Source organism: Pogona vitticeps, chromosome 1 (genome assembly GCF_051106095.1).
Source record: "Pogona vitticeps strain Pit_001003342236 chromosome 1, PviZW2.1, whole genome shotgun sequence".
NCBI classification, from domain to species: domain Eukaryota; kingdom Metazoa; phylum Chordata; class Lepidosauria; order Squamata; family Agamidae; genus Pogona; species Pogona vitticeps.
Window position 1 is genome coordinate 136,193,363 of NC_135783.1, and position 288,358 is coordinate 136,481,720.

Consider the following 288,358-nt stretch of genomic DNA (forward strand, 5'->3'; position numbering starts at 1 on the left):
GGTGAGGAGTACCCCGATGCAGTTGATGACCGATCGTGAATGTTTTGGTCCAGCCCCGATGTGAGAGATGACTATGTACCCCTGGTTCAAAGATATGGAGTTATGGAATAATTCCTGAGTTAAGTCGTTTTGATCCGTTTGATCTTGTTAGTAAAGAAGCAGAAGAGAATAAAGTTAAAGTTGTTGAACAGTTCAGATTGCCTCCGTCTCTCATTCCCGCCAAAATGAAGGAACTGTCACCAGTTCAAGAAGAACCCAATCACAATAATGTAATAAATATTGCTGTGCCCTTTTACACTGCAATTACAGGAAATATCTTTGAACTTGGAGGGCTGAAAAGAAGGCTGTTTCTCTTTACTGATGCAGATGAGAAATCCACACATTGTGGTTTATGGCCACTACTACCTAGATTAAGACAAGGAGTCAGGTGATCAGAATGTAACTAAATATTTTTTCTTTTACCCTTCTCTTTAATCTCTTTCTCTGCCCGGGTTCAGGCCACCACTCTTGCTTCAGCATCCTCTCTATTCTTGACCTTATTATCTTCTATCTTACAGCTTTCTTTATCTTATGTTTATTTTCTTTATCTTATGTTTATTTTCTAGTTTAAAAGACAAAAACCAAAACTTTTTCCTTTTGCCATCATCTTCTCTTTTGTGTTTTCTCCTTTTATCTTCTGCTGTAATGCATCTGATGGGAAAGATAGTTAACACTGACCTTCAGAAGAATATAAAATGGCCAAATCAAAGTTCCAGTAGAAGTGACTTAGTTTTAATCTGTCCGGATCTCAACACTTCCTAGTTGACCACCCTAATTGCCACTGTCATGCCTGGTTTGGTACCATGGTAAGGATGGTCCACTTTTCAGTGTTTGGGGGGGGAGTGGTGAGAGTGAGGGAGAAAGTTTCCTATTCTGGAGCCTCCATAGTCCGTTCAACAAGTCTGTTTTTACAGATTTAGCAAAGGGAAGTGGAGGCTCCTCAGACTCCTTCCTCCTGAGGAAAAGCTACCAGTTTTGCTGCTTCTACAAATGCACCTGCCATTTTGAGCTGCACTTTGACTGCTACTTCTGCCTTTGTCACCATTTTGAATTACTGTATTTCTGGTGACTGCTTTTTTTTCCTGCTTTAGTGCCGTGTCAGAGCCCTCGAACAAGCTGCTTGATACTTCTGTGTCAGTTACAGGCTGTTTCAAGACACCAGCCAGTTTTCTGAGGCTCTTTTGCAACACCTTTTCATGAGCAAGTCTGAGAGGAGCAACTTAGCTTTTGAGCCTAATTCAACACACTGCCTGCTTCTCCTCTCTATGGGACCTCAGTTTCCCGTTTTTGGGAACAGTATTACCAGTTAGATGCTCAAAGTTATGCCCCTTCACTGAACCCTAAATTGTAGCAGACCTTTTCACTTACAATCTACTTCTTTCTCTTATTATCAATTGTAAAGCCAGCCATTAAGGCAAACCCTATTTTCCCATTAGACTGAAATTTAAAAAAGGGTTTGGTTCCCGGAGAATTGTCATGCCTTATGAATGAAATCTCTCTTTTCCCTCATATTTCCTCCCTCTTTCTTGCTTGCTAGCCACTTCCCTCTGGTGTATATTATCTTCTCTATGAAATAGCTTGCCTGCTGAGTGCTCCCCTCTGACCTCTGCTGTCTCGTCTTTTCTTCTCTCAACTGCAAAGGGGCATAGGGACCAGTCAGAAAAGTGCCATTTCCTGCAATTTTCCATCATCTGTTGATAATCCGAATCAGCTGCCACCCTGCAAAGCAGAAAAGCTTCTACTGCTGCAAACAAACATTATGCTCTGAATGAAAAAGCAATGGAATAATAGAAAGTTTAATCCAAACATCTGGGGACCCAAGGTTGGGAGCCACTAGTATAGACAAATAGATACCGCTGCTTCATACCATCAAAGAGGCCTTACAACAGAATGGTATAAGATAGACAAGACAAGCTACTACCCTGTTTTCCCGAAAATAAGAAATAACCCTAGTATCATTTTTCAGGATGCTCGTAATATAAGCCCTACTCCAAAAATAAGCCCCAGTTAAGTGAAAGCCTGCCCTCCACCATTGTGCAGCAGCCAGAAGAAGATGACATGACTATATTTGAATAAACGTAGATTGTTGTACATGAAAAAAAAATAACATCCCCTGAAAATAACCCCTAATGTGTTTTTGGAGCAAAATTTAATATAAGACCCTGTCTTATTTTCAGGAAAACATGGTAACTGAAGACACTAAGAAAACATTTACCAGACCTCTGACACATTTTCTGTTCAAGCCACTTCTCAGTCATGGTGAGGTGGGTAGATCTCCATTTGAACAGCAAATATTTAGATACAAAATAGATCCAATAATATTCATGAATCTCTTGTTTAAAATTTCACTTAAGAATTTATTGGCCCAATTCATGTTAATGAAAATGAGTGCAGAGGGGCAACTGCAGAGTGGGTTTTCTCCTCTAGCAAACTCCCTCCATGCCAATCTTGCAACCAGTGTGGGATCAGTGGTGTGACAGGGAACCTCTTAGAGGGGTGGGAAATTCTTGTGTGATTCCCCTTCTGTGATCATGTAAGCAGATAGAATTCCAACTAAAAGATTCTGGATAAAAATCCTTTCACATAACAGCCCCTAGGTAGCACGTTTTAGAAAAGGTGAATGTAATCAAATATTTTCATCACACTGGTAACACAATCTAGCCTCTTGTGAAGTGCTTCCTGGAGTATTGTTCCATTGCTTTAAAGAAATAAAGCCCACATTAACGATTCTTATTCCAAAACCCAATAAGGATCAAATGGATCCGGGATCTTATAGGCTTATATGTTTAATAAACCAAGATGCCAAGATTTTCACTGCTATATTAGCAAACAGATTAAATAGATTTATAGCAAATTATATTAAGGAAGATCAGTGTGGTTTTATTAAGGGAAGACAAATGGATAATTTAACCAGACAAGTTTTGAACATTATATATGAGATAGAAAAGGAAAAAGGCTTTTCTATCTATATTTTCTATCTATATTTAAGGCTTTTGATTGTGTTGAATGGCCAATATTAAAACTCCTAATAAGGGGTTGGGGATTTGGTAAAAAATTTACAGGGGTTATAGACCAATTATATTCTGATAATACTTCAGAAATAATAGTTAATGATGGTTTAACAGAATGGATTTTTCTAGGCCGAGGTATGAGACAAGGCTGTCCACTTTCACCAATATAGTTTTGTATGGTTATAGAATTCCTAGCTAACACAATAAGAAATGATGAATTAATTAAAGGACTAGAGAAAAAAGGATACAATTAAGATCAACCTATTTGCCGATGACTCATTATCAACTATTAAAACCCCAGTAGAAAGTATGGACAATATTAAAAATCACTTAGAAAAATTTGGGGAAATAACAGGATTAACTATTAATTGGCAAAAAAAACCCACAAATAATGATGTTTAATCATAATAAGCATGAACAAATTTTTAATAAATAAATATAGTTTTAAAATGTATAATATTAAATATTTAGGAATAAATATAGTTAAAATGACTCAAAAATTAAAGGAGGAAAATTTAATAAACTAAAAAGTGATATTAAAGATAAATTGCAAGAGTTTTCTAAATTGAAACTATCATGGTTTGGGAGAATCATTTTGATTAAAATGAAAATATTACCTAAAATTACCTTTTTATTTAGGATTATCCCAATACAATTAGAAGAAGAAGATTTCAAGTATTGGCAGGTATTAGTAAATAGATTTTGTAATCACAGTTAAAAAAATAGAATAAATAAAAGATACTGATATAAGGCTCAATAAAAAAGGAGGTTTAGGTATTCCTAATTTAAAAAATCATTATATAGGGAATCAGTTAAAATTTATTGGAGATGTTATATACAACAGAGAAGAATGAATTTGGTGGGATAAGGAAGCCTCAAAAATAAATGAGAATGTATAAAAATACTTGTCTAATGTAGTAAAAAGAAATACAATGAATCAAATGAATAACCCCTTTTTAAGAAATATGTTAAATATATGGAATAAATATAGAGAGAAGCTATGTACTTCAACCTTACCATTAAAATTAGTGACTGAAAAAGAAAATTTTCCTACAAACTTAAAGGGTTTAGTAGATTTGTTTAAGGACAAAAACGTTGCAAGTTTAAAGGATGAGTAAAATGAGATTGAAGGATCTAATTATGATTAAACTTCATACTAATAAACTATCGTGGTGACTAGGGAACGCCGTTTTACCTTCCCACCAAGGTGATACCTATTTATCTACTTGCATTTGTATGCTTTTTAACTGCTAGGTTGGCGAGGAGCAGGGAGAAAGCCACGGGAGCTCACTCTCTTGCATGGATTCAATCTTACGACTGCTGGTTTTCTGACCCTGCAGCACACAGGCAATTAGACAGCTGGATAAATGAATGGTTGAAAACTAATAGTAAATGTAGAGAATGTACTAAGTATGAACAATTTCTATCATCAAATGAAAATATGTAGAAAGATGTTTTGATGAAGGGAGTAGTAAGTAGAATACAGTGGAGCTTCACTTAACGAGCACCCCGTTTAATGATGAATCTGCATAGCAATGGCTTTTTTGCGATCACAATGCGATGTTTTATATGGCCAAACATCGCTTTGCGATGATCAGTAAGCATTACGCTTACCGATTTTCACGTAACGATGTTTAAAAAACAGCTGATCAGCGGTTCCAAAATGGCCACCGGGAAAAAATGGCCGCCCGCAGTGTTTTTGCGCCCTTTCCTCGCTTACCGGGCAGCAAAAATGGCGGCCGGATGTAGGATTTCCGCCTAGCGGTGAGTTTTCCCCCCATAGGAACGCATTAAACCCGTTTTAATGCGTTCCTATGGAGTTTTTTGCCCTGCATAGCGACGAATCCAGATAGCGACAATTTTTTCGGCACAGATTCTCGTTGCTATGCAGGGCACCGCTGTATATAATTTTATTTTGGAACAAGAGGAAAAAGAGATAGGAACAGAAGATTTGAAATTAATTTGGGAAAATGATTTAAAGACAGAAATTAAAACAGGATTGGATAAAATTTTGGAGGATGAGAGTGTTAAAGTTAATGTCACTAAGAATAAAGGAATTTTTTAACAATTTGCTTAAGGTGGTATATGACTCCTGTGAAGTTGAATATAATAAATTCAGATTACTCAAAGCTTGTTGGAAATGTGATGAAGAAACTGGAATGTATTATCATATGTGGTGGGATTGTAAATTGATTCAGAAATTTTGGAAACTGATTTTTAAGGAAATATGTGATATATTTGAAATTTAACTCTAAAATCACTTTGTTATCAATTTTTGAGAAGACAGATTTTGATTATTGTTCAAAGGAATTGATTTCTAATTTTATGACAAATGCTAGAATATTAATAGCTACATTTTGGAAAGATAAAAATGATATTAAATTAGAAGATTGGTATGGTGACGTATGGGACATTGCATTAAATGATAAATTGACAACTCAAGATGAAAAGAGGGGGGAAAGTTCACATATTTTCTATGCTATTTGAGGTAGATTTGTTGAATTTATATAAGCACTATTATTTGTATTTTAATTAATTAAATAGGGCCAGCTGGAGAAAGGAAGCATTTCATGCAAAGGACTATAAATACTGTAAAGCTATCTGAGGACATGGTCACACCAGGGAAATGTTCCCCTGCTTGAATGATACTTTTCATACTTGTGTGATACTGAATTGCGGTCATGTGGTATGACCTGGATGACCATCCCAATGTGTTTTAACATTACTGATTAATTTTCTCCTATTTGAATAGCTATGGCTGACTACACTGTGGTACCGATTTATTTTCTCTCTTGCCGTTTACTTTATTATTATTTTTTCAATTATTAGTCAATACATTAACATATTGGGTAGGGGTTCTTACTTGGTAAAATTTCCTCTGTTGCACGCATACTTCTAGAAAACCTGCGCTGCACTTAATGGACCCCGCCCCCCGGCTGTATTGCTTGCCAGACAGTGGGTAGAGTGATGTGATTGTCCCTTAAAGCCGTTGATACAAGTTTACCTATGTATCAATATTCCAGAAGCAATTTTTTTAAAATTAAAGCAGGGCAGCTGTGTGGAAATGATGGTGGCTGCCTTTCCCAATGACTTGGCTTTGGAAAATAATATATAGGATTGTGCACACATCTCATACCAGTAAGAAATACTTTGAAATGCCATTGGAACAAAATAAAACAAGTCTCCCAGTGAGGGAGGAAATGAACTGCAGTTACACCACTGGCCTGGTAAATAAATCGATAATGGCCATGTGTCATGTGACTGCAAATTTATGCAACAATCTAACTGGGTTGTAAGCAGAGAACATTTGCCTCATGTGATCACGCCATGAGCTGGACCAAAATGTTGTTGGAGAAACAAACGTATGTGTCTTTGATGCCCACTGCAGCATTCCTTGCCCTGTGTCTGCTGGAATCCCTACCAAATAATCTGGCTGTTTTTATGGCTGTGCTTCTGGCTACTCCCTGTTTGATCTGTCCCCTTGGAATGTATGTGATATAAGGACTGACTACTTCAGTCTGAACGCTGACTGTTATCACAGAACTATTTACAATTGTCTTGTGTTTTCACCTGGACTGGCCTTGAAGTCCCCCCCACACCCAAATCCTTCCTGCTAATACTTTTCTGCTTCAAACATGCCGAGCTTGTCAAGAATAACAAGGTGATTCATATTGCTGTTCACAGTTCAGCTTCACCAGCATCAATCACTACAAGTTCAAACTCAGGACCCTCTGTCTGCAGACATTCTGTACATTTGCTTGGGAGGACTTGCAGAGTCTGCATACCCTTCACAGTTCTTCTGCTGAGTCACCTATGGCTGTGATGTGTTGAATTGTGAGATTTATATGCCCTACTTTTCACTCCTTCACTTTTAACTAACATACCTTTCCGGAGCTGCAATAGAATCAATTACTTCCTCTGTGAGGTGGAGGAGATATTTTGCTTTGAGAGTACTGGCACGTATGCCCTTTCAGGCAGTGGGCTACAACTTTATCACAGACTTGTTTGTCTGATGCTCTTTTATCTACCCCACTGCGCATGCCTTCCATCTCTGCGTAGTCACCATCCATTCTGGAACCCTGATTTTTATGTATGTACGTCCAGTGGTGAAATATAAATCAAACACTTAATCAAACACTGGCAAAGTAATGGATGTATTTTACTGTCTGATAACTTCATCGGAGAATCCAGTGATGTATTTCCATGTTGTTGACATTCCCTGTTGGTGAGAGTCAGGTCTAGGATGGCTGATCCCTTGTCAGTTCTTAAATTTGCTGGAAGATGAAGTTGTCAGAAAGACAACTGAGGAATCTGTTGGTCTTGCATTCTTGGCAGAGTTGGATTTCTAACAGATAATTAGAGAGTTTCAAGTCTCTCATTACTACCATACTTTTCTCTGAATGTTTCGTAATCTGATCTAAGAGAGTCTCATACAAACTCCCACCACCTGCAAAAAAAGTAGTAGTAGTAGCAGGGATAAATTTATTTTTATTTAATATAGATTGTTCTAAAAGAAATCCGTGTGCCTTAACACTTGCTTGTCTTGATGTATTATGGACTAGAAGCCAGGACAGACTATGCGGAAACAGAATGGTTTGGTTTCTCACAGGTTCCCCTTGACAATTTTTGTCCAGTTGTGTTCGACTCTAGGGGGCGGTGCTCATCCCCGTTTCCAAGCCACAGAGCCAGCGTTTTTTCCAAAGACAATCTTCCGTGGTCACATGGCCAGTGCAACTTAGACACGGGACGCTGTTACCTTCCCACCGAGGTGGCACCTATTTATCTACTCACATTTGCATGCTTTCGAACTGCTAGGTTGGCAAGGAGGTGGGACAAGCGACGGGAGCTCCCTCCGTTGCGTGGATTCGATCTTACAACTGCTGGTCTTCTGACCCTGCAGCACAGGCTTCAGCGGTTTAGCCCACAGCGCCACCACATCCCTTTTGGTTTCTCATAGGTAAAGGCAATAATGAAGGAATTAGAAAAGATCATCAAGTGTAAGGATGCATTACTGGATACCAAGATCAAGACCAGCCACACTCTTGTATTTATTGATCATCTTGTGTGGGTATGAAAGCTAGATTGTGAAAAAAAACTGGCCAAAGAAAGAAAGAAAAGGAAAAAATAGATTTGTTTGAAGTATGATGCTGGAGGAGAACTTTGTGGATACCCTGGATCATCGGAAAGACAAACGTGTGAGTTCTAGATCAAACCAAGACTGAACTTTCCCTAGAAGCAAGGATGACAAACTGAGGTGACTATACTTAGGGCACATTATGAGAAGACAAGTCTTGGTGGAAAAGACAATAATGCTAGGAAGAGCTGAAAACAGCAGGAAAAAAAGAAGACAAAAAATCGAGATGGATTGAATCCATAAAGGAAGCTGCAGTCTTGAATATACATGAGTTGAGCAGGGCAGTTGAGGGCAAGACATTCTGGAGGTCACTAATTCATAGGGTCATCGTAAGTCGGAGGTGACTCAATGACACATAACAAGAAAAATAATAGAGATAAGCATTTTTATATTCCTAGTCCTAATGATTTAGCATTTATTAAATGTTATGTGGCCCCTGAAATATACAAAAAGCTGTAAACACATTTGTTCGTTTGTTTTGGCCTTTTCTGCTATGACAAAACATGCTTTAAACTGTCCATTGGCTAGCAGTAAATTTGGTAGTTCATTAAAAAAAATTAACAATACTTTGGGGTGATTAAGAAGAAAGTTCACAAGGATAAGTGTTCCAGTTATCCACATATCCCACCCAGCTTAGTACATCACCAGAATATCACTCACAGTTGCGCCCCCTGTCCTTTTGAAGAATGAAACAACTGATTGCGTGTGGAAAGATCTGTATGAAAAAAGGAGAAGCCCTCAGTAGCAGAGGAATAAACTCTGCACGGGGAGCAAAAAGGGCCAGACTGATTTGACTTGGCCTTTGCGTCACGTAATCAGTAAAAATGGGAATCCGTTCAGCAAATCCCCAGTGTCTGACTGTGTAGTAGAAGCCTAAGGCTCCCATACCTTGGAAATTTCATGCGAAGTCTTGCTGGGAAGCAGGAAGAAAAAAGGGAGGTCAAGCATGAAGTGGATTGAATCAGTAAAGGAAGCCACAGCGTTAGTTTGGAAGACTTGAGCAGGGCCGTTAATGACAGGGCCTTTTGGAGGTCATTCATGCATTGCATTTTTGTTAGGAGTGACTTGACAGCACCCGACAACAACCGCCGTCCCAGACGTTCTGAAACACAAAAGTCCATTAGGAGAGCAGAATGGATCCCATATAATGGCAAAATAGGAAAAATAATTCTACTCACATCCATACGACTGTCATCAGGACTTTCCATGATCATCAGGGTCCTCTGCATAGAGAGATCTACTCATCATATTCATGTGAATTAAAGAACTCCTTTTCAGTCATCTTAAAGACTACGTTTTATTCGGCAATAGCTCTTGTGAACTGCAGCCAGTCCATCGCCTCCCATTACAGGTACAGTACTTCGATTCAAAGGCTTCTGTCCTTATTTCCCACTAGAGGGCAATAGTTTCATTCCCTAGAAATACAGTACAGTACAATGCTGATTACCCCAAGGCTAAAAGCATATCCTTAAAAAGCCTGTACATGATGTCTACCTAGATGTAGGTCCCACTGAGTTCAATAGTCTTTTCTCCAGCTTGACAGTACAGGATGGCAGCCTTAGCACACCTATAAACATAATCCTGTTTCTATCTATTTATTCAGAATTCCCATTTATTTAAATTCCGTGGGTGAACTCTGTCCGTGAACACAAAACTGCCTGTAACGTTATCTGGAAATGCAGTCTATTCCAATGAAAATGTGCTTGCACATAGTTCTATTTAGGGAAAAACACAAGCTGCACAAATGCAGTCTCTGTGTAACAGAACCAAACAGCACGTTACTTTAAATCAATAGCTACTAGCCATGGATTTTCGATTCTCCAAAGCAACCTTCAGATGGAGCTCCAGATTGGGGTGGATGTGGTCTTCAGAACAAAAGGGTTTTTAAAAGACACAATTGGTTACTGTGTATTTAAAGTTATAGGCAGTAGACCCTGTGTGTGAGTTTCTAGGCCAGCAGTTTTCAAAGTTGTTGTTTTGTGCCATCCAGAGCAGCCTTTTGGGAAGGCTCACCCATCAAAACACAGAGTGCGATATCCAGCAAACAGTGGCTCAGCTTTTTGTGAAGACTGGGTATTTTTCTCAGGCTGGCCTTAGGAGGCATGTTGTCCCTGGAAGGTTGATCCTAAAGAATTGACACTGAAGTGATCTTAACCCATAAGAAGACACTTTAGGAGGCCCCAAGGAGAAGGACTGTATTGGCTAGCCATGGGATATTCCTCCTGAAGGATAAGAAAGCAGGTTGGATAGCTCTGGAAGTTAGTACATTTCTGGCTGCGGAGTCAGAGACCAGGAATTCAGTTCCTTCCTGTGTACCCCAGGAGAAGAACCAACCTATATAGCCTTGGGGGCAAGCTGCACAGTCCCAGAGCAACCCAGAAGAAGGAATTGGTAAACCACTTCTGAGTAATGGTTGTTGTGGGTTTTTTGGGCTCTTTGGCCGTGTTCTGGAGGTTGTTCTTCCTAACGTTTCGCCAGTCTCTCCACTTCTGAGTACTTTGTACCTAGAAAATCCTAGAAAGGATTGCCATAAGTCACAATTGATTTGAAGGCACATAATAATTATTATTAAGGATGAGGATGTCTCCTTCTTGCGTTCTTTGTAATGTAAGAAGGGGACGGGGGAGTTTTTTTTTCTAGGGGAGAGCCAAGACAGTAGAAGGTGAACTAGCTCTTTAGTGAGGTCTAGTGACCCTGATCTAGATGGGGACCAGAATGCACAGCTGGCCTCCATCAAGTTTTGTCTAAAAACGTGCCACCTCAATGTGGGAGTTTTTAAAACAAGCAAAGCAGTAGAGACACATATTTCCCCCCCCCCCCACGTTTGTACGATAGTTATTTGAAAATGCTGAACCCATGTCAGAAAATGCTAGGATTTACTTTGACAGAGACAAACTGGGAAGGAGTTTGCACACTCTTTCGGCACCCCAGGAGTCTCTTTTTGACTTCCTGAAAAGCTGACAAAGTGCATATTTTCCTTTTTGGATGTTTGCCCCAACAAGGGAATCGCAACATTACCCGAAAGGTTTTAAACATTTTCCAGTAAGAAGGGTACTGTACTTTGAAAAATGTATTTCACTCTTGTTTTTTTTGCTTGTTTTCAGCACCTTGTCCCTCTTTTCCCCTCTGGTTAGACACACACACACACACACACACACACACACACACACACACACACACACACACACACACACACACACACACACAAAGAGAGAGAGAGAGAGAAGAGAGGGAGGGAGGGAGAGGGGAGAGAGAAAGAGAGGAACAATGATGCCCAACGGAATTAATTCTGACATAGAAACAGACTGGGTGACATTTGAGGCATGTCCTAAGCCTGCTGGCCCCATTCTGGATCTGAATAGAGTTTAACCCTCAGCAAGACAGCACTCCAGGGGATCTAAGAGCAGCCTTTTGAGTGACCAGCATCTTCAGTTGGATCTCCATCTAGGCACATGCAGCTGAGTTGGGGAAAGGGGACCTCTCCATCTATTGTCCAGAGCAATCCCCTCTAGCCCTCTGGAAATGCTACACTTGGGCCAGCGGATCTGCTCACACCCTAAACAGGGTGGGTGTCCCTCCCATCCAGAGCTCTCTTCCATCAGTATGGTGTTGCGTTTAGGATGTTGGATTATTATGCCTTTGGACATCAGGGTTTAATCCCCACAGGGCAGTTCCACAGGTGTGTTGTGTGACATTCACTCCGCTAATTGCACAACCAGTCGCACAATCAAATTGCACAGTGCAGACTCCCTGGATACAGTGCTCTCCACATTTCTGCGGACATCACTTTATATTACACCATCTTCAACAATATCTTACCCACTATATTTTAATGCTATTGTTTTCATCTGTATTATAAACCATCTTGGATTCTCGTTTGGGGAGAAAGGCAACATAAAATAAATATAAGTGGAAGGTGAATCCTCGATCGGCCCCTTGTTTACTGATGACTAATCTAAAATTTGATTGACTGCATGGTACTGCACTGTACTGCAAATTTTTGTCTCTTATTCCATTTTCTCTCACTTTAATTAGCTTCATTTTTGTACTGACTGTAACCCATGTTGATTTGGTAGGATTGTCCCTTTGGAGCCCAGATAATAGTACCTGATGCCATTAAGCCAACAGGATTTGGCTTGTGCCAACAACCACCCACCCCCCGGCCTCCAATGTGCTGGTTGTTAATGGCAGGTCAGTTTAGGTTAAAAAAGCTCTCATCCATGATCTGATTGGGACTGACTTGACCTGACCTGAGTCACCGAGACCTTCTTCCATGAACCAGTTCATGCATCTTTGTCCCAGCTTTGCCTTCTTTGCTACCGACTGCACCAGCTGGTGGTGGGATTACTCCCAAGGACTTACTCTCCCTTACCAGGAGACCATTTGCTTAGCATTCAGATTGGGGCGTTTCCACCTGGTGTTGAGCAAAAGAGGCCATGCAAAAATTCTGCATGTGTACCAATCACTTCATTAGCAAGGCATTCTCTCCACCTGAGTGGGATGTCAGAGAACCCCAGAACATAGTCGTAGCCTATGGCTATTCTAATTTCGTAGGAATTAGTTGATTCAGCCCAAGGATGTGCACAAAGTATTCAGAGGGGTGGGACTGATTAAACCTTGCCCATCTTGGCTATTAACAACTAGCTGGGCGAGTGATTAGACTAGATAGATTTTTTAAAAAAGAATCAATGCATCTTTATGAAAGGGAGTGCTCCCAGCTACTGAAGAAACAGTTGTAGATTGTTTTTGTTTGTTTTTTGAAAACACAATACTTTGGGGTGACTAAGAATAAAGATCTTGGGAGCAGGTGTTCCTGCTGTCCAAAATATCACACCCAGCTTTGTAGGTCACCAGGGTACCACCCATAGTCACTCTCCCCCACCCCACCCCACCCTGCCAAAGACATCATAATTTCTCCGGTGAGTGATAGCTGGACTGTGCATATACAGATGTGTAAATTCCATGTAAAGAGATGTGGGAGGCATTAAAATTAGCCCATCAAGAGAAGGGTGTGTGTGCCATGTCTTACCATTGCATGGATCTATTGGAAGAGGGAAAATAGTCCCAAGACCACTTAATTCTTGGAACCCAAGTAAAGAAAAGTAAGAAAGACTTTTGAGCTATACTCAGACAAGAACAGCTTTCATTGGTTCACTTACAGAATCCTAAGAGATAATCATTTTCATCACAGAATGCGCAGAAAAATAACAGAATTTCAATCCAGTTGTAGCTGGTGTGGCAGAAGAAATTTCAAAGACGCAAGCTGAATTTGGTAGTCCATAGGCAGATATAAGTTTTGCTTTTTCCTCTGATAGCTGCTAAGAGAAAGCCAGCCAGTTCCCACTGAAGCTCTGAAGAAAGAATACAAAGCTCAGAAGCAAAGACAAGCAAATGTTAAACCTAAAAATAGCCAACGCTTCATTTGTCGGGATGTTTTACACTGGAAAAGGGATTGCTCAGATGGGCAAGTAAACAAAAAATGTGAGCAAAACATTAGAGCTAAACATACACAGCTCTATCCACAGATATTTGCAAGTTGTGTGTAGATAAGCACCAGAACACACTTTATCTTGATTTAGGACCCTCCATATGTATGTCTGGAAAGAAAGTTTCTCATATATCTAGAACAAAATAGAAGAGACCATGTACTACTTGTTAATGACAGAGGAAGGAGATGGCAGGTAACTTTTGATTGGTGAAATTCCAGATGGATCCAAAAATATAATGCTCAGTGGTATATCGCATGTAATGATATATGTATTTGTATCGATCATTGACTTTGCAGATAGCGGGTGCAGAACTGAATTTGAAAGAGGTTAAGGTATGATAGAATGTGTATTTTGCAGCCTCTAAAACAATGGGTATACATAAGTTTGAGACTTCTGTCATCTTAAACTTGGATTAAAATGTGACATTTTTGTGAACTATATGGGATCACAGTACATGAACCAGAAGCCAAATCATTTGACCCACACTGCTTTAGCTCCCACTAGAGAAAAACCTATGATTTCAGAAAAAGGAAGGAAGGCTGCTGTTTATCTTCTACTCGCCTCTGGATTTCAGTGCTCTCTAAACTTCCCCATTGTGGGGCAAAGCTCCACCTGTCCTGCGCTACTACTACCCGTGGCCCCGAGGAACGTATGGATTTCAGCACCTGACCACCCCCCCCCCCCAGCTTATGCCACTGAGAGTCAAGCCTCCTGGTGAGGATGGGATGGGGCGGAGTGCGCGGGAAGAGAGTGGGGTGCTTTTCCTGTTTGTTTGATTTTAAAACATTGTTATTTAATTAATGTATTGTATATTTATTCCATAGAATAAATAATTGTGTTATAAATTTTTTTCTTATGTTGTAAGCCGCCTAGAGTGGTCATAATGACCAGATAGGCGGGGTATAAATAAATAAATAAATAAATAAATAAATAAATAAATAAATAAATAAATAAATACACTCCACGACCAAGCAGGTGGGGGGGGGGCGCCTTGAAACAAGAGCTAAAAAAGGCTGGGGGGGGGAGAGGATGTAAGTGCTGGAAAAGTGGCTCGTTCGGATTGCATGGGGGGGGGGGGATGCCGGGAGCCGCGATCCAAAAAAAGCGCGTTTTGCCGAGCTGGGGATGAGGGCGTGTGTCGTCGCCGCCCTTCTCCCGATGCTGGTGGCTTGCAATAAGGAAGGGTCGCTTTTGGGAGGCCGCGGAGGCGGAGGGGCTCCTCCTCGCCCGAGCCTTTCAGGTGCCCCACGTTTTTGGCTCTTTGGGGGGGGGTTGGGGGTGTGTTCCTCGGGGTTGCGCCTGAGGGGGCCCGCGCACTGACTGACCCGCCCCCCCTCTTTAAAACGCCACCTGGGGAAGCGAACCTTCTTCCCCCCCCCAGCCATGTTGGCCTCCGGCGCGCGCGCTCAAAAATACCGGGTGGGGTGGGGTGGGGTGGGCGAAGGAGAAAAGTCCGGCCGCACTTCGGGGGGGGGGGCGAACCCGTGCGCGCCCGTGTGTGTGTGTGTGTGTGTGTGTGTGTCAGTCAGGGCGGGCGCTGGGGCACCGGCTGGTAATCCAGACTAACGCCGCCTATCCTCCCTCTCCCCCCCCCCCCGCCGTCCCTTTCAGAGGCGTTTGGTGAGCTCGGGAAGGTCGCCGGGGACGCGCCCCCCCCTCTTTGGGGAGGGGGCAGGAGGGCGAGGACGGGCAGCATCCCTCTCGGGTCCCTCCTTAGAGCACGCGGCGAGCCGGAGAGCGCAGCGCAGCGCCTCGCTTCGTGAAAGGGCTCCTCGGCCGACGAAGAGAGAGCCGCCGAGGTAAGCCGCCTCCTCTTCCTTCTGGGTCTTCCCTGCCTGCCGGTGCAACTCGGGCGGAAGGGACGGAGGAGCCCCGGTCCCCGGAGAGGGATGGAGGCGCCCAGCCAGGTTCCCAGACGCTCCCCCGCCTCCGTCCGGCCGCAGAGTTTGTGCCCGCGGGGGAGAGAGCTAACAGGCGAGCTGCCGCTCCGTCCGAGGCTCCCCGAGCGCCGACTCCCCGCCACCTTTTGCGGCGGGTTCGCGGGCGTGGAGCGGGACGGCGGCCCTGCGCCTTGCGCTACAACTCCCAGGCGGGGGGGTTAGGGGATCCTGGGAGTTGTAGTCCAAGGCGCAGGATCGCTTTCGGGCTCTGGAAAGGGGGCGGCTGCTGCTGAATCCTATCCCCCCAAATAAAGGGGGGGGGGGCGAGAAGAGAGAGCAACCCGGCGAAACCTCGCACGTTGACCTCCTCCGACCCTAGACCCAGGCAGGCGGGCGGGCGGGCGAGCGGGGGGGGCTGGCTGCAGGGAAAAGCCCTTGGGCTTCGCGGGTCCTTTGTTGCGGCGGGCCTGGGGGGTGGGAACGTGAGAACCGGCTTCGTGCCTGCTTTTAAGGGTGGCGGCGGCGGCAGCTGTTTCTTTCAAAATCCTTTTGTCCCGAAACCAACTTAGAAGAAAGCATGGGGAGGGAGGGAAAGGGATGGGGCGGGAGAGAGAGAGAGAGAGAGAAAGAGTGAGAGTGAGAGTGAGAGTGTGTGTGTGAGAGAGGTGGGGAGAGGTCATTCCGGGGGAATCGGGCCCAAGGGAAGCCCCTGGGGCAGCTCCGTGGAGCCAAGCTTGGCCGAACCTCGGTGGACCTGGGAGAGAAAGGGACGGGATGCTCTCCCTCATCCGACACTCTCCCCCCCCCCCGCCGGTGCCTACAAAGGAGAAGGCGAGTCAGAGCAACCGCGGTTAATGCCCCCCCCTCCAACAATTAGTGTCAGAATAGATGTGGGTCTGTTTCACGGTCAGCCCTTTCCAGTCATCTGTGAACTCTGGAAGAATTAGAGAAGACGTTTCATTCCTGGGTGCATCTCATTTTCATTTTCTTTTAAAACACTTTTGGTGGCTGTTCAGGGGAGCTGTGTTGTTCCGAGTGCCCTACCTCTTTAGGTCCTTCTCTCATTGCATGGAAAGGTTTGCATTCGTGTAGAACAAGTATTGTCTTACAACTAACTCAAACCATTTTTTTTAAACTCAGGGTTAAAAAAAAGTTGTGGTGGTTGTTTATCATTGCTCTCAGCTTTAGCTTTATCATCACTCCACAAGAAATACATTACATTCTCGGGATCCTAATTTATTCTCCTGTGTTCTCCTGTGTTAATTTATTGTATTATTTGAATAAGAAACAAGTCCGGGAATACTTTTAGATAACACTTTATGTAGCTTTCTGCTTCTCCTGTACTTTTAATGTTTCCAGTTGGATATAGAAAAAAGCTGTTCTGGTCATCCTCTTCCCCACTTCCTAACTGAAGGTCTTGTAATTATATTCTTATACTCAAATCATCTTCAAAGATGCTCTGTTAATACCAGATTTTTTTTTTAAAAAATCTTCAATATATTTCTTGCAAGTAAATAATACTGAACTCAAGGATGCTTTGTCTATAATGATTTCTAATCCTTGTAACACACCTTTGGTGAAGTGTGCTGGGATTATTTATTTATATAAACCCAGGTAGTCTACAGGCTAGTTTGTAGTGCATGGAATTGTATGAGTCTAGATGGGGGGGCAGAATCTTCTAACCTGTTTTCCTTTTGTTTCATTGTTCAACTCTTATTCATAAACCAGCATATAAATAGGAGGAAACAAAGAAAGATGTGAATATATGCAAATCAATTTGAGCAAATTTAAAAAGCTAATATGAAAACAGCAAAATTAAATAGGTCCAAATCATGCTACAGTTGTTGAATGCAAAATGAAGGGAAAATCTCCCTCTTGTAATTTTACATAACGCAGGTGCTATATCATAGAAAGTCTTAGGGTGCAGTTAGATGGTAGGAAAGGTGTGTGTCCAATATCACTGGATATTAAAGTGGCTCTTCCATCTGTCAGGGAATCATTCCAGCCTGGTCCCCAAAAATAGTAACTGTGCAGCTAGAACAAAAAGCTCCAGTTTTGGCATAGATTAGGATTGAACTGGAATGTATTTCCCCTTCCATCTTGTGACTGCTTGGAAAAAGATCATACCAGACTGCTCTGCAAGGGATCTCAAGCACAATCTGTTTTCCCTTGTGCACACCGTAAGCAGAGAGGCATCAAGCAAGGCTGCATTCAGAGATCCTAAGAACTTCCAAAATTATTCAGGGAATAAGGATAGGCCTACTGAAGGCTTTAAAACAGCAGTGGCTGCTGTGTGTGTTGCAGGGGATGGGTAGGTGTGGTTAAACCAGTGATTTTCCAGGTCTTGTTGGACTGTGGCTCTCATCTCTTCAAACCAGCCTGGCAAATGGTAAGGGATGATGGCCTATATGGCCATAGTTTCCACACAAATAGTAATTGTGCTATTGTCCTGTGGATATAGTCCAAAGACAGCTGCAATAAACATTCTGTGCTTCTACAAACTGCTCTCTTGAAGATTCTTTGTTTTGAAAAAGAAAAGTTTAATCTTCCTGACAGTCCACCAAAAAGTTCTTCTCTGCAATCCTCATAGACTAAATGGGAGAGTGGGCTTGTGCAGGATTAAAGTACCTGCTGGTGGATCGTGCCCTTTAGTTTGAATTAGCCATTCTTCCCCCCCCCCCTTTCCCCTTTGTGTGTCTCTGGCCTTTCTATCTTCTCATGAATAAGTACCATTTAGAAGGCATTATTTTCTAGAATTATCACTTTTAGTGGTGTGTATTCCCTGTTACTTGCTTGAGAGGGATGGTAGCCATTGTTTTCCTGTTAGTGGTTCATAAAACAAAGTGTGAAGCAATAAAATATTATGGAAAACACAATGAAATTTGCAATCAGAGCAAAATAAAACAAATCAGAAGTACAACCCTCACTGTATTTCCTTAATGCAACCCTGAGCCCACTGAATTCTGTGCTGCTCATTTATAGGTCAGGGTGTTTAAGACTGCTGTTAGAGGCCCTGACCTGTTTGCAACAAAACTTTAACAGCTTCAACAAAATCCCTTTGAAAAGCAAAACAATGAACGGTCTTGCAGCATCTTTATTGAAGTAGGACCCTTCATGGGAAAGAATCTGTTTCTTCAAGGCTTGGTAGCTCTTGTTGTTTGATTCTGATGTAGCTACTTTTCAAGAACTGACTCTTTGTAAGAGTGAAAAGTGTAAAATGCTGTCCAGTAAACACTGTGGGCAGGATAAACCTGAGTGAAGTAGTGGGACTATGACAAGCGAAGGGGTTAAGGAGGTGCCTTCATAGCCTGGGAGGAAAACGGGCAGCAGATCAGTGTGTATGCTGTATGTGCTTAATCCTCAGGTCTTAAGCGTGCATAACTGTGCGATGGGTTGTAGCTGTTGTTTTCAACAAACAGTTAATCTTTGTCAGCGCAAAGATGTGGAATGATTTTGTTCCAAAGGCTAGAAAACCACAGAGAGGTTCTCTAATTCACTCCTTTTCCTTTTGACCCGAGAGAGCATTCTTTCCACCACAGGATATAGGCTGGTCAGTGTTGTTTGTGCAGGGTTGACATTCAGTGAACAGTTCAAACAGTGGTGTCACATAATATGGAAATATCAGAAAGTAGGATGCTACATAGGAATGAAATATCCATATACCATGAAGTTGTGATGCCTACATTAAAGGGGATAGAAACCCATTGCTCTTGCTCATTGCAGATGCTAATTTTGTTGGCTCTGGACAAATTCATAGTAGCTCTTATATGAGAATTGAAGGTGGTTGGAGAAAAATTGATGGGAAGAAAGCAATCCCGGCTACCTGGGATTGAACCCCAGGTCATGAGCACAGTTTTGGCTGCAGGACAGCGGTTTAAGCACTGCGCCACGAGGCTTCATGGGGCAACTTGAGCCTGAATTTGAGCCTTAGGGTTGCAAATGGTCCTAAGAGGGCATCCCCCAAATGCTAGAGTGGAAATCTGAGAGTTGTCAGTACCTAAGAAAGGTTATGGTGACAGACATTTGGAGAGGGGAAAGCTGGAAAGCCAGGATTGGGGAACGGCCTGTGCCATGTGTTCTTTCAAAAACGTTGGGCTGGACTCACTCAAACCACAAGCTGAGGCAGGGCACACATCAGCCAGGTGCCACAGTACAACAGGGCCCACCCCTCCAAAATTCAAAAGTGATATGAAGAACTTAGGCAGAAGCCCATTTAATGGAGAGGCACTGCACTGAGGTGTATTGCCAAGTCACTTGACAGAGACATTACTGTACCTGCAAAATTTGATTGGGTCCTCATTCATGCAACACCGTTGCGCACTGTTTTGTGCCCGTGTCTCTCAGCAGGGATTAAGCAGCAAGAAGAGGCTGGGTAGGAAGGTGAGAGGTTGGGGTTGAGGTTGGGGAGAGAAGGGACGCTTGACCACAGCATCATATAGTAAGATGGTGTCCCCCTTAAGTCAGGAGCAGGCAGTGTCTGGCCCTTGAAGACTAGAACGTGGTTCTCTCAAGACCGAATCCAGTGTGCTCTAGCCAGTACCCTACACTGGGTGTCAACAGACAGCAAACTCGTTATAAACTGTAAACTGTGGGATGTGGGCTAGACAATTAAGCCTGCCAAGAAGAGCAGCCACAGAATGAGTTAGAGGGGCGGTGTGGGGGGGAGAGAACCACCAAAATGAGAGTTAGCACCAAGCAACCAGGAACACTTGTTTTTAAAATGTCTCTGCCCCTTTACCCCTCATAATTTCTGTTCATTAAATTAAAACTCCCACAAGAAATTTGTTTAAAAGGTGTGTGTGTGTGTGGGGGGGGACCCTCCTGGCAAGTGAAGGATCCACAACCATCTTTTAAATAGAAAACAAAACAAGACTCCTTGGACAGCGCAGTTTATAAATCAAACCACAAATTATATGAAATAGGCCGTTCTTAAGCCACAGCAGGAGGTGCAAACCCACATAAATGGTAAACTTCTGGGATAAACATCCTTTTAAAAAAAGTCAGAATATATGGTTTTCTTTTTTTAAAAATTGCTTGAAGGTGTTTTTTTTTTTTTTAAAGCTATGTGCACTTTGGTAAAAATTCAAAACATCTTTTGCTTTATAAGTTAGAATCTTGGTACTTGTAACAGAAAGCTCTTAATGCTAAGCATATTAAAGCCATCTGGGTTTTACAGATGTACTGAATCACAAAAGTCCCACAAAGGTGGAACTTTCCATGTCATTACTAATCCCCAGTCAGTTCTAGCTTTTTCATATCTTGAGCTAACTGTAAATTTGAGATTTTACCACATGAGGGGGGCATTTGATAAAATTATCGTGATGGAAGCGTGAACAAGAACCAGCATGTAGCAAAAATGGATTCCCTTTAATAAGGAAAACCAAATTAAAAACTGATGGGGAAAGTTGGGTAATTGGTTCGGAAACTGATTGTCTTGAGTGCAGGCAGAAGGCTTTTCATTTATACATGCTCAGTTCATTCCTGTGAGGAGCTGGAGGTGACATAAATGGAGTCCCATTTTAATCCCCCCAGGAATAATGTGAGGTAGGTTTGACTGAGCAACAAGAAGGGGCATACTAGCCTGTGTGATGTCCTATAAGGGTGGGTCTGACGCTTGAGGGAGCCATACTTTGAATCCACGCAGAGCTGTGATAATCTCTGGGTGTTGTGTGGGACAATTGTGCTGTTTTAGTCAGACCTCTCTCACAGGTTGGTTGCAAACATAAAGTGGGGAAGAGAAGAGCTCTTTGTGCACTCTCACTAGCATACCGGAGGTCAGGCAGAATGTAGATATAACCAATCCATAAATAAAAATAGTGCAAGGCATGGTCCCCAGCTGAAGTGAGAGGAATTTTCAACTCCGATCTCCTTGCTCCAAGTTCAAAATGCTATCTGATCTTTTACACCATGCTGGCTGTCAAAGTCAAGGTTCATTTGACCTTTGTTTCCTTTTGTCTCGCTGAGACAGGCAAGGCAATGCTCCTGCTTGCCTACCTTTCCTCCAAAGACAACTCTGCACACACACACACACACACACACACACACACACCCCGACCCCCTTGGCTGTAGTTTTTACAACTTGAAGCAGTGAACTGTCCCAGATTGGAAACCACATTGCTGGACCAAATACTGTACCCTGAACTCCTGTAGATCAGCAACCAAGCTGGCTTTTCTCCTCCATTGACAGTTTTTCGTTTTATGATTCGCAAAAGTATGGGAGTCACAATACGCAGATTTGATTCCTGCCTGTGGAAAATACTTTATTCTTGCAGATTAAAAGAAGCCCTACATAATAAAAGTATGGAAGAAATGGAAGAAAACATGTGGCACTAAGGAATGGGGGCTTGATGGATATCTGTTGACTAGAAGAGAGGAAAAAATAAGTGAACATGACAGCAAGAAAGAAATCCTGCATAAATTACAAACTCCACAGGAGGGAGGCAAGTTTTCCACTAATTGTTTGTAATATGTGGAAAATGGATTGTCTCTTTCATAGGAAGAAAGAAAGAAAGATTCTTGAATCCAGTTGGTACATTAAAAAAGGATGAGGTTGTGGGAAAAGCAAAGAAATCCTTTGCTGAGCAGCTAACTTTGGAAAGAATTGTTGATTCTCGTCTTCCAACAAGATCTTTGTGTTAGGGAGCAGAGGTCAGGGCATAGGACCCTTTGGGATATCAAAAGGGGGCGAGAAGAATGGCTGGGATTTCCAGCAACCCGAGAGCTCTCTTTTGTTTTCATTGGTCAGCCACTGAGGATGATGCCTGTGGACATCAAAGCAATAGCTAAACAGTGTTATCTCACTCCATCTTTTTGCCCCCTGCCATGTGATTGGCCCCTTTCGGGGTGGGGTGGGGAGTGTTGCATGGAGGAGAGAAGCAAGAAAAGTAAGACAGGGTGTATAATTGTGCTGTAAATGTTTACAGAGAGAGGAGAAATAAAACAATTTCTGTGTTTGTGAAAATGTTAAGCCAGGAGGACCATATATGTTGAGTGCCATCCTTCTGGCATTACAGCTCTCCCTCCCATGAAAATTCTCCATGTTTGCTATTCTCCAGCTAAAGGTGGCAAATGAAGCAGAATGAATCACCCAACAATGCCCCTTTTCCTATTTAAACCTTGTAGTTCTTTTAAAAGTAACAAAGACTTAACACATTTATTTTAGCATGAACTCCTGTGGTCTGCATTCCACTTCACTGGATGTGCAAAGTGTTGTCTGTAATTTCTGATACACATAGAGATCCACAGGCTATGTTCACGTGGTTGGGAGTGGTATCTAAACAGCGAGATCACACGGGAATTAAATATGGAAAATCTTGATAGTGACACTCTTGCATTATTAACATGGGCTAATCACACTGTTCCTGATATCCTAAGCATCCTGACATTGGCCAAGCCAATTAAGACAGAACAGGGAGTGGTAGGAAAGGGTTAGCCCAGTGCAAACTTCCTAAAGAATGATTACGTACTTGGCTGTCTCTCCTATCGCCATCTCCCATGGAAGTTTCTTTTTCTCCCACAGGGTTTCACATATTGCTGTATCAAAGTTATGTATCTTTAGTCTTTTGCCATTGGTGGTCTGCAGAAGGGCACCATTGTCTGAAAATGAGATACTGTACTTCACACCGGAAGATAAACAAGGGATCGAACTCCTGTTGTTGCGGATAATGTTATTCGGTGCTATTATTTATTTATTTATTTATTTATTTATTTATTTATTTATTTATTTATTTATTTATTTATTTATTTATTTATTTATTTATTTATTTATTTATTTATTTATTTATTTATTTATTTATTTATTTATTTATACCCTGCCTATCTAGTCAATTGACTACTCTGGGCGGCTTCCAATAATAGTGTTTGCCAAAAGTGATATGGGGTAGACATTAGGCCTGGAGAAGGGCCTGGCCTCTGTGGTTGAATCCTTGTCTAGGCTGTTGTTTCTAGGGAGCCATTGAGCTATGTTGGGGGCATGCCTGTGAGCCAGCGCAGGCCTACCGTCCATGGCCCAGTGCCAAAGAAGAGCCATTTTCCCCCCATAGATACAAGACCCATGCAGGTGTTTCAGAGACCCTGATCGTATGTGTCTCACACCTGCACTGAATCACTTGAGGACCATTCTAGAGTGGAGCCATTTTGGCTGCCCTCATCCCGGTGTGTGGGTGCATAGCCTTGCCTCAACACCTTCCCTCAGTTCCATTCTGTCTTCCTGCGAGAGGGAAGCGCATAGTGGCCACAATGGACTGTAGTTCACTGATAATAATGACAGTGTGTCTGATGTTGCCCTAAGCGTATCTCCTCTTTTCCATTTTGCTTCTATTTCTATGTTGTGTGATGAGAATGCATAGGATACATCAGCCATTCTGACAATGCAGCAACGTTTAGATATTCTTTTCATTCTTCTGCCATAATGAAGGCATCGGATTGCATTACCCAGCACTCACACAGTCCAATCCTCTGCATGTTTACTCAGAAGAAAACTCTTAGGAATTCAGCACTTTATTCCCAAGTATGTATGTATAGGAAGGAGTGCTGTGGCTTGATTTTGCTGTTGGCAATGATGAGTTCATGTCTCTTGTTTCTCCTTGTTTGTGATGGATTTGAAATATTCTGCTCAGAACATTTTGTTCTGCCTGCCTAAGGTGTGTGGGGAAAAAGCTGTTTGCCCAGTTCATAATTAATAGGTGCTTTCTTATGAGTGATAAACCAGAGAACCCCCAAACATTTACTCAGTCTTAAGACTACATTCAGCAATAGTAGACACATGAGGGGAGGGGGGAGAATGTGGTTTCCTTTTAGCACATGCTCTGTGATCACTCAGTCAGAACTGTATTTTCTTTTTGCGTTGAGCACTGGGACTCTGTGGCCTGTACTTGTTTCTAAGGGACAGTATGAGTTGCTGAGCCTGCGTGGTGTCTGAGGCAACACGGTGTGCAGTACATGCTGTCTCTCTAGAGCACTGTTTCATTCTTTCCTCTGCTTACGTAATTTTTGCTTTTCTTCTGAAAGCTTTCCACCCTGTTCTTGACAGGCTGCTCTTCCCTGATATTTCTCTTACATTTCTAAAGCGTGCCTTGAGCAGGGAACTCAAAGCTGTTGTAACGTACCTGCTGCTTAATTAATTAACAAAGATCTTGGTCATGATGCCGGGTAGCAAGAAGAAAAAGGAGCCAGAAACTCAGAGCGGGTGATCGCAGGCACTCACCTTCCAAGCAGATACGTTGTATGAACGTAGACGCCTTAGTAGACTGATCACATGAATGGTAACAAATTCATTGATTGCATTTGTGCATGAATTCTAGCAATAGTTTCAATGGGAAAAAAGCACTGTTTCTTTGCTTCTGCATTAACAATGGTTTATTATTTTAAAAATGAACCTCTTGGTCTCCATCTAGTTAGTTGACTGAACCACTTGCTGGATGGTTTATTAATATATATAGTCATGTGAAAAAGAAAGTACACCCCTTGGGCTTTATTTTTGTTAAAATAAATCATGAGACAGTGTAATATGTCATGTGTTGTGGTTCATCTGAGGTTCTGTTTACCTAATTTTTAGATCTGCTAAGGACCAGATTATTTTTTTATTACGTCTTGATAGTATGTAAAACCACAGAATTCAAATAGGGTTACTTTCTCTTTCACATGACTGTATATGCCAATTGCACTGGTTGGATGGGTCTCCTTGAACTGGATTCCAGCTAAGACCTGTAACCATGGGCTCATGTTCCTCAGAGTCAGTCACAATGTGTGTGGTGGGACTTGCTGCTGAGTAACAATGTCTAAGGATGTGGGGTGGAAGTTTCATCTCAGTGTTAAACTGCTTAAGAGAGAAACTGCGCATAAATGAAACCTGATATGTTGCTGCCTGCAAGTTCACAATCAAATCACAATCTTCACTACATAGCATTGACCATGCAGGCTGAGGGATGGGGTGGGCCAGTGGCACATGCCAGCCCCCTGGCATTGCCCAACAAAGAAAGTGAGTGGCATGGATCTAGGAAAATTGGCATGTTGTCCTTCCCTTTTCAGTTCTGATGTGGGACACACCCTCCACAAAAGCTCAGTTCAAATGAAACTTAGTCTCCAAAGTGCCACAAGATGCTTTATTATTTTTGCTGTAACAAACCGAACATCCTCTGGAACTCCATCCCACTGGAGGCCAGGTTGGCCCCATCTTTACTGTCCTTCCACAAGCAGGCAAAGGAACTTTCTCTTCAGGCAAGCTTTCCCTGAGTGACTGTCTACCTGAGTGGGATTTTTTAATGGATTGCTGTACCTTGCTGTGTTTTGCTGTTGCTTGTGTGTGTGTGTGTTTTGTATTGTATTCATTGATCCTTTTAGTATAGTATACTCATTGTTATTAAATGCTATCTTTTAATTGTTGTAAGTTGTCTTGTGTGCTTTTTAAGGGGAAAGGTGGATTAAAAAGATTGCGAATAAATAAATAAAGAAATCCCCTTGGGGGATTAATCTCCTTGGGAGTATCTACATAAAGGGAATAACAGTGACAGAGTTTACAAGGGGATGGAGCAAAGGAAGACTTATATGGCCTGGGATATTTTGTATGTGTTCTATAAATGTACAGGCAAATCTTGTTAGGTTAAATGTTCGCTTCTAGCACAGGCAGGGTAAGGCAATGGCGAGGACAATCTAGATGTATGTAGCGACAGATTTGGGGTGTATCACTTTTTCTTGTGTATTGTAATGACTGCAGCCTTATTTTTTAGAGCAAACAAGGAATGCCGAAGGACTCCTGAAACCCTGCTTAACTCCCCGCATCCCCTCCCAGCTCTTATCTTTAACCAGTGCCATCCTTCTGATATCAGAAGGATCACACATGCCTCCCCCCACATCTAAGAGAAGCCACTCTTAAGTCCCATCTGCCAAAAAACAAAACTAAAACCTTTTTTTAAAAGCACCCTCTGGGAAAGAAAGAATTTTAAAAGGTTTCTTCCTTCTCTAGGGGCCATGGGGTCAATGATGCTGTATTTGGGTGCCTCCAGACCTGTGTTCATCTCCTGGGCTTTCCTCCAACATCAGAAGTGATTGGAGGTCAATCCTGCTTTTGAAAAAAGTCAGCCGGTGGCCCAGAAGAGGGTAAAGGGGCCTGGGAACTTGGCATAATTGCCCTTTGAAGTAATAAAAAAAAATTAAAATGGGGGGATCAAGGCAGAGGATGTAAATGCTGGGACAGGCATCCTGGCCTTTGCAAGTTGCCTATCCCACCCCCTAAAATCAAATCTATCAATGTATTGCTTGATATGTGGTGGAAGCAGTCTCAGGCTGTCTGCCCTTCTACAGCTTCTCACTCATCTTGACTCACACACTTTATTCATATGGTGGCAACAATACTAATTTATATAGCACTGCCCTAAAGAGTACTGAGATTATCTCTCTGAAATTAGGAGTTTATATAGGCTTTTTGCTATTGCTCAGGAGCATTTGGGGATAAGAATATTTTAAAAATAATTTTTAATATTTGCCTTGCATGTTGTAGGCCTTCTTCTTTTTTTGGTGAGCAAAACTTTTACGAAATAGGGAAGCAACCTCAGGCTAACCTCAAAAGCCACAACCAGCCTTTTTAAACCACCGCAGGTCAGGACGTCCTTTCCGCTAAAAGAGCAGCATGCCCTTCTCCTGGGCCATTTTTACAGAAACATATTTGTCTTGTGGATTTGTTGGCTTTCTGTACAGTTGGCTTTTCCAACTGTAAATCTATTCATTTTCCTGAGTCGGGGTGTGAAAGGAATTGCTGGGCCAGCTGGCCTTCATTTCTCTTACATTTCTGTCGTCTGCCGGGCAAGATGCTGCTGGTTTTGGCCCCAGCTGCTTGTACCCGAGCTGTTCAGAATATTGCCTTTCCCCCCCAGTATCCTGTTGTGGTCCAACCAAGAATGCCATGCATGTGCTAACTGAGGCCCACAAAGTCACACAAAAAGGGGAGGGTTTGTCAGTGGCCTTTCATGGTTTCAGGAAGATATTGTCCTTTGTGTTAGGCCTGCTTGCTTGCTTGCTTGGTATGCTATTGATCAGGGAAGAGGAAATGTGGCAAAATGGCTTTTCAGGTCAAGAAGGAATATGGATAAGCAGCAATGATGGTATAACAAAATCAGAAGTGTTGGCTTCTATTAAGACAAGATACAGGCTGAAATCCTGTTGGTTAGCATAGTATGTTGCACTACAATTGAAGACTCCATAAATTCATTTTATTCAAATAGATCTATTCTAGTTGCAACTTGATTTAATACACTAAATTGCAATTAGAGTAGATGCATTTAAATCAATAGAACTTATGGAAGAATTAGCTCACCAAATCCCCCGATTCATTGGGCTTCCCTCAGTGCAACTTACAGTACTAGTTCAACTGCTACCAATCTGTTTCCAGGCACAATCTAAAGTGCTGCTTTTAACCTATAAAGCTGTAAATGGCTTGGGCCCAAGCTATCTCAAGGACTGTGTCTCCCCATCATGGGCCTGCCTGGATGTTAAGATCACCAGGAGAGGCCTTTCAGTCCCACCACCTTCACAGGTGTGCTTGGCAGGCACACAAAAACTAAGGCCTTCTCTGTAGCTGCTCCCAGACTCTGGAATGCCCTCCCACAGAGGGCCAGCCTGGCCCCATCTTTGCTGTCCTTCCACAAATACTGTAGAGACCTTTGTCTTCAATCAGGCTTCCCCTTAGTGACTGGTTATCTGAGAGATGTTCTTAACTCAATGATCCATAGGGTCCCTTCCAGGTCTGCAGTTCTAACTTTTGAAGATAATGATAATGATGATGGACTGTTTGTTGTGCCTTAGTGCTTTAAATTTGTTTTGGGTGTGGATTTCGTTTTCTGTTTTAGTGTGGTATCTATTTGATGCTTTTAAATATTTGTATACTTTGCTGTTTTAAGCTTTTAAATATTGTTGTTTACTGATGTAGTCTGCCTTGCGCCCGTTTTAAAGAGAAAGGAAGGGTAAATATATTCCAACTAAATAAATAAATAATCAGTTACTACGCTGAGCAAAAAGATTTTGCCCACAGTTCCTTATGAATGAGTTTAAACTATTTTAGCTTACGATTTTAAAAGACCGAGGCTTGCAGCTATATGTCTGCAGCTACCCCTATCACTGATACAGTGAAAGCAGCGAGGGCTTGTCTTCCTTTGCTGTCCTTGTGAAGCTGAAGGCCCCTTCCACAAACATTAACCTTCCATTCCCCACTGAAGTGTTTACCTACACTTTGCTACAAGGAGGAAATGCTTTCCTTTGGCAGACGGGACATAGACTGGCGGCCTGTGATCCCAACTGGTGGGTGAGTGTTCCCTGCCCCACCACTTTGGAGGGAGGCCCCCTCCCTTCCTTAGGCTGGAGATGTTTCATCTGTGCTGAACTCTAAAAGCAGCTACAGGAGGCTATCCCTTTGAAGGAGAACAGAACAGAGGAAAAGCAAGGCTGTGCAGAACATTTTCCCTTTGTGCTGTTTGTCTCTGCTCCACCTCACTCCCATTCAAGATTTTCCCTCCCCCCCCCCCCCACCTTAGGTAAGAAATACACGGGGAGATTGTGATTGCATTTGCAGGACAGAATGGTATGATCCAGCCATACCATTTCTTATGGCTGGATCATAGGTGGCTCAAGACTGGGGCAAGGAGGTCCCCTTTGACTCAGGATTTTGGGGTGACATAGCATTTTTGTTCATTCCTATCGAACCTTGGAATTGGACCCTTGCTGAGGGATGCAGAATTCTCCGCTAGAGATCTCAAATGCTGTATTTTGGGGGAGGGCTCTTGAGCACTTTAGCAGTGTAGTCAAAGCAATTGAATTATTCATTGAATCCCCAAATTCTTTCTGTTTCCCTTTCCCTTTCTCACCTATTCAGAAGTCTAGGGCAATATGTGTAAATTATCCTTGTCTTCCTTTCACTCCTACTGCTTTTCAGGAATGCTGTATATCTCCGAATAACACTCAGACCTGACCGCAAAGGAAAGGGTTTGAATTGCATCAAAGGCGTCTTCTATTGTACTTATAGCCGAGTCTGCTTTGGAATCCAGTTAAGGCACTTTTTGTAAAAGTCAGTTTGCTATTGTTCATGCAGATACCGTACTCATGCATGATGTGGGAGTAAATATGAACTGCGATACAGAGAACAGGTTCTTAGAGGATTCTGTGTAGACAAATGTCTTGCACTCCTTATGCGCCATTCCTCTTCCATCTCAGCCTATAATATGGGTGACTTTTTTTGGGTGGTGGGAGGATATATGCTGCATCTTGGAGTGGACCAAGGTACCAGAATATTTAGCTGTTGTTAGTCAGTGGTATGTGATGGGATCCATGTTGCAGCAGAACTAGTGCGGCAGCCCCTTTGTCTCTTCCCTAAACACACTAGAGATAGGCGGGAAATGAACCACAAGCAAAAGGCCTGGATAAGCTGGGCTGGTTTGCGGTTCATTTCATGGCCCAGTTTGGGGACCCTGTTTTGCTTCAGCAAAACAGAATGCCAAACTTTCCCCCCTTTGGCGTTTCGTTTGCTTTGGCAAAAGAGGCTGCCCACCCACCCCCCCATTCCACTGCCCCCATCGCCTCCGCCTCCTTGGTCCTGCCATTGCTGCCACCTCCTCTGCCCTGTCTCCTCTTCCACTGGTGCCATCCGCAGAGGCAGCAGGCCCAACTGCCCTGACAGGATCCTGTCATTGCCTCTGTGCATGTCCCCGGGACAGCTGTGCCAGCTGTGGGAAACATTTTGTCTATTGCATGTACCCCTTTGTAAATGGATGTAAAATTGCTCACAAGGGAAGATGTATTGGGTGTGCTTATATCAGAATGTATGTCCCTGATAGCAGCAGGGCATTGATATGTATATCCCAACCCAACATAATGCATCCTTGCACACACCATACTGAATATACTGTACTTTCTTTTTTGGGAGAAAGGTAGCATAATTAAACAAACAAACAAAATGGAGAAATTCCCTTGCTTTCCCTTGTTTTTCACCCAGATGTAAATCATCATCACTATGTTAGAACTGTAGAGGCCAGCAGCTATCGAGACATAGTGGGGAATCAAACCTCCAACCTCTGCGTATGCAAACCTGTGTTGCTTTAACAAAGAAAGTGTCTTCCCTTCCCCAAGTAGAAAACCAGAGGACATGTAGATGTTTACAAAAGAGGAGAATGTCAGTTTTTTTTCATGAATGTTTCTGTACTTCTCAAATGGGAGCATCTGAAAAACTGACAAAAATTCTACATCTGAAAAACTGACAAAAATTCTACATGGCACTACACATATGTGCCCTTCTTTGTCACTGGAGATTGTCCAAGGAAAAATTGAGTTGTTGTATACTTAAGTGGTTGGCAGCTGCTTCTCTCCTCTTCCCATTCTGATCTAACGATACCCCAGTCTGCTAAAGCAAGATATTTGGCACAACTGAACAATAAACCAACCCTCCCTGTGCATCTGAACTATGCTGAATACTTTGTTTTTGCAGGAAGCTGCAGATTATAGACAAATAAATCATTGCATAAGATAAATGTAAAAAATACTTTGTTTGATATTTAACTACATGAGTTTTTAAACATTGTATATCCTGATCACAATTTTTTACATCCTGATCTGTGATATTTGGAAGTAATTCTTCTTGGCTTGCAGTAAATGCTCTAGGAGCTTAATATAGCAATATCTCGCTGCAGGGTATTGTCACACCAACAGCCAAGGAACAGCAGAAAAGGCATGCTAATACAAAGCGTCATAATTCATGACTCCTTATTTACAATTCAGAGACAGCTTACGCTGCCAATACAAGTTGTTTTGAAGGCATTATTTTCATACTGACACCTGACCTTTTTTTTGTAAAGGCTGTGATTTAGCATTGGGTTGTGTGCTGTCTCTATTTGTCCCATTTGCTTCCTCTGAAGGCTGATGAATATATCCAAACTTATTTCCTGCAGTTTATTGTACTTTTCTGCAACTTATGTGGAGAGGCAAAGAATTTCCCGTAAAAAGCCTCAGAAGCCCACTCTCTGATCATGGGAATATCTTTATCCAGTTGGATTTGTTTGCCAAAGTATGGTTGCAGCCATCCTAGGATGAAACAGGAAGGAAGGAGCAAACTTCCTCAGAAGTGTATCTCCTATATCCTGCAGCGCTTTTCCTGTGCTGGTGCTCAGTTGTGGAATGTACACAGACCTGGCTGTGGTTTGGTCTGTTTTCTGCAGAAATCATGTGTCTTGAAATATGTAAATATTTGCGGTTCCTGGTTTTCCCCTGAGGCATATATATCTGATACTTGGGTGTACGTTTCTTGTATTACAATGTTTATTTCTTTCTTCCCATCAAAATTTCCTGACTAACTTTTTCAAACTAGCTTTTGACTAACTCTGTGTGTGCGCGTGTGCGTTTGTGTATGCATATATGCATGTTATATATGCCAGAACAGATTCTCATGTGAACCTGTTTTGCTGCTACTGTACTTCCCTCAAGACTTTCATGAGGCTAACTTTCAGATGAGTATTTCAAAGACAATTAGAAATGTTCCAGGTTTTCCTATTTTGAAAATAGATAACAAAGCAGCCCCAACAGTTCAAGCTTATCTATTGCTGGATCTTTCATACATGTACTGTATGTCCTTTAATTTCCATGCATTGGAAAGGCAGAGTTTCAGGGGTCAATTGAAGAAATGTCCTACAGAGTCCAGAAACCAGATTGTTATTGTCTCTAAAACCTGGCTTAGCATACAGTGGGAACATATAAAAGTATTAAACCCTGGCGTATAAGTATATTACACAATGCCTATTGCATAATTCCTCCTAAAGATAGATACTTAAAATGTACATGTATTTTGTGTAAGTGTGTATATGCACTTTTTTTTTATAGTGGCCAGAAACCTCTTACTTGCTTCCTTTGTGTCAGACAAATGAGTTAAATCACTGTAGTAAATTGCTGTAGTTAAGAAGCTGAAGCTTGCATTTCTCATCATGCACCAGGCACATAACTTGTCGTACATGAAGTGCAAGCGTCAGGTTTTTTTTTTAACAAGGGGTGGTCAGCAGCAATGATTTATATTGTTTGACTTACGCTGACAGATGTGAGTAATAGGATTCTAGCCTTTGTCTTTCTCTATGAACATGAAGGGAAGTGTTTGAAAAACGTACTTAAATCCTTGTGTCTGAGGAAGCGGAGGTCTGAAGATGTTATTTTTCCTTCTGTTGTTTCTTTCTCTCCTCCCTTGCTCCACCGCAGAACCCAGTTTTGGCTCTTTTAAACTTGAAATGTCAGGGACTGAGCCCAAGAACGTCTATAAAACAAGCCCTCTAGAGACTGTACAGGTTTCTCTAGTCCATCCTAACGATGGGTCTGAAAACGCTGGAGGTATAGCAACCCTTATGTATTAGACAGTTTCCCAAAATAAAACTATACAGTACATGAGAAGAGTTCATGGCAATCTTGAAGGTCCTCCCAGGTCTGCCCCAGGCCCAGGTTTATGAGATCAGGCCAAGTTCTTGAAGTCGGTACAAAAACATCTGCAGGTCCAAAATGCAGCTGCCAGATTGATTTAGATGCAGGAATATATCCCTACAGGCCCTCCGAATCTATTATAACAGGTAGTTGGGGAATCCTCCAGAGCAAATTTGGCAGAGGGAGAGCCAATGAATGGGCCTGTAAGATCAAGGTGAGGGGAGGAACCAAAAAGCCTGTCATAAAAGCAGACTTCTGCTTTCCGGTGTTCATCCCTGATGATTTCAGATTACTTTGATATGAAACAGTGTTGCACCAAGAGAACAATGCTGTAAGAACATATTATCTTATCTTCTGGGACATTATTGTGGTGTTAGGTTTATATTTTTTAGGTTGGATGTTTGTTTAATGAAACAAGTTATTAAAAAATAATGTGTTTATGTGACATGGACAATGAATAAATATTGGGGTAGGGTAGCCACTGCCACAGTTCTGGCAACAATATTTTCTTGAGAGCTTGCATACCCATATGCTGTATGCCTGGCTCTGTACCATTTTGCGTGCTATTCCTCGTGTGTTTTAATACGAAAGCAAACTTATTTTTTCTTGGTGAAGACCCACCTCATTTGTAAAATAGTCTGATCTATAATGCATTTTATTGAAAAAGAAATGAGCAGGTATGCTTTGGCATGATTTATTGCTATCTGTTACATTTATAAATGCAACTGTTATAAATGACCTGGATGAATGAGTAGAGAGGATGCTCATCAGATCTGCAGGTAACACTTACAGTGGGGTCTCTACTTAAGAACTTAATCCGTATTGGAAGGTGGTTCTCAAGTTGAAAAGTTCTTATGTTGAATCTGCATTTCCCATAGGAATGCATTGAAAACCATTTAATCCGTATCTGCTCTTTTCCATCCATAGAAACTACAGTGGAATCTCTACTTAAGAACTTAATCCGTTTTGGAATGGTGTTCTTAAGTTGAAACGTTCTTAAGTTGAAGCAAAATTTCCCATAGGAATGGACTGAAAACCAATTAATCCGTTCTGGCTGTTTTTTTGTTATGTAGAGGTGCGTTCGTACATTGAAGCATTAGTTCCCATAGGAACTAATGCAAAGCTGGTTAATACTTACTCTACCACTAGGGGGAGAATTTTTTTTAACCTAAGATGACCTAAGGTTAAAAAAAAGAGCAGGAAAGGTTTTTTTCCTGTTCTTATCTTGGATTTCTGTTCTCAAGTAGAAGCAAAATTTAGCAAATGGAGCTGTTCTTAAGTTGGATTGTTCTTAAGTAGAGACGTTCTTAAGTAGAGACCCCACTGTAGTTGAAATGGATAGCCAGTATTTAAGAAGACAGAATCAGGGTGCAAGGTGACTGATAAGATTGTAGAACTGAGCCAAAACAGGCAGTGAATTTCAGTTGGTATAAATTCAAAATTCTATGTTTGGGAAGAAAAGTCAGAGGCACAAATATAGGATGGTTGACACCTCGCTTGTCAGTAGTTTAATTTAGGCATCTTAGTAGATGGCAAGCTAAACATGAGTAGATGGTGTGATGCAGCAGCAAAAAAGCTAATACAATTCTAGGCTGCCTCAGCAGAAAGGGTACTAACAATACCACTTGATTCTGCTATAGTCTGATTTCACCTGGAATACTGTGTATGGTAGTTATGGCACCATATTTTAAGAAGGACATTGAGGAGCTGGAAGATATACAGAGATGTATGACTGAGACGATAAAAGGTCTAGAAACCAAGATTTGTGAGAAATGATTGAGGGAGTTGGGTATGTTTGGCCTATATAGTGGAGACGCTATAGGGTATCAGTCTTCACATACCTGAGGACTGTTTTCTGAAGCTTCAGAGATTATGTTGGAATTCAAAGCATAAAAATTACAAGAAAGGATATTTTGACTAAACATTGGGAAGAATGTTTTAACAGCAAGAGCTGTCTGACAGGGAAATGGATTACCTTGGAAGCTGGTGGACTCACCTTCACTGGAAATGTTTAAAAGTTGGTTCGGATGGTTTTAGCTGCAGATTCCCTGCATTAGCATGGTTAGGACTTGATGGCCCTCTCGATCCTTTCCAGCTCTATCATTTTATACTTTTCTGACAGTAAATTTTACCAGGTGGGAGGGACTGAAAAAAATGGAATGTCAGTGGCTGTTCTATTTCTTAGTGGCTTTGGATGAGATTTTTCAGGGATTCCTGCCCCTTTTGAGCGAACTGAGTGTGTAAAATTTCAAAAGAATGCATAGAGTTTTTGTGAACGAGTAGTCTTTACAATTTGGTGGTGGTTTTAAAAAAAGAAAGAGAAAGAAAAGACATATCTCCCTACTTTTTTTTTAGCAGACAGTTATGAAAATGACACAAAAGATAGTAGTGGTTCTCTTAATGAAACTTGCAAAATTTCTGAAGGACAGGTGTAGTGATTTGAGAAAGAGGAAATTATTTGCTTCCATGTATCCTTCTCAGGGACTTGGGTGTAGATATTAACAGATGTGTCACCCTTTTTAGCTGTGTGATCCCTTCATAGAAGGAAACCTGTGGTTTACACAGCAAAAAGTTACAAATAAGATGAGCTTTCTAGTTATTCAGAGTGCTTCATTGGGCAAAAAGGTTGTAAAACTTGGGGTTGAAGCAAACAGCCCCAAAATGGGGCTAGATGCGATGCCCATGGCTTATACAAAAGCTGATCCTATTCAGATTGTTGCCTTGGATTGGGCCCATGGATCTCTGCAGGAGGCTCAGAGCAGAAAAACAAGAGAGCTGGTGTCAAAATAAGAGAATGGATTTAGGAGAAATAGCAAAATCAGAGAATGAATGTGGGCATTGTGCTAGGTAAAAAAAAAAAAGTCAATTACAGCCCAATTAATAGTTGCTGTGTTCAATACGATGTGTGATGTAGGGAAGAGTGACAGACTAAGGTTCAGGAGGTCTGTGTTCATTCAATTCCTCGTTCAACCATGGAAACACTCTGGAACTGGTAAAACTATTCCTTAAATATCTCTCAGAGTGTGACCACACTGGTGCGGGCTGGTGTCATCTCAATAGGGTTGCTTGAGGTGGGGGTGGGAGAGAGGAGTGATATACCATTTGGCATGATCCTTATGTCGAAATGGCATATCGACTATAAGCAATCTTCTGACTTTTCCACTGTCAAGTGTCAATTGAACACTAAGTGAGGGAACCTCCTATCTCCCTCTGCATCAAGAAAGGGGGTGCAAAAAGGAAAGAAAGGAAGACAAGCGGGAGGGGGGAATATACCCAGGTGAAAAGTCAGGTGGATTCCTCCCTCCCAACTGCTGTGTATGCCTCTTTCTCTCTCTCCCTGTCTGTACATGTGTGTGCCAAGAGAAGCGATGCCAAAAACAGGAAGAGGGTGAATGGCTCCACTAGCCTTCAAAGGAAAGTTCTGAAAAAAGGCATCATATTCTTTGAGACCTCACTAAACCATCCAATCAAAAGTGAAATTATTATTTTTGCCTGTGTTAGAGTATTGCTGATGCATTGAATCACTTAGATTAAATTAAATAATTTTTACGATGCCAGGAATTGACAGCGGAAGGAGGCTTGGCAGTTTTGACAGCTGCCGGGCTCAATTTTAGTCCGTTTCTGGAAACTGCATGTGCTGGGAATGAATGAAACTACAGCACACCAACCCACATCAAAAAAGTAGAAGCCCTTGACTAGAGGCTCAGGTTGGGGGTGCTCAGAGGGCAAATTGGTCAGATTTAGCAATTACATTATGTGCTCACCAAAAAAAGAGAGTGAACCAATCTGTCCCCACAGTGCACCAAATAGCAGGACAAATGCCCATCTGAAATGAGTCCTCACATATCATCAAACCCTATTAGGGTAATTATAAGTCAGCTCCAACTTGAAGGCGAATAGCTTTAGTATTCAGAAAAAGTGGACTTCTCACTAGAGTGTAATTTCTCAGAAAATCATCTTCCCATGGCAATTGAATTTATTTATTTATTTATTTATTTATTTTATTTTATTTTATTTTATTTTATTTTATTTTATTTTATTTTATTTTATTTTATTTTATTTATACCCCGCCTATCTGGTCGGTGAGGACCACTCTAGGCGGCTAACAACAATTTTGAATTCTCAGAACTCTTCATCAGGCAAATGTGGCATAAGCTAGAGATGGGCGTGAACTGCACTGCAAAGGTTGGTGCCGGGTCATACGCACAGCACTTCCCTCGCCTCCTTGGCTGGATCCCACACTCACCAGCCAGTCCATGCTCCTCTCCTTATTCTCTTCAGCTGTTCTACTATTCTCCAGCAGGAGCATGGGCTTCCTTGCCCCACCTCCTTGGCTGATCGCCACTCAGACAAGGAGGCAGGACAAGCAAACCCAAACTCCTGCTGGGAACTGGTTGAACAGCCAAAGAGGAGGAGAAGAGGAGCACGCTTTGGCGGGTGAATGGGACATTGGCTGTGGAGGTAGGAGAAGGGAATGCACTGCACCCATGGTGCTGCAGGTAGGGACCACCACAAACCCCCAAACTGAGGTTTGTGTCCATCTCTAGCGTCAACCCGGGGAGGTGAAACAAAAAATCCAAGAAGTTGGTCAGATGTGATTCTCGGGGCTCAAGGTGTCAGACGGGAAGGAAAGTAAAAAGGGAATTGTAGAGGTTTCCATGAGATGAGGTGATAAAAGTATCACTCCAGAGACTCTCTGTTCTGCACAAATACAGAATAGAGGCATAGTTAAGGGAGTTGTGATGTATGGATCTGTTCCAAATACTTTTTGCTTAGTTTCTGCCCGTTTGGTACCAAAGATGTGGAAGGTGCAATAAGAGGAGGGGGTAGATGACAGATATGAAGCCTATAGTGAGCCAAAAAAAGAGGATCTCCAGGATTTCCTGAGCCAGCATCCTGTGTTACATTGTCACAGGTCCCACAGACTCTACCAAAATCCTTTAAATGCCTATCTAACATAGATCACCGAACACTGGAACTGTCGTGAGAGATATTAGTTCAGAGCTTTATTCCCAAAACACTGGGACTGGAGAATATTAATAAAAACCTTTCACTCTGGGTAGAAGCTGGAGAAGTCCCTCACAAACTTTTCTGTATCTTCCACATCTCCTTACCCTTATGTGGATAGCTTCGGAAGTAATACGTACATGAGTTTCTGAAGAGGCACTGCCTTTGGTCTCCATTTACTTTTGAATGAACTTTGCTTGGAAATTTTAAGGAGGGTTTGGGTTCAGTCCACTTGAGAGATAGCTCCTTATTTTTAACATTCATAGTCAAGGTGAAAAGGGACTCTACTGTAGGCCCATGTTATAGACCTACTAGTACATTGTGCATAACTTTGTAAATAAATACTTTAGTTACCTGTATGGCCCTGTACCTGATTATTGGAAACATCCCAGCGTAGTTGATGTTACACTCTAGGAGGAGAGAGAAGGCAAATTGTCTTACAACAATGATATCTCTGGCTCCAGGGACACCATGACCTCTTTTATTTTGAAGCTGTTTGCTCAAGACGGTCAGCCCTTAATGAATGTTGAGAGTTTTTCGGGACCTTTTTTGTCTCTGCTTAATTTATACTTTTCAAAAGAGTGTGTCGCCCTCATGTATCCATCTTAACAGAAAAAAGTGAGAATGTTGCAAAATGTAAAAAGAAAGAAAGAAAGGAAGATGGTAAAATCTAAAAATTAGCTAGTCAATGCAAAGATTTTACAATAAACTGGGAACATCAGGACGCTTTGATTGCAGTAGGAATTTTGTTGCCTAATCATCCCTGGGAAAGCTGGTAGATTGACGCCACATCCTCTCCGAAGATCAGTATTTAGCTTCAAGGGCAATTAAGATCTTTTGCTGGATATATCACTTGAAAATATGGTGCAGATCATTGAGGGGAACCTGGCCAAGGACAGACACAGGGAGAAATCAAGCCTGGAGAAAATTTGATGAGCAAGTGGGAAGCAGGATACCAAGCAACCTGCAGTAATTCTTTCCCGGTGCTCTGTCCTCCGTGAAAGCCCATAGACCAAACAGATCATCCTGAAGTGGGGGAATGAGGTTTCTCACCCTTCTCAGATAGTAGGTCACCAGCTGCTGTCATCCCCCCCACCCCATTCCCAACTTTTCAACCCTCCCTCCCATTCTTCTCCCATTGCAGAGGTCAGCTTTCTTACAGCCCAAAATTCAAACCTTGCAGTCACTGACACGGGATGGTGAGATACAGAAGCATTCAACACCTTTCCTCAAGCTGGAGAAGATGCAGTTAGAACTGAAAACATGTTCATGTCACAATGAGGGTTTTTAAGAGGAGGTCCTTCCAGGATTATGAAATCAGCCTTCAAAGGAATCCTGTTTTTAAGTCCCAAAGAACAGCCAGCTAGCAGCCAAAGCAACCTCAGCTGCAGAATTTGGGAGGGCTGTGGCACTCAGACGCTTCCATGAGTTTTTCCCCTTCCCATCGCCAGCTATCACTCATGCCTGGTTCTGGCAACGGTCCCTCAAATTCCTCTCCACCCTTCAGCCTTACAAGCCACCCCATGCACATGCTTCCCCTGCTGTTTCTTTCCTGCCGGCTTCTAGAAATGCCCCTCACTTTACATATATGATTCCTTTCCATGGTTTGTTTGCCCATACCTTCTCTTCCGAGGCCAACACAACTGGGCGGAATGACTTTTTGGATTACAACTCTGCTGTTGGTGGAGATACTATTCTGGAAAGTGTAGTCCAAAAATAAATCTTTTCAAAACTCTACCCTTACCTGTGAAGGTTTCCAAAACGGCTGTGCCCGAGGGCTGCCCTGTTCCTTCAAAAAAACCCGATTCTCTGTGTGTGCAGAACAGGAGGGGGCGGGAGGAGAGCTGTTTGACGTTAGACCGACAGACCGCTGAGTACTTGACTAGGAGCACCATGACCTAGCACAACACTTCAGTGTTACTAAGATAGAATTTGGGGCGGGGAGGGGGGGGGAAGGAAACCTCTTGCAATTTATCATCTCGTCCAGCCGGGCACACAAATTACAGAACAGCTTGCTAGGTTATGGTGTAGCCCTGTATTTTGTTTCCGTCCTAGCCACAGAACATAACAGAGATAGCTTTGAATCCTTCTTCTGTGTGCTGCTGTCACAGAGGAATGTTTGTGTCATGATGACCTGACCGAGAGTGTTCGGGTTGCACAAACATGGTGCTGTTTCCAGAGGGTTACTCAGTCAGACTGTCAACCTCTTCCCTTCCCGATTGAAAGGGAGTCAAATTCAAGGGAGTGAAGCTGAATGTTGGCTAACCACCTTTTGCAAGTGCTCAGTTCCTGATGATTTAGAGCAGGAGACTGACTGGCAAGGTGTGAATTGGGAGCTGGCACGCCTCATCTCTAGAAGGTACCGTATATTTTGCTAGGAAGACATATGCTTGTCTCCCCATTCCTCCCCCATACCCCTGTGTCAAAGAGGGTTGATTTTAGGTGCAACTCTGGTAAAAGACAACTAACCTGAGCTGACTTCAGTCTCAAGGGTGGGATTGCTTTTTTGCTTCATAGAATCCGCGTGTGTTCAGTGCAAGAAGCCAGAGTGCCTGTTCCTGATTTCTGACCAGTTAAGCGTAACTGCTCTGTAGAAAGAAATTCTGAGGATGCCTTCTTGTCTGAGACGAGAACTGCCTGGCAGGAGCAAATAAAGGTTTATCTAGTCCAATAGTCTTTGTAAGACTCCGTTCAGTCAGAAAGCACCAGGTGGTCTTCTAGAAATTGTGTCATGGCCTATCAAAGTGGATAGCTGCTTACTTCTACACACACCCCTGAATTAACTGTAAGGACGATGGCAACGCACGATGGCATCACCTCTGTTGCAACCTGGTAGTAAAATTAACTTTTGTGCTTTGCTATGATGCTGCCAAACCAGCGTGTAGTTTGGTGCATTGGAATACTACTTACATTTTTTAAAAACTTATCTGTTTCACCATTGTTTGAAGACCTATTACTTCCCTTGCTCTGACTTATGTTCCATGAATAAAGAAATACAGTAAATGTTTTTAAATGCGAGAGAATGCATAGGGGACTTTGATTTTGGAATCTATTCTGAACACTTCTGTTACTTTCTTAAGTAACATCTTGATTTACATGTAATTTTAAAAACACTCTCTGTTATTTGACTCGTCTTTTTCCCCTCATACTTTTAAACTTAAACAAAGCAAGATGTGCCTCACCAAACACATTTTTGTATTGCTTTGGTGTAATGCGGCCTTGCACAATATTGTCTGCAGTTTCCAACAATTAGAACTTGGATCTCAGAAAGAAATATTTTCATATATTAATTCTGGTATTTCTGATACCTTATTTCAAGAAAAGGTTGCATGGTGTATTCTTCCACTCAGTAGACAAGTTAATACCCCAAGATTACATTAGCTTTACTCAGAAATCCTATAGGATTATCTGGATTTTCAGTACAGTGTTTCAATGTCTAAAAACACAGCATTTGGAACAGTGTTAATCTGGATCAATCTGTACATTTTTACACATGTGTAAATTTCTGGAAATTCAGGTAGGGTTACCAAGGCAGTCTTCTTGAAGTTTTTGTAGTAGAGGGAAGTGATCATTCCAAAGCAAGCATGACATCAAATCACAATAATCAGAGGATGAAAAAGTGGGTATAAATCTGGATTGTGCCCAAGAGTGCTTTGTATTAGATTCTTGTTGCTGTTGGTTATGTTCTCATGTCTCTGCCCAATTTATCTCCCGTCTGCTGCATTGCTAGTTTTTAGATCATCCTCACAAATCTTTGTAAAAATTCTAATGTACAAATGGGAAAGGCACTGTGTATTGTTGATTAGTATTTGAGTATAGCTGGTTTTGAAATAATAGCAAGGCAGATGGGGGTTACATGGAATAGCAACTCATGCATTTTCATTAGGCTTTCCTACCTTCTTATAGGTGGACAGTACAATCCTATAAAGGTCTACCCAAAATATCTTTCGTATGTGGCGGGAGTGTGAAGCAGTATTGAAATTTTGGAAGTCAGTATTTAAACAAATGGAAATTGTACAAATAACGATATATTATTTCTCCCAAATTGGAAACAGAAGCATACGTTTTATTAACTGAACGGTATAATGAACTCTGAGAAACAACAGCTAATGATAAGTTGACATGGGATATAAAATTTAAAAAGGGATTGTTAAAAGAGAATATGTTTTTTTGAAATATGACAAGGTTTTGTGAAGGTTATATTATTGAAAGGTGAAGGTTGTCCACCCAAGCAAGAGACAGGGTTATTTTGGAGGAAATATATCTCTTAGGATCTTGGTGCATTAAATTTAGTTCTATCTCTTTTTTAATTTGTAGGAAGATATGTATTTTCCCCCCTGTTATTTTCCTTGTTAGTATTTTCCGGTGTTGTGTTTTTGTTTTTTTGGGCTATTGTTAATAAGAATAAAAAGTGAATATATTTCATTTGGCCCGTGCCACCTGATCTGCCCAAGATGTGCTCCTACAGTTTGCCACTCCAAGAAAGAGAGGCCAAGAAGACATCCACAAGAAATCAGGCCTTCCTAGTTGTGCCACTGTCCCCGTGGAAAGGGTTCTTGGTGGAGCTTTGCCTGGTCCCCTCTCTCCCTGCCTCCCCTTAAGGAGGATATTAAAAACTGGGCTCTTTGACAAAGCCTCTAGGGGCATCCTGCCTTCAAAGTTTTTCTAGATTTTGCCATCATCTTGTTATTGTTTAGGTCTACTAAGTCTTCCACGCAGTTGTATTTTTTCCTTTGATTTCTTGATATCACAGTGCAACTGTTTCGCATTGCTGCCTCAGGGTTTGAAGAAACATGGCATTTAAATTTTTAAGTCTAAAAAGCTAATGGGGAGGCGTACTCTGGCTAACGGGAAGCAGATTTAAGATAAATCAGATGCAGTGGGCAAGTTGCCATGTGTTTAACTTTTCCGAATTGGAATATTTAGATGACAAGCTTGTTGTAGTTTGTATGGAAAATGGCATATGTTTTTGTCAGAGTATAATGGCCGTTTTCTGAAGTGATAACACAAAATGCCCTGTTCATCATGTTTTACTTCCATGTTAATTTTATTAAGGTGGGATAGAAATCTCAAAAAGTAATTTACTTGTGGCTAAAAACAATGCCAGTTCACCTTTCAGGAGGGAAACAGTCATATAACCCGGGGATGGAAACCATCTCAGATTTGAACCAAGAGGGATCACAGTCCCTATGCTAGCTAGAACTGGAGACTGGAAAAGCTACTTTTTTGGACAACAACACTCAGAATCCTCTATCCATTAAGGGGATTGGCTGGAGATTGTCTTCTTTAAAATGAACTTTTCCAAGCTGTGACTGAAGTACTTCAGAAATAATTGAGGAAGCCTATTTTCTTTCAGCTGAAACCTATTATAACTTCAGTGATTCCCTGTGTGCTTTTCTTAACTATGAGCATTGCTATGCATTTCCTCACAATTGCTTTTGCAAGCTCCTTTAAAAAAAAAAAAAAAGCCTGTAGTTATTTCAGACAGAATTATCCGCGCTGTTTTGTTTTACATCAGAAGCCCTGCATCCTTCCCAAATACTAATATGCACAAACAGTGAATTGTGGGGACGGTTTCAGGACAGGAGGAGAGGAATAAATTCCAGGGGGCAAACAGAGGCTGTAAGATCTGGTCTGTTAGGTAAAAACAGATTGTTCAGAGTCTGTTACCTAGTAATTTTCTTTCCAAAGTGACACCTGCAGTGTTTATGAGATCCTGTTAGGAAGCCAGAGAAATCTGCATTAGAATGCAGTGTTTCCTGTAGGGAAGGAATAAGATGACACAGGATGCAGTTCTATTACCTAATGGATTTATTGCCATATCATATATTACTCTTCGGAACGTAGCTGTTGTTTCAGTGCTCAGGCTTGCCGCTGGTTGATTTGGGAGCTGCTTTCTGAGACTTAAATGATGGAGCAGGGTGTTTGGGAAGTTGAGTATAGTCATTTCAAGGCAAACATATTGGCTTAGTCTAGAATAATAACACATCCGGTTTGAAAGCATCATGTCGGAAGCTAGAGGTTCTTTTAGAACGTCATTGCTGTTTTGTTCCAAAAATATATTTTCTACTTGCGGGGTGGCATTTTTGTGCTGCTGAAGCTTCCCAGTGGATTGATCAACATAATGGGCAAAATCACATTGGCACATGCTGGCATAATGCAGATTGGGTGCCAGATACATTCAAACTCATGGAAAAGTCCCTATTGCCCCTTCCTCTTTCTGGCTCTGAGGCTCTCTTGGGTGCCCTTTTGTCCTGGGGAAACCTTTCAAGAAGGGACAGGGAGTTTTTTTATATTAAAAAGAACATCACCAGATTGCTGCCACTGGTTCTGATCCTGGTGGCAGTGATCCAGCAGTGATTTACCACCCACTCGCAACTACAGTATTAAAGTCTCCCATCACCATATCCTGTGTGTAGTGGGGGTAGCTGTGTGAGTTGGAAATGCTCTCGGTGGCACAATTCTTGACATCTTGACAGCTACCAAAATCCCACTTTATATACCTGGAGCCCCAAATTCTAGGAGCTGTACCCCCCAAAAAAGTTGTTTTTTCCCCCTTTGTGGACAAGAGGCTGTATGCATTCGCTGGCGTAAGCAAGTAGAGTCCTTCCATATGAGGGAGGCAATTCTTAGTGAGCCACCTGACGGGACTGCACCCCCTCCACTGAGAGGAGGTATTCTTAGCCATCCCTTCGCTCTTCCCCTTTGTGGTCTGTGGGGTTCAGAGCTGTCCTTACCACTAGGCAGAGATAAAATGGCTGCCTTTGGAGGTAGATATTTGAAGGCCAGTCAGAGGACGAAGTTCTGTGACCCATCTGACCTGACTCACCTCCCTGATTGAGCCTGCTGTCCTCACGCGATGTGGAAGGTCCTGTCCTTTCACCAGGGCCCAGGTCAATTCATTCCTCCCACTTCCATCAGATTTGTACATGGAATGGAAAGAGCCATGATCTTTTTGTTCACCTCAGGTATCATCATGTTTTGGGCACAGTGAATGAAAGCTTATGTTTTAATTTAATGAATATTATTTCTTTGAATGCCACGATTCACAGAAAGAGCTTAGTGGAGCATATATGGGCCCTATTCTTTATTTAGGTACTTCAGGTAGAAGAGGAATATCATAAGGGTGTTAAGCCATAGCAGAAACAGTGGGTAGACTTTTCAAGCCAGAGCACAACAAGGCGGGGGCACATTCCTAGGTAGAATGCTTCCACAATTGGTGGGGGCTACCTCCAGCCTCCTTCATTTTTCTATCTCCGTGTTTCCAATTTCAGTCCCATCTGAATTTCTGATACTGTATGGGTTGGCATTGTGAGGTGTCTTCCTCAATAAGCTGTAGCAACTTGAAGAGGCAGCATGAGAAAAACTTGACAGGGATTGAACTTGAATTTGCCTTCTGTATACGGCTGTCAATTCAGTGGCATCCCGTTTCTTGCATTTTCAGGGCCCAAACTTGAGAGCAGGAGCCGAGGGGGGGCACTTATGAGGTCACAGAGGCGGGCCGAGCATAGAGAGGCTGACAAGTCAGGAGTCCCGACTTTAAGACGCCACTCCCTGCCTTGCCCCAAATGGCATAATGGGCTCAGCATCGGCACACCAAAAATTAGGAGCAAGGGGAGCGGGGAGAGACTTGATGGGTGAATGCATGCACTTGGGCCCATCCTTAGTCTCAGCACACACAAACACACACATACATCCTTCACACCGAGTGGGTGAGCCCTGGTGCCAGCTGGGAAAGAAAGAGTGAGGATAGGATCTGGGGCTATAAAGTCACCTCACAAACAAACAAACAAACAAAACCCCATTGTTTTCCCACTCAAGCCCCACTGGTCTTGAGATGCGTCTCCCCTCTTGGAAGCCCAAGGGAGCAAAGCTGAGACTTTAGCCAGAACCCTGAAACCTGGCAACCCCTTTTTATTGTGCCAGCCTAATTGGGCCCTTTCAGTTCATAACCTCGTTCCTCAGTTTGCAAAGCCCCAAAACATTTGATTATATTTGGACAGAGGTAGCAAAGGAAGAAGGTACGGCCGCATAGTTGGTTGGTTTTTGTGGGAAAAGAAAGGGAAAAAAACCCTGTTTCCATCTCTTTTACTCTCCCAGGGATCTTTGTGCTTGCCAAGGAGCATTGTGTTGGGCAGGTATATTATCTCATGCTACTCTTTGGGGAGGGGAGATAGAGGAGGCTTTTCTTTATGTTGCCGATCGGCTTCTGTGTGGTCTTTCTTCTCTTCCTCCCCAGCAGCTCCCCCCATCTTCACTTGGATTGAAATTGCCCTTTAAGCGCTTCTTTGCTTTCCGTACCTTTTCAGAGTTCTTTCCCCAGCTAGTAACAACACGAGAGCTTGTTTTCATTAGTAGCATTGCCGCCAGCCTAGCCACCCCCCCCACCCAGCCACCCCACCCCCCCACCCCGCTTCCTGTGGCATGGGGCCTTTTTTGAACCCATAGGTTTCTGATCTCTGTTTGGAATTTCACAGACATTTGAAACCTCCTCCTGCATCGCCCGCCGGTGGCCTGTGTCTGAGAGCGGTGGGAAGGCATAAATCTGCTCTGTAGCAGCAGATGACGATGACAACAACAACAACAACATAGAGTTCAATAGCACAACTAAAAGAGGCTTGCCATGTCAAACATTCTGGTGCCGTTTAATGACTTGGTTAACATGTTCAGGTTCATGCAGCCCTCATGTAGAAATTAGAAAAGTTACTTCTTTGGTGTACGACACTGGAATCTTCCTCCTAAGCTTTGGTTTCACGTAATGCAAATTAAAGTTTTGACTGTATTGACCAACATGTCAGATTGGCACAGTTTTTAGCGGCGTCTGTTGCAAAAGCTCCTTGTTCCAGTCTCAGCAGTCTGTTTACATATATGTATATACAGCAGCAACAGCTTTACAGTCCATAACCATTTACATTAGCCAAGAGAAGAAATCATTGCACAGTGTCTATCTATTCTATCACTGTCCAGTTGGTTGTCAGAGACATTACATCATCTTCACCTTTTAAGATGTGCATTCCAGTGTCCTTGTCAGGCACTCCTGCTGACACTTTGTACGTGATCTCTGTGCCTAGTGTTCATGGCTGTAAAATTCAGGTCCCATTTTATTTGGCTTATTTTATATAACCTGACATTGACTTTACAACTTCTAATTTTAGGTGTAAGCTCTACCCTCTTGTGACTTTGTTTGAAAGAGGCAACAGGCCGTGTCAAATAAAGAGCTACAGTGTTGCCTTGCTAGACAGTTACCCCGCATGACAGTTTTTTCGCTAGACATTGACTTTTTGCGATCGCTATAGCGATTCGCAAAACAGTGATTCCTATGGGGGAATTTCACTGGACAATGTTTGGTCCCTGTTTCGCAAACCGATTTTTGCTAGACAACGATTTTGACAGCTCCCTCCGTGCTCGCAAAACAGGTGTTTTTGGGACCTAAGCTTCGCAAGACAGCAATTTAAACAGCTGAACGGCAGTTCGCAAAGCAGCTTTCCTATGGCCGATCTTCGCTAGACAACAATGTTTCTTCCCCATTGGAACACATTAGACAGGTTTCAATACATTCCAATGGGGAAATGCTTTTCGCTAGACAATGATTTCGCTAAACAGCAATTTCAGTGGAACGGATTATCATCGTCTAGCGAGGCACCACTGTACTTTTAATAATTACTTAAAAACAACACCAGAAACGGAGAGCTCTAAAGGTTGAAAAATATGCAGCATGAAGCCACTGTTTCCTGTGTCCACAGGGTGCTTCTTACATTCACGTTAGTCATCAGGTTTCTAGTGTCTTGAATAGTCATTAGTTGTTAGCTTGAATAATTAAGTTAATTTGTTAACTTGTGTGTGTACTGATTTCATTGACACATAGTATATTTGAGGGAATCAAGTGATAGGGAAGTTCTGTGGTGCTGGGTGTTGGGTTGGTTCATTCACATGTGGTTACCATGTGATACTGCAGTCATGAAATTATGCCTTGATGGAAGGGGATCCACTCATGCAACCTGGAGCTCTCTTTTGGGTGTCTTTATCTTCTCTCCCCCCCATCCAAGACAACCAGTGAGGGGAGGGCTTCTCTATAGTATTATCCCACCTGGGGAATCCCTAAGACACATTTGCTTTATGCTACCCTATTACCTTATTGGTCCTCTGTTAAAAAGTTTGCAGTTCTTTATAAGTTTAATTGCTTTAATTGCAGCTGTTCTGCTCTTTTGATTACAACCGCATCCATTTCCCCCCCTATGATACTGTTCTTATTTAGTATAAACTGCACTGGAAATCTGTTTACAGGACAGTATATAAATGTAAAAGATACTTCTTTGGAGGAAGATCCTTGCTCCATTCTTCTAACTCATAAGCAATTGATAAAAAATAGCTTTTGTATTTAAATCACAATTAGATCAGGTCCATTAGAATCAATGGAACATACGGAGGAGTGGCCTCATCAAATTCCCACTGATTCAGTGACAACACTAAGCAACAGGATTGCAGACATTGAATTATTTTCAGTGTTACAATTTACTGTATTTTTAGTTGTATTTGGTTTTTATAAAAAATAATTTGTGAACCATATTGGGTCTATACTGCAAGAAAGGTAGCATATAAATGAAATAAATTTACTACTACTACTAAACAAATAGAGTCCGTAGCCTTTCTTGCGTATTACGGAAACCAGTTATCATACATTCCTGTCACTTACCTGCAGGCTTTCTTCAAAGCATGCTTTCATCTTTCCCTCACTTTTGACCTGTCAAGGACAACATCAGACTCCCTTTTTTTTTTTTTTTTTTTTTGAGAAATGCCAATTTGACTGTTATCTCTTTCTCATGCTTTCCTTTGGTTTGTGGGGGAAAAAAATCTGATTCTCTTTCTTTCTCCCTCTCATTCCCTCCTGTTTTATGTGAATAGTCATATTTAAGAAGCCACGTTCTTCAACCTCTTTTTCTCAAAAATGGGAAATTCTTACGCTGGGCAGCTCAAATCAACACGCTTTGAAGAAGTGCTGCATAATTCTATTGAAGCCTCTCTCCGGTCAAATAATCTAGTCCCCAGACCAGTTTTTTCACAGCTGTATTTAGAAGCTGAACAGCAGCTTTCATCTCTAGAAGGTAAGAAATGTTATAGAAGGTAAGAAACTATTTGAGATTATTATTGTTGTTGTTATCCAGAAAGAATTTCTTGGACTACCCTCCTATGGGGGGTGGGGGTGGTCCGGTTTGACCCCATCTTTGCTGATCTTCCACAAGCAGGCAAAGACCTTTCTCTTCCATCAGGCTTTCCCTGAGTGACTGGCTGTCTGAGAAGAATTTGAGAGGATTGTTGTGCCTTGTTGCTTTTAAATGTGTTTTTAGAACATTGGTTTTATCTAACGTTTTAAATATCATATTTTACGTCTTGTATACCTACTGTTTTTAGCTTTTAGGAGAAAGGTGGTATTAAAATATTTTAAATAAATAATAAATAAATGAATTTGAAATCATATTATAACTATCTGCGTAGAATTATTGAGGAGAATTTGCTTCTTGTTTACTGATCAAAATATTCAGATAAAGAAAATGTAGATATACAAATATCTACAGATGTGGGTCCACACTAGCCTAATTTTGTGCTGAATTGTGTGGCCTTAGCATCACTTGTACAAAATGATGGTGTCCGTCTCACAGTAGTCTTAAACCTGTGCCTTGGGTGTGCAGTTTTATTATAGGTTGGGGAGTCACATGGAATAATTCCACACAAAAATATGATTCTGGCATACAGAGCACTAATACGTAGGGCAGGAGGCTTACCTTTATTTATTTATTTATTTATTTATTTATTTATTTATTTATTTATTTATTTATTTATTTATTTGATTTATACCCGCCCATCTGGTAAATCTATACCACTCTGAGCGGCTACCTTTTACATTTTCAAGCAGGATTTATTCAAATAGGCTTCTTCCTGTTTGTTTAGTTGTGATACTTTCTTGTAAAGATAGGAGGCATGTCTGTAGGTGGTGTTTTGATGATGTAGGCAGTTAGGCTATGATGTTCAGGGCCAGGGCAGCTTCCCCCCCCCAATGTTCTTTCATCTCCCCCCCCCCTTGTGCCCTCAATTTTTAAAAAAATCTTACATATTAGCACTAGACCACACTACCACCTTAACGCTGGGTCATCATCATCATCATTTTTCACATTCACGCTCCATAAAAGGATCGGCAGAGGCAGGACCAGAAGAAGGAACGAATGAAATAGGGAAGGATGACTGTGGTCTGGAATGTGAATCACATCACATCCAGCATGAATGGTGATCTCCTAAATCAGGGGTGTCCAACCTTTCACCTTCCCTGGGCTACATTAGAAGATGAAAATTTGGTTTGGGCCGCAAATACATTTGATTTGGGCTGCATGGGGGGGGGCAGCCCTAGCCGTTCTCCGCAGCCCCACTCCAAGCGCGCTTACCGGCAGCAGCGATCTCAGAGGGCAGAGGCTGCCAGCTTCGACTCAGGCAGCTTTATGGGGCCGGGAGGGGGTCCACCTATTGACGAGGACGGCATAATGCACTCACACAGCCCCCCTGTCCCCTCCCCTCCCACTCCTTACTTCCTTCCTTCCCTCTCTCCCCCTCTACTGTTGTGACATGCCCCGGCCACATTCCGGCCACAAGCGCCGGCAGTGTAACTTGAAACTTTGGAATTTCTTTAAAAATAAAAAATTGCACTGGGCCGCATTACGAGCTGACCTGGGCCGCATGCGGCCCTCGGGCCGCGGGTTGGACAAGTCTGTCCTAAATCAATCCGCAGCCCATGTGTGAGTACAGACTGGTTACAAATGTAATACAGGCTGTGAATCAAATTGTAGTCACACCTTTAATAGTAGAGCTTTCATGTCACAGATATGAAAGTGATGTTTCTTTGAGGCCAGAATCCATGAGATTATACAGGGAGTGGAGGGAATTTTCTGTAATCTTTGTTGCCAAAGAAAAATTTTGAAGTGGCAGAAGCTGAGACAGACAAGATTACCATATCAGTGTGAGGGCTGTATATTTTTGTTTTAAATTTTTTTATTCTATTTGAGCAGAGTGAGAGCTGGAATCTTATTTTCAGGTGGAGTAAGCAATGGCTTCATGTTTATATAGAAATAGGTGTGACTTACTTACTTGCTTACTTATTTATTATATATACTGCCCCATTAGTACAGTGCACTACTCTGGACAGTTTACAGCAGGATAAAACACAATAAATGTAAGTTAAATAAAACAAGTAAACAACACTGGAACAAAAATCTCAGGCATAAATTACAGGATAAAATGCAGTACTGTACATTAGGCTGTATGCGAAGCTGGAGTGTCCTCTCCAGAGCACGAAGCCTGTGTAAAATAATATGGAGGATAGGCTGTTACCCAGGCAGCAAATCCCCCTCTCCACATCGCTGAAATAGTCCAGTGGAAAGGGCCTCTCCCAATTTGAAGAGACCCTTGTCCAGCAGGCCGAGGCAAAGAGGCAGTCCCGGAAGCAGCAAAACCAGGGAGCTGGACAAGGGACAGATTGGATTTGTCTTCAGTGTGGAAGGGATTGTCACTCTCGAATTGGCCTTTTCAGCCACACTAGACGCTGTTCCAAGTCCTCGATACAGAGCACGATACCATAGTCTTTCGAGACTGAAGGATGCCATCATACTCATCATACATTAGGCATATAACAAAGCAGCGAGAAAAACACATCAGGCAGGTTTGCAGTGTTTTCAGGAGTCTTTTAAATGTTGGGAGGAAGCAATGTGCCGCTCCACCAAAAGTTGGTTCCAGAGTGTTGGTGCCACAGCAAAGAAGGCTCTGTTTCTGGTGGATGGTTTCCTGGCTTTCCTTGGAGTGGCTACCCAGGGTGGGCATTGCCTGGGAAGGCCTAGTGGAGCTTGCTGATGATTGGGACTTACTTCCAAGTAAAAGTCCATAGAATTGTCGGTTTAGGCTCTGTTTCAGCCAGAGCCTAGTTCCACAAGTGCAGTAGCTGAAAATCTAAAATGGATTTTTATTTGCCTTGCCTTGCTATATTGCAAACCCTTTGCAGACGTCTGTCAGAATCTGAACCTACTTAAGATAGAGAACACTGCTGAAAGGAATATGATTTAACTTGAGTCCTATTCAGACCTTCAAGATAGAGAACACTGCTGAAAGGAATATGATTTAACTTGAGTCCTATTCAGGACAGATGTGGTAGAAAACCAGGGTTCAGAACTGCATGGAAAACTTCCATCCAGAGAAACTGTGTTCCAGTTCAGACTGCCATTCTCTAGAAGCACCAGAGTAATTCCCCATTTCCACATGTTTCCTTTTATGGCTTTAGAATGCCTGAACAGGACAATAAAGTCATGCGTATGTTTGAGCAGTGATACTACCTAATCCAGCGGTCCCCAACCGTTTTGGGACAACAGACTGGCTGAGCCTCTGAGGAAGACGGGGCACCCCCCCCCCGTTGCTCTTGGGTGCATGTGCGCGCGCTCTCGGGCGCGTGTGCGAAGGGGTGGGGGAGCGTACCCTCCTGCCAGCACTGCCGTGAGCGCTCCCCCACCCCTTCATGCATGTGCAGCAGTGCCTGCACACCCACCCACATGCGTGAAGGGATGAGGGAGTGCGTGCGGGGGGGGGGGTAGGTCTGTCCCTGCAGCCTGATCCAGCTCAGGCCACAGACTGGCACCGGTCCGCGGACGGGGGTGGTGATGTTTGACGACCTCTGACCTAATCAGTGTTTCAGGCCGCCTTGATTTTGGCAATGAAGAGAAGCTTTTTGACAGTGTTTTAAAGTTCTTACGGTGGTCCCACTTTGAAAGACAGTTTTGGATTTTTTTCAAAAAATCCTATCCATGAACTCTGGATATTTAAATTTTAACTACCATGTGGCTGCAATTTTCATTTTCAGCCAGCCTTTGTTCATCTTTTTATGCTTTTATCTCCAGTAACAGTTCTTGGGAGGTGCAAGTGACCAGCTGCCATGTTCAGATTGCGGAAACAAAGTCAGTGGATTCTTTTCACAGCACGTCAAGTCACTTTGTTTTACTGCTCAACTTCAGAAACCTCTGTGGGTCTGACATAGAGCAGACATCATTACCCTCCTGGTGCAACTATTTCCTCTTGCTAATTGCTGTTTTCTGCTTAGCGTCTATTTCCTTTTTATTCCCTTTCCACGTGTACACATTCTTTTAAAGATGATGGTGTAGAAAGAAGCATGAGCCACAAGATCTAGCTGCGTTTAGTCACCATATAGAGGAATCATTAAAATACTATTTAAAATGATCTTGAACAATATAGCTACCTACCATCCCCTTACAAATCTTGTTTATTAGCAAATCTGTTTATATTTCACTCTCTCCTTCCTCTCTTTGTTGCTGATTAATGATGTTTGCATTAAAATGTCTTCGTCTTTGTTTAAGGGCCCATCTGTTTCTGTTCGTTTCCCATCCAAATCTCAGGGGCTTTCTCCCCACCCCCACCCCCAGCAAGTGAGTCTGCTATCACACCATGGATTAGGACATCAGCTGGAAAAGAATGGTCGCATGAGCATGGCTTTTGTTCAATGAATGCAAAGGCCTTTTTTAAAAAACCCTTAGGTAGGTCTTTTCATTCTCAACACAGTAAAGACCTTGTATCACAATCTGACATCTTGTGGAAGTTTGGTGAGAATACTATCCAGTTAGTCCGAATTACTTAAGAAACAACAACAACACCCACACACAATGCACAAAACCCTTCCTATTTTGTTTATTTAATTTAAAACATGCATACTTTGGCTTTAATTATAAACCTCTGTGCTTTAGCACTGATTGACCGTGTCTTTACCAAAAAACGAGTGGGGATTGCAAAATATGTCCTGCCATGATGAAGAGGAAACTGCACATTGCTCAAATAAAATGTTTTAAGAGTTCCAAAGGAAAATATCCACAAACTGTCCTTGTTACACTGTGGAATGGATCTTGCTTTCCTGTCTAAATACCTTCTCCTCCCTACTGCTCTTTAAAAGGGGCTACATGAGTGTCCATGTTCATAGCTTGGAGTGTTTAGCACTCCAAGGAAAAAATTAATGAGCCCAATGAAAAAACAAAGTAATTAAAAACCCCATTGATTTGCTTTCATTAAAAAAATTCATCAACAGGCAAACAAAATAATCATTTAGGGAAAACATGTTGGAACAAGTATATTTTTAAGAGGTGCCAAAACCTTAGGGGGAGGATGAGAAAAGGGGCTTTGACACCAAAGACTCTATTCTGAGTGTTGAAGAATCACACCGTCAGTATCTCAGCTGCCTAGAGTGGTCCTCACCGACCAGATAGGCGGGGTATAAATTAAATAAATAAATAAATAAAATAAATAAATGGCTGGAACAGCTGTCTCTCAATGAATATAGAATCTGAAAAGGCATGTGGGACAAGAGGTACCGGTAAATATCCTGACCCTGGATTATGTAGGGCTTTCCTACTAGGCCTCCTGTGAGTAGAGCCAGCCTGTGTGGCCTTGGGGGCAAGCTGCACAGTCTCAGGGCACCCCCACAAGAAGGGAATGGTAAATCACTTCTGAATATTCTCTCTAACTGGAAAACCCTGGAAAGGGTCACCATAAATCAAAATTTACTTAATGGCCCCTGGTGGTGGTGGTTGTTGCAAGCATGTATCAAAACTACAGTATACACTTGGCCTGTTTGCCTATTGACAGCCAGTATAGTTTCCTCGGCATAGATGTAATAGGTTTGTGATGGGCCACTCCTGTCACCCATCTGGCTGCAGCCTTTCCGACTCAACCACAGTCAATCTTTAAAATCTAAAGGGCAGCCCCCGCCCCCCTCATAACCGCCTCCTCCACTGCAGTAATCTGCCCTTGAGCTTAACAGCGCACAAGCCATCTTAATTAAGCAATTAGAGTATAAGAACAGTTTAACTGTCTAAAGTGGCTGGATCTGGTAAAAAGTGCCTCATAAAGACATTTGTGATGCTCAGGACAGTGTGGTATCCAAGAGTGTCTTTAAATGCTTCCTCTGCAGCTCTATCCAGAGCACTTCCCAGACTCAACAGAGCCTCTGCCTTGGCTGGATTTAAAATTTAGTAGACTGCCCATCATTCAGCCTCACACGGCATCCAGAGGATGATATAAGGCATGCACAGCTCCCGTTGATATAGACCTTATAGAGAAAAGAAGTGGGGGTGTCATAATCAGTATATTGATGATACTTTGCTACATATTTTCTCAATGGCCAGTCTTCCCAAATGGCTTCCTATGGATATGAAGTAGCACTAGGGACAAACTAAAAGGTGCCCAAGCATGGTGTAGTGAATGGAGGGTTGGACTAGGACTCTGGAGAACATAATTCGAATCCCCCACTTGGCCATGGAAACTCACTTGGGGGGGGGATGTGGAACTGGTAAAACCACTCTTGAAATATCTCACTTACCTTGAAACCCCTTGTTAGGGTCATTATACAGTAAGTTGGTTCTGACTTGATGGCACAGAACTGACTAGGGACAAAAACAGTGTGGCAAGGCACTCTGTTGTCTAAACACAATGGATCAATGAGCACTGCCCCATCTCTAATAATCCACTACTACACCTAGAATCAATGAAAATATGGTGCCTCTCATACCCAGCAAGGTGCCAGCAACATTTCAAGTCTGTCTCTCTGCCTGGATGCAGGCAACATCCCTGGAATGAAATGACACCTCCAGACTGTAGCCTACAGACAGTGACTTCCTTTTGCAAAACACGGTGTTACATCAGCACAGCAATTGTTTTTTAAATGTTAAAGCCTTTGATCTTTGCATAAATCTCCAATGGACAGCTGTGCTATTTTCATAGGTTTTTCTACCATGTTCCTTTTCACACTCATCATTTATGTGACTGCTTTGTGTATCAACTATTCTTTGGTTAAAATTTATCTTAAACTTACTTTATTCATGCTTAAAGTACTCTTTATATTTACAGTGGTGCCTCGCTAGACAGTTACCCCGCATGACAGTTTTTTCGCTAGACATTGATTTTTTGCGATTGCTATAGCGATTCGCAAAACAGTGATTCCTATGGGGGAATTTCGCTGGACAATGTTTGGTCCCTGCTTCGTAAACCGATTTTCGCTAGAAACGATTTTGACAGCTCCCTCCGCGCTCGCAAAACGGGTGTTTTTGGAACCTAAGCTTCAGAAGACAGCTATTTAAACAGCTGAATGGTGGTTCGCAAAGCGGCTTTCCTATGGCCAATCTTCGCTAGACAACGACGATTCTTCCCCATTGGAACGCATTAAACAGGTTTCAATGCATTCCAATGGGGAAATGCTTTTCGCTAGACAATGATTTTGCTAAACAGTGTTTTCAGTGGAATGGATTATCATCGTCTAGCGAGGCACCACTGTAATTCAAACTGCTGGATAGCTCAGTGCTTAAAGTTTCTGGCATAATTCCCCTGCTGTGCCTCCTTGACATGGGCTGGACTCAGTGACCCATAGGATACCTTCCAGCTCTGCAGTTCTAAAATCATGGGGATGAGGATTATTGTAATAATCACTGTAGTTTAAGTGAGCATCAGAAAAGTTTTGTTCTCTAAGTTCAGTGTCCTTTTTTCTTCTTCTTAAAAACCTTTCTGCTTAATTCAGGAAAGAAGGACGGGGGGGGGGAAGGGAACCCACATAGAAATTGATACAGCATTGATAAATCATGCTGTTATGACATTTGGCTGTTAAAGAGTTGTGCGTGTGTTTTGAAGACTCAAGGAGCTGTTCTGCAGATACTTACTAAATCAGTGGTAACTGGACTCTCAAAATAATACCCACTTTACTTCCATGCTGGTTTAGCTTATGCTCAACCAGTTTCATCAACATATATTTTAGGCTGGGGACCTGAGCCACTGTAGTGCAATTTTCTCCATCCCCTCTTCAAGTGAGGATATAGGTGTGAGCAAGCAGGCAGCACAAGAGCATCTTACAGGAAGCAAGAGCCTCTTGTGGCCCAACTAGCTTCCTCATCAGTGCTGTATAGTTAGCACAGGTAACTCATGGAAGTAGGATGGAAAGGGGATATGGGAAGTGCAAGTCACCCATTGCCGAAGTGCCCTCTCCCACTCTCTTGTTACATGCCCAGAACTCAAATGTCATTTTCTTATTAATTCCTTTTCTCAATAACTAGGGCACAACAGACTGTGGCTTACATTGACTAATACTTTGGGATTTGCACCACTATTAGCATGGATGAGTTCAAAGTATTTTCCAATGATCACATAACAGAAAGACCAATGCAAGTCAGACTGGCCCTTTTGCTTTCACTTAGGAGTTGTCTCCCCCACCACTGGGGCTTCTACTTTTTTAAAGCCGGAGTGATAAGAATGGTGTTTTTCCTGTGTGATTGTTTATTTTGTTCTACAAAAAGATTGGTGGGGAGGAGAGAGCATGACTTTGGGTGGTGTTCTGGTGATGGATTAAGTTGAGGTATGATGTTTTGGGACAGCGAGAATGCCCATGATTTTTCTCTCTAATCACTCCAAAGTTTTTTTTTTGTTTTTTTAAAAAAACTACCAGGTTTATCATTATATCACCTTGGGCATGTATCACGTCAGATTGAGAGGCAGTGTGGAAATTGGAACTGAAACAATCTGGGGGGTCTTTATGAGATCATCTAAACTGAATACAGCCATAAAGAAATACTGTGAAACAAGCTGCAGCAAAGACAAATCACTCCAATTTGGCTTGCCAGTGTAACCACATCCAAAGTTATATCCTGATTAGAGATGGAAAGGAATTTTAAAAAAAATGAATAACCAAACTCATTCATTGCTGATTCATCAATTCAATGCCCTCAATGAATATGAATCAATGAATTTTAGCCATTTTTGATTTGTCAGTAAATTTGGCTATAAAATGGCCCCCCAGAACCTAGAGATACCAAAATTGCAGGGAAGCTTTCTCTGACTCTTCTCTACAATCCTTCCAAGTTAGGTGAAGATTGGGTTTCCTCAAGCCAGCTGCTAAAAGGCATTTTCTTGGGGGGGTACTTTGTGGGTGTATGACTTGGATGTCTGAAATTCAGTCTTCATCAGACTTCCAGGGCTTGTAGAGGAGTGTCAGGGGAAGCTTCCCTGTGAACGTGGTGTTTCTAGTACTTGGCGGGGCATTTTATAGGGTTTTAAAGTAAAAAATGAATTGACAGCTCAATTCATTGATTCATCAGAAAAAATTAATAGATTTGTAATTCGTGATTTGTTGACCATCATGAATCAAAACGAATCAGAATTTCTTCTGATTCGTGCCCATCTCTAATCATGATTGTAATTTAACAAAGGGCTCCTTCACTCCTTTTGAGATGCCATTATAACTTTTTGGTTATTCTTTATGCTTACATGGGCCAGTAGCCTGCTCAATTTACTGAGCATGTTAACTGCAAATGCAGACGCTGGTGCAGGGGTATATGGAGGTCTGCTTGCCTGCCTGCTTGCTTGCTTTCCTTTCTGCTTATGGAACCCATTGTGTGACTGAACCATCTGAGCTGGCAGGTGATCAGACTTCTCTTCATCCCTGCAGCCACTCCAGTGTTGGCAGTTCCCTGTGCAATAAATTGATCAAGGTAGTGGTCATAATATGTTGTGGCCTTACTACCTAAAGCTGACAGCTTGTAGCATTCTGATATCTGCTTGAAAAGGAATTACTAAAAGTATCTAGTTGCTTTTTGAATAAAGTGAAAGTATAAAGTTGCTTTTGTAAACAGTAAAAACAAAGGAAATTGCAGTTTTTGTGTGTGGAAAAGGAGCAGTAATAGATCACATTTTAAAAGTAGCTTTCCAAGTTCTGCCTGGGCTCTTGAGTTGATGTGGGGCAAACAAAGTCCTAGTGAACTGCATTAAAAAGGATTCATCTGAAGTATGGTACAGTACTGGAGGAGAGTTCTGTAGATACCCTAGACTGCCAGAAAGATGAACAAGTGGGTCTAAGAGCAAATCAAGCCTGACTATCTCTGGAGGCAAGATTCTCTGCAAAAGACCATAATGCTGGGAAAGGTGGAAGGCAGCAGGAAAAGAGGAAGACCCAACAGGAGAGGGATTGACTCCTGAAAGGAAGCCACAGCCGAGTTTGCAAGAGCTGAGCAGGGCTGTTGAGGACAGGACATCGTGGAGATCACTCACTCATTCATAGGGTCACCATAAGTCAGAGGCGGCTTGACAGCACTGAATAACAACAAGCTATCTCAGTTAAGATTGCTCCTCTGCTCCCATAATTTGTCAGTAATCAGGCAGGACGAGGTGAGTCAGTTGATGGGAACCTGGAGCAGCCAGGGTTGTTGACTTTTTCCTCGACTGTCAGTCTGGGGATGGATCTATTTAGTGATCCCTTCAAGTGAGACAGCTACAATAATTTTAAAAAAAAGATTGTTTTTGTGCAACGGTGATGTGTTCTGTTTCTGTGATCCGTAGCGTACTGTTTTTAGCCGAGTGACTTGTCAGTGGGTAATGTTAACAGTATTGCTGCAGATTGTTTCTATATCAGGAACTGACATGACTCGCCCCGTTACCTTTTTATTTCCATATGGTAAGCAGAACGCATCCGTGTTTCTCTCATTGCCTTGCTTAACTGTCATATCAGAAGCGGCCCTGAAATTACCCCCAGGTTTCTGTTTAGCTCATAAATGCAGAACTGTCGCTGCAATTAGACAAAGCAAGGCAGACAATATGTGCTGGAAGGCAGCTGCAGGGCATCCGAGGACGAAGCTATATCCCAGACATCTCACTCTGCTCCCCTTAGGTGCTACGTTGCTGCCTGCAAGCGTAGTGGAAGATTCTTCATAAGTGTTGAAAAAAGATAATAACGACCAGTCCCATCAGCTTTTGTACACAGATTGGGAGCAGAGAAGCACTTTCTTGTTCTCTGGCTACCCAGAACTGCACAGATTAAATAGCATTTTCATTGCCATGCTTGCTATCTAATGATCAGACTGTGTCTGCTGAAGGAATAGCAGAGTTTTCATGGATAAAGGCAAGACCTCTTCCTTAACCTGAATGCTCAGTGTTTCCCTGACTTCCAGTGATAGAGCTTGTGATATCTTTTAGCTGGTAATAGAGCTGATAATGAAGAAGAGGATGAGGAAGAAGAGGAAGAGGAGGAAGGTTCAGAATCAAGTAGTCCCCCTATCACGTATCAGATGAAATCACCTCCTGAAGGCTGTTGCACCACTGATGGTAAGAAATTCGTACTGCTGGTATAGCTGTAGGGCAGCCAATGTGACAGGCACAAATGCCGGAATCTTCTCCTTCATAAAATCCACATGAACTTGTTTCTTGAGCACAAAATGGAACCCAAATGAGGCAATCTGGAAAGAGATAAATCACAGTCCATCCTATTCTGATTTAAAGTGTTTGTATGAGCATGTGTGTGCACAAATACACACACATACCCAAATCAGAAGCAATAGGTCATCCAGCTGGTTCTTCCCTTTCCTCCACCAGCCGAGCTGAGCCAGTAGAGTAGCAAAACTCCAGAACCCAAAACGACTAATTCCATCCATCCATCCATCATGGAGGGAAATTCAGTTATGTGAGTCTCCACTAGAATGTGGAATGGTGCAAACTAGAGATAAATTTGCTACTTCTGCTGAAGCTGGACCACAGATACAACTAACTCACCAAATATCCAGTGTTTCAATGGGCCTGCTCTAGTTGTGGTATTGTACTGGATTTCAGTCCCTATATATATATATATATTTAAAAAACCCTTTTTAAAGGCTGCACTTGAAATCCAAATTGTGTCGCCTTGTTTTTGTGCAACGTGTTACCAGAAATAAAACAGAAAGTTAATGTGACCTTTACCTGTGTCTCTCTAATTATGGTCTCTGATTCACTCTCCACTTCCTGGATTCTGGGTGTGAAATCTAGGACCTCATTAATGCTCTCCTTTGCTTATATTTGGAAGTCTCTCTCCATGCCCCTCAACCTTGCCTTTGTGCTTTCATCCTTGCAGTTCCCATCCTCCCCTTTACAGTGAAATTGGGCTAGACTGAGTTGTGTTCACCTTCAACTTTAATGTTGTATAAAATACACTTGGATGCAAAACACTGAGTTCCTCAGAGAAGGGGATACAGAAATCTTAAGAAAATACTATTGTAAAAATCCTCTTCAGCTGATTCTCATCCACTCTTTTATACCCTGGATGACTGTAGTCCTTTCTCTGTTTCCAGTTGCTATAATATGATTTTGCTCATTACATTCATCTCATCCTTCTTTGCTGGAGCCATTTTCATTTGTGAATGTTTTGTAAACTTGCATATTCAGGCATTTTTCACTCCATTCATTTCTTCTGCTGTGCTCTGTTATGTTGAACAGGAAGAAAAGAGATGCTCTGGAACTATCTTATCTGACCCAGGTTGCGCTACAATTGGTGCTACAGCATCTACCGAACCTCTTTCCTTCCTCCGCCTTACTTCTGGGCTCAATCCTGAACCTTTCCTAAATGTGTCAACGTACATGTATGAAAGGAGGAGGGCCGTTGTGCCTTGTCATTGGTTTTGTTTTTCTTTTACCTTGAATCTGTAGTCTAGAGAGCAGAAATCTTATTAAATTGTCTATATAATACCCTTTCTTTTCTATACAACAAGATTAAAATTATTGCATTCCACTCATTGATCATGTTTAACCTGTATGCGGGATTAGATCTCTTGTGATTTTTTTCCTCCAGGTTTCTGTCAGGCTGGTAAAGATTTGAGATTAGCATCCATTTCCAATGAACAGATTGAAGTGCCTTCGGGATTTCTGCTTGTTGGTGCCAAGTCACCAAATGTACCTGGTCATCTTTTGGTGTGTGCCGTAGATAAAAGATTCTTGCCTGATGATCATGGGCGCAATGCCCTCTTAGGTAAGTGGAGGTCCTTGCTCCAGATGGACCAAATTCTGCATGGGAGTCTGCAAATTATAGTCTGAATAAGGAGCTTTTCCAGGTTCTGGGTCCAGTGTTGCCAGGATTAGCATGGTAGGGGTGGGTTTTTTTAAATTATTATTATTATTATTATTATTATTATTATTATTATTATTATTATTATTATTATTATTATTATTATTATTATTATTATTATTATTATTATTATTGTTGTTGTTGTTGTTGTTGTTGTTGTTGTTGTTGTTGGTGTTGTTGGTGTTGTTGGTGTTGTTGGTGTTGGTGTTGGTGTTGGTGTTGGTGTTGGTGTTGGTGGTGTTGGTGTTGGTGTTGTCGTCGTCGTTGTCGTTATTGTTGTCGTTGTCGTTGTCGTTGTTGTTGTTGTTATCGTTGTTATCGTTGTCGTTTTCGCTACACTTCTGCGCAAGTTGCCCCTGGTTCTTACCTGAACATATGAACTTGGAAAGGAGTCCTCTTAATTCCAGTGGAACTGAACTGTCGAATTTTGAGCAAGGTTTCAAATAACATAATTTAATATTGCAACCCTGTGGTTTACTTTGATGAAGGATGGTGTATAAAAACATTAAACAAATATCTTCTTGTTTACCAAGAAGTAAGATCTATTAGGTAGAACGAGCTTTATTTTCTAACTAGACTGTATACGTTTGCAGCGTTTTTCTTTCTTCTTGGCACTGAAAAGCTTTCTAGTGGATAAATATAAAACATCTTCCACATTACAGAACCCTGACTCCTCCAGCTGCAATTCCTAGCATGCTATCTTGGAAATAAGTTAGTCTTTTAGAGCCCATAGGAGGCTGTACTGTATCTTTCTCTTAGACTAGGGCAGAGGAAACCTCATTGTGGTAGGTAGATTGTCTTCCCTTTCCTGCTCTTTGCTTGGCTTATCTAACTTGCTTTGCAGGGGACAACATCCATTGTAGTACGTACATAGAAAATGTACATAGGCCATCTAGAGTTCCTGGTGTTAAGGGTGAAATACTAGCAGTATGGATGCACAGATCTTTGACCTCTGCATTAGAATTAGACTTTGTGAATTAGTCAGGGATACGTGTAAAAATTGACCTTGGTTAAGTGGGGGGGGGGGGAATTGAATAGCATTGAATAAGGTCATTAAGGGAGAGGGTTTTTTTAAGCTCTATAAATGTTAGTCAAATCTAGTATTCAGAGAAAAACTAAAAATATTTCATGCTGTTAAAGTGGAATAAGTCCAGCACTTCTCTTGGAAGGTTCACATGGTATTTTCTGTAACTTACTGATTTCTTAACATATTGCATTTCCTCGGATTTGTCCATGAAAGCTCACATCAAAATACAGCAGTGAGTCTTTAACGTGCAATAATTTTGGTCTTCTTTATTTTCTTTTTGTTTTTACCTGATATGCTAGCACAGACTAGCATGGCTACTACAGTACCTCTTCTAAAACTACAAGTATAGAGGGTGTTAGGGTTACCGTCAGCCATCTTGGCGACCAGTAACATCAAAAGAATAGAGTGAGAATCCAGTATAAATAAGTTTGGGATTTGAGTTTACAGCCAGCTTTGTGTGAAGGTTCAGAATATACTCAGCCTTGTCTAGCCATAACGTGCTTTGCTGTGGGATCTTGCTGACTTTGATGGGTCACAATACAATTGGTCTGCAATAGTAAAAGAATTAAAGGGGCTGTAAATTAGGGGTATCTTGTCATTTTAAAGATACAGGCAATAATGTTGTACCACTTAGCCCATTCATTGCTAGTCCTATTAACAGCCTACAGTTCCTAAGGTTGTTAACACAGAGGAAGTAGTATATGTGTTAATTACATGCTAAACCAGAAGAGAAAAGGCTGGTAGGGAACATTTGGGAATAACAACTAAGGCTACAATCCTGTGTAGCCTTACTTGAGAGTAGGCTCTATTAAACACCGTAATGCTGTGCTTTTCAATAAATATGCACAGAATCGTGCTGCAGTTCTTCTTTGTATTCTCCACATACTCAGAGAACCGTTTTGACTACATATTGAAGATGATACTCTTCGTGTTATATTTAAGTTAATTTCTAAAAAAAGTAATCGTGCTCTTACATCAGGAACAGAAACACAAGTTCCAGTTTTGCTCGCGAATTTTCTGGTGATTCTGCATTGGTTTGTGTTTCCAGTATTTGAAATACTGGATTGTGTTCAATAATTAAGCTTTTAAGATCCAATTCTATATAAAATAGCTGAAGCTACTTCTTTACCTCTTTCTTCGTTGGCTCCAACCTCTTCCTTTGTGGTATATGTTGTGTTTGTGACTGGAAAAGTTACTTCTGGGTACAGGACCTCTCAAAATCCCCCAGTCAGCATGACCCTTCTGGAAACTGAAGTTGTGAAAAATCGCATTCCCAAGCACTCACTAGAATATTTCAAATGCATTGAGTGGGTGAAGCCCGAGAACAATCATGTCATTTTATTTGCTTCTGGCTGCCTGACATCTTGGCTGATGGTGAGTTTGTAGCCATGATTAAGATTCCTTGATCCTCACATTGAAGGCAGTTGCAAGAAGCAGGGCTTGAAATGGAGGGCAGTGAAAGCAAGGCCCCTTCCTAAGACCCGTAATAATCCAAAGAAAGCCATGAACAGGAAGAGAGAAGGAACACAGAATCCCAGTTTTGGAATAAAATCAGGATGCAAGTGAAGTGTATAAGATAGGGACCTGAAAAAAGGTGGCAAGCGAGAGCAGTTAGGGCTTGTCCAAATGGCCAAGAGTACAGTATTGTATCAAATGGATGGACGTGGATCTGATTCATTGTGAAGGATGCTCAGGATTATTGGTGGATGCCTCTCCATTGCACTGTATAAACCAAGGCCTTGAAAACTGCATACCACGCCCTTCCTTTCTCACATCTCTGTTCCTTTGTGCATCCTTGATTCTTTTTATTTCAAATTCTTAACCAGATATTACACTTCTGAGCGAGAGCATCCCAAAGATAGGCTCAATATTAAAATCTTTCAGTGTGGTCTTCGGTGTATCCTTGAATATTGGTTACCTTTGGTTCTTAGCTCAATGACAGAAAAAGCAAGCTTACGGAACTTAAAGACAGCAACCCTTAACAATCAAATTCCTTAACCCCTCCGCTCCCCCCTCCCCCGGTTAGGGCAGGGCTTCCCAGGGTCTCAGACTGAAAGGCAAAAGATCCGTAGCTCTAGTATTGTGGCTACCCTGACACACATCCTGGTGGTCTTCTATATACGGTACTGGCCCATGGACCCATTAATATGCCTAGGGATGTGTTTTCTCAAGGGGCCGTTCTCTTTATTTGCTGTTGGAGATAAGTGTGAAGGAGTCAGAAGGAAAAACACTGATCTCCACCAATCATCTCTGCAGTGGCTTCCTCAGTGTTTTCTGAGCTTGGCTCCACAGCCATCTGTGGGTGTCCCTGGAGGGCATTTGTAGGCTTAGAAGGAAACATATCTCTGTGTTTAGTAATTTCCTGAGCGGTCTGTTTGGGTCCTGCCTCCCCACCATGACAGGTCAGTGATATGCCTGCCGGATATAAATAGGGTCTGTTTATTGGTTTTGCTTGAAATAGTTGACTCTTTTTTTCCCCATCTTACAACTCCTATGGTTTCTGTGCATTGGTAAGATAAGAAACCGTATGCTTCTTTTAACCACACATTTAACCAAAAGTTCTCTTTTTCCAAAATCGATGCATTTTTCTCCCTTTGGAATGCAAACACATCAAAGTCATAAGGCAGGAGAGGCACACCACGTTGTCAAATACTGTTGGCTCATTAGAACGGGAGAGCTTCCTTTCAAAAGTTTTTCAAGAAGCTTTAAGGAAATGCACTTCCCTGTATTTCTCATAATCTGGAAATCCTATGGCCCTCCAGGTGGCATTAGACCGTAACTCCCATGCTGGCTGGACCTGATGGGAGATAAAATCCAGCAATATGCAGGATCACAGTTTCCTGACCCATGATCTAGATTATCCACATCATCCAGCACTGCATAAATTTGGCTGACTGTTCAGTTACATTCCCCATGATGGCAAAATTAGAGATTGGTCAGTAATTTGCAAAATGAGTTTGATCCAGCACTGGAGACCCCAGCAACATTAGCCAAAATCCAATTGAGGAAAGGTTACCAAACGCATGGCGGCTCTACTCCTCTGGCAGGCTGTCCTTCATTCATTTGGTTGTGCACCTTGGTACAGTATACATCTGATTGCCTAACCAGGGCCCAGTTGGGCATGCAGAGGAGATCCTGCTGGGAAGAAATGTACCCACCACTCCCCGTATGCAGTTGCAAGAGCAAAGAGAATTTGGGCCAGGGTTCCTATCACTACCTCCAACAAAAGCTTTATTGCCAATGTAAGCATAAGTGACTAGGCTCCCGCAGATAAGCATAATGGGAGAGGTTTAGCATGCGACTCACCACCTGGCTTCTCCTACTTTTTTCATGCCTCAGAAGGTGAAACTTACCCAAGCACATCCAACTAGAGGAGCCTGTGGTGTGTACTGCCATGCCATGCCATGCGGACAATCTTGAACTGTGGAGGCATGCCAACTTTTACCACCAGGGCATGGTTGCTCTTGGAAGGTGCCGTCTGTGTTTTTTTTTAAGTGTGACTTAATATTTAATAGCAGCTTGATCTTAAGAAATCATTTGGTTTGGCTTGTCACAGCATGGAAAGATGCATCCATCATCTCCTTGTGGCTTGAGATCGAATCTCAGGAGCAGCCACTCTGTTAAGAGGACCATTCCATATACCAGTGGTGTCGAACTGTGGCCCTCCAGATGTTCTTGGCCTTCAACTCCCAGAAATCCTGGCCAGCAGAGGTGGTGGTGAAGGCTTCTGGGAGTTGAAGTCCAAGAACATCTGGAGGGCCACAGTTCGACACCACTGCCATATACCATCAAGTGTCCAAAAATGGCTTCATTCATGCATTACCTGTGCAATGATGAAAAGACTGAGGTACAGCAATAAAATAGACTTCACCCGTTGTCCCCTTGAACCAGAATATTAGTTTTAGAAAATCATGGATAGGCACTAATTGATTTTTTAAAAAACCAACTCAACAGCTTCACTGCAGATTATTTAAAGAGTAGTCTGTTGCTAATGTTTTTTTTTTTGTAATTTTAAAGCAAAAATATATTTCAGAAAAATGGCCCCAGATGGTTCAGATTCCCACCCACCCCAACAGCCTGCTCCAAATACTTTAGAAGCAGTGAGTAAATATTTCTCATTGCCAGGGCTTGAAAAATGCACTCGTCGGGAAATGCTGCTGGACGAGTCACAGCTCCCTCCCTGCCTGCCTCCTTCCCTCTGCCTGTCTCTCTCTCTCTCTCCCTCCCTCTCTAATCCTGCAGTCCTCCCCTCCAACCTCCCATTGCAAAGGGAAAACTGCTTGCAAGAAGAGAGTTCCAGCAGCACATAGAGATATAGATCTGCAGGAGAATGTAGAGTAGTCTCATGCTGGAGAATATGGAGATTCCCTGCTCCCAATTTCAACTGAACAAGGACACATCCTGGGGTGGGAGGGAACTGTGGCTCCTTAAGATGCTGGGCACTTTTGCTTTGAGTTTTATTTTTGCTGGAGACATTCAAAAGAAAGGCATTCAAAATACAAGCTTCATGACACCACAGGCACGGAGGTAATAAAGCAACCAGAGTCTGAGGGTATAAATCAGTGATTCCCGGTCCCAATAAATTGCAAGGCTATAGTCCAGTCATGCTGGCTGGTGACATTTTTGACTGACTGGTGAGACATTCTAAAATTTTTCAAGCCCTGCTCATTGCGCTAAAAATGTGATGATGTTACAGTTTGTTACCTGGTTTTCTCCAAATGACAACCTTGTTGTCTCCTTTGTTGCCAAGTAAACATTCTTCCTTGTAATGTGTGGTTTCATTACTTTGAAGCTCTGACAGGACCACTTCCAGCATTGGGGGTTTCCCTGTATAAGCAGAGAGAGAGAGAGAGAGAGAGAGAGAGAGATGGACTAGATGGTCTTTTGAATGGCTTTCGGTTCTCTTTCAGTGTTAATGATTCTGTGATTAAGGACAGAACAAGAGCTTTGTGGGCTGGATCAGGTTAGAGGCCTGTCTCGTCCAGCATCCTGTTTCCCACAGTGACCAACCAGATGACTATGGGAAGCCCACAAGCTGGACATGAGGGCAAGAGCACCATCCTATTCATGTTTCCTGGTGATGGATATCCAGAAGCATACTGGTTCTGGTGCTACTGGAGGTTTTTCATTTTGCCACCACAGCTGATAGCCATCGCTGACCCTACTCCTCCATAAATTTGTCCAACTCCCATTTAAACCCTTATAACTGAGCCTTGATGGGACATTGAAAGCAGCCTTGACAGAAAGGGAACACACAAAACATGGAAGTCTCTTAATTCTTCTCTGCCTCCATGACTTCCTCCCTTGTCTTTGGCCCTATCCTCAACCCAAATGTCACTGCACTGAGAAAGGAGATGCCGCCTCAGAAAGTGGTCCAGCAGAGTCAAGCCATGTAATTAGCATAAACCATGGAGCTCTCATCAGACTGTAACAACCTTTGGTCACTATTGATGCAGGCTGGTGTTGAACCGATGACCCAGAGGGGAAAGGTCTTTATCAGTCAGACCCCAAATATTGATCTCTAGCCATCTCGAGGTCTCGGGCCTATGACAGAGATAAATGAGAGCGCCTCCTGGCTCTTCTGACCTTTGCCTTATCTACAATGTATATGGAGAACCTATTTTATTTTGTTTGGTTATGAAATGAGCAGTCCTGCCACAGAACCTGAGCCTCCATGTATTGAGTTCCTGGTTAGCTTGATGCTTTGGCCTTTGTGTTTGCCGTACCAACCTAGTATACTAGAGATGTTCTGAAAGTACGTGTATATGTCTGTGTGTGTAGAGAAGGAGACGGAGACAGAGAGAGAGAGAGAGAGAGAGAGATTTTCATAACATTGCCTCTTCTTAAACACCCACTTTCCCCCGCCCCTTCCATTCATTACCTATTTCCCACCAATCCTCCCTAACCCATTAAAAAACAAAACGAACCTAGGGATCTGTTCCTGAGACAACCTCAACTAGGGGTCGTGGAAGCATCACAATGATGTCGTGTGACACAGCTTGTTCGATTTGGCCACATGATAGGATCACAAAAAGGAGGAGAGGAAGCATGGTCCTCAGTCTAAACCGATTCACAAATGGCACCATTATGCAGATGACTGGGTTTGCCATCAGGGTGATCTCACAAAATCTGTTCAGAGCAAAGATATTTTGGTCAGTTTCTCAAAAAGCAAAGTCAAACAAAATTATCAGCCATTTTCAGTGGCCAAATTCAACAGGAAAAGCTAATCCCAGTGTGGTCGGGACCAGATGGCTTTTGTCTGCCATATAGATGTTTAAAGTGAGAATGCTGTCAGAAAAACTAGAGGTTTTGGCTCTTAATTTGGCTGTCAAGTGGCTCGGTACAGAAAGATTCATGCTTGTAGTTTTAACACTTAAACATAAGCATTGGATCTGGTTAGGAGAATCTGTTAGTTTTAATTGTGCCTGCATTCAGTTTTTTAAAACCTCAACTTCCTTCCATGTTAAAGGTTAAAAACAAGTTGCTAAGGTTGGTAACTTCTTATCAAGAAGCAACTGTAAGGAAATTCTCACAGTCTCCAGATTCTGAGTTGGCTTATGTGAATTCATATCATGGGTTGAATACACCTTCCGACCCATCATTCAAATGTGTGAGAAACAACAGCTGTTAGTGCCCTTGAAGCCAAATCTTGTGGCTAGACCTTCCACAAGATTATTCCCGTCCCCACTGCTGAAATCTAAAAATGTGTCACCACGCTTGATCGTGCCGTGGTATCAATTTGTCACTCTTTCCCCTTTCGATCATTTTATCGATCTGTCTGTCTGGCAGTGTTAACAAAGAGAAATGGGATTTCCATCCATCTTCAAGATGCCATTAAAATGAGTCATTGAAGAGACGAGCAATTATTAAACACAGACTTCTGTTTAGAAAAAAGCTGAGCTCCTAGTGACATTTATGTGCCTTTTTGTGAATGTATGGCCTGAGACGTGGGGGGTGGGGAGATTGCACTACGTGCATTTTAAAGAGCCACTTGAAAAGGGTGGAGTGCTATGATCTGTGCTGTTTCCCTTATCTTTCTCCATCTTTGTGTATTGTTTATTTCATCAGGTTTCTCTGGCAATTGTATCGGCTGTGGCAAGAAAGGTTTCTGCTACTTTACTGAGTTTTCCAATCACATCAATCTTAAGCTGACCACTCAGCCCAAGAAACAGAAACACTTAAAGTATTATTTGGTCAGGAATGCACAGGGAGCCCTCACTAAAGGGTCTGCAATCTGCTGGAAGGCGTCAGGTAAGATGGCGAAGAGCTTTACAGTTCCTCAGGAAAGTTTAGTTGCAAGCAAGATCTGTGGCTCTTCATAAATCCTGAGATGCTGGCCGGTCACAGAACATTCTTTTAAGTGTACAATAGAATTTAGAAGTATGTATCTACTGTAATGCGGTCACCTAGATTGACAGCGATAACCCGCTTGACGACGATAATCCGTTCCGTTAAAATCGCTGTTAAGCGATATCATCGTCAAGTGAAAGAAAAAAACCATTGAAATACATTGAAAATGGTTCAGTGCCTTCCAATGGGCGAAATACCTCATCATCCAGCGAAGATACTCCATAGGGGAAGCCATTTTCAGTCGCCACTCCGGGCAGGGGGAGAGAGGATGCGTCTCTCTGCACGGCTGCTGAGTGGTCAGCTGAGCGGGAAGAGAGCGGTGCTCCAGGAGCGATTGAAAGGATGACCCGGGCCCGCCACCACCGTCAGATGCATGAATGGACCATTGTTCAGTCCAGCTGTGTGTGGAAATTCATATACAAATACGAATACCCCCATCTATAGTTGCAACCTGAGTTCCTTAGCTTGATGTACAACAAATAATGTCTACAGATATTTCTTAAATTGAGGGGCAATCATCCTCCAACAGGTGTAGCAGTGCAGTAGGATTTTAGCCCTTGAATTGCTGTAGATGTTCTGAAACCTTTGGAGAAAGGGTGGGGTGCTTAGAAATAAATGCATCCACATGGATGGATGGATGTGTATATCATTGTATGATATAAATCTGAATGTAAAGAAAGCCATTCTGGACCAGACCAAAGGCCGGAATTGCCCAGCATTCCCTACGGGAAGCCTGCCAACAAGACAGGAGTCAACTGCATGCGTCATCTTGCATTTCCCAGAAACTGATGTATGGGAGGCACTCAGCCTCCAATGCTGGAGGTGATATAGCCATCCTTGCTAGTAGCTACTGGTAGTCCTAACCTCCATGAATTTGTCAAATCATTTTTTAAAATCTGTCCAAGTGGGCAACATATCAGTATATCTTGTGGCAGTGAGTTCTACAGTCTACTGTTAGTGCTCTGTGTGGGAAAAATGCTTCCTTTTATCAGCCTGGAACCTCTCACCTTTCAGCATCAGGGGATTATTCCTGCTTCCAATATTAAAAAGGCGTGGTTTTCTCCCTTGGTAGTAACAATGCATGTGTTTCTGTCTGTAATGAAAATGCAAACGTTCCACCATTAAGCAGAAGGTGTGCAGACAGCAGTGTGCACAGCTGTCACTGGACAAAGAGTATCTTGCTTTTGTAGAGTTCAGAAGCCGGCAGTCTTTATCCAGCACTGGTTCCAGCTCCTTGTTCCAGCCTCCAGAGAACACAAGTTCCTCAGCTACTGTCACCAATGAGCCTGTTCTAGCAACCCCTCCAGTTGTTCAAGCTGGGGTTCATCCGATGGGTAAATATTAAGTCATGTGTCGCAACTTTTCTTTCTTTCTTTTGGGGAATACCAAACAGCAAGGGGTGGATATGGGCATTTCGCTCTGATTTGTTTAGAAGACTGGGAATGTGAAAGCACATCAGAGATGTTGTGCTGCATCATGAGCACAAGTGGCCCCCAGATTGCTGCTTTTTAACCTCTTTGTGTTAAAAAAAGCAAATAAATTAGGTACACTTAGCAAGGAAAAAGCGGTCAGACTTCTTGGAGATTTTCCTCTTGCCAGTCTAAAGACTGTGTCCTCTGAATCGGACAACAGCCGTTTCCCTTTTGGACACTAACAAAGAGCTGCAAATGAACGAATTGCTGTCATGGAGTTGAAACATCGCACTGTTCAAGCTTTTAGTAACTGTGCCACCTGTGGTGGAATGAGGACGCATCCCCTTCCACCCACAGTCCAACTTGGGGCGTGTTGCTCCTTTGGACTATGGATGCAGAATTCTTAAGCCAGGATGGCTGGTACCCGTGCTAGCTGGGGAGTCTGAATCTCTTAGTTAAAAAAAATACAAAATAAAAATTCAAAGCCCTCCTCCTGATTTTCCCATGTTTACTAGGAAGGGCTATGTAATCCACATTGAGTCAGACACAAATCGGAAGCTTTACAGACCAGGTTTCTCAATCACACAAAGCACCAAACCTTTTTCATTACTGATGTTTTGTTCCCAAAGTGGGTCCCAACTCTTCCCTTACCCACTCTGGGCCTCCTCCTCCACCACTACTACCACTGTTGCTGAAAGCTGTGGGAAAAAAGCTGCAGAAGAATTATGTAACTTTAATGTTGCAAAGGAAGAAACAGCAATGGTTCAGATTTTCTGAAAATGAGATCGGTTGACTTGGTAAAGGAAGGCATGTTCTTTAGTTGGGAGACCTTGAGCAGGGGTTATTATTAATGGTGGGACTTGGTGGATGCCATTCATTTAGAGGGTCAGAGCAACACTCTTGATTTGTCACATCAGAAGCAACTTGGCAAGCACCCAACAGCACAGTAGATGGCATCAACCCAAGTGAGGAAGCCCCGCACTGATGCAATGAAATAGAGAATAGAGCATTATTTTTGCTGGTGCTCCTGCTCTCCTCAAGGGTTCATTGACTTCACCACAATGTACAGGGCCAGGAGTCTCTGAGATACAAAGATGGTGAACCTCTGTATCTGAAAGAGCTCATTGCCTTCCAACATGAGCGTTTATTGGACTGAGTTCATTTTGTCAAATGCAAGTGTACAATTAAAGGTAGTACATTTGCCCTCTTGCACGGGAAACATGAGGGAAGATGCCCTTGTCCCATTGTTGGGACAACCTAATGGCCCCATTATACAAGGTACTGATGTTCATAGAACCATTCAGGGACACACTTTGGCCTAAAAGGCAGAACTTAATGTAAAACATTTGGAGGAAGTACCAAGCAGCTCAACAAGAGTCAGGCCGTTCTTTTCGGCTCTTCTTTGTAACGATCACTGAGTGTTGCTTTTTGGTCCTGCTCTGTATTATGAGTTCAAATTCAAGTGTTTGTGGAACAGTCAATCTTATTTTTCTTTTAGGCAGTTACCTTGGACTCAGCAACAGACCTCACATTTATTAGAGGCCTTGAACTAATATTGGTAGTTTTGACAATAGTACCTGGATCAACAGATGGTTGTTAAAGGAATAGTTCTAGAGAATTCAATGGAAAGGTTCTGTCACATCCTGAAAATAACTCTGAAAGCAGACTTGAACCCACCATGTCCCATCCAGTAAGCTATACAGTAGCATCAGTGAAATAGCGTTCTTATTTCTTCTCCTCTTTGATACAGCTCCTGAGCATCTCTCATCAACTGTGTGCCACCCAGTTTACAATGGCAAAGACTCTCCCCAGCAACACACAGTGAAAAGTGGTGCATCTTCCATGACAAGACCATCTGTATTAGGTATCTTCCTTGGTTCTCTCTCTCTCTCTCCCTTAGTATTTTTCTATCCCACATTTTAGGGTAGTCCCTCTCAAGGCATCCTTCCATAAAATGTGAAAGGCAAAAGAATTGAACCAATGTAATAAAAACAACAGCATATTACAAAAAAACTTTATGGGGTTAGCAGTAAGGCAGAATGAAGACGTCTTCAGGGAATTCCTATGCAGTGCTGTCGCTATGGAAGAACGTTTGCCACTTATTTTTTAAAATTGTACATTAATTTTATTTTAAATCATATATTATCAAAATCATACATAACAAATTCAGTTTGGAAATATCATACAGGATAGCAAAACAGTATCACGTCGCTTGCTTCAAAACTCTAGAAAAGATAGCTACTGAGCAATGCATTCAGGCTTCAGTTGCAAATTAACTCTTAAATAATTTAGCCTCATTTATGTGCTGCTTAGATTTGATTGATCAAGTCTCTTGCACTTTTTTTTTTGTGCCTTTCCCCCTTTTATTATAATCCACCTTGGAAAATATTTTATAAAAGGAAACAGCATGTAAGTGCTTACTAATAAAACGTACAATTACTCTGATTTCATTGTATGCAATACAGGAAGAATTATTACAGAGGATGCAGTATGTACAGTGTTTAAATATGTGAAAACAGTTGTTGCGTCAATTCCATCAAAACTGATGAGACTTCACTACTACGTGTGTGTATTTAAGATCTGATGATCAGCTGCGTAGTTCTCCCTTTTTAAGTCACTCTTGCTTTTTGATGAATGGCACTGGATGAGTTAGAGAAGACCTACTGAAATCAGTGGGACTTACAACTAACTTAATTCCCATTAATTTAGTGGACCTTCTCTAAATATGGCTAAGTCTGGATCCAACTCATTTTGACTTCCGGGTTGCCAGAGATCAGAACTGTCTGTTAGCTTTGAGAATTGCATAAAAAACATTTCCACATGTTGGACCAAGCCGAATGGAATCTCCCACTCTCTTGAGTCTGACCTGGTTTGTGTTGTACCTGTCCTGTGAGCAGAGAACACAGAACTAGGAATCAAAGTTCCCTTGCTCGTAGTACAGGCAGGGAACAATAAACACCAGGGCGCAATCTTCAGCAAAGGGTCCTGGTGAAGTAGTTCATTATATATCTTTTCAACTAGGGCCATCTGTGCTTAATTAAAACCCTTGTTTATTTGGAATTCAGTTGTGACCATTTTTTTTTAAAAAAACCAGCTATAAGGTATTTTGCAATTTTGTGTTGTTTTTATATAGGTCATCTTGAGAATGTTGAGAGTACTAGCATTTTATTTAGGGGTGTGTGTGTGTGTGTGTGTGTGTGTGTGTGTGTGTGTGTGTGTGTGTGCGCGCACATGCGGAGTTTCTTCCTGTGGATTTGCTTGAGAAAGAGAAATGAATCCCGCTGGATGGGTAGCAGAACATGATTGTGTGCTGCCATCATGTGGCAGAGTTAGGAAAATAAATCTTGGTCCTGCTTCAGGTAATATTGCAACTTTTCCCTTAGAGCAGTGGTCCTCAACCTTGGGCCTCCAGATGTTCTTGGACTACAACTCCCAGAAGCCTTCACCTCCACCTCTGCTGGCCAGGATTTCTGGGAGTTGAAGTCCAAGAACATATGGAGGCCCAAGATTGAGGACCACTGCCTTAGAGGGACAGTGGTGCTTAGAAATGAATTTAGCATGCAAGAAGATGTTATATCTTCTTTGACAAAGAAAGCCACCTCAGGAAGCTTTCATCTACATGTGAAATCCATTGCTTAGTCCTGATTAATGTAGATTCACCACCACCACTACTACTACTGCTACTACTACTACTACTACTACTACCACCACCATCCTGTTTCTCCGAAAATAGGACAGGGTTTATATTAATTTTTGCTCCAAAAAGTGCATTAGGGCTTATTTTCAGGAGATGTTTTTATTTTATTTCATGTATAACAATTGACATTTCCTGAAATTGTCATGTCATCCTCTTCTGGTTGCTGCACAAGGGTGGAGGGCGGGGTTTCACTTGACCGGAGCTTATTTTTGGGGTAGGGCTTATATTACAAGCATCCTGAAAAATCATACTAGGGCTTATTTTCAGGCTAGGTCTTATTTTAGGGGAAACAGGGTACTACTACTACTATTTTTTATTATTCACTAATTTTATTTTATTATTCACTAATTTTATTTTAAATTATATATTGCTTAATTTGACTTTTAATATTTAACTTATTGCGTGGGTTTTAATGCTGTGAGCCGCCTTGGGTCCCTTGTTGGGAGAAATGCGGCATACTGCTGCTGTTGCTGCTGCTACAATTAGAAGCAGTTGCCCTTGCTAAAGTAGAGGGCAGGTCCTATGACTGTACCACAGGCAACGAATGCAAAAAACCACACACACACCCAGGCTGCAGTCTGGGTTGTGTTGCTTTCCTCAGTTTATCATTCTGTAGAACTAGAGAGAATGAATTGTGTCAGTAATTCTGCTAGCGATAGCAGCCCCACATCCCGTTCTTCCTTGTAATGGCTAATGTGGCCAATGGATTGAACAACAGCTCCCATCATCCCTAGCCAGGACACCCACCTGGAGGGAACCAAGTTGGGATGTCTGTGTCTACCTGTACTCAGGCATAATGCGTTGTCTCGGCCAGTTTTCGATGTTGGTACACAGTACGTTGTTTGTACTCTTTGTAAAATGATGTTTTCATATATTGAGGGGCTGTAGTGTTTTTAGTATATGGGCACCATTTCTGTATACTGTATCATCTTGTCCCTTTGGAAAGGAAATTTCCTATGGAAAGCATGAAATTTTTAGAAGTGGCCAGATGTGTGCTGTCATAAAGGAAATAAGTGTCATTTTAAAATAGAAACTTCTTAATGTTACTTTAGGCACTTTAACAAACCCAGGACCACCTAAAAAACGGCACAAAGGATGGTCGCCAGAGTCTCCATCATCCAATGAAGCCTGGAATTTGCAGCCCAACCCTCAAATTGCAAACAGAAATAAAAATGGTAAGTGAGAATTTCTTCTGTTTTAAAACAATGTATTTACATAGGTGAACTCTTGTCATATGACTTCTGCTTGTAAGCTGGCGGACTGAAGGAGGTGTAGGTAACATGTGGACCCTGGGCTGCACGTGCCCCTTGTCCTGTTTTTCACCCCTCACCTCGTTCTTTCTACCTTGACTGCAACTAAAATGAGAGGAGAATATTGGAGAATGTTGTTAATTCCTTTTATAGTTATCAGAGTATCAGGTACAAACAAGGATGGCATAGAGAAAGCATGAGAGAATAGTTTAAGTCTCAGTAGCCCACCCCCTTTCACAATGACTAGCACTTTATGTGCTAAAAATCGTTGTCCAAGCATTTTCGGCGGAAAAAAACATATGTATTTACTTACAGTTGCTGTCTGTAGTTACAGTCAGCACAAAAATAGGAAAAATGGAGTTTCTACACATGGGAGAGGCCCCTCCATGCTTCCTGCTTGCTGGGGGAGGGGAGGTCAGGAAAGGAGAGATAATGACTAAGAAACAAAGGAAGCAAAGCAAACACACAAGAAGGGGGAGCGAGTCATGAGCGGGCAAAAGAACTTTACCAATAGAGTTACTGGGTAAGGAGAATCCCTTTAGATTCTAAAAGCTCCCTTCCCACTGGTACTCAGTACTATAAAAGCATGAAGGATACTTATTATCTCAGCAAAGAAAGCATCACTCAGTCCTTTAAGAAAACAATTTGTCTTGAGCACAAGGAGCACACTCCCCATGCAATTGGCTTCCAGCTGGGTGAATGTTCCCGGAAGCCTTCTGCATGTGCTAGTCTGGTTATAAATGAAGTGTGCAGAGAACATGCATGCTTGAACATGTCCTCTGAAGGACAGATGACACTCTTTAAGGTAAAGTATTTATTTTTGTGTGTGTGTGGTAGTGAGAGGAAGGGACAACAAACATTTGGGGATGATGATGGGGGTGTGGGCAGCTCCCTGCAAGTTGATGGAACCAATAAGACCCTGGAACTTGCCCTCCCTGGCTCTGAATAATTCTGTATGACTTCAAGACAGAAAGAAGAAAATGTGACCATACTTAAATGATTTCACTTTCTTAGACCACAGTTGAATAATTATACAGTTTTCTGAATTAACAACAGTTTATTTCTTTTTATTTCAGTGCCGTTTCTAAAGTTTTATAAGATTTGTTAAATCACTTTTCTATCTGGAAACCACTTGAGGGTCACATTTGGCGTGAGACTTGCAGATCCAATGAAACTTCCCCAGAGAGCCAGTGTGGCTCGCGTATACTGTAGGTCAATAGAAAAGTGACCCATGGGTAATAATGCCCTTGTGTTGAAGCAGGCAGACCGTGAAGCCAGTGCCTCCAGCTGGGGACTCTTCGCCTGTTCTGCCATAAGGTGGGCAGGAGAAAATGTGCACTGAGACGGGAGGGAGGGGCCAGGAGGAACATGGTGGCAGCAGGAAAGAGGGAGAAAGAGCAGAAGTCAGGGTCAGAAGGAAAAATGGACTACACCTGGATTATTAGGGCTGTAGTGACCATGTTGGCTGTGGGATTCTGGGAGCTGTAGTCCAAACAAGAAACATTTCCCATCCCTGGCCAGAAGCAACAGGGAGACAAAGTACTTTATTGACAAGAACCATCAGGATTTGGGGCCAAACATGGGAAGTGACTTAGTTGAAATGTCACCCCAAATCCTTCAGCTGGACTGATTTATTTTTCCCCCTTTCCAAGCTCTGATCATTGCCTCTTTCTATTATACACATTATTGGAAAGCAGAAGTACCCTGATACATGTTTGTTTTTCCAGTTTTATGTCTTTGTTGCAATCACTGACTTCTGATTGATCTCTCTGAATTGATTCATAGATGGAGGCAGCGGCAGCTTGTCCTGTTTACCTCACGGTTCCTTGGTAGGCCCAGCATCTTCTCCTGCAGTGGCCACAGGAGAACCTGTTTCCATTCCTGACAACTTGCTTAAAATATATAAAGCAAAGCCTGTCATATTTAAAGGTAACGTAATCTACAGAACTAGTACAAGGGCGGTGGGGGGGGGGCGGAGGAGACACTCTTTTAAAGGTGTTTACTTACTATCGGAGTCAGCATGTTGTGCTTGTTTCACAGGGCATGGAAACTTCCCTTATCTTTGTGGGAACCTTAATGACGTTATAGTGAGCCCTCTCTTATATACTTGTTACAAGAATGCCCAGTCTCTGTCTAGGGCTTATGAACAATACGGAGCCTCCACAATACAGCCAATTTCAGAGGAAATGCAACTCTTGCTAACTGTCTATTATCTTGTTCAACTCGGTGAGTTTCCCCTTCCTCAGTGGACATCACATCTTAAATGACTTGGGTGTGAATTGGCAAATGTACAAAATGGTCAGTGGAAAAAAGAGGGCGGGATTTGTGAGAGTGCGAAACATAGTTTGTTGATGGGCTGGTTGCGTTTACACATAAAGCTAAACCACAACTTAGCCCTACATTCAAGAGCCAGAACATAAACAACAATTGTGTTAGAAGTAGAGGTTTTAAATGTTTTGTTGTGAAACCCTGGGTGAAGGAGGGAAGATTGTCACCTTTGCGTTTCCTAGGCACAGCTTGGAAAAAAGTTACCTAGGACTAAGCTTGAGTCAACTGAACTGGGCTGAGTAGACAAGTACTGTCAAGAAGCAAATTCACTCCTGGGCAGTATATCCCACTTTTTAAAAAAAGCATTGTGTAGCATGTGAGTTGGTATGCTGTATTAGCTTTGTATGCCATTGATATAATTAATGAGCTATCTGGATAGCTCGGTGAGTTAGTTATCTGGCTGTGGAGCCAGAGGTTGGGAGTTGGGATTCCTCATAGCGCCTTCTGTGAGTAGAGCCAGCCTGGGTGGCCTTGGGCCAAAGCCGCACAGTCTCAGGGCACCCCCAGAAGAAGGGAAAGGGAAACCACTTCTGAGGACTCTCTACCTGGAAAAGGGTCTGAAAAAGGGTCACCATAAGTCAGAAATGACATGACAGCATGTGGTTATTGTTAATGTAATTAATGTGTGGCATTCATTATGCAGTAATACCATGAATACTGCCCAGAGTTGGTAGATCCATAGTGAGGAAACAGGTAGCCTTGCAGATGTTGTAGGACAGTAACTCCCATCCGCCGTAACCAGTACAGCCAATGACGAGCAATGATCAGAGCTAGAGTCCAGCAACACCTGGAAGGACCACATGTTTCCTGGCTTTGAGGTGGTCAGTGCAATTTTCATTATGGTGGCATCAGATATGTCCCTATGAAATTGTAAAGGTAAATGTGGAATGACATGCAGAATTTGCCTCCAAAATGTAGATTTAAATGTGTTTATGCATTTTATGTGCAGTACATGCTTGTACATATAGGGACGTGGTGGCGCTGCGGGTTAAATCGCAGAAGCCTCTGTGCTGCAGGGTCAGAAGGTCAGCAGTCGTAAGATCAAATCCATGCGACGGAGTGAGTGCCCGTCGCTTGTCCCAGCTCCCGCCAACCTAACAGTTCGAAAGCATGTAAATGCGAGTAGATAAATAGGTATCACCACAGTGGGAAAGTAACAGCATTCCGTGTCTAGTCACACTGGCCACATGACCACAGAAACTGTCTTTGGACAAAGGCTGGCTCTACGGCTTGGAAACGGGGATGAGCACCGTACCCTAGAGTCGGACACGACTGGACTAAATGTCAAAGGGAACCTCTACCTTTACTTTCTTACATGCTTGCTGTGTTATCCACTGCCGTATGGACTAGAAATATCACTTTTATTTGAACATTGGGATTCTTGAGGTACCAAATAATCTCTGGGGGCTGACTGTTTTTTATGGGCTACCTGTTTTATAAGCGCTTCCCTCAAAAATAAAAAGGTAAAGGTAAAGGTTCCCCTTGACAATTTTTGGCCAGTCGTGTCCGACTCTAGGGGGCGGCGCTCATCCCGCTCTTCAAGCCATAGAGCCAGCGTTTGTCCGAAGACAATCTTTCCGTGGTCACATGGCCAGTGTGATTTAGACACGGAACGCTGTTTACCTTCCCACCGAGATGGTACCTATTTATCTACTTGCATTTGCACGCTTTCGAACCGCTAGGTTGGCGGGAGCTGGGACAAGCGACGGGTGCTCACTCTGTTGCGTGGATTCGATCTTACGACTACTTGGTCTTCTGATCCTGCAGCACAGGCTTCTGTGGTTTAGCCCACAGCGCCACCACGTCCCTTCCCTCAAAAATATTATACTCTAAAATATTATACTCTAAAATATTATAAAGAAATCAATAAAGGACTATAGGGGTCTTGATTTGCGGACGGTTTTCTCACTTTGCAGAATTTTTTAGCTCTTGTATCATTTGGCCAAAGAAAGAAAGAAAGAAGCAATTAGGTAAAGTATTCCTTCAGCTATAGAGGGTGTAATTTAAAAACAAAAAGGCAGTCAGTGACACTCTTCTCCAACCTGGTGCTTATGTTTCACTACGACTCCCATCCTTGACCATGCTGTCTAAAGACAATGTGAGTTTTATTGCGACCAAGACAGAGGAGGCACCAAGTTAGGGAAGGCTGATTTACGGCGTACCCAGTGTTGAAGTCAAACAAATCAGATGTTTGGGATATATTTGATATAGCTGCCATGCTCACCAGAAAATGGACTGCTTTTGTAAACAGATTCACTGTTACCTTTGATGCCATTTTGATGTTTCCACAGCTTCCGACCAGGTGCCTTTGATTGAGGACTTGGAGCAGATCTTCATGCGCTCCTGGAGGGAATCTCACCTGTCTGAAATTCGGCAGTGCCAGCAGGCCATCCCGCAAGCTTTCCCGCAGGTTCCTGGCCCCATTGCCCCCGTCACGTCAGCTCAGCTTCCTTGGCTCGCCGGACTGGCAGCCAGCTCATGTAATGACAGTGTTCACATCATTGAGTGCAGCTATTCCTTAGCTGAGGGGCTCTCAGAAATGTTTAAGATGCTCATGGAGGGAAAGCTAGTGAAGACCAACTATGTGGTGATCATCTGTGCCTGTAGGAACAGAACCATTGACTCTTGCATTGCTGTCACAGGTGAGCTACAAGGGAGAACATGGGACGTTCTGGGATTTTCATTCTTGAGTGACTCAGAGGCCTTTTGCCCTGGACCTGTTAACGAGCTAGTGGGTAAAATTATTTAAACTCATTTTTCAGTGTGTTTATAAAAGGCTTTCTTCAGAGATTGGATGCACTCATATAACAAATCCTGGGGAGTAACCAATGCTGGGTTTTTGCTGTTGGAATAATAGGACTCATTGAACTGGGGAGGGGAATCTGTCATCTCCACCATAATCATCCTTTCCTTACCCTCACAGCTGAAGATGCCTGAACATCTACCTATTTAGTTTGTAATACTAGTTCAATCTTCAGATCACATTTTCCTCTGTTCACATATTCAGTCACCTGCTTTATTGCCCTGAGCACTGTTATTGGGTATGGTGAGCTTTAAGAGAAAAGAGGCCAAGCTATAGGAAGGAAAAACACCCCGCTGTTGATACAGCATTTAAATGTGGGGTGAATGAGTTTTATTTCTTGTTCCTTAGATTCCACTGAAGGTGGGCTTTCTGAGTTTATTTCTGAAGGGAATTAAGTATCTGGTCTTATTCAGAAGCAGTTAAACACCTCAAGAGAGTGAAGCAGAGTATAGTGGAGCAATGTTATGAATTCTATACTCTTCCATGAAAAGTAATGTGCTTTAACGTGAAATTGCAGTCGGAATGGTTGCATTTGGTGGCTCTCATCAGTATTCTGCTTTGAATGAATGAATGAATTAATTAAATTTACCCCTAGTGGGGCCTTTGAGGTTGTCTGAGACAGTCTCCTTTCCAGATGCAGACTGGTTCTAGGCCTGCTTTACCTCAGAGAGAGAGAGAGAGAGAGAGAGAGAGCATCTCTGCCTGTTTTTGAGGAAACTCTGCAGCTCATGTAAGGTTGTCCCAGATAGTCTCCTTTCCAGATACTGTACAGACTGGTTCTAGGCCTGCTTTACCTCAGAGTCCCCTGTGCCTTTAGATCGTACCCTTGGGCTTATTGAAATCTTAATCAGTGTTTAGATTTATTTGTGTCATGATTACATGTGAATTGAATTGCACATAACATCCCCTCCCTCCCTGCCTTTTTTTGGGTATCTTTTAGGGAAGTACCAAGCAAGAATCTTGTCTGAAAGCATGCTCACACCTGCGGAGTACCAGAAGGAAGTTAGTTATGAACTTGTTACTGGCAAAGCAGAGGCTTTGGGGGCCTTCTTCAGTTCTCTCTGCCCAGGTATGCTATCCTTGCTAAGAGCACCAGTTGGTTTCCCCCAACCTAGCACCTTCCAGATATTTTGTATTACAACTCTACACGTTCTCAGTCTTTGATTGAACTGGCTGGAGTTGATGGGAGTTCCAGTCCAAAACGTCCAGATGGTGCTGGGTTGTAAGTGGTTTGACACACAACAATGGTTCCACACCTTGGGTCCCCAGACGTTTGTGAACTACAGCTCCCAGAAATCCCATCCAGTGCAGCTAGTGGTGAAGGCTTCTGAGAGTTTTAGTCTAAGAACATCTGGGGACCTGAGGATGGGAACCGCTAACATAGACTATGTTTAGAGAGTCTGTTTATTTATTGGACTTGAAGTCTAGCAGCTTACTGTCAATAGCCTGTTTCTGCTCTGCTCACTAGCTTAAGCTGTAGCAACAGCAGATCAGTCAGTACAGTTTAAGTTTGTTATTCTTCCTGGAGAATAAATAGACCCAGTTCTCCCGACTTAATAAATCTCTCTGTGTTATCAAAAAAACCCGATGTCTCTTTTGGGACAGGAGGACTGGATGCAGGCCTCAACCAGAATGCTCTGGCAAGAACGAGTTTGGCCATAGCAAAATAGACATTGTGGTCTTTTCCATATTGTGCTGTTGGAAAGGGATGTTTGTATCCCCTCCTCTCCACACAGTCCAAGACGGAAATAATGTTCAGGAGCATAAGGCTGATAGAAATGTTTACCACCACAAATGTATCCCATCTGTGAGCGGTTACCACAAAGCATGTTATCCATCATCAAAAAAGCCTGGTGGTAGTCTGCTGTGCATTAATTGGACTTTACAAAACAGACATGTTTGCAAAATTCCCATTTCTTCTTGGCGTCAAACAAGGACATATCTGCTGCTCACCTGATGCAACACAGGATCATCATTACAGGGTTAAGGCCAACTTAGCAGCTTTTGATGCCATCGGCCATGGTATCCTTCTAAGCCGTTTCTCTGGGATGGGATTTGAAGGTACTGTTTTGTATCCGGTCCTTCCTGGATGGGAGAACTTGGAAGGTGGTGCTGGGGGGCTCTTATTTGACAACCTGACTATTGGCCTGTGGTGTCCCTTAGGGTTCTGTTTTGTCCCCTGTGCTATTTAACATATACATGAAACTGCTGGGAGAGGTCATCCAGGGTTTTGGGGTTCGGTGTCACCAGTATGTAGACGACACCCAACTCTGTCGCTCTTTTCCATCTAAATCCAAGGATGCTGTCTCAGTTCTAAATCATTGTCTGGTGTCAGTAATAGACTGAATGAGGCCAAATAAACTGAAACAATCCAGACAAGACAGAGGTGCTCCTGGCCAGTCGAAAACCAGATCAAGGAATAAGGTGGCAGGTTGTGCTGGATGAGGTTACAGTCCCTCTCAAAACACTGTCATGCAGCTTGGGGGCTGTTCCTGGATTCATCTCTGAGCCTGGATGCCCAGGTTTCAGCAGCGGCCAGGAGTGCCTTTGCACAGTTAAAATTAATGCGCCCGCTGCACCTGTTCCTTGAGAGATCTGATCTGGCCATGGGGACACGAGCCCTAAGTTACATCTCATTTGGATTACTGTGATGTGCTCTATGTAGGGCCTGCCTTTGGAAAGTGCTCAGAAACTCCAAAGGGTCCAAAATGCTGCAGCCAGCTTGTTAACTGGGTCTGGTTACAGGGATCACGTGATCCCCCCCCCCCCGGTTGTCCACTGGCTGCTAATCCGTTTCTGGCACAATTCAAATGCCGGTCTTAACCTATAACAGAAAGTGTAGGATTCTCTCCTACCCAAATTAATCCTTCATCTCCCTCCAAGAAACAGCACTGTTTGCAAGTGATATCCCAGTTTGCACATTGTGGCAAGTCAGGGTTCTGTGAAATGGCATCTTATTGCAAAATGCCAGGGAAATAACCTCTGCATTATTGTAAAATTCACCTGTGGGAGGAAAAAAAAGCCAGACAGCTTGTTCTAGCCAGGTGTGGATGCCATGCTAGACAACTATGGAGGAAAGATTTATTATCTATTTAGCTGCTCCCACAGCAATGAGCAGTTTCGAATTCCCAGGTGTCGTGCTATGTGAAAGTGCCCATGATGGGGCTCCACCCGCTTCCTTTAAAAATTATCGGGTCTCCGTAGGGAGGCCTTGAAAAAGTGCTTCAATGTGAATTCGGGGTTCTTGGCTTGACGGTGGCTTGAAGATTCTAGAAGTGTACATTCCATGGTCTAACTTCTTTCCTTTTTTTGCTCTAGACGGTGACACAGATATTTTGTTGGAGAAATTTTATCAAGAAAATCGAGCTCACATGTCGTCATCTCTCTCTGTTCCCCTGAACAAGCCAGCAACCTTGGATGTCGCTGGAGCTGCTGTGTGTACAAGTAAGTGATGGCTCTACCGAATCGGAACTTTGGAAAAAATTATCTTTGCATTTATAACTCTTGGTACCATGTCCTCATAGCCATGATGGGACAGACGGGTGCACCCTATGAGGCACGCTTCCTCTCCTATACAATGCTTTTGGGATTTTTTTTTAAATTCATAGTTTATCTGATAATGATAGTATCTGTTTAAAGAATGGTAGCTGTTTAGAAGAACAGGAGTGATTTAAGAATAGGACTCTCTGAAGACTTGTGAACAAGTCATTATCATAATCTAGAACAGGGGTCCCCAAACCCCAGATCTCCTGCCCCCCCATGCACAGATGTGTGCTCCCCCCCACATACAGTCATGGATGCCTGCCCCCCCCGCACAGATGTACGCATACACGCATGCATAGATTTCCCCCCCCGCTAAACTGGTCTGTGGTGTCAGAAAGGTGGGGGACAGTGATAACCCTGGTAAATCAAAGAATATTGAAATTAGAGGGGTATGATTTAAGTATGGGGTGGCACGCATATGTGTGGTATGGGAAAGATAAGGAACAATCTCATTTTACGGAACATATTGTAAGGAAAGCTTTGGGTCTAGTCTGGTATAAATTTCGAGCACAAACATACAAAAAAATCCCACTATGGGTAGCCCCCCATAGAGGCATTTTCGATGAAAGTGATGAATCAGAAAGGGATGTTGTTAAATTACAAATAATTGCTTAATAGAGAACAAAAGCTAAAAAGCAAACAAGAATTAGAGGAACTAGGGGTGGCAACAGACTGGTGGTCGCTGAACAAACTAGAATCAAGATACAGAAAAGATAGAATTTTGGGCTTTTTTGAAGGTGAAGTACAGGTAGATAAACTCTGGATCCACTCTGATGAGAAAATAATAAAGAAAATGTATACATATCTATTGGAATATGAAATGGAGGATGAGAGGGTGAAGGAGACAATGGTAAGATGGGCAAGGGATTTTGGTTATAATATTGACATTGATCACTGGACAATGATGTGGAAAGACTGTTATAAAATGATTAAGCCAGTTAATTTAAGAGAAAATACCCTCAAAATGTTTTATAGATGGCATCACACTCCCGTAAAGCTGGCAAAAATGTCAGAAGGAAGCAGCAATATCTGCTGGAAATGTAAAAAAAAAATGGGATCTTATTACCATATGTGGTGGTCATGTGAAAAAGCCAGGGCCTACTGGTCACAGTTGTGGGATATGATACAGGGAATTATTCAAAGGAAACTAAATTTTAAACCTGAAATAGCTTTGTTAAGCCTTATGCCAGAGATTACTGATAAGAAAGTTAAATATTGCTTGATGTATATATTGATAGCAGCTAGAACTCTCTGGGCCCAAAAATGGAAAAGTGAGGAGGTACCTACAATGGAGGAATACCTGAAGAAGCTGTTGGACATTATAGAACTGGACACACTATCAGAAGCACTACGAGATCAACCAAGAGACTATGCAAAACAAAGCTGGAACTTAATATATGTTTGGGCCCAGGGTCAGATATGAAGATAGGATAATGTGGTTGGTGAACTGTGTTGGTTTTTTTTTCTTTTTCTTCGTATTTTTTGTTTTTCCCTCAGCTGTGTTTGTTTATGCTTTAATGCTCTCTGAAATTTGGGAAAGTTGATCTATATCGAGGTCTGAACCCTTGTCCTCAAAGGGGGGAGGGTGTGGGGTAGTTTGTAATCCAAATTAATAATAATAATAATAATTAAAAAAAATAAAAAAAAAGGTGGGGGACAGTGATCTAGAAGATTTCTCCCAAGATCTGCTCATTGAAGACTTGCCCTGCCGTTGTTGGTACCTGTATTTGACCAGGTTAGCAAGAGGCAGCCAGAAAGTATCTGGGTGCAATCATCATCATCATCATCTGAGAACCCCAGAGCTGGAAGGGACCCTCTGGACCATCAAGCCTGGCCCCTGCCAAGGAGACACAATGGGGCAATCAAACTCCCAAGCTCTTGACTCCGCAAGCACATACCTAAACCACTGAGCTATCCAGAGGCCCGATTGCTTCACATGTGGTACATAAGTCCAAGGCTTTGACTTTTTGAATGACGTCATTAGCATACTATCCAAAATAAGCAGCCAGACCATTGAGCTAAGAGGAGAACTATTGATACTCTTTTTGAAAGTACATGACATTCTGTCACATTTATTTATTTATATCTCATTTTTCTCCTAAAAAGGACCCAGAGGAGGCCACATTGTTTCAACAAGAGAAAAAAATATATTAAAACAATAATGAAATGTGAAACCTTGATTTTTTTTTTTAAATGCTTATTACTAGGTTTCTGGGAATGGCTCCGAGATGGAAGGATTTGAATGAACTGTATATATGGAGGTGAAGGGGCAATTTGGAATGATGGAAAAACTGACCCCACAAATAGAGCAGACTAAAAGAAGGAAGAAAACATATACTTTTGCCCCCCATATAGCTTCCATTTGTTTTATTTAAATATAATTTTAATAAGTTATTGGTTTTTTTTAATACTCAAGACTTTCCCTGTCTGCCAATGGAATGATCATGATTACAATCACTCTAATGACTTAAAAGATCCTTAAAGAAGCAGCATCTATAGCAACATAACCCTTAAAGATTTAAATATTAGGCCTATGTGTTATGAACTAGAGTCATGCTATTTCTGTTTCAGTTGTATTGTCTGTTTAGCTAGCAATAAAAAAAGCATGTTTGGTTGCCTGACACAATAGGTCTTTGTTTCTTCGGCTGTTATTGTCATGAGCAGTAATACTGGTTGCTTGTTACTAGCCCTAATTGGGTAGTATACAGTTTATGAAATAAATAAATAAAATATATAAATAAACAAGAAAGAGATAATATATAGTGTTGTCCAGGACGAACAAACAAACCCTACCCCAAATTAGCATTCACTTTTTTTAAAAGCACTCACAATATACACAATCAAAGTGGCTTCTTTTTTTGTTCTCTTTCATAAATACCTGGTGGCAAAGGATGAAAACAACTCTAAAAGAATAGAAATATTGCTGTGCACATTACAGTTAACTGGCCAACTGGCCGGCCACATAGGCTGTCACTGCATCCCCATTTCTGCTTTGCCCAGTGTGTGCAACTCAGCATGAGGCACGAAAACTCAGCCAACATTAAAAAGAATAAATTGCTTTTCACAATTTCGTGCAAATCTTTTCTAGGAGCCAGTTAAGAAGTCCTTCCTATAACGACCATTTTAATAGTTTTCCTTTGATTGACCAATAAAAAAGTTAATCTCAAGGGCAGCAAGAAAAACAGAAAGAGGGAACTTCAAGAAGAAGTTAACAAACACAACCTAATATGGACCAGTGGTTTTTCTGAGATGAGTTCTAAAACGGAGGGTACAACTAGATAGCCCAGTTATCCCAGCAAGAGGTTTGGGATATGATATGCCATTTGGGATGATCCTTGCATCCGCCAGTCTTCTTGACCTTTAATGGGAAATTACAAATAAAAAGCAAAATTCCCCCGCCTATCTGTGTTTTGCCTGAGTGGGTTAACGATCTTGAAAAACTAGAAGCTTCCTTTCTGCTCACCATTTATTTTTAATTGTTGCAAACTGACACAGCACATCAGTGATTCTTTGAAAGGGCTTTAAAAAAAGTCATTTCAAAGCATCACGGATGTGTTAGCAACAATTGAAGAGAAATGGAAAGCTTCCTTTCCCTCCCCCTCTACAGCCAAGCAGCTAGAAAGCTTCCCATTTCTCAGAATTTTTAAGCAGCTTCAGCAAAAGGACAGCTAGCCAGCCACTTTCATTCCATCTTAGTGATCACACATGCTGGAACCAGACGAAATGTGAAGCAATTCTAATGGTTCACACACACACACCAAACAAACAAGCAAACCAGCAGTCCCTGTCACGGACCCAAAAAAGATGTTGTTATGCATTGATCAGGGCGGACTGGTTCACGATGATACATCATGTGTTCTAATGGTTTTTGTGGGTTTTTCGGGCTCTTAGGCCGTATTCTGAAGGTTGTTCTTCCTGACTTTTCGCTAGTCTCTGTGGCCGGCATCTTAAGAGGACTGGAGTAGGAACTCTGTTCATGTGCAACGTCAGGAAGAACAACCTTCAGAACACGGCCTAAGAGCCTGAAAAACCCACAACAACCATTAGATCCCAGCCATGAAAGCCTTTGCGAATACATCATGTGTTCGCTGGAAAAATATGAACCAACCCATCCCCAGCCTGGACCAAACTGCAGAACAAATGCCCATCTGATCACACTCTGAGATACCAAATCATCTTAAAAGCCAGACTCAGGAGGTCAGTGTCATTACGAAAATAATCCTTTTCATGAAGAACCAGAGTACAGGAGAAAAAGGACTGTAGCTATAAGTGAAGCCAAGCTTTTGAAACTGGCATTCCTAGACATTTTTCAAAAAAAGGATGAGACAGTTCAGCCAACTTCATTCATATATGAAGAATAACAGAGGGTGTAATTTCTGAAAGAATGGTTTTGGAAATATGAAGACTTGGGACCTTTTCGATCAGCTGGTTCAGGTTTCTACACTGTTTGTGAAGAATTTCAACCAAATATGTCCAAAAAAGATGTGAGGCTACATATCTTGTGAAAAAATGATAATAAGATAGCTATATGCCTAACAACTGAACTGTTCAATGCTTCTAGTAACTTCCGTCAGGTTCTCTTTCCAGCAGGATCATTTATGTGGGATTCCCCACAACAATTAACCCTTATATATCAGACTGGAAGCAGAGAGCTGAAGCAAACTGAGGCATGCCACAAGAGTGTGATACGTACATGCTGTGTAAACAATAAGATGAGCTAAATGTGTGAAGACTTTAAAAGAAAGCTCAAGTCATCAATTAAGGCTCTCATGGCACATTTTGCTTCTACTTGCTCTAGGTTATAACCTCGAGCGGCACCAGATCCGTCCCTTCCAGCTGGCCGTGGCTCAGAAGTTGCTCTCTCATGTTTGCTCCATTGCAGACTCCAGCACTCAAAATCTTGACTTGGGCTCCTTTGAAAAAGTAGATTTCCTCATATGTGTTCCTCCTTCAGAAGTGACCTACCAGCAAACACTCTTCCACCTCTGGCATTCAGGTACATGCAGGCTGAGGCAAACATATAAAACATCACCCTAGCCACCCCCTAGGTTTTGACCGGTTGTGACATGCCCTGTTGTTGTTCTTCAGGGGTTTTGTTAGAGCTTGGCTTGGAGAAGGAGCACCTCACGAAGCAGAGGGTGGAGCAGTATGTCGTAAAACTTGACGCCGAAGCCCCCCAGCATAAGTTCAAAGCGTTTTTACAAAATGCCATGCAGAATCCACACACGCTGTTTGTGCTGATCCATGACCACGCTCACTGGGATCTTGTGAGGTAAGAATGGGATCCTTCTTCAGAACATGTGGGGTTTTTGGAGCACAGATGTTGTTATGAAGTGCCATTGTAATGGATCCTGCAATTATTTGGAAGTTGGTCAGATCACTGGTCTCCGTAGGTTCCCTTTTTAAAGATGCGCTGCCAGTACACTTCTGTATACGCCTGAGCAAGAGACAGTCACACTAATACCATATTTTTGTATTAAATCAGCGTTATTGTCCAATCCATTTGTGTTTTGATGCCTAGTCTAGTAAAGTGTGTACAGTACAGTGGTGCCTCGCATAGCGAGGTTAATCCGTTCCGGATTAACCTTCGCTATGCGAAAACATCGCTAAACGGTAATAAAAAAGCCATAGAAACCCATTGAACTTTGTTCAGTGCGTTCCTATGGCTTGAAAACTCACCGTTAAGCGATGTTGTCCCATAGCGCCGCCATTTTCGCGCCCTCGGTAAGCGAGGGCAGGGCGCGAAAATGCGGCGCGGACCTTCCGGCGGCCATTTTGGAACCGCCGATCAGCTGTTCTCCCGGCTTCGTTATGCGAAACACTTAGCGAATATCGCAAAGCGAAAAACCTCCATAGGGGCCATCGCTGAGCGAATGCACCAGCGATGGCCCAGAGCGCCTCGTTAAGCGATTTCATCGCTCAGCGAGGCGCTCGTTAAGCAAGGCACCACTGTATTTGTTTGTTTGTCTGTGACTATCGAAAGCTTCCAAGGGGATATGCCATAAAACATTCCACAGAAAAATGTGGCATAACATTTGTATACAGTGCCTGCGTTGGGGTAGGGAACATCTCTCCATCCCAAGAGGAGCATGGCATTTCATGCTCCTCGAGGGCTGCATTCCAGGAAGGGGTGGAGGCAAAGGCAAAAAAGGGGAGGTCTTCTGAAAGCCCTTCTAAGGAGCCCCAGACCATTTCACATGGTGAGCTTCTCCCCTCCATGTTTGGGAAAAGGAGCTTAAAAAAAAGGAAGCTTAAAGAATGCCAGGTAAATGTTGTGTTTTGCTTGCTTGCTTGTTTGTTTGTTTGTTGAGTGCATGGCGGTCATTCATCTTTGGTGACCCCCCTGGGCCAAAGGGTGCTGTTTGCCATTCTCCCCCATAGGGTCTGACCAGCATATTTTTTAGTTTAAAGCTCTTACCACTAGAAGAGGGGATTTCATCATTTCTTGAAAGGGGAAATTATTGAATTTTATTTCATTTCCATGTTATTGTATGCTGCCCAGAGCAGTAGCCAGGCTGCTAGATGCACACAGTAAAATTTTGAAAAATAATAAACATGTACTTAAAAATAAGAATTGCTTATTTTTAATGTTAACCATTAACATGGTTAATGGAGGGAGGGGGTAAAGACAGTCCACCTTTTGAGAGCCGCCTTGAGTTCTTTTTTTTTTTTAGGAGAAAGGTGGGATAAAAATATTTTTAATAAATAAATTAAATAAATGCTAAATATCCTGCTTTGAACGGCCTTCCCAGATGCCCTCAAAAGACCAATAGGTCTATTAAAAAAAAGATGTCTCTCAGGTCTTCTGAATGTGGAAAATATAAAAATTAACGAATATCCCCCCCCCCCCATTTTACCCTACAGGTGTATGGATAACCACTGAATTTTTGCATTTGGGCTTTTCTCTCTCTCCCCCAGTGCTGTTCACAGTCTTTATCCTCAGTCGTCAGATCCAGCCATGGGGCTTGTGGACAGACTGCTGAACTGCAGAGAGGTGAAAGAGGCTCCGAATATTGTAACTCTTCATGTGACTTCCTTCCCTTACGCACTCCAGACGCAACACACCCGCATCAGCCCTTATAATGAAATCCACTGGCCTTCGTTATACAACAATGTAAGAAGATCCTCTTAGGATCTATGTGAGCTTTTCCTTTTTTTAAACACCTGGATCATGTTGTTCATATGCTATGACAAAACTGTTCAATAAAATGATGGTGCTTCCACACATATTTCTGGATCTGCAGTCTTTAGACGCGTCTCTTCTGTTTTCCTAATGTCCTTATATAAAGGCTGGCAAAAGACGGCCCTTTGGATTAGAACTTGGAACGTTATTTTGAATGAATACAACAGCATACTGGAACCATCTGTGAATGAACCAGTCTCTGGATCTGAGAGCACCATCATATCTCTCCTCAGTTGTGGGTGACTTCAGCGTGCCATCCTATTCATTCTTCTTAAAAGCCATGATGTAGTGGTACATTTGTAAGCACAGCTGCTGATCTTGACAGTTCTTGTACTCACCTTCCCATACAGAGGGCCACAAAATGCCGCTGGATCATGTCGTATCAGCAAATGTGAAGCAGGTCTTCTGTAAAGCTAACAGAACTTAATTGCCCATTCAAGATCAAGCCTACCCCAACTACTTTGCATTTCAACAGAAATAACTTGCAACAACATTGTCTTCCTCCTAGCTACTGTGAGGATTATACTTAAGGGAAAGGGGAAGCCTGGGTGTGGAGGGAATGGCAGATGATGTCATAGTCCCTGTTACTCAGAAAATCTGGGGGCATTGGTCCTGAAAACCCCAGCTTCACTACACCACTGCTTGAAAGTAACTTTCCAAAGTTCTACAACATACAGTGGTGCCTGGCTTGATGATGTTAATTCGTTCCAGCAAAATCGCTGTAGAGCAAAAACATCGTCAAACGAAACGAAAAAATCCCATTGAAACGCATTGAAAACCTGTTCAATGTGTTCCAATGGGCTGAAAAACTCACCGTGCAGCAAAGATCCTCCATATGGTGCCCATTTCGGTGCCTGTATAGCGAGGAATCCGTCCTAGAAAACAGCGGGGGGCCATTTTGAAAGCCGGCGGCCATTTTGAAACCTGACGATCAGCTGTTTGCTGATCATCGTAAAGCGAAAAATCGGTTCCCGAAACAGGGAACCGATCATCATCAAACAAAAATTGCCCATTTAAAACATCATTTTGCGATTGCAAAAGTTTCGACGTAATGCGGATTCGTGTTACAGCAGGGTAATCGTCCAGCGGGGCACGACTGTATGTTGTTAAGACTGCACCTCCCATCGTTCCTCACCATCGCTTAAGTTTGAGTTGTGACTCCATGTGATCTGGAAAACCACAAGTTACCTGCTCTCTCATTGGATCTTTCACTTTTATTCCCAAACTTCTCTCAAAGGGAGCCCCAGCAAGTCCGGAGGGTTGAGATTTTGAGAACCGTGCATCTATTATTACATCAATCTGTCTATAAAAGTGGTCTTGTTTCAACTAATAGAGTACCCCAGGGTCCCTGCAATCCCAGAGAAGACTCAAGAGGTGTGTGCTCAGTAGGGCAATAGCAGTATTAATGCCAGAAGCAGCCAGAAAGGTGTCCACCCTGTGTTTAACCTGGTTGGCACCCATGTCAATCATGGACTCGATGGTCTTCTCTGCCCCTTCCAACTTCATGATTCTATAATGTCAGATTTTGATGCCAGAGGGCCTGGCCTTGCCTAGTCTACCTGTGTAGCTGAGCCCTCTCTAATGGGGTATGGTTAAGCATTTGGGTGGTCAGGAAAAGTAATATCAGCTAAGGATTGTAAAAGTAACTCTTTTGGATTTACTAAAATTGCAATGGTTGGAGAATGTGCAGATTCATTGTTCAGAAAAAAGTAATGTTTCCAAGCTCTGAGGGAGAATGAGCAAGAGTTTGTTACCACTGTGTGCCTGTATTTCTTTATGCCCGTCGGATATGATTGCATGCATTGATTGCAAAATAATGGCCATAGAAAACCTCTCTAATAGTTGGTCTTATTTGTTTTAGGGCGTAGATTTATATCATGAAAACAAGAAATACTATGGATTGTCTGAATTTATTGAATCGACTCTTTCCGGACATAGCCTTCCACTGCTCCGTTATGACAGCTCTTTTGAAGCAATGGTCATGGCTTTGGGGAAGAGGTAAAACCTTATGCCCTACAGTGTAATCAGAATGCAAGCTTTTGCCTGGGAGTACACAGTTCCATGAACTGGATCTTAAAAGAAAAGGAGTGCCATTTCTATTGTTTGTTGTCCTTTCTGCTCGTAACCAAATACACTTGTTGTCTCGCATATATCATGATGTTTTGAACAGCGACAGTTACACGGCCAGTTCTGTTTTCAGGTTACTAATTAGGGAAATACATTGCTGACACACTGTGATGACTTACGGTTTTAAGCAGTAAAGCTTGTAATTAGGGAAATAAGAAATTATTTCAATGTCCTTCCCAAACAAATTTCCAGCTCCCTTTTTAAAAAGTGCAGCAAAATCCAGGCCTCCTAGCCACTTGGAGCAACTCTTAACTTGAATGAAATATTTTAAAAGAATGGGAGAGCAGCAAATTAAACAAAAATCTTCTGGGCTGCCCCATAGTTGAAAGAACATTATTTCCCTCTTGAATAATAGCCAACATTCAGAAAAGTTATTTTTCCAAGCTTTGATAACAACTAAGGATCATCCCCTGAAAAGCTGGTCCCTCACCAAAAGGTTCACCCCCTTCTTCTGCTCTTTGGGAACCCTAACCATCACCACGAGGTTCCTCCAAAATCTCTCACATTTGGCTGGACCAAAATATATGGCCCAGGCGTAGTTTCATTTGCTGACTGTAAGATTGCTGAAGGGGCTGGTTGTGATGTTCAGCAAGCAAAGAATCGCCTCAAGTTCTTTGTGTTTCGTTCCAGGTTTCCCAGATTACACAGTGCAGTGATCAGAACGTTTGTTCTTGTCCAACACTACTCTGCTGCCATGATGGCAGTCTGTGGGTTATCTCAGATGAAGAACTACACGACAGTGGAAACGCTGGAAATCACTCAGAATCTCATCAATTCTTCGCGGCAGTGCCCTAGCGGACATGGGCTGATGGTGGTGTTGAGGATTCCTTGCACCCCTTTGGCAGCAGTGGCTTACGAACGCCTCAGTCATGTGAGGGAAAGACTAGCCCTCGAAGACCATTTTGAAATCATCTTGGGGAAGCCCAACTCTGGAATCACCATTGGGAAGCACTTCCTGGAGCAGTTGAAGGTAACTTGGGCACAGAAGAACTGGAGTGGCACAGAGTGTGTGATTGCCGGTTAGGGATGGTGGCTGGCAAGAACACCAACCTCTGCTGATCAATTACATCCATTAAGTGACCAGTTGGGATCTTAGCCTATGTGGTATGGAAGGACATCATAGCAGTCTAGGCTGCTGTTTCTGAATAGCTGGTCTCACTGTCCATGTATTTGCCCCTCTGGCCTCACGGCTGAGACATCTGACTGCCATGAAGCTTTCTGCCTAACTGTAGGCAAAGACTTCCCAGAATCCCTCAGCCAGCATGAGGGGATTCTAGGAATTATGTCATCTTAAATGGCACTTTTCCAAGCATTAGCCATTAGGTTGACCAGGTTCCATCTGCAGCTGTAGTCATTCATATACCGATTGTGGTTGTTGTTGTTGTTGTTTTTGGTATGTATGTATGTATATGTTTTTTCATATATTGTGACAGATTTGGCAGAAAATTGAGGATGCTGAGTGGAGGCCTCAGACCTATTTGGAGCTGGAGGGTCTACCTTGCATTTTGATCTTTAGCGGAATGGACCCTCAAGGGGAATCCCTCCCAAGGTAATAATTTTGCACTGGGAATTACTCCCATGAAATAAAGCTGATTTCTTTCTGATTACAACCTCTTGCTGCCACTAATCATATGAAGTCTATTAACACATGGCAGCAATTCTGGAGCACTTAAAACAGATTAGGACTGATAATAATAATAATTAGTATTATTTATTTGATTTGTATACCGACCACCTTTTCTGTGGCCAGCCCTCATGAATGTTAGCTTCTCAGTTTCATGGAACCTCTTTAGGGTTTCGCATGCAGCTCTTGGAATTTCAGGATGTCCAGTATCAGTAAAAATCTTATTTGTTTTGTTATTTATGTTATGTGGGTTTGCACCACTTCACCATTTCCCAAATTCTTTGCATGGATCTTACCTCATGACATGGCTGGTTTTGAAGCTCAAGCCTTCAACAAAGTCATTTTCTCTCCATAGCCACAAAGGTCCAGAAATATCAATTGACTACACTGCAGTTAAGCTGTGGTTTATGTCAGCCATGGTTTATTGCATTAGCCTTAAATTGTCCTGCAGATAACCAAGCCACAGTTTTTCTCTTGTTTCTGATCTTGCTTGTTTCTCTTGTGTATGTGTGTTTTTTTTTAGTTTCCATTTTAGGGTAGGCAGTTAGGGAGACAAGCAAGAAGCAAGCCACAATTCCGGATTAAAATGTGACAAAAGTCATGGTTTGAACAAGCCAGACAGCCTAAGCCAACAACAAGTGGTGGCTCCTAATGGTGGTTTGTAGGATGACTAACAAACAACCAACAGAGAAGGGAACAGATACGTGTTTTGGTTGTTGTGTGTTTTTCGGGCTCTTTGGCCGTGTTCTGAAGGTTGTTCTTCCTAATGTTTCGCCAGTCTCTGTGGCCATGGGCATCTTCAGAGGACAGCACTCTGTGCTCTGGGACACATCTGGAAGCCTACAGGTTGAAGAACAGAAAAGAACTCAACGGTTCTACCTTCTGTGACTGTTTCTTCATCTTCATTGTCAGTGCTGACAATGACAATTGTCACCAGAGCACAGAGTGCTGTCCTCTGAAGATGTCGGCCACAGAGACTGGCAAAACGTTAGGAAGAACAACCTTCAGACCACGGCCAAAGAGCCCAGAAAACCCACAACAACCATTAGATCCCGGCCATGCAAGCCTTCGTGAATACATAGATACGTGTTTCTTTCCCTAGGTGGATCATGAGTAATAAGTTTGCTGTTCCTCACCCAGTTGTGTAGCTTTCTGTGCCAGATGTGAGAGAACCATGCTGAAAACCTTTTGCTCAGGTTATTCTCAGTGCAACCCGCAGGCAGCAATTGCCCGCCTGCCTTGTTTGTGCTAATGTTCACTGGACATTGATGACTGCAGCGGTCACGGTAGGGTTGAAATGCCAGAGAGACTGGGCGTTTTGCTTCACTACGTACTGCGGAAAGGAAATGAGAACATTATAACGGGAGGAATACTGCAAAAATGTGTGCACTTTCTCTCATTGGCCTCTCCCCGCAAGGTCCTTGAGATACTGTGACCTGCGTCTGATCAATTCCTCGTGCTTGGTGAGAACAGCCTTGGAGCAAGAACTTGGTTTGGCAGCCTATTTTGTCAGCTCTGAAATCCCGGTGGAGAAAGTTGTTGCGAGCAGCGATGTCCTAGAGAGTGATCCCGAGAAGCTGAGCAGCACCGACAATGAAGATGAAGAAACAGTCACCGAAGGTAGAACCGTTGAGTTCTTTTCTGTTCCTCAACCCGAAGCCCTCCAGATGTGTCCCAATGTCCACCATTCTCTGCCTAGACATCAGACTGAATGGGATGATGGCAAATGTAATTAAAAGCATCAGGGGTGGTGGTATCTGAGGTTGGGGGGGGCACTGAGCTAAAAGAGGTTCTGCTTGGCAGAATGAGATTTATGGATATACTGACTATAATTAATTGGGGCTTAACCAGTTCCCAGTCACTTAATTCAGCAGGAACGCGGAAAGAGAAGCAGCTGCCAGCATTTTATTGGAGAGCTGAGAGGAGGGAACAGAAATTGGCAGGAGGGTTTGGAGGTGGAGTTGTTTCGCAATCCTGTCCAGAACTGAAGCTGGCGGTCATCGTTTGGACCACCTGTATTGCGCAGGGCAGAATCCCGAACTTGAAAATAAACGGAAAACACAGCGGTGTTTTAAAATGTGACACTCTTCATTCATTTGTCTCAGTATTTAATATTTATAATTTCATTGTTTAGATTGGGAAGGGCAGACATGTGAGCCTCCCAGTGTTATTTAACGATCAGATTGTGGGAGTCTAATGACATCTGGAGCGTGGGGGGTGGGTAGCTGTTATCCTCTGAAGCGGCAGAAAGGAACAGCCCCCTTTCCACCCCCCCTGTCAAGTAGAACGGCTTTACCTTTTGAAGTTGAGATCACATTGGCCTGCCGTGTCCAGAAAGTGTGATGCAAGTTGGTTTCCCTCCATTGTGAAACAGGCTCAGCTTCGGAAAAGAGAAGCCCTGTCAAAAGGGAAAGGTCAGGCTCCAACGATTCGGCCGCTTCCTCCTTCTCTTCCAAAGCATCAAGTAAGACTTCAGCTCTGACCTGTTTTCAGTAGTCGTATGTTATGTCAAAACTAGGACAGCTGACCCATATTGCTACTATATTTTTGTTTGCCTTTGTTAAAGGAAGTGTGTGTGTGTGTGTGTGAGGGGGAGGAATAACATTATGTGTGACACTGTGAAGTTAACATCTATGCATATGGGATATTATATATTATATACATTTTGGTTAGAAAGTATTCTTTCAAGCATGTGTTGGGGGTAGAAGATAAGAGAACCTACCCTATAATCTGTTGCAGTGGTTCATCCCAGAAGCGGTGAGCTGTGCTGGCTGCTGCTGCTGGTGGAAACATCACGGGGATTCTAGCAAGTTATAAACGAGCATTAGGAGGGCAAGATCAGGGAACCGCATTAAAACAGAACCAAAAAAACCCCACATTTTTTTCCTGAGGGCTGACCTGTCTACATTATCTACTGCAGAGAATTAACAATACGACATATTAGCAGCGGTGTTCCTAGGAGGAATACTGTAGCCTGTACAGTGGTACCTCGCAAGACGAATGCCTCGAGCAACGAAAAACTCACAAGAAAGCCTCTTGCGAGTTTTTAGGTGCCCCGCAAGACGAAGATATTTTCATCTTGCGAGGTACGTTTTCCCATAGGAATGCATTGAAATTTAATTAATGCATTCCTGTGGGCCAAAAAACTCTGAAAAAGTCACTTACCAGGTAGGGAGCTGGGGAAGCACCATCGGAGGACTGGCAGGGGTCCCCCACAACTGCGATGGTGCTGGGGAAGTCTTCAGAGGCTTTGGAAGCCGGTAATCGCGGTTGCGGGGGACCCCCGCCAGTCCTCCAACAGTGCAGGGGAAGCCTTCGGAGGCTTGCCCAGCACTATCGAAGGACTGGCGGGGGTCCCCGCAGCCACCCTTTTCCCCTGCCTTTTTCTGTTTGGAGGCTTACCGAGCACCATCGGAGGACTGCTGGGGGACCTCTGAAAGCGGCTATCCCGGTTGCAGGGGACCCCTGCCAGTCCTCCGATGGTGCTTCTGCAGCTCCTTACCTGGTGAGTGACTTTTTCAGAGTTCTTTGGCCCTTATGAACGCATTAATTAAATTTCAATGCATTCTTATGGGAAAACGTACCTTGCAAGATGAAAATTTCGCAAGACGACAGGACTCAACGGAACAAATTATTTTCGTCTTGCAAGGCACCACTGTAGTTGTCTCTAATGATTTAACGTAGCACTCTATTAAAATCTAGATTCTGTTAACAGGCACAGCATTCTGCAGTGAAACGGCCCCTCCTTTGGTCGCTGCTGCAGGGGAAGCAGGAAAGTCGCCTCATCGGGGCCTTAGCAGCAACGCAGAAGAAAATGGGACTCGTGCCGAAAAGCCACGACAGAAAGTGGACAAAGACTCCCAGGTGGCGGCCAAAGCCGCTCAGTCTTCCGTCACGTCCTCCTCGCCCTCCCCCTTCTCCTTCTCCTCCACCTCTTCCGCGCCGACCCACGGCTCCTTCGTCCTGCAGGCGCCCCAGTGCCCCATGACCAAAGCTTCCCAGCAGCCCCCCATCGTTTACCTGCCTAAGCCGGTCTATGACGTCGTGACCTCCGCGGACAGCACGGGGCTTCCAAAGTCGTCGTCCCTCTTGCCATACCACTCAGTGACATGGGCCAGCTCCTTCCGCCCTCTCATGAGTAAAATGATGACCTGCACGGAACAGTCTCTGTATTATCGCCAGTGGACGGTCCCCAAGCCCATCCACATGGACTACAACAATAGGAACGAAGGCCGGATGGACGCCTTCCACCCGAGGAGGTTGCTGCTGAGTGGGCCGCCCCAGGTAGGTCTCGAGAGCTGGACCACCATTTCTCAGCTTTTTTTTGGGGGGGGGGTTTCGTAAACTTTGCTTCGTTTTCACATTAAAAGGTGAGAATTGCATTGCTGCTTTGGAGTACGATTGTACCGAGCCATGACCGTGTTTGCTTTATTGTTGCTGGCTTACTTAATTTATATTCTGGCCTTTTTGCCACAAAACAGTGCTTAAAATGGCACTTGTTGTTTTGGCAAGCCCAGGGGGGAGAAACGCAGTGTCAAATGAAGGGAAGGTGTTCAGGCCCAACAGTCATAGAACCATCGGGTTGGAAGGGACCTTGGAGGTCTTCTAGTCTAACCCCGTGTGACATCTTTGAGTCACACAGTTCTCACTCCAAGATGTGTTGTCTGTAACTCATTTTAGGTCTCTTTTGCCAGCAGAAATCCCCTTATGCCAGCAGAACTGGTTTCTTTGCTAAGATCTGTCAGCAGAAGAGTGGGGCGGGGGGGAAAGGGTCCATCTGGCTTCATATTATTTACATTGACATAAATTTATCCCAGCCCTACTTTTTTGTGCCAGGGAATTGGACCTGGGATGCATAGCATGTGCTCTTCTACTGAGCGGTGGCTTGTTCTGTATTGAGAGCTGTACTTTCTTCATGTGATCGTCATCTTTTTCCTTGGCTTACCCCTACCCTCACTCTTTTCTGCCATTTGTCTGTGTCTCTTTTAAATGGCAAACATTTCAAATTAGGGACCTATCATATTGGTTCTTTGTAAAGTGCCAAGTTCCCCTAAATAGCAACAGTGGTGATAAAAGTTGGCATTCCAAACCGTTGGCTTTGGCCTACTATTGTTTACCTCAGTTCTGGATTTTGGCACCCCTGAGGTACTGTATGCAAGATGTCCAAGGAGTGGTTTACCATTGCCACCTCCAAGGGAATATCTGTGCCGGATTTGAACGCAGATCTCCTTAGCTGAACACTCTGTTGACTGCACCACGCTGGCTCTCTGACATGAATCAAAATGTTTCTCATGTTTTTCACATCTGTTCACAGATTGGGAAGACAGGGGCCTACCTGCAGTTCCTCAGTATTTTGTCCAGGATGCTGATTCGACTGACAGAAGTAGATGTTTATGACGAAGAGGAGATCAATACTGGTGTGTCCTTCCTGTAGAAATCTTTGCTTGGGGGAACGGTTTATAATCTTCCTGCCAATTAACAGTCAACTGTTCTACTGTTGTATGCTTAATCTTCCATGTTAATTTAATTTGGCTCACCATTCAGGGAGCCCCATTATGATCCGTTCCTTTCAGAATCCTTATTTCATCATTAGCATTTTACAATCTGTTGTTTTCATTAGCGACTTAGAACAAATGCCCACGCTCTGTCCAACTGGGCGTTACTGAGTTAACCTCTCCTCCTGAGACAGTGGGCTCTCTTCGTAGAAGGGGAAGGCGACACTCCCTGCAGCCCCTTCCTGGGGGGTCCTCCAAATCTACTTTTGAGAGGTTTTTGTTATTTTTATTGATTCACTTTATTTGCACCCTACCTGTTTCCAAGGTGGATTGGGGCCCTTTTGCGACAGAGGACGTTGACGGTTGTGCTGCACGAATAAAGTATAGACACAAAAGGACCAGGATCCCAGCAGTGTTTGCAGAAGCACTGCATAACTTGCGCGGCTACCTGACAAGGGGCTAGGGCCTATCTCGGTCCTGCGCCTGCTCACGTAGCTGGCTTTGAAACTGGCACGCTCGTCGATGCCCCATCCCTCCACCACAGTTAGTCCCTGCAAGTTACGCAAATCTTATGTGAACACCAGTGGGTTTCCAGCCAATGTGTTCCAGTGAAAATTCTGTGAAATCCAGCATGCTACACTGCAGCTTTGGTTTATGAGGTCATGTCTTGCTAATGTCCTTTCTGTTGCTGATGCTGCAGGCTCTAAAGAAGAATTGGAGCAATGCTATCATCAGCCAGGGGAGGCTTGGCCTGACCTAGAGGCCTTTAAAAAAATGCCTTTTGACTATACTATCCACGATCCGAAATACGAAGATGCAAGCCTCATCTGTTCAAGGATCGCCAAAACAAAGAGTGAAGGTCAGAATTTGCATTCCTTTTCCTGTTGTCTTCCATAAAGCAAGCGTGGGCAGTGTCGTTGAGTCATTCCAGGACTCCGTGCGGCTTCACTGCCCCCTTCTTCCTCCCTCCCCCCAATACTGTTGCTGCTGCTAGTGGCAGCAGGGAAGAACACCGAAAGCTAGCCTTTTGTTTTCTTTGAATGGACCATGAAGTTCAGTGGCAAATGTCCAAAAACAATTTGAAACAGGTTTGCTCCCTTTAAATGCCATGTCCCCCTTTGCCGCCCTATGTCAGCAGCAAATCTCAAAAGCTCTTTAAAATGACCCAAATGCTGGGTGCAAATAGGGTTTTCTCTCTGTTTGTGGAGGCACAGATCCCCCAAGAAATTAGGCAGCCCATTTTTAGAAGTCCTCAAAGAGTGGGTGGGTCCACGAGATTCCCATTCCTGCTGTAAACCATGTGCGAAAAAAGGGCATACGTTAGCAGAAATGTACTAATAACTTTTGTTATTAAAAAGTTGCAAGCTTGTGCAGAAATGAGCTTGACGTTACTCTCAGAAACGAGATTGGGAAATTCCTGTAACCTAGCCCTGCTCACGGCTGTTACCTAAGCAAGGAGAGAATCAAATAATCCAAAGTTACAGTTGAACCATTTGTAAAGTGCACGTGCCTGCTGAAATATGATTTGCACAAAGAAGGTTGTGATCTGGGGAAAAAGATGATGAATGTGTTACATCTCATGCATGCCTTCTGGAGGGATACTCAGAGGAGAGATCATCATCACCACTAGAGGGTGCAAATGGACTCACATATCATAGGAAACTATATTGGTCAAATATTCTTAACCGGCCAGATAGGTGGGTTATAAATAAAATAAAATAAATAAATAAATAAATTCTAGCATAGAAACAATGATTAGCATTTCTATGGCCCTTCAGAGGCTTGAAGGCATTCTGTATACATTATTCATCTTCTTAATTTTAAATGCAGATTAAAATGGGGGGGGGGGAATACAAGTTAGTTGCATGCACAGCAGTGTTTCTAAGAAATGCGGATGGTGCAGAAATTATGAGATGGAATAACGCGGTGAAGGAAGCCACAGCCTTGAGTTTGCAAGACAAGAGCAGGGCAGTTAATGGTAGGAGCTTCTGGAACTCACTGATCTAGAGGGTCACCATCAGCCAGGAGCAGCTTCGTGCATATTGACGACGACAACAACAACAAGAACTCTAGAAATGTAGCAATATTTTGAGAGTAAGAATTATTGACGTCTCTCCCTTCCATGCAGAAAATTGTGGTGGGGGAGGTGGGTGTCAACACTTTTTTACTACAATCAAGTTTAGTTTCTCAGCAAAGAAAATCAGCAAGGAATGTATTCATCTCTTCCTTACGGGTCTTTGGATATATGACTAATAAGAGTTTTAAAAAAATAATGATTGTACAGATAGATCAGCAAGCAGAAAGCCAGAGGACTTATATCTGCGCCGCCAGACGACTCGGATGAGGCTGTCCAAGTATGCCGCTTACAACACTTACCACCACTGCGAGCAGTGCCATCAGTACATGGGCTTCAACCCCAGGTACCAGGTGAGATTTGCTTGACCCTTTTGGAAAAAAAATTAAATTAAATTAAAAAAAAAGACAAGGAAAAGCCCCAAAAGGGAATAAAACACAGATCACGCGGGATTGCAGGGACAGACTAACCTTGGGCTAGACATGCAGCTCTTCTCTGCTGTGCAAAATACATAGGGGGGGGGCAAAGCATTTATGGAGGTTGTCCCCCAGAAAAAGTCCCATTGGACGGATATTCGAATAGGCTTGCAATGATGCTGATTTAAGCTGATTCAGCCCTGCATTTTTCTGGCCAAACAGGAAGTTATCAATGATAAGAACAAGAACGAAACTTCGTAGAATAAGCACAGACCTCTTAACACCAGACATAATACACATTATTTTGATGAGTTCCTGTTGGTCTCCATCCTGCCCCTACCTTTTTTAGATTCTGCTTTTCCTCAAAGCAGTGGTGGTTGGCCAACGTGTATTCCACTACCTACATCCCAATATTTTATCTTCCCAACAGTCGAGTGGTACAGTTAGGACTTGGGGGACCCTATGGGAGGAGGGAGGGAAGAGATGGCCGTGGACAGTATTCCATTTTTCTTTTCTTTTTAGTAGGTCAGCTCTGCTGCATCTCTCTGGCTCCTTCTGCTGAGTAAGGCCCTGGGCTCTCACCCCCAAACCCTTCTCTCACAGCCCCACTGCAACAGCCCTTTGTGAGCATTTAGTTCACCCAATGAATGTCATGGTTTTTACACAGATTTGAGACAAGGTCTCTTCAGTAGCAGGTCAACCAGAGCTAGGAAAAGTTGCTTTCTGGGGGGGCAAAATGTCTCCAAATCCTCCATCTAACAGGGCCACTTGCTGTGCTTTCAAGAAGGTTCTGAGAGATGTAGGTGTTGTTTGTAAAACTTCCCCAAGCTTTCCATCCAACTTAATGCTCACAACAGCACATTAGCTCTGCTGCAGAGGCCAGGTGTCAGGCCCAGCTCTTGATCCTGAAATATCTATTGTCTTGAATGCAAAACTAAAACCAGTTCTTGCATTCTGGTAGGTAATATATATGGTTAGATTGTGCAGAATTCAGGCAGAGAAGGGAAATCACAGAAAAACAGATAATAACTATCCAGCACAACAGGGACCCTCTTCAGGTACTGATGCTGGATCTGTGTAGAACTGGAAAGTGTGTGTGAGGATGGGGGGGGGTGTTTGCATTTCACCCCCACCCTTAGGTCTCCATGTGGAAATCTCTCAGATGCTGGTGTGCTTAATAGAAAGGGTCTGTAGTGCGAGCTGCAAGATGTTCAGCTGAACACGCTTACAGAGCTTATGGGATCAGGAGCTCTGCCTTATCAGGGCTTCTGATCATGTGATCACTGTAACCATGTCCTGCTGAGTGCTCTTACAACTTCTGCTGCAGACTTTTTTTGCATTACATGTGCCAAGATTGGAGACACTTTCCAGGTGGGAAGGGAAAAGCTCTAATGCCTGAATGAAGCCAGTGTCTGACATTCTTCTTCTTCTTGAGTCTTCATTCAGCTCATGCATCACCGCAAATGGCCATTGATCGCTAAATAAATGTTTCCCTCTGGACCTGTTAAGGCTGGCTTTCTTTATTGATGAATGAATGCATTTGGTTTAGGGGGATGTGGTCTATTCTTTTATCACTGCTTAAGTAGATAATATATATCAGCATCATAGCTGGGAAAACAGAGCCCATCCGTACAACAGAGACAGGAGCCAGAGGATTAAGGGGTGCGAGATGAGATCGAGATATTGGGAGACAGCGCTGTACGCGAGACAATGCTTGCCCTGTACCCTTTGAGCGAAGGGTTAACAGGTTAGTGTCATCCTGAGTTCTCACGTACAGTTGATCTGCCAGCCAGCTTCTCAGTGGTGGACAGGGAGGATGCCTGTTCCTAAGCTTTTGTCTCAGGAAGCAGAAGGTCTTCAGCTGGCCGCCCTGGTTAGACTGCTGTTTTGCTTCCCCCTCAGCTTTACGAGTCCACCTTGCACGCTTTTGCCTTTTCCTACTCAATGCTTGGAGAGGAGATTCAGCTTCACTTCATCATTCCCAAGTCCAAGGAGCATCATTTCGTCTTCAGCCATCCAGGAAGACAGCTGGAGAGTATGAGACTACCTCTAGTCACCGATAAGGTAGATTGAATATAGCGTACGAGACGTATGCAGCTCCTTCATTTGACAGGGTTGGGAGCAAGGGCGGACGTCCTCGCTTCTCTTATCCTTGCAGGTGAGGATAAAGAACTGTGATGCTCTCCTTCCCTGCGAAGAGGATGCTGAGGAAAGTCCAGGTGCTCTCAGGGGTGGTCTTGCAAATCACCTCTTGGCATAAATCCTGCAACATGTGTAAAGCAAGGGCTTGAGGAGTCTACAGCCTTGCGTGGATTGTTTGTGCCATTCTTGTCAAGTCAGCTCTTTTGTGTTTGCAGTTAGTTTTTTGTTTCTCAAAGGGAAAGGATGCGAGTTTTGCATAGATTTATTTTCCTTTAATTATCTGGACCACAATGGAGGGAGAAAAAAACAAACCCTAACCTCTTAGTCTCACTCTGAGGGAAGGCAAAGGCTCTTGTGAGGCCTTCAGGCGCCTCATTGCAGGGTCTCAACAAATCAGAAAAGCCTAAATCAATGAGGGCAAGGAAGTTAACAAGTATTTGTCACAACCCTTATTCAGAAGAACATGACTCGCTTCCCCCTGCTTTGCCTCTGCTCTGATATGTGGATAAAGATGGATTGCTGTACTTCCATACAATACTGTCTCTCTCCTGTGAGCAGAGACAGAGAGATTACTCTCTCGGCGCCTGTGCAGCATTTCTTGAATCCACGAAGTGACAAATTTTGTTTCCATGTTGTTCATAAAGGTAGATATTTGAGGTCCATATCGCCATCATAGGAACATCAGAAGAGCCCTGCTGGACCAAGACAAGGGGCCCTCTAGTCCAGCTTCCTGTATCTCACAGGGGCCCCACCACATGCCTTGGGGAGCTCACGAGACAACTAGATACCTGTTCCCCTGATTCCCCCTCCCCTGCATGTGGCATTTGGAGCTACCTTCCTTTCGAAGCCTGGAGATTGTACATCCCCATCATGGATTGTCACCTGCATTGGACTTTTCTTCCAGGAATCTGTCCAATCCCCTTTTAAAGGCATCTAGGCCAGATGCCATCAGACCTCTATGGCGGAGTTTAGGAAGCCACTTTCAAGAAGGATGAATATAATAACATGTTGAAGAACTTATGGATCTTAGAGCATCACGGTTCCATTGTTCCATTGTGGAAGGTTTCAGTATGGCATTGCATTCATTCTGCTTAAAGGTCAAAAGCAAAGCATGAAATGAAGTGTGCTGCTCATACCACCCCATATTTAATTATGCAGGCTACACATTGACCCCCTAACCCCCCAGTGAACAGGGTACTCAGTTTACCCATCTTGGAAGGATGGAAGGCTGAGTCAACCTTGAGCTGGCTTCCTGAGCCCACTGGGATCAAACTCAAGCGATGAGCAGAGTTTTGACTGTAGTGCTGCAGTTTAATCCCTGCACCACAAGGCAAAAAGTAGTGTTTCAGGCTCTGCCTTTGGGGTTGTGACAAAAGTGCAAAATGTTACCACGAGGAGAAGGGAAGGGAACCTCTTTTGTAGGCAGTGTTCATCTCCCTTGTAGGTGCACCAGTGCTAACCCCCTAGTCAACAACTATTCTTAAGGGAGGGCCACTGATCTCCAGTTGCTCACTCCAAGATAGTCCAATGATGTGGTGCTTGCTTGGTTTGGATAATCTAGCTAGCCTTGGCTTTACATCTCCTGACGGTCATGAACTGGAGGTGGTGGCAGCTGGCACTTGTCTCGTGAATCAATGAAGCAAGGGAAGCATTTTTGTGATTTTCCCCAAATGAGTCTCATGGTAATCTTATTGAAAACTTTAGAAGACAAACTATCCAGCTTGTCCATTGACGGAAGCATGTAGGTAGGCTACAACCAAACTATGCCAAGTCCTGGGTTTAGTCACCCCTTCTCCCTCAGTGCCCTCAACCTTTAATTTGCTGATTTTCATGACAGTAATAACACCCAGATTCCTAACTTTACAGAGTCAGGACTACATAAAGAGCCCTACTTTTACTCCCACAACTGGACGCCATGAACACGGACTCTTTAACCTTTATCATGCCATGGATGGGGCCAGCCATTTGCACGTCCTGGTGGTCAAAGAATATGAAATGGCGATATATAAAAAATACTGGCCCAATCACATCATGCTTGTTCTCCCGAGTATTTTCAACAGTGCTGGAGTGGGTATGTATGCTCTTGGAAGGGTCGCTCACGGAAAGGAATTGCAGTTGCAATCTTTAATGGACTGAATAGGTGGGAAAGCAATCTAAAGTTTTGGTTTAATAGTAAATTAATCATGAGCCGTCGGTTCTGACTTATGACAGCCCTTTTGCAGGGTTTTCTAGGTAGAGAGGACTCTGAAGGGGTTGACCCTTCCCTTCTCCTTGAGGGCACCCTGGGACTGGGCAGCTGGCCCCCAAGGCCACCCAGGCTGGCTGTGCTTCACAAGACGCCCAAGTGGGGGAATCCCAACTCCCAACCTCCGACTCACAGCCAGAGATCTAAACCCCTGAGCTATCCAGCCAGCTTTGGGCTTAATAGCAGGAGTTAATTTTAATCCTTGATGGATGACTACTTTCAATGGGTAGAGCACACGTGTCCACCTGTAGGTTTCTGTGGTTGTGAAGAGCTTTCTGGAAGACAAGTCTCCCGCCTGTTGGGACTGCATACTGCCATCCTTGCCATGCCCACATTATCAGAGTGAATTCAGGGTGTTCTTTTCACTTTTCTTTCACAAGCCTACATGTCTTTCTTGTTTATTGTACACTAGGGCCATGCTTATCATGGTCCTGGAATTGGGATTTCTTTTTCCCCCCATTATTGTTACGTCCTGTTGTGTCTGCTGCCCCGAGTAGTAGCCTTGCTACTAGTTGGATGGAATGAATGAATGAATGAATGAATGAGTGAATGAATGAGTGAATGAATGAATGAATGAATAGTTGCTTCCCAATGAAAGCAATGGGAGGAAAAATAATTATGCCTACTGCAAGACTTAAATTTTCACCTTTGTTGTGTTTGCACTGGTGACTAGGAGTGCTTTGGACCTCACAAATTCAAAGCTTCCCCTGATCCAGTCACACCCCAATGCACCCGTTCCACCTCTTTTTAATCTCTCCTTTTGTTGGAGCTTTGACTTGAGAGAAGTATGAGATGCAGATGCTTCCAATAAGACTGGGAAGGGGAGTTAAGCCTGAGAATGGGACAGGGCACAGGGAGAAAGGGACTCCTACAGCAAAAGAATCTAGAATAGTATGAAGTTTCCAGTTTCCCCAGTAGATACTAAGGTTGGTTTCTTTGGATTCAGGTGCTGCTCACTTTCTAATAAAAGAGCTATCGTACCATAATCTGGAGCTGGAACGAAATCGGCAAGAGGAACTAGGGATCAAGCCCCAAGACATTTGGCCTTTCATTGTCATCTCGGATGACTCCTGTGTCATGTGGAATGCTGTAGAAATCGATTGTTCTGGTGACAGGAAAAGGTGAAGGTTAATTTGGGAGTGGTGGTAAAGAATTTGAAGATTTTGAATGCTTTGGTGATTATGTTTTGAACAGTTTCTTCACTCCCATTTTCAGTGAGTACACATGGACAGAGAGGAATATTTCGCTCAAGCAAATTTTGCAACATATTGAATCCACTCCGAATGTCACCCACTATGCCTTGATTGGGATGAGGAAATGGTCCAGTAAAACCAATAGGGGAGAAATCAAGGAGCCCTTTTCCTTCTGCCACGTGCATGACTTCATCATGCTGAATGTGGACCTGACACAGAATGTTCAGTATAACCAGAACAGGTGAGCCAAGTCTGGTAGAGTAGACTTTGGCTTGGCATAGCCCGAAGTCACAGAGCGTGGCTTGGAATTGTGGAATTCTTGACTGTTCTAGGCCGTATGGTGGTTCCTTCCCAGATGTTTTCCGACTACACGCCTAGAGAACCTGGCCAGCACAGGCAGTGGCGAAAGCTTCTGGGAGTTTTAGTCTTAAGTTTTAGTCTTAGTGGGCGCCCATTAAGAGGAGGAGGCAGGGCAGGAAAGCCCAGGGTGCTGCCTCTGATGGGATGCTCCCAGGAGGAGGTGGGGTGCAGAATCCAGAGCGCCCATGCAACACTTATGGGCCTGATTCAGTGCACAGAGCCAAACCATGGTATCTGCCCGCTTCTGTTTTATACTACACAGTCTGAGAGACTTTGTCTAATGGATACACACGGTGTTTCTTAAATTTCCCAACAGATTCATGTGTGATGACGTGGACTTCAACCTGCGTGCCCACAGTGCAGGTCTACTGATTTGTCGATTCAATCGGTTCAGTGTCATGAAGAAGCAAATTGCAGTGGGTGGGCAAAGGTCTTTTCATATTAAATCCAAGGTGAGCAGAGTCAGGAACACATTTGCTAACCTTGTCCAAGTCATCCTTTTACAGCTTCAGTCGTCTGAACAATCGGCTGACCTGACGTGAGACCTGTTTTTTAAGGAGAGGATGAGTTTGTGTCTTTAAAAACATGATCTTCTGTTTCTCCACTTGAATCATTATTTACTGGGGATTAAAACAACATGTAGCTCTAGGGAGGGAGATTCCATGGATGGTACAAACCTTGTGTTGCGTTCTTCTCACCATCTGTATTCAAAGTGATTCATGTTTCTTTCCCTGAGCCGGTTAGCCCCAGGAGTAGCAAGAGTAACAGTAGGGGAACTGAATGAATAATTTCTGAGTGAAGAGTGTCAGGAGAGGAGATGGGAAGCCACACAACAGGCATTGTTATATCCATGGAATTCCGTTCCCATAGGATACATACAAAAAGCCATCCCATTTGCTAGTTTTCTCCCTGTGGAGGCGTAAACATGATCAGCACTTTAGCCAGCTCCACCATTTCCTCTGAAAACCTTGAGAATGATCTGAAGGAAAGACTTGGCAACTTTATTGATTTCACCTCGGCTCTGGAAAAGTGGTGGCATTCACAGGCCTTCCATTTAGAATGAATTAATTGGGAATACAGTGGTGCCTCGCATAGCGAGGTTAATCCGTTCTGGATTAACCTTCGCTATGCTGAAGCATCGTTGAACGGATCAAAAAAACCCATTGGAACGCATTAAACATCATTTAATGCGTTCCAAATGGGCCAAATACTCACCGTTCAGCGAAGCTTCGTAATGGCCGGCAGCCATTTTCGCGCCCTCGCCTCGCTTAACGAGGGCGCGAAAACACTGCACGCGGCCATTTTGGGCCATTTCCGGGCTTCTGGCGGCCATTTTGGCCGCCGAACAGCTGATGGTCGGGCTTCGTTTTGCGAAGATCAGTAAGCGAAACGCTTACCGGTCTTCGCAAAGCGAATTTAGCCCTATTTTAAAAACGTTAAGCGATCGCATTAGCGATCCGAAAAAACGGATCGCTATGCGATTTCATCGTTATGCAGTGCGCTCGTTAAGCGAGGCACCACTGTATATGGACAACATGCAAATTCAGAGTTTGTCATTTTATGTCACATTTAGGAAGTGTTTTGCGACACACACACCCAAAGGAATTGAAGGTCAAATGGCCTGATCGCCCAAATATTTCATTGTAGTACAGTATTTAAACCACGCACATGCATTTCAATGATTGTCTTTGTCTCGGCTATTTATGACACTAATGATGGTTTGGGATTTAGAAAACAAAAAAACAAAACAAAAAACCAGACACACAAACACGCACACACAAGTTTTCTACTCATTAGTGATCCCAGTTTATCCTGCAACAATGGGAGGGAGAAGGTCTGGATCCTCTTCTTAATTAACTGTTGTTTTAGGTTGGGGCAGCTCTGGTAAGCCGTGACCTGGGAGAGCTGTGGCCATTTTAAAACCATCCCTGCTTGCCTGCAGTTCGTGCTCCCCCCACCCCCACTTTGTCTACTGGCGGTACAATAATCCGCCTTTAAAGACTGCAGTCCTTGCATTTCCTTTTCTCTTTAATTGCTGTTCTTGCTGCATCGAGATGTGTCTTTTCCCCTTTTGCTGCCTATATTTTTAACCTTACTTAAAACAAAGTGAGAGCCGACTTTTTTAAACAATAAGTCAGCTGGTGACCTCCCCGTCATCCTGTTTTCCTTGTAGATGTCTGACAACCCAGTTGCTATTGCTCCGGCTCAGTACATATGCGCCCCAGACAGCAAGCACACGTTCCTGGCTGCTCCCGCTCAGTTACTGCTTGAAAAATACCTCCAGTACCACAGTCATCGCTTCTTCCCTCTCTCATTGAAGAACTGCAACCATCCCGTCCTTTCAGTCGACTGTTACCTTAATTTAGGACCACAGGTAACTGACATTTTTTTTTAAAAAAAAATGCCCTCCAAAACTGTTTCCCCTACGGGGCCTGAGAGGTCTGGAAGAAGCTGCCAGATATTGAGTCAGACCATCACCCCCATTCTGTATTGGTGACTCTGATCTGCAGCAGCTCTTTGGTATTTGGGGGCAGAATTATTTCCTAGCCCTTGTCTGGAAGTGGAACTGGTATAGCTCAGTGGCTTGGAGCCCTCAGTTGTAGGCCAGGAGATCGAATCTCGACCGCCTGGAGTATGTATGGCTGATGGGGTTACGTACTATGTTTCCATTGCAGTCTGAGGCAAGCTGCGTAACCCCAGAGCATCCCCTGCAAAAGGGATAGCTAAACCACTTCACGAAAAGTTGGAAATGACAAAACGAAACCACTTCCAAGTGCTAGAAAATGCTGGGATGGTAAGGGTGGGGGTGGTGTCATCATAACTTGGAACTGGCTTGAGAGCATGTTGTTGTTGTTTCATTATTCGTTGTAGTAGTCCTAGTAAGAGCACAGGTGTAACCGCCCAGTGCTACTTGGAACCCAAGGTAGGCACTACTGTTGTATTTTAAAGGCATTCCAGTGTGGGAGTTTGGAAGATTTACACCTTGCTTGCCTAGGGTTCATTGCAGTTGTGGGAAGGTAATCCCATAGTTTGCTCTGAAGAAACGTGCACGTATGCTGTGAGCCAGGGAAATGATGTACACTTGATAGATAGCACACCATTAGAAGAACAAATTTCTTAACAGTTGAAGGTATCTGATTATGACTCACAAACTTACCTTGCTTTGTCTTATGAGAGCTCTTCAGAAAGTAAACACAGGCTTGATTTGCCAGGATAATTGCATACTCATGAAGGTCGGCCTGAATCACATCTCTGAAACACTTCTGTTTCTAGTAACAGACTACGTATAACATATAATTTAGCCCTTGGTGCTATAATTTTTAGAGAAGGGGCATCACTTATAGTCACAGAGGCGCAAAATACAATTTAATTTCATCTCCCCGTAACGTTTCAAGTGGTGGTTTTTTGCTTGAAAAGAGTTCTAGGCAAGAGGCGTTACTTTGCAGAGTGTTTACTGACTTTGCACCTGGTCTTTTGATCATACGAAACTGTGCTTTGAACTGGGTAGAAAATCATTCCTATCATCCTCCCCCCCCCCCCGCTTTTTGTCCATCTCTTGCATCCAGGTCACAGTTTGTTATGTCAGTTCTCGCCCCCACTCTCTGAATGTGAGCTGCTCCGAGATGATATTCAGTGGACTCCTCTTGTACCTCTGCGATTCCTTCGTCGTCGCCAGTTTCTTAAAGAAGTTCCATTTCCTGAAAGGTGAGAAATCGCTGTGGACGCTTCAAGTCCTACCTGGATTTCGGCTTCCTTGACGAAACAAAGACAGGGAAAGAGACCCCCTCGTCTGTGTTCATTGTATCTTTGCCCCTTTCTAGCTTTGCTGCATTGCCAGCTTTTAGTTATTTCAAATATTTCAAGGTTGTAAAAAAAGATGACAAGTTGGTAAGTTTGTGGGCCCGTCACTTCTCACCATGGGGCTGAAATGAAAAGGCAGTACAATGGGCAAGCGTGGAACTGTTAGTAATATCAGCACGGGCATTGTTGGGGACTGGTGGGCATTGCCAACAAGCAGCCTCTAGGGGTCCCTTAACTTCTCTCTCCTGCTACAAGGGATGCTTGTATGGCTGCTTGCCATTTACCTGAAGAGGAATCTCTCTCATGCCAGCTTAGAAGATCCAGACAGCCCAAGGTTGCCTGTGTTGGCTAGCTGCAGTGCTTGGCGAGTGTGTGTGTGTGTGTGTGTTTCATGCAGATATATTTTCTGTCACCTGTTGACCCACCCTTTGATATAATAGCCAGTGCCACAGATTGGACCCAGTCCTTCCTGCATGTAGAGCATGAGCTGTCGTGTTGAGCTCTGGCTCCTCCTTTTAGGATGTTGTGGGGAGTGGGTGGTCTTCCAGATGATGTGGGGCTGAGGGCCTGATCACACGAGGCACATGTTCCCCACTTTTAATGACACTTCCCATACCTCCATTGTACTGGATTGCAGAGAAGTGGTGTATATATACCTGGATGAACGTTCCCATTTGTTTTAATGCCACCAGTTCATTTCTTCCTATTTGAAATGTTATGGCCAACTATACTGTGGAACAAATTTATCTTCTCTCTTGTCTCCTGGGGCAGTGCAACCCCTTACTTTATATTTTCTTTAAGTAAAAAAAGATAAAAGTCCCTAATTCGTGCCTGCCTCCTGCCCGCCCACCCTTTCCCCAGTGCCTAGCCCTGTGGGTGCGCACGCTTCTTTGAGGCAGTGCCTTGGCCCCAGCCATTCTCCTTTCCCCATTTTCCCCAGTGGGATTGCCATTCACACATGCAGTACCAGTAACGAATGTTCCAATACATTAACAGAACAAAACAACAGAAGCCTTTTGACAAGGGGGAAAATAAATAGCAATTACACGGTTGGCCAGGTAAGTGATTTGACAATGACTGTGTGTGTCACGTGACCAGAAATGTATGCAACAATCTAACTGGGGAGTAAGTAGGGAATATTTGCCTCGACTGACCTGAGAGTCCCACCAGCATACCCCATGATAAGGGACGATGGGAAATATACACCAAAGTCAGGAAGGCCATTTGTTCCAGGCAAGGAACCAGAGGTAGGGGGAGCCACAAAAAAGTGGGTTGAGGAGCAACCCTACCAGTCACGTGGGATCCATTCTGCTTTTACAGTGTCCAAGTCATTGAGAGCTGAGGTTTCAGCCGTGTATTTAGGATGCCTGTTGTCCTTGTTTGTCTTGATTTGATTGCATTAAAATTACTATTCTTACCTGTGCATGTTTTATTATTGCAAGCTGTTTGAAGGAAGTGATATATGCAAACATGCTAGATGATGATTATGATTATGATGATGATGGTCACTCCAACAGGTGCCACCTTGTGCGTCATTTGCCAGGACAGGAACTCCCTTCGCCAGACTGTCGTCCGACTGGAACTGGAAGACGAGTGGCAGTTCCGACTGAGGGACGAGTTCCAAACAGCCAACGCCAAAGAGGACAGACCCCTTTTCTTTCTGACCGGACGGCATATCTGATGATGCCCACAATCCATCAGCCTTGTTCATATGGCATAGGAAGCTGCCTTCTTTCTGACCAAAGAGACAGTTTGCCAACAGAGAGAGAGAGAGAAAGAACGGGAAAGTCCAAACAAAGGAGAACTGTTATATAGGCACAAGAACGTAGGCAATTTTGAAATATTTGTATTAAATTTGTATTTTATTTGACCGATTTTTGTTCATAATGCTAAACACTGTTAAAGACTTTTATAATTTAATGAGCTTCTGAAGTTACCGTTGCTTTACTGCATCCAGGGTGGAAGTAGGTAGGTAGTGTTTTTTTCCCATGCTTTTGAAGTGTTCCCCTCCTTTTTGTGTGTGTTGTATATATTATACAAATAGCTTCTAAGATAAGCAGTTGTGGTATATAGTTCCTATTTTAGCAAACCAATTCCACCCTTCAGGTTTTTAACCTAGAAGCCAGTATAACAGATGGTGCACATGTAATATATTGCTCCTGATGACTTCAATACAGTTGTGCAAAACTGCTTTGTGCAGTTTTTTTCCCCTCTGTTGTTAAAGGCAACCTTAACTGGGAGATTGTCCAGTATCAAACCTTGTTGAAGTGAATGGGAAGCACGTCAGGGAGGGATAGTGCCAGTTCATTTCAGTGGATATTCCACAGAACTTTTCCAGTGGACCGTGCCTTATATATTTCTATTCGAGAGAAAACTGACTTTGCATCCTAACTACTGGCTGCTCTTGGTAATTTTTAAGATGCAGGCGTTTGTAAGATATAGAAATGTAATTATAGTGAGCTTTTTTTCTGGTTTATTAAGAACATTTGAAAGTAAATGGTTTGAATTTCTAACTTTCAGTAGTAAAGAAGGAGCTTCAAGAGGAATGGTGAGTTAACAGCAACAAAATGTTTCAAAAACAGTTGGATTGTGGCCATCCTAAGACTTCCTTCGGTTTTCTATGAAAATAAAAACAAAAAACATCCCTAATGTGGATTTAGTTCTCTGTTTTTGAAGTTCTTTTGTAGAATAGTCATAAGAATGTTAAGAAGAGACCTGTTGGATCATGTGGCAAATTCTCAGTGAATTCTTCATCCCTGTCAAGAAAATCTGTCTTGACATGATGGGGCAGTAAGTTAAGAAGTTGTTAACCCTCTGTGAAATTTCTCATCACTGCCATCATGAGAAGAAGGCGATTGCCATTTTTTCCTCACTGGATCCCTGTACTTTTCTAATGTTATTATGAAAAGTGCAAGGGATGGGATGTCTGCTCCCAAGTTCCTCACCTTAGTCAGTGTCAGCCTTGGCTGAGAAATGTGAGCACTTGTGGATGATAACTCTTCCATGTCACAAGTGATAAGTCTTATTAGCTGAAATCCTGTTGCTTTGTTACACATGCAGAAGGCAAAAGCCATATAACATTCACTCACTTCTAGCCATCAATTAAAGAATTGCTGCTGTGGTTCTTGAGGGTGCCCATTCCCACTAGCTTAGTGTGATCTCAGGATCCCAGTGGGAAAAACTAATGAATGTGATGCCATTTGCTTTCCTCATGCATAGCAAAGCAACAGGATGTCAGCCATTATTTGCATCCATTAGAGGCTTAAACTTGATCAATGTGTCCACCATTACATAGAGAGGGAGAGGGAGGGAGGGAGAAAATAATTGTCTCTGTGTAGTACAGATGTGGGAAACTCTGGTTTTCCAGATGTTACTGGCTGCCATTTCCCATCAGTCATAGCCAGCATAGACCATGGTGACGGCAGGTAGGATTTGTGATGGAAAAGTTGCCTTTTTGAATTACAATTCCCAGAATCACATCCTTTCTGAGGGAATTTTGGGAGTCAATTCAGAAGCCATTTTCCCCCAAATTCTGCATGTCTTCCATGTGCACTTGTCACATACTTCAACATTTATGATTGTTTAATGCATCTGCCAAAATTGGCTGCTTGAATCGTGAAAATATTCAGATGTTGCCTTTAAGATCGGATCCATTTCATTTTTAAATGAAATGTTGCTTTGATTTCTTCTCTTCTACTACATCTGTGATGTTGTGGAGCATTACACCCTAGCCCAGCAAAATCTATATATCTTACTTGCCTTCAAAATCCCTCAGTCTGATTGCATCATTAATTAGATAATTGCCCGCTTAGGAAAGTAAAAATTTTAGAGGGAAATGCAGATTGAAACAGTTTTCTTGTGGAATTCACTTTCCCTCTGTACCTTTGTTTTCTTTGTAGGACAAATTCAAAATGGCTTTGCGTTGTTCCAATATATTGCACTGTTTTCAAACTTCTTGTTTCTCTAAAGTATAATTATATTCCAATCTTGAATGTTTAATGTATAGTTACGGTCAAATACTAAATTTTATTAAGTATATTTGCTTATCATCACTTATTCAACACTGACTCTGGAAATTGGCACGTACTAGCTTGCTATAAATAGTAAGGCTAGTTATATAACTTGGTTGAAGGATTTCACATCCTTTATACATGGAAGAACAGATATTTCAATAAGGATTAGCAGGCCAGCCTGCACTTTATTTTCGTGAGTCCCAGTTATTGGACTGAACTGAATTAATAAGATGGGAAGCGTTAATCAGAATTTGTGAAAACTATGAATTACAGTGGGGCCATTTCAACAATTGAAACTATGATCCAGGTAAACATGACAACCAGATTTGAAGGCATGAATAATCATGTCATTTAATATATAATAAATACTGTGCAAATGGATAGACCGGAGCCAAAACGGAGATAGCAACAGTAGGAAAGGATCGTGTTCCTTCCCGTTGGTGGGTGGATCTAGATTTGATTCAGAGGTTGGGAATTTACGGTTTTGGATTATAGCCCAGTATGAGGGGGGGCTGAAGTGAGCTTTCACCTCCTCTCCTCAAACCAGGAAGTGCCAGTGGTTGGGCACACATTCTGACCTTGTAGCATCGTAGAATATAGTAGGACCCTCGTATCCAAGGGTGATCAGTTCAAAGCCCTCACCCCACGGATACTGAAAAGCACAGATTATAACTAACACAATCTGTTGGCCCCAGGAGCCCCCATACCTGTAATTTTGATCTCAATGAGGCCTCTATGAGTAAGAGATGAATTGAAATCTGCTCTTGTTCCTTAACATGCTGAAGACTACCATATCACACAAGTCGAATAAATAAATAAATAAATAAATAAATAAATAAATAAATAAATAAATAAATAAATAAATAAATAAATAAATATCTCTCCCTCCCTCCCCCTTTTCTCTCTCACTCACACACACACACTGACACACTCTCTCTCACACACACCCCGTCTCAATGGCTCTGCAGGTTTTCTTTGAAGACAATGAAGAATCCATTTCCTCCTTTGCTTGGGAGTGTTGAGGAAGAGTCTGGCTGGAAGGCAGGATGGGCGTAAGATGGGAAATCTCTCTCAGGAAGCAGTTTGGCTTAGGTTAGCATTCCTCCCCCTGCCTTGCCAGCCAACCCAACTCTGAGCTTTACAAGGATGCTGCTCTGGAAGCATCTGCTGGGACTAGAAGAAAGGGCGGTGCCTTACCTATAGAACATAGTGTTTGGTTCCTCTAGTGGGCAGTATGATAATTACATCTTGAAAATTGAAATTTGTAGGTATTTTCATTTAATATCTTTAATCTTTTCAGATAATGGACAAGGGAACTCAGTGGCTAATTATCCAGCAGATACGGGGTCCTACTGTATTGGACTTGGAAAGCGCCTACAAGGCCATCAAGTCCAACCTCCTGCTCTATGCAGGAATCCAAATTAAAGTCTATCTGATAGGATGATTGTCCTATTTTTCCTTGAATGCCTCCAGTGTTGGAGTGCTCACCATCTCTTGAGGTAATTGGTTCCATTGTTGTGTTACTCTAAAAGTCAGGAAGTTTTCCCTGATATTCAGCCAAAGTCTGGCTTCCTGTAACTTGAGCCCATTATTATGTGTCTTGCGATCTGGGAGGATTGAGAACGGATCCTGCCCCTCCAATATATGACAACCTGTGAAGTATTTGAAAAATGTTAACATATCTTCCCCCTCAGTCTTTTCTCGAGGCTAAACATGCCCAGTTCCTTCAGTCTTTCTCATATGTTATATAAATATACAACTAGAACATTTCCCATAAATACTGATGGTTCACATTTTTTCTTACACTTCCTAAAACGGGGATTGAAAAAAAAAGTTGAGGCACAGAGAGTTTACTTCTATAATTATTATGCTATATTTCCTTAAGTAGGCACCAGAGAACATCCAGAGTACTTCCAATTAAAAATGTATATAACTTTTTAAAATGCTTACATTTATCTTCTGAAGTGGGTAAAAGACAGTTTTCTGGAAAAAATATTTGTTTCTGCAACTGGATCTAGAAAATGTAAAAGGAAATTGTTCAAAGAGACCAGAGGAACTACAGCTTCATTGGTGAAACTGCTGGATATCTCAGTGGTTTAAGCATCTGGCCATAGTGTCGGAGGTCAGGAGTTTGAGTCCCCGACGGTGCCTCGTTGAGAGGGGCTGGACTTGATGATCCATAGAGTCCCTTCCAGCTCTGTAGTGCTAAATTTATTATCATATCTAAGATATAAAACTAAGCAGCGAAGAGCACCTCACAGGTATATGTTTTTTTAAGCTGGGGGCTATAAATTGCAGCCTGCTGCTGGCTTGCCTTAGACCTGTAACTTGAAATTGAGAGTGCAGGAGAATAAATGGATTCACCTCATACACATCCTTACCTAAATTTACCACTACTGGGGAAAGGAAGAAATGTTTTAAATTCTGAGGGAACTGCCATGTTGCAACTTAAAAAACGAAGGGAGGAAAAGTCATCTCCACCTCATTCTTTAATGTATGTTCCCTCTGACCTCCAAGTTGGAGGAGGTAGCAGTCATACACGGCGGGGGTGGGGTGGGGGTGGCGGTAAAGCGGAACCCCAGTGTCTACATGTCAGGCACAGATATCGGCAAGTCAAGCCTACATAAATGGGCATCTCAGTGTATAGGGTTTACCTCATAAATCCCCATGGATGGATGTGGGTGCAAGACCAGACTCAAGCCATGACTGTGGGGCCAGGCCAGCAACGCAGCTCCATGGGTCTGTTACATGTGATTCTCCTTAACATATGGCACAACTGAATGGAAAGGGCAGGGGAGGGTCGGAGGGATAAAAAAAGCGGGGCCACTTCACCCCACTGGAATGAATGCCTGGGAACCGATCACACGTGGAGGAGGAAACGAAGGCCCCGTGTGGGTTTTGGCTCAGGCTGCTGGCCAGATCATGTTCCATGGAGACCACGTTGTTCTCTGTCCCTTTTGATAAAATTATATCTTTAAAAACCCAGTTTTTCCCCCTCTGAATATTCTTCACAGTGAGCTTCGTTTGCTTAAAACTCTGGTTTTTCATGGATAGCAAATATAAAGCACTTCACATCTGTTGGATGTGAAGCATTTCTAACTCCTGTTGTTTCCAAAGAGGAAACATAGGCCAATGAAATAGAAGGTCTTGACAAGCATTTAACGGCAGGATCTCCACCAATGATGTGTAAGGATATCCCACATGCTTTGGAAAAAACTCACCCAGACGTTAGTGGGTTGAACCGAGCTGTGATTCCAGTTCCATGCAAAAATAATCTGGAAGTATACCCTAACATCTGAACCTTTGAGAGACAGAAATCATCAATTTTCCAACAGCAATACCGTTGAGAATGTTGAACCTTATGATCTATTTTTAAAACTATATATTTGCAAAAGAATTTTTTTTTAAAATAGTGTATTTGGCCAGTGTGCTTTTCACAGTTCCTTTATTGAAACTTAGATTATCCCAGCTTCAATTTCTTTGTCAAAGCTTGGGACACAAGTCTTATTAGTAAAGGATTGTTTCCATGATCATGGACTTCCTGGGAGAGAAAACTGAAGCCATTATCCAAGAAAAACCCTGTTACAAAGAAAGGTGTGGGATTTAAAGTCTTTATTGGAGTCTTCCATGCACAAGAAATGGGTCATACAAACTGGACATGTTCTAGCAAGACTTCTCGGCTTCCTGGTGGATTTTGAGTGTTTTCATCAAATGTACTCTGTATTTGCTGAAATTTGGTCAATATTTAAAACAATGTAATGCTTTCAGCAAATGTAGTTACGTACTGTGAGTAATTCATATTTAGTTAGACTGCATAGGTTTTTCTTAGGTTCCCTCAGATACACATGCCTGCCTTCCTGATGCCTTTTGAATTTCGCTTTCCTTCTGCTTCTCCATTGCCTCCTGGGGATGCTTTCTTTATGGCCACCTCCATTGTCTCCCTGTCCTCCACCCTGTCAGTCTCCAGAGAGGTAAAACAACTTGTTTCTTCCTTCCATTGGATTTGGCACTCCTTTCAGCAGCCTCCCCCCCCCCCCGGCACAATACTGGTAGGGACATTCACAGGCCAATGGTTCAAATTAAATCAGATTCAGTATTGAATTAAAATAAACAACCCCCTCCCAGCTGTTTAAAATAACAGTTTTTGCACTTTCCACGCCAAAAAAAAATGCATGCTGTGTCTTGTAAATGGATATTTTTAAATTATTTAAAACCTGCTTAACCCAATTCAAACTTATTGGAGGGGGGGGGTAAATGTAACTGGGCTCTTAAATCCCTGGATTCTAACAGATCAAGAAAAAGAGTTGTAGGGCAATGCTGGTGTGATGCCAGTAGCAAGCACATTCATTTGCATAAGGCAAGGCTTGTCTTCTCTAATCTTTCCTATTTATCATCCTTTATTAGTTGCATATATATCCCTCGTTTCCTCCATTGAGCTCAAAGTGGCAGATGCCGTTTTTTTCTACTTCTTTCTTTATCCTCACAACAGTCCTTGACAGGCTGAGAGGGTGGCTAATTCAGGGTCATCCAGTGAGTTCCATAGCTTAGGTGGAACTTGAACTCAGATCTCCCAAGTCCTAGTCCGGCACTCTAACTACTGTACCACACTGGTTCTCTCCCCCACCTATTGCAGACCCTATCAATCTGCAGAACAGTATGACATGGGGTGCTCTGAGCTGTGGTACGTAAAACAGATCTGAAAAAGCTGTGTGTAAGCTCTTTGCATTTATGCAAAGCCACTCTAGCGATTCAACTCTGACTTCATCTTCACTCCAGATTCGTCATTCTGAATCTTCAAACCAAAATAACATCTTGATGGAAGCTGTTCTCCTTGTGTACATCAACATTGCTTTCAGGGAGGTTTATGATTTAACTGGGATACTTGAGGAGTCAGTTGCAAAGCCAGCCTGCATCGTCTTATTGAGCTCATGTTTCTCGTCCTGGCTGAAGTTCCCAGAACTTGAGCAGGCTAAATTAGCAAGCAAACAAGATCACTGGGAAATTATGTTCTCTGGATCTTTGTTGTCAACAACGCAACTCCTTTAAGGTAGCATTTTTGTTTCTGGAAGGAGCTCAAACCAATGGAGGAAAGAGACCATCTCAAGATGTCGTCGGAAGATACCGAGTCGCCGTGGTCCTGGGTAAGGCTTTTTAGCCTATAGCTGCAGAAAGCAGAGGGTGAATTAAGAGGAGAATTTTGCTTGCCCTTTCATTTGCTCATGTTTCTATTGGCTGTCTTCTCTCTTCGGACTGAACACAGGGTAAAAATAACACTTAAAATGCAGGGGGAGGGAACAATACAGCTTTATAACATTGCCCATCCTTTGGTTTGGATACAGGTGAAAATACTTTTGGGCTTTCTTTAAACATAATCTGTGCTGTTTTTCCACCATACAAACCTGGCCGTTAACAAGTTTAGTAGTATTCCCCTTCTCCTTCCCCTTGCTTGGCCAGAGTTAATGTGAGACTGATTGTAGAAAAACCACTGAGCTAAGATGTATACTACATCGATTACAAGGACAGAAGAATAGTAGGCTATGCCTGTGACAGCTCATCCCAAGTAAAACTTGTTAGTCTTAACAGTGTCACAAGACTCATTGTTGAACTTTCTACAGTACTGCACAGTTCTCTTGATGTTCTCCACCTCTGTGTACCTGCATAATTTTTTAAAAAAGCAATAGTAATATATAGCATGGACACCGTGAGCCACCTTCTAATTCTGATTTCTCTCCTCTTTAACTTTGCACCAGGGTTTTGCAGATGGTAGATTGGGAAGATTCTCCTGGAGATTTGAAGTTGATTGGCAAAAATTTCAGATCTCCATTGTCGTAACAATAGCAGTGTCTGGAAAGCAAAGCTAGACACGTCCTGTAAATTAAGATTTTAAAAAAAAAGTCTTGAGGAGGCAACTGAGTAGATTTTTGTCTGAGCTGACATACCTGCGTGATTTTGGTACTGATCCCAAACCTCCGAGCTAAGCATGAAATAAATGTGGTTAAAGGGTTCCAGAAAACTTTTGTTTTCATTTCATTTTGATTTTGACTTTGTTGTACAGGCCCCGGGAACAGCTGTACATCGTGTAGTTGGCTTGGCATTTCACTCCGTTTGTTTTTATGAAAACTTTCTAACATTTGCAGATTTCTTCATAAATCTGAGGGAAAGAATTTGAGTTTTGAAAAATCAGAATATGTGTGTGTTGTGGGGGGGAAGGAGGAATGAAACACGCAAATTGTTCCATCCTTGTTTAGTTTGGGTCTCTGCAACTCGGTGCCCTCCGGATAGTTTGCGCTTTGCTGTTGTTATGGGACTTCAAGTAGCTTCCAATGTACGACAATACTAATAGGGTTTTGAAGGTTTGTGGGATGTTCAAGGAGTGGTTGAACCCCTCCCCTCATGAGTTTCCGTGGCTGAATGGGGATTTGAACCCAGGCCTCCTTTGTTAGAGTCAATGTATGTGAGATTTCCTTCTTCCCTGAACCTCATACAAGCCTAGAATCAGCACTATCAAATCTGGTTAAGTTTCCAGCTGTCAAAGACAAGCTGGAAAGTGTTTTCCACTGTGTTTGGGTCCAGGGTTCAGCATTGTAAGTGTGGACCTTAGCAAGACTTTATTGTATTTTGCTAGGGATGTAAACTGCCCTGCAACCCAGTCCATGCCTGAATAAGGGCATATGGCTGGGTGCCCAACACACACGTGCCCTTTCAGTGACACCCTCTCCCTGATCCTTGTCTCGGTCTGTGATGGCATTTGGGTATTTCCAGATCTCCATGAAAAACCATATGCCCATGAATGGGGAAAGGCAAACGGTTATTTGGGTGGGTGGGTTGGCTGGCTGGCTACAGAGTACTATTAATTGTATGTGTGTGTAGATGTTTAGCAAAAAAATACACAGGAAGATTGTGCTTCTGCCCACAGGCCTCCTTTGAGGAATGGTTCAAAGGCCAGCAGGTAACGGCATCTGCATGTTCACACCGAGAAGAGAAAAAGAAGGAGGAATGTCCTAGTGTTTGTGGGCAGGGGCAGGGAGTAGAAGGACAGGCTCTAGAATACTAACTGTGGCCACCACCACCCGCCCACACATACACGGCCAAAGCCCACATAAGAATGCAGGCATTCTTCTAGTCAGACACACAGAGACACACAATCCAAGCAATGCAAAGTTTAGTAAATTAAGCTGGATGAAAGCTAACTACAAGTGACGGTGCAAATCTTTCCCTTGCCCCTGCAGCTACATGGAACAGTTGGCCAAGCAGGCGCCAGTTGATACACAACATCTCGTCACTGCAGTCTGAGCCTTCCCTGTCCCCCTTCCCCCCTGTGGTTGGAGTGCTCAATGTCTACGTGGCGGGGGGGGGAAGGCAGGTTCAGCTGCCAGTCTTTCTTCTATGCTGCCAGCTGGGTCCTCCTGGATACACCTTATACAACTTTTGATTTTTGTTTCCTTGTTTGGAATTGCAGCATGTCTTTGAACACACACACACAAACGCGCACATGGCGAATTAAACACATGGATCCATAGAAAGGCCCCCATATCCTGTGACCACCTCAAAATAAATACCCCCAAATAGAGTCCTTTTTCAATACATTTGTCCAATGACAGTATACACTTCTAATACCAAGTAGGGAAGGTAAATGACTGACTGGTGTGTACCTTGACTTGAACTGTCCAATTGGTTTTGTTGGAAGTTAGCATAACTGTTCATCATCATCATCTTAGAACTGTAGAGCTTGCTTGTTCCAAGGAGTTTTATGCTCTCTCTCTCTCTCTCTCTCTCTCTCTCTCTCTCTCTCTCTCTCACACACACACACACACACACACACACACACACACACACACACAAACACACATTAGTGTTGTTAATGCGTTTTTGCATTTCTTGTTTTGTTTGTTGTATCAGAATGTGCTCTACTGTAGAGAGCAATAGTACTGCTGCTACTGCTGCTGCTACTACTAAGAATAAGAATATACAACTTTACCTGTGAGTGTGGGATGGAGAATTAACAATAAGCTCGTGACAAATGCTTTCTTAATCGTACTTGCTTCAAGGCAACTAGTGAAGCAGAGGAGACATAATGGAGTAATATGTCAGCCACAATGGGAGAAAACAACAACTTGCCATTAATGCTCATAATAGGGTGAACAAAATGTTCTGCAGATTAAAAACGTGGAGAGAAGGGGGCAGATGCAATGCTCCCTTTGAAATGTCTGTCATACTCGGCTACCAACATCAGTTTGACTCAAACACCTTGAGTAGATTTTAATCCATACTACAAAGATGTATGGGCATGTTTTAAAGGACGTCTATGACAGCCAATGGTACGGACGCTTGCAGTGAGACTCAGATAAAAAACAACGCAGAAGCTTCTGAATTACACTTATTCATCTCACTTACGCTTCTGGAATGGCTGTTACGCAATCATGTGGCTCATTTTAAACACCAGCGCCACTCCTGGGCTTCTTGATTTTCACTCTGGCCCAGGAAGAAGGCAGAGGCATTTCAAACTGGGCATAAAATATCAGGGGTGAATTAAAGGACACTGTGAAGCTGTGCTGAATCATAGTCTCCAATGCATGTCTCTCCCGTGGGTGAATTGGCTTCCCCCAACCAGGTGCCCTCCACAGTGTCAGACAACAATTCCCATCGCCCCCCCGCTAGCTATCCCACATATACCAAACCTGCTCTGTCATGAGAACTAGAGTCTATAACAATACACATAAATAAATGGAAATCTGGAAGAAGTTTCTTTTGGCTCCTAGTATCTCCTAGCCGGTTGTCTGTTGAGAGGGGCCAAATAATAAGAATAATAAAATCAGTTCTCAAAATGGGTGGATACGCCTGTTCACTTCCTTTGGTCCTTTGCTCACAAACAAGTTCTGTTTATTTTGTGTTGGAGAAAGATTTGCTAAAAAAATAAATCTTCATGCCAGGACAGGGCAAATTCAGGGATGCTCTTAAGTGTCAGTCACATGAGACAAAAAATTAACAAAAAAACTAAATAATGGTTGCCCCTGAAAGGAATCCCAGGGCTTATCCTGCCTCATGTTGTGGCTAGCTCTCATCTCCGTGACTGGCCATCATTCAGTTTCTCTCCTGGCCTTGAAATCTACTTAATACAATCTTCTGCTTCTTTTGCTTACCAAAAAATGCCCATTTGCATTGCTTTACTGCTATGGGGGTACTTGCTTGTCTTCTAGTGAAGGCCCAGCCATTGCATTCTGAACTGTTTAAAAAGAAACCTGGTAAAAGGACCGTGTTGGGTACACCCCACATTCATCACAAGATTGCTTTCATTGTTCTTATGCCTCTTCCCAATGCTTCTGTAAAAATATGTAAAATATGTAAATACAGATGTACGTATAAACAGAGAAGCTACCTGTACTGTATAAACACACAACATGTGTTTCATAGGAATCACATTTGCAGCTTCTGGATGAGTTTAAAAAACATTTCTGATGTTGCTACTTTTCCTCTGGAGGCGTTGGTATCGGAGGGCACAGGAAATTGGCCCGCCTAAGAAGCTCAAATTGCATCCTTTGAGAGAGAAGCTCTTTGCCGGTTTTAACACAATGAGATGCTTTGCAAGTTCAAATCCATCATCCGGGGGGGGGGGATAATGGCTGGGGGAGTGAGCGGTCAGCTCAGTCCAGGCTCAGTCAGGTGACACCATGGCAGGTGATCCTGTCCTCAGTTCCTGTTGCTTCAGCTGTGATGAATGCAGCTCCTACGATGGATCAGTAAATCCCCTACTTAAGAATGCATGGGGGTGGATTCTGGCTTTGGTCCAGTAATGCCAAATTAAAGTAGCACATGTAAAGCCATAGCAGGCCTGACAAAAGAGGGGGTGGTGGTGAGTTTCTGTGTCCCAAAATGGTTTTAACAGTTGGAAGCCAAGCCACACATTGTATTCTGGATGGAGCAGTGGGACTGCGGGCGCCATTTTGTGTCCCAGGGAACCAGACAATGAACTTTGGGAAGAGAGGGCAAGTTTCACCGTGACGTCCAAACAGTCTTGGGTGCCTACAAGTTTAAATGGGGTGGGTAGGCAAAAGTCTGTTACTTAAAAAGGGGGGGGTATAGAATACGAATAACAGTGGGCAAAATCCTGTGCAGTGCACAAAATGATGTGGCGTAAACTGGTGGCATCATCAGCTGGCACCAGTAACATTCAGTTTAAATTGATTAAGCTTCCTATCCCCCGGTTTTAGGCTCTGAGGCTCCCTTGGGCTCCCTTTTGTCCTGGGGAAGGCTTTGGGGGCCTTGGGAAGAAGAGAGGGAACTTTAAAAAAATTAAAAATCACTGCCAGATTGCTTTCGCTAGTTGTTCCCCTGCTATCAGCAATCCGGCAGACATGTTTGGTTTTTAAAGCCCTCCACTTTAGTCCCAAAACTCCCAGAGGCTTCCCCAGGACAAAAAGAGAGCCCTGGAGACACTTGGAATCTACAATTGAGCGACAGGGAAATTTAAATTCATTTCATAAATTCCAGGTTACCAGCACCAGCTCATACCAAATGTAGGTTCTCTGCAACCGACATTTGAACCCATAAGCAGGTTCAAACATGTTTATGAGTGATCTGGCCATTCTCACCAGATTACTCATAAACAGGTTCAAACCCACCCATAAACTCAAACATAGGTTGCAGTGGCGGGGGACGGGGGGAATGACATGTCATAGAAATGCTCCTTCTAGTTATAAGACTGATCATTAAGTGAATGGTCCTGGAGTACCGGTCTTCATAAAGCAGAACACGGGATTTGAAACACAGACTTCCCTCCAGACACTGCCTTCTGTAAAATTTAACACATGACTGTGTATACAGACCTAAGCAAGTATGCTGGCGAGGACCACATTTCTTAGGCGGTTTCTCGCCTACAGCCACTTCTTAAGAAACTGAGAAGAAACAAAACACCCAAACTCACATTGGATATAATTCCAAAATGATAATACCAAGTGGAAGAAGAAGGAACATGGGAAGACATACCGCCCACCCTCCAGGTTTATTTTCTCTCTCATGGTTTAACTCTACACCTACAGTTACCTGGTAGTTTTGGAAAGCAAGGCTAGATGAGCCAACTTTTGAAATTGATAGGGATTAGATTTTGGAACTCATCCCCAAGGTCTTATGGTTCTGATACCCTGGCTGAAATCTAGTAGTACGGAGCAACTAGAGTAGGCCCACTGAATCAATGGAACTTACAGAGGGGTTGACTCATCACTAATTTTTGATAGCTGCCCTATACAGAAGAACCTAAGGGCCAGTGAGACTATTCATCCCATGAATCCTTGAGGCTTTCTTGGGGAGCTTTGCCCCTCCTAGGCCCCACTGGAACAAATTCTTCCTTCTTGAAAGGCTTCTTGAGATGACAGAAACCATGTGTAGATAAACTGCTCTGTGGATGTTTATTTATTTATTTTAAACTGTAGTTCCCAGAATTCTGCCTGGGGAGAACTCTGGGCAAATTCTGGGAGTTTCAGTCCAAAAGCATCCAGAAGTCCCATCTCTAAAAATTAGTTTGCTTTTTCTGGTCCTTGGTCTTCACCACTTCCGTAGGGGCACCCTTTGAAGGCTGATCTCTCATAATTGCCTTAGTTGCCATCCTGCAAAATGAACATGTTTTCAGCTCTGACTATGGGCTATACCAAATGCCTGTGTCTGGCCTTGGGGAAACTATAAAACTGTGCTCCAACCTGTACGTTGGAGATCTTCAAATGGTTCTAGAATAATGTGTCAGAAAATGAGACCAATAACTGAACTGATGGCGGCTTGTTTGCTATTCATTTCAAGAGTGGGCAAGTTGCTGATAGCTGAGTGAGTCCCTGCAATTCAGGGAAGTAGCAAAAAAGGGGGTGTGAGGAGGGCTTGGACGCAAGTGGGGACGATCACGGGATTGCCCCATGGAAGAGGCAGTCAAGTGGTTATTAATAGATGTTTGGCAGACATGCTATACCGATATTTAATGAGGCTCCAGCAATGATGTCAGATCAGGTTTCTTATTGGATTCCAGTGAGGCACGCCCAGTGGGTAACAGGTGAAAAAGGAAGGAGGTGCAACTCTTCGCCTTGGGTACTCACTGTTGTTGTACTTGGCAAGATTCCAGCCTAATTCTATGCTTGTTTTCTCAGAAAGAGATTTCACTGAGTTTAATGGGACTCCAGACCAAGACAGTCAGAAAATCTAGTAGAAATCAGTTATAAGGACCACATGAAGCGCATTGACCAACCTCGATACATCTCAAGGTGGAATAAGCTCTTCCTAAGGAGAGATGTATGAAAACACAGAGATGTATACAGTAAATATCACAAGTGGTTTAATCACAGCTGAAGATTGTGTATCTCTACCCAGAAGTATGTCCAATGGAATTCAGGGGGCCAAACGTGGGTGCATTACCCCTAGGAAATGTAACTTTTATTTTCTCAGCTCAGCTAATTTGTTCCTCGGGGAAGATGCCATACATTGCAATTCACATTAAGAAAAGCTTGCTGTACATGTTGACCCTTCCGTCAAACACACCCACCCCACCTCTGTCATCAGCCATCTTTGGCAGCCTCCCAGGAGCGGGAACAACCGGCTGTTGTGATTGCCTGATTAAGACTGGAAAACAAGGAAGTCGCCAGGAATGTAGCACATCCGGCAAACAGGTGGGCCATCACCATTTGTTTTTGTATTGTAATGCCATGCAAATGGGTGACTGTCATAGATAAGCACCGAATTTTAATGCTGTCCACAACATAGTATTTGTGCATGCCTCTGTGTGTGTATCTGTCGTGTTCTGTCACGAAGGGTGTTCCAGACTTCTGGCCTCTTTGCATTTTATTTATTTATTTATTTGATTTGTATCCCGCCCATCTGGTCTATGCGACCACTCTGAGTGGCTTCCAATATAATACAAATAATTCATAAAAACATATAGTTACATATAGTTGCATTCTAAGGGGTTAAAGGGATGTGGTGGTGCTGCGGGCTAAACCTCAGAAGCCTATGCTGCAAGGTCAGAAGACCAAGCAGTCGTAAGATCGAATCCACGCGACAGAGTGAGTGCCCGTCGCTTGTCCCAGCTCCCGCCAACCTAGCGGTTCGAAAGCATGCAAATGCGAGTAGATTAATAGGGATCACCTCGGTGGGAAGGTAACAGCGTTCCGTGTCTAAGTCGCACTGGCCATGTGACCACGGAAGATTGTCTTCGGACAAAACGCTGGCTCTATGGCTTGGAAACGGGGATGAGCACCGCCCCCTAGAGTCGAACACGACTGGACAAAAATTGTCAAGGGGAACCTTTACCTTTACCTAAGGGGTTAAAACAGAGTGAAATGATTTTACCTGGCAAGACTATGTGGGGTTATGTGGGATAGTGGAGGGAGGGTTTGTGGGATCATTTCGATTAGCAGGGATGGCGGTGGCCTTTGATACAGCCTGGAAGCTTCTATGTGTCCCTCAGGGAGGGAGTCCAGGCAATGCTCTTTCTCCTGTTGTAGTCCATTGGATTTCATGAGGCTTCTTTTCTTTATAAACTTGTGTCCTCTTGCATTTTCTTGTACTTTGCTTCTGAACTGATCAGCGCTCCTTCAGTGGCTTCCCTTTTAAGCCACAGTGGTGTTGGAAATGTTCATGAGCGCTGCGAAGGGGGAACCTATTCACAGCAGAATGGGCTCACTTGTCATTCTCTTGGTCGGCCACAAAGTTTAAATGCACCCACGGCCACCCTGCAAGATTCCTGAGGAGCTCTATGTACAGTATGTCTCAATAAGGCTCAGAAAAAAAGGGGGGGGGGGAAGCATTCCTTACTAATGATGGATCTCACAGGTTGTTTTTGTTTTGTTTTGCTTTTGAGGTGTGGAAAATCACCACTTCCTCACGGCATACTGCAGATAATGTTACGTCAGGATATCTACTGGTGTGTCCCATCTCTATATATGAACCAGGAGCATAATAAAATCGTTGCCCTGAGTACTGGGATAAAGGGTGCATTTTTCAGCTCATAATATGTTCCTACGATCCCTCCCCATCATTACTTTCTAGGAGGCAGCTGTGTCTGTTGGTCACAGCAAAAACAACAAGTCTGACGGTACCTTGAAGACGTAACAGATTTCCTTTAGGATACGCTTTTTTGGGGGGGGGTTTGATCACTTCTGTGTTCTGTTATTCTGTTTAGCATTTTGGGTAGCTTGATCTGGAATAGCCAATTAAGAGCTTTATCGGAAACCCACTCCTGATGGAGATTTTAAAAGGCTAGAGTTGGTTATATGATATGAATTGACACCGTCGCCTGCATTCTTGGACTTTCTTTGAGAGTGTGGCTATAAGGGGGTTTGTCATGGTGTGACCCCTTATCCTCCAGGATTTATCATAATACAGTTGGAGGGATGGTGAGAAACTTTCCCACCTTTCACTTTTCTTTATTATCACAAGATGATGGGACCGGGAGTCCATGCGGCCTCCCCACACCCATGTCCCCCTGAGTAGCCCAGCAGTTCTTAAATTCTAACAGCTTAGGCAATCATTGCCCTATTAGACTGGGCTGGCGGTACATCAGCTGATGTATTTTGGAGCCTGAATGGATTATATCTATATTTAGCTGAGAAGCACAGCAGTAAACGCTTAATAACACTGTGCTGAACTGAAAAGAAAAAGATACTGATTATAATTCAGTCTACCTTCTGATAACATAGCTCTCCTCCTCTGAATGGTTTCCAGACTCATTTGCTAGGGGACTAATGGCGCATTGGAGGCTTTATCATGGAGGACCAGATGGACTTCTCATGGCAAGTGCTCCATTGCTCTTGGGCGCACGAATGACACCCAACCCTGCATGCCTTACCAAGCTTTGCTCTGGTCTGGTAAAACTGCTGATTAAGGCTTCCCTCCTGGCTCTGCGGATGGTGTGAGGTCTGTGCAGAGTGCTGTGAAGACTGAGCTGCCAGGCCATAATTTTGGAGATGGTCTGTTCTCATGGCTTATTGTGCACCAACTCAAAGACGGCCTAGGGGCAGTGTTTGGAAGGTTTTCTTTTGAATAAGTAATCTATTAACTGACACTCTGAAATTTCCTAGGAAAGTTATGTATTACCAGCACTCGTGCGCCTTAAAGACTAACACACTGTATTAGGCGTAAGCAGGTATTGGAGCAGCAGGTTTTTTTTTTACTGTCAACAAAGGGCAGCAAACTGTTGCATAACTGCACCCAGGAGACCTGAGTGTTCTCGAACGGGGAGCCATTTGCCTCTCTGCCTCAGGGAAGAAGAAGAAAAATCTTGGCCCCGCCCTGCTGACAATGTGGCTGCAATGGAGAAATGATACAGTGCATGACTGAGAGAGTGAAGGGATCAGGAAGACTCTGGTTCAAATGCCGTCTCTGTCACCTATTCACTAGAGGGGTGTAGGTGAGTCACCCTCTTCCAGACATCTGAGTGCAACATGGGGATAATAATAGCCATCTACCTTCCAAGGTTGTCATGCAGCTGGCCGTCAGATGATATATGTGAATGACTGTGACCCCACAAGAAGCCCTGAGCTAATTATTATTTGTAGACCCAGGCAGGTGGCAAAAACAAGAGGCTCCATCAAGCCTTATATGGTTGGTAGGTGAGCTAGCAGTTATGTTGACATACTTCGCCCCCTGCATAAAGCCTGGGCTGATGTGGCTGGCAGGCTGGAGGGGTGAGTGGGCACAGGGGAACCATTGGTAGCCACATTCCCTCTGGTGGTCATTTTCTCTCTTACGTGTTTGAGCTTTGAAGTAGCGATGAACTCATCTGTCTAATTTCTCTTTCTCATTTTCCCTAGTAGGGTCTGTTCCATCTCGCGAAGGCTTTCACGGCCGGCATCTAATGGTTGTTGTGGGTTTTTCGGAACACGGCCAAAGACCCTGAAAAACCCACAACAACCATCTGTTCCATCTCATTTCCACCTCTGTTTGTGAATCACGCACAAACACCTATACACATTTGCTTCCTTTCAATGGCATTTTCTTATGTGCAACTGAATTTCAGTGGAAATGGCTACAAAACATTTAAAGTAAGCAACCTTCAGCTTTAATCCAGAGGCCACCAACCTGTTGCCCATTAGCTACATAAGGCATCCCAGGGGTTTAAATGCAGCACCTATAAAGTTCCCTGGCAGACACTGGCTTTCCTCTTCATGCAGGCCTTCTTTCTGTGACTGGTCACCTAGGCTGTTTTTTGAAAAAGGCTATTGTCTTTCTGTAGTTTTTAATGTCTTTTAAATACTGTTTTTATTTACAAATTTTAATACCTGTCTTTAATTCTTTATAAATCTTGCAATCATTTATATATATATATATATAGTTTCTTTTAATGCTATAAACTGCCTTGGATCTTTTTAGGAGAAAAGTGACATATAAGTATTTAAAATAAATAAATAATAAATTAAAAAATATATAAATTTGAAATGCCCTTTCATGTTCTCCAGGGGATGTGGCAGAAATACTGCCATGTTTCGAAGGGGTTCCAGTGCTCATCTCCAAACTCAAATTCAAACAAAATGATCACAAGATTGCACCGGGGGGGGGGGATGTTCTAGGTCAAAACTAGACATGTAACATTTCTGAACATTTCCTTTTTTTTCCTGGAAAACACACACACATTTTCCCTCCCCAATTTTTTTCTGGAAATTTCACACATTGAGAAAGAACCTAAATGCGTAAAGTCTTAGAAGGTGTTTATGTTATGTACTTTGAATACCATGTCATAAACATATTATTTATCATTGTAAAAGAACATATTCCGCACTCCATATTTTTTTTCCTTTTTGTTCTGGAAAAAAACAAAAATGGCTTTGGGAAAAAACTGGGGGGGGGAATCATGTTTTCATCCTGAATCCTCCCATCCCCCCCCCAACAGGCCTTCCCATTTCTAGTTAAACCCCCAATGTTTTATGACTGAAATGTGAGATGGGGTGGGGGGAATGGGTCATGAACGTGCGGTCCTCCAGGGTATAGCAATGGGCATGGGCGGCCTCTGGAGATTGTCCACTCCTGCTTTGAATCAAGGATTCTCCCACCTGCCACTGAAATTGGGCAACGTGATTTGCTGTCAAAACCTAGTTGTTTAAAAGGCAGGTTAAATATCTAGTTGGTGGTCACATTCCATTCTGTTCTAGTGAGAGAGGCATGTGTTTTAAAGGCAATCTCCTGTTGCCATTTTAGTTGCCAAAACCAAGGAAAGGCTAATCTTCATACAGCTTTCTTTCCATGCCTAAACCACCTTATACTCGAGAGCTGCATAGAGCCAAACTTAGTTTCTTCTCCAAAATCATACCCAACACTTTAACTGGATGATGCTTTATTTCCACTTTAATACCACAGGGGGTGGAAGGATGACGTATGCTTGCATTTGGTATTTGGCAGTATTTGGTGTCTAGTGTGCAATGATATTTGACAGTTATCAGATCTGGTAGAATCGGAAAGGGGAGAGGTGATGACATTTCATGCTCTCCGCCTGCTAAGGAACCTGAGCATTCTGAATTCAAGATCCAGATTTCAAATTGCAGAAGAGAATTTTGGGATTTGGAGGTGGCCTAATAGTCAAACATCAGTTGAAGGTTGATGGGCGCTCTCACCTGACAAAGCGGACGAGCTGTGTTATGTGTTGCTTCACTTCGTTCCCTCTCTCAACAAACCCCAGAAGGCAAAGGTCTTTTTCCATCCACTCTGCAAGAGCGTTTTTGCCAAGAAGGAAGACACTAAGCACGAGTATGAAAAACGGGGCAAAGGTATTGGACCGTTTCCATCCTCCTCTGTTTTCCAGAGCTGAAGCATGAGCCAGGTAATCTCTGCATTTCTTCTTTGCTTCACAACAAAGATATTACCAATGTCTTCTGGCACAGGAAATCACAAATTAGCGGTATGATATTAAAGGCAGAAACATTTAACTAACGGTTAAAAATAGAGACCTGAAAACAACCCCCCAAAGGCAACATTTTTTTGATGTAACAAATATACACTACAGTACTAATTACACTTAAAAGGCAATGATGTTAGCAGCTGTTATGGTATCTTTTTTTAAAAGGTTTAAAGTTTTTATTACCCCTAAAAGGTTATTACCCCTCAACATGTTACAGGTACTATTGTTACCGGTAACACATTTCTTCCGAGCTTTAGCAATGAGGATAGACACTGCAATCTGACAGATACAGGTTTACTCGGAAGCAAGCTCCTCCATGAGTTCAATGGAACTTACACCAGAGTAAGTGGACTGAGGATTTCAGGAAAGAGGAAGACATCTGTGAGCTGTCCCTGGATGGTGGGGTTGGCAGGGAGGCTGGTGAATTGCACATCCCATAATCAGTCACTAGGTGCTGCTCGTTGTGTTTTTAATGCTTTATTCTGGGCAAAATGCTAACAGCCCCTCCCTCAGATGGAGGGGTTGTTTCCCCACGTCCGCATTTCAAAACAGAAGCACAAACGTTTATCCTCACACTAGATGACCAAAGTCAGAAGAGTAAAGGTACATAGTGATGGATTACACAACTTGATCAAAACTCGGTGTGTGTGTGTGTGTGTGTGTGTGTGTGTGTGTGTGTGTGTGTGTGTGTGTGTGTGTGAGAGAGAGAGAGAGAGAGAGAGAGAGAGAGAGACAGACAGACAGACAGACAGACAGACAGACAGATTAAATTATGAACAGATCTCTTCTTACGTAATATCAGGAGAACGTCATTATCAGATAAGAGAGGTGAAAATATTTGCTGTGGAACTGGGTGACGAGCAGTGCAACCTTACCCATGTTTACTCAAAAGACAGGCACCCCGAGTTCAATGGCAATTCCTCCCTAGAAAATATGTTTGGAATGGCAGCCCAAAGTTTTTCATAATATCTGGCCTCTTCATGCTTCCTTTAGTCGATGCCTCTGTCAGTCCCCTTGGATGATTTCCCTTTCCTTTTCTTCGAAAGACTTTTGACCAAAACATGTTTACAGAAAGGCAAGCAGGCTAAGCGACAACCTGTGTGTAAATGGATATTGAAAAATGTACTGAAGGAATCTGACACAGCTGGCCACACAGAGCTGCATTGTGTTGTTTGAAAGGGCTCAGCAAAATTGTGAAGCGCTCTGATTGGTTTGGATGGGCTTCCTCCCATTTCTTAGAAGCTGTTCAGAACAGGCTGTAAGCAACTTGGCAAGGAACACAGAGTGTGCTTGGAAGACGTCAACTGGGAATTCTTTTTTTTTCTCTCTCCCACTGATGGGATCAATAGCTAAAGGACAAAGTGCAAAAGATTGCTTTCACATCTTGAAACCTAACCAAAATGCATACAATTACTTGCATGGTGGTGGTGAGCGATGACATTACATAATATTTGTTTTTTTAATTTACAGATTGTTCTCCCAGTGTTAAGGAAGTACAGTGGGAGTGAGCAGCCTGTGGCCGTCCAGATGCTATGGGACTCCAACTCCCATCAGCCTAAGCTAGCATGGCTAGTGGTCCAGCATGTAGTCCAATAACATATATTCCCAAATTCTTGGTAAATTACCAGTGTTTTCTTGAATTTGGTGCTCATCAAGAATAATGATTGCACCCCATGGGGGAGGGGGAAGCTGTAAGATACGGTACTATTTAGCTCTCAGATGCATAAAACCAGGGTCTCCTTTCCTGGCACTTGCACAAAAGTGACTGGACATTTGGCTCCTGAGGCAGGTTCAAAGCTGAGCAGTTGTATTTTGCTTCCTTTCAGCTTTTCCTCGTGTTCTTCTGAGACAGACTGGATGTTGTAAAGTACTGGGTTCTCCTGTAATTCTGCTGGTGACATTTCCTGTGCTCAATGCACTTTTGTCTGATGTGCCTGTATGTGTGTAAACATGTCTCCACAGGTTTGGTAGGGGAAGTAGTGCTGTGACTCTGGCATTGAGTTTGGGACTTGAGTTGACCCACTCGTCGACCTTTTCTTGCCACCCGTTGGCCCCGCTGGCTGAGGGATTCTAGAAGTCCAAAAAAGTAAGAGTTTTTCTGAGCTCTGTCCAGGGATGAGGACTCAAATCGCGGGACTTGCTGCCAAGTTGGACTTAAGTCACATCATTGACTCGACTTGGTTTTCTTTTTCAGTGACTCAGATTTGACTTGTGACTCGGAACCCACCCACCTTCCTTTTTTTTCTGCAGGGAAAAAAAGCTTGTTCCTAATAGGATCTTGGACTTAGGACTTGGGACTTGGTGCCAAAGACTCAGATGTGTTCGTTGCTTGGGTCACCAAGCTCAGCTGTTTTAGAAAAAAGCCAGTTGGTCCTTTTGTATATTGTTGTTGTGATGAAAGGAAGACAGTGGCAAGCAGAATAAAGTCACTGAGGTATTAAAATTCTTATGTTCATATGTCAAGATGAAGCTAGTTCATGTGAAAGAGAAAAAGTGTCAGATGCCCACATAAAGACGACTCTTTATAGGAATTTTTGGCTGTACTGGTATTGAATCTATGGTGAAGTAATGACAGGTGTGAGGGAGAAATTCCAATCCATGTTAATGACTCAAGAACCAAAAAAGGATGTTAATCAACAGTCAGTGAGAAAACAGGCTTCAGTTCTTTGATGAAGAGGTGAAAGGAAGACTTGTTATGATTATGCAAGTTTATGTGAGGGCTGATTATGTTGCAGTCTTGATTTTCTGGTAAAATTCCCTTTTGTTATTCAGTAGAAGTACAGAGGTTTATAGAGGAGAATAGCTGTAGGTTCCCCAGAGTCCACTCCTTTCTCATTAACTGGCACTTAAATAACTCACTCTGAGACATTTGTAAGAGACAGAATTAAAACATTTTATTACTTACAGTTGCTTGAAACTACAGCCCTGTGTATAATGCTTTCTTTCCTGCACACATACTTGCCAATCAACCATACAGCAAAAAGACAACTGCAACCGACTAAAGAGAAGGAAAAAAACCCCACTCAGCAGAAAGTTCTCCTTGAAGTCAAAGGCTGGAAGGAATTGGTTAGTGCCGGATAGACAATCAGGCTAGCCCAGAGAGGTTCCTCCCGGTCACACAAATCACAGACAGCGCGCAAGGTTGCAAACAAAATTCCAACAGATTAAACCCACAGAACTGGTTAAGACCTGCAAAGGAAACTTCAGATGTGAGCTGGATAATCCCAAATGCAAAATAATGGATCGTTAATGAGCAGCCCTCCCCCTCTAGAGCAGGAGTGGGAAGCCTGTGGGTCTTCAGCTGTTGCTGGACAGGCTTTCCCTTCAGCCTTGGCCATGCACAACCAACAGTGGGGGACACATACATACTTAGTGGGTTATGTATCCACCACATGTATTGCTGGCAGAAGAGATGCTTGCTGGGTGTAACTCTTCCTCCCATTCCTACAGAGTGTGAAATGTGATTATTACCCTCCCAGACATACACAGTGTGTGATATGTGATGTGTGTTTATTTGAAAACACAATACATTTCTCTGTAGTGATTCAGATGAAAGGGAATCCACTGATATGAAAACCTGGGAGTAGTGTCCAGATCTACAATTAGATCATGTGAACCCCTTTTCTGAGAGTTAGGTCCTGATCTGTCTTTGAGATGCAGCAACATACAGCACTGCTTTTCTGGCAATTAGAAAATGTATATATAAGGTGCTCCAGAAAAGCTGGACTGACTTTCTAGATTCATCACTAGCTAACTTTGGACTTTGCCTTAAGACAATAGCTGGATCAGAGCTTTGAAAAATTACTGTTAAAACTAACTAACTCAAAAGCTAATCTGTTGTTATTAGCCATTTTAGTGGGGGAGGGGGGATCATTTTGTTAACAGTAATGTAACAATGATGCATTATTATTAAATTTAAATGGAAATCTCTACCCAAAGGTCTAGAAAGTACCTCCCTATCACTCCCAAGATGCAATGGATTAAAGTAACATAAAATGTCAATCATCCATCAACCCATCAAGGTTGCTGATGTTAAAAGAGTTAAAAATCATGTTTGAAATAATTGTGGAAAAGCAGAACAAAAGACCTTAAGGAACCCTGCTAGCCAGGTATCTTAGGTTTGAGCCTGCGAGCAGAACTCCAAGTTCCCTTCTCTGATTTGTATTTAGATCATTTGCCTAAAGGCTGATTTGTAAGTAATTTGCCTCCTTGTCAGTTTCCATATGTTCAATATTCACTGAATGGGGTGAGGTGCTGTTCTTACCTCCCTGATGTTTACAACTGTCTTACAGATATTTAGGCCTTCAGCTAAAAGCGCTACCCAAGGCTTTTTCAAAGGATAACACTCCTTTGGGTTTTCAGTCCATCTTCTCCCTGTCCCTCACCCTACGTGCATCTGCCCATCATGCATTCCCTACAAGGCACAATTCCAAAGTCACTTTTGCAGTTATGATAAAAACGAGGACAAACACTTCTCCGAGCGATAAAACGTCTACAAGTCTGTACTACTCAGTGTATGGCCAAATTTACTACGGAACATGCACGGACAGAAACAAACAGCTCACTGTATTTGTTCCAGGAACAAGACAAGTTATGTTTTGACATGGTTGGTGATGAATGCTTTTTGTTTTAAGGTCTTCCTTGGTTTCATCACGCCTGGAGATTCCATGCATGTGTCTTCACATCTCCCATCCATTCACTGAAGCTTGTGAACAAGAAAGCTGACCTAGGGTGAGCTCAAGTTACCCAACTGGTCTCACCAGTATATATGAATGAAGCTGGGCCAGATGATGATATCTGTTTTTCTTAGGAGGATATCTTTAAAGGCTTAGGAACAGGTTTACCCTAGCATTGCTCCACAGAAACCCATGGTATTGTGGCAGTAAAGGATAGCACAAGGAACACAGTTCTTCATTCTGGCTAAACATAACCCTGCTTGTGTTGGCTAGGGGCATTCTAGGAACTGTAGACTGGAAATGTAGCTTTCCCACGTTTTCTGTTCTCAACGTGTACAAATGGCTATTTGTTTTCTCACAGGCGCTACACTCAGGCAAGTGTGTCTAACCAAAACATATTCCCCTCACATATATTTACCTGCAAAAGCAGAGTCCTTGGCTACATGGATGAACCTATGTGTGTACAATTAATATCCCTACAGGCACTACACTGAACCTGTGTGGCTCGAGAGGGCATTACGGATCCTGTCTCACTTCCCATCATGTGTGCTCTGCAACAATTGGCATGTCCCCATACAGCTAGAAACAATGATTCTACACACTTAAGAGCTGATGTTTGTCTGACATTTCCCCCCGATCTAGAAACAAAATAATTTGACATGATAGAACTTCCGCTGCTCAATAAATTCACAGCTATTTTAAAACTCAATGGGTGCTCAGCATTTAACAAATAATAGCAAGATAATATCTTAAACCATAAAGTCTCTACAATTAATGAATGAATTAATGATGATGATGATGATGTGTCATTAAGTGAATTCTGACTTATGGTGACCCTTGCCAGGGTTTTCTATTTATACCATAAGAATTGGTTTACCATTCTCTTCTTCCGGGGGTGCCTTGGGACTGTGCAGCTTGCCCAAGGCCACACAGGCTGACTCCTCTTGGAGGCAAAGCAGTGAATTAAAGTCTAGGTAGGTACTAGACTTTAATTCACTTGGTACAGTACTACTCATTGCTCTATTCAGCCAACTTATAAAAATCCCTCTTTGCTTCAGGCTTGATTTATTGTTCATCCTAAGACGAACAGAAGGAGCATAGATTCCAACTTTGTATAGCATTTGGTGTGTACATTGTGGAGTGTGTGTACATTGTCTGTTAAGAACACAGCCATGCCAACTTGCCTGGATTCTCTCTCAGTTTTATTTACACATTTCAGATATACAAAGTAGCCAACAAAGCTCAAACAAAGAAGTAAATTATAGTCAAATATTGTCTTTGAATGGGTAACGTGGCTCTCTTGGGTATCTCTGAAACATGAGAAACATAACTCTAAAGTTCTCTTCAGGTTGAGCATTAGATGTTGTTAGCCTGTCTCATTATTAACATCCCTACTCCTGTGTATGTGACCCCTTAGTGCTCCTATGAACTGCTTTCTAGTGGAGATCTCCTGTTTAAAATACAGTATTTCTGAATACCTAATACTGCCATCCCCCAATCCCATTGGCCTAGGGTGAATAAGGCAGGGGAAGGATATTCCTGAGCCTGTAACTCAAGCTCAGCCTGTAACTACATCACCAGCAAACCCTGACCACAGAATTTAGAAATGGAATGTTAATAAACTGGCAAGAGCCAGTTCATGGGCAGCAAGTATTCTGTTGATATGATCTGAATCATCCTCAGCTTCCTCCTTAGGTGGCTTATTGGATTTGTTGTAACAAAAGAAACAGATTATCCAAGGCTCCAATGATGTTGCATAGTCCTTACATCATGGACAAATAAAACAGCTGTGTCAGAAATACTGCAAAGAATGTTTTACAATTAAGTCCCTCCTACTGATGGACATAAGGCAGCTGGTCTACAGTACCTCCTCAAATTCTTTTCTCATTTGACCTGTGGACATTCTGGGCTGCTGACACTGTAGCTCAAATGAACGCAGCCTCATTATGTAAGGGGCTTGACAGGGGATGACACCAAGACTGTACTAGATTGGAGGGGAATGAGCAGCTCTAGAAGATATTAAACCACGATGCTTTCCCACAAAATGATTAGAACTTATACAGTAAGTGCCGAGATGTTATAGGTCAGTGATAGTGAACCTCTTTGAGCCTGAGTGCTCAAACTGCAACACAAAACCAACTTATTTCGAAGTGCCAACACTGCAATTAAACCTGAATACTGAGGTTTTAGTTTAGAAAAAAAACTGCCCCTGAACTGCATGGGTTAAATGCTTGTTTTTTTTCCTAGGGGCGGTATTAACAGAGAAATACTTACTGGTCCTCCAATTCCCCGTTGGGCTAGACCAGTAATGGTCGCCATTGCACTTCTCCGCTGGACCACTGCACCAGCAGAGGGGAGTGCCAGAATCCGGGATCGGAGGATGGGTAAGTATTTCTCGATGACGACTTATGGCTCGCATGCCCACACAGAGGGCTCTGCATGCCAGCTGTGGCACGTGTGCCATAGGTTCGCCATCCCTGTTATAGGTTCTCTTTTCTTTGCAAGAAGCTCACTTTCAACATTTTATGTATTCCCATTAATTTGCAAATGACCTCCACATCAGAGGTCCAGAAAGAGATAAGCTTCCATTCCCTAATGCGGTTGCCTTATAATAATTCTGTGTTGTCAGGTTGTTTCTAACTGATGTCAATCCTTCCCAAGCTTCTTAAGTTACAAAGCACTCAGAAGTGGTTTGTAAGTCCTTCCATCTGGTACATCTCTGGGATCATGCTCTTTACTCAAGGCTACACAAGTGGTAAGGAACCTGATATCATCAGCTATCCACATTTTGGCTGATCTTGGCTGGTTCCTCTATCAGGAGGCCCAGCGGAGATTCAGACTCCTGAACCCTGGCATCGCAGCCAGGTGCTTCAATCCATGGAGCTATACCAGATCTAAAACCAACATTTAGCTTCCCATACAGTATTTCTCTCTTTCTTGATTTCTGGCTCCGGCTCAAACTCCAGTTTCCATTGTTCTTTCAACACGGAATCTACCTGCCCAGTCTCCTGAAATGACTAAGGAAGCTTGGTGATATAGGAGGACTATTTAGTCATTGGCGGCACTTGAAGATTCGAATTCGGGAATTCACCATTTGTTCCCAACGAACTATACAGGAATCAGCGAGAAGACCTAGGACTCAAAATCAAGACCCCTGTGTTCCTGCTTGCACATACCTGTGCAGGTCTTACATCACAGGGTCTTCTTCTAGTTCACTCAACCATACTCATATTAGCCCTTTTCATACATTAAGTCATGTGTAGGGCATTCACTTCTTAAAGAAGGAGCAGAGCCATACTGCTGGCCCACCCACACAACAGCACATCCACGGACGGGCCTTCTCATTATGTGCTGAGTGTGCATGCCTGGAAAAAAAATCCAACCCATGAGCAGTTACCCTGCGCTATAGGCTCCAGGCAATCAGAACAACCAGTTGAATGGGTAACTTGATTAGGGGTGGGATTTACAGATTATTTGGACTACAAATCCCATTATTTTCTATTCTGGGAGTTCTATCTGGCAGACAGACACCTCGGAACCTGTAGGTGGCTCATCTGAGAGAAAGGCCTCAGCTGGAAGGCTCTGAAGCCTAGCTCGGCCTAGTTTCCTCTTCAAAAAGAAAGCCCAAAGCTAGCAACAGAGCAGGAAGCAGCAGCTGTTCACCCTTTTCAGGGAACGATATGCCATTCTTTTCATTGTGGGGAAGCCATTGAGAGGCACAGGATGGGGGACGAGTCTTTAATTTCCAAAACTGCTGCTATCAGAATGGTTATTAAAGTTTCAGGCTTCATTGAGACTCCCCCTGTCTTGCAATCCTCAGTGGCTTCCCCTGGATGATAGAGACCCAAAGGGAGCTTCAAGATTTTAGAAATGGGATCTGAAATCTTTAATTTGGATTATCTGTCATCTGCTTTACATGACGTTGAGTTCCTCTGTTGGATTTCAGCTGTAGAGTTCTCAGTAAAAATGAACTGTTGTTCCATTTGAATACTGGATTGTCTATTCACAAACAGAGGCAGTATTCATTTAAGGGTTTATAATTTTCATATTGCCTTGAGGTAAACTTGTGAGATTTCTTCTACACTTGCTTAGTTATGTATGTCCATTGAACGTGGGATACTGTCATGCAGAATTTATTTCATGAATTTGAACTATCATATAACTCACTTTATTTATCAATGCATATGTCTTTAGATAATCTTAGAAGTAAAGATCTGGAAGGGGCCCTATGGATCATTGAGTCCGGCTCTTGTCAAGGAGGCACCGTGGGGAATTGAACTTCCAACCTCTGGCTCCACAGCCAGACACCCCCCCTCTCTCTCACTCACTCACTCACTCACTCACTCACTCTTACACACACACACAGAGAGAGAGAGAGAGAGAGAGAGAGAGAGAGAGAGCGTTATTTATAGCCCCGCATTGCAAAGGAGTGTCAACTTGCATTCAACTCTGTCCTCAAACCCTTGGCAAGGTGCCCAGCTTGTCACGGGCCAGTTATATCACACTTCATGAAGAGAGTTGTTTTTGAGACCAAGCGTTCAGTGTTGTTTTCAAAGAATCTACGTCACCATACTGTTTCTCGTGGCTGTACAATTGCATCATTTATTGTGCCATATACTACTGTTGTTGCCGTTCTGAAACAGACTGTGTTGTTCCCAGATACAGACCCTGCTGAGCTCTAGAGCTGTATTTGAATTTATTTGCATGGCCTTGGTACCAGGATATTACACTTTTGTGCAATTGCAAATGCCTGTTAGCCCCCATCCCCATCGCAACTGGTAGCCATTTGGCAAGTAGGGCTCATTTTCGAAATAAGCTAGAAAGAATAAGCAGAAACAATCAGGTGTGAAAGGGTCTGGCCTGCTGTAGAAGAGAAGAAGCTGAAAGGTTGACCAGGACAGAAAGTGTTATGTATTAAATCACAATCAAGTGTTCAGTGTCACCATAAAAGGTTGGCATTTCTAGCTTTGCTTCATAATTCATGGAACAATGAAGTTACTACAGTATTTTCATTTCCCACAGTCTCCACAATGCAGCCTTGTACTGTGGAAGATTAAAATGGCAAATCCCAGACCCAGATACTTGGCATCCATTTGAGGACAACAACAACTACTACTACTACTACTGTTCTTGTTGTTGTTGCTGCTGCTGCTACAGTCCCTTGGTAATATAAGAATGATCTCCCACCAGAGAGCTCTTTCTCCTAAACCCTTCTAACATGGAGCTTGCCCTAGACTAGGGGTGTCTAAACTATGGCCTGCGAGCCACATCTGACCCACCTTGCTGTTTTGTCTGGTCCATTCCCTTAACCCCGTGCGCGGGTGTGTGTGTGTGGGGGGTACAGGTGGGGCAGGGACAGGGGGGCAGACATGTGTGTATTCATGCATGCGTGCAGGGGTCTGGGGGTTTCCACACATGCGTGTGCACATTCCTGTTTCTTCGGCTGTCTAAGATGTTGAAAGTATCCGGTGTGGCCCTCTGGGTCAAAAGTTTGGAGACCCCTGCCCTGAATCAATGGTTCCCAACCTTGAGTTCGCAGATGTTCTTAGACTACAACTTCCAGAAATCCTGGCCAGCACAGCTAGTGGTGAGGGCTTCTGGGGACTGCAGTCCAAAAACATCTAGGGACCCAAGGTTGGGAGCCAGTGCTCTAGACATACATTTGTTTTTTAGTGAATCATCCATAGTACTGTATTGTATTCTTTTCCACCAAAGATAAGGAAAAGACCAGATAGAATCTCCATATTTTCTAAGGCCTACAAATTGTGTGCAACTCTGTAATGCATGTGAATAAAGCCTCACTTTCTGTTTCCTACCTGTAAAGCAAATTTGAAGAGCATGGGTTTGAATATAATTTGCAAAATGAACAAATAGTTTGTATAATATACAAATGAGGCATTTGAATTTGGAGGACTAGAATACGACAGCCCTACCAAAAGTGATTCTCTGAGAATTGTCTACAAAGAAGGATTCTCTCTCTCTCTCTCTCTCTCTCTGTATCTGAACTTGTTGTGTGAGTGTATATGTGTGCATTTCAAAGCTCCAACTGTTTTCCCTTAATGGGACATTTTCTCACGTTCTCAGGCTGGTATTAATAAGATTGCTAAGGAGGTTCCTATATTTAACTAGTCTTAAATATATGTAATTTATTTTTTATGGAGGATGATTGGGGGAAAGAACATAGGGGCAGGTTCTCTCGGGCCTGAGCATCATACCCTCAACTGCCTACATCATTGAAACATCACCTTCAGGGCTCCCTCCCATCTTTACAAGAATGTTTCATAACTTACCATATGGGGAAAAGCGCATTTGAATTGTTCTGGCTAAAAAGAATGAGCAGAAGCCTGCCTCCTCTCCCCGCTGCCCCTTGTGGCATAAAAGAAAATCTGCCTTAGGTGCAAAAATGGGCTGGACCAATTTGATTCACCCTTTGCAGCACAAAGTCAGTAAAAAAAAAAAAACCTTTAAATTCATCTGTTTTATAAGTGGTACAAACCATGTAGTCGCCCACTCAGTTATAATTTTTGTTCTCCCTCTTGTCTCTTCTTCATGGATGTTGTGACCTCACACTCTCTTTTAGGGAGGACAGTCTGCCTTTCAAAGGACATTCCCGTCACAGTCTGATGGAAAGATAAAGAACAGTAAGGAGGGAGATCTGGGGCCTTGACGTTTCTCCTCTCTAGCAGGCTGCATCCTTTCATACCTGATTGTTTCTGAGCCCCTATATATCAGGTTCAGCAGGCACACTGGGCTTCTGTTACAGGCATCTCCACTTATATTACTTGCATTGTCATCCGGTTTAAATATAAAAACAATTGCTCATCTTGTACATCTGTACATATAAATTAGTACATGCAACTTGTATAACTGAACATCCTCATTTATCCTACCTTTTGGTGATGTGTTAAGTAACAACCCAAGTTATTCAACCAATGTTTCTCACTAGAACCTGTCTGTCAGTACAGGCTTGATTCTTGAGGACCATCTTTGAGTATCCCCACTTTAATATATCAGATAAGTGATTGACTGGCCATTTTGGGTGTAGCCATGAAGGCCCAGCTATGAACTCTGGCCCTATATGTTTGCTTCGCATCATCATTACTTCCTTAGAGGAATGAGGTGCCGTGTCTCTTGTTTACCTGAATTTTTCACAGCAGTTGACATTACTTTTATGTGGCTTTTTATCTGTTGTATCTGCTGTTTTGTCTCATTTGGTATCTGCTTTTTACTGATGTTTTAAATGCTGCTGCTGTGGTTTATATTGTGTTTTATCTTATTTGCATTCACTGTGTAAGCAGGCTTAAAGCCTTTTTACAGCCTAGAGACTTAGAAATGCCTGAACAGACAAAGTTGGCTGAGGATTGTGTGGGAGGTGTGGAGAAAAGAAGGAAGGAAGCCAAGTGTGGTATTTTCTTGCAGGTTTCTCGTGCATTTCATGTATTATAGCACAAACTAAATGAAGAGTTTAAAAAAGAATGCTTCCATCCTCCACCACAACCACCACCCCACCCTCCTGGGCCTTCAGCAGCTTTCTCCCAGAAAAAAACAAAATATATAGGAAGGAATGGGTATTCAGGAGGCTTTGGCAAAATGGCACCACCTCTGCTTTTTGTGACAGCTTTAAAAATGGATATTGACAGCAGCCATTCACACCCTTTATATGACATGAAGGAGCTCCTATTTAATTGGTTGATTTTAATAGTAGGGCCATGCTTCTTTTCACCCATCCACCCATGGCTGTCACACTGTTCACTACCCTCCCTGGCTTCCATGTGTTGAGGAAAGCTCTGAGGGGAACGTTGGCTGTACTTGGAACCCTTTCCCTTTGCCCCACTGGGGCGTTTGGTGGGGACACGGGAGAGGGCCTTCACTATGGCAGCTCTCAGACTCTGGCACTCCCTCCCACAGGAGGCCAGCCTGGCCCCATCTTTGCTGTCCTTCCGCAAGCAGGCAAAGACCTTTCTCTTCAGGCAGGCTTTCCCTTAGTGACTGGCAGGCTGAGACAATTTTTTTAAAAAAAATTTGTGCCTTTTGGCTTTTAACTGTGTTTTTGGTATTGATTTTATTTACCATTTTAAATATAATCTATCATTCTTTTTAAATATTGTAGTAATTTTTTTTAGCTTTTAATACTGTCTATTTTTAACGGTGTGAGCCACCTTAGGTCCTTTTTTAGGAGCCACCTTAGGTCTATTTATTTTAAATGAACAAATAATTGTGAAGGCTGTATGATCTGGAATCTTGATATCACCAAGGAGACCCTACAATGGGGTTTGAGCTACTGTGGCTGACTAAATTTTCTGGGCTTCTGCTCTCCCAGTTCCTCCTCACTGCCTATGATGACAAAGGATGATGGCCAGCCCCATCTAGGAGGCCACAGCTGCAAAGGGTCATGGATGCCTGCACACACTACTTGGGAAGACTTGGCTCACAGAAGTTGAGATAGAGCAATGAAAGGCACAATCTTGAGGAGCAAGAAAATGTCAGGTTTGCGTTGCCCTTTAATCCCGCTTAGTCAAGTGGTGTTCTTTCATGTGAAACAGTCTGTGGGAGGCTTATTCAAATATGTTGCCTCAAGGGGGAAAGAAGGCATTTAGGAAGATTGTTCTGTGTCGATAGATAGATAGACAGACAGACAGACAGACAAACAGACAGATCTGTAGTTCTAAGACGGACGGACGGACGGACGGACGGACGGTCGACAGACAGACAGACAGACAGACAGACAGACAGACAGACAGACAGACAGACAGACAGACAGATAGATAGATAGATAGATAGATAGATAGATAGATAGATAGATAGATAGATAGATAGATAGATAGATAGATAGATAGAGTGGTACCTTGATTTACAAACTTAATCCGTATTGGAACGGCGTTCGTATGTCGAAAAGTCTGTAAGTCTAGGCAAACTTTTCCATAGGAATGTATTGAAAACCATTTAATCCGTTCAGGCTGTTTTTTGTTCATATGTCGAGGCGCTGTGTGTAGGTAGAGGCATTAGTTCCCATAGGAACTAATGCAAAGCTGGTTAATCCATACTCTACCACTAGGGGGCATTTTTTCTTCTTCTTTTGACCTAAGATGAACTTAGGTCAAAAAAAAGGGCAGGAAAGTTTTTTCTTTTTTCATTCATAAGTCGAAGCTCCGTTCGCAAGTTGAAGCAACTTTTTGCGAACGGAGCTGTTTGTAACTCGAATCGTTCGCAAGTAGGAACATTCGTAATTCGAGGTTCCACTGTAGACAGACAGACAGACAGACAGACAGACAGACAAACAGACAGACAGACAGACAGACAGACAGACAGACAGACAGACAGGCAGACAGGCAGAGAGGAAGAACAGATTTCTAAGCTCCTGAATGAAGGATGTGTGGACCAAATTACTTCCTTAAAGTCTTAAGCAAGGTATCTGATAAATATCATGGTTCATTCACGTCCTTATCTTATTACAAGAAAAAGCTGACTCAGGCACCTACTGTAATACTCATTACACTGATGTGTAAATGTCTGCAGAAATTATGGGTTATTTGATTGGGATACCAAATGATCTTTATCAGTATTTATTATGCTTCCTTGACACGTTCAAAAGCTGTTTTGTAAGCCCGCACTCTTAGTGCACGTTATCAGTCTCTGGATGACAAGACCTTTTTCCATCCCCACTAATCAAAAGAGTTAAATTTAACCCCCTTAGCTCAGTAGCCTTCCCAAACCCCTGCTATGAATCTCAGAAAAAAGGTCGGTGTGCTCACTGGAAGACAGTCTGCTTGCTATGCCTCGAGTTCCAAGTTCAATTCCTGTAATCACCAGGCAGAGCTAGGATAACAGGCATGAGCCTAAAATCCCAGAGAATGGCTACCAGCCAGTGTTGACAGTGCAGTATTAGATGGTGTGACCTGGTATAAGGCAACTCCCAACGTTTAGAGGGCCAGTGTGGTGTAATAGGTTTAGCCTAGGAAATCTGAATTCAAATCCCTGCTTGGCCATAGAAACTCAAGGGTGTGTGTGTTGGAACGCTAAAGCACTCTTCAACATCTCCCGTACTTTAAACACCTTACTAAGTTCAACATAAGTTAGAAGTAACTTAATGGCACACAACAACAGCAAGGACTTCAGACTTACGAAGAAACTCCCAAAGTAAACGCGTATTGTTGATGTAGGTACTCAGGATTAGACATATTCATTCCATAGCCATAAAAGAGCAAATGGAATCTGAGAACCAGATGTTGGGCTGACTACGGAGAGAGTTGCTTTTCTCCTTATGTGTGCTTGCGATCTTCCTACTAAAATCGCATATTCTGAATATAAATGTGCTCCCACACTCTGTAACTTCCACCTGCAGGAGGGCGGGTTGGCCCCTCCATCTTGGCTTTCTCTTGACGGATGAAGACCTTTCTTCTCAGTCAAGCTTTTGGCCATTGATTAGACTGAAGAGAGTCATTTTTTAAAAAAACAGGGCTGCTTCTCTTTTCTTTTTTAAAACTCTCTTTGATGTCTCCATGTCTTTTTTCCCCCCGGTCATACGTATGTTTTAAAATGTTTTTTAAGCTTGATTGATTGATTGATTGATTGATTGATTGATTGATCTCTTCCCCATTCCCCGTATCATTTTGTGAACCACCTTTGCAACCTGAATTAAGAGAGAAGGCAGGATAACAAACAAACAAACAAACAAACAAACAAACAAACAAACAAACAAACAAACAAACAAACAAACAAACAAACAGTATTCATGCCAAAACATGTACTTCCTGCAACTGAGCAGGTTGTTTCACTTTGGAGTTTTATTTAGGATGGAATTGTTTAAGTTCTACTATTCCTCCAGGCGACCACTGGTTAGTGACTGGCTGGAGGATTCTGGTAATTCAAAAAGTAACTTTGCCAGATTCTAGGTATAGGCGATCAATGTGCTGTAGTCCACACATCATTCAGTGAGGAGCTTAAAATCCTTCGTCTATGTGTGTGCACACGCCTGCATGCACATAGGTGTGTATATGTATCTGTATATCTGTATCTTATTCTGTTGGGATTATCCTCCGGGAGAGTGTACTAACAATGTGTAGGCCAATTATGTGCTGTGGTTGCAACACAGCACATAGTTGCTATGCTGTGTTGCAACCACAGCATAATTTACTTGGTTTAGGAGCTGAAATGGAAGAGTTGGGAGTACAGATGATGCTTGCAAGTTTCCCCGAGTGGTGCATCTACCTGAACGTGCATACATTACCAATGAATCTTCAATTTTTGGGGGGTGAGGTTTAGTTACATTTACCATCTTCCTGGACCTATCCATAGTTGCTGTTTTAGAACAGGTAGCCGTGTTAGTCTGTGCTAGCGTATCAGGCAAAGCCGAAATAAAAATAAATAAAGAAGACAAAAATGTTGTGGCACCGTAAAGACTCACTGCTGTATTTTAATGTGAACTTTCATGAGTCCACTCTTCTGTCTGAGGAAGTGGACTTGTCCATGAAAGCTCACAGAGGTAGAGAAGGAGCCATGAAAGCAGGGACAATCTTGAGGAGCAAGGAAATGTTAGGGTCCTGTTGCCCTTTAATCCTGCTTAGTCAAGTGGAGTTCTTTCATGTGAAACAATCTGTGGGAGGCTTATTCAAATATGTCGCCTCAAGGGGGAAAGAAGGCATTTAGGAAGATTGTTTCATCTCAGGTAAAATGTCCCTTGTCCCAGTTTTTCCACATGCATTTATGTTGCTGATGTCAGCAAAACTCTCCAGGAGGACAATCACAACAGAATAAGGTACAGATATACAGATACATATACACACACCTATGTGCATGTGGGCGTGTGCACACACATAGACGAAGGATTTTAAGCTCCTCATTGAATGATGTGTGGACTAAATTACTTCCTCACAATCTTAATCAGGGCATTTGATAAATATCATGGTTCATTCACTTGCTTTGGGAAGAGTGTGGAAAGTAGTGCTGGGAGAGGTAGCAGGCGGGATGGACTTGAGCTTCCACTGGGAATAATCCTTGGGATAGTAGCAAGCTCTGGATCCCACCTCATGTGTGCAAAGACCTTGGGTGTCACAGACATCTGAGAAACCACTCAGCGGAGGCAAATGTTCCCAACAAACACTAGGGAGGAGGAGTGTGTGCAGGTGTGCAAAGGCTGGGAGCCTGCAAAAGCAGTTCACCAGGCTCTTGAGTTCTGGGTAGGTATGCTGACTCGTTTTAAAGATGAATGAATCACGGGGTTAATTATCATTTCTCTTTGTTTTTAGATTCCACTGATGAAAGATCCAGGCTGGATCCGAAATGTTTGGACTCGTAACCTGAATGTAAGTATGGCCTCTTTTTGCATTCGTAATGATCCCAGGTGACTGGTTTTCTTTGGAGGGGTGTGTGTCTTGTGAGTGCTTTGAGCTTTGGGAGTTGCATCTTGCTCTGCAGATCTTGAGACGCCAGTAGGGCTCTGGCTGCGACTAGAATGGGAAAATCAGGCAGGAAAAAAAGGCTATGAGCCAGACAGACCACACAGTTCCCCTTACATAGTTAAGTCATCCAAATGATTCATCTTTGTCACCTGATGCAGTTCCTGTGTGGTCTGATCAGCTTTTCCCACAGTCATGTCATCATAGGACAGAGCTGAAGGGGAGGAGGAAAGAAACAGCAAGAGGATCCATTCTGATGTTATAATTTGCCTTGTTGAAAAGTAGGTGGAAAAGAACAACATCCACGGGATTTAGGTGAAAGGGGCTAGGCTGTGTCTCATTCTTACTTGTGATGTCACAGATATTAACTAATAGACAGTGATGACACTCACTACAGCCAATGGTCAACAAAAGATTCTAAACTGGAATGACCTGGCTAACTGGGAAATGATGGGAGAAGCAGACATATTACTGGTTAATCAGTTATGTGCTGTCAAGTCAGGACCAACTTATAACAACCCTAATAGGACTTTCAAGGTAAGTGAGATACCTAAGGAGTGGGCTTACCAGTTCCACACACATACACCCAGTGAGTTTCCATGGCTGAGCAGGGATTCAAACCCTGTTCTCTAGAGTCCTAGTCCATCCATTCTATCCACTACATCACACTGGGTAGCCAATAAATGCCATTGGTTCAAATTCAAGGGTGGTGATCGTCCTTCCATCTACGTACAGAAGCAGTCTTGAATGGTGGTTGAAAGTCATCTTGGTGTGTTCAATGAGATAGCGTCCTTCAAAAAACACCTGAGGCCATCAGCTACTTTAGAAGGTCCAGGACAAGATGTGTGAGCAACACAGCTTTGAATCCACAACCATGAGTTTATGAGGTACAGCTGAGACTGCCATGGCTGCACTCCAGCCTCTCTTCCCTCAGGCAATCACATCACTGTACCTAATGGCAGGGCCAGCCCTGTTCTAAAGGGGATTAAAAATGCCCCAAAGTCTTTTTTTTAAAAAGAGCATTATATCTGACTTTGTTGTTGTGTATCATCAAGTCACATCCAACTTATAGAAAACCTAATATGGTTCTCAAGGCCCCTGAGATATTGAATGAGTGGTTCTACCCTTGCCACTAGAAACCCCATTTTCGTGACTTATCATTTTTGAGGAGGCATACACAGAGAAAGAGATCTATATCCCATAAATAGATCTAAGTACAACCAGGTATTCACAAGGAGTTTGCCTGTTGTGTGGTGTCATCTGCATGAGGGAGGAGGGCTGTCCTCCTTTCCCTTTAAATGTTTCATGAGACAAAGGAAGTACTGCTGAGAGAGAGTGACTGGTCCATGGAAAAAAGGTCCAAACGCCAACTGTTAAACCAAACTGGTCATCAATCACAAAAGTAGATGGCCCTGAAGCCAACTTGGTTTCTAGAGTTACAGCTTTCTGCTTCTGCAAACTGTAACCTGAGGGATGGGGGAGGGAGGAGACAAAAGACTCAGTTGAGAATCTTACGTCTTCTATCACATGAGACTGCTCATCTAGCACAGTAGCACCATTAATGATTGGTAGAGGATTTCACCACCCATTGCTTTAGGACTGCAGAACAAGGAGCCCTCTGGGTATTGTTGGCTGCAACTCCCATGAGCCTTGGCTGGCATAGCCAATGGTGACAGATCATGGGATCTGCGGTCAACAATTCCTAGAATTGTCTTGCACTACCTTGCAGAAGAACCTGACATCTTCTACATGTACAGAGTGAGCTCTACCACTGAGTAATGACTTTAACCCAGCAAATACGGAAGAGTCTAGACCTGGGATGCTTTTCAGACACGACTGTTAGTCACCTGACCAAACATGGTGTTCTTCACCAGACAATTAAAAATTCTGCATAACTAGCAATCCTCCTGGTCATGTTTAGTGAAGGCATTTGAGCACCTTTATCCTAGACCTTCTGGTCCTCCCCCAGTGATGCAAGAGGGGTGGCTATCAGACATCACCACAGTAACTCCTTGGAATGCTTGTTTGGCCATATGTAGATGATAGCAGGTCAGAGCAAAGGAAGGGGATCGAGATGTATGATGGAAAGTGCCTCTGGGAGGCAGACAGATATGACTCTAGGATACTCATGGGAAGGCCATCGTCTTATTCTGGTAAATACCTTTCTTTTGCTAATAATCGTGTGTATTCACTAGAGAGCCTGTATGTCATGGATGGCTTCTCCTGATAACTCAATTTTTTCTTGTGCCTCCAGTCATTGCTCAAGATCCTAGCGTGAATGCCTGCTTGAGCCAGGAGGTGTGTTGGTGGGGGTGGGGCGGGGCTTGGGCCAGTCGCAATCCCACCTGCTTACAGCACTGTAACACACTTCTCTGTGGGTTTACTTTTGAAAATTGTTTTGAAAACTGTTTGGAAACTTCAGATACAGTATGTTCATATGATTCTAAATGTTGTGGAAAGACTGCTGACTGAGGCCAATTAAACAGAGCATTTAATTTCCTTGCCACAACAACTTCACTGGCTACTGGTCTGTTTCCAGTCACAATTCATAATACTCGTTATGATCAATATAGCTCTATGTAGTTTGGATTCAGGCTACCCGAAGAACAGTATTTCACCATATAAGGCTGCCCAGTTTTGAGATGTCCAGAGGAGGCTCATGTTTCAAATGTGACTATCCCCAAGTTGTTGGGTGAGGATGTGACAGAGACTTCTTGGTGGCTGTTCCCAGTCTACGGAACCAATTTCCAAACGAGGCTATTCTGGCCCATCCCCCTCCCCCCCCCCTTTAGCAGCCATAGGGCTTTTCTGGTAGATGTTTGGCAATTAACTCATTGCTCAGGAAGCAACTTGTCATGCACGTGCTCCATTTACTTTATTGAGGTGTTCCCAATTGTGTTTTTAAATAATTGGCCAAAATTCTGCTCTGCAATTATATTTGCACAATTCAAGATTGTGCACATAGTAGTTCAACACTGAAGCTAAAGTGCATATGTGCAATGGGTTGAGCCAGGGTTGTGTGACTGATCGTGCAATTCGATAGTGTAACTCTTTGTTGCTGGGTGTAATGCTTGACACAATATCTATACAAGGTTAATTTTATGTTATGTCGGCACGAACAGAATACTGGCCCTTGTGTTTTGCGTTGTATACACTGCTTTGCATTTCAACTGATTTTTTAAAAATTCTGTTATGAACCTCTTAAAAGTTGCATTTGTGGGAGAAAGGTTGACCATACATTGAACAGATACATAAACAGCTTTACAAGTTTGTTGTGAGAATAAAATGAAGTAGGGAGAACTATAAAGTTCACTGAGTGACCCTGGATCAATCACCATGTTTCAATCTAACAATTAAAATTCATATACAGTAAGCAGCCTTGAGCTACCTAAAGGAAATAAGATATAAAAAGGTTGAACAAAAGTAAAAAAGGAATAAATAAATGTCTTGCTAATGTGTTTGTTATTATGGATATATTCTTTTCAGTAGAGGCTTTTCTGTCCTTTTTCAAGCAACTTCAATTTTGTTAACATTCAAATGGCCATAGGTAAACAATTGCAACATCCAATCACATGCCTCATACAAAAGTGCTTGTTCATAGAAGTTATTGATCTAGTCTAACAGCTGCTCTCAAATCAGCCTTTGACTTCACTAAAGTATGTGTCATATTGATAGTACTAAAAATACACTCATGTCTTCATTTCCTCCCACTTTACACAATTTTTTCAGTGTTGAGTAGTCTATTAAGGATTTGTCATAGACAGTGTTTTGTCTTTCATCGGGATTGCCTAAAGGCATTATCTATACCATAGAACTATCCTGATCTACCCATCACTCCAATCTGTTGTAAACAAACCTATGAGAGTTATTCTTGAAAGACAAGTAAATACATAAACAATCCTTTTACCCCAGGGAACCACCTGGCAACAAGGATTTGGACTCAATGGCCTTATAGGTCCCTTCCAACTCCATTATTCTATGATTCTAGCTGAGTAGAGGATTAAGAAGCTCTAAGAGAGTTCTCAGTAGCCTAATCAAACCACAACTCCCAGGATTCTTTGGCAAAAGCTGCGCTTGCTAGGCAGCAATCCTACACTCACTTATCTAGGAGTAAGCCGCGCTGAATGTAATCGGACGTATTTTGAAGTAGACATGTAAAGGATAGCATTGTGAAACTGACACAAAAAACTTTGATAAATTGTAGTTTAGCTATGTAGGGAGGCAATTCGAGGAAATGCCTTTCCAGCTTTCCTGGCTGATAAAATATTCTGATATATTGGTGTGGTGATATTGCCATAGACAACAGCCCAAAAGAAAATTGAGGTGATGGTTTGGAGCACTTTGGGGTTTTCCTGTAGCAAGTACCACTGACTGATACACAATGCTGGAAGGGCAGAGAGCAGTGAAATATTTACTTCTTGTTGCATGGCTAGGGTGACCAAAAGCACCCCTTCATGGGCCATCCATGGCATGTTTACCAAGCCTGATCTGGTAGAACTTCACAAGTAGCTCTTGAACCTATGTTTTAGTTAGCCACATAGGCAGAAAGCAGGATTCTAAGGTACATCTGGGGCAGATGACTATAAGTAATGTCTGAAAATGTTCAAATATAAAAATACTGCAGGAACCATTGTACAGTACATAAAAATACCTGGTTTGATCTAGACTACAACAATGTCACATCTATAACATTTACATCTCAAGATCATAAATATGCTGCCTCATTAAGGAACATTTCAGAAACATATTCTCACCACTTCAAAGTCCAGTTAATCCCCTTCAGTTTTGTGCAGAGAGTCAGGATGCCTTCTTACGTGGCAGAGGCCTGACCGTCTGCATGTTTACACAGTGATGAAGTCCCTTTGTATTCAGTAGAAAACACATTGAAGGAAGCACATAAAGGACCACAAACTAAGTAAGGAACAAAGAACACTTTAGCTCCTGTGATGTATAAAATAATCAACCCCTAAACTATTTATTTTTTTTTATTTTTTTTAGGACTGCTACATAATAAACAGCATAATGGGCAGAGGTCACACATTCGCTTCCTCCCTTACTTCCAAATTGCTAGAGATGCCCAATACTTCTTTGCTTCTAAAGCCCCTCCCCATTTAAAAAAGTGTTCTATAGTGCTTGAAAGCAGCCATTCTCAACAGGGGGCCGTATGGCCTGGGGGGGGGGCTGGGGCACATTTGAAAGGGGCCACAGACTGGAAACAATTCTTCACACACCACCTTATAAGGTTTGATTTGTGATTTATACAATGCTGATTTATACAAGGCCTGTATTTCTTTTATATTTTGTTTATGGCCATGGGGAAAAAAGTACAGTAGTAGTAGTAGTAGTAGTAGTAGTAGTAGTAGTAGTAGTAGTAGTAGTAGTAGTAGTAGTAGTAGTAGTAGTAGTAGTAGTAGTAGTAGTAGTAGTTGAGAATGGCTGCTTTAAAGCATTTATTTTTGTTTTCATAATGGTCATTTTTGAAGTCTGGGAACAAACATTACATGAAAATCCAAGAAAATAATAGCCCACAGTGACAGTACATTCATCCAGTCTAGGATTAGGATTAGTTGATACTGGAATTATTGCAAAAATACGAGGACAGAAGAGGCTGTCTCACCTCAAACACAGTATCAGGGTTTAGATTGCTCAGGTAACTATGGAAATAATGAAGACAGTGATGTCTGGTTAGAGTGTTCTCTGTTTGGCTCCATAATAACAAGAGCTGTCACTCCTCTGCTTGAGAGATAATGCAGCAAAGTGTTGGCTACAATCCTATGTTCCTGAAAGTTAGTCTCAGTGAATAAGGTAAAGGTAGAGGTTCCCCTTGACATTTAGTCCAGTCGTGTCCGACTCTAGGGCATGGTGCTCATCCCCGTTTCCAAGCTGTAGAGCCAGCGTTTGTCCGTAGACAGTTTCTGTGGTCACGTGGCCAGTGTGACTAGACACGGAATGCCGTTACCTTCCCACGTTGGTGGTCCCTATTTATCTACTCGTATTTGCATGCTTTCAAACTGCTAGGTTGGCAGGAGCTGGGACAAGCGATGGGAGCTCACTCTGTCGCGTGGATTCGATCTTACAACTGCTTGTCTTCTGACCTTGCAGCACCGAGGCTTCTACGGTTTAACCCGCAGAGCCACCACGTCCCTCAGCGAATAAAGTGAAACAATTAATTTTAAAAAAATATATATTTATATTTTTATTATAATATACAAACTTAAAAACATTAAGAATCTAACATATACTTAATGAGACAAAAAGACAAAAAGAAAAACTACCGGCTAAACATCCTTCCTTCCCCCACGGATCAGAGATTTCACCGTCCTCTGGATCTTGAATGTCTTCAAGAGGATTCCGGTGAGCACTGAGTTCACTATATACTAAGTTTCGCCCTAAGCTCCTGTCTTTTTCTGGGCCCAATTATGTATCAGCTTCCAACTTTGCTTTATTAAGTCTCTTGGTTGATCCTGTAGTGCCTCTGATAGCATGTCCAGTTCTGCAATGTCCAGTAGCTTCTTTAATAGCTCATCCATCGTTGGTGTCTCTTCATTCTTCCATTTTTGGGCCCAGAGTAACCTAGCTGCTGTGAATACATACAGTAGACTATATTATTTTCTTGTCTATAATTTCTGGCATTATATTCAATAATAGCATTTTAGGTTTAAAATTAAATTTTTGTTGAACAATTTATTTTGCCATTTTATTTATTCAATTTATTTATTTATTTATTTATTTATTTATTTATTCAATTTATATGCCGCCCACACTACCCAGAGGTCTCAAGCCTGTATCCATTTTTTTTTTTTTTTTTTGCTTTTTCACATGACCACCACATATGATAGTAAGTCCCTGGATTTTTTTTTTTTACACTTCCAACAAACATTGCTGTTACCTTCTAACATTTTTGCCAATCTTACCAGGGTAAAATACCATCTATGAAACATTTTAAGGAGATTTTCTCTAAGATTCACTGGCTTAATCATTTTATGATTCTCTTTCCACATCTTTGTCCATTCATCAATATCAATAATGTACCCAAAATTTTGTGCCCATTTTACGATAGTCTCTTTCACTCTCTCATCCTCCAAGTCATACTCCAGTAAGTGTGTATACATTTTTTTATTATTTTCTCATTAGTGTATATCCATAATTCATCCACCTGGACTTTTCCCTCAAAAAAAGCCCGTAATTTTATCCTTTTTATATCTCAATTTAAATTTAAGCATTGACCACCAATCTGTAGCTAGACCCAGTTTCTCTAGATCTTGTTTGTCTTTTATATTCTGCACAGTAGCAGGCAACACTGTGAGGGCCAAATGAAACAGCCCAGTGGGCCTTGAGTTTGACATATGTGTTCTGATTCTACAGGATACCCTCTTGGGCTCACTACCATTCACACTTCTCAAAAAAACAGCCTTGACAGTCACTTTGTGTTTGGATGAGAAGTGGTTAACTGAGGAAAAAAGGAGTCAGCTTCTGCAATGTTCCCTTGCTTGGTGTTACTTTGTGAATGGCAGCTTTCTTGGTGGCTGCACGTAGGCAATGGGAACTCCTTTTTGGTTAGGCTCCCTGTTGCCCTTCCGCCAACTTGCAAACATATTTTTATTCAGATTGGCTTTTGCCAGTGGAATAGCTACTGAGAAAGGGCCTTTCAGTTGGCCATGGGCATACTTATTTTTGCTTATGTGGTTTTAGGTTCAGTTGTGTTTCAATATCACAACTGTTTAATTGTGTTCTATTATCATAAAAGGTAAAGGTAAAGGTTCCCCTTGACAATTTTTGTCCAGTCGTGTTCGACTCCAGGGGGCGGTGCTCATCCCCGTTTCCAAGCCATAGAGCCAGCGTTTTGTCCGAAGACAATCTTCTGTGGTCACATGGCCAGTGCGACTTAGACACGGAACGCTGTTAGCTTCCCACCAAAGTGGTTCCTATTGATCTACTCGCATTTCCATGCTTTCGAACCGCTAGGTTGGCGGGAGCTGGGACAAGCGATGGGAGCTCACTCCGTCGCGTGGATTCGATCTTACGACTGCTTGGTCTTCTGACCCTGCAGCACAGGCTTCTGCGGTTTAGCCCACAGCGCCACCACGTCCCTTTCTATTATCATAGAATCACAGAATAATGGAATTGGAAGGGACCTATAAGGCTTAATGCAGGAATCCAAATCAAAGTATATCTGACAGTGGTTGCCTAATTTTCTCTTAAATGTCTCCAGTTTTGGAGTGTTCACTTCCTGAGGTAATTTGTTTTGTTGTTGTACTGTTCTAACAGTTTGGAAGTTTTTCCTGATATTCAGCTGAAATCTAGCTTCCTGTAACTTGAGCCCATTATCATGTCCTCCACTCTGCGATGATCAAGAGCCCCTCCCGCTTCTGACTATCTTTCAAGTGTTTGAAAAGTGCTATCTCCCCTCAGTCTTCTTTTCTCAAGGTTAGACATGCCCAGTTCTTTCAGTCTTTCCTCACAGGGCTTGGTTTCCAGTTCACTGATCATCCTTATCATCCTCCTCTGAACTTGTTCCAGTTTCATGGCATCTTTCTTAAAGAATGGTGTCCACAACCAGACACAATACTCAAGATGAAACCTAACCAGTGCTGAATAGAGGGAAACTAGGACTTCAGAGGATTTGGAGACTATACTTCTGTATAGCATCTGCCTTTTTTGCATTGTTGGCAAATATATTCTTATACTTAATATTTCTGTACTTTTATTTATACAGTACTTTTCAAAATGGCTCTGGTTCCAAACTGACTCAAGTCCCACTTCTGGGGAAAAGGCAGAATATAAAGCATACTGAATCTAATAAAACAGTCACTTAATAGATATTAAATGCTTGAAGGCATTTGCTAAAGATGGTAGCAATTCTTGTTGCCTAACCAACCAGTTTTAGGGCACCATTAAGTATTCAGTGCAGACTTTCCAAAAGAAAAGTAGACCACACAGCACTGCTGAGGAATTGTCTCATTTCTTGAAAAGAGTATAATGGAACACAATACCTTCTTACATATTCTGCTTCCAATGGGCAACTGGTTAGCCTCGGTGTGAACAGAATGCTAGATTAGGCAGGGCTTCATTCTGTCACAGTATGGCTTCTTACGTTCTTATGCTCCTCCAGCAAATATTTAACTTGCCAGCTCCCGAGATACGAAACATATCTGTCTTGTCATTTCTTTCTCATTTCATCTCATCTTGTCATTTCCTCTTGCAAATGTGATCACAAATATGTCTGGAAATGTCATAGCTTTCCCGGGGATGATGCCATAATGAAACCTTTTAGCAATAGGACCTAGGGGCAGTCAAGAGGGATGGAGGCCAGCTTTGTGGGGAAAATGACTGGAGAAGAAGGACAAAATTAAGATTTTGAAAAGGGAGTGTTACCACCAAAAATGAAGAAAGTTGCAGTAGATTGACTCAAATGGAGAATCCTTAAGGATTCTATACACTTAAAATTCATTAGGCTCTAGAATTCAAGATAGGCCCAATCGGCTTGTGTCGCTCTCCAATAGCTATCAGACATAGGACAATCTGGTGAGCTTAAACAGAGATGGAATATCTAAGGAATCAGGTGAGCATGTCATTTGAAATCCCATATAATGAAACCGTTACATGTCCTTCCTTGATTTGTAATCATTTGAAACTAACATGCAATGGAAATACAGGCCACTCTGAAAGAGCAAAGATCGAAAAGACTGTTTACTAAATCTCTTAGATCTATAAGATTGTGTTTACTGCATATCAGGACAAGTTGTGGTGCGGTTTGAGGAATACTAATTGTGATTTTATGATATGCACAACCATCTCTGCTAAAAAAAAATTTGGCTTATTAGTCAGCTCCAAATCATAATCCGAGCCCATTGTTTCTCACTGGCTTTTGAACAAAAACTTTCATTCCAAGTTGCTGGCTTTTCAACAAAGGCTTCTGAGCTCTGTCTTAAAAATATTGTAAATCATCTTGGGTCCCTTCCCTTTCTTGGGAGAATGGTAAGGTAGAAAGAAAATGAAAAAAAAAAGAAAAAAGCTTAAACTATGGCTTGTAATCATGCCCAGACTTGCAATCATGGTTTTCCTCAGCTGCTTTCTTCAAACAACAAATGATGAATGAGGCAGAAGAGAAACAACCCAGAAATAGGGAGGGTGAGTTGCAGGTTGTTTGACAAAGCGTGGCTTCTGCATACAGGTGTACCTGTGCATTTGCATCCAACTTTGAAATAGTTGCCTGTGAATTTAGATGTGGCCAAAGCAAAACAACCTTTGCTTTAGCATGCGCATATATTGTATATACTGATTTTTCCTCCTAATTATGTTCTCCTTCATCGATAAGCTGGCACTAGATGTCTTTGATTCCTATCCATTCCCTCCAACTGCTGATGTCCTCCAACAAGCAGACAGACCAGTTCAAGAAACTGCATTGGCTTTCTGGCTGATCTAGCAGCAAAGGTTAAGGTTAAGGTTCCCCTTGACAATTTGTCCAGTCGTGTCCAACTCTAGGGGGCAGTGCTCATCTCCGTTTCCAACCCATAGAGCTAGCGTTTGTCCAAAGGCAATCTCTGGAACGCTGTTGCCTTCCCACCGTGGTGGTACTTATTTATCTACTCGCATTTTGCATGCTTTCGAACCGCTAGGATGGTGGGAGCTGGGACAAGCGACAGAGGCTCACTCCACCATGTGGATTTGATCTTACGACTGCAGATCTTCTGACTTTGCAGCACAGAGGCTTCTGTGGTTTAACCCGCAGCGCCACCACATAAGAACAGTTTTTGCACCCCTTTTTTTGCTAGCAGCAAAAACAGGGTGCAAAAAGTGTTGCTGAACCTTTAGAACTGATTTGATCATTGTCTTTACACCCTTTGGGAGTCTTACTGCAATGGATTTGGGATGTAGTTGCTTTTTGTTTGTTTGTTTTGGAGGTGGGGGGGATATTCCTGATGCACTAATCTTAAACTATCTACTGAGAAGTAAATCCCACTGAAGGGGGAGAAATTTAATAGCAAATTCTAACATCTGGCAATAGATTTGTCCGAGAGCCTATACACCATCCTGATACACTGAGTAACCCTGAAAAGTATGGCGCATGTGGGGTTGTATTTAGCTTTCAGCCCCTTTGACTGTCATGTATTTAGAGAGATGTCTAAAGCGGATGCATTCAAGTGCCTGTTTCTAAGTTCAGTGAAACAGGTGTCCCATTTGGACATTATGCTGAATATGCATCCGCTTATGCATACACTCACTAAAGATAGATTTTTAAAAAATTCCTGGAAATGGCTGTAACTCACAGAGGTAGAGCAACATGCCTTAGAAGCAGAGGTCTAGGGCAGTGGTTCCCAACCTTGGCTAACCCAGATGTTCTTGGCCTGCAGTTCCCAATAGTTGTTGTGGGTTTTTCGAGCTCTTTGGTGTGTTCTGAAGGTTGTTCTTCCTAACGTTTCGCCAGTCTCTGTGGCCGGCATCTTCAGAGGACAGCACTCTGTGCTCTTGATGAAGAGGATTTTAGATGTCCTCTGAACCTGTCCCCTGAAGATGCTAACCACAGAGACTGGCGAAACATTAGGAAGAACAACCTTCAGAACACGGCCAAAGAGTCCGAAAAACCCACAACAACCATTAGATCCCGGCCATGAAAGCGTTCGCGAGTTCCCAATAGTCTTCACCAGCTGGACTGCACTGACTGGGGTGTCCGGGAGTTGCAGTCCCAACGCCGGCGCTACCCACATTGGGAGCCCTTTGTCCAAGAGCACCTCTTGACATTTTCTGTTAACCTGAAGTGGAGAACGAGTGACCCTCTAGACTGGTGAAACCTCTGTCCCCAGCAGGCTCAGCCAGTATGGCCAGTTACAAGAGACAATGGAACTTTAATTTCCAGACAGCTCATTAACGTCTGGAAAGCTATGCAATCCTCACCCTGAAAGGGTATTGTAACAAAAAGTTGCCAGCAGTTAGAATAGACAGTCCTGGGTTAACCAGACCAATGGACTGAAGTACATGTCCTATGAGAACCATGTCACGCTGAATCATTAGTCAAAGGCTCTCAGTATTAAAACAAGGACTGCTTGTTTCTGTATACAGATAAAGAAAACTCTTTAGTCTGGAAAAGGTTTTGCCAAGTGAAGCTGAACCTATTGCCAGAAAGGTTTGGCGAGGAGGGTTTGAATACAAACTGTTACCTTCTCTCTATAAATGAGTACAATGGTCTACAAATTATTAACAGAAGAATGATAAGGGAAAAAAGCCACAACAGATTCATGAAGCAAGAGAATGTAACTTTGAGTTTTGAAAAAAGGGTGGCAAGAGCCTTTTTTTTAAATGAGGCCATAAAGCATGTCATCTGCATACCATCTGAGCATTTTATTTTCTGTAGCAATCACATTTCTCCACCCAGACTGAGTAATGCCTTTCCTGGATTTCAGACCTCCTTGTTGGTAGTTATCCTTGATCCTCAGAACAACTTACAGGCTAATTTCTTGGTTCCACTTGCACCAAGTAACATGCCAGGGTGTCTCAAACCTTCAGAAAGTTTATTTTTTGGAATAAAACTCCCAGACTCCCCCAGGCAAGATGGTCATTGGCCATGCAGGCTATGTGACTTCAGGGACTTTATTCAAATAAGTGATTTTCCCATACTCTACTGCCTCTCCACTTCAGAGAAACATATCAAAGACCCAAATTCTTTTGCTTTAAAAGTCTCTCTCTCTCTCTCTCTGTGTGTGTGTAGATACTACCTCTATAATATATGGCTAGGATAAAATAGGGAAAAATGACACATGCTCTCAAAAGAAATTGCTCTTCATTTAATGTGCCACAGAAACTTGCTGTTCATCATTGCCCTTTTCCCAAATCCAAATATCTTAAACGGCAATCCTAGCAGTTTTCTGCAAATAAGAGGCTGTTTCCAAAGTTACCCAGTTACATTTTGATTACTTATAAATGCTCATCAAAGCAACATTTAGTAGCTTACCTATTCCATGGAAGCTAAACTTGTAACTGTTTGATTCTTTCACTGAAAATGGCTGTGTAGGAACTACGGTGCTTAAGAAGTAGGTCAGCATTCAGCCGGCAATCCTTCTATTGAAATCAATAGCAAGATACGTATTGGCTTTAATGGAAGAAGGTTGCATTTAATTCCTGTCTCTATGGGCCCGCCCAGACTGGCATATACAGTAGATCAGTATACAGATCACTCTTGATATAGTTTGGTTTCAGCCAAATGGCGGAGCACACACGTGTTCCTACTTAGATTGATCCATCCTTCCTCTTTAAGAGCTACCATGTACATTTTGTCCCACCCCATCCCCATAGCCCGCCCTCCATCCCCTTCCCTCTGCTCTCATTGCCTTCCAAACGTGGGCTACTGCCTCTTCCCCTTCCCTCTCTGCTGCTGATGCCATCCTGAGCGACAGCCTGCTTTCTCTGGGCATGCTGCTGCCTAATTCTTTTTTCACAAATGCAAGAGAGGGTGATGCTTTATATTGGACCACTAAAACATTTAAATGTTTTTGGACTCTTGTCTACAATTATTCCACACCAGTCATGATGGAGTTGTGCTTTTAGAGCCTGAGGAAGTGGATTTCATCCACAAAAGCTTGTCATTTGTTTATTTAACAATAATCCAATAAAAGGAATCACCCTCTCTTGCATTTAATCTCGGGGAGTGCATGGCCTATTCCTTGTTAATTCTTTGTTCAGTTAGAAGTGCCAGAAAGTATGTGAATCAGGGGCCTTAAAGATTTGCCTGCTAAAGACTGAATATTGTGTTTCCAGCTCTCACATGGATATCAGCAATTCTTGCCGGTCTCTTTCCCTTCCTTTCATGTGGAACCCTTCACACACACACATACACACATTCCTATGATCTTGGTTACAGGTTTCTTCCCTCCCCCTTTCCCCCCTCCCTCTCTGGCTCTTTCTTTCCAACATCTGTCCCTCAGTGGGGGTGGCAACAGCCAGGAGCATCTCTTCCTGCCCTGACCCTCCCTTCTGAGGGAGACCACCCAGGGCTGGTCTTTTTCTTGTTTCCTTTGAACCTGGAGCCAGAGAAAAGCCATCACTCAAGCAAGGGGAAAGGAAGATACAGCAGGGCCTGCCAAGAGAAGGGAGGGAACTGTTCTGCCATCACTTGATTGGCCGACACACTCTTTTCTTGAAACACACTATGTAACAAAATTGGGCTGTAAAGTTCTTGTAATGAATGCTTGAACATCACAAACAGCAGCTCCTCTTTTGTCCTACTTCCGCTCCCTCCTTTTCTGTAAGAATGTTAAAAACTTTCCACGTCTCCTCTATTTTTTTACCCCAGCATCTGAAAGATTGATTGTGTATGCAATGCAGTTTGTACTTCTGTCACTAATATCTCTGCTGGCAGAGCTTGGAAAACTTACTTTTTGAGACTAAGATTGTCAGATACAAGGATTCAGGGGATACGAGTGGATGCAGTCCCAACTCCTCAAAAGTAACTTTTCCCAGTTCTGTCCACAGGACAAGCTACTGAGGAGTAGCTTGGTGTGTCTACAGCAGACAAGCACCTTGCAACAGGAAGGATAAAATCTTGTTCCCATTTCCTTGGTAGAAGAGACCAACAGAACTATGACAACAGTCAGTGCAAAGAGAGAACAAAAACAAACAGAAAAGAGAGGAAAAACAAGAGATCTCTTTCAGAAGAACCAAGAAATCAAAAGGAAATTTAAACCTAGATTAGGTATGCTGAAACACTAACAGGGAAGCACACAATCTGACAAGGAGAAAATAAAGAGAAAGTGGCAATAGTATACTGAAGACCTATACAGAAGGGATGAAAGGTTGGCAGCCTCCCTTGAAGAGGAATCCTATGATGAAGAACTTGCATTTCTACCTAGAAAGGGAAGCGAAAGCTGCTCTGAACGCACTGGGAAAAATTAAATCACCAGAGGTAGATGCGATACTGATATAACTATTTCAAACCACAGAGACGGAATCTGTCAAAATCCTAAGAAGAATGTGCCAATAAATATAGAAAACAAAACAATGGTTCACAGATTAGCAACATTTAATGTACATTCCAATCCCAAGGGAAGGACATGCCGAGGAATGCAATAACTATTGGACCATTGCTCGAATTTTCCATGTAAGCAAAGTAATGCTCAAGGGGTTGCTATATTCTCTCAGATGGGCTGAAAGACTGTTTAATTCAAAAGGAAACTGAACGATCTGATGTACGGTATAAATGGCAGCAGTTACCAGACAGTGTTTGGAGTAACAGAATAAAACTAAAATTAAATGATAAGATAAAAGCAGGAGGGTAATCAGACGGTGAAAAAGCAAAAAGTTGATTTGTATTTATAATATGAATTAATCGGATGATGGCATATTTTGTGTTCTCCTATCCCCCAAACCCTTTTTCCCTATTCCCCCTTACTTTTTGTACTCCCCATCCCTGTTCTTAAATAAATATTTAAAAATGAAAAACAAGGAAACCCCTCCCCCCCATTCGCTGCCGGGAGCGCCCACCACCACCACTTTTGGTGGAAAGCAACCCCCTCCCTTGAAAACAAACAGGCCCCGTGGCAGGGAAGCCGCGCGGCTCTGTCCGAGCTCCGCCTCCAAGGAGGGCGGCGCTTCGCCCGCGGACAAGGGCGTCGAGCCGACACGTGCCGGAGAAACTCCTGCAAAGAGCGTTCCAGCGCCCCGCCCGAGGCTCGCGATGACGCGAGAGCGACCCGCCTCCTTCCTGTCCGCTGGTTCGGCTGAGGCCAAGCTGGGCCCTGATTGGCCGGAGGGATCACCTTAGGTCTCCTCCTCCGAGCGCTGAGTCACAAGGAAAAAGCCGAGCCGGGGGGGGGGGGGGGGACACCCAGACGGCGAAGGGAAGGGCCCTGCGAGGGGGGGACGCTGACGGCCGAAGTGCTTTTCTGTCGCGGCCTCGCCTGCAGCTTGCCTCAGGGATGGCGGAGATGGGCGCGACGTTGCTCAGTCAGAACCGAAGGGCGCTAACAGGAGCCCCTCGTGCACCTGCGTATGCCCACGTTAGGTTACTGCCTCTTATGTTTGAGCATGTACAGAGTGCCTTTCGCCTCAAGGAAAGGGCGAGCTTTCCTTCCAACGGAGAGTCACCTTGATCAGGCAGTAGATGAGCCAGACTGTGTAAAAGAAGGGAAGGTTTCCTTACCTTGAACGGATTTATAGACCTTTTCCTTGGAAGTTGCAGCCCGTCTTGCAGGTGTTAGAAAGGCAATGCCTTTCTGACACTGTCGGAGAACTTCATTTAGTTTTCCAGGTGCTCCAAAGAAGCCATTTACTGAGCATTTTAAATTCTGCTGCAAGAAACAATTTGCTGTGTTTTGGTCGTGGCAGGAATTTTGGCTCAGAAGTTTACCTTTCCACATCAATGTAGTGAAATTACGAAATAAGGAATACTTGCTTTATTTTTATTTAAATATTCTACAATTAGCAGCTTTGCAATTAAAATCTGCTTGGCGGAAGTGCCAGTACAGTTTACAGATCAAAGTTGTTTGCACAGATTATTTATTAATTAAATTTATTTCCTGCCTGTACCTAAAAACGGACTCAAGCTGACTAGCAACAGTAACAACTAATACAATTACAACATATTAAAGCACCAATAAAAGGTGTTAGTAAAACGAGACACCAGGCACACTCAACATTTATTGTGATTGCAATACATCCATTGCATTATGTGAGATCATTTTCCCTCTCTCTCTCTCTGTGAAGCAGAGTGACACACCTTGGATTTCAAGACATCTTCAATTGTTTTCATTGCCCTATTAACATAAACATCCTTCTTTGCTGGCTGGTCTCTGTCAGGTGGTCCTGGTTGAATAGCAGGACTCTGACTAGTACTGGCAGCTGGGTAGACAGACTTCTTCCATTTCCCACAACACCACTGAAGGCGTTGTGGATGTGACTAGAGCCACTAATTTGTCTCTTCTTAGTCTCCAAGGTCAGACCGTTCTTAGACAGGAGATAGGGAAGGCTTCCTCAGTAGACTCACCTGGGTGTGAGTTCCTTGTGTCGCTGATGATGAATGCCACAGAGGTTCATAGCCATTGTTTTAGGCTGCCGTTTTTCTGATTCTTACATATAGAAGTGCTTAGCTGAACAGTTGCTAGAGACATTCCCCAGTTGTGGCGTCTGATGATTCCTTCTTCATTTTAGAAGAAGAATTTTTAAAGGATTTTCTCCTCCTACAGACGCTGATATGGTAAAATAAAGAATTTACCTCATTCTGTCTAATGTGTAGAATGGCTCCAAGGCAAGGTTTCTGCAGTCCAAGCTGCCCCCACTGATGGTAGCACTAGAGACCATCTCTTCCTCCCCGTCATGTGAGGAAACCACAGCATTGTACCTTATGTTGCACAAAACTGCTGCATTCTAGCATCCCAAACCCCTCCATGAAACCCCTAGAATGTATGTCGTTAGAGTGGTAGTTTGTGAAAATCTCTCTCTTTCTTCTTACTAAACGAGCAGTCTGGTTTTTCTCATGCCGGCATTGCCAAGAAGGATGATGGAATAAAGAAGGACCCTGGTTGTCAGTGGCTGCCTCTTTTCCTTTGGTCATCAGAACAGTCTTGCAGGGTAGGCATCTGAATGCCCAAGGAGGTCCTTCTTTCCCTTGAAGCTCCGATCTGTGTAGGACTGGAGCCGCTTTTGTGGCTGCAAGTAGATCGCTTGTGGATGAACTGAGTAAAATATTTTTAATGGCATTTTCTTTGTTAAGTAAATATATTAACCCGGCCATATTTTGAAGCCGGTGTTGTCAGAATAATGCAGTGGTTTAAACAGCGAAGTCACGGATCCTGGACAAGATCTCTAGCATAGACTTCATGAACATATGGTCCTATTTAAAATCTTGCAGCCGGATGTGGGTGTTTACTTATTTAAGCCAGTTGGCACCATCTTGTCTGAGATGGGCAGGGTTTGGCTGTGTGGGCTCTTGTTTGATATTAAGGTCACATCTCATTCTTTCTTTGGGACCGTGTTACTCCATGGTGGAGCATAGACTGAGCTTGAAACACATCCCAATTCAAATCCCCGGCCTCTCTACCTAAACAGGATCAGGTATCAGAGGGAGGGGAAAGAGTTTAGCTAGAGACCCTGGAGAGCTCCAGCTAATCAGGGGAGACTGCAATGGGGCTGGGTGCATAGATAAGCCAACCTGTGTGGAGCAGACACCTTTGTTAGCTGACAGTGTGGACGCTGGTAGAAAGGAATCTTTCGTGCTAGTGGGTTGCAGGGTTGGTGTCCTGTTGTTGAACCTTGTTCAAGCTGGTGTTTTCCTTGGTCATGGGACTGGATGTAACATTTATGAACAAATACCTGTGTTTCATTCTGGTAGGTGTGACAAAACAACACGTGAGACCAGTGAGTTAATGTGACCTTTAAGGGTATTCTCGAGTCTCACATTTTTAGTGACAAAGCAGGAGTTCCTGAGGATTTGTGTATCATTATTAGTTATTTGTTAAACATAATGCATGCATATCCCACCCATGTGCCAGGAGCTTGATGCAATAAATTCCATTTGGTTTCTCCCTGTTTCACCCTTTGCCACAAACCTGGGAGAGGTCAGGCTGAGTAAGTGGCTGGCTCAGGCTCACCGAGTGAGTTTCATGGCTTCATGAAAGGTGGAAACTGGCTCTGCTGAGTCCCAGCCCAGCACCCCGTTGCAGCTGATCAGTGACCACAGGTAAGGCCCTGCCCTGCCTCAACCTCAGCCAGTGTCCTCTTGTCTGACTCTTTACCGGAGCTGGAGGGAGATGGGCCCTGCCTATGTATGTAGTTGGAAGGGAGGAAGAAGAAGAGGGGAGTGAGTGTTGGTAACAGGGTGTCACCTCAGGCTTCACCAGTCCTGTTGCTTTCACTCACCAACCACAGTGGCCACCGGCCACCATTGCTCGAGCTGCTACAGACTACAGTGGCTCTCTCTCTCTCTCTCATTTTGATGGCACAGAAATGATTTTGTGAGTTCGCGTGGCATCCCAGGCCCCGGGTGTCAAATCATTCCCAAGAGCGCCTCCGGCAGTTTCACTGCATAGACTAATCTATGGGGAAAGCAGCCGGATGTGACCTTCTGGAGGCTCCGTCCATGCATCCGTATCACTCTTTTTGCCCAGTTAAAATTTTTATAAACAATAAAATACAACAAGTTTATTAAAATTTTATTTATTTATTAGATTTTTACCCCGCCCCTCTAGACAATGTCTACTCAGGGCGGCTTACATAGATAAAAGCACATCAATATAACATATATAAAATCACAAAAAAATTACAATTATAACATCTCTACAGTAAAATTATTGACTGCTACAGTAAAAAGGTCTATAATAACTAATGATCAGTGTTGCTGGGAGGGTGTTTTCTGTTGCACACCTTTTTATGAGCAAAACTTTGCTTATTGGTTTACATTTGTACCTGATCTAATTTTTCACTTCATTTTTTTTTTTGCTATGCGAACTACCTGCTCTGTTTAGTGCAGCTCAAACAACAGGAGTTGTACTATTTTCGCTGTTTGCAGCCTTGATGAAGTTCCTCAATTAACCAGGCCTGCTTTCAGTGTGCGCGCACACACACACAGCGTGTCAGCCAAAGAGAGAGGGCGGCGGGGAAGCGGGGCGCGCGCGGAAAGAGGGACGCTTCTTTGACAGGGGCGCTCCTCTCTGTCTGGCGTTGCTGGGTCGTGTCCTGATTTCCCCTTGATTCCCCCCCCTCTCCCTCCTGCCTCCTGTCCATCTCTCGAAATCCCGCCTCCGGGGCGGGGCCCGGGCCGCTGGCTGATGTGGGACCCATTGGCATCCCTGACAGCTTCTTGTTTGCACACAGAAGGCCAGGGCGCCGCTCGCTCGGGCGGTCGGTCTCTGCCGCAGCCTTGCCCGCACCCAGCCTCTCCGTTCTCCCCGGGGGCGAGGAGGGCAGAAGGGGGAGAGCCAGCGGGGGCCCGTTGCCGCCTCCCTGGTGGAAAGCGGCGGACGTTTCTCTCTCTCTCGAAGAAGCAGCAGCAGCACAGGCAGGTACAAAAGGGGCGAAGGATAAACGTGGGCGGGGAAGGGAGAAGAAGGGAAGGAGAAATAATGGAAGGCTGGCAGGAAAACGCCCGAGGCGTCGGGTGCTGTTGCTGGGTGTTGCAAGCAAGATCGCATTGCATAAAGTGGGCAAACGAAGAGCCGTTAACCGTTGCTTACCTGCATTGGGAGCAAATGTACTTTTTCCATAGAAATCTACCACTCCGGAGGTCCCCCCGCCCCCATCTGCCCTGGACTGGGTGTCAGATTTGAATTTTAAATAACAGCCTGCCTATCCGCAGCGTGTGAATGAATAGTTTCCCTTTGTGATTTTTTTTAAAAAATTGTTCTGTGGCTTTGGCTAGGGGTCTGGGGCAGCAGAGGCTCTGGTGTTGGAAAAGTGGGCGAGGGAGAGAAGAGGGTGCCTTTTGAATGTGCCTGGTGGCCAGGGAGGGAGGTGGGCAAGCCCCAGGGAGATGTCGGGCCTAAAGGCCTCATGGGCAAGCAGAAAGGGCTGGGTGTTGGGGGGGGTGCTTTGGGTTTATTCCTGCTATTTTGGCTGAAGAAAAAGGCAGGTTGTCTTGCTTCTGTGAGTGGAGGGTGGAAAACAACCATTTCCAAATACTACTGTATAGATTAAGATGGGACAGGCATTGTTAACCCGGTGTTTGAATACTGCACTGGCCTTTCCCCCCCATGCCCTGTGGGCCTGTGTTGGTGTCTAGTCAGCTTCATTGCACAGCTGTCTCATGCGCATGGAGAAGTGGTCCACAGAGAGCTATCAGGCAGGCTTTACCTAGAGTTGATAACCCAAATGGCTTTTCTAAGTTTGAATTTCCTTGCTACACATTGAGGCCAATTAACCCTTTTTTTATACAGTACTGGGGATTTACAGCCCTATTTAGTTGGCCTGGTAGGTTTGTGAATCCATTTGTTTCTATTTTTTTTATTATTAAACTCTTGTTTTCTCTGTCATGGAAAATGATGTGATCAGAACTGTTTTAGACTGTTGTCAGTAGAAAAGTGCAGATTTGTATTTTTTTGAACTACATCGCCCAGAACTGCCAGATAGCTCAGGTTTAGGTCTCTGGCTGTGGAGCTAAAGTTTGGGAGTTCAATTCCCCACTGTGCCTCCCTGACAGGGGCCGGACTTGATGATCCGTTGGGTTCCTTCCAGCTCTGCAGTTCTAGGACGATGATGTCCCCCAAGCAGCATGTGTTTTGTAGCCCAGTACAAAATACAAATCCATCCATCTCTAGTTTTCTGTCACGAAGTTAACTGGAAAATTTGACCATCTTCCATATAAAAGTATCCTATTGATTTCAGTGGGATAACAATAAGTATGCCCGTGTTTTTGTCACTGAAATTATTAGGATATTTTTAAAAAGTGTTTCACTTTGATTGGAAGGTACCCCTTTTATTTTGGGAAAAGTGACATAGATCCTGCTGGCGTTCAAGTTGTCTGCTTTATTGGTGAGTCATTAGTGTCTCACCAGAAGGAAATAGTAAACTTCCAGTTTTTAAAGAAATGCTTCTGTCTTCTTTGTTTTACTTGCATTGAAAACATTTTAAAAATAAAAGCAAAAAAAGAGCAAAGCGTGCTGCTTATATACAGCCCCATAGTGCTTCAAGCACTCTCTGGGTTGTTTACAAGTTCATTATGCAGGCTACACATTGCCCCCCCCCCCCGCGAGTTGGGTCCTCCTTTTACCCACTTAGGAAGGAGGAAAGGCTGAGTCAACCTTGAGCCGGCTACCTGGGATTGAACCCCAGGTCATGAGCACAGTTTGGGCTGCAGTACAGCAGTTTAACCACTGCGCCACGAGGCTCTTTAAAATGTAAAAAACATATAAATGTAAAAACAAAATGTAAAAATACATTTTAAAATGACAGGTCCATCACAGAACACATGGTTATATAGCATACAGTCATAAAGAATAATATTTTAGTCTTAGCCTCTTTTCTCATAATCTATATGTGTAGTCCAGATCAATACAGGAGCTGTGAACTCTTGCCTGCATTCTAGAGGTTTAGAGGTTTAGTCTACTGAAGTAAGTGAGGCAACTTAACGGCAACCGACAAGTCTTCCTGTGAGTTTACAAAGTGTTAGGGAGTTAGACCCAGAATCAGATCCCTGCTCAGCTGTGAATCATATCCTGCCTTTCCTCCCAATGAGGAAAGAAAGGTGATCTCCTTCCTGCTTTCTCCACACAATAACCCTGTGAGGTAGATCAAGTTGAGAGAAGATGACTGGGCTAAAGTCACCTGGTGGGTGTCTTGTTCAAAAGGGACTTGAATCTGGTTTTCCCAAGTGCCTGGCTGACACTCTTAATGACTTAAGAGTGTCACATTAATGACTTAATGATCAGTGTCACACTGATAAAAAGTGGCTATTAATCTATTTTTAGCCTAAACTAATCATGGGATAATGAGGACAATATATTTACTATCTATGAAGGTGGGCTAAAAGTGTGATAAATAAAGCATGTGATTTATAGTGGAACTTAAATATGACTAGGAAAAAACACATGGCATACAGCCAGATATACTCTGTGTGTTTCCTTGGTTGGAATTAAATACCAAGTCCTCCTGAGCGTAGTGTGGTTTATTCCCAAATAAATATGCATTGGATGCAACCTCAGCTTGGCTTGAAAGCATGCATTTTTTAAAGGGTTGAAGTACGATTGCATTAAATAAAGTGTATTTTCATTAGCAGAAGAATATTTTTTTTCTAAAAGAAGTCCAAGGTGAGGCATGTTGTGATCCTATTATGGTTCTGTAATGGTTTTATTTGCTTTCTTTGACATCACTGCTATGCTATACTATACTAGTTAAGCTAGAAGGTTTATCTCTGCATTTTCCTGTTACTGTACTTGCAAAATTTTCAGATCCTGTGTGATTTGTACAGCAAGTGGAGTTTCTCGCTTGAATTCCACTGGGATGGAGTAGAACATTAGTAAAAGGCTAGCTAAAAAAAATAATGGCATACACATAACTCACAGAATCAGTAATAGTTCCAAGCATGCTGATGCATGCTTCTGTAGCTGCTTTATTATGTTCAGTAAACAAAACGTCATATACTTGAACAAGGACATTCTTGTTTGAAACATGTGTTGGCTTTAGAAATGGGGCAGTGTAGAAGTTGTCCAGGCTCTTTACCAAATATTTCAGCTATGTAACTGAACTGCTTTGTTTTTTCCAAGAGCAACATTAAAGCTTGTGGTTAAAAAAAAATTCTGAAAGTTCCCCTTGACAAATGTCCAGGCGTGTCCAACTCTAGGGCACGGTGCTCATCCCCGTTTCCAAGCCGTAGAGCCAGCGTTTGTCCAAAGACAGTTTCTGTGGTCACGTGGCCAGTGCAACTAGACATGAAACGCTGTTACTTTCCTATGTGGTGGTACCTGTTTATTTACTTGTATTTGCATGCTTTTAAACTGCTAGGTTGGCAGGAGCTGGGAAAAGCAATGAGCGCTCACTCCATCACGTGGATTCGATCTTATGACTGCTGGTCTTCCAACCTTGCAGCACAGAGGCTTCTGTGGTTTAACCCGCAGCGCCACCATGTCCCTAAGCTTGTGGTACGCCATCATAGTTGTACACAATACAGAAGACTGCTTGGGAATAGGACAGGAATGCATTTCAAGAGGAGGCAACGATATTCGGTTGGGGATGTTGTGATATGCCTCCTTTTCGAGCACTGACTTTTAAAAATCCATTAGAACAGTGCTTCCCAACCTTGGGTAACCCAGATGTTCTTGGCCTGCAATTCCCAGAAGCCTTCACCACTGGTTGTGCTGACTGGGGTTTCTGGGAGTTGCAGTCCAAGAACACCTGACTTACCCAAGGTTGGGAACCAGTGCATTAGAATCAAAAGTCCCATTCTCCAGTTACAGTAGTAGATGGGATGTGTGACTACATTGCAGCTCACCTCACAGTGTATGTTGGAGTTGGCATTGTTGAAATTGACACATTTACTGGTGACTATGAGATGTAAAGCTGAGTTCTCTACTGAGAAACCCAGTCTTTTTCTGTGGGGAATGTTTACTTTTTGTTCAGCTGGCAGGGGGTGGTTTATTTTGTACCAATTCAGCTGGTATAACTTATTTCAGTTTTCTGCCATGTATGATCACCTCTCTTGGTCCAAAAGGATAGCTGCAGGTGTGTCCTGTATAGATGGTGATGGTGGGGGGATTCAGTATTGCAGGGGATTCAGTATTGCAGCAGGATAATTCCCCTCAACTGAGCACCTATTTTCTCCCCTCCAACATCAAGTTTTCCTGTTCCATTAAATTATGCGTATCAAATGTAGTTATCAGATACACAAAGGACAGGAAAGTTTTTCTTTCTTTCTTTGGTTCTTAAGTCGAGGCTCCATTCTCAAGTCTCAAGTCGAAGCAACTTTTTGCGGACGGAGCCGTTCTTAACTCGAATCGTTCTTATGTAGGGATGTTCTCAAGTTGAGGTCCACTGTAAATGCTATGTCACTTCTGGGGGGGGGGAAAGGATAAAACACAGGGCTGTGTCTTCAGTGGAAAATAGAACTGACTGGGAAGTGTGGTGTGAACTCTTGCAACAGAGTAATTGATTGTATTGGTGTGGACAACTACAGAGATTTCACTAGCAGAAACCAATAGGAGTCCAATACTGTATTAAAAACTTAAAGCAAAGTGAGTGCTCTTCCTTGTGTAGTCATGCCCTGAGTGCCATGCTGGATAGTTCAGTGGGTTACGTGGCAGAGCTAGAGGTTGGGAGTTCGATTCCCCCACTGTGCCTCCTTGACAGAGGCTGAGGCTTGATGATATACACAGGGGGCCCTTCCAGCTGTGAAGTTCTAAAATGATGATGATGAGTGTACTGGATAGAAAAACGGAAGAAACCACAAGCCAGAATTGGGCTCCTTCATCTTGATACTCAAAACTATGCAGTTTTCGGAAATGCTTGTTGAAAATGCTCCTCTTCTCCAAACTCACCAGTGGGTTTGAAAGCTGGCAACAGAAAAGCAGTAAGACACTGTTGCACCCTCTCAGATAGCCTTGGCTAAGAGTTAGGAAGAAGGAAAGCAGGATTGTTTTTTCACAAGTGTTGGCTTGACCTGGTGTATAATCTCTTTAAACTATTAATAGCTCTTTTGTTCACTGGGAGCAACAACCGGAAACAAATTGCTCTCCTTTTGGTGAAGAGATACTGTACGTCTTTAATTGCATTTCTAAATTCCAGGCAAGCTAATTCCTTGTGCTTCAGCCACTAGGAGGGTTTTGCTTTTGCTTTCTTGGAACCTGAAGAGAGAATGTTGCTTTCGTAACCTTTATAGCAGGAGAGGTGACAGTAAGAGAGGTGTCCTGTTTTCTTCTCTTTACTAAAGGCTTGGGTATAATCTCTTGCCTTTCTGCTACTTTCTAGGAATTTTTTACAAAGCTGTGAAAGAAAATGGTTGAAGACCAAGACTTTCCTCTGCCCTTCCATGTTGTTCAGTTGCTTTCTCATTACGCAGCATCTCCTCTTTAGCAAATAGTCAAATAGCCTGACTTCATACAAGGTAGTTGTTTATGTTCCACCAGATCACCCAATCTAGCATTTCAGATCCTTGGATGACATAATAGGAGGGACTGCCCTCCAGTATGTGAGTTTGCCCACCCACTTCTCATAAAAGGCTTGCTTGGGGTCCCACTGTAAGTAGAGATTTGGATGTTCGTGATGCGTGACACAGTCTGTTTGACTGTGGCGCCAAGATTGTGGAATTCCCTTTCTCAGGAAACTTGGTTGGCACCTTCCTTTGAGATTATTCAGCACTTGGTAGAGGAGACATTTTATTAGCTAAACTTTTGCATTTTCTTTCTTTCTTTCTTTCTTTCTTTCTTTCTTTCTTTCTTTCTTTCTTTCTTTCTTTCTTTCTTTCTTTCTTTCTTTCTTTCTTTCTTTCTTTCTTTCTTTCTTTCTTTCTGCTTCTGTTTTATGCCCTTTTGTTTGTTTCTTTTGCAGGCTGTTTTTTTTTAAAATCTCATTCATTTTATTTATTTATTTATTTGTATTTTTAAATTAGATACTGTATGTATGTTGGGAGACTCTTGGGAAAGGTTAAAAAGTGGGGCTAACATGACCTTGTCAACAATAAATACAGTCAGAGGTTTTCTGTAAATCAGTTTGGCCACTTATCACCTGGATTCTTCTGAATTTTTTTTCTCCTCAAAGCTGAAAAAGTAGGTAGATCATAGAGTGTAAGCTGACAAATAAATGCAGTCAGTGTCCTTTTTATTAGTCAGAAAAACTAGAAAAGTGCCTAGAAATGGTACCATTCCCCCCCATATTTTTCTATTGATGCAGTGCCATTCTAGATCAATGAGATACATTGGCTGTCTTATGTATACTATGCTAGGTAGATGCATTTCTGTTTCCCTGTGTCATTTATTTTATTTAACAAAATAAAGAAAAGTTGTTGTGGTCCTCTGCATGATGACCACCAGAAAAGGCAGGGGAATGAGTGGGAAGGATAGTGTCATTAATTGAAAGGGAGTTGTATTGGAGTGATCCAAAAACCTGTGTGGAAGCTTCTCACGGAAGAAAATAAGTCAGTGTGAATGGAAGGATTGCTCAAGAGAGAGATAAACTAGATCACACTAAAGCTAACAGCCTTTTAAGTGCAAACTAGATTGTTCCAACTGCCCACGTCTGGATGTGCCCTGAGTGTGATGGTTAAGCAACCAGGTCAGAGGAGTTGCCTTGGCTGCCAGATGGGCAGTATATAAATCAAATAAATAAATAAAACAAATACCTGCTGCTCTTTTGCAGAGGTCTGCTTCTCTTCTCTATGAAGGCAACAAAGGATGTATCTAGAGTAGAGATGGGCACGAACTGCCAGTTGCTCTGGCTTCTCTGCCCTGCCTCTGAGTGGGTGCACAATGGAGGTGATGGGGTGCCAGATCATCAGCTGTGTGGCCATCAGACAAACTGACACAAAATGCCGCCACTTCATGGCCATCTCTGATCTAGAGAATTTGAACCAGAGCTGGGAAGGGTCCCTTTTTTGATCTAGAATCTTTCAGCCAATAATGGCTGCTGGGTGTATTTGGCTGGGGGATTTTGGGAGATGTTGCCAGAAAAATAACCTTTCAAAGCTGTGATTGAGAAATAATGATTTCCCAAGGTCATCTTGAGAACTTCCAGGCACAATGCTCAGTTATATTATGAACAGCACATCTAATAACTCTCTGATGGTTTTGCATATTGCCTCTTGAGAATTTCAATATTCGCTGCTGTAGGTCTGAGTGGAAAGTTATTGGCATATCTTGTTGAATTAAGTAGTAGCAGTACAGTAGCATGGCACTTTGTGCCTCTTGTTTCTTGCTGGGCTGCTTTGAAGATGGAGTCGGGGGTAGAGGTTTTAGGATCATGCCACCCAGCCAGCCGCCAAGAATGCTTTCATCAACAAGGTGGATATCATTCTGAATGCCATAGAAGGCCATGTTTTCCATGCTTCTCTGTTGCCCCTGCATTAGTAGCTGAGCAGCTGAGCGCTATTGATCACCCAACTATATTTGTCCTATAGGGTTTTTTAAAAAAAACTTGAAAGGTGCTTCAGAGACTTTTGAACTTGAAGAAATCTTTCAGAACAGCAGGATGCACAGGGGTCATTGTATGGTATCCTGAAGCCATCTGCCTTCTGTTTCTTATCTGCAGGCCCAAACCATGAATTACGTTGGACAGTTAGCAGGCCAAGTCTTTGTGACCGTGAAAGATTTCTATAAAGGATTAAATCCTGCCACGTTATCCGGATGCATTGATGTCATTGTTGTCCGCCAACCAGATGGAAATCTCCAGTGTTCCCCATTCCACGTGCGCTTTGGGAAAATGGGAGTTCTGCGTTCAAAGGAAAAAGTGGTAAGAAACAGAAGTCACGTTAACGTGGTTTATGTCAATCATGGTTTGTAATAAGGCTCAAGTACAGTATCTTAAATGTGAGATTGTATGTGTCTATATATCTTTTGGTTTTAAAAAAAATCAGGGTAAAGGACACCAGGTGCAAACTGTGACTGTGGCATAAGTCTTTATCTCTTTCGTCCATGCCACTTTCCCAATAAAGTCATCTGCCAGAGCTTGCCTCAAGATGAAAGCAGCCATAGGCACAAGTAGCAGTTTTTGTCTGGGCAAATAACTTTGACTGGCAAGAATTTTTAATCAACATATAGCAGAGGGAAAGAAGGGTTATATCTTCCTTCCCTTTTAATACCACAGTGCCAAAGTGAATGTTGCCACTCTTCTGCATCTGCCATTTAATTGAAAATGAAAGCACATGTACAGACGTAATCACATGTTGAAAACAATTTGTAGTTTGCCATTCAGGGCAAACTAGAAGCATGTATGAAGCAGCATGAGAGTCACGACGTCCAACAAAAGCATGCTAGGAACAAGACTGTGGATCTCTTAACAAAGATTATCTAGCAGTTTTCTGTCACGTGAATAGACTCAGGAGATGATAACTGCAGTTTGGTTGTGTGCTCATTGATCCACTGCCAGTGATAAGCCTTTTATCACGGCTTTAAATACCCCTCCCCTCCAAATCCAGTGCTCAAGGCAAGTTTATTTGTGTAGCAAGTGTATCACCTTAAAACTACAAATTTAAACACTTTTATGTTTCTTGGATTTCATAATCTTCTTTGGAATTAAGCACATATTGGTGAAGTCCTGTTCCTAAGTTGCACTAGAGTAGGCCCATTGATTCATTGGGGATTGGGTGCTACAACTCTTCCATAAGTTCTGATGATTCAAATGGGTCTGCTGTAGTTGAGACAAGTCGAGTGGGTCCTTCTGAATCAATGGAACTTATGGAAGAGTTGATCCCCATTGATTTAATGGGCCTACCCTAGTGCAACCTACTACTCTAAGCAACAGGATTTCAACCACTTAATGCCACCTCTCTTCTCTGTAAGCAGCATAACTTAAAATGATGTAATGTTAGCTTGGTAACATCTGGGATTTGGTACCTAATTAATGCTTAATTTTTGATGACTCATTCTTCTCTTCCTCAATTTTAGTTGGCATAGAACTGTACTAAGTTAAAAAAACATCTGGGAAGTCTCAGGTTAAGATGCTATCCCAGCAATGCATTTAGTAGCTGGACTTGAACAAACTTCAATTTTCTCTCTCTCCACCCATCTAGTTGTGATATAAGGATAATAATAGTGATCTACTTTAGAGGGATGACTGAGATAATGGGAAGTGCTTTCACTACTTGAAAAATAGTTATATACATGTGAATAATGATCAGTATGCCAAGCCACTCATGGATGAATTTAATTTTTAGGTTATGCAATTAAATCTTCAAATGTATTTTTTTTCTCTCAAGGTTGATATAGAAATTAATGGAGAACCTGTGGATTTGCACATGAAATTAGGAGACAATGGAGAAGCATTTTTTGTAGAGGAAACAGAGGATGATCAGGTAAGAGAGAACTGCGCCTTTCTACCTCCTTTTATTTATGATAAACAACAGTGTGCAAAGGTACCTGTATCTTTTGGCATCTATAATGGAGTTGCCAAAACCACAATAGCAAGAGGATTGTTGTGCCTTCGAGACAGGGTGGACAGTTTGGTATAATTTATTTATTTGTTTATTGTTTGGACTTGTATACCACCCCACAGGGCCCGGAGCATTCTTTGGATAGTTTGCAACATCATTACACAAGGAACACTTCCTCCAGTCAGCCGGGTACTCCTTTTACTGAGGGAGAAATGGCAAAAGATAAGCAGTGGAGGGAAAACAGAACCAGCCATTTCAGGCCCTTTTTGCTGCTATTTGTTCTCCCTCCAGTGTGAAGCAAAGCCACATAGGTCAGAGAGTGCGCCTCCTCACGTCACGTACGATCCCAGCCATGCTGAGGAATCACCCCGGAAGCCGTTCTGTAGAAAGAAGGAACCGCTTGATGCCCCTGGCAGCCTCACGGGTTTCTTGTGCCATTTCTTCCTCACAAAGCTGTCTTAAACCCCCACACTTCCCCACTGAGCATGAGAAGGCGATAAGCCCTGTCCGCACACGTCAGGGGCCAAAGGGAGATGAAAGAAATCTTTGAGGAGAGGAGCAGGCCAGCCCCGTCCATGTCCACTGACACTTTTGGTTTTCCCACCTGTGGAAAACCACAGTCTTAACAAGGCGCCTCCTTTACAGGTGAAGGTCCTCCAGATGACCCGTGAACCTATAAATAAATAAAATAAACCTGGATCCACGCACTGCAGAGGCTTGCCTCTTCAGGCTGTTGCTCCTTAAAGTGTGCTGCTTATATACCATCCCATAGCTGTTAAACTATCCTCTGGGAGATTTACAATTGAATTATGCAGGCTACACATTGTCCCCTTCACCCTGTGAACAGAGTACTCAATTTACTGAGCTCAGAAGGATGGAAAGCCGAGTCAGCCTTGAGCTGGCTATCTGAACCCATTGGGATCCAACTCGGATTGTAAGCAGAGGTTTGGATTGATGTACTGCAGCTTAGCCACTCTGCCACGGGGCTCGCGGTCATTCGCATGCTCTGGACTACAGCCCCCAATAGGTCATGTTGGTGAGGGCTGCAGGTTGCTTACTGTTGCTTTTAGGGGACTTATTTTAATGGGAAGGTTTCTAGATATGGCTATTCATTCTGGTCTCCTATTAGTTCCCTCAATTTCTTACGTTATTCAGGACTTCGAGGTACCGTGACAGGTGGGAGAAGAAGGTGCATGGCAGCCCCTATACTGTGACTCCATGGTTGTTAATCGTAGCAAGCTATGATTCTGTGATGATATTTTCTCCTTTATAGGACATGGTCATAGCAGACAAAAACTTGCATACAATGAGGCTGATTGCTATGTAGTTAGTTGTTCCACTATTTGATGCCTGACTGTCACTGGTAGTCAGCATTTGTTGTGTTTTGCAAGCAAACCAGAGTGCTTAGATCACCAGTACTTTCCCTGACTTCCTATTATTTTTCTGTTTCCTAAATTGGTGTGTGTGTGTGCGTGCTTTGGGTGCCTGGGAGACAGCATCTGCTCAGTGGCCAAAACCCTATTTTATAATGTAAGCAAAGCTGAAAGTTTTGTTCTGTTCCTCATAGGGAAACAAAGAGCCCCCATTTTGATTTTTAGGCATATGTGCACATGCTGGCTTGAAACAAGCATGCATATTTGCCCAAGAATCTCCATGGGGGCCCTTTATTCACTTGTGCGGAACAGACCAAAACTTGCGGCTTTTCTTACATTGCACGTTACACAGCCAGTGTAGGATAGGCAGAGACAGGGGAGAGATTTAGAAAGAGAAGCCTGTTATAGCCTGTCAGAGAGGCAGAAGTGGCTTTTCATAGCACTGTATCGTGAAAGAAATGTGTATCTTGTATAGCTGAATGACAGAGGTTGCAATCTTACGTACATTTGCTTCCACGCTTGAAATTAGTTCAACTTACCTCCATGAAAACATGTTTGGGGAGGAGCTGTGCAACTTAGTGGAGGCTTGCATTCTGTAAAAGTTGAAATAGATGCCCAAGATTCCCTTCTTGTGAAGCCCCTGTTGGACACGTGGGCTGACAAACAGAAATACCATCTAATCCAGTAGACACGGAAATAAGGCCCTGGCTTCCCTTTTTTTCCTTTCTCTAGGCGGCCATTCCACACCACCTGGCTACCTCGCCCATTCTGTCAGATGGAGCAGCTTTCATGGAGTTGCAGATGAAGAGGAACTCGATAGATAGGATTAGGAGCATGGATGTGAGCAGCTCCTCCCAGCTGCCAAACTCTGCCTCTCCATCTACCAGTGAATCTACCCTGGGGAACTCTGTGAAGAAAAGGAGGAAGAGGAGAAGGAAATCTACCCACAAAATAGACACGTCCAAAAGAGATGAAAATACCGATACTACTGAAGATGAAAACGTGTTCTCAATAGAAATGAGTTCTGATGAAGAAAATGAGCTTCTAGACAATACCAGGTATCGACTGGTGTAAGATCTAATATTTTCAGAGGTATTAATACTCACTCAGGCAGTATCTATGAAACCATGACCTCAGAATTCTTCCTCAATAGAAAAATTGTTGGAGGCATGGGGAACATGGGACCCAAATGTTGCTGGGGTGGAATTCCCATCATCCTTCACTCTTGGCCATGCTGGTGGGGGCTGATGGGAGTTTGCTGTTGCAATAGCATTTGGAAGACTACATCCTCCCTATCCACTCCTCTGGTATTACAGCATAGTCTTATATCTCAGGTACTCTACTGGACAGATGAGAGTACTTGATTGGAACAGCCATTGTTAATTTATAGGACCTATTTTGAAGGTTAAGATTATATTATAACTGGGTCCCACCCTTTACCATGCTTATATATTGTGTTTGCTCTTATCTGCAGTTTTCATTATCCACAGGGGTTTTTGGAAGCAATCCCCAGCAGATACTGGGGTTGTACTGTACTTAAAATAGACATTAAAATAATTAGAATTTAAAGAAGTCATCACTTACACTGACCAGAATCCTGTTCTTTAACTTTATGCTGCGCAACTCAGATGACACTGTCATCTGTGGCAGTTTAGTGGGGGATTAAATGTTTCCTATTCTCCCTTCTTCAGTTTCAGGGATCTCTAGGTGTCCCTATCATCCTGGGAAAACTTTGGGAGCAGGGGTAGGGACTCAGCAGTGTCAGAGAATCACCACAGCTGGTGGCAGCAATTTTCCAACATTAAGGAGCCCCCTATTGCATGGATCCCAGCATCTTCCCCCGGATGAAAAGGGCTCTGGAAGCTGGAGGGAGGGGGAAAGTAGAAGATTTAAAAATTTTCCAAAACAGTAACAGAATGATGTCATAATCTGAATCGCGCATATCCTAATGTTGTGCAACAGGATTCTGGCCATTAAATCCTATTAATTTTCATGGGATTCATCTGGCTGTAACTTAATCTGGATCCAACTCATTGGGTTTAGCAATTCTTAGAGCAAGAAATGGAATTAGAGTTTTTCTCCCAGTGCTAATGTAGCTTTCAACTGAGGTACAAGAGATGACCTTTAGACAAAACAAAGCAAAGCAAAAAATAAAACAGTGCCTTTCCGCCTTAACCTTTTGTTTGTTTGTCTTCAGAACATCTGTTGCTGATCTATGCAGGGACGACATGCTTGAGGCAAATTCCTCTTCAATTGGAGTACTCTCTCACCCTCATTCTGACGGAGAATGGTCACCCACACAAAGGTATTGTATGTGTTACTAAAATATCTCAAGATAGTTCCCTCTCTGCAAACTGAATGCCCTCTACACACATGTTTAGACAGCATACATTTCTAGTTTTCTTCATATGATTAAATATCTCAGGGCCCAATTGCACATTAAAACGCCTGCAACTTTTAAGAGAATCAATTGCTTCCTAGTTCCAGTCCCATGTGCATAGCTCAGCTGTGTGTTACATGAGAATGCGGGTAAGAAAGTCTCATTTGTGTCACCTCAAGAGAGTAGACTGAAGAACAGGACTTTAGGGTAAAATCACTTCAGGAAAAGCCCCTGTAAACCCTTATTTTTAGGACTTGGGAGACTTAGGGTGATACGTAAATGTCACTCAGATTTTTTGGACTACAAGTCCCATAATTCTCCAAGCTAGGAGTACTACCTGGCAGACATCTTACGGCATTAGTGGTCCAAAAAAATCTGAATGGCTCTTTCTTCACTGGGCCATGAAGTTCACTGGGCTAATCATTCTCTTGTAGTCTAACTTCCCTTGTAGGATTGTTCTGAGTACCTAAATGAGAAGACGAGCCATCTATATAATCCTGAATCCATTGGACCAAAAAGTGGAGTACACATTTTAAATAAATTTAAAAATTAAAAGCACTCCGCTTTTAATAATGTTTTGAAGAGCAAAAATGAACTTTTGTGGTGTTCTCTCCTGTACTTACATACGACGGGATGTTTGTATATGCCCTCCTCATCTAAAACCGAGAACACTTCCTGTTCATTAGTGTTCATTGCAGTTGTAGCTGAACATTGACTGCACATGAATTAGGAGAGGATATATTATTCCTGGGTAATCCTACACATTTGTTGGATCCCAGATGGAAGCAGGCCTGCATACCACTTCCTTTAAAAAATAAATTTAGTGAGGCAGCTACATTGAATGCAAATAAAATATATATAGTCAGTAGCGGAACATGAGAATCTGCCTTATATAGAGTTAGGCCACCGTACCATCCAGAGTGAAACAGAATTCTTCCCTAGTACTACATGGTATTCCTGTGGTGTTACCTGGTGGTGTCCCTCCAAATACGAGCCATACCTGACCCTGATTAGTGTCCAAAGTCAGACAGGATTGGTGTATTCAGGTGGTATGATGAAGGAGCAGCGAAATGTATATGACTGGGGATCTCTTTCATAATACCACTTGATGCCCTATTTACCTGTGAGTCTTCCAGCTGAGATCCTATTGTATGTGGAGATTATGAAATAATTTTATGGTGCTTGCCACAAAAAGACCAAATATCTTTTCTACCAGGTTTGTAAGTATTTTCCTTATAACCAGGAGTACGTAGTTTTATTACCTCCTTTAGACCATCATAGTGGGCTGGATAGCTCTGGGGTTTAGATATTTATCTGCTAAGCCAGAGGTTGGGAGTTGGATTCCCCACTGGGCCTCCTGGGAGTAGAACCAGCCTGGGTGGCCTTGGGCCAAAGCTGCACAGTCCCAGGGCATCCCCAAAAGAAGGGACTGGTAGACCACTTCTGAGTATTCTCCACCTATAAAACCCTGAAAAGAGTTTCCATAAAGTCACATGATGATTATTATTAACCATCATACTTTTTGCACTCTTGTTTGCTAAAGAGATGCTAAATAGTAGTGGAATTTATCTGTGTGATCTCTATGTGTATTTATGTGTCTGATATACTGTATCTGCATATTACCTAGACAGATATTTTTAGATATGTTAGTTTACACTCATATTTTTCCTCAAAAATAAATGGGATGCATCTAAAAATGTCTGTAGTGCCTGCAAATGTTTGTGAAAGCTTTTGTTTTTTGACCTTCTGAACTTGTATCTTCTGGTGCGTTTGCTAGTCTCAGTTCTGTATTTTGTCATTTAGAAACCGGAGAGTGTTTAAAACAACTTCTCTTTTCTCATGGGGGTTAGTGGGAAGTATGTCCTGGATGGTATTATGGAATAATGATGCCATTTCCCCCCCTCCCTTTCTTTTACTGTATTTTGCAATGTCCAGTAAACCTAGAACTTGTGCAGGGAAGTCCTCTTATCTTACTGTTCCAGCAGATGGAGGCTTATCTAGTTCTTGTCCCTACAAGTCTTCTCACTATCGTGCTACAGACAGGTAGAAATGCTACTCTTCCAGTTTATTTGGAATGAAAATTAATCCTTTAATCCATTTATCAATATCCGGACTTTGTGGGACTTATCAAACTACTGCTTACGACTAACCTGAGTGCTTGACAGGAAATGGGGATAGTGCCATGGGTTGGGAGTTGGTTTCTTTCTCTTTTTTTGGTCGCAGCCTTTATTATAAAGTCTAGACGTCCAGCACAAGGTTTGGCTGCTTGATGCTTACCAGCAGTCTTTATTTCTTTGGCCCTGCTTCTGTCCGCTTCCCCTCCCGCTCCCCCCCCCTCCCGTTTCCCTTTTTCAGACTCTTTCAGTCTTTCCATATCCATTTCTTTTCTGCAGGTTTGGCCCTTTCCATCTTTAGTCTCCAGAGATTTCCTCTCAAACTGCCTCAGCCTTCCTTTCTCTGCAAGTGTATCACACTTCAGTCTAGGCAACACTAGTTTCCCTGTCCGCATCCTCTGTGTTAAGAGGGTCACCCAGTCAGTAGCAGCTGATGCAGGAAGGTAAACCAGGGTTAAGAGTTTATAGGTTGCCAGTGATACTTTGGAAACGTAGAAGCTTCTGATGCCTACATGGAGCTCACTTGCTTTCAAGGGATTCCACAAACCTTCGGGGGGAAAAAAGAGACTTTTAAGGGTCCAGAGCACAGAACTGTCAGTTTCTCTCTCTCTCTCTCTCTCTGTCAGTCTCTGTAGCTTGTGATCAGAGTAAGAGTGCAAGAATTGTTTTTTATTTATTAACATTTTCATTCCACCCAGCTAGAAGCAAATGGGTGGCAGAGACAAGAAAACATAACAATAATAAAAAAGCAATAAAAACATCAAAAGAAAAGATTTTAGCTCACACAAAAACTTCAAATGATTTAAAAGGCATTTTTAAAATAGATTTCCTGCCATTTTAAAAAAAACACTTTATCAAAGCAATGTGCATCCTGTTGAAAGGTATAAAATATAATTATAAGTAATTCAGCAACATTGATATTATTATAATGTAAGAAGTATAAATATAAATAATGCCCATATATGATAGAATTCTGGTGAATAAATATATATTTTGCAGAAAGCAGAAGGTGGATTGTCTAACTGTGGGAAAATACTGCTTTTCATTTAAAGTTAGCTTAAAAGGGATTCACGGTTGTGCAGGAGAGGATTGAAGCCAAGCCCCAAAGGCTTCTAGGCTTTTAAAAAATGTACATGACTTGTAACAAAGCAAGAATCGCCTTCATGGAAAGCTGCAGTGAAGACAGTCCCTTTTAGATCGAGTAGAGAGATGCTCCTGCCTCCTTTTTGCTTAGTGCTTTCATCCACTAACTAAAGCAATATCAGCAGCTTCCCCTTTCCCTTCTCTGGGGTTCCCTAAGCAAACAAGACAGTCAGCAAGATGTATGACTGATGGGAGAAAATGCTTCCTTATATGTTAGGGATAGGCAAGGAGGAGTTCTCGGCCAAGTACGATTGCTTACCTTTCTTCTCAAATGACTCACGTGAAAACAAAAGAGAAACAGATCCACCCAACCCCCTCAGTTGTCTTTCCGATAGCATGCAAAAAATGTTTTTATTCAGACAGGTCTTTGTTATTAAATCTGGCTTGATGTTGAACGGGTTTTCTCCTCGTTGAGTGCTGTCATTCCACTGAAGTGTTTTGGCTGCCTATTTAAATTACATCTATTTGTATTTAATTTTATTCCCGTGAGCTACCGTGAGCTGCCATTTTTGGTAGAAAGAGAGTGTAAATAAATAACATGGGCTTGCTGTGGCAGTTGACTGTGCAGAGAGGATGTGGGGAGCTTGGCCTTCTCCAGTCTCTTGCAGGGTCTTCAGAGTCTGCCTGCCAAACACCTCGTTGCTGACCCCTCTGCCTTTCCAGTAGTGGGAGATTTGTTAGGCAGGCAGGAGATATCGGTCTTAAGGAAGTTCCATCTTGAATCTTGGGTTTCTTTTTGTTTTCTTTCTTCTTTTTTTTTAACGTGGTGGATCCTGCACATGTATAGGTTCATAATTTCCTGGCAGCTTGTGTGTGTGTTTTGTTTTTTGTTTTTTGTTTGTGACTTCAGAAGCACAACAATTGCATTTCCCGGTTTTGATCTTGCAATGCTGTTGGGCATAGACTGGGATCCTCTCAAATTGGCAAGAAAATCTAGTAAGAATGCCATTTTGAAGACATCTTTAGTTTGCACAGGCACTGTAAATGGTGACATTTCCCCCCAATGCGTATGTACACGTGTGCACCCAAACACACCTATTTATTCATACATTTCTAATTCCCTTGAGTCACATCTTTATAACCTTTTAATGGTAAAGAAATAAAAGAAGAAGCCAGTTCCTAAGTAGGACTAGCATATAAATGTATAATTTAGAAATAAATATAATTATATATACAAAAATATAGGTGTGCATGCCAGTGGTTAGAATATATTTACATATTTATCAGTTTGTTTGGACTTTTTCAAGTGGAGTCAGAATTGACTTGATGGCATGCAATTATTGTTTTTACTATCAAGGGAGTAATCAAAATCCTCTGTGTTCTGTTATCCGTTGTTCAAATCTTTATACGCTGTAAGCTTGTTCATTTCTGCTGTCTTTTATGTTGTAGCTCATTGTTCTTTGAGGCATAGTGTTAAAGCCCCATTTCTGAGCCACAAAAATTCTAGCAGTGATTGGGTAATTCCTCACTGACTTTCCAGCATTGCGGTCTTTTCCGGAAGATCCTGCCTTCCCATGATGTGCCCAAAATAGGGCAGCCTCCGTTCCAGCACTTTTGCCTCCAGAAAGAGTTCAGATTTGATTTGCGCTAGGATTCACTTAGTCATCTTTCTAGCAGTCCAGGGTACCTGCAAAGCTCTCCCTCAATGCTGTATTTCAAAACAATCTTTTTTTTGGTCAGTTGATTTCCTGTCCATCTTTCACATGCATACATTGTGATTGTTAATACAAGTGTGGATGTCTTGTTCTCCAGGGACACATTCTTACAGTTGATTATCTTTTCTGATTCCTTCATTGCTGCCTTTTCTAGTCTTGGTCTTCTTCCAGTTTCTTGGCTGCAGTCTCTATTTGGATTGATGGTTGAGCAAAATCTCTAACTATTTCAGTTTCTTCATTGTCAGCATTAAAGTTGTGTAGTTGTTCTATAGTCATGATTTTTTTGTCTTTTTAATGTTCAACTCCGTTCCTGCTTTGGAAGTTTCTTCTTTCACTCTCACTGAAAGTTGTTTCAAGTACAGTAATTGAATCTGACAGTACGATCTGATTAATCATTATGGATGTTGTTGATGTCCTTCAGAGCTTAATGCTCTGGCCACTCTGCACCATAAATGTTTAACATGAAATAGTCAGTGATCTGCATTTCTAACTTATATATTCACTGTCTGCATATAATTTCATTTACTTTCAGAAGTCAGGAAAAGGGATTGCTGGTCAGCCTTCTGCAATTATTTTCATAGTGCTAAAGCTCTGACTCCCACAGTGCTTAATCTCTCTATCCCTTTCATCCATGTTTGCATTTTGGATGGCTGCCTCTTAACATACCCTGCATCCCACTATGTGTGTGAAATGTAATTGGCCCAACTGAAGTACGGATTGGCACTAACATGGATAATATATTGGCACAAGGATGCATACATTGTTTTCCTTCCTTTATTGTGTCTTTTTCCTTCTTACTTACTTGTTTTTAAATTTTTTTTGCAGTCCTTCAGGATCACGGCCAGCCACTCCGAAAAGTGATTCAGAACTAGTCAGCAAACCCACAGAAAGGAGTATCCAGAAGAATAATCCACAGATGCATTGGGATTGGGGAGAACTACCTCAAGCTGCAAAGGTATTGTAGGAGGGGAAAAAAAACCCAGCATGGTTTGAAATGAAAATATTACCAGATGTTCTTTTGTTTTGAGGGCTGCCTGACGGCCAAAAAGCCCAAAAATGTCATGTCAGAGCCCTTGGGAGGGAAGATTCTGATTTAACATTAAAGGATGACATGATCCAGGATTGGGAAACCTGTAATTCTCCAGATGTTGATGAACAGCTGTTCCCATAATCCCTCACTTTCGACCAGGCTGGGTAGAGCTAATAGGAATCTGAGTTCAAGAACATCTGGAATGCTCTTGGTTCCCCAGATCCGGTTTAAAGGTGTGTTCACAGGTTTTAGGTCAGTTGACTTCTTCTGTCTCCTCTGGAGTTGCTACAGAGAGATTAGAAGCATCTTTTTCCAGCTCGTCAATTCATCTAAACTGTAAAAAAAAAAAAAAAAGGTAGTTTATGCAAACAAGCCAACTTCAAGCATGGTTTCTAATCTTTGGCTCTTCAGATAAAGCCTAGCTGAACCACAGTTCTTGATTTGAGCAAAATGACAGAGCACAGTCAGTTTAAAATGGAAGGAGGTGCTTTCAGTCTTCTCCTTGCATCTGTGCTGGAGGAGAGGAGAGAGAAAATAAGCAGATTAGGGTGAAATACTGACTGACATCACAGCCATATTAAAGCTTAGTGATTATTGGACCTGAGATGTTCTTCTCTTTGCATTTGGATGTCAGATTTCAGCCTACATTTGTTTGGCATAGGTCTTAGGGTGTTTTTTTTAAATGTACATAAAAATGCAAATGCCATCCGATCTTTCTTCCATCAAGAAAATCAAGGCAAAAGACATGAGTGTTCTGAAATTGTCTTCCATCCTGGTACTGTCTAGAGCAAGATCAGCTTAGCTTAGTTGCATCTTGTGCCCCCAGACAGTAACCTGGAAATGTGGGTGCTCGGTGTTTAAAGACCGATCTGTCCTACTGCTGCCCTCATCAGAGAGCACAGACTGGCTACCATTCCCCTTTGCTTAGGGTCAAGCCTGGGTTAGTTGCTGTGTATTATGTGAAGCTATTCGAATTCGTCTGAGTCTCCTGTGCAGTGCACCAGGGAAGGAGTCTTCATCACCCTTTTTCTCCTCTCATACTTTTTGGAATCTCCTCTGAGCAGGTATGTTTGTCTTTCCTTTCCTTTGTAGACTGCTGCTCCCCTGAAGCCAAAAGAATCCAGCAGCAACACAGTGAATGTGAATCTTTCTGAAAGCACTCACTTCCGAGTCATTCAGGGGAATGATTCAGAAGAGATTCCAGGCACGTCGGCCTTACCTGTCCTGGGACAGGATCACACGGTGATAACTCTGGAAGACATGGAGCCCGAGAGAGTCGTACCTGAGATCAACGAGCCAGAGGTAGACACTTTAGGGGCAGCGGCACCTCCACACCCTGCCATGGAAGATGTAAAACAGGCTTTGGCTTGCCTGGCACAGCCAGTGAGCAAAACAGATTCTCCCTCCAAGAAAAAAGGTATTCACAGTTGGTTTGTTCTGCCTGTTGCAGACATGGTTGTATGCAAAGTGTATGTAATTTGTATTTTGGGGGGGGGGAGGAAACAGTCACCTTTATGGAACATCGGGTAATTTGGTAGTGGCTGGGGAGAAAGCATTCGGCTTCGTTATGTCCATGGTGGTGAACCTTGGCCTTTTGGTGAAAGGGGAAGGATCTGGTTCAGTGGGTGGGTGGGAATCCCTTAATTAGACTCTTGCCGGTCTTTGACCGTAATAAAAGTTATTCTGTCCTATCCCTTAATTAGAGCAATCCAAGGTGAAGAAGAGTCGGGGAATGTTCAATCTGCAGTCCAAATGACCTTCTCCTTGGACCTCTCCCATCACTGCCCCCATCCTAGATTATTTATGGGATTTACTTTTGGGATGGGAACTAGTTTGGGGTGGCAGGTGTGATTTCCCCACCCTTGCAGGCCAGACGGTGGTGGAACGATTGTCAAACTTCCTGATGTCACTGCCTCCATGGCTGAAGTGCTGGCTGGGGCTTCTTGATGTGTTTCTTTCCCCAGGGATCTAGTTTTACTCCACCCTTGCCTGCTCCCGCACAGGAGAGAAAGGAGAGGTTATGCCGGGTGTAGTCAGCCTGGGTTTCAAGGGCCAGCTGACTGGCCGAAGTGGAAGCGAACGGCACTTTGCTTTCTCTTGTACTTTCTGCACTGGAACAGCACCAGCTCTTTTCTTGCATGGGGAACACAAAGTGCAGCAAAGGTGGCTGTGCTCAGGCAAAATGTAAAGGCTGCTCGTGCTCAAGTTGCTTCTCTCCCCCAACCTTACCTTCCATAAACTACGTTTGCAGTTTGCCCTTTCCCCAAAACTTGGAAGAGTTCCACATTCTAGTGTATCTCCTGTGTGTCTCTTAGTCTGCAGGCAGGCAGGCAGGCGTCCCCTACAGCAGGGATCCCCAACCCCTGTTCTGCAGCCTGGTGTCAGTTTGTGGCCTAGGCCATGGAGACAGATCTCCCCCACACCCTCACATGCACTCCTGCCCGCACAGCCCCTTTGCACATGCATGCGGGCGCACCTGTGCAAGTGTGCCACGCCCCTTTGTGCATGCGCATGAGTGCGGGGGCTGCCCCATCTTCCCCACACACTGACCCTGCCCTCCCCCACAGTCCACGGTGTCAAAAAGGTTGGGGACCACTGCCCTAAAGGTTTGCTTCATTTAGCTGTCAGAGTGGAAGCTGTCTTACTGCCTTGCACATGGTGTAACAGGAAGCAAGCAGCTTCCTCTTTATAAGATAGTTTTATATTTTTTGCTTACTGTGCGCTGACCTATTTATATGGGAGACTCTTGCATCTTATGGACTCTTGCCCAATCCGTTTGAGCTTTAAGGGAAGCCCTTCTGGTGGTGCCGTATATTCTTTTGATCAGTCTGTCAGCCATTCAAAAAACAAAATTTAGAGATGTGCCCCTGTCCTTTGGAACACTTTGTCTCTGGAGCGGAAGCATGTACTAAGCATTGTGGGTTCCTAAGGCATGCTAAAACTCTTCCTTTGCAATTCCAGTTTTCCAGATCCCTCTTATTGATGAAGTATACTTTGGTTCACTGTTTTGTTTCCCCCTTTCCCTCTCCGTTGTGTATAAAGGTATAAATATATGATGGTTTTTTGAAAAAATGATTCTTATATGTATGTTAAGTATTTTTATGTTCAGCAGCACGTACATTTCAGAGACAGCCTTGCAATAATTATTCAACCTCCTGATCCAGAAATTCTGATTGTGAACTTTGCTCTGTTGATGCTATCCCATGCTGCTGATTTTGTGCCGCATTGCATTCTATGGTTTCATGTTTCTGCTTCTCCATTTAATTTTTTAAAAAGTTTTCTTGCAAGCTGCTCAGACAACCTTTTATATGCCCTACTGGGCAGCATATAAATATTGTAAATACATAAATTCCTTGACCAGGTTAAGCTGCATTTTGATCATGACCTTCACGGGAGGTAAAAATCAAGAATTAGACGTTTCTCAGTCAGTAGACTGTTTGTTCAAAAGAAAGAAAGAAAAGAAACCAAGAATTAGAGTCAGTACCAAAGGGGAAAAAAATGACTGAGTGTCTGGATAGATCACTTTATGTGAATATTGCTTCTGCATTCCACAGATAAGCGAAGCCGACATCTTGGTGCTGATGGTGTGTATTTAGACGACCTCACAGACATGGAGCCGGAGGTTGCTGCACTCTATTTCCCTAAAAAGTAAGTGCAGTCAGTATTAATTAGCATCTATAATGCACCTCTCTGGTAACACAAACCACCATAATGCAAGCGCTTTGTCCTTACAATGAAAGCTGAGAGTTTTTTCAAGATGTCACATCCAGCTAAAAAATTCTATGTTTTTGTGGTCCATTCATGCAGTTACATAATCTAACAGAGGTTGCCTAAAATTGTTTTGCAAGTACAATGGTGCCTCGCATTACGATGTTAATTCGTTCCAGAGAAATCGCTGTAGAACGAAAACATCGTAAAGCGATTTTTAAAAGCCCATAGAAACGCAATAAAATCCGATTAATGTGTTCCTATGGGCTTGAAATTCACCGTCCAGCGAAGATCCTCCATAGTGCAGCCATTTTCGCTGCCCATGCAGTGAGGAATCCGTCCAAGAAAACAGCGGGCGGCCATTTTTTTACCCGGCGGCCATTTTGAAACCACCAATCAGCTGTGCAAAAATTTTCGTTTTGCGATAATCGGTTAGCGAAGCAGGTAACCTATCATCGCAAAGCAAAAAAAACCCATAGGAAACAGCATTTTTCAATCGCTTTTGCGATCGCAAAAACTTCTTCGTTATGCGATTTCATCGTTAAACGAAGCGCTCGTCTTGCGAGGCACCACTGTAGTAAATAATTCCATTTTATATTCTTATTAAATGCTTCTGTTTTATAATCTTGAGCCTTTTTAAGGGCAATGCCAAATTGACAAAGGAAAGATACGTGGCAGCAAAGACCTGCTTGGTCATAAAGGACCACATGAGAAATGTTGACCTAAGACTATTAATGCTTTCAGTTTTTCCTCTGTAGCACTTGAGGGCTAGAAATACATCTTGAAAGGAACAATAGTGCCAGGACTGAGATAAGAATAGATAGGCAATCTGAAAGAGACTCAAGGGTTCAATAGACTGCATGTTACCCAGTATGGATAAATGGGAAGAGCCAGCCTGGGTGGGCCTTGGGGGCAAGCAGCACAGCTTCCAGGGCGCCCCCAGAAGAAGGGAATGGTGAACCACTTCTGAATCCTCTCTACCTGGAAAACCCTGAAAAGTGTTGCCATAAGTCAGAATTCGACTTGATGGCATATGATTCTTCTTCTTTTTCTTCAGGGTGAACCTAGAAACAAGTATAAGAAAAACAAATCATGGACAGATAACAAGAACATACATACACTTAAGTGTCTCTGTTTGGGAGCTTTAAATATGGAAAGCTGTAGGGGAGCCTTCCTTAACCTGGTGTCCTTGTATCATGGACTTCAACTCCCATTAACCCAAGCGCTTTATCAAGGATACTGGGAGTTTTATTCCAGACACCTGGAAGGCACCAAGTCAGTGAAAGCTGTGGTAGAGAAACACACCTGCTGGTACATTCCCTCAGCACTAAGTGCCTGGGCGTATGACATAGTGGTATGTTCTAGGTGTACATGATGAGGGAAATTTAAGAGCAGGGTTAGGGTTAGGAATATAGCACAAGCAATTAATCATTTTTTTCCTCCTCTCCAGTGGTGATCACACTACCCACTTGAAGAACACATGTGAACATGGACACCGCTCAGCTAATCAGTCCCCTCAGTCAGTTGGAAGCTCAGGCGTCGATAGCGGCGTAGAGAGCACCTCGGATGGAGTAAGGGACTTGCCCTCCATTGCCATTTCACTCTGCGGGGGATTGAGTGACAGCAAAGAGATATCGAAAGGTATGCCCTCCACCAGAACGCCAGTGGGGAAAACGACACAATGACCCCTGGTGGTCATTGTGTGTGAAGACAGGTGGGAACATTATGTCGCAGTAAAAAAAATAAAAAGGAAAGCTCATGTTGTAATAAATTTGTTCGCTTTTAAGGTGCCAGGCCTTTTTGTTGTTCATGTCCCTAAGTATGTTCGTCTTGGTCATAATTATATTTAAATGACCAATTAAGAAGAGTGCATTCTTCCCCCAAACATTGAATACGACTAGCAACATGAGGTGCTGGCTTTTCCAAGCTGTGATTCAACGGAGGCTCCCAACAATTCAGATGGAAGTTTTCTGGGCTGTCTGCCACTCTTTCACCTCTGAACACCAGATTTTGCTTTTAATGGTTTCGAATGCTATTTTAAGTTCACTGTGAATGTTTGTTTGTCCATGGCTTTGGTATTATTTTTAAATAGGGAAGTTCATTTAAAATTTTTCTACGATTTAAGGAAAGGGGAGGGATGTCACAGTCACTGACCAGTAGTCAGCTTCTGCTGCAAGATGAAAGAATTTCCCCTGAATTTGATTCTGGGCACGGAGTGGTTTATCAGTGAACCAGGCAGTGATTATTGTACTTCCATAACAGCCAGGCTGCTCAGAAAAGATAAATAAATAAATATTAGTAGACATACTTGCTTTTTAAATTTTGCATCCGTCCCTATCCCTCTACACAAATGAGTTTGTCCCTATGCATTCACATATGTGTAGTACGTGGCAGTGTTACTTCTCTGGAGCTCTCATTCTAGAATCCTCAGGCGACATAATGCATCAGAAATTCGACATGTGTTTAGTGAAATGCCACTTCCGTAAACCTTTTGTGCTATAACCACCAGATAGTTTCACTTGAGGTATACCGTATTTTGCAAATTTTAGCAGGGGTGCATGCATTGGCTGGAGGATTCTGTGAGTCTCAGACCCTAAAAAGTAACATTACTGAATGCTGCCTCTGCGTGAGCACAGGAAGCTCAGCATTCTGTCTGCCCTGTACGTGTGGGACAACTGCTCAAAGCTGGGGTGGCTGCATAGGTGGACCCTCCAATGGAATGACGGTGAGAAAAGCTGGGCATAGCCCGCACCGGGGGGCCTGCCTCCCTTCAGTTCCACCCATACTTCACTGCTAGCCACCTATCCCTTGCCTTTTCTAAGGCAGCTTTGGGGGTCCAGGTGTTACTTTGTGCTTCCTGAGATCAAATGGAGAGCCTGAATTGATCGTGTCAGTGCCCAGCACCTTAGGCTATTGGTTCTGCAACATGTAGGGCAGATTTTCAGTTTTACTTAACTTCATTTTTGTTTTAGTATACTTTAACGATTGTGAGCGTCTACATTCTCTGCAAAAACGCTGATGAGAACCTGGTGAAGTTAAAACTGAACCCCAGTAGTTTGAAGGAGATCCCTGTCTAGCAGCTGATATATTTGTCTTGAGAAAATAAGACTATGCTACTCAGAAAAAAAATGAATGAATGAATGAATGAATGAATGAATGAATGAATGAATGAATGTATGAATGTATGAATGAATGAATGAATGAATGAATGAATGAATGAATGAATGAAAAGCTATCATGCATCTCATATGCAACAGAATTCCAGAAGATGTCTTTCTTCTTGCTTAAGGAGAACTTGAGAGAGGGGCTTGGCTTTGGGGAGGAGGTGCTGGAGTTTATGTTTGCTGATGCGTAACAATGTATTTGCTCTACTCTTCCTTAATACCCTGGTTGGTCTTTGGTAGGGGTGAAAGGAGGATGCTGAATCAGCTGTATAATTCAGCATTCTTTTGGCCCTTTCTTCTGGTTCATGCACATTTTCATTTTGTTTGTCGTCCAAACAGAGAGGTTTTTAGAACAAGAGGTCACATATCAGCAATTTGTGGACAATCCAGCTATCATTGATGACCCTAACCTCGTGGTGAAGATTGGAAGCAAGTAAGTCAAGGCAAAGCAATGTGTGCATTTTGCTAAAAGATAAAAATGGTGTCATTTTGGCTGCAGAGGCACCACAGAGCTTCTCCGCACACCTGAGTTGGTATGCTGTTAATTGTGATCCCAATATTGCATCAAAAGATCTGACATGAGTTTAGCAAAATACTGTTGCAGTAACCCACTTGTGCTATAAGGACTAGACAGTGTGGCTGGAGGTGGCCAATAGTTTGCAGATTCTAACAATGGCACATACGCTCTTCTGACTTCCCAGGTACTACAACTGGACAACGGCGGCCCCCCTCCTGCTAGCGATGCAAGCCTTCCAAAAACCCTTGCCAAAGGTGAGATTGACCACACAAGCCTTTTTTGGCAGAAAAGTGTTGGGCCCATTGATCTAACGATGAAAACAGGAACACTCAGAGAAAGCAGCCCCATGTACTTGATATTGCTGGATGCCACCCGCGGATCTCCCTGTTATTTCTCCCCCACCCCCACCCCAGCTTTTGCAATTTGAATCTTTTAATAGCGTCTGCTCCAGCCAGACATGTGAAAATAGCTCTCTTTCAGTTTTCTTGTATTTGTACAGATTTTCTGCATAGAAATTCATGTACTCTTTTTACACATTTCCCCTTGCATGCACACTTCTCTAATGGATTTTACTTAATGTATGTATTTCCACCCATTTTACTCGCCATTGACTTAGAAAAAAGTACATTTGTTTTGATTGTTATGCACTTTAGCCATTTTTATTTTACAAAGCATGCATTATTTTGTGCGCATTTTATTCTTTCAAAATGCCCCCGGGCCTTGGAGGTGGTGAGAATTATTAAGATGAGGTGCATGTTTTTCACAACAAACCTCTCTCTCTCTCTGTGTGTGTGTGTGTGTGTGTGTGTGTGTGTGTGTGTGTGTGTGTGTGTGTGTAAGTGTAAGTGTAAGTGTAAGTGTAAGTGTAAGTGTAAGTGTAAGTGTAAGTGTAAAAAAAAAAGACATTTTCCATCGTGGCTAAAACACATTTTGGGACAATATGGTGGCTCTGTTTCTTCCTCTCCCCCTCTCGCACCTTGCCTTCTTTCTGTTTTCAAGTTTGGGATGGACATGAGTTACCATCTGTTGGTTTTAATTTTTGGATGCTCTCCAGGAGAAACTTTTAAAGAATCTCCCCAGTGAATAGGAGTAGGTGTTTCCGGTGTGCATGTGGCTCCCTCCAGTTTGGGTGAATCTCATGGATTTGACTTATTCTGTAGCAGACCTTTAGGACTGAACAGTTCAGCATGAGCGCTAAGCACCCTTTTCTCAAGACAGGCAACCCTGATCCATTTGCCTTTGTGTCTTGAATTAGTGTCATCGGTAGGCTGCAGTTCACAGATGATAGGCCTGTACTGCAAGCCCTCCTCACACCTCCTATTAGATAAAAGAAAAACTCAGCTTTAATATCTCAAAGGCAAAATGACTATTAAAGAGTAACTCCACCTTGAAAATGCAGTCAAGACGCTGTACGGGGTACATTTATATCTAGTAGCAGATCTTCTTAACTGTTGATTATTAGCTCAGAATCAGTGCCGTTTGATAACAGCACATGGCTAGGTTAAAATAGCTCTGGAGCTGGTTAGCATTTGATTGAGTTGATGGACGCGGTGACATTTATTTCCCCCACTGCTTAATTATATTTACACATTGTAGAATAGATACAGGTATCTCCGTAAGTACATCATCCCTGCTAGTCGAGGGCACGATATGCTATAGAGATTCGACTCCTAAGAAAAGAGCTGACAAGAGATAGAGATTGTTGACAGGTCACCATTGAGAAGGAACAGTATATTAGCTTCTGGTTGTCACCACTGCTGAATTAGGATTTACTGGCTCTTTTGGATTGGTATAATAAATCCATTGACGCCATTGAGGTAGGTCCCTTCGACATTCCCCCGTTTTCTTTGAAGGGACCTCAGCACGCTGCTCCTATCTCTTTTAATCGTACTGTTGGGCTAACCCCCTCCTTAGGCTTACGGGATAACTGCTCTCTCACATTCTGTTGGGATTAATCTTAGTCCAGAGCCCTGTGTCATATTCCTTCTTTCCTGCAGCTGCGCCAGTACTTGTACATTCAATCATGTAGGTTCATTAATGTGTCCACGCTGCTACTAGAAATGTACCCTGGGAAACCTGTGATCCCTCCAGTTGTTAGATTCCAGTAGCCACCACACTCTGTTGGTGGACATCTGGGGGTGATAGGTTGTCACGTCCGGTGACCCCTGGAGGCCTGAAAATTCTCCACCCATGCTGCAAACTTTAGTCGGCACATGAAATGTGAACAGGCAGGTTTTTCAGAAGCTTTGGTGTTCAAAGCATGGAAGGAGACATAGAAAGTACTGCTTGTGGCTTAATCTATGATAACCTGGTAATATATGCAGGTCGTCCGTGTCTTCCAAGTACAGTGGACCCTTGACTTACAGACGGCTTGACTTACAGACTTTTTGAGTTACAGACTTCTCTGGCCGCAAAATTTAGGTTTGACTTGCAGACTGAGATTTGACTTACAGACCAGAAAAAAACCAAAATGGAATAAAAACGGCCTGTTACGGGATTAATCGGTTTTCAATGCACTGTAGGTCAATGGAGACTTGACTTACAGACTTTTTGACTTGAGAACCGCCTTCCAATACGGATTAAGTTCTCAAGTCAAGACCCCACTGTAATGGAAATCCCTGTGTGACTCAGAAGCAACTAAGCTAGTTAAACTGAATAGTTTAAGATATTCCTCCTTTAAGAATTTGCCCGAGTCAGATTGAACAAGTAGGACTTCTTTTTATTTTATGAGTTTCAGTATGGAGAACATACTGGACTGAATGAATTTTCTGCTTGCTTTTGTCAGGGTAAAAAGGTATCTGTTTTTATGAATGTCTGGTGTCATGTGTTTGACAGAAACAAGCCCCTTTGTCTTCATCAACAAGTGCCTAGTGGCTATTTGGGTGCCATGTTAAATTAAATGTTTTGTTGACTTACCCTGATTAATCAGTATCATCTCACTGAGTAACATATAAGAAATATCAGATCATTCTCCTAAATGTCACTCTTATTTAACAAGGACATGTTGGCCACCTCTGTTCTTTACCAGCACAAACCCTTTAATTTTATTAAACAGCTGTGTAGTAAATATTTATTTCTCCCCACTCTCCTAAACATTATACTAATGGGTTATTTTGCTTTTTTGTTGTTCCCATTTTATTTTCTGTTTTTCTTTTAAAATCTCCTAAGTGTTCTTGTTTAAGTTACTTCCATACAGTTCTGGATACCATTAGGTTTTGCTTTGACAAGATTTGTGGTCCACAGACAGTATGTTTCCTTTGGCTCTCTTTCCCTGAGTTAAAATTGTGTGTGGTTTGTTTATTGGTTTGTTTTTAAACTTCCGTTTGCATGAGTTAAGTTACTTTTTATTCTGTTCCATTATTTATGTTACCATCCATTTGTCACAGGCTACTGTGGATTCTATAATGAGGGATAAGATGCCCAAAAAAGGCGGAAGATGGTGGTTTTCATGGCGGGGGAGGAATAGCTCTATCAAGGAGGTAAGTTTGGAAACTGGATGAACCAAATTGATCTTCTAGGTTAGAACACCCTGAATTTTGAGCTGTCTTTATTCCATTTTAAAGTTAACATTTCCCACTCTGTATCTGGGCAGTACCAATTCAGCAGAAGAAAATGTAGAATTCTGAAAAATGCATTTATTGAGATTGGCATTTTTGTCTATGATATAGCCTATATTTTTTAGAAGATCCTAATTTATTCTACACGTGCCCATTATGTAAGAGGGTTGAGAAATTATTCAGAGGTCTGAAATTCAGCTAGGCACACCATGGGTTTATGACTTTTGATTGAGTGCTGCTAACAAATCTTTGAAGCAAATCTTTGCAGCCAATAAATTTAAATATTTCCCTTTTCTAAAATGAAGGTTGAACTTCAGCATCCGATGCTACCATTCATACATGCCTGCAGTCTGTCATAATCAGCTCTGCATATATACATTTTTTTTCAATTAGTTTGCAAGGTCGTTGTCTCATACACAAATATAAGAACTGCCTTTTTGATTAGGAGCTTGCTCTCCAGCTAGTGAAGCATTCTGTCTCCCAGACTGTCAAGCCAGTGGTTGCTGAAGAGCTTTTGGGCAACACGTGACAGTGACAATGTTCCAGATTGCGAACGAACATGGGTGTTGCAGATGGGCATTGTGTCTAAGAGTCCCTGATAAGTAACATTAAACTGCTGAACGTTGAGGCTGTCAGAGACTGTTAACCGTAACAGTCGGTGCTCCACGTATGAGCAGTGGGACTCATATGACAAATGCCCTACCCAACATCATCTCAAACGAACAGACAGGGCCCATTGGATTGGAACCATGGGTGTCTTTTTGCCGACAGAATCTTTCCACTTTTTGATTCAACCCTTCACTCCTCTCCACTTAAAAAAGAAGTGCTTAAGTGCTCTGAACATCCCACAGAAATGTTCGCTTCCAGGGAATAGCGATGGAGAGGGGCATTATGGCCCCTAGAAGACTAAGAATAATTTGCCATAAGCTTTCACGGGATGTAGCCTGCCTGCACAGCATGTCATCTTAGTCGGTAGATTCATGCAAGAATTTGTAAGTCTGCTCCTTCCATCCATGAGCTCATTTGAACCATCATTGTCCCAAATCATCAAAGGGTTGAGATTAGAGATGGGGGCATTCATGTTCGTGTACGAGTATCCTCCCACAGGTGCAGATCACGAGGGTCCGGCCTCTTGAGGCCAGGCTGACCATTCACGATTCCGCCGCTGCTGTGAGCTGCATGCTCCCTATTGCTCCGTTGCTTACAATGGATTAGCCACTCCTGGCAGAAGGCGGGATGTCAGCAGGACCAGCTTTCTCCTCCTGTTGGCTCCGGTTGCCCCCTTGTTACAACGGTCATCATGCTTGGAGGGCACAGTCAGAGAAATGATGCTCTGTCTCCCATTCCGACAGCCTTTGCTATGAATATGTTTCAATGTCTGCCTTTTATTGCATGCAGACCTACTAATTCCTGGAGGGTTTAACTGCAGTGGTTGTTGTAATCTTTTTTTTGGTCTACTTCTGATTGATGCTTCCTGAAATGGCTCAGCAGCATCAGGGTTTTGATCCCAGTTTTGCTCATGCATTCAGAGGTCTTAGACCCCACCCCAACCCCAGGCTTCCCTTAGGAGGCATACCTTTGCCATGCCTCCCTTCCGTTCCAGGGTCCCTGCCCTGCTGCTCCCCTCAAATATGCTGCGGAGGGTTGGTGGATACCCTGGGTGAGTGGGGTGGGTGTGATGCAGAAGGCTCTGGGGGGGGGGAGAAGGGAAAGTGAATCTCCAGGCACACAAGTAGAGGCCGGCTGGATTAAGAGGGCTCAGTTTTTCTCCTTTGTCCTGTTAGAAAACAGGGAGAAAGTCAGTTGCATTTTCTCCTTTTCTTTGCATAAGGATGGTTTTACCATAACTGTGAATGCAATGTTCAAAAACAGCTGTGCCCTTTATCTTCTTATATTTCACCTGTAGGAAACAAAACCCATACAAGGTCTGAGTGGGAAAGAAGAGTCGGACATTGCAAACAGGTATTAGTGTTTTCCTCTCTTGTTTTTCAGTTTCTGGAATGCTTTGGAATTTTTACCACATTTGCCTTCTGAACAATCCTGTGGGACAGCTTTAGGCCAAGGAAATAATAGCTGGCATTCTTAATGTCATTCGAATTTGGCTGCCCATGACATTGAAACACAGTGATCATGGTTGGTTGATAAGAAATGGGCACTGTATTTATGTGTATTTAACAATGGGTTGATAGCGTCTATGATATTCAGATATATTCCATTGAGACGTGTGCTGTAAAGGATGTAAAAACATCTGTCATGAATAATAATGGTTGAATGGCATGAATATACATATGCTAGACACCCATCTCAATGGACTCAATATATGCAAAGGCTTTTTAGGGCATTACAAAATATGAACACTATAAAAATTGTACTGTGCGGCTTCCCCCAGGTATATATTCCTCCTCAACAGATGCACCTAAATGAATTTCAAAGGTGAAGCAGAGAGTCTTAACTCAATGCCATGTTGTTGTGGTGGTAATTGATTGCCTGGTGTAACTTACACATCATTTTGATGTGTGAATTACTCCAGACAATATATTAAATAAATAAATAAATAAATAAATAAATAAATAAATAAATAAATAAATAAATAAATAAATAAATAAATAAATAGAATTCCTATTATTCTACCATTGTTATCATGACAGACAGCACAGGCTTCAGTGGAATATAGCTGTATCTCAAAGAGGATATCACCCCACTATTCCATACCCATTGATTTTCTTACCAACCAACCACAATCTCTGTATTTTGATGCCATGTATAAATATTTGCCATGTTATCTCTTTCTTTCCTATAATGTATAGGGAGGTGGAATTGTCCACCAAAGCTCAGATTAAAATTTAACAGTCTTTAAGGTGCTGCCATGCTTTTTTCTTTTTTTATTATTATTACTACTATTACTACTATTACTACTATTACTACTATTACTACTACTACTACTACTACTACTACTACTACTACTACTACTACTACTACTAATAATAATAATAATAATAATAATAATAATAATAATAATAATAATAATAATAATAATAATAATAATATCCAGGTTTAGCATTCTCCCTACGATGAGAAATGTGGTTTAGGTAGCACACTTTTTCTTTTTTGCTTTAAAGGACCAGCTTTCATACTTTATGCTTGCTTTATGAACTTGGCCAGTGGATGTTATTCGAGATAGGCATTAAAACCAAGCAAAATTATCACAAATGATGATTAGTAAAATAACGTTTGTGTGGATTAATTGCATGCAATGAGGCCTCCATGCCAATCATAGTAGTTTTAATTTTATTTGTGCTTGATACAGGCAGAATGGAACCCTGATTTTTATGCAGTAGAGCCCCCTCAGTCAGAAGTATACTAAAAATTATCAAGCAGAAATACAATTAAAACAACAACTACTGAAACAATTAATTACTGAAGTTGTGGCAGTGTGAAAACGGCCAGGGGCAACTCTGTATGCTTTCTCTGAAGTCTTTGAAGAAAAGGCAACATATTTTTGAAATAAACAAAACTTGAAACAATGACCTGTTTAATGTTTGTGAATGCAGAACGTCAGCTTATGAAAGCTGATGTCAAAATCTAACAAGGCGATAAGCGTGTTCCTGATTGTTACAACCAGCACCTCATCAGATCACCACCCTGGCAGCTTCTGCAGCTGGAGCTCTGCTTTTCTGTATATATTGAACAGGATACTGGCTAATGACTAGGATGGAAAGCATATGCTCGGAAACTCACCTATATACAGAATCAGGATTTTAAAAATGAGCCGTTGCGTTGTGTGTGCAATGTTTCAGAATCAAAGACGAGTCTTCTTCAAGTGACGAAGACCCTAGAACGACAAACCAAGCCTTTGGATCTTTACCTGCAAACTCCAATCACCTTCCGCTGTTGTCTTCAGTCAGTTACAAAAAGAGTCTTCGACTCAGTTCTGAGCAACTGGTGAGTTATTTTTTTTAATGAGCCTCTGACATCCTCACAAGTTCCAGGTCATGGGAGTCAATAATGCCCCTTCCTACATCAAGTCACAAACCTTCTCTCCTCTCTGCCATGTAATAATGGGGTATGGAGACCCATAGGTCTACCCTGACTGGCAAAGAAGTAAAATAAAATAAAGAAGCAAAACCCCTACTGTTTTCTGTTCACATAACGGAACATCCTATGAATTTGGTTTTTTAAAAAAATGGTTTTCCTTTTATGGATGTTGGTGATTCAGTGCCTGTTGTTGTGCAAAGAACGCATGCCTTTCTCTGTCTGTATCCATGCGGGAAGGCTTTCCTTAAAGCTATGCAAGCTGGAACGGGAATGATAAATAAACACTCAAGGATTCTAAGTTATCATTGGCATCTTCCCGTAGAAGGAGAAGCTCAGTACTTGCATAGTCGTTCTGATAGACAAGACCAACAAACTGTTAACTGGGAGGCTGACATTAGTAATTGTCGTTAGAAAAAGCATGGCTGTGATTGCTGTGGGCTGACTTTTCAGGGGTACAAACTTGGGTCATTGAGTTGTTGATGGGTCCCCTTGGTGCTCTGTGAAGGTAGGGGAGCAAGCAGGGACTGTAGTGGCCATTTTTCCTGAGTACAGACTGGGCATCCTGGGTATAGCCATACTGGTTGGTTTTCTTGGCGATTTGGTGGGTGTAGGGATGAGGTCTTCACAGCGCCTAGCTTTCCCTTTAAAATGGGCAGACTCTGGCAGAAGCCCTCTTTACTGGCTTGTTTCACAAAAAACAAACCATATAACAAAGCGCAGGTTACACACCATTATATAATGTTATTTCTATAATGTGAAATAAATGTTTAGAAATGTATATAAAATAGTATTTATTTTGGGAACTCAGTCAATACTTTGGCAGACATTTAAAAACAATAATAATATATCCTTGGTGGTGAAGCTGGTTTATTATTTTGTTTGCCTTTTTTTGGTCGATTTGTGCATCCCAAGACTATTGATTATGCGACAGAATTCTTTACTACGTTCATCGATGGCTTCTACATCCAAATTAAGTAAAGTTCAGCTCTGCTTTCTTTGTTCATTTGTGGGAGAACAGACTGAAACATGCAGAACTAAAAAAACTTACAATTTCCCCTTCAGGAATGTGATATAAGCACATGTGCCTGACTGAGTCTTCTGGCTTGTGGATATGCCTGGCTTGGAGTCTATATTTGACTTTGTGTTTCTTTTTTTTCCAATAGAAAAGTCTAAACTTAAAGAGTGGTCCCAACGATGTGATTTTTAGCGTTACGACCCAGTATCAAGGAACATGTCGCTGTGAAGGCACCATCTATTTATGGAACTGGGATGACAGAGTCATTATTTCTGACATTGATGGCACAATCACGAGGTGAGTTATTAACAAAACGTAAAATGACAGGTTTTGCTTCAGGAGCGCTTCCTGATAAAAGCAAGCCGATTAGCGCTGTGCGAAGTGGAAGAGGAGCCCTCATATTTCCCCTTGGCACTGAGATAATTTCAGAGTTTGGAAGAGTCGGGATAAAGAGGAAGCATGGACAAGTCTATGAAAATGCACACTAAAAAAAAAAAGTTAGTCTTTAAGGTGCCACCACGTTTTTGTCTTTGTTTTTTTTTTAACTTTTCATTTTCATTTTGTTTTTACCTATAATGCTTGCACAGATTAACATGACTTACCTCTTCTACAACTACAAACATGGTTTATGCAGGCTTGTCCAACCTTGGCCCTCCAGATGTTCTTGGACTTCAACTCCCAGAAGCCTTCAGCACCACCTCTGCTGGCCAGGATTTCTGGGAGTTGAAGTCCAAGAACATCTGGAGGGCCAAGCCTGGTTTATAGTAATAGTATTTAAAAAAAACAGACATATACATCTTTATTTGGTATCTCAATATAGTGAGTTATTTCTCTTTGGTTGTTTCTTTCTTTGTTTAATCAATCAATCAATCTCCTTTTTCCAGGTCAGATACTTTAGGTCATATTTTGCCCACTCTTGGTAAGGACTGGACACACCAAGGCATTGCCAAACTGTACCATAAAGTGAGCCAGTAAGTATTTTAGCTTATTTGCCTTGTGAATCCAGAGTTTTCTAAGAATAATTGTGTCTAGTGCATCTGCGAGAAAAGAATGGTTTTGTATGGAAAAACAAATTCTCCCGATCAGTCTAAGCAAACAAAAACTACTCCTGAATCCCTAACAAAGTTTGTCCTATTCCACGGAAGGGACTCTTTGGATATAGCGGAGCCGCTGACACCTTTCTGTCACTTCTGGCAGAAGAACTGGTGCCGGAGTTGGAAAACCCAAAAGACTGGCCTTCACGTTAGCTTCAAAATTGACAATATAGTGCCATTTCATTGTGTCCTCAAATCTGCAGCAAGGCTGCTTGCCTTGCATAATGAAAGAGCCAGCTCTGAATCCTTCCGTGCAGAGTTGTGCATGAGTACGTTTAATGGAAATCAGCTGGATGATGTTGCCCTACACATATATTAATGTGGTCCTGAATGTTTTGAGTTTTACGTTACAGGCAGGGAGCCCAAAACTGGAGAGGGTGAATGTAGCCTGTCTTCCCCACCTAAGTAATACTTTATTAAAAGCTCCTTTTGATGCCACGGAAAGGTCTTAAAAAGTCTTATTACTACATAGGATTACATTTTTTTGGTGGGGGGGCACAGCTAGAGGGGGAAAGGCTCGTGATCCCCTTGTGATGCAGTGCAACTCTCCACCCCCCCTTATTTCATTTCATACAATAACCAATCTTCCTTTTTAAAAGAATCTTTTGGTGCCAATAGGAGCTTTTGCAAAAGCTTCGGCGTAGATTCAGTTTTCTAACCCAGAGTATAGCTGTTAAATCAATGTGTTGAACATAGGTATCGATTTACCATCTGGCAGATGATTTAATGGGTCTACTCTGGAAATCGGATTTAGGTCATATAATTTATATGCACTGGGAAATGGCAGGGGGTTGAAGCTGGAGAGGAGAAAGGATGTGTCCACGCCATTGAGCCCTGGCCCCCGTCACCCCCCTCAAAGCAGCAATAAGAGGAGTGGAAGAAAGCTCCCACTGATACCTCTAGGAGTGCTTATTCATATCCGTAGGGAGTGGGGCGGAGAAGCAGCAACAGCTTGGAAATAGGGTGGGGATTATAAAAGGAGAGATGCAAGGAAGAGAGAAAGGGGGAATGTGCGTGTGTATATGTATCTTTTTGTGTGAGTGAAATGGGTGGGTAGATGGACTAAGGTAAGAAAGTGGGTGGTGATTTGTTTGTTTGTCCCTTTCCGCCCCCGTTGGCTCCAGCCTGGCCCTCCACGGCAAGGCACCTTCTAGGAATTTTCACCAGAGGGGATGCAGCTCTGCAAGGTGGTGGGGACAAGTCCCCTTCCCCCCCCCTTTTTTTTGTTTTTGTGGACGGATTTCCTCCCTAGGGTGAAAGGAAATACTACCCTATAACATCATTTATCCACTAGGGGGTGGCTATCAAAATGCAGTGTCTTGAGTCTGAAATGGCATCCATGAGGAGGCCATGGAGGATCCCACCCCCTGACGGGAGGGGAGAGACAGTTTTGCCAGATTCCTCCTTCACCCCTCTTGCCCTGTTCTCAGGGTCCCCCAGCAGCTTTTACTGTGTTTCCCTGAAAATAAGACAGGGTCCTACATTAATTTTTTGCTTCAAAAATGCATTGGGGCTTATTTTCAGGGGATTTTTTTTTCATGTGCAACAATCTACATGTATTCAAATACAGGAATACGTCTTCTTTTGGTGCTTCACAAGGGTGGAGGGTGGGGTTTCATTTAACTAGGGCTTATTTTGGGGGTAGGGCTTTTTGAAGGTTTGGTATTCTTCCCTCCCCTTTGCTCAAATAAACCAGGAGTCTTTTTTAAACCCAAATCCAAACTGGTGTTTATTTCCTTATGCAAAGTTAAAACTTCTTTAAACGATTCATATCTTAACTTCTCTTGCGACGCCAACGGGGCTCGCAAGAGCAACCAGACTTCTGAGTCAAACGGGTTCAAAGATTTAACGTCCCAGGGTCCAGCGAGGAAAGGGTCATAATCCAGCACATCTGCTTCGGTCCCTTCATCTCTCAATAAGGGGGAGGTTTCGTCATCCTCGTCCCCTTGCCGTACTGGGTCTCCCTCACCCGCAAGTTGTCCCCACGGTCCCGGAAGTACATCATCCTCCGTGCCTCCTCAGCTCACCATGCTCGACATTCTTCAGCTTCTCATGCCGCTGCTTCCTTCTCCTCCCTGAGTCATCTTCTAAACTACCTCGCCTCTGGCTCACCCCAGTACGAGGGTCGTTGGGGTAGCCCTCTCCGCAGGCAGTAGTCAGCTTCTTTCCTGGGAACCTTCACCCTTTCCCATTTCCCAGTCCAAGGGTCTTCTACCCAGATGAGTTCCCAGCCACACGGGATGTTGTCATCCTCCCTATTTATAACCCCCATTCCCGCCTCTGCCATGGACCTCCCCCTTTCCTCCCTTCCCGCCAATTCTCTCTCCATTTGGGTTGCTACTGTCAGACCCCACAGACTTGTTTCTAGTTCTCAGGTGTCTATCCCCTGGTGCACCTTCCTGGGAGGTGTTGCCGGGGGAGTGGTTTGTACCTCCTTGGAGATCTTAACTTGTGGACAGCACTCCGATGAGAGCTTCTATGCTCTCATCCCGCTTATCACAGGCTTATATTATGAGCATCCTGAAAAAATCATACTAGGTCTTATTTTCAGGTTAGGTCTTATTTTTGGGGAAACAGGTTATGTGGGCACAACGGGGCCATTGGTGGATAGGAGAAACCACTGAGCCACCTGCTTTCTGGAACATTCCCTGCTGAGGGACGTCTCCTGCTGAACAGAGGGTAATATCGGATCCAAGCCATAGGCAGGTAGTTTAACCTAAGCATCTAACATAGTTGGCTAGATCTGTTGTTGGGAGGGAAATGTCCATACACTTTGATAATGAAAATGTTTCTAATGTGACATGGGTATTAACACGTTCTCTCTGTTTAAAACAGAAATGGATATAAATTCTTGTACTGCTCAGCACGTGCTATCGGGATGGCTGATATGACCCGAGGGTATTTGCACTGGGTCAATGAGCGGGGAACGGTGCTACCTCAAGGCCCCGTCTTGCTGAGCCCCAGCAGTTTGTTCTCAGCTTTCCACAGGTAAGAAGCTGACAATGGTAGCAATGTCACAGGATGGCGGTGGGGATGCTCTGTTATTTTCAGAAGATGATACTTTGCAGAGGCTATAGACGATCAGAGGTTCTTGCTAAGAATATTGTACATCTTGTTACGTCCTCATGACCTATGGTAGTAAAATTCAGGTTTGCCTGTACTGGAAATCAGCATGGCAGCAACCTGTGGGTTGAGTTTAGCTTATGGCAATTGTAAGCAGCCATGAAACTGAAGTTTCATTTGGCCAACATTTTTAATGGGAGTATATTCACGGCTAATTTTACCCTGAGTTGGGCCCACATGTTATCCACATGTGCAATGTCTTTATTAGGACCAAGCAAAATGCCACAGGAATGGAAAAGGTCTTGAGTTCTCCAGAACATTTTAGCAGGCTAGTTCGTACAAAATGCAGAGGATGGCGACGAGAACAAAAAAGTCAAAAAATTAGGCCAAATGTTAAAGCCACGATGCCTGCAGACACAATTTACCCTTATAATTTAAAAAAATGGGAACCAGTTTTTGCTTGTTTACCTGAACGCAGTAGTTGTTTGCTATCTGTGGTGCTAACATAGGCATGGAGTTATTATATTTCTTGGACTAAAGAATTAAAAAAAAATCTGGCCTAAGACTTGCTTCTCAGTTTTAACTGTGAATCCATGAACGTTTCAAACAACTTTGATGGGAAGTTCATTTTGAAAGCCTAGATCATTTTTTGGTGAATGGGAATCCATTTAGTAATTTTTTTCATATAACCTAATGAAATGTATTGTATTGTGTTGTATTTATGGAGCAAAAACACTTGTCTTTCTGTGTATTCTTTGCTTCAGAGAGGTGATAGAGAAGAAGCCAGAGAAGTTTAAAGTTCAGTGTTTAACCGACATAAAAAACCTGTTTCACCCCAACACAGAACCTTTTTATGCTGCGTTTGGCAACAGGCCTGCAGTAAGTACTGCTTGTGACGTTATTTGCCTAAGGACTTGTGCAAAGAGAAGCTTCAGCTGTGCTGGGTGCATGTTGTACTTATAAATAAGAAATGGAGAGACCAATGCCTGCTAATACATGATAGTCTTGTATGTATGGGGTTTTGTGCAATTTTTTTTTTCATTTGGATTTTTACCATCATGTCAGTTCTTCACCCTGTCTTTTGGTCTGAAGAGCATGATTGTAGAGATAGCAGAAATACCTTACAGGAGTCACACAAACATTTCATGATGTGTGAATCTTGGCTGTTCTAGCCTCCCAGAACTCTTTTTTTTCTGTCTCTGTGTGATTATTAGCATGCAGAGACGTGCTTAAGGTTGCAGATACACTGGCTGTGGATTGATCTATAAATATAAAATTCAATTCAAATAACAAATAAACATTAATTTAAATTTAAAATTGGTCAGGTGGTTGTAGATGTGTAGACCCAGTTTGAGTTGCCATAGGTAGAAAGCAACTTGACAGCACATAACAACACTTGGAGGGTCTCAGGTTTCCTCAGCCTTGAATTACATAAATATATTAAGAAAAAGGAAATTGCTTTTGGTTTATTTTAAGAAGAACCCCACTTTTTGTTGTTCTTATCTAGGACGTGTATTCTTACAAGCAAGTGGGAGTCTCATTAAACAGAATATTCACGGTTAATCCCAAAGGGGAGTTAATTCAAGAGCATGCAAAGACCAACATCTCATCGTGAGTATCCATTAGCTTCTGATCTCTCACAGACTAAGTAGTTTTCTTTCTGTAAAACTTTAGATTAAGCTACATCAGTAATTAAGTGGATTGCTTTGAATCAGGTCACAGTAATATCGTCCATATTAACAAGATTTACCTTGATAATGTGCAGTATAATCTCTCTCTTTGATTTATAACACAATATTAATTTAAACAATTCTGTATTTTTAAAGGGGCATTTTTGAAAAAATTCTTTGCAATGGCTAAAAAAGAAATTTATCATTAATCTAGAATGTTAATTTCCTTATTCATGCAATAAAACCATTAGAGTAAAAGGCCCTGGAGCTAGACTGCTAAATCCATATTTCATGCAGACATAACATACACATACATACCTCCCTGCCTGTTCTTCTTCCTCACTCTTCTCCTCTCTCTCTCTCTCTCTCTCTCTCTCTCTCTCTCTCTCTCTCTCTCTCTCTCTCTCCCCCCCCCCCTTCCTCTCCCTCCATCTCATCCTCTCACTGCAGTCCCTGAAAGCCTGTGCCCCATAAGACTTGTTAATCTGACTTTTCCCCCCGTTTCTTTTTGGTGTAACAGACTTAACATGCCTATTGATATGGAAGAAAAATTAAAGCAGTTTTATAACAAAGCTAATCACAAAATATAGATAAGAAAATAGGCAGTAAGTCAATTCACTAGCACCTAAAATGTCTGAAACACCCTCTGGCCTTGCTAGTTAGCAGCAGCAGTAAGAAAGAGGAGTGGGAGAATATGACCTGTTAAAGCATTTTAAAGAGATGCTTAAGGGAGGCTCAATTGCCCAGCTCAGGTGTTGACCAAAGAAGGGTGGGGGGAACATCCACTGGCATAGGTGGTCATCCCAGCCTTATGTCTTTGGAAAGCCTTGCACAGTCTGCCTTGCCCTGCCTAAAACACTTATTGACTCAATAGCTGGATTGAAAGTTCCCCCATGCTGAGGGGTTCCAATAATCATTTTCTTTTGCGAGTACATCACCACTATGTGACAAGTAACAAGGGTATGCATCTCACCCATCTCTCATTTTGAACAGCTCATATTTGCTTCAAGGCACAGGCTCACCGTGCCCATCTTTTCACTCTTGCAAGGTGAAACATGTGCCATGGAGGCATTTGTTTTTACTGGAAAGGCATAGTGTGACCTATTGTGGCCTATGGGGAGAAGTTCCAAGGTGCATTCATATACCTTTTTACAGCTGTGCCGTTGGCATGGAAGACCTAATCCATCTCTTTGGAAATCACATCCATGCACATTAACTTCAGAAACAGGTTGTCCCATTCTATTGTAGAATTCTCTGTAATTCTCCTCTGTTAAAATGTGGGCAAAAATAGTTATATAGATACAATAAAAGGTAAAGGTAAAGGTTCCCCTTGACAATTTTTGTCCAGTTGTGTTCGACTCTAGGGTGCGGTGCTCATCCCTGTTTCCAAGCCATAGAGCCAGCGTTTGTCCAAAGACAATCTTCCCTGGTCACATGGCCACTGCGACTTAGACACGGAACGCTGTTACCTTCCCACCGAGGTGGTCCCTATTTATCTACTCGCATTTGCATGCTTTCGAACTGCTAGGTTGGCGGGAGCTTGGACAAGCGACGGGCGCTCACTCCGTTGCGTGAATTCGATCTTACGATTACTTGGTCTTCTGACCCTGCAGCACAGGCTTCTGCGGTTTAGCCCGCAGCGCCACCACGTCCCTATATATTATCCCAGAGTTCAGGACATGCAACAATGAGCTCAAGTTACAGGAAGCCAGATTTTGGTTGAATATCAGGAAAAACTTCCTAACTGTTTAGAGCAGTACAACAGTGGAAACAGTTACCTCAGGAGGTGGTGAGCATGCCAGCAATGGAGGCCTTCAAGAGGAAATTGGACAACCACCTGTCAGATCTGCTTTGATTTGGATTCCTGCATTGAGCAGAGGGTTGGACTCAATGGCCTTATAGGCCCCTTTTAATTTCATTATGCATGACTCTGTGACTCTAATATGCGATGATGATGATGATGATTATAAGCATGTTGATTCCTGGGCTTATCTTTATAATGTTGTGGCTTATTATATATTCCAGGTACGTGAGACTCTGTGAAGTAGTAGATCATGTGTTTCCTTTGCTGAAAAGAAGCCATTCTTCGGACTTTCCCTGTTCAGACACCTACAGCCGGTTCACATACTGGAGAGATCCGTTGCCACCTTTTGAGAGCCAAGAGATGCATTCTGATGCTTCGTAGCTGTTTCTGAATCCCAGCGGCAGCTCAGAGAGGGTCAGCGGCTCTGTGCCTCCATGACGGAGCTGGGTTTTCCCACTCTCACATTCACCTGGACTCTGGGATGTAGTGAACATTTGTTAAATACTGGCTCAGAAGTTTCTTTTTGTCCTTTTAAAGTAATATTTCTGAATCATGCGCCCAGGCTCTTTTCCAGCGTCATGCTCGAGATAGGCCAGAAACTGTATAATCTTATTAAGCAAAGACTTTTGAGTGCCATAAAACTGGGCTTCTCAGCAGCAAATCCTGTTCCGTTTCCCCCTTGCCGCCTTCCATCTTGCTGTGGAATTTATTTCCAGTGTGAGGCATCCTTGGGGCGATATTCTGGGTACAGCAGAATTTCGGCCACTTCTGAGCTAGAATTCATAAGCTTGTCAGATCCTTTCCCTTATAAACGTTTGATCGACAAAGTATGACCACATGGATTGAACTAAAGGCAACTCGTCACAGTCTTCAGATGACATACTTTTTAATAGCATGGTTAATAGCCAGCAAAGCAGTGCGAACTTGCTTTGGTTGGCTGCCTGTTTGAGGCTCCCATTTCCTGCCTGCCATTCTGGAGTGGAAAAGCTTCCTTTGGCAAAGGGACATCCCGGAGCGCATTTATGCTGTCAGTTGCAGGGGTGATGTTTGCGCCTAAGTTTCATGCTGGTAATTTGTGATGTGGGAGGAAAGGATTGGGTCTTGAGTTTGCTACCCAATTGCACCTTATTCAGGGTATGCTTCGGCTGCCGGTGATGGGCTCAGGAATTAGCCTGCCCATTGCGTTGACTGTTAAGGCAGTGATTCGGCAACTTCAGATGTTGACCTGCAACTTCTATCAACCTTTGTCGGTATAGCTAGTGAGGCAGGATTATGGAAGTTGCACTCCAAAAACTCACTAAGGGCCATAGTTATCTACCCTTGATTTAAGGCCACATCTTAATAGACTCTTGTTTATTTGGGGCTACTAGGCTATAGTAACTCAAATATAATATGAACCCTGGAGTCAGCTGGGTATGAAGTATCTGCTGGTAGATAAGTTAGAATGAGAAATCATTTACAGCCTACTTTTTTTTTCCAGTGTGATTCCTCCTCTCTGCTTCTAATAATCCATTAAGAAGAATGGGGTCATCTTAATGCCTGTGTGATGCTGTGAGCAGACAGATTCAACCTATGCAGGTTTCTTAGTTGCCAAAGATGTGCTTCTGGAAGCAGCCTTTGTTTGCCTAGTAAGCTTTGAGGGAGCTGCCTTGATGGGCGGCAGAGATTATTTGCACTATGTGTGTTGTTATTATATTCACCCTTTGCTGGTTGTGGATCCTTTTGGGATTTCTCTTGCTGTGTTTTTGCACCCAGCCCCCCAGTCCCGCCATCCACAGAATTTTTATCAATGGGATACAATATAGCCAGTCACTGGGGTGGGGGAGCTTTACATTTTAATTCTGGTGTTTTTTTCTTCTTCTTCTTGTATAATAGGAAGAGCTCAGGGTCCTCATTGGCTGCTTTGTGTTTGAATATTGAGATTTCACACCGAGCACTACAAGTTAGTGCTTTCTAGGTAATTGTTAAAAGAAACAGCATTTGCGAGTAGCTGGCGTTCTTTAAAACAGAAGCTTCTACAGATCAGAGAGCAAACAGTGCTAAAAAAGAAGGGCTTTTTTTTTTAAAAAAAAAAAGAAAATTGTTACTTAAAATAATAATTTTGGGAGGTTAGAGATACAAACTTAAGGACTAATCTAAGTAGCACAGTATCAAAAAACTGGTGGGTAGCTCAGTGGTTTAGGCATCTGGCTGTGGAGCTAGAGGTTGGGAATTCGATTCCCTACTGTGCCTCCCTGACAAAAGCTGGATTTGTTGATCCATAGCATCCCTTCCAGCTCTGCAGTTCCAAGATTATTATTATTATTAAAGATCACAGTAGCAAATCTATGCTAAGAGTTCCCACAGGAAGAATTTAATACACTTGACTGTATGGGGTTGATAGGGAAGAGAAGGGACTAGTTGAATCCTTTCCCCAGTTGTTGGTTCCCTCAGAAATGTCTTTTTCCCTGCTGTTCTTAAAATTGGCAATGACTGTGAAATTAATTTTACTAACAATGAGATTGTTAACTGTTGCGTTCCCTTGAGAGATGTGGAAACCCATTGGGACAAGCTCACTTGGCTTACACAGAAGTAAACACAGAGTGAGTCTGGCAGGATTTACTCTCACTTAGGTGCATGCAGGACTGCAACCATAGCTTTGCAAGGTATGAGTTTCTATTGCATCTAGCATTGACTTAATATGCTTTCTTAGAGTTGCTCATGAATCGATGCATACTTTCTGAAGGAAGCATACCTGTGTGCCATTTTTACTGTTGTGGTAGGACCCAGAGGGCCACCTGCGAAGCTCAGACAGCTCAAATCCTGCTGGTCAGGGAGAGAGAATGGGCTGGGGACACGTTGCAGCTGTGCTCCTCAAACTGCTGACCAACATAATTACACTATTTTAAGAACAAACTCTGCACAACCAAATCTGATTGGCTGAAGGAATGAAGCACATGTGTAGGTCCCCAGAGAGCTGTGGATACACAGATGAACATCTGCTTCTTGTACCCATCTCCCGTGACTGGACATTGCATGACATTTGTACAGCAGTTTGCAGTAGTTGGTGGATGTGAGAAGTTTTGCCATTGAACATTATCATTTTGGGCCAGACAGAATAAGCAGAATCTAAATCCCAGTTTTACAAAATAAAATACATTTTAAAGTTGCTTCAATTAACACTGCAGTTCTAATCACATTTACTTTGGATTAACAATAATAAGATTAAATGAGATATACCTCTCAGTATCCGTGCATAATATTGGGTTGCAAGCCCCATCCCATTACAGTGGACCCTCTACTTACGGAATTAATCCATATTGGAATGGTGGCTGCAAGTCGAAAAGTCTGTAGGTCGAATCTCCATTGACCTACAATGCATTGAAAACCGATTAATTCCATAACTGGCAGTTTTTATTCTATTTTTGTTCCATTTTGGTTTTTTTCTGGTCTGTAAGTCGATTCTCTGGCTGCAAGTCAAATCTAAATTTTGCGGCCAGAGAAGTCTGTAACTCGAAAAGTCTGTAAGTCGAGTTGTCTGTAAGTCGAGGGTCCACTGTATGCTTAAAAGGGTTTTGTTGTGATCAGATTTTGTTAGAGTGAATATTATTCCCAGTCTGCATTGAATAAAGTGATAGGGATATTTTCAGTTTGCTGGAATAAGCTAAAAGAGGTTGTCCAGGTAAATACACAGATTCAAATTTTGGGAATAATTTGGATGAATAATTTTATGCAGTCAAAGACATTGCTGAAATCCTGTTACACAGTTAGGCAAGAAGTGTGAACTTTTATTGCTGATTTGCTTTAAGTTAAAAAAATATCCAAAGCCATTGTCTGTTGCATATTGGTGTGCAACAAATAATGTGTATGGAGATTTTTGACTAATGGATTTGTGGAACAGCACAACGAGATTTTGGCCATTGATTCAATAAATAGACATACATTTCCCCCTTCTTCATGTTATCAAAATTGTCACATGACCAAAAAGGAATGCCCTTCTAAGTTTTCACATCTCAGAGCATGGCCGTAGCTCTGGCAACATTTTATAAACCCAGATTTTGATCTGGAACTGTGAAGCCATTGAAGAACTAAATGCATGGTTAATGCACTAATTTTACTCCTACTGGAAGCTGCCCTAGCTTGGTCCATATGTTCTTTAGGGTTGTTAATGCTTAACACCGGTTAAATTTAAAACAGTAACAACAGATGTGCTACTTCATGTCCATGTTTGTTCTCCCAGTGATCTAGAACATCTTGGGCCTGTCAAAGTTAAGTTGTTCCACTTACCAGTAATGTTAAAGTTTCTTAACTCTGCTATAGTGCAATGCAACTCTTAACTTGAACTGGTTTCTGTAGCCTTATTCTTATAAATTTGAAGAGGAAATTCTGCCCATTTGCCCTTAGCTTTGTTTTCAGAGTGCTCTTGCATGCAAGAACAGGACTCGCTTTGTCTTCCAGCTGGCCTGGAAACTCCTGGGTCAGCCTTGTTTGCAGAAGGACATCCTCCCCATAGCACTGAGTGAAATTACCTATCTGAATCTGTCCATTTCTCCAAGTTTGTGTATGTCGTGGCTTGCAGAAGTGTTGAGTTCCATTGCATACACCAGGCGTTTCTCTTCCAAGGTAAATGAAAAAGCCATCCTGCCTGTGCTCTGTCCGAGATGCCGTGGTCTCCATCTTTTGAATGTAAGTGCGCAGAAGACCTGTGGTGAATTGCACTGAACTAATATTTACAACATTGGCTAACTGTTGTTGCAAGGGATCGCTGAAGACATTTCAAAGCTTTGCTGTTATTAAAGTTGATGAATAGCAGCCGGCATTCAGTTTCTAAATAGTTTCCACTTTGGCTGAAGAGTTCTTTATGTGCACATTTAAACTGCATTGTTGAATTCCCAAAGAACAAAATAAGCATTAGATGGCCAAATGAATTCTTACTCTTTCTGTGAAAGAAAAAGAAGTTCTGTATACGTATATATATATATATATATCAATATATCATGAATTTGCTTTCAGTGAACTGTTGGTTTTCTGTTACAGAAAAAGGTCTCTTTTCTAATGCACTCTAAATGCAAAAAGACAAAGCCTATCTAAGCTCTGTTTTGTCTGTGTGGTGGCCATTTAGCTCCACCTGTGCCAGGTGGAGAAATTATCAGTAAAAATCAGAGAATGTTGGTGTAATCTGAAAGTGTAGGGGAAGGACTTTATTTTGTTCTGTTCTTGGATTGTTAATGAGAACGATTTGGAAAACGACTTCCTCTGTATGTATACACCATGCAATGGATTACAGAAAGCAATATAACATCTACATCTCATTTTGTTCATGAGCTGAATGCAAGTAATGTATATTGGGATAAATGCAATCCAATTAAAAATATTCTGGAAAAAAAACCCTGCAGGATGTGAGTTTTACTCAAGCAAAACAAAATGTATACTGTCAAGGAGGGCATGAACTGTCTTATGTGTGCATCATTTTCTATTTTCCAGATGGGAGAAATGTGAATTGCCTCTTTTTCTGTGGCTTGCAGTCTCTGACATGCCTCCCTCCACTTCCCACACTAATATGTAATGGGGAGAAACAGCTGAAATTGTGTCTAGAGTAGGCCCATTGAATCAGTGACAATTTGATGAGTCAACATCTATGTAAGTTCTGTTGATTTAGTGGGCCTACTCTAGCTGCAACTTATTCCTGGATTTCAGCCACAGAAACACTTCCCCATTTTAAGGAGTGTGTATATCTGCTCGATGCACTTTTACTAAATGTGGCTTTTAGTAAGGTGATCGATGTGTTCCATTAGCACAGCTGACATATTAACTAACCACAGGCCAAACAGTGTGGGAGGGAGGGATCCCTGCACTAATCCATTGGTAACACTCATCCCATATAATTGAAGGATATGAAGGAAGCCGAATTGCTTTCCAGAGTGGTTCAGTTCAGTAGTTATTCTGAGTCATCGAAGGCCGGATTTCCCAGGGTTCTTAAAAGCTTCTTGCAATGTCACGTGTTGTCCCCGCTGTGAGAGGTCTGTTTATTGATTCCTGAAACCCATCTTGGCTGGACAACAAGTGAGTGGCACCTTCCGGTTACTCATTCATCGTTTTCTGAATGGGAGCCTGCGGTGGTGTTCCATTTCATGGTGGGGAAGGGGGGGGGGACCCGATTAACCTTAATGCTTCTTCGCTTGTCTGCTACAACCTTCAGTAGCTGTGTTGTGTTCTTTGGCAGATGCAAAAGGAAAATGGACTGGAACAGTGGTTCACATGTCTTCAACAAACAGTATAAACATCTTTTCCCCTGCCAGAACAGTTATAAAGGTCTCTTCAAGCTGAGATGGGTCAGTTATGTAAGAGACATTTGGGGGGGGGGGAACCATGCATAGATGTATCACTGATTTTTGTGAAGCTCTTTTGGTTTATAACCAACGATAAAATATCAGTCTTGGATTGTTTTTATAGCAATAGGTTTTGAATATTTTACCACTAACAAGGATGGCATGCTGTCAAGTTGATTCTGACTTAGCAGCAGCCATTCCCAGGGCTTTCTAGGTATAGAGTACTCAGAAGTGGTTTACTTTCCCCTTCCTCTGGAGGTGCTGAGGGACCGTGCAGTTTGACCACGGCTGCACAGGGACACAGTGGGGGCATCAAACTCCAAACCTCAGGTCTGCAGCTAGGGGTTTAACTCACTGAGCTATGCAGCAAGCTATACTACCAAATCAGGCCTGAATCAGATTTTCATGATAATATTAATTTGGAAAATTAATTAAGGCAGCTCTTTTGTCCACACTGATGAAGACGTCAGCCTCATGGAACACAATGGGCCGGCATCCCAAAGAATCATTGGAACTGGGTGGTTCTCCTTTGGCCTGCATCCTCTCACGTGATCTGAAAATTGCTTCAGAGATCTGGGAAACAATAATAAATTTTCATATGGAATGGAGGGCTACTAGAGGGAAGGTGGAGGAGAAGAAAGCCCCTTTTGGCTAGCTGAAGTCTGAAAGTATGGTGCTGGGTTCAAGACTACTGAGTAAACCTATATAGGATCAAACTGCAAGGGAGTCAATCGGATTATCTGGCAGTACAACTGCCAACACAAAGTCTTTTGGACTCATGTGGTCACATGCTGGCGATTTGAATCCATTTCTGTTCAGACTTTTTAAAAAATCGGCTTTGAGTCACAGGGTAGTAAAAAGAGTGGCTGCATTCACATGCACTGAATGGGAAGGCATCTCATGAGCTCAGGTAGACTAGCCATTTGACAGGTCTGAGGACACTTATGTTTCTCCAGGTCTTCAGGAGGGGCGATGGATCTCCAGGCCAGCAGCACTTACGGATGAGTTAGTTTGACTTTGTGGTGGGGGAGAAAGAGCCTATTGGAAATGATGTCAAAGGTGGGGCACACACATGGTGACGTGTTGAAGGTGTTGGTCTGCTGTGGCTGCTCTCCTCTCAGCGCCTGCCCCATCTCTATGACATCAGCAAGTCCCTCCTGTAAAACCACTGCTTGCATGTTTTTGGCCCCGAAATCTCCCAGGACAGCATGTAGCTGACCTGACAACCTGAAATATAATGGGTGTAGGTAAGGTTGGGTGGGAGGAAAAAATCCTGTTGAACAAGCCACCTTCCACTCCTGCAATATTGGGTTTCACCTTAAGCCTCCAAAAGAGTGAAGAAGTGCCATCTGTTGCACATTTACTTGGCAGTAGGTTTCACTCTGGCTCTGTACAGCTCCCAGGTATGTAGGCATGGAATTGCTACCAAACAATGCCTTCTTATGTGTGACTACTCAGAAGCAAATCCCAGTGGGCTCAAGGGGAATTTCTCTCTCCCAAGGGTACTCAGGATCGGAGCTTTATATATGATGTTAGAAGTCAGCATTTTCACAATGGTTGCTAGCCAGACTCTCTATACTCCAGATGCATATTAATTCAGATTACTATAGCCCCTCCCCCCCCCCAGCTGAACTAGGCCTAACATTTCGAGACGGGGACTGCAGGGAATTCAACAAACAAATGCCCATGGGTCCCATTGGAGGCCATTGCTAATGCTGGAGTTACTAGTAGTGTTTTCGATGGGAGCTTTTTCAGAGATGTGGTCCTTGCAAGAGGATCCTGGGTTAGGCAGGCAAAGATGCTGTTTCCATGTTGTGAAGAAAAGCATAATACGGCAGCTTTTCTCAACCCCAAACCCTTCAAGTCTTCGGAGTACAACTGCCATCGCTATTTGCCACCAGCTAGGCCTGTGTTTCTGATCATGGGGCATTCTTTTCAAAGATATTGGAGTGGCTTGCCAGTTCCTGCTCCAGGTGGATTGCGTTTAGTCGGAACTCTCCACTATGTCCTGTCCATCTTGGGTGTCCCTGCACGGCATAGCCCATAGTTTCTCTGAATTACTCAAGCCCCTTCGCCACGACAAGGCAGCAATCCATGAAGGCAGCAATCCATGTAGTGATGTATGGAAGTGAGAGCTGGACCATAAAGAAAGCTGACCGCTGAAGAATTGATGCTTTTGAATTGTGGTGTTGGAGGAGACTCTTGAGAGTCCCCTGGACTGCAAGGAGAACAAACCTATCCATTCTAAAGAAAATCAACCCTGAGTGCTCACTGGAAGGACAGATCCTGAAGCTGAGGCTCCAATACCTTGCCCATCTCAGGAGAAGAGAAGACTCCTTGGAAAAGACCTTGATGTTAGGAAAGTGTGAGGGCAAGAGGCGAAGGGGACGACAGAGGATGAGATGGTTGGACAGTGTCACCGAAGAGACCAACATGAATTTGGCCCAGCTCCGGGAGGCAGTGGAAGACAGGAGGGCCTGGCGTGCTCTGGTCCATGGGGTCACGAAGAGTTGGACACGACTTAATGGCTAAACAACAAACAACAAGGCCTGTGTTAAAGGGGCCCGTACGGTCACAGGCATCCAGAAGGCACTCTAGCCTGCTTAGCTCCCTTTACAGTTGTTAACAGTGTGGCACCAGACTACCTCGAAGCAATTCCTGTTTCAAAACTGTAATAGATCTGCCGGGGCAAGGAAACACCTCACAGGCATCAGAGTCAGCTGAAGGCAGTGCAGAAACAGATGCCATAGATCGCCCATGGTTAGAGCAGAAAATTATTTAGGGTTGGAGAGACAAGATTAAGGCAGCCTTCTGTGTTCAAGAAATCAGACTTCAGTGAACTTCGGCTGTGTCTACCCTAGGTCAAGTATACTGATCCTTTCTTTCAAGGACAGCCCTTTGGTTAGATAGACTTGGGCCTCAGGCAACAAATTTTGTGTGTCAGGAACAAACAGTGGATTGTTCCTTGATTAATGTAGTCTTATTGCATGTTTACAGCCAGGGAGATGGGGAGAGGCGCTTGCAGTGATTTTAATTTTTTCTGGGTTTAAATACGATGCCTGCAGGCCAAGGGAGGACTCCCATTGGCTGTCTTGCTCTGGCAATTTTGCCTACTATTTTTATATCTCAGATGCCTCCTTCTCACGGTGGAGCCATTGGTTACTTGTCAGAACATCACTCCCACAAAACAGCTACCCATCCCACACACTCCTCACAGTCCTTGATGCTAAAAGCAGTGACACCTGAGTAGGCCAAAAGGTTTAATGCCAGGAACTGCACTTTCTCAGCTCTTGCCCCTTCCTTCCGGAACAAGCTTCCAACAGAGGTTCGCCAGGCGCCGTTTGTCTCAGTTTTCAAGAAATTAGTAAAAACAGAATGATCTAAAACTGCCTTTTATTAGTGCTTTTAACCACTGACCCGAGGTGTCCAAATTTATTTGAAATTGTTTAATTCTAGTTAAACACAGGTTTTGTAAGCTAGTGTTCGTGTTTTATTTATTTTTGTATATTTTATTGTATATTGTATTTTGTACTGTTGATTTTAATATGATTTGTCATGTAGTAAACTGCCCAGAAAGTGTTTTCACTATATGGGTAGTATCCAGGGTCATTTTAAGGACAAAGGCTGGTACAAACTAATTAATTAATTAATTAAAGCAGGTTATGAATTTTACAGGTTGCCTACTATTAATAATTCTGACCACTAGGTGCTGCTGTGGAATTGGTGCTCAAGCTATCAATATTTATGTTTTCTGTTCCATCCATCTTTCTAAGAGTGCAGCTGCATTGTCAAATAATACAGTAAATGCTCCAGGACTGGGACATTTCATTTGTATTATTTTCTATCTGACTACATGAAGTGTACAAGTCAATGGTAATCAGCCCAGAATTCTCCCCCCCCCACCTACAGTATATTCTTTTCCCCATCTGGATGCTGAAGCTTCTACTTTTTTTTTTGAATGTAATGCATTTGCACTGGTTCAGATGTTGTGCTCACTTGAGCTGATGTGGAGGCATTTGTAGCTTTTTGGTTCCAGCAGCAGTGAGAAAGGCAGGGCAGTGGGGGATGTTTGAATCATCTTCCCTTCCCATTCTGTGTTTTTTCCTTCCCCCCCCCCCCCAAATCTTGCTGCCCTAGGCAGCTGGGTGACCAAAGGGAAAAAAAGGAGAGAGCAAGGAATCAGCAGAGAGAGAGAGAGAGAGGGAGGGAGGGAGAGAGGAGGAAATTATCAATCGACCTAATTTCCAGCTTGTTAAGGTAGCTCTGCTCTAACCATGCCTTGTGCAAATCTGCCAGAGGAGAGAGAGCTACCTTAACCAGCCGCAAACAAGGCTTCTGAGTTCCAGTTTTCTCCCCTCTCTCTGCTGACTGAAGCAAATTAAGCTGGCTCAGATTGCTTGGCAAAGATTTGAGCAAATTGGGAGACCCATTTCGGGGCAAATTCAATGATTAGCCCTTGTCACACAAGTGCCATTGCACTGTGGTACCGTGATCCCACAAATGTGTCCCTCCAGCTGCTTCAGGATTCCCATCAGCCTTTGCCAGCACAGCCAACAGTGAGGAATATTGGGCGGTATCGTGCAAGAAGCACCTCAAAGTCCCCACTTTGCTCACCACTGACATACAGTATATCATTCAGACCTTGGAGAAGTTCCTTTATTTTGGGCTGCAGCTCCTCGAATCCCTCGTCCATCCATGGTTACTGGCCATAGTGCCTCCGGGATCCTGGAGCATGTAGTCTGGAAAGATTACTTTCTCAAGCTCTGCGTCAGGATCTGGCCCGTACCACCCTGGCAGCAGCAGGATCAGGACCAGCCTGAGCCAGGAGTGGCCTGGCGTTTGCCAGCTCAGGCCCTGGCCTGTGTGGCAGCTGCTGGGGCCACTCATGAAGCTCACCTGAAGGCCTGGAGGGAAGGCCTGTTGAAGGAGTGGTTCTCCCTCCCAGAACTGAGCTCAGCAACAAAGGTCTTAGGCTCTGCTGTGCTTATTGATCCTGAGCCCCTGTGTTGGTCTCTTCTCTTGCCTCTAGCATTTCTGCATCTAAACTCCAGTGTTCCTGCCCCTGCCTTGGTCCCTGCTTGTTTATGCTGGTCTCATGCATCTCAACACCTTGTTCCGGCTGCTTGCTCTGGGTCCTGCAACCTGGCTCCCAGCCCAGTGCTCCTGTTTCTGCTCGGTGATGGCCAGCAGCACAGGGAGTGTCTTTGGACGCGATCCCCTGCATGGCGGACTGGGTCCTGGTGCCCTTCTCCAGGGTGAGAGGCTGCCCAGGATATCTTGGACTTTGGCACTTTGGTCGTTATAACTTCACCATGGTGGTTATGTAATTCCTCTTCACCAACAGAGATAAAGTGGGGTGTTTTTTTGGTCATACACTCATAAAGTCCACATTGAACAGGATGATCCCAGCACACAATTTACCATCTGACTTTACCCTGATGTTGTGGGTCATTATTGTTGGGCACCCGCCAGGGATCACAATTCTGTGGGAGCCCTAGTGTGAGATCTCGGAGTGCCCTGGTCTGGATCCTCCCTCTCCTTGGTGTTGACGCCTGCTCCTCTGCCCTCGCCAGGTATGAAAGCCAGCCAGTATTTTGCAAAAGGCAAAATGCCCCCCCTTCTCATTTCATGTACAGAGAAGCCAGCCACAGTGACAACAGAATCTGATTTCACCACTGGCAACAGGCCATTGAATTCTCTGCGCTTCCAACATCTCTTTGCCCTTCAGCATATATCACTTAAAATATGCTTTGCTCAGTGATGTGGCTGGCCCTGTCAAAACACACAACCAGCCTGTAGAATAGGATTATAGGGGACAAAGCAGACACTTTCCTTCACTTGCTTTGTGTGTTCTCTCTCTCTCTTTCTCTCTTTCAGTGCATGTGTGGATTCAGACTAGATCGAGAGAGCAGGGAAATGGGCAGTGGTGATCCTGGGGCATCTTGCCTATAAAATCTGGAGTTGCCACTGGTGAAAGATGTCCCCCACCTATTGGGAGTCTTCATTCTCAGCCTTCTCAAGTCTAGACGAGACAGTGCTGTCCATGTAATTTTTATTTCCCATCTTGCTGCCCGTGAAGTTCTCTAGAGCGTGCCTCCCAAAGTACTGCTCCTCCCACAGAGCGGTACTTTGGGAGTAGCACTTTGGGAGTAAGACTCCCAGGTAACGCTGGGCAGTTCCCTCTTTTTTTTACACGAAGCTAGAACAGAACTAGGATATGCAGCCTTTAAGCTAGGCCCTTGTCCAGGTGAGTAGAAATGTAGGTGTTTCTTGGAGAGTTCTGTGGGTTTTGAGTTCAAAAACACAAATGCCATGTCCCTATGTGTTTCCTTTCACCCTTTGATTGGATCCCTGGCTTGGTTTTTAATGCAGTAAAGCAAGCATATCAACATTGTTCAAGACAAACCACGGATATCTAGGAGGGCTACCCCAAATGTGAAGAAACTGGATTTGTATAAAGACAAATATTGGCTCCACTTTACCAAAACTACTTCTGTTTCCTGATGTGTGTTTTATCCTTTGCCTTGGCTCCAGAGCTTGAAAAAAGTTACTTTTTGAACTACAAATCTTTGAATGCCCCAAGAAAGCATGGGCATGCCGTCTGGGGGATTCAGGATGCTGCAGTCCCTAAATGTAACTTTTGGATGCTGTGCCAAGATCCCACCAATGTTTGAAGTCTGCTTGGTGGAGTCGTGTGCTAGGATTTTCTGTGCTGCTGTGGTGACCGAGGGCCATGCCTGGCAGCTCCTGTTTTCCATCCTTCCTGTTATCCCCCCTCTGAAAGCCAAAGTCCATTTCAATTCCCGCAGGCGTTTGGCTGCTTAGATATTTGTGTTCTTTTTTGCACGTCTCCCTGATCTAAATCTGACGTATTATACTATCTGCTGTTTCCCATCAGCTGATGGTGCGTACGCTTAACAAAATGACTTGAGATTGTTTGTGACTTTTAAAATAGCATGTAGAAGCAGCTGTTGAGGAAGGAAGGTGGGATATGAAGGATTCTAATTAAAACCTAACATAAATATGTGTACAACCACCAGAGATTTTCGTTTTTAATGATGAGGATGCCGTTGGTACGTCTTTATCAAGAATCTCTTTCTCTCTTGCTGACGTTTCTTCATTATAACCAGAATTTATATAATGGAGCAGTGAAGGATGTGAACGGATGAGGCCCCAGGTGAATCTCCTCCGTTCACTTTTATTTACTTAAGCCATAAAAGGGACTTGTTCCAAAGGTGTGGCTATGCCCATCTGTGAACAGCAAGCCTAAACCATATTCCTGTTACACATTATATATAGATTAATAGATTAGCTATGCAGTCCTATGCAAATGTCCTTTGATTAAATGCCATTGTGTTCGTTTGGGGATTAGAGAATCTTGCAAAGGATGGCTGCCTGACAGCATCGTAAGCTTTTGTCCACTGATGAAATTCTAAGACACACAAAGGTGTGCTTCAAGAACCTTTTAAGGTACCACTCATCTTCTTTTCAGATTAAATCACTCAATGCCTTGATCATTCCCCCCACCCACCTTGAGTTGCCACTGAAATAATGCACAACAACTCCTTTGTTTGCTTGAACTATATTACTTACACGTTGCGTTTTACTTCAGGTCTACATGCATACTGTATACGTATGTAGTTATTGGATCCTGCAACAAAATGGCTAGGTGAAAACACAGCACTCCCTCTTCTAAAATACTCTGTTCCATTTCCACCACTTCTCTGGCTTTCCATCTTACCTCTCCCCCCCCCCCCACCCAGGCAAGGCCCAGTCTTGGAGCATGCTCACTCCTTACTGGGCTGCTTTGTGTTTACTTCCAATTCCCCCACCTCAATTTGTTTTGTTGTTTTTCTTCTTCTTCTATAAAACCTGGACTTCCTCAGAGCCTGCTGACACCTCTCTTGTGTGCATGCCGCCCCCCCCCCCCAAATTTTGGCTATCTAATCTCCTTCTGAGCCTCCAGGGAGAAAAGCCAGCCTAGGTGGCTTTGGGCAAACTGCACAGACCCAAGATGTCCCAAGAAGAAGGGAATGGGAAACCACTTCTAAGTAGAGCTGGACATGAACCACAAAAATAGAAAAATAGTTTGTGATGGTTCGTGGTCGGGGGCTGACCACGAACCATGAACCTTATGAATTTTTTAAAAAAGCAAGCCACAAACCAATTTGTTTTGTTTTTAAGTTCATACCTGGAGGAAGAGGAACTAACCTTTGCCTTCCCACTCCTCACCCCCCCTTCCCCCTTCCCCCTTCCCCTTGCCATCTCCCTACCTGGTCTTGCTACCACCACCTCCTTCTCAATCATCATCCTTCCAGCTGCAACAAGAAGCAAGTGGATTGCTCCCATCCAGCTCTGCATGGCCGCAGGGAACTTTGGTCCCAGTTGATCTTCCTGGTCAACTGGGACCCTGGCGCATACACAGAGACAGCAGGCCTGTCTCACAGAAGCTAGGTTGTTGTCTCTGCGCATGCCCGTGCCTGTCAGCTGATAGGCCTGCGCATGAGCAGAGGAAGTAGGCCCAGCTCTCAGAAGGAAAGCAGGGCCGCTGTCTCTGAAGATGGAGGCAGTGGTGGTGGAAGAGGAAGAGGCAGCAACACAAGGTCAGAAAGTGATGAAGGGAAGAGGAAGGGGGCAGGGGTACGGGTGGGGGTTACAGATGAACCAGGAAGTTTGTCAAATTGCTAAAAAAAAGTTTGTTTATGTTCGTTGGTTTTGACAAATCGGAAGCAACCCAAACCAACGTATTAGTGATTTTTAAATTAACATCCTGATTCGTTTTTGGGTTCTTGCCCATCTCTACTTCTGAATGTTCTTTACCTAGGAAACCCTGAACAGGGCCTTACCTCAGAGCTGCCTGGACAGCAGATGGGTATTATTATTACTAAGAACAAACACTGCAAGAAGGAATTTGCTACTATTATGCTGGGTTATTGGAATTTTTTTTTACTCTTCACATAGACAAGATGGCTGATGACTGCAGCTTTGGAGGTGCTGTGAATCCACTCCAGGCTTTGGCTTGCTCTTTACAGGAGTTATCCAAGATACTGAATCTATCTTTGGGACAGAGTTCAGCATCTTTTCCAGCTACTTTAAAGAGCAGACTAAAATTCGGAGTGGATTCACAGAATTTCTGGAGGAAGATTCACCGGCCACTCCTGCCTAGAGCCCTTTGATACCACTGAGCGACTGCTTGGGTGTCACCTTTAAAATGCATCACAACCATGGCCCACTTTATGGGAGCTGCAGAAAACCCCACATTTAAACTTGAGCACACTGTCAAGTGTGAAAACCATACAGTGGACCCTCGACTTACAGATGGCTCGACTTACAGACTTTTCGAGTTACAGACTCCTCTGGCTGCAAAATTTAGATTCGACTTGCAGCCGGAGAATCGACTTACAGACCAGAAAAAAACCAAAATGGAACAAAAATGGAATAAAAACCACTGGTTATGGGATTAATCGGTTTTCAATGCATTGTAGGTCAATGGAGATTCGACCTACAGACTTTTTGACTTGCAGCCACCATTCCAATACGGATTAATTCCTTAAGTAGAGGGTCCACTGTATCAAGTTTGCCATCATTTGGCATAGATGCAACACTTGCATAATAATAACCATACACAGTCAGGTCAATTCTAACTTACGGCAACCTTTTCCAGGTAGAGAGTACTCAGAAGTGGCTTACCACTCCCTTCTTCTTGGGGGGGGGGCATCCTGGGACTGTGCAGCTTGCCCCCAAGGCCCACCCAGACTGGCTCTTCTCCCAGGAGGCACTGTGGGGAATTGAACTCCCGTCCTCTGGCCTTGCTTAACTCACTGAGCTATCCAGTTGGCAGCACTTGCCTAGCATATTGGTTTTGCATCAAGAAAGCTAAACACACCAGTTCTGAGGCAATTCTCTCCCCGCTTCTCTCATAGTTCATCCTTGAAGGATCATGCCTGCTGTCTGTCAAAGGGTGACCCTGACTTCTCGTGAGATGAACCTGAGTAAAGCAAGGGAAGATAGTGCCTGTCTTGGCCTTACCAGGAGCGCCTGTTCGTAGCAACTTCCAGAAGATGGTGCCCTGCTGCTAGGAAACGTTTGCCGGCACAGCAGTCATTCCAGTTCTCTGGCAGAAGGTCCCGCAGAACGCTTTGTGTCTGTCAGCACATTCCTGGAAGGTCACAGCAAACGATGAATGCTCCTGTGTAGGAGCGGGAGATTTTTTTTTTTTCCACGAGTTGCATCACTCGGCTGGCCTTTTTGGCTCCGTGCACTCCATTCCTGCGGTTACAAACCTTTCCCAATTGTTATTCGGCTGTTTCCTCTGCAGGCCTTCTGTGGCCAAGGCAGGATATTCATGACTGACTGGCCCCGGGAAGATGGAGAGGTTCCAGCTACTTTCCATAGCATGGTTGCTCACTTCCCTCCTCCTCCTCCCCCTGCTTTTCCCCCCAAGGACTGAAAATATCCTGTGGTTCTTGTTAGCGCTCGCTCCGGATATGCCACCACCAAAAGCATATGCATCACCATGTGATACCCGAGGCTTTTGCTGCATAGCTAATTATGACAGGGGCTTTATTTAGAAGGAGGCGAGTCAAGCCGCCTGCCATCATCAGGCCCCGCTGGTTTACTGATCTCTGTGTCTGGATAGAAAGGCAGCGCTCCCTCAGGCTCTTCAGACGGGCCCTGCCCTGCCACTGGGCTTTGTGTGTGTTGGCAAAAGGTATCGGTTTAATGAATGGCAGCTTCACCGTCCTAGTTTAACGGACATTTCCAATGGCTCGCTTGTCACTGTAACCAGTAAATCTACAGTGTTTGTCTGACTTTGGCGGTATTACTCTTTGGGTGACCGTTCTACGATTCATCTTGCCAGCCAGGCCATATGGCCTTTTGTCTCCAGGTGGACCTCACAGAGTCTGGCCTCACCGTCTCACCTCTTCGCTCTCATTTTGAAACCACTTACTCACCAAGGGTCTACCTGCCCACCCTACTTTCCCCCCATCTTCTCAAAAAGCACTCCCTCCATAATTTCTGATAGTGGCAATGACATCATGGGCGCAATGTGTTTTAGGATGGGACACAACCCTCCGGTGATTCCCCAAGCTGTCACACGTGAAGACCTCTGCATTCTGAAAAGAGTGGGGATCTCTTTGAGTGGATCCCTCTCAAAAGGGAGCTCATTCTCCTTCCAGAAGAGCAGCCAGGGAGGGGTGCCATGTCTTGTGGGCTTCGCATTGCTTGGGTTGTCCCTTGCTGGGTCTTTCCAGTCCCTGCTCTGTTTACTGCCAGCCATGGTGGCCCTGGGATCAGATCAAACATTAATAGCAACTGCATACATGTGGCTAACCTCTGGCCTGTGGATCATTTCGGCTGGTCCGTTCATTTATGCAAGCAACACATGAAATGAACCTGGGGGTGGGGTGGGGTGGGGGAATGTTATTCCATGCAAGGCTGACCACTAAAAATTCTCTGAAGTGCTTGGTTTTTGTAGCATGGAGCGGGAGAGCATGGCAGGAAGTGAAGAGCTGGCAACAGATAATGCAGAATAGTTGTTTAAATGGAGTGTAGCGGAAGCAGGGGAGAGATTTGCGTTCCTCTGGAGTCTGAGGCCAAAGGAGTGGTTGCTGCTAAAGCGGCAGCAGCAGCAGCAGCAACAACAACAACAACAACAACATGGTAGGTCATTTCAGTAGATGCTGTCTATCAACTTTGGCCAGCTCTGAGCCGCTCTTTTATTACAAGGGTTGTCGTGGCATGCTTAAAATCCATATGAATGGACCCGTGCGTTGCTCCATAAAGGATGTGACCCGTAGTGCCAGTGGCCACCCACATGGATGGCTGCGTATATGAGCAGGATCTCAGTGGTCGAGAACTGGAGGATTTCCAAGCAAACTCGGTTGAGTGGAAAGGGGAAGTAGGCACTCTCCCTTCCCCATTCCTAAAACAAACAAACAAATCTGAGCATTTCTTTGTTTCTGCTGATGGATCTATTCTTGGTGGTCCGATCATTTACTCCAGTTAGGGTAGTGAAGTACAGTAAGCTATCCATGTTGTTCACAACTAAATGCCAGCTTTTCTGGGTCTATTCAAGGCAGTAGGAAATAATGAAAAGCATATTGTGTAACTCAAGAATGCATCTCTTTCATCAAGTGTCTTTCAAAGTTACCACTTTGTTTGCCTTCCTGACAACGTGTAAATTACTGAATGCCATTGGCAGATTGAACAGATTCCTGTTGCTCATTCAGACCACATTTTTTTCTCATTTGAAGGAATAAATAATATAGAAGGAAAAGGGACAAGGGGGGGGGAAGGTGCTGATATGATCCACCATCATTAAACCAATTGTTAGTGTGTATTATCCCTGAAAGAGCTTCCATTTCACCAGCTCATAATCTGCATCTAAAATACACATCTGACATGCCTCCCGGCCGTGCCGTGCCAAAGACGACTTGTCCAAAACCTAAGTAAAAACATATGACATATATCCTGTTTACACTTCCATGATTATACTGTAATAATTTCAGACTCTGCAAAAAAATGATGAAGCAGCCTTTCCATTTAAAAATGTTAAGCCTCAATCCACACAGATTTGTTTGTCAGTTGTTATTTACTGGCTCACTCACTACTGTGTGCAAATTCTACTGTGTGTTTCTTTGACACACTAAGAAGGCCACCCGATGGTACACAAAGCATCAGGGATCAAAGGCTAGACTTAAAAAGGTAAGGGGCATAACTTGGCCATACTGTATGGGCACTTCATGTCTATGTTTCCATCCTTGATGTTTGATAGGCTTGAGAACTGGACTGAGAACAACAAGATGAAATTTAAAAGGGTAAGTGCAGAGTTCCACTCCCTGGAAAAGACTCTGATGTTGGGAAAGTGTGAAGGCAAGAGGAGAAGGGGACGACAGAGAACGAGATGGATGGACAGTGTCATCGAAGAAACCAACATGAATTTGACACAACTCTGGGAGGCAGTGGAAGACAGGAGGGCCTGGCGTGCTCTGGTCCATGGGGTCACAAAGAGTCGGACACGACTTAACGACTAAGCAACAACAACAAGTGCAGAGTTCTACATGTGTGGGAGGGGAACCCAAATGCAGCCTTATGAGATGGGGAATACTTGGCTTAGTAATACTATAAGTGAGAAGGATCTTGGAATTGTTGTAGATCAGAAGTTGAATATGAGCCAACAGTGCAACGCAGCTGCAAAAAGAGGGCAAATGCTATTTTAGCCTCAATTGATACAAGTATAGCCTCCAAAGCATGTGAAACACTATTTTCCTTCTATTTGGCACTGGTTAGTCTTTATCATGAGTACTGTGTCCAGTTCTAGACATTGCAATTTAAGAAGGATGCCGTCAAATTGAAACAGGTACAGAGATGGGCAACAAGAATGACCAGGAGACTGGAAATCAAGTCCTATGAAGAAGGACTGAAAGAAAGCAAGTTTGTTTAGCCTTGAGAAAAGAAGACTGAAGGGAGGTACGATATCACTCTTCAAATACTTGAAAGGTTGTCATAGAGAGGAAGAGCAGGATCTGTTCTTGATCATTACAGAGCGTAGGACACATGAGAATGGCCTCAAGTTACAGGACTCCAGACTTCAGCTAAACATCAGGAAAAACTTCCTAACTGTTAGAGTAGTACAGCAATGGAGCCTATGACCTTGGAAGGCTGTGGGTGCTCCAATGCTGGAGGCATTCAAGAGAAAATTAGACAAACATCGGTCTGATATACTTTGACTTGGATTCCTGCATTGAACAAGGAATTTGTTTGTTTGTTTGTTTGTTTAAAATATTTTACTCTGCTTTTGTCCTTAAAAAGGACCCATGTCAGCTGACATCATTGAAAGGTAATAATTAAAGCTGAAAAGAATGAGTATACAAAGGTGGTTTACATCATTAAAAGACAATATTTAAAGGTAAGAACAGTAAGTATAAAGAGGCAGCTTACATCACTCAAAGGCTATATTAATGCTAAAACAATATATGCAAATATTAAAAAGAGCTAACAAATACCCCTCTGAGAGATGGTAAACAGAAGTAGTACTAAAGACCCAATCAGAGGAGTAATGCATAATTCATCTAAAAAAAACCCCACACACGTAGCCAGTTACTGAGGGAAAGCTTGCATGAAGAGAAAGGTCTTTGCCTGCTTGTAGAAGGACAGCAAAGATGGGGCCAACCTGGCTTCCAGTGGGAGGGAGTTCCAGAGTCTGGAAGCAACAACAGAGAAAGTCTTATCCTGTGTCCCTATCAGATGCACCTGTGAAGGTGGTGGGACTGAGAGAAAGGCATCACCTGATGATCTCAGCACCTGCACTGGTTCATAATGGGAAACATAGTCTTTGAGACAGCTTGGGCCCAAGTCATTTAGGGCTTTATGGGTTAAAACTAGCACTTTAAATTGTACCCAGTAACTGATTGGCAGCCAAATGGAGCTGCTTGTAATGGGATGAGCGGGTTATGTGATGTACTCTATGCTCTGATAGGCCCCTTCCAACTCCATTATTATTATATGATTGTATGGTCTTGAGAGTAAGGTTCTGCAATAGCAAGGCAGGGAAAACCATTGGCCAGAGACCCTGGTGAGCAGTTACCAGTCTGTGGGCTAACTCAAATTGTTGATCTCAGTTAGTGTATAAACACTAAATCAGCAAAATGTGATTCAACACAATACTACTTATTGTCTTATGCTTTGTTAACATGAAGTGAAGTCCAATTGTTAGTCCAAACTAAAGTTAGAACCATTGGCTGAAATCCTGTTGCTTAGTGCAGTAAATCATAACTACAGTAGGCCCATCGGATTTGGTGCATCAGCTCCTCTATCAGTTCCATTGATCCAATGGTTCTACTCTAGCTGAAACGTACTATGCTAAGCAACAGGATTCCAGCCATTGAATCCATGGGATTGGCATACGTGTTGGCTTACAAAAGCCCCTTTGATTCAATGGGTCCAACTCCAGTTTGGACTAAAAATCAGATTTAGCTCAGTGTCACTTGGATGGCCTTGAGTTATGGCGGCACTGAAAAGGGCAGTTTTGATCTTCATTTTTAAAAAGTGTCACTCTATTCCTGTTTAACACCCAGCTCAAAAGCTGATTTGGCAGCGCCTTCTTTTTGCAAGCTATTTGATCCAACCAATTTGGGACGAGGAAGCCAGCCTCGCAATCTCATGGTGCCACCTAATCAGTCTGATCTGACTATGGTGGTGACATCATCAAGAAGAGAACAATTTCACCCTGCTTGCCAGACGCCCTGAATTGTTGCCAAAATGGCAAGGGATAGATTTGTTTATGACACATCTCGCTTTTGCTTTGACTCAGCTCTGCTGAAGACCCAGCACTTTGAAGTTGATGCAGATAATAATTTTACCTGATGTTCTTCTTGCACACCGTTTCCCAACACATGCCAGGACTTCAGCCCCAGCATGGATCCGTTCAAATTATTTCCCACTGCAATATCATAAATCACTATCTCGGCAGACGTCTGGGCATTCCCTAGAAGACAAAAGGAGAAGCAGAAGCCCACACCAGTGATTTGAACTGGACTATTGCATGTGATTTGCACAGAACGTTTGATGCGCCATTCACTTTGGGTCTCAAGAGCCTTCGTCCATATCAATTGGGCAAGAGGTTGAAATCCCTCACTCGGTCAAAGAAGTGTTATCAACCTGTGTTTCGCAGTTTACATGTAATAGCAACAAATAGTTGCTTTGAAGCACTAGTCTGAGGATGAACTTCTTTTATCTTTTGTTTGTGATACACCCCCCCCCCCCAATTTCTATCTGCAGGGCATTCACAAGGCTAGATCTCATACTGGCTGCTGACCCATGAGAGTGTCAGCATATAACCCACTATAAACTCTAGTTAAGAACTGGTCTTTAATCTATAATATGAGCTGAAGAATAGATGAGTGCCACAAAGCTTAAAAGTAACTAGTTATGAGTGTTTCTTGTTACTTTGCAACTAGAACATTTAGTTTCTAGTAACTAAATATCTGGTTACTTTGAGGTACGAGTATATCACACTATGTTTGAAGCTCATTGAGGAAGAGCTTTGCTCATTTCGTTGTGTAACTGTTACTTTTAAAATTACTTTTATACTTATGAAAGCAGACATACAAAATGGTGAAGAAGGAATATTACGTGGTTTAACAACATGGGCTGTTCAAGGAACAGCAAGGCAAACAGAAGAACAGTGTGTTTCATACCATAGACCAGCAGCTTGTAGTTACTTTAATTCTATATATATTTTATTCTTTTTGAGAAATAAGAAAGTAAAGAGTTACTTTCTCACACTGTGGGTATAACTATAAATAAGACCAGTCAGAACCCAATTGTGTAAAAGTGCTGATGAAAGACTTCAGGTGTGGTCCTGGAGCAGCCAGTTCCCCCCTCACACAGTCTGTGTGTGTGTATGTATGTGTGTGTGTCGCCAAGTCAACTCTAACTTATGGTAGCCCTTCGCTGGGTTTTCATGATGGAGAGTACTCAGAAGTGGTTATCATTTCCTTCTTCCAGGGAGCGCCCTGGGGCTATGTCTGCCAGATAGTGGCTTAGGCCTTTGGCTGCGAAGCCAGAGGCTGGGAGTTCAATTCCCCACTGGACCTCTTTGAGAAGGGCTGGACTTGATGATCCATAGAGGCCCTTCCAGCTCCACAGTTTAAAGCAGGGGTGTCCAACCTTTCACCTTCCCTGGGCCACATTAGAAGATGGAAATTTGTTTTGGGCCGCACACAAATTTGGTTTGGGCCACATGGGGGGTGCACCCCTAGCCGTCCTCCACAGCCCCGCTCCAAGGGCGCTTACCGGCAGCTGCAATCTCAGACAGCAGAGACTGCCAGCTTCGACTCCGGTGGCTTTATGGGGCCAGGAGGGGGTCCACCTATTGACGGAGACGGCACAATGCAGTCATGCAGCCCCCTTGTCCCCTCCCCTCCCACTCCTTCCTTCCCTCTCCCCCCTCCCCTACCGTTGTGACATGCCCCGGCTGCATTCCGGCTGCAAGTGCTGGCAGTGTAACTTGAAACTTTGGAATTTCTTTAAAAATAAAAAATTGCACTGGACCGCATTACGAGCCGACCTGGGCCGCATGCGGCCCTCGGGCTGCAGGTTGGACAAGCCTGGTTTAAAGGTTATTATTATGATGTCAAAGGTTATGTAGCTTGCCCAAGGCTGCACAGGTTGGGATGACAGTGGAGAATTGAACTCCGAACCTCTGGCTCTGGAGATACCTAAACCTCTGAGCTATGCAATCAGTCATGCAGTCCCTACAGATCCTCAGTATCTGTTCTGAGTGGGTGAGGTAGGTGTATGGATCAAGCACTGGTTCATATTGTGCTCTTTGCTCTGATAAGGTATTGAGCTGATAACATGCTGGATGGAGGAGAGTTTATTTTCTATCACTAGCCATCCGCTTGCTGCATGTATGTTTTAAATATAACAGAAAAGCTATCATTCATTTACTTTTGAGAAAGTAAAGAAAAAGGAAACTCAATACATTCTGATCCGGGCAGGCTGCCTTGACATGGTCAGGTGTCTCAACACGCAATGTTCAGGTCTTGTCAGGTCTCTTCTGTCCACTTCAGGAGTGAGATGAGGGCTGTTTCTCTCTTCAAGGTCTCACACATTGTGAAAACTCTTTCTATACAATGCGGGCACCCTCCCCCTTTAAGCAGCCAAGGGCATGCACATGCACACACCCACCTGAAAGGCTGATTATTCACAAAGATGCAAACAGCCTCTGTGCAGCTGCTCATCTTTTAACCTGGAGGAAATGAAGAGGCTGCCACCAGCCTTTTCCTACAGCTGCACAACAAACGCAGGCTTTGCCCAAGCCCTTCCTTTCTCACCGAGAGAACTGGAGAATTCCTGGCTCTCTCCTGCCCGAGGAGAATAATTTGGTGGGTGCTTACTCTTGTGTGTGAGAGAGTCAGACAAGTGAGGATTTACACCCTGATGAAAAAGTTGTGTCCGAAGCTGTAACAACGGGCGCATCTAAGAACCCGGACCAGGGCGGTGGGGCTTGGAAACACAACTCTTAGAAAAGACTTTAGGAAGTAACAACTTTCTCATCTGTGGGTGTGCTCATACAGGGAAGGAGATTACAATTTGGACCACTTATGGAGTGGCCTCGTGCAATCTGTTTGCTGGCCATCGGACGATGCAAAGGGAAGGGTGCTCCAGCCCGACCCCTGATCCCTGCCCAAGCTGGACATTTCTGGTCGAACTGTAGGTCTTCTACTTTTTGTGGGGCAGCAGGAGTGATTTCCCCAAAAGGCAGAAGGGTCGCTTTAAGGGAGATCCCGCTCACCATCGAAGTGACCCTTTTGATGCAACCAGGTGCATGTCTGACAGCCCTCGGATTGCATCCTGAGTCTCTTGAAAGATGTTGGGATTTGAACTGCAGCCATAGCAACAGTGCTATGGTGAAATCCTGCTCTAGGCAAGCCCTCTTCCAAGGAGGAAGTAACGGGGGCACTGTGCAACTTGGCCTGTTAAAAACAGCCAGGTTCATTAAAAACACACACACACACACACACACACACACACACACACACACACACACACACACACACACACACACACACACACACACACACACACACACACACACACACACACACACACACACACACACACACACACACACACACACACACACACACACACACCCAAACAACCCAAGGATCTATATCTGCTTAAATGTTCCCAAGGGAAACTTCTTTTTCCTAACAGGCAACACATTGAACCAACTAGGGCTGATACGTTGGGGGAGGGTAATTCTTTATTAGTATTGCTATTATTTGCACATGGGGCTGTCTTGATTGATGACCTGGGTGTCAGTTCTGTAAAGTTATCTCAACCAGAATCCAGGTAGCTGAAAGCTACAGGTGATTACAGGCAAGCCATTGGCTGGCAGCCTCAGTCCTTTGGTCTGCAAGAGGGGCAGAATGATAGTCCCCTTTCGAGCACCATAACAGACATTATCTGGTGTTTTCTGGCTTCCATTAAGAGCAAACTGTAGGTGGTAAGAGACATCAGAGTGAACGGCCAATGGAGGTTATGGTAAACATTAACCTTCTTTATCCAAGTGCATGGTTTCTAAATTCTGGAAGTTGTGAATTCGTTTGTTTTTGTCTGGAGACTGATCATTGGTGGGGTGGGGGTGGGGGTTTAAAAAAAGGCTTCATTTGCAGCTGGCTATGCAGACATGGCAGTTCTGAGTGACTGTGTCTTTGGAAGAAAACATTTTATCACTTTCTAATTACAAAGCTTGAGTCTTATCTGGTTCAGTCCATGGTTTCTACCGAACTCAAATGTTAATTTTAATTTGAAGCACAATCTGCTACCATCCTTCTAATAAGTAACCGCTAACTACAAGGGGTCTTTTTGCCCATGCTGCCTGCAAAAATCAGGTGCCTCGTGGCGCAGTGGTTAAAACGCTGTACTGCAGCTAAAACTGTGCTCACGACCTGGGGTTCAAATCCCAGGTAGCCGGCTCAAGGTTGACTCAGCCTTCCATCCTTCCGAGGTCGGTAAAATGAGTACCCAGCTTGCTGGGGGGGCAATGTGTAGCCTTTATAATTAAAATTGTAAACCGCCCGGAGAGTGCTTGTAGCGCTATGGGGCGGTATATAAATCCAATAAATAAATAAATAAATAAATAAATAAATAAATAGTCCTGCATGCAGTTCACCCCACAATATAACTATTTTGACAAGATAAGGTATATACCATGCTTTGAATACCTGCAAATGGCATACAGATGTTAAGGGGCATTATTAGCCCTAGGTAGCTTGGCTCATTCTCCAGAGACATATGGAAACACTCAGCAGGGTGACCACTTGTATGCCACATGTAAGGTATAACCAAAATAAACTGCAGATTGCTTGTGGCTTGCATAAACTACCATGTACTGTACTGCATCCAGGAGAACAGGCTTTCAGACAACCATGCACCAGTGCCCCCTCAGTTATGGGCTTGTAGGGGCACAAGCCAGTCGTGAGGAAGAGAAACAACAGTGGCTGCTCCCTCATGCTCTGCGGCAATGTCTTGGCTGTGAAGACTCCTTGCTGTTAAGGAGAGCTGCCTCCAGGAACAAGCAAGCTTTCCCCTTTGCACCGTGTCATCCTCAAAGCACCTCCACCTTTTCAGGACCCTTGAACTCACTACCTCAAATTCTCTCACTTCACTACAGATTTTGGGGGGGACAAAGAGGACCTGGGATTCACCTGAGAACACAAGAAGCCTGGCTCTTCATTCGGGATATTGGTCTAGGTAGGTGGGTTTAGCGCTAATAACTCCCCTGAACCCACCTCTTTTACCTTCCGTCATACAGCATCCATCTGCCATTTCCTCTCAGTCCAAATGTGAAGGAAAGACAACACCTTGGGATGTTACAAAAATGGGTTTATTTCACTTGGACTTTCTTCCGGGGCAATCGTTTTGCCGTGTGTGATGCAGATCACTTTTCGTCTGGTTCTCAGATCGGAGGTTTAGTGGAACCGGGAACCAGCCTGAAACAGATCTGCACGTCACATGGCAGAATGAATGCCTTCGAGGAAGGCTACTTACTGACTGAGCTGTAACTCATTGGGCAGTCTTAAAGTGTAATGAGCCCATGGTTTCGTTAACACCCTGAAACATTGTCTCGCCTTCATATTTGGGTCCAGGGGACGTTTCCAGGTCTTTTTAGCTTTTGCATTTTTCTCTGGGCAAGAAACAACAACCTGAAAAAGTGTCCTTGGAGGCCATATGGTCATGTGCATAAACACAAATGACTCACAGCACAATATGCCTGCCCCTACAGCATCAATGTCCTCTGTGCACAGAGACACGTGTGCCACGCGCACAACCTGTTGTCGTCCTCCTTTTGAAGACGAGCAGGCTATCAAGCAAGCCCAAAGTCATTCTTCAGAAGGCGGTGAGTCACTTTTCTGGAGGCACTTTGAGCCTCCCAGGATGCATAAATGGTGGCAAGGACGGCAGGCATCTTGAAATCATATTGTGTCAGGGTCACAAACCGCAGCCTTACCATATGAATCAGCGGCTAACATGTAGAGTGAGTTCAGACATATTTTTTTTTGCCAAACATGTCATCTTATTTACCAGCTGTTCTGCGTTTCAGAGAACAAACTGTATTTCCTGTCCTTGATCACTGTTCACACTCGTTTCTTACGGTTTTATGTGTTAGATCATTGTGACTTCACATAAGAAGATGGAGAGGGGGAACGAGTTGGTGGTGGGCGGGGGGGGGGGGGAAAGGGAAGAAGCCCTGAGCTGAACAAAGTGAAATGACCCATTGTGCCGTTAAGAATAACCACATTTCCTAAATGATATGTTTCAGTAGCAGCATTTTTTGTTGTTGTTGGCATAGCAACTCACCGGGTCTGAACCAGATAAGCGAACATGCGTCTCCCTCTTCTCTCCAAGGTATTCACAGCAGGAAATTCCTGTTCCATCTGGTTAACTGCAAATGCACATTATTATTGATACACGGTATTGATGCCAGTTTTGATCCCACTAAATGGCGCTTGCATTAGCATTTACAGCTAGAGGAAAGAAAATGAGAATATATATAAAAATAAATGATAATGGCTCAAAACAGGCAATGACCCATCAGTGCTACTTCCACTGAAAAGATTGTCATGCAATTTAGGAATGAGAAAAAAAAATTGCTTCACTTGAACAAATGTGCCACCTGGGCTTAGCAGTCACTAAACTGCAGGGCTTGACAGACGCCCATCATTAAGGGCTAGCCACACTGAGCGCATTAGTTCGTGTTTGTCCATTATTCGGTTGTGCTGCCAGACAATCAGATAATGGTGAGAATCCTATTGGTGTTTGCATAAGAGTTACATAGCTTGTTGCAGTTAACTGCAGCTAATCGACAAGGTGCAAGGATGCATCTCAGTCATGTGTCTGACTGGCAATGTACCTGAATGCGTTACCAGGATGTGTCCCAGCATCGCATCCCTGAGCTGCACTTAGCTACAGCAAGTTACCCAGTCCTGATATGTCCATCATCACCATCACTGCAGAAGTTTGGGGACCCATTCAAATGAAATGAATATAGCCCAGATAAATGCATGACACACGATAGACCTTTGCATACACACCAGATGTATACATACAGCTCCTGAACAAACAGTGACATGCACGCCAGAGCCTGCTTTCAAGTGTTGAAAGTGTGCTTGCTCGGGTACATCTACTGAAATGGAACACAGCAGGGTGGATGTTACCTTTTACAAAACCATTCCCTTGTTCATGATTTTGGGTTACTATATATTTTATGCTTTCCCGTTAATATGTTTCTTCCCTACAGTGCTAAACACCTTATCCACATACTGACCTTCATGCGCCCAACACATCATGCTCTGTAATGTTTCCATGAAGCATGCGACTCCTCAGGCTCCAGCAAACTAACTGGCTTTGACAGGTAAATTTCCCCTTCGATATGTTTCAAACTCCCCCTATACAGGCATGTGAGTCACTCTGACAGGTTTAATTTGTCCTGAAAAATGAATGTGTTAAACTCATTAGCCATTTAGTTTGGAAAGACTGTAAACAGTAGATGGATTACTTTTCCATGTGCCTGCTCTCTAGGATCACTGTAACAAAGGTGAGAAATATTTAACCAACAAAAATCCACATTAGTCTGTGGGAAAGGAAATTAACCTTAGCCCAGTTTGCGCCTCTTGGTTTCATGTTTCTGTTACATAATTTGTTAAAATATGAAATACAGGTTGCTAATGCATTTGTTCCTGATTCAGGGATACTGTGTTTATTTTAGTTATGGCACATAACTTTTCACTAGAAGAAAAAGAAGCACGCCAGGTCTGCCATCCTATAAACATTCCTTAGGAATAACCACTACTAGTGATAATAGTATCTACTTCTGAGTAAACATGCATGAGATTGGGCTGCCCGTGACCTGATCGAATCATGCTACTTTTGATCCTGAAATAAAATATCTGATAAAACACAGCCCGAAAGGAGACACACATTTCAAAGGAAACATGGCTGTATCCATGATGTTAATACGTAATGTTGCAATTAAGACCTGGGAGGTGTACCGTAGGTAAATACCTTTATATATATACAAGGATATCTGCAAGCGGGATCTGAAGGCCTTAGGAATAGACCTCAACAGATGGGAAACCTTGACCTCTGAATGTTCAGCCTGGAGGCTGGCGTTGCATCACGGCCTCTCCCAATTTGAAGAGACCCTTGTCCAGCAGGCTGAGGCAAAGAGGCAGTCCCGAAAGCAGCAAAATGAGGAAGCTGGACAGGGGACAGACTGTATTTGTGTTCAGTGTGGAAGGGATGGTCACTCTCGAATTGGCCTCCTCAGCCACACTAGACGCTGTTCCAAGTCCTCCATACAGGGCACAATACCATAGTCTCTCGAGAGTGAAGGATGCTGTGACAACCCCAGACCTACTGGAGTATACCACCCTTTTGCTAAGCTGCCACCAACCATTCCCCATAAGGAGTCACACAGACCAGGAATGAATTTTTAACAAACAAAAGAACAAGGTTTCTTTAAATAACAAACAGGGTAAATAAAAAGATCAAGTAAATAAGATACTGTAACGTGGCGTAGTCTCAATCATATACATATAACAGTTTGGTTCACACAGAACCCTTTAAAGTAAAGCACAGACCCTGAACCTATCAGTTCTGGCTACCTATAAAGAAACCTGAACCTATCAGGTATGTACAAACTGACACACAGTTGTACTCAGTCTGACACACAGACTCCAACTCCAGCTTCTCCACACAAGCTCCACATATATATACAGTACAGCTCCTCCCCCTGATGTCCCGCCTTCCACTCCCCATAGGATGGAACTTTCCCTCCAAACCCATGACAGACAGGTACCATCAGTGCTGTATGTAACACCTCCCCTCTTTATAAGTTGTTTTGCAGGGGGAAAGCTAAAGTGCTTTTCTCCAAAAAACAACCAGGATCAAAACACACAAAAACAGTTATACAATAACACAATACCATACTTACTCATACTTACACTCTAGGTTAAACATATCAATTAGGCATTTAAACATTAACATTTACAATACATTAAGTTACCTTTATTAATACAAACCAAGCATGTTTAATAAACAAGTACATTTAACTTTTGGTCACCAAAATATACATAGTCCATAGTTTCTTCGCCGTCTTCATTCTTCGGGTCTTCTTGACAAGGCGTCAGCAACACAGTTCATTGACCCTCTGACCACCTTCACTTCAAAGTCAAAATCTTGCAGGTTTAAAGCCCACCTCATAAGTTTACTATTGTGGGTTTTCATTGTCTTTAACCACTGCAGTGGTGAGTGGTCAGTGCACAGAACAAAATGTCTTCCCCAGATGTAAGGTTTGGCCTTCTGAATCGCGTATACTATGGCCAGGCACTCCTTTTCCACGGTTGCCAAATGTCTCTCACCTTTCTGGAGTTTCCTACTCAGGTAGGACACTGGATGCTGGTCACCATTTTCATCCTCCTGGCAAAGAACTGCTCCTACCCCGCTGTTAGACGCATCGGTGTATATGATGAACTCCCGGTCGAAGTCTGGAGCACGCAGCACTGGATAATTGATGAGCGCCTCCTTCAACCTCTGGAACGCCTCCTCACAGTCGCTGGTCCACGGGATGCGGTCATCAGTCGTCTTCCGCGTAAGATCGCTCAGCGGAGTCGCTATCTCGCTAAACCTCGGGATGAACTTTCTGTAGTAGCCCACCAACCCAAGAAATGATTTGACTTTTTTCTTGGTGTTGGGTCTGGGCCAATCACGAACGGCTTCTATCTTGGCCTCTAGGGGTTTGATCACTCCTCCCCCTACTATATGACCCAAGTATTTTATTTCTGGGCTACCCAGCTGACACTTGCTGGCCTTTACTGTTAGCCCTGCTGCACTTAACCTCTGCAGCACTATCTCCAGGTGTTTCAGGTGATCTTCCCAGGTATTGCTGAAGATCCCTATATCGTCAATGTAGGCCACAGTAAAGTCACTGAGCCCTGCTAAGGTCTGGTCCATCAGCCTTTGGAATGTGGCTGGTGCATTTCTGAGACCAAAACTCAGGACTCTAAACTCATAGAGACCAAAAGGGCTGCAAAATGCGGTCTTTTCTTGATCCCTGGGATCAATCCTTAATTGCCAGTATCCCTTTACTAGGTCCAATGATGAAATGAACCGACAACCCCCTATGGTTTCAATCAGGTTGTCTAGCCTGGGCATTGGGTAGGCATCAGGAGTGGTTACGCGGTTTAATTTCCGGTAATCTACACAAAACCTAATGCTCCCATCAGGCTTGTCCACCAGGACTATCGGAGAGGACCAAGGACTAGAAGAGGGGACGATTATGTTCTCCCTAAGCATCTCGTCCACCTCCTTCCGCACCTTGTCCCTATAGGGTCCCGTTACTCGGTATGGGGATACTGCTTGCGGGGGTGCCTCCCCTGTATGGATCCGATGCATCACTCCCTTCACTATCCCTGGCTTATTTGAAAACACCTTTTGATATTTGGTGAGCAGCACTTTTAGTTCTTGCTGCTGGTCTTGGGTGAGTGCAGGACTGATCTTTACCTCATCTGGGTTGTATTTTACTTCCCCTCTACCCTCCCAGAAGGGTAATTCAGCTTCCTCACTCTCAGCTGCTTTTATAGCAAATAAAACCCTCTGTTCCCCTCTGTAGTAGGGTTTCAGGGCATTCACATGTACCACCCTCCGTGCTTGGTGTTCCTCCTGCTCTATAAGGTAGTTCAGATCCGACATCTTGGAAATGACCCTATATGGTCCTGCCCATTTGAGCTGGAGTTTGTTCTCTTTGCAGGGCCTAAGCCAAAGCACTTCCTCCCCTGGGTTAAAGTGCCTCTCCCTGGCTTTCTGGTCATACCAAGTTTTCTGTCTGACCTTCTGAGCTTGCAGGTTTTCTGCTGCTAGCTCTAGGTTTCTCTTTAGGTCATTCATTAAAGAGTCTATATATGTCACAACATCTTGTGGGTCATCCTGGGTGATCTGTTCCCAATTTTGTTTGATTAGATCAAGTGGACCTTTCACCCTTCTCCCAAACAAAAGTTCAAACGGACTGAACCCGGTACTGGCTTGTGGCACTGATCGATAAGCAAACAAAAGGGATTGCAGCTTCTGGTCCCAATTGTTTGGATTCTCTGCCAAGTAAGCCCTAATCATGCGCATCAGAGTCCCATTGAACTTCTCCGTTAACCCATTACTTTCGGGGTGATAGGCAGTGGTTTCCTTGTGTTTAATTCCACAGATTTGCCATAACCGTTTCATGAGCTTTGATGTAAACGATGTGCCCAAATCTGTGATTATTTCTGAGGCAAATCCCATCCTGGACATATACCCCACCAAGGCATCTGCCACTGTGTTAGTTTCAATGTTAGTCAAGGGTATGGCTTCAGGGTACCTCGTGGCATGGTCCACAATGGTGAGAATGAACCTGTTCCCCCTCTTTGTGGCCTTGGGCAAAGGTCCCACAATATCCACTCCTATACATTTGAACGGGGTGTCAATCACAGGCAAAGGGCACAACTTCGCTTTGGTCCTGTCACGGTTATTCCCCTGCCTCTGACACACATCACATTGTTTACAGAACTCCTTGATCTGCTTCCCTATTTCAGGCCAGTAAAAATTTTGTGTGATTCTCTGCTGTGTTTTGTTCACCCCTAAGTGCGCAGCAAACAGGTCAGAGTGCCCCCTTTGTAAGATCATGGGGCGATACTTTTCAGGTACAACTAGCTGACTTCTGATCCCATCTCCCCCTTTTGAGATCTTCATCAGGGTCTCTCTATATAAAATTCCCTTTTTCTCGCGAAATCTCGCTGGGGTTTCAGGTGTTAGCTGGGTGTCTGTCACCTTTTCAAAACACTTTTGGAGAGTGGCGTCTGCCTTTTGCTCTTGGCCAAATTTGCTGTCTGTGGTTAAGGTTTCCACCACAGCTTCGGAACTACCCTCATCTGCTTCCGCCTCGGGCCCTTCAGTACCCCCCTGAACTGTCCCCGTGGTAGCTTGTGAGCGTGTAATCACTAGCACCCGTTTCACATGTTCAGCCAGGTCATTTCCCACGAGCACGGCTGCTGGCAGAGTCGATGAAATCGCTAGCCGCCAAACTCCCCTCCAGCCTTGAAAGCTCACAGGTACCTCAGCTACTGGCAGTGAGATCACCTGCCCCTCAATCCCTGCCACCTTTAGGCTCTCATTTGGGATTATATACTCCCTAGGAATAATGTCTGGATGGCACAGGGTCACCTGGGAACAAGTATCCCTTAGCCCCCTATACTGATGGTCAAGTATTCCTACGTCCACCCCTGCGGTCTCAAACAACTGCGAATCTGTCCTCACTAGTAAGCAGCGCTTGACCTCCACAAGAGGACCATTTTCCCCAGCCTGATCAGCAGATGTATCTGTTCCAGATTGAGTAGCCATGGCAACAGGCTCCCTCAGTGGCAAGGAGCTTTGCTCTGTCTGGACACAGAACACAGCTTTTGGCTTGGTTCCACTCAAATCATGAGGCAAATTTCCCTTTAGCTGCTTCCATTTCTCACACCCTGAGATTAGATGGCCCTTTCCCTGACAGAAATAACATTTTCTGCTGTACTTGGAGTCTTTCTCCTCTGGTTTTGGTTTTCCCTCCAAAATCTGAGGTCTTTGTGGTTTCATGTCTGAGGGCTTCCCTTCACCATTATTGTTATTCCTATTTCTACTCATTATTTCCATCTTCTTCAGCTCAAACACCATTTTGTCTACTTCCAACAGTCTCTGTTTCACTTCCCTTTCAAACGCCAGTTCCCTCACCCTCAGTTCATGCAGTTGGGCTCGGAGCATTTTTCTGAGTTCTGGGGTCAGTTCTCCCGTGTTCTCATCCTGCACTGAGCCAAATTCCTCCTCAGAACCTTGGTCTACCTGTGGTTCCCTCACTTCACCCATTTCTGTCATTTGGCTTCGAGTCAAGGGCATAATCCCCCCACCCAGATCAGGCTGCCTTCAAAAGTCAAGCCTCAAAATAAAGCGACGACTTTTTTCCTTTTGCCTCAGAAACAGCCTTCTATAGATTGCTGCTGTTCCTTCAGCACTAACTTGCAACTGTTGCCAGGCAGAATCCACCCCCTCTGCTAGGCCTCTCAGCAGACAGGCTAGATCACTGTTACTTCACACAGCTTTGCCTCAGCCTTTTCCCGCCAAAACAGGTTGCCTCAGAGCTCCCTAATCTAGTCCCCAATCTGAGTGTGCACGTTCTTCCACTAGCGCACCTCCCCGTGAGGTAAGCCTAGAAGATTACCTACGCGCCCTCAGATTGTCCCTGACTAGACCCCCCCTTGCTCTGGGCACACTTGCCAAGGCTTGGCTGGACCACTGGACAACTGGACCAGTCGTATCCCACACGCTGGACACCAATCAATGTGACAACCCCAGACCTACTGGAGTATACCACCCTTTTGCTAAGCTGCCACCAACCATTCCCCATAAGGAGTCACACAGACCAGGAATGGATTTTTAACAAACAAAAGAACAAGGTTTCTTTAAATAACAAACAGGGTAAATAAAAAGATCAAGTAAATAAGATACTGTAACGTGGCGTAGTCTCAATCATATACATATAACAGTTTGGTTCACACAGAACCCTTTAAAGTAAAGCACAGACCCTGAACCTATCAGTTCTGGCTACCTATAAAGAAACCTGAACCTATCAGGTATGTACAAACTGACACACAGTTGTACTCAGTCTGACACACAGACTCCAACTCCAGCTTCTCCACACAAGCTCCACATATATATACAGTACAGCTCCTCCCCCTGATGTCCCGCCTTCCACTCCCCATAGGATGGAACTTTCCCTCCAAACCCATGACAGACAGGTACCATCAGTGCTGTATGTAACAGATGCCTACTACCAAATACCTTTAGCAAGGAGCCCAGAGGACAACAGCTCTCTGTCTCTTAAAAAAGAGCTGTCTGTCACAGGGGAGGAACCAGAGCAGTTGTTGTTGGCTTACATACTGCCCCATGGTGCTAGAGCACGCTCTGGGCGGTTTACAACATAATTATGCAAGGAACACTTTGCCCCTCAGTGAGCTGGGTACTCGTTTTACTGACATCAGAAGGATGGAAGGCTGCGTCAGCCTTGAGTGGGCCATTTGAACCCACTGGGATTGAACTCAGGTGGTGAGCAGAGGCTTGAGTGCAGTACTGCAGATTGACCACTTATCATGGGTCTTCAGTGAGCAAGAAAAGGCGGGGCTTTAGTTAACAGTGCTATCCACTTGGTGTTAGGCTGAAATGCAGCAACAAGTGTGTTTAAGACTGCAGCAAAGCAAACTGTGCTGCTTATATACCGCCCTATAGTGCTTCAAGCACTCCCTGGGCGGTTTACAAGTTAATTATGCAGGCTACATATTGCCCCCCCCCAGCGAGCTGGGTACCCATTTTACCGACTTTGGAAGGATAGAAGGCTGAGTCAACCTTGAGCCGGCTACCTGGGATTTGAACCCCAGGTCATGAGCACAGTTTTGGCTGCAGTACAGCGGTTTAACCACTGCGCCACGAGCGTGGCACGCTTGGTTATACAGAAGGTATTTTTTGAACAAAAGACCTTCCAGGATCTGGGCTGCTGCTTCCACCCACGCATGTGCTAGCCAGCTGATGGGTTGGAGCATGCTCAGTTGGAGGCTTTGGGTCAAGTCCCAAGCCCTGGGATGGGTGGGTAAAAAAGGACTTGAGGCTTGGACTCAAACCTTGGGACTCAGGACTCGGGCCCAAAGACTTGGACTCAGATGTGGGACTGGGGTCCCAAGACTTGCCGACTTCCCTGGCCCTTTTGATATCCTAGCGGTGGGTCTCTGCAGGATCACAGAGGTGGGGTGGGACTGAAAGGTTTGGACGTCTGCCTCTAGCAGATTGAAGAAACCAGCATGGCTGAATCTGGGTAAATGGACCCAGAATTTGTCATTCTGTCAGGCAGCCCAATCAGCCCAGTGGTTTCAACAGCTGCCATCATCCCCACTGGGGCTTGCATCCCACACTGCCGTATCTACAACACCCATGATCTGGATGTAGCTCTTTGAGGCCCTTCAGTACTGCCAGGACCTGTGAAAAGCCCGTTGCCAAACTGTGGCACTTTCCAACACCTCTCCCCCCCATGTCCCCGGCAAGGCCTGATCACATTGCTGCCAAGGTTTCTGAAACAGGAAGTCTAATGAGTGAAGGTGCTCGTGGCCCATCCCTTGCCCTGCTCTCAATGGAACAATAGGCCCAAGGGCCGTCCCCCTCCCCTTTCTTCTATCTGGTACTGCTACTATCTTATCAGCAGCACACATATAAAAACACCTTTGCAACGAGCCAGTGATCCCATGTCAGCTGGACGTGGGTGGAGGTGAATACCAAGGATCTAAAGCATCCCCCCCCCAATTTCTTTTGTCCCAACACCACTTGCCTTGAGAGTGGTCTCACCATCAAAGCATCTGGGGAAACACAGCACTTCACCAAGGTGCCACAGTACAAGAGGCAACAAAAGTAGTAGTAGTAGTAGTAGTAGTAGTAGTAGTAGTAGTAGTAGTAGTAGTAGTAGTAGTAGTAGTAGTAGTAGTAGTATCCTGCTATGGTAGTTTAATTTTTTCACCTCTGACAGTAAAATGCAATAACAAAGTAAACAACAACAAAAAATAGTGGTTTTAAAACAGACTCCACAAAATGACTGTCTCTGATTGTGGCCTCTTGAGTTGGGCCAATTGAATTGGGCACTCTGTCAGTCTATAGGAATCTATGAAAACCGTGGCTGGGCATCTGTGGGTGCATAACCATCAAGCCTTTGGCTTGCTTCCAGCAACTTGCCCATGTTCTTCACCTGGTGGCCTAGTGGTTCTGAAGCCCTCTGCCTTTGAGCCTTAGCCATTGCTCCAAGTTCAGCTTATGCAATTCATCAGAGTGAGGGACATTTTTCTAGTGCATTGATGGTCAATGGCAAGGATGGGCAGAATCCTGTTGGCTTTTTATGTGTATGCAAGAGGAATCATGGAAGGTGGTGTGGCCAATTGGAGCTAATTGATGAGCTGGGCCTACTGAGTGCCAGCTGAATGTGCAACCAGCTGCATGAGCAGACATGCAACCTGCAGGTGGCCAGCCCCTCATTAATTAGCAAAACAACTTCTGCAATACCTCTTATGCTGGTGTAAAAACCCAATAAGATTCTGGCCAGTGAAAGGCTTGGTTTGTACTTTAAGTGCTACAATGGCTTGTGTACTGACTAGGGAAAAAAACTATTATAGAGATAGCTTCCCATGGAGGAGAGAGACCTTTGTGTAAAGTAGCTCTGATGATCGTTCATGTTAAAGTTGACCGTGCCAGCCAAATTCCAGCAAGTCCCTTAATGGGACTTGCTAATTTTAAGTGGATGCATACAAATAAAGAATGGCAGTAGTATTGACCCTGGCACTAAATTTTCCTGCTCTGTTGGAAAAATTTGTGAAGTGTCAGATTTGCATATTGACCAAACAACTAAGAGTCAATGAATATTGGACTTGTATAAATGGCTCTGTTGAAATCTGAATGAGTTATAGAAATGGTTATATCTCACTGAACATGGTTTGTAATTTATGAGAGACAAAGAATCTTGAGACATCTCCATTCATTTTCTGTCACACTTGATTGGTGTTAGTTGAGATACAGAATGTATTCAATTGACGGCGTTCTGTGAAGTGACTACTGGCACAAATATTGATACATTTCCGAAGGTATGGACCTTTCTGAAGACTTCTGGAACGGAAGAAGGGAATAATAAAAGTCTGTCTCTCATAAATTGGAATCAACTTGGCATTATAAAAATATTTGAAAATATGAAACACAGTAACAGACAAAATAATAAAAACATTGACTGGTATTAGATAACAGATACAAGATGATGATGATGATGATGATGATGATGATGATGATGATGATGATGATCTTACCTCTTGGTTCTGCTGCATGACGTTGCTCCTGGATACTGTGTAGAATGTATATATACATTTAGCAATTTTAGAGGCTACAAAAGCTACGGTTTGGGATTATATTCCCACAATTTCTTAACCTGCATCTCCAGTTGGCCATGTTAGCTGGAACTTTCTGGAACCAGTAGTCCCCAAGAGTAATGATTACAAATCCTGATTCTGCTTAATCCAGGAATGAGTAACAGGAAAAGGGTGTGTGTGGGGTGTTTGTTATGGAAACTTTAAAATGCATTCTGTTCAAGATTTCCTGTGCACTAGGGGAGCAACATTTGAAGAGTTTATTACAAGCGTAAGTCAAGATAAATAGTGGATCTCCATGCAATAAAGAATGGAAAAATACATTTCCTTCTCCAGAAAGCTCTTGTGCAGAAAAATGTTCCCATATGGGAATGATTTCCTAGATGTTTCTGGAATATGAAACAAACGACAGGGAGAACCTTTTGGTACTTGAGACAGAATAAAATGTGTCATTCAGGTAGTACTGAATAACTGGTACTCTGCTTGAGCAGTGAGTGAAGACGGGCATGAGGGTGGGGCTGGGTTTTTTTTTATACCTCATATCTTATAATCTATATTTTAGTCCTGGTGGAGAGACAAGGAAGAGAGGGAAATGATTTGCATGTGCTGAGTGCTAACAGTTCCACAAAGCACCGCAGAAGAAATAAAACTGACAGGTCCCTGATGGAATGGCTTACAGTCTTGGACACATGACATTGAAAACCAAGCAGAAGCTCAGTGGCAGGGCTTTGCACAGAATTGGTGCCAGGTTCAATCCTGGCATCTTTAGGCGGGGCTGGGAAAGAGGCCTGGCCGGGGAGTAGCTGCCAGTCCATGCAGGACAGGACACTGAAATCCTCAGTTGTCCTCATCTTCACAGGACAGGGTGAGGAACTGGCTATTGTCAAAAGAGCACGGTTTTTAGTGACACTTTCAACAGGAGAAAAGAAGAGGACGTTGTTGTTGTTTTGGAGGAGGGGTGCAAAGTAAGGAAAATTGCACAATGTAACATTTTAGTACACTTCACACTTTGACACAAGGTGATTAACTGGTGAAAAAAGGAGTCAGGATTAACCACTTCTTACCCAAACACAAACAGGGCTGCTTTTCAACAAGTGTGAATGGTAGTGGGCACAAGAGGGTATCCTGATCTTGACAGCTGCCATTTGTGTCGCCAACATTCAAGCTGCCCTTTGCCATGTAGCTTGGTGTCCTTTTTCCTGCTGGCAGGATGGGCATGATATTGTGCAGCATTTCCTGGCATTTTGAATCATGGTTTATCCCACATTCATAAACCAGAGGGTGGCTTTTTTTTTTTTAAGAATTGAATTACCCATCCTATAGTTGCGGGTGTGAGACAGGAGGCGAGAGTGGTATCCCTCTTGCTGGAGTGCTATCCCTCCTCCATACAGCAGAGAAGGGACTGCTTGTCTTTCCCTCACAAAGGCTCATGTCGCATTTTCCTCTCGCTGCCACCAGTGGATTACCTCAATCCACCATATAAATGACGTTTGTCTGAACACTTGTCTTGTGAACAGAAACAGAACTTATTTATTGAAGTGAAGCAGATTGAATAATAACAGAAGTTCTTCAGATACACATCCAGTAATACATAAACAAATCATCGACAGTTCTCTCAGTACATACTTCTTTTCTCTTGCTATATCATTACCACCTTCTCTACCTATTTTCCTAACCAGCCCTATCTCTCTCAGTATCTGTTCCCTCTCTCTCTGACTAACCAGCCCTATCTGACTCCTCCTTCTCCCGCCAAGCCTCATGTAACTGCTGACTCCGCCTCCCCAGTCCTCTCATAGGTTCATGAAAATCAGCTTATGAATATGAGTGGCATGAGTGACGTGGGCGATCGTCACAGGGGGGTATATGAGACAGGAGGTGAGAGTGGTACCCCTCTCGCTGGAGTGCCGTCCCTCCTCCATACAGCAGAGATGGAGGTACAAACCCAGCCTGTCTCATCCCCCAAAAGAACAGAGCAGCAAGGGACAGAAACAGAGGAGATAGAAGGAGGAATACAAAAGCTAATTGAAGGGACTCAGGGAAAAAACCGGTAGGAATGGAATGAAAGAAGCCTGCATAATTAAATTGTAAACAAGAGTGCTTGTAGTGCTGTGGGGCGGTATATAAGTCCAATAAATAAATAAATAAATAAATAAATAAATAAATAAATAAATAAATAAATAAATAAATAAATAAATAAATAAATAAATAAATAAATAAATAAAGAAGAGGGTGGAGATAGAGGCAGGGACAGCTGATATAAAGAGGAGGGAAGAGCAGTTGCTGCCAGGTTGGGAGTGGGTCTGGATGGAGGATCCATAGACCAGAGCATGGGAAAGACTGAGAGTGCCTAAGGAGGAGGCCGGCTATAGAAAAAGAAGGGGGATCCCACCATGATGACCATCTTATTGGGGAGAGGGAGAGGCCAGGGAGTGGAGGAGAAAGTTGTGAGAAGAGAAGGAGAGAGTAGAAAGAGAGAGGCTAGAATGGAGGGTGAACGAAATGAGGAGGAAGAGGTATAGAGAGGATCCTGGAAGACCCTCACACCCGAAGGATGTCCCATGTAGATTGATGGCTGGGACGACAACACTGTGCCCCTGCTGGAAGGTGAAGCGGGACAGACAGTGAACCTGAACTTCTTGGCGGATTGGCCGGGTCCATGGAACTAAGGAACCCATTCCTGGACAACGAATGGAAGCCCCTTACTGACCCGTTGTCAGAAGGAGGAAGACATTGGAACCATTTCGTTGACACTGGTTATTTGCTGAATACACCAATAAATATCACACCCGTTTCTAAACAACAAAAATCTCCTGATTCCTTTGCACAAAGGGAGGAGCCTAAAGTTGAACCCTCACAGATTGCAGGATTCTATTAACATTGGACTTTGATAGTTGTTCCCCTCCCTGGCAATGCTGTCACATTGAGAGATGATGTATAGCCAGAAAATGAAATGCTTTCTGAGTGGGAGGGTAGCACAGTAGGTGGTCGGAGCTCGGCTGCTCTTGAGGGCCTCATCCCTTCAGAGACCAGGAGAAATAACCAATGATTTCAGCCTTGGCAAGAAGAACACAGCAGCATTCAGAACCATGGAAGCCTGAAAGAAAAAGGAGCAAACCTTCCCCCTTTGACACTGTGAGGGAAAATAGCCACTGCAGCTCTTTTCTGTGGAAAAGGAACTGGTGTGTATGTGTGTTTGTGTGGAATGGAAGGAAAGAGTTAATTTTACAAGTCTCGAAGAATTATTTTTAAGGACAGATTAATTTGACAGATTTCCTGTGCCTACTGAACTGTTGAATCTATTTGCTTTCCTCACCAGATAATAAAATATTGGATATTAAAGTTGCCTAAATTAGAACATGTGTGATGATTCTGAAATGATGTCAATATTTACTTCATTTGCTGAATGAAACAATGCCTTCCATATGGAATGGGGCGAGGTTGTGGAGAGCTGCTCCGATTTAATGATTATTTTAGAGTAATGCAGGGTCTGCTGCTTGAGGAAAATGTGTCCAAAAGGCATCAGAGCTGACAGGAATAGGTCTGTTGTATTCATCTCTGATTGTCAAGGCAATATAATCTGACAGGAGATGTTAAGCAGGTATATCCTTTTGGCACCTACAGTGAGCGACCAAAAGGTTATTGCGTAGCAAAGTATTTTATTTTTAAAGAAAATGGCTATTTTACCACATAAAATGGCACACATTCTTACACCAAATAAGAAACATATGCATCTACAAGACCAGCAGGGTAGGTACATCCTCAAAATATATAAATGAAAACAAATATAATGTTAATACATGCTTCCGTTTCAGCTGGCCCCAGGCTAGTCACCTAATGACATTATGGTTTCCTGTTCTAATACTGCCAATTAAAATCTGTTGTTTCCCCCCCCCCCCCCGAGCTCATCTCAACTAGGGATGTAAATCTTTGCTTTTCTTGTTCTCATATGCAAGACCGAGAAACTGCACAATTTTAATTCATGCCAGCAGAATGATGAGGTTTTCTGTTGAGTTCTCACCTTTGCGAGAACGATTTTTGTGCAAAATGTACCAATTGCACAAAACTGTGATAAAGGCTACTGATTCACATGGCCTGTTAAACTCATCAGATTGTTTCCTTGTCCCTTTTTAATTAAAAATAAACCCCCTCCTTCTCTCTCTCTCTCTCTCTCTGTGTGTGTGTGTGTGTGTGTGTGTGTGAGGGAGAGAGACAGAGTATGTTTTGTTTCACTAGTTTTACACAGAGACATTTTGGACAAATCATGGGAATCACAACAATTTCCCTGCCCAAAGGATTCTTGTCTTATTGTTCAGAGTAAAAGATTTCTCAAGGGTTGGTGATTTTTCAACAGGCTGTCTCCTTGAGAATGGTAATTTGGTGAGCATTTTTCACATTCCTAATATCAAGACAATTTCATGACACTGCACCCCCCCCTCCAGAATTCCCTTCTGTAAGTGCAATGGCTTGAGCCCTAGGAGTCTGTCCCTCCCTGGGTTCTACTGCCATCTTTCTCACCTCCCTTGGCATCTCTAGGTTGGCATTGTCAGGACGACGTTCAGGCTGACCTCTGTGCTTACCCTCTTAGTGCCCTTCGTATGTGTATCTATGTCCTTCTTCGCCCATATGATAAGAGACTCATTCAAACAGGAGACACACTTCCAGACGACTGCATCCCTTGTCCTGGATCGGTAGTTGAACTGTAGGTGGGTCAGTGGAAAGGGAAAGGCTTGATCGTTGCTTGGAGCTGCAAGTCTACAAGAGAGTGATGAATCACGGACAGCCATTGCCCCCTGTCCTGCTATGCTATAACCTTCTTGCCCCACAAGCACAGTCTCCCTGTGGTGTGAGGAGTTGATGTTGGCAGCTGAGACTATAGGCATGATGGCCAAAGGCTGCTCAACGAACAGGACCCTGGATGCATATTTTTTGTTTGGGAGGGGCAGCTTGCATTCATGTCTCCTTGGGTTCCACACTTAAAACATAGCCCTGCTGCCTAGCCTGGGCTGGCAGTTAGGAGACTGGGTTAAGGGACCAGGAATTTGCCTGTGGCTGGCTTGATATGTAAGGGAGTTCCTCCCTGCATAGTAGGGTTTTTTGGTGTTATTAAGTTCTGGGCGTGGCCTTGAGTGTCTCTCTCCCCGTCCCCCCGCTCCCAAAGCTTCTGCTTGCACTGGGCCTCCCCACAGCTTCAGCTGTAGTGCAGAAAAACATTCAAGTTGAAAAGCAGCCCACAAATTATAGAAAAGCTATATTCAGATTTGCAGGAGAGGGTTAATCTGGACATGTGAAGAAAAGAAGCTGGAAAAAAAAGAAGCCGCACAACCCATTTATTGTTGTTCTCTGAATGTGGAGCATGATGGTCTGAAGACCAGAGCATCCTCTACATGGGAAGCCTTTCCCTACTGATGGAAACCCTGATTTTGTTGGTTCTAGCCCCCTCCCAGGAACAACACACACACACCATAACTGGAGTAAAAATGGCCACAACTTTATTAATTACAGCAACAATTAACCTGGCCAAGCATTGGGTTGGATCCTGCTCATGCCCCCCCCCCCCAAAAGTTACCCACTGTCTCCACAGGACCCTTCTTGTCAAACCTCTTGGAATGGCAGCTTTTGTGGAGCTACCTGGATGAATGCCACTCCATGGCTCCTCACCTACCAGGGGCAGGGGCAACTGTCCCACCTGAGGCGGGACAGCTGAGCACCCCCCCCTCCGCAGCACCCATTTAGGGTTTCTATACTGTGCATGACCTGCAGGCCCTCGCCTGCTGTCCCGTGACCATTGTGATCCACGCCAGTGTCCAACTGAGTTGGGACAACAGAGAAGTGAACCTAACACTTAAATAGTGCAACCAGGGAACTTGTGTAAGAAACTGCAAACCGTATAACTAGTGAGGACAGGCTGGGGTGTGGGGGGAAGGTGCTCGGAAGGAACTGGGGCTCGGCAGGGCCCCAGCTCCTCCTCTTGAATCCTGCCGGCAGACCGGTCCAGAGGCCATGCCTCTTCTGGTCTTCCGGCCACTCCCGGCCCTCCCTGCTCCCCTCCCTGTTGCGAGGGCCGATCAACTTCCTGCTGGCCTCAACCATGGGGCCGCCACCATTATGCAGCCTCCAAACCCGGAGTGGGGTTGGCCTCTGCACGGGCAACAACACAGGAAGTGGATGAGTCCGCCTTCCTGTCTTTTTTCTGGTTCTGGATTGCACAGAGAGCCTTCGTGCCTGTCAAGAGTGTTCCCTTGCAGACGGTTCTTCTCCGCCTGAAAAGAGTGACATGGGACAGGGCAAGCTCCCCTGCTCCCTTTCCTCCTTGCGTTCAACTTGATCTTCTCCTGAGGGCCTGAATACGGCCATAGCAATGCTCATTCTTTTGCTACTGAATGCAGACTTACCACAGAGGCCCAGGAAGCTGTCTTAATGCTACAGCAGGCTGTTTGCCCCTGGGATTGAGATTGCACTGAAATAACAGTCTTCCTCCAATATTTTGACTGCAGACAGGGCAAGGTATTCAAAAGACAGTAGGAAGTTTTTTTGCTTTCTTTCTTTTTTTAAATGCAAAAATGGTGCTTCAGCTGCCAGTTCACATTTATCCATAAGCAGGAGCTAGGCACCTAAGTGCTAATTTTATTTTATGACATCCTCTTCATTATAGGAAATAAAATGCCACATGTGGGTGGCAGGATAGACAGATAGCAGGCTATATACTGTATCTCCCACACTGTTATGCTTGTGCGTAGCACATGAAAACACATGCACAGTTATTTTTCAAAGTTCAAAACTCTTGAGTGTTTCAGAACCTGCTTTAACCTCTAGATTTTGAAGCAATTATAAAGTGAGGCAGAGCATTTCCTATCTTCAGCATAAATGCCTCGATAATTCATATGTTAGGGTTGATGTCATTAACAGCATGCTTAATTAGGTAAGTGATAATACTTTTATGGAAATGTACTCAGTTAAGAATCACTTACTTGGTAGGAAAATTAATACTGCAACTTTGATGAGAAATTTGGGGGTGACATATTCCGATAGCAAACTCAAACGCAATCTTTGTATGCAAATATAAGTTATTAATTTTAGTGGCCATGCACAAGTTCAAACGAAAAGAAAAATGGTTCTCCAAATGAAGCAATTTGATAGCCATTAGTCTCAATAAATTACTACTTTATACTTTAATTGTTCAAGAACACATCATGGACTCATTATTTAATTACATAAGAGACTCCACTTATCTCCTTTAATTTGAAGAGCTGCAACAAGCATATATAGCTCAAGTACTGTGTTTCCCTGAAAATAAGACAGGGTCTTATATTAATTTTTGCTCCAAAAATGCATTGGGGCTTTTTTTCAGGGAATGTTTTGTTTTTTTCATGTACAACAATCTACATTTATGCAAATACAGTCATGTCATCTTCTGGCTACTGCACAGTGGTGGGGGCATCAGACCTATTTGGTGGCTTAGTTCCTTCATTTAAGGCCACTCGACACCCCACGTATCTTGTCACTTTTCCCCATGTGGTTCCTTTATGGGCTTATATAGTATGGCGATGGTGAATATATACATGATCAACCCCTTATTGGTGGAGTGTTAACTCCTATCATCTCTCAGTATATGGCTTTAAATCATTTGAATCAGACAGATGATAGGATAGAGGTATTTTAATAGACAAAGTTGGGGAGAAGCAGAGAAGCTCATTCTATTAAGTGTTATGTACTTCAAACGTGTGTTCAAGCTGTAGCTTCCCTTGAACTTTCTTACATACACAAGAAGCCCTGGTCGATTTTTGCTCTTTTCCTTCTTTCCTTCCTTCCTTCTTTCCTTCCTCCCCTAACATCTCCTATCCATGATAATCAGAGCACAAGGACCAATTAAGCACAGCAGGGGCCCAACAGAAAGTAAGCGGCAGCTGTTGCAGCAGAGAGTAAATTTAAATCAAGTGACAGCTTATGGGACGTTCTTAGCTTGATACTGGCAATTGAAAATGCATCAAGTGTATTGGGGACTGTGAGAGCATGTTGATCTGCAGTAGCCGTGGCAATTATTTTCGATGTGAGATTAATGCCAGAAATACCGGGAAGTTGTCTTTAGAACCTCAGAAGGAGCCTTTCCATAACAAGAACAACAAGGGGGGCCCGTGATTCCCGACTATCAAAGTCTAGCGATGTTTTCTTGGACTGAAATCCCATCTATTGGAAAAGCATTTTCTTCCAGGCTGATCTGCTTCTGCTGGCTGATCGGTTCTTCAGTCCTTAAGCCATTCTGATGCTTCTACCGTGAGCCATTAAAACTTCCCAGCATGTTTTCTGAGGCCTAGGTTTGCTAGGTCTCAGGGCATGGGCTTGGAGTCTCTGGAAATGTGTCATCTTAAGAACCTGGGAGAATTGGTTTGGACGCAGTCCAACCTCATTGTGCAAGGCCACAGTATCCAAAGGTAGAAAACTCTACGATGAGATCTGATTTCCCGTAGGAGAGGAAGAAGAAAGAAGAGGAAGAAGAAAGAAGAGGGAGAAAGAGGGGAAGTAGAAGTGGGTTGAAGAGTGGAAGAAAAATGGAGATTGAAACTCAGCCCACAAAAGCTGTATTTTGCAAGCTATGCTTCTGAGAAAAAGGGAAAAGCAAGAACCTTTTCACTCTCGTCTCTCCGGTGAATGTGGATTATGACTTGTCTTATGTCAGACCCCAGAGGCTGCAGCAAATGCTTTTCAGTGGTTAAAAACATGATTCCCCCCCCCCCATGAAGAACTCTAAAACAGTGGGGGTTTTTTGGGGGGGGGGGGACTGAAACACAGAGTGCCTGGCTTTCCCTTTTGTCTGCCAGAACCAATGATGCAAAGGCGAACAACAATAGACAGGGGAGAAGGTCTAATCCTGTTATCCTCACACAATGTAACAGCTACATAATAATCTTCAGAACTGGTGGATGGAGGAAATTGGAAGAAGGGGTGGAGAAGCAATTTGTAAAATCGTTGCCATGTGCTCTCGTTCCCTCTGTTTGCTTCAACGATGTGCTTTATTCACCAAGCCCATTAGAACTGCAGTGGCAATCAGAAGGTGGAAATGGTTTCCATCTATCATCCTGAGTCTAACAAGGAAAGGAAGCAGACCATTTTAGTTACAGTGCATTAATGCTCATTACTCCCCTAATGAAGATTTGTGTTGCTTTTTCAAGAACCTTGAAGCTAATTTGTAACTTATTTGCTGCCATCCCAATCATTCCAGAGCTTGCTTTCTCTTGTTTTCTGCTCATTGAGGTCTGGCCACACATGTGGCCCCTGCAAGATGGGCCAAAAGAGCCATGTGTGTACGCCCTGGTCGTACTGTGTTTTGCCGTGCTGGCCTACGTGAGCATAATCACGCACACTCCCCTGTTCTCTACGCAGTAAGAAAGAGTGTGGCTCCGTCATTGGCCCCAATGAACCAGGCGAACAGGCGGGATGTGGCGCACCTACAGTGGTTGTGGGGCCACCACTGTTAGCTTCTGCAGCCAACCTCACCTCACAGAAAGGTCACCACCTGGCTGGTTCTCTGCCAGCTTGGTTTCAAGAGAGCCTATTTCCGAGGGTGTGCATGGAGCCAAGGTCTCATCATTAGAATGTAGCTGTGCTGTGGTTTAAGTTGCCTTTTTGGCTCTCCTCTCCCAAGGAGACCTGCAGAACCAGGTATTGTTGAAATTGTCAACCGAGAGCCTGTCAGACTGTAAAATATAGTTGCATATAATGGCTAAGACCCTCATGGAAAAGCAGCTTCTCCAACTCCTTCCTGTCTTTCTTTGGGGTGTGCAAGAGATGGCTCTACCCACTGCCTCCCCTTCCTCCATATGAATGTTTCTGTACACAGTGACAGGGATTGTGGCACGCACACCATGCGTGTGTACATGAGTGGGTAGGCAGCATTTCACTTTCCACCTGAGGTGGCAGCAGAGCAGGGGATAGCCCTGGCAGCCAGCAGCCTCACAACTACGTCACACTTGCTAGCCATTTCCAAAGGAATGCTGATCTTCTGTACAGATGATATTTCTGGGAGTGGCAAACAGGAACAAAGACATGCCTAAAGCTGATTTTCTGGCTGGGTTCTCCATTTCCTTTAACTCTTCAGCTTAATGTTGGTGATCAATACAGGTGATGCTTCTCTTTCGCATCTGATGACAGTGTGTCCAAGTAGTGTCTCCGTTTTCTGTTTGGTCGTTACTGGAAACGTCTCATAGATGGCTAAAGTCCTGTTGCTTAGCATAGTACATGGCAACGAGCATAGGTCTACAGAATCAGTGGAACTTACGAAGGAGATGACTCACCGAATCTCCACTGATTCTATGGGGCTACTCTTGCTGTAACTGATAACACTAAGGAACAGAATATCAGGTGATATATAATTGTTAGCATATAAATGTTATGAGAAAAATCATTTATATTTGCAGCTGAGCATGCTCTTTTAAAGTACAGTATATTCCTATCGCTTGAATGATAGTCAGCATGATTAGGTCCTCCATGCCCTCAATGGAATTAAAAGACTCGTACTCTGAAGGAAAGTAGCCACCATTCATTATTCAGTGTTCAGAAGATCTGAGTGTTCTACGTTTTAAAAATGTTCTACAAATGCCACCTTCAAATGTACATTCTAAGCCATTTCTTATCATTTAAATAGCCCCTGCCTCCCCCTGCTCTTCCCCACTCTTTCTCTCTCTGGTTAGTCACATTAAAAAAACTTTTTTAAAAAACTCTCCTTTCCAGCTCAAGAATCATCATTCTGCAGGATTAGCTCGAAGCTCAAATCTTCTGTTTTTCAATCATCAGTGTTATTCTTCCTTCTGAGACAAGAGTATTATTGTGTCTAAGATTTCACAAACCAAGCAGAAATATTATTAAAAGAATCTGAACAGAATCAAGTTGTTGTATTTATAACTTGCTAAGGAATGAAAACCAAATTCTAAGGTTCCTCTGTATTGCTTTTAATAAAACATGTGGCTGAATGTGATCTTGGATTCTGATGTTTCAAGCCATTCTGAAATGTTTAAGTTCATTGCTTGTTTTCCTTTGCTGAGTTTGATGATGTGTACCATATCCCATGCTCTTGATGTAGGGTTATTGGGCCTTTTTTTTTTTTGGTAACATCTGAAACGGATCACTACTGTGGCTTTTTCTAAGGACATGTAACCATTTCTTTTGTTCCTATAGGGCAGTAACCCAATGCCCAGTTGCTGGGAACACATCTCTATAGACCTAGTCAAGCTTAATACTGAGTAGTGTTGAGCTGTATGTTACCTGAATACAGTGGACCCTCGACTTACACGGGACTCCACTTATGAAATTTTCGAGCTACGGACTTCTCCGGCCACAAAATTTCCCTTCGACTTGTGGCTGGAGAATCGACCTACGGACCAGAAGGGGGAGGTGGGGAAAGCACCAAATTCAAATCTGGCACTTTCCCCGCCTCCCCCTTCCAGTCGGTAGGCCAGCGAGCGTGCCTCCGGATGCCTTCCAGGCCTTCTCCGCCGCCATGGGAGGCATCTTGGAGGTTCCCCCCGCCGCTGATCGTGCTTCGGAGGCACTATCGGTGGTGGCAGGGGACCTCTGAGATGCCTCCCATGGTGGCGGAGAAGGCATCCGGAGGTCCCTCTCCCTCCTTTCTTCCCCGCCGGAGCCTTGCCTTTCCTCAGCTCGCCTGGCTGCCTCTTTGGAACTTTCCGTTCGCCTTGCTGCCAACTTTTCTCTGGCGCAGCTTGGCGGCAGCTTCGCCTCCTCCTCCTCCCTCGGCTCCTCAAGGTTGCAGTAGCCGCCACTGCGATGGTGGTGGAGGAGAGGTGAGACACCGCCGGAAGGGCGCCATGGCACTGTGTGGGCAGATGCGGCTGGGAGCAGGACTGTGATTTGAACGTGGGACCCAGGCAGTGGTGGTGGTGGCGGGTTGTTTTGCCACTATCAGCGGCTGCCACTAGAACAAGGCAAGGCGGCCGTCGCTGCAGTGAAGCGGATGGACGGGAAGTCCCTGCTTCTCTTCATCCTCCTCTAGCTGCACCTGGAGATCCCGCACGACTCTCCCCCTCCCCGCTTTGTCTTTTTCTGCGGTGCTATGAGGAGGTGAGTGGATCTCCCTGCCTGATCAAGAGCTCACCTTTGCTTGCCGCCTCCCGATTTGGCAGCCTCCCTCCTCATCTGGGGGGCTGAAGTCTACCCCCCTGGAAGCTCCAGAGGGGGACCTCTGGATGCCTTCCAGGGCTTCTCTGCCACCATGGGAGGCCTCTTGGAGGTCCCCCCTGCCGCCGATCGTGCCGGTTACAGATTACAGGGTTTTCAATGCATTCCTATTGGAAATGGACCCTTGACCTACGGACTTTTTGACCTGTGGCCACCGTTCCAATATGGATTAATTCCGTAAATCGAGGGTCTACTGTAAAGTGGTGCCTCGCATAGCGAGGTTAATCCGTTCCAGATTAACCCTCGCTATGTGAAAACTTCACTGAACGGGGCAGGAAAAGCCATTGGAACGCATTAAACATTGTTTAATGCGTTCCAAAAGGCTCCTTTACTCACTGTTCAGCGATGTTCCAGGATGGCCGGCAGCCATTTTCGCGCCCTCCCCTCACTTAACGAGGGCGCGAAAACGCTGCGTGCGGCCATTTTGGGGCTTCCGGCGGCCATTTTGGACCCGCCGAACAGCTGATCAGCGGGTTGCAAAGTGAAGGTCGGTAAGCGAACCATTTACCGACCTTCGCTATGCGAGTTTCGCCCTATCTAAAGCTCGTTGAGCAATCGCATTAGCGATCCCAAAAAAGGGATCACTATGCGATTTCGTTGTTGTACGGTGTGCTTGTTAAGCAAGGCACCACTGTATATAGAACTAAGCCACATGCCTTATGTATGGTTTGATATAACAAAAACATCAAGAGTGGCACAAAAATTGAAGAAGTGCATCCTAGATGCCCTAACATCTACTTACACAAGTGGGGAGCAAGTACAACAGACAACATTATATTTTCAAACTTGGATCAGTCTATTAACCAATCAAATCCGTTTCCCCCAACAATCCCAAGCACTTTATTAGGTTCTTAGGTATTCAGCGTTACAAAGCAAATAACTTATTGTGGCCTCTTCCAGGTTGGACTTGTTATTGCATGCTGCTTCACTCCTTTTTCTCCTCTTAAATCCTGTCAGAGTGCATTGGGTCATAATTTAGTTATTTGTTTACAATATTTTAACTCTTCCTTTCTCCTTAAAAAGGACCCATGCTGGCTTACATAATTTAAAAGACAATATTTTAAAACTAAAAACAGTAATTATACAAATATTAAAAAGAATTAAACAAACATATTAAAACAGTAAATAAAATTAGTGGTCCCTCGACTTATGAACTTACAAGCATTTTGAGTTACAACCAGCTCTGGCCGCAAAATTTTGCTTCTACTTGCGACCACAGCTTCCACTTATGAACAGAAAAAGGCAGTGATAAAAGGCGGGAAATTCAAATTTCTAACTGTAGGTGTCAACGAGGCTGCTTCTTTGTAGCTTTTTCGCCCCAGCAGTTAGAGATTATAGGACACTTCGGAGGCTTGGGACTGCCTCCTTCTGTTTCTGAGAGCATGTGTGTGTGTTTGCAGGGAAGCTTTGGGCTGCCTTGTAAGGTAAAGTGCTGTTTTCTGCTTTTAAAAAACTGTTCTGGGTGTTTTTGCAGCATGGTTTGGAGCTGGGGAGGTTTATGTTTCTGTGCTGTGATGGGTCTTGGGGGATTTGTTTGCTTTTTGGTTTTTTCCCCCATTTCCAATGGGTCCTTGGGGGGTTTGTTTGCTTTTTAGTCCCCCCCACTTCCGATTTTGCACAATCTGCTTGATTGCTTTTTGCTTTCTCTTGTTTGCATTTGCAATGGGTCTTGCATGGTTGATTGCTTTTTGGTTTGTTTTCTTTGCATTAGGTCTTCCATGCTTGATTGCTTTTGCTTTCTCTTGTTTGCATTTGCAATGGGTCTTGCATGGTTGATTGCTTTTCTCTCCCCCCTCCCCCCAGCTGGAAGGGATTAATTGTGTTTCCGAATGGTCTTGCAGTGATTTTTGTGGGTTTTTAAATTATTTTTTCCTTCGGTCGGAACGGATTAATTGCATTCCAATGCATTCCAATGGGAAATGGTGCTTCAACTTGCGACCATTTAGACTTACACCCATCTTCCTAACCAATTAAGTTTGTATGTCGAGGCACCACTGTACTAAAAATGCATTTAAAAGACACAAGGCACAATAATCCATTACAAAATAACCACAACTGGTCACTAAGGGAAGGCCTGCCTGGAGAGAAAGGTCTTTGCCTTCTTGCAGAAAGACAACAAGGATGGAGCCAGCCTGGCCTCCAGTGGGAGGGAGTTCTAGAGTCTAGGCCAATGATAGCGGACCTATGGCATGTGTGCCACAGGTGGCATGTGAAGCCCTTTCTTCTGGCACGCGACAAAACTTTTGAAGTGGCTGCAGCTGGGATTCCCCCTTTCTCTTCCTGTTCTGGGTCCTTTAACTTCCTGTCCATCCCCATGATTCCCCTTTAACTTCCTGTCCGTCCCCATGAGTCCCCCTTTAACTTCCTGTCCGTCCCCATGATTCCCCCTGAAACTGCCACTGGTTTGCCTCCAGTGGTCTAGGTGCTGTGACAGAGAAATTATGAACAAGAGATATAGTGAAACACACAATTAAAACCACAGCATGGTATAGCCACAATTATGTGCAAGTTCCAAAATGTTACAAAAAGCAAACATATGATGCTATGAAAAGACTGCAAATTTTAAAAACAGTTTAAAACATACACATATGAAAAGCTGTCAAAATGTCCATCATCCTGCAATAAAAACCCAGCTGTCCAGTTCAGCTGTTTAAAGCTTGTTCTAAAAAAAAAAGGTAGGTGTGTTTGTGTTGACAGCTGCCTGAAAGATAGCAGGGTGTGGGCCAACCTGGCCTCTCAGGGGAGGGCATTTCACAGCTTGGGAGCAGCCACTAGAAGGGCTCTCTCTGGCATCCTCACCAAAGGTGTATGTAAGAATGATGAGCCTGAGGGAAGGGACTCTGTTGAAAGCCTTAAAAGCTGAGAGGGTTCGTAGGATGCGGTATGTTAGCCTGGATCCACCCTGTACAGAGCTTTATATGTTATAACGAGCTGTCTGAACTGGACATGGAAATGGACTGGCAGCTGGGGGGAGGCGTTATAGGCTTCCTGTAATTCACACAGGTCAGCTGTCTCACAGCATTTTACTTTGGATGTCCAGGTTCAAACCTGAATCCAGAACAGTCCCCAAGATGTGGATCTGATTTGTTTTCAGGCACAGTGTAACCCCATTTGTACAGAAACAATCTGTGTTCCTTGATCTGCCATTTGACAGTCCAGATGCCCCTCTTCTTGCTTGGATTAATCTTCAGTTTGTTTACCCTCATTGAGTCCATTATTGGCATCAAACACTGGCCTACAAGAAAGGGGTTTCCCTGGAGTTAAATGGAAAAGAGAGGTTGAGTTGAGTATCATTTCTGAGTGGGTTTATTGAATAGCCTGTGGGACAGAACGTGACATGGAGGGACTCCACAGGACAACATTTGGGAGTGGAAGAGGATTCCACCACCTTCTGAGTTTGCCCCTAGTTCTGACTGAGCAGGGTGTCAAGGATAATTTCCACACTGAGGCAGAACAAGGCCTATAATAATTAGCAGCCATATTTGACAGGTGTGCAAAATGCTGAATCATGCAGAATGTGTATTAAATGAAGTAGTGTCTGGGGTGATGCAATGTACTCACTGATTGGCTATATGTAAATTGTGCATCTGTATAACTGTGTGGACATGTGGAGAAGATGTAGGATCTCTTCTGATTAATGTCATGCTGTCATGCTGCCGGTTTGTACTGCCAAAAACTTCTGTACATATTGTAAATATCCTTGGTGTTGGAAGAAGCTGTCTTTGTGCCTGGACTGGGACAAAACTCTGCCAATTTACTCCAACATGGGCTTGCATTGCAAAGCTCCGAGGAACAGCTGCATTTTTCAGCAGGGCAAGTGAAGGCATCTGGAGGCCTGGAAGAGAGAAGATCTGTCAGTTTCACGCCCTCCAGCATTTAAGTACTTTGAGTGCTAAGTGCACACATTTTGTTAAATTCTTCAAAACTGATTTGAAATGAAAGTCTTTACCATTCTAACCAGCTAAACTCAGGAGCTAAAGCTAAAGAAGGCCCTGTTGTACCTCTTTATGAGATGTTGAAGATGAGACAAAAAAACTCTCAGTGGAAAAAAAAAAGGCAGTCAGCCACAATCTAGTTAGATCGAGAGAAAAAAAAATGAACATGCAGAATTTTAAGTACAGAGTATCTGTGGACGAATCTGCTGGTTTGGGTTTTGTCCAGATTATTATTATTATTATGTTTTAAAAAGAAGAATCAAGTTGTTAACATTCTGAATGCAAAGAAACTTGCAAAGGCTGGCAAATTAATTAGCAAAATTAACTGAAGAAAAATCCTTGCCCAGCTCTGTCTAGGGATTCCTTGTTCAAGTTTTACTTGTTCTCAAACAGTTAACGTTGAGTGACCAAAGAATGACTGAGAGACTCCATCTTGGTTGCTGTATGAAACCAGCAAGCAAGCAAGCAGACATGTTTGGGGGGCACTCAGGGAAAGCAGTGGGAGGAAAAGAAGGAGAACACCCATTGTACGAGTAGACGCATGCCCCCATGAGACACTGGAGGAAGGCGATATACGGCTGAAATCCTGTTGACCTAAGTTACTCTGTGAAAGGCGGATGATGTGATGAGCAGTGGTGATTTTTAGTAAGTTTCCAGCTTCTCCCCTGAAAGTCCCAAGGTTCCCGTGTAATCATTTTCATTACACGGGGGCAGGAAGGGACAATCTTTAATGACTGGAAATCAGTGTTGCCAGTAAAGTCATTCTGACAAAGGTGATTTTTGGTTATTAAAGACTTCCCTCTCGGATCCTGCAGCTCCCAGCAACTGTGTAATAGCAAGAGGATTACGTAGGACACCTAGGAGCTTTAGGGGAGAAATCAGACATTTTTAATGTCTGAAAAATGGGTGCTGCTGATGTCATCAGCTTTATGCAGCGGAGGTTACAGCAATAGGATTTCAGCCTAGATCTAGGATATGAATTTCATGCTGAATTACTCACTGGTCTTCAGATTTTGCTGTCAGGATATGAACTGTGTTAACATGGATGCACCTGGAAATACTTAAGTCTTTCTTCTTCTTCTTCTTCTTCTTCTTCTTCTTCTTCTTCTTCTTCTTCTTCTTCTTCTTCTTCTTCTTCTTCTTCTTCTTCTTCTTCTTCTTCTTCTTCTTCTTCTTCTTCTTCTTCTTCTTCCTGCTTATAGTTGCCCACCTCCACTCTCCCATATTGCAGGCTACTGGGAGGCACCGAAATGGAAGAACAGGAAACTACGTGGAAAGGCTGGAGATTTCAGCTGCCACTGTTACTTAGGAGCTGTTTGCTCAGAATCACATTAAAGGACAGTATTGGCTCCGGCAGATGGATGACTCACGGTGTACTTGTTTTTCATGGCCACATTTCATGCAGTGTCACTTCACTCGTTTGTATCAGTTCACTTGCTGTGAGCCTTGTGGGCACGTTCTCAGTTGCCATGAAGATGAGACGCACAGCAGGCAAATGGCGGAACATTCCCTGGCTCGCCCAGGCAGCCGGGTGAATTAGATCCTGCAGCAGGTCATTAGGCAAACAAACATCCTCCTCTCTCCCTGGGGAAGGAAGGAAGGAAGGAAGGAAGGAAGGAAGGAAGGAAGGAAGGAAGGAAGGGAGGGAGGGAGGGAGGAAGGAAGGAAGGAAGGAAGGAAGGAAGGAAGGAAGGAAGGAAGGAAGGAAGGAAGGAAGGAAGGAAGGAAGGAAGGAAGGAAGGAAGGAAGGAAGGAAGGAAGGAAGGAAGGAAGGAAGGAAGGAAAGCAATAGACGGCCCAAACTAGTATAATAAACTTTTGGGATTGAGTTTCCCAGAAAGGTTGCCTGATGCAAGGAGGCATCAAGGAAGGGAAAAGGAATATGGCAGAAATATTTATGCACATTTCCCTCCTCTTTTCTAGGAAACTAGAATCAATGCAACACTCTCTTTTTTTGGGGGGGGGGTTGTTTTTAAATACTAAGCAGTGTGAATTGAGTATTTCCAGCAAATGTGCATGCTCCAGTAGTACAGTGCCTTATTATGGAAACGGTTGTTCTGTTGTGAAAAATCCATTCGCACTTGCCATATATCCACAGCCACTTAACAAGGCAACCCTACTTCCTCCTCTTAGGCGGAAGTACTGACACGTACCCTTCCTGAGCATTGCCCCCTTAACTGGCTGGGTGATAGGTATTTATTACACAATGTGCTATGTATATCTATATGTGCTATGTTTTTGCCTACCTCAGCAATTTGTATTTGCAATACCATTACTGGAACATCCTCTGAATCACACACCTCAGGGACTTTGAATGGTTCATAGGGCTGAGACAGGTCTTTTCTTCAGTCTAGCCTGCATCCCTTGTAGGATAACCACTGTGGTTGAGTTAGAAATGTACAGTACTTCATGAAGTGATGCAGGGCCAGAGCAAGGTCTTTGCTGGTCTCAAGTCATGCCATTTTACCCCTATTGTAATTTGGGTCTGCAGCATGAGGAAGAGTGCGGCTAAGTGGGAGATAAGCCTTCGGATTAACTGGCATTTACTGGCAGAGTGCAGGACAGAGTGCTGCTCTTAGGCTACTGCACAGAAATAATCATTTTAGAGACACATACAGTACTTTGCTACAGCAAGAAGAAAACTTCTTGCTGTATAAGGTGATCTATTTAGGATTGTGCAGGAGGGAAAAAAGAGGTCATACATAACCAAGCTAGTTTCCATGCATAGGATGTTGGCTGGCAGCTATTTTCTGCCCTTCCAAAAGTCAGAGGAGGAAGAACCCAGAAGTGGCACCTTAGGAAAATGAAGCAAGAAGCACGTGAGGGTCGCATTCTCTGGGAGATAGAAAACCACGCCTGGCAATTGAATTGTCCAGATCACATGCTTTATGTGCTGTTTGGTGTCTTATTCTAAGAGTGAGCAATCACAATGGGTAGCATTACAAATTGTAGTAACTGATCATTGGGCACACCTATAAGCTGCCAGCCTTCACTCCCAGTTCCCTGAATTTGCTGTGCCTGAGGAAATAGGAAATAACCCTAACTCTGATCTTAAAATGGCAGTTTTACACACACACACACACACACACACACACACACACACACACACACACACACACACACACACACACACACACACACACACACACATTTAATGCAGTAATATTCCATACAGTTTGCAAGCGTCTCTATGTGTGTCTCTGCTTTTCCTTCAGAACTCTTAGTCTTGTTCAACAAGGTGAGATGATAAAAGCTACAAAAAAAGCATTCTTCAGATAGCAAAAGACAGAAAAGAAGTAGTGGTTCAGCTACTCAACCGCGGATGGAACAACGATAACGGATGGCAAAGAAGAGGCAGAAGTGCTCAGTTTTTACTTTACCGTAGTCTTTTCCCAAAAGATTATCTATGATCTTCCAGGCAAATGGGAAGCATTGGGGGGGGGGCAGGAGAGAGTGATAAGTAAAGAGTCAAGGAATACTTATTACTTTGAACAAGTTCAAATCTCCAAGGCCAAATGAACTGCATCCAAGAATATTAAAAGAATTGGCTGAAGAACTCTCAGAACCACTATTATTTTCTTGAATCGTGGAAGATGGGTGAAGTGACAGATGGTTGGAAGAGGGCTAAAGCTGCAGAAAAGAGAATGAAATTTATCAGGGGAAAGTGCAAAGTTAGGCTTGAGAACCGGGCTGAGAACAACAAAATTATATTTAAAAGGACAAGTGCAGATGTATTCTCGAAGGCTTTCACAACCAGGGATCCAATGGTTGTTGTAGGTTTTTCAGGCTGTTTGGTTGTGTTCTGAAGATTTTTCTTCCTAACGTTTCACCAGTCTCTGTAGCTGACATCTTCAGAGGACATGAGCTAGAACTCTGTGTTCTGGTGAAGTTTGTGGGATAGTTGAGTATTTGTAGCTGTGGGATCAGCTTTTGTTCTTTTCAGGAGATTGGGTGATCATTGTGATCAGGCAGTTTTTTGTTTTGTTTTGGGTGTATTGTTGTGATGAGGGGGAGATGATCTGTCACTGTGACTGATGGGTGGCATTAGCTAGTATTTTGTGTGCATTGATCGCTGGTCCTTGTGGCTGTCTAGAGTTCACTGACCTTTTTGCAGGCTGTATTTTTCAGTGCTGGGAGCCAGGCCTTGTTGAGTTTTAGATTTTCTTCTTTTTTGTTGGAGCTCTGCTGGTGTTAGAGATTTCAATCACTTTCCTGTGTAGTCTAACAAAGGGGTCCCCAACCCCCGGTCCGCGACCTGGTGCCAGTCTGGACCATGCCGCGGAGACAGATCTCCGGCCCCCCTGCACCGCATGGCCCACCATCCACATGCATGGGAGCCCCTTACCTCTGCGCATGCACGTGAGCATGCCCCTCTCCTCCACAAGTGCGCCCCGCCTCTGTGCATGTGCACAAGGACACTCCACCCCTTCATGCATGCGTGTGAATGCACCCCTCTCCTCCATGAGCACTCTCTGCCCCTCTGCGAGTGCACCCCACCCACCTGTGAGTGGGGGGGGCAGCCCCCTGCTCATGGAACCCACCCCCCAACCAGTCCACAAGCCATGTAATAATGGGCTCAAGTTACAGGAAGCCAGATTTCAGCTGAATATCAGGAAAAACTTCTTAACTATTAGAGCATTTACCTCAGGAAAGATGGGTGCTCCAATAGTGGCGGCATTCAAGAGAAAATTAGACAAACACCTTTGGATATATTTTGACTTGGATTCCTGCATTGAGCATGGGGTTGGACTCGATGGCCCTATAAGCCCCTTTAACTCCATGATTCTATGGAATCTGAAAGGAAAGAGAAGGTGGCAGACACTGTGTAGAGAACAGTGTATGGGAAAGAGCTCCTCAAATTTGCCATGTTCCTACGGAGTGTAGGGAGATACAATATTGCTTTTCTTTGCTAGGGGGAAGCAGTAAGTCCAACTCAGCATGCATAACTAGCGACCATGATGAATAGCACAAAGCAAATGAACAAAAGATTGCTTGGCTGAGCAATTCTAGAATCTGCTGGTTGGAAATGGAAGAAATGAAGGCATGGCAGAGGCAAGCAACATCTAGAACCAGGACAGTCTGAAACAAGCTGGGAAGCAGAAACACCATATCCCAAATGCAGAGAATTAAAATTGCTAGTGTGATAGGCAGGCTCCAGATATGAGAAGAAGGTGGAAGGAGGAACCTGAGGTAAGGATGCAAATGTCAAAGAAAGAAAAGGGGGGGCAGAGGAAGAATGTTTTGTGGAACACAGGGGTAGCCCCACAGGTATATCTGACAGAGGGTTGTCCATTTTTTTTCTTGAATGCCTCCAGTTCTGGAGCACTCACCACTTCCCAAGGTACAGTAATTGGTTCTGTTGTTGTACCACTCTAACAGTTAAGAATCCCCCCCCTGATATCCAGCCTAAATCTGGCTTCCTGTAGCTTGCGCCCATTATTATGTGTCCTGCACTTTGGGATGATCAAGAACAGATCTTCCCTCTCCTCTGTATGACTAGCTTCCAAGTATTTGCTTTGAAGAGAGTGTGGTTGCATTAGCCCAAAATTTTGGAGTGGGTCCCCTCCCCCCTGCAGTTCCGGTCATAAGGCCCTTGCGCTGGGGCAGAAACTGTGAGCCTCATTCACACAAATTGCTTGTTTGTCAGAAAATGATAGCAAATATTGAGAAAATGTACATTGGTGCCTCGCAAGACAAATGCCTCGCAGGAAAAAAAAAACTCGCAAGACAAATGGTTTTGGCAATGGAAGGGGGGGTTGATAACTTGCAAGACAAATGTTCCTATGGCCATGTTTTGCAAGACAAATGTTTTTCGTTTTTTGTTCCTGCCTCATGTTTGCTGATTTTTAAATGTTTTTCTTTGATGTTTAAAAAGTTAAAAAATTTTGATTGAAATTTTTAAAATCATCTGTACAATATGTATGGCTTTAAAGAGCACTTAATAAACCCTTTGTAAACCAAATTTGACTTTGTTCTGACTTTTTTGCCCATCGGAATGCATTAATTAGATTTCAATGCATTCCTATGGGAAAACACGTTTCGCAAGACGAATTTTTCGCAAGACGACATTAACTGCGAAATGAATTAAATTCATCTTGTGAGGCACCACTGTAACTATCCAGCAAATATCTGTGACTGTATCCAGAGTTGCTAAATAGCTGCAAAAGCAATTTAGAATTGATTTGGACTTATTACAAAAATTAATCACGTATGAAAATACATCTTTCTTCGCCTACGATAATGAAGAATGAAGCCACAAACAATTGTGCTGAGGTTTCTTTTCTTTTCTTGCATTTGACGTACTTACAAGCAGCCTATCTGAACATCAAGTTAACATTATGTTAACTCCTACACGAGTCTACTATATACAGTACATGTTAACATAAACTCCAACTCTGCTGGATGTTTGTAGTCTTTAAAATATAATGATCTGAAACATTAGCTTTGAACCATATGGCTGGACTGATATTTTGGTTACGCTTTTAGGGAGACATCTTATAGCACATTGCATTAATAATAAAACTGAAGCGCTGAAATCCTGGCATCCAGAATGGGAACTGAGCCTGTTTGAAAGGTTGCAAACTTTAATTAAACAAGTTTGAAACGGAAGGCGGTTGAAGGTGGTGGACCTGAAATGCATTAAGATGACATAATGTTCTTTTGCAGAGCTTTCACTGATGTGTTTTACAAGACAGTTTTTCAATGGCAATGGAAAATAGAATTAAATACACTGATGGAATATGACTCATGCAGAAATGCAAGCTTCAACAGAGTTTGGACATCTGAGAATTATATTCCTCTAAATGAATTACTTGGAAGTAGATATGCAAGAAACCTGTGCATCCTTTCCCTTACATAGCCCAGCGGCATGCATGACGGGCCTCTAAAATGCACCAGAAGCTCTGCATGTGGCGAAGCTCTTTCATCTGATAAGGTGGAGAATGTGCCATTCATAAGAAGAGAATAAGGAATTCCCTGGAGAGACACAGGGTTGATGGTGGTCAGCTTAATATTGAGTGGACAGTCCATTTGGGGGATTCTTTCTGAGAACAATGAGACTGCAAGAATTGAGGCTTGGGGCTGAAGACTATCTTGGGAACTCAACTATATTTATGCAGTGAGGCTTTCCCACCCCTTTGCTGCACCCAAGAAGCTGTTTTTGGGAGGTGGGAAGGTAGAACAGCATGACTGCGGAATGAGGAGGTTACTGTGGGAATGGGGAAGCAAAGGAAACAGGAGTGGGACCATTGCACTCTCGTGAGAACACCTTTGCATCTAAAGCAATCATCAAACTGCCCGTTTGGAATACTGAGGGTGGGTTGATAATTGATGAGGATTTTAGAGTTTTCAGAAATTCTACAGAAAGACAGAAGGGGTGTGTTTGTGTGTGTGTGTGTGTGTGTGTGTGTTTGTGTGTGTGTGTGTGTGTGTTGTGTGTGTGTGTGTGTGTGTGTGTGAGACAGAGAGAGAAAGAAAGAGAGAGATAAAGGAAAGTATTCCTTTTTTTTTAAACAAAATTCCACGTAACTGCAGAGTTTCAGTTCATTTAGTGAAACTGCTTGACAGTAGAGATCTCAAACAGGAATAGCAAAAATCTTCTCATGAACATAAGGATTTTGCTGTCACAAGAGAGATGGTAATTTTGCCAATTCAGATGGCTTTGAAATCACCTTGAATGAGTTTGTTTGTTTCTTTGTCAACAACCAGCTTCCTTTCTGTGCTCGATCTTTCTCTCTGTGTGCATACCCACGCGCATGCACACATGTGCTTAACTGTAAAAACAGAACACTGTTAGTTTTGCACAGAGATCTTTCATGAACATTGTAGAAGATTTGAAGAGGGAAATTTGCTTCCTGTTCTGGTCATACTCTGGGGTGACAACCCGTACTTCAGAATCCTCAACCCGTACTTCAGAATCCTCAACAGGCTTTCCTGCGGTGTTGAAATGGTCTGTCTCCATCTAAATCTCACCAATAGCAATATATCCTTAAATATCCTTAAATATCTCACTTACCTTGAAAGTCCTATTAGGGTCACTATAAGTCTGTTCCAATGGAACAGACTTGATGGTAACATCAACATGTAAGTTTGCATCCGTACAAAATGCCATCACAGAACTTTCTGTTGTCGCTGGCTAGCAAGAGGCTTCACCTTATACAGAGGCTTGAGATTTTGTTAGGCCCTGGGCATAGTTTCTCACACAAAATCTCGTGTCCAGTTAGCATTGCTCGCTGTCCAGATTTTCTTGGGGAAACTAGCATATTGTTACTCTGAAACAATTTGAATTCCAAACAATTTGCACTCCCAAGCCAACTACACCAGAGCACAGAGTGCTGTCCTCTGAAGATGCTGGCCACGGAGACTGGTGAAACGTTAAGAAGAACAACCTTCAGAACACGGCCAAAGAGCCCGAAAAACCCACAACAACAATTTGAATTCCATTCTGGCTAGCAAATAGTTTTTGATTTTTATACTTCACAGAGAGTTGTCATAAGTTGGAATTAGAGATGGGCAAGAATCACTGTTCTGCAATTCTGTATCTGATGACGTGGACTTGTCCATGGAAGCTCACATTAAAAAAATATAAAAGTCAGTTTTTAAGGTGCCATCACGTTTTTCTCTTTTCTCACTTTTTAATTTTATTTTGTTTTCACCTGTAATGCTTGCACAGACTTAACACGTCTACTCCTTTGACAACTACTAAAATGAAAGAGGATGCTCTGAGGAGGAGGTGGCCTGCTATAACAAAGCCTCTCCATGCAACCGGGAACCCCGGTTATTCTGGCTCTCCAGTCATGTCCAATAACTCCTCGTATAGTAGAAGCTTTCCTTCTTCAGGCAGCCCTTCTCCCTACAAAGGGCCAGAATTCTGTGTCTGGTCGTGCCTTCAAACTAACCTCTTTCTGAATGCTTGCATGGGATTATGGAGAAGGAGAACGGCCACCACTGTGCAATGACATATCAGGGATCAACAGCAGTGTACCCCCTACTAAAATGGCGGTACCTCAGCTGTCACTCAAGAATCCTGACCTTTGATGCCACTCCGGCATTCCAGAGCATCCCACACCTTTCCAGAGTAGCTTGCCGGAAGGTACAAATGATTCTGCCCCTGTAAAGCTATGAACAGCCCCCGGGATCCTGCCTGTTTTGACGAAGAGAAAAAATACGTATATCAAAAACAAGGAAGTGAATGATGGCCATGCAGCAGATTCACAAAATCAGTTTGCTGTTTCAAGGACAATACTAGTGAACACATCCCTCAAGTCGAAAGACGTCCGCAGCATCTTGGTTCAGAAACTTCCCAGAATATTGCTGCCAATCTTCCACTCATTATTTATTTACAGACTGCATCTAACCCCTGGACTTTATGATCAAAAATCTTTTCAAGGGTGAAATGAAGGTATTATGCTGACATCATTGTGCAGAAGCTGAAACTCAGGCGAGCAAAAATCAATACTCAACTTCACATGTTGTCTCAAAAGTTCTACTCGTATCCTCCTAACCCATTTGCTCAACATCTTTCTCTAGTTGTACATTTTGATCTATATTTAGAGTTGTATTATTTTTGTAACATTATTTTATTGTGACATCTCTGTCAGTCTTAAAATCTTAGAACTCCAGAGCTGGAAGGGACTCTACAGATGTCAATAAGGCACTGTGGGGATTCAAACTCCCGACCTCTGGCTCTGCAGCCAGAGACCTAAACCACTGGGCCATCTAATATGATGGCAACAGATAACTGGTTGTTGAGCTGCTTACAGTGGGGTCTTGACTTGAGAACTTAATCCGTATTGGAAGACGGTTCTCAAGTCAAAAAGTCTGTAAGTCAAGTCTCCATTGACCTACAGTGCATTGAAAACCGATTAATTCCGTAATAGGCCGTTTTTGTTCCATTTTGGTTTTTTTCTGATCTGTAAGTCAAATCTCAGTCTGCAAGTCAAACCTAAATTTTGTGGCCAGAGAAGTCTATAACTCAAAAAGTCTGTAAGTCAAGCAGTCTGTAAGTCAAGGGTCCACTGTATTTAATTTGATTTTCATTAAAAGATGGTCTCTATCTATTGGTACTCTTACTGCTTCAACTGTAATAATGACACTAATATAATTATAGTTGTTGCTATTGTTGTTGTTACTACAGTGGTGCCTTGACTTACAAACTTAATCCATCCCTGAAGATGTTCGTAAGTCAAAATGTTTGTAAGTCAAATCAGCATTTCCCATAGGAATGCACTGAAACCCGATTAATCCGTTCCAGCTGTTTTTTGTTCTTATGTCAAGACTTGATTTGTAAGTCGAAACATTAGTTCCCATAGGAACTATTGCAAAGCCGGTTAATCCCACCTCTACCACTAGGCGGAGAATTTTTCTTGTTTTAACCTCAGATGACCTTAGGTTAAAAAAAGTACAAGAAAGGAGGGAAGGAGGGAGGGAACAATGGGGAAAGGAAGGAAGGAAGGAAGGAAGGAAGGAAGGAAGGAAGGAAGGAAGGAAGGAAGGAAGGAAGGAAGGAAGGAAGGAAGGAAGGAAGGAAGGAAGGAAGAAAGAAAGAAAGAAAGAAAGAAAGAAAGAAAGAAAGAAAGAAAGAAAGAAAGAAAGAAAGAAAGAAAGAAAGAAAGAAAGAAGGTCATCACTGGGGCACACAGACCCCTCAGACAAAGATACACAGAGAAAACAATGGGGGAGGAGGCTGGAGTCTAAACTCCATTTTAGAGGCAACAGTTTTCTGATTTTAAAACCACAAGACTAAAATGCATTTTAGAGGCCAACAGCCAGGCAGACCTTTGCAAACAGTTTTCTGATTTTAAAACCAACAGCTAGCGCAGAAATATAACCCCCCAGACACCTAGCCCAACCCAAAGCTGCAAAACCCCATGTACAGTAAATACAGTGCACTCACCCAGAACAGGCAATCTCTCTGTTTTAAAAAAGAAAGTAAAAAAATAAAAAAAAATACAATCTGTACAGTACAGTACCAGGCAGTAGGCAGTCTGAAGTCTCTCTAACCACTGGGGCGAGTGAGGCAGCAGACAAACAGCCTCTTCTGAACTGAAAGTTCAAATTTCCCGCCTTCCCTGCTTTTTCCCCCCGTTCGTAAGTCAAAGCTCCGTTCGCAAGTCAAAACAAAATTTTGTGAATGGAGCTGTTCGTAACTCAAAATATTTGTAGGTTTGGACGTTTGTAAGTCAAGGCACCACTGTATTATAATTCAAGAAAGACTGCTAGGGGTGCAGAATAGTTTCTTGTTCCAATTGCTGTTCTATAATCTATCTTTGGTCTCCTTTTCTCCTGCATCACAACTAAAATCTTCTCTAACCTTGAGCCACTGAGAAGCTTATCAGCAAAAAGCATGCATGGACTGAAAATGCACGTTTGAAATCTTTCTGGGACAAATGTCTAGTTACAGCACAGCTTGCCATTGTATGAATATATTGATTGTACTTCTGAATATATACTTGGGTGCTGAGAACGTGGTGAAGCAACATTTTCAGATGCCATGTGGAAAATTAGGTTGCTGCTTCTTGCTTCTTCTTTACTCCCAGTTAGTGGCAGCAAGGAAAATAAAAGTGATTCTTTTTTTTAAACAAAACTGTATTTCAGCAGCTCATCAAGAACATATTATACAAGAATGGCTATTTATGCAGGAGGTAAACCAGAAAGAGAGCAGCTTTGCTCCACCATATGTGATTGATTTAAAACTGGCTTCCCAGTCATGCAAATATGGAGAGAGATAAAGTCAACTAAAAATACTCCATGTAGGACATGGAATTATAGCAGATCCACAGTGAGCCAAGGGATTTAAAACAGGACCTGGTGCCAGCTTAGGACATTTTGCACCTGAAGCAAAAAGTTTCAAAATGCCACACACGTCCACATCCGCACACAGAATGAAGAGAAGCTAACGTAAAAAAAAAATAAAATAAAAATCAGGCAAAACCAAAAGAAAAATTTAAAAACGAAGAAGACAAAAGCATTGTGGCACCTTAAAGACTAAGTGCTGTATTTCCACTTCCTCAGACATAAGGCAGACGGGGGAAAAAATAATGCTGGAACAAAAATAATGTTTTGTCCCTTGAGAAAAAAAAAAAAAAAGGTCGGAAGCTGTAAAATGACTGTTTACAGTGGTGGAATCTACTGCCCAAAGCAGCTGGGCCGTGTTCATTCTTTGCAATGCTGAGACCAGTTGGAATGTATGCTCACATTTGCAAAAGGATGATGCTTTCCCAGCATCCTCTCTGTTTCCCTAAATGTTGGTCTGGAGTATTTTACTTGCAGCCCCTGAAGCCAGTGGCCACATTCACAGAGCCTGGTTTGGGGCTGCATATGGACACCCCTCTAGTGGCCCAGATGTCTGAAGGCTTTCCCTGACCCCTTTTCCCTCCAAGAAAGAAAGAAAGAAAGAAAGAAAGAAAGAAAGAAAGAAAGAAAGAAAGAAAGAAAGAAAGAAAGAAAGAAAGAAAGAAAGAAAGAAAGAAAGAAAGAGAATTTTTCAGGACTTTAAAAAGTGCAGGCAGAATTAAATGGCTTTTAAAAACAGGGTGCACCTGGAGGCTTATGGAGATGTGACTGTCCATTTCCATGTTAAAATATATGTACAGTATATATGTTTGCCAGTGATGGAGGCATCTAGGTGATCCTGCAGGTTATGGCATGGAATCATGTCTGCAAAGGGGAGGGGCTGGGTAGGCTGCATGCAGCCCATGAGTCACCCCATTTCCACCCTTGATTTTGTCCATACAAGCTTAAACACAGCCATGAGGACACGGACATCAGGGCCGCTTCTACCGTTCGGCAGAGTGAGGTGGCTGCTGTTATGTGGCCGATGCTAGTGGATCACAGTGACTTAGTGAAGCACTGGAGAATCAAACATGCTCTCAGAGTGTCACATCCTTATTGGGAGAAAGGTGGCCTATAAATAAAACAAACAAGTAAATCCTGTTTGCTCCTTTTCTGTGTGTGAAAGGGGAGGGGTTTGTGTGTACCATCTGCTCCTTCATCTCAGATAATAAATGATTTAGGCATGTCTGCTTGAAGGATTCAGACTTCTTGCGGGAGAGTTAGATATCCCAGCTTTCCTTACCTTTTCTTTTTCCTCTCCAGTAAACAGTGTTGATAATGTAATTTATCTGCCTTAATGTATCTATATTAACTAAGACAATCATGCTAGGAAAAGTTGAAGGAAGCAGGAAAACTGAATATGAGATGGATTAAATCAAAAAAGGAAGCCACAGTCTTTAGTCTGAAAGAATTTAGCGGGGCGATTCATGACAGGACTGTTGGGAGGTCACTAACTCATATATTGGAAGCAATTTGATGGCAATTAACAGTAACAATACTAACCAAATAAACTAGAATTATAAGCACAGTGACAGCACTGTTTCCATCCTGTCAGTGTTTCATGTGACCTTGAATACTTCAGCATTTTAATTGAGGAAGTGCAGTATTTGTGATTGACAGGGCAAAGTCCAAAGGGCAACCTAAAACAAAAATATCTAAAAGAACCTCATGGAACATTCCTGAACATTCTAAGTCCTTTTAAAATACTATATTGTCTTTGGATTATCCCAAATACAACCAGTGCAGGAGGGGAAAAAAAAGAATAATTAATGCTATGATTTTTTCTCTCTCTTTATTTTTTCAGCTGCCTTTTGAATCACCATGGTTAGAAACCATTTATGCATGGAAACAAAAAAGTTGGTTGAATATATATGATTTTCTTTGCCTCAGTATTTTGGAATGAGACCGCATGTATTTATATATAAGACCTTTGTGTTTAAAATAACCACTTTTCCCCTATCTCTTGGAACTCAGAAGATTTACTTTGGTTTGGATGATATACATATGCTTGTGGCATCGGGAAATGAATGGATTTTCCATTATCATTCATAATCCTTCCAGACGTTTTTGCCCAATGCAAAACCATCTATTTAAGCTTAACTAAAACCAGGCCTTCATGGAATTAGTGAAGACCAAAATACAAGGTATAGAGCGGCTTGGCAGACAAAACATACAGCAGAAATTACTGACATTCCAAAGTTTTGCTCATGCCAAAATCAACAACGCAGTAGTTTATATTTTTTTAAATGGAGACCAGTAATTTGGTTGAGAAATGGGACATTATATTTTGAGGATTTATGCCCAATATTCCTGTGGGCTGGGATGCTTCAGGTTAGACATCAAAAAAATCCGCTAGGCATTCAGAATCAAAGATGGCATTTGTGTTTCATTTGTTTGTTCGTGGTTTAGATAACACATTTTCAAAATGATATTTTTTAAGAACGCAGATAAACCACAGTGCAACCTCACAGGTTCTGTCTTAGCTGATAGCAGCATGGCGGAGGTGAAACTGGGGTATCTACTAATTACAGTGGTGCCTCGTATAACGAGTGCACCGTTGAACGATGAATCCGCATTGCGATGTGGATTTCCCCATCACTAATGCGAGGGCATGCTCGCATTACGATGGGGGAACAGCTGTTCAGCGGTTCCAAAATGGCCGCTGGAACACAAAAAATGGGTGCCGGTACACCCAAGATGGCCACCGGGACTCTCAAAATGGCTGCCGGTACAACCAAGATGGCCGCTGGAACACAAAAAATGGGTGCTGGTACACCCAAAATGGCCGCCGGGACGCTCAAAATGGCCGCCGGTACACCCAAGATGGCTGCCGGAACAAGGGAAAACATCGGAGAACGGTGAGTTTTGGGCCCATTTGGAACGCATTAAACTTTGTTTAATGAGTTCCAATGGGTTTTTTGGATCCGTTTTACGATGTTTTCCCATAGCGAAGGTTAATCCGGAACTGATTAACCTCGCTATGCGGGGCACCACTGTATATTGTTCTAAATCACAGCAGAAAATCTCCCTGGTTACAAAGAAGACTTACCCCCGTCTTCTTCAGCAAGCCCAACCTTCATTTAAAACTAATGTTTTAAACTATAAATAATTTGATCAACTACTCATACAGTTAGCAATTGGAGTGAAGCAGCTGCCTGTGGCAGAAGAGGGATTGAACCTGGAGGCAACAAGTTACAAGTAACTTCATTACTTGTAACAAATTACTATGTGGGAGGGTCAATGAAAGCACAGTGATGCTTCATTCAAAATGTAACATAACACATAGCAGAGAAGTTACTTTGTGGGTGCAATGAGTAATGTTTTTTCTAGTTTCTTCAAAAGACATTTTAAGACATTTGGAGGAGTGTTTCCATGGAGTTTGTTCCAAGTTTCATGCCATTTTTTTTATTACTCGGAAAGCAGTGGAAAAGCAAGAAGTAATCTTTCTAAGATGTGTGATGTGGAGGGAGGGGGAAGTGACCACAGCCTCCTAAACATTCCTTTCTGTTGAAGGACAGCATTATATATTCTATATTGTCTGTATTTCAACCCTAAGGCAGCTGGTTGCCCTCAGGGAAGGTTGCCTCATTGTCAGCAGTGTTCAGGAATGAGTGGAGCACAATCTCATTCTTCCTCTTGGGTGTCAAACTCTGTTGGGTTGGCATTGTCAATTAGTGCATTACTTCCAAAATAAGTAAACCCAACACTTTCCTATTTGCCTGTTTTATTCTAAAGCTCTAGGCTAGGCTCAGATGCCTTGTGGAAATCCTTTACTCAGGGCCAAACGACACATTACAAATAATCCTTCATTCATGTTGAAATCACTTTCATGTTGAAGAGATGCAGTATTTTGTGCCTTGGTGAGAAAAACTCATGCCATGCCAGTCATAAGCAATCAGCACTTAAGTAATTCTGTCTTCTACTGATGGATGATTTATAACATGTAGTTTAGCCTTCAATATCTTCTCATAGGCAACAATAGGGAAGAAGAACCAACTGACCCAGTACCCCCTGTGGATAGCCACTGCTTCCACATACTAATTTATGGGAGCATAAAGTGCTATTTTTAGGAATGTGTAAAGTTGCCTCTATGCTGCAGGGTCAGAAGACCAAGCAGTCGTAAGATCGAATCCATGCGACGGAGTGAGCTCCCGTCACTTTGTCCCAGCTCCTCGCCAACCTAGCAGTTCGAAAGCATGTAAAAATGCGAGTAGATATATAGGCACCACCTCAGTGGGAAGGTAACGTCATTCCGTGTCTAGTCGCGTGGCCACGTGACCACGGAAACTGTCTACGGACAAACACTGGCTCTACAGCTTGGAGACGGGGATGAGCAACGCGCCTTAAAGTCGGACAAGACTGGACTAAATGTCAAGGGGAACCTTTACCTTACCTAAAGCTGCCTTAGGCTGGGCAGACATTTGGTTGGCAGTGGCTGTCCTCGGTCTCAGGTAGGACTCTTTCATAGTACTACTTGTACCTGGCGATGCTGGGAATCAAACTCTAGACCTTCGGCATGCAAAGAAGATGCTGTACCACTGGGCTATGGCAACTCCTCTGTAGAGTTATTTTCTTGTTGTTATGTGCTGTCAAGTCACTTCCAACCTAGGGTGTCACTGTGAATTAATGACCTCCAGAAGGTTAGAAAAGGACGTTTTACCATCCACAAATCACCACACAGAAGCGTCAGGCATAAGTATGGTGGTGCCAGTTCAGGAATTCCTTCCTTTATACTGCTGCCGCAGCAATGGGGATGCTCAGCATGGAGTGCCAGAAACTGAGCTGCTGATTTGAAAATAGCAATAAGCGAAGGGTGGTGTGTCTTTTTTTGTTTTGGCTCTACTTCTATCCTGAAACGCACCAACCTCAACACAACTGTTCTTTTGTGCAAAGTTCTTCTGAGTGGGTGGGGGATTGGCCTGAAGTCAAGTCTAGTTTTAAAAAAATAAATCCTGGCTTCCTTAACTACCATAATGCCATAGGAGTGGGCTACAGGCGCTTTCCCATTTCATAACCATGCTAAGTGTGATAAAGATGGGGGTATTCGTATTCGAATACTCCTGCACAGCTGGAGTGAACGAGGGTCCAGCCCCTGGGGCTGGACTGTCCACTCCCGTGTCTGCTGGCGGCAGCCCCGCTCTTCCTTCCAATTGCTCCAGAGGTCGCAGCTGGCTATCCACCCATCAGCCTGGCAGGGAGACTCGTCTTCCTTCCTTCTGCCAGGAGTGGCTAGCTGACTGGGAGCTCTGGAGTGATCGGAAGGCAGAGCAGAGAGCAGAGCCGGTGCCAGCGGCGGACATGTGAGTGGACAGTCCAGCCCCAGGGGGACAGATCCTTGTTAAGTCCAGCTGTGTGTGGGTATACATATACCAATATGAATACCCCCCCATCCCTAGAATGTATAGTTCCAGTGGTGATGGGAGTGGAGAAATCTCTGGAGGGCAGCTACAGGGCAGCAGGGGTAGCTGAAAATGACACTGGTGGAGGATCTTTCACAGACAATGGCAGTGACACACATGCTAACTTTTGTTTGTTCTGCACAGAAGAAGACAACGGTAAAGCACTACCAAACCTTTATTACTTTGAAAACCCTCTGATGAGATAGTTCAAGATAAAACAAGAGATTGTACTGGAAGATGCCCAGGTCGGAAAGCGTTCAAACAGCTACTGGGGAAGAGCAAAGGACAAGTACAAATAGTGCTGCTGCTAAAGGCACAACTAGATTAAAGCTGAAAGGATGTCTACTAGCTGATGTGCACAGAGGTGAAAAGGAAGTCCAGTGCTTCACGACACATGCAATTGGAACATGGAATGTGGGGAATATGAATTAAGGTAAACTGGAAACCATAAAGCAAGAAATGGAATGTTTAAACATTGCAGTTCTTGGTGTCAGTGCACTAAAGCGGACTGGAATGTGACATTTTCAGTCAAACAACTACTCAGAAGAAATGGAGTGACTCTAATAATGAGGCAAAATATAGCACAGACATTTAGGGGCTATAATGAAAAATCTGACAGAATAATATCCATCCAACTCTGTGGAAAACTTATTAACATAACAATCATTCAAGCCTATGCTCCAACTATAATTCGCTGAACAAGATGAGAGCTTTGGGGCAAGCATCCAGGAGGAAATTGATCGCACACCAAAACAAGGCATGCTTGTTGTATTCATAGGCAACTGAAATGCAAAAGAAGGAAACAAAGCAGAACCGAATGTTATTGGAGAAGTTGGTCTAGGAGTCAGAAGTAAGGCAGAAGAGTAGCTCATCAAGTTCTTTGAAGCCAAGAATCTGTTCATTGCAAATACATGCTTCGAAGAAT

General features: G+C 43.2%; 2 protein-coding genes and 2 long non-coding RNA genes across 11 annotated transcripts; 2 read left to right on the forward strand and 2 right to left on the reverse strand.

The window, feature by feature from the left end:
* Positions 1 to 14,847: 14,847 nt before the first annotated feature.
* GREB1 (growth regulating estrogen receptor binding 1) lies at positions 14,848 to 116,641 on the forward strand. 3 transcript variants are annotated; one of them, XM_078388168.1, is made up of 33 exons: positions 14,848 to 14,913; positions 48,896 to 49,095; positions 60,029 to 60,157; positions 61,650 to 61,826; positions 70,018 to 70,200; positions 71,490 to 71,633; positions 73,462 to 73,575; positions 76,461 to 76,583; positions 78,444 to 78,587; positions 78,699 to 78,884; positions 81,278 to 81,628; positions 82,730 to 82,858; positions 85,108 to 85,233; positions 90,131 to 90,328; positions 90,421 to 90,604; positions 92,251 to 92,446; positions 94,377 to 94,513; positions 95,273 to 95,612; positions 96,076 to 96,191; positions 97,684 to 97,886; positions 98,641 to 98,730; positions 99,982 to 100,550; positions 101,581 to 101,683; positions 102,462 to 102,620; positions 104,046 to 104,188; positions 106,154 to 106,315; positions 108,260 to 108,464; positions 109,585 to 109,759; positions 109,854 to 110,072; positions 110,508 to 110,643; positions 112,365 to 112,565; positions 113,758 to 113,896; positions 115,510 to 116,641. In XM_078388168.1, the coding sequence occupies exons 2-33, from the start codon at positions 48,939 to 48,941 to the stop codon at positions 115,671 to 115,673; spliced, it is 5,802 nt and encodes a 1,933-aa protein (XP_078244294.1). In that variant the 5' UTR covers positions 14,848 to 14,913; positions 48,896 to 48,938; the 3' UTR covers positions 115,674 to 116,641. The 3 variants fall into 3 exon arrangements, with proteins under 3 accessions (XP_078244294.1, XP_078244289.1, XP_020657985.3); XM_078388163.1 differs by lacking the exon at positions 14,848 to 14,913 and adding an exon at positions 15,341 to 15,472; XM_020802326.3 differs by lacking the exon at positions 14,848 to 14,913 and adding an exon at positions 40,077 to 40,352.
* A 6,355-nt stretch (positions 116,642 to 122,996) lies between these two features.
* LPIN1 (lipin 1) lies at positions 122,997 to 220,636 on the forward strand. 6 transcript variants are annotated; one of them, XM_073001631.2, is made up of 22 exons: positions 122,997 to 123,146; positions 152,787 to 152,843; positions 180,591 to 180,791; positions 182,257 to 182,352; positions 184,536 to 184,861; positions 186,001 to 186,108; positions 188,119 to 188,226; positions 191,921 to 192,050; positions 193,218 to 193,542; positions 195,680 to 195,773; positions 197,284 to 197,474; positions 199,337 to 199,430; positions 199,699 to 199,768; positions 202,901 to 202,993; positions 204,978 to 205,033; positions 206,869 to 207,013; positions 208,270 to 208,418; positions 209,006 to 209,092; positions 212,051 to 212,203; positions 213,043 to 213,157; positions 213,786 to 213,889; positions 215,974 to 220,636. In XM_073001631.2, the coding sequence occupies exons 1-22, from the start codon at positions 123,087 to 123,089 to the stop codon at positions 216,131 to 216,133; spliced, it is 2,922 nt and encodes a 973-aa protein (XP_072857732.2). In that variant the 5' UTR covers positions 122,997 to 123,086; the 3' UTR covers positions 216,134 to 220,636. The 6 variants fall into 6 exon arrangements, with proteins under 6 accessions (XP_072857732.2, XP_078244328.1, XP_072857739.2 ...); XM_078388202.1 differs by lacking the exons at positions 122,997 to 123,146; positions 152,787 to 152,843 and adding an exon at positions 171,466 to 171,603; XM_073001638.2 differs by lacking the exons at positions 122,997 to 123,146; positions 152,787 to 152,843 and adding an exon at positions 172,737 to 172,924.
* Positions 159,107 to 165,994, reverse strand: LOC144587468 (uncharacterized). The gene is made up of 2 exons (XR_013542623.1): positions 165,886 to 165,994; positions 159,107 to 159,516 (listed from the first exon to the last, which is right to left on the reverse strand). It is a non-coding gene; the product is annotated as an uncharacterized LOC144587468 (long non-coding RNA).
* A 47,132-nt stretch (positions 220,637 to 267,768) lies between the features above and the next one.
* Positions 267,769 to 272,082, reverse strand: LOC140708064 (uncharacterized). The gene is made up of 2 exons (XR_012088205.2): positions 271,203 to 272,082; positions 267,769 to 270,102 (listed from the first exon to the last, which is right to left on the reverse strand). It is a non-coding gene; the product is annotated as an uncharacterized LOC140708064 (long non-coding RNA).
* Between the last annotated feature and the right edge of the window lie 16,276 nt (positions 272,083 to 288,358).

Bases quoted from the DNA above. Each gene is read 5' to 3' on its own strand.
- GREB1 (XM_078388168.1), top strand. From the start codon at position 48,939: ATGGGAAATTCTTACGCTGGGCAGCTCAAATCAACACGCTTTGAAGAA. The intron at 101,684-102,461 runs GTGTGTCCTTCC...CTGATGCTGCAG, and splicing joins CGAAGAGGAGATCAATACTG to GCTCTAAAGAAGAATTGGAG. The intron at 109,760-109,853 runs GTGAAGGTTAAT...TCCCATTTTCAG, and splicing joins TGTTCTGGTGACAGGAAAAG to TGAGTACACATGGACAGAGA.
- LPIN1 (XM_073001631.2), top strand. From the start codon at position 123,087: ATGGAGGAAAGAGACCATCTCAAGATGTCGTCGGAAGATACCGAGTCG. The intron at 199,431-199,698 runs GTAAGTCAAGGC...CTGACTTCCCAG, and splicing joins GTGGTGAAGATTGGAAGCAA to GTACTACAACTGGACAACGG. The intron at 205,034-206,868 runs GTATTAGTGTTT...GCAATGTTTCAG, and splicing joins GAGTCGGACATTGCAAACAG to AATCAAAGACGAGTCTTCTT.